Here is a 285,672-nt window from a genome sequence, read left to right on the forward strand (position 1 = left end):
GATAGGCTAAATATTATTATGATATAGTTCTTACTTCAAAGACTGAAGTTGCGATATGAAATGTGACAAAGCTGTTTTTATTTTATAATAGTGCTTACAATATTTTTAGTTTTTCATATATTATTTTTTCAACGGAGATAGTTTGTTTTATTGAATTGTTATATTGTCGTTTGGAAATTAAATTCCTGTTTGCCAGTATACAGCACTGCCTGGTGTTTATTGTACGTACTCTGAGTTACTTCTTTAGTTTAAAATAGCGTTATATAAAGCATTATTATATTATTCATGTAAACTCTGTCTAAAGTATTATTTATTTTAACTCTATTAATGCTACAAAATTCATTCATTATTAATTAATGTCAAAAAGTATTACTTTTGTTATACATTAGAAGTAAATACGTACACCATTGTATGTTTATAAAATTTATTACATGATCAAATATATATATGTATATATATATATATATGTATATAAATAAATAAAAATTTTGGAAACATAAATTTCATTGAATTTATGCAGTGACTGATGCAATCAATCACTGTTACTCATCTTAAGCACGTTCTTAATTTTCTGCGTCACGAAAAATGGGAAATCTCTCCCGCATAATTTGTCGCTGAATTCTCTTAGCCAAAGCGCGTGGCTCTCTTTCAAGTACTGCACCTTCATTGTCATTCATAAGACCAGCATTTCCATTTTGATGATGATCAGCAGCTATCGGTTCTTGGAATTCGTCAAAAGGTAAACGGTGTTCAATTCTCATATTATGAAGTGTTGCACATGCATTTACTATTTTGGCAGCAAATGATTGTTCATACATTAACACACGTTGATAGGAAAGGCATCTCCATACGGATATGAAGACACCAAAGAAACGTTCAACAACATTTCTTGCCTTGCAAAGCTGCTGTGTGTATTGGAATTGTTGGATGTTTTCGGAAAAATCGGCCAAGGGTGTCATGAGCCACGGTTCCAATGGATATCCAGCATCACCTAATAAAAATATAAAGATGCATATTTTTAAATATATTATAATATTTTAGTTTTTGTGACAAAGTATTTCAAAGTGCAAGTATATCCATTTAATGAGACTGACCGATCAGCCAGATTCTCCGTTCCCCTCTTCTGTAATGAAATTCCATGGCACGACGAATCGGTGATGTACTCCAGATGTATGCATCATTTCGCGCACCTGGATATCTCGCATTGATATTAAGCAACTCCATATCTGGGCAACAATAGCTTGCACGTTCAGGGAATGGTTACCATGATGATTAACGAAGGCTTCTTCGTGTTCATGAGGGGCTAAGATATGAACAAAAGTGCAATCTATAGCACCTATGGCACCTTCGATGGCTGTGCAGCAACTGAGAACTTTTCACGTGCTCGCTGCCGATCTATTTCGGTCATTGGAAATTTCACCCATCTACGCAACAAGCGCCGATTGATCGCATCTGTCACAGCATGGAGGCAACGACTTGTTGCTGTCTGGCTAACATTTAATTCAACTTGATTACCAACACTTCTTTGATAGCTGCCTTGCGCGTAGAATTGTATAGCAATCAATACTTTTATTTCTGGCGTTATGCCGGTAATTCGTTCGCTTTGTAAATCAGCCCGTATCTCATTTGTTATGTGGATCACAAGTTCTGAAGTAAGGCGAAAATAGTTGATAAATTCATTTCGTGGGAGATGAAACGGATTCTGAGCATCTCTCAGATGTCTTCTCTCTACACGTCGTTCTAATCGACATATCCTTTCTTGCAGCAGTATTAAGTTCCACGCTAAATACTCAAGAGCCATATTCACTGCAAATTACCACAGTCTTGATTTAAAAAAATATAACATCCCAAATTGTGTCAACAAGGGTTTATTCCATTTCACGCATAATGCATCATTTATCCTTGTTATTCACCGAATGTTAAAAAAGGATTAATGATATGCATATCATGCGCATCATGCGTGACACGGAATGACGGAATGCACCCTATGCTACATATAATGCAAAAGTTCTGTTCTGATACCGCGCTCTTTTATTGCTTTTTACTCTTGAATGAAATAATATTAAATAATGAACGCATGTAAAAATAACAATTATATCTCATATGATAATTGATATTGTTCCGTGCATGCCGCCCGGTATACCTTTCCGACACCGAGCTGAAGCGTGCAACGGAAAGTCGAATGTAGCCTGTCCTTAGTAACGAGCCAGTTATTGATTTTATTGATTTAATGTAACAGCTGACAGATTTGTTCTCGAGCTGCTGGACCGTGCGGACGTGGTCCACGCTCCTCTGTATCGCGAGCCTTTAATAAACCTTAAGTTTGTTCTCCTTAATCACCGCAGTGTTTACTTATTTCCGCGAGCGTCGGGAGTGTGAGCGTGTGTGAGTGAACAAACGACTCGGCGAGCGCAACATTTTGGGGGCTCGTCCGAGATAAAAAAAGACGAGCTGCGCTAATCAAGACGAAATGGCTTCAACTCCACCGCTCCCACGAGAAAACGGCTCCGATCAGCGACTCCACAATCGAACGCTCCGGAGACGGCGGGTGATTACGCTGCAGGCAGTGATGCAGGAGATTCGTGAGATGCGCGCGGAGCGCATGCAGAGGGAAACCGAGTTCGCGGCAATGATACAGCAGCGCGATGACGAGCTTCATCGAATGCAGGAGAGGATTTCAGAGCTAAGTCCCTCCAATAATTTTCTTTCGGGTGAAAACGCGAGCGGCGCGGTGCGAGTGACGGGCGCGGGTGTAGACGCGTCCGGAGATAAAATTCCTCACGGCATTAAAATAAAGCCCGATACGTACGACGGGACGGCGCCGTTACGCGAGTTTCTTTCACAATTCTCGCTAATTGCCGTTGCGAATGGATGGAGTGAGGCGGAAAAAGCGGTTGTCTTGGCGTCATGTTTACGGGGAAAGGCGCGTTCATTACTTGATGCATACGCCAACGGAATCGAATCTCTCTCTTACGCAGAGTTAAAGGCGAAATTGGAATTACGTTTCGGAGAAAGTGAACTCGCACAAAATTACTATCTTCGGTTCACAAATCGGAAACAGCGCCCGGGCGAGGATTTTGCAGCGTTGGGCGCGGATCTGGAGAGGCTTTCACAGAAAGCGTATCCAGAATGCTCTCACGAGGTTCGCGATAAAATTGCGAGCTTTCAATTTGTCGCCGCGTTGACCGACGGTTTTGTGAAGCGTACCCTTCAAGTCGAGGGAGTAACGTCGCTTCGAATAGCGATCGAGCGTTCGAAGACGCTCAGATTTATCAATCAAAATTGTTTTTCGGGAAAAAGAGACGCTACGCCGGGAGATTATCATTCCGTCCAAAAAGAAGTTCCAGAAACAAAGAAATTTTCGAAGGGACAAAAAGAAAATGAACGCCGAAAAACAAAGGAGTGTTGGGGATGTGGGGCAACCGGGCATTTCCGTTCAGAATGTCCCGCGCAGAAACAGGAAAACTAGCTTCTGTCGGGTTGATCGGGGCTGGCTCGACAGGCGAAGCCCGAGCTCCAGTTTACGCGCGAGGCAGAACTAATATTGTGCGCCGTCTCGGAAGCGTGGGCACGGACTCACGCAAACGTTGTTGTGTTAATGGATTTTTAGACAATAAATCTTGTATTTTTAGAATAGATACGGGCTCAGATGTGTCGGTTTTAAATTTAAGATTGGCGAATAATTTGAAGCAAGTTCCTCTTGATTTTTGTAATCTCAGATATCCTACCGGTGAGAGGGTGCCGGTAACTTCTCGCGTATTAGCCACGATTTCTTTGGGCAAATTTAATTTTGAGATGCCTTTTTATGTGGCAGACATTAATGACGAATGTATTCTCGGGACAGATTTTCTTGAGAAAGCGGAGGTTTTGGATAAATTTTTAGAGAACACTCTCGGTTTGACGAAGAGTGTGGAAGTTGAGCACGGACTAATTTGTTCTCGAATTAAGGACTGTCCTGCTCTTCTTCCGATATTTGAGCAAAAATTCTCACATTTAAATCTTTTACAGGAACTTGTCTTTGCCGATTTCTTGAAAGAATTTTATCATGTCTTTTCCGAAAATATTATTGCCGGGAATTGTGATGTATTATGTCATACCATAGAATTGTGTGATTCTCGCCCTATTAAGCAGGTACCTCGCCGAATTCCCCTTCATCTACGAACGGAAGTAAATAAAATTTTGGAAGAGATGAAAGACCAAAAAGTAATTAAGGAATCAAGCAGCCCTTGGGTTTCTCCGGTTGTTCTAGTAAAAAAAAAGGATGGCTCTATACGGTTTTGTGTGGATTATCGGAAGGTAAATGCCGTAACAAAGAAAGATTCCTTCCCTCTTCCAAGGATTGACAATATTTTGGATTGTTTAGCGGGGAATTCGTGGTTTTGTACTCTTGATTTAAAGAGTGGATATTGGCAGGTAAGATTAGATCCTAAGGATCGAGAAAAGACAGCTTTTTCTTGCGGAAACGGTTTGTGGCAATTCACGGTTATGCCTTTCGGTCTTTGCAACGCCCCTGCTACTTTTGAGCGACTTATGGAGAAAGTTTTGAAAGGATTAATTTCTAAGATTTGTTTTGTGTATCTAAATGATGTCATTGTTTTTGGAAAGAATTTTGAAGAAATAATGCGTAATTTAAAAAAAGTTTTTCTTCGCTTACAAAACGCTAATTTAAAAGTCAATCCTAAGAAGTGTGTATTTCTAAAAAGAGAAGTAAAGTACCTTGGACATGTAATATCTGCAAAGGGTGTTGCAACTGACCCAGATAAGATTTCTTCTGTTAAACATTGGCCGCTTCCGAAAACACGGAAGCATGTGCGAAGTTTTCTTGGTTTTTGCTCGTATTATAGGAGATTTGTCAAAGGTTTTTCTATTTTGGCTAAACCTTTGTACAAATTGACGGAAGAAAATAATAAATTTGTCTGGTCTTCCGAATGCCAAAAGGCATTTGAGAATTTAAAATGTGTTTTGACTTCTCCTCCTATTTTAGCTTTTCCTTCAGGTAAAGGACAGTTTATTTTAGACACCGATGCCTCAAATCATGGTATCGGGGCGGTGCTTTCTCAATTTCAGGGAAAAAAAGAAAAGGTGATCGCTTATTTTAGCCGAGTGTTAAACAAATCCAAACGAAATTATTGCGTCACCCGACGTGAGTTATTAGCAGTAATAGACTCGGTGAAATCGTTTCATCACTATTTATATGGAAGGAAATTTCTAGTGAGAACGGATCATGTTTCTTTACGATGGTTGATGTCTTTCCGGAATCTGGAAGGGCAATTGGCCAGATGGTTGGAGCGTCTACAGCAGTACGATTTTGACGTCTGTTATCGGAGCGGAAAGGCTCATGGTAATGCGGATGGTTTGTCTAGACGTCCGTGTTTGGAGACGTCTTGTCGTTACTGTACAAAGATAGAGCTCAACGAAGAATCGAAAGAAGAAACTTATGGACGTATAGTCTTCGCTGAGAAGAATCCCCAGGAATGGCGTTCCGCTCAACTTCAGGATCCGGTTGTTTCAAAAATAATTCAAGCCAAAGAGGCTGGTAAACGATTTGATTGGCAGGAAATTTCTCCTGGAGAGCCTTCTTTAAAAACTTATTGGACTCATTGGGAGATGTTGACAATAATTGATGGTGTTTTATATAAGAAATGGCTCTTCCTAAATTTACAGAAGAACATTCTTCAGATTATCGCGTCTAAACAAAGGATTCAAGAAATTCTGAACGAGGCCCATAATTCACCTTCTAGGGGACATTTTGGCATTAATAAAACGTTACAGAAGATTCGGAAACGTTTTTATTGGGCCACTTGTAAAAAAGATGTAGAAAGATGGTGTTCTACCTGCAAGATTTGCATTGCTAGGAAAAGTCCCATCGGTAAGGGAAAATCATCTTTGCAAATCTACAATGTAGGAGCTCCTTTTGAAAGGATACAAGTGGATATTTTAGATCCCTTGCCTACTTCTACAAACAAAAATAGATATCTACTGGTGGTAGTCGATAGCTTTACTAGATGGCCAGAAGCTATGCCTCTTAAAAATAAAAGAGCCAATACAGTGGCAAGATCTTTAGTAGATCAGGTATTTTCTGGACACGGAGTTCCTTTGGAGTTGCATACAGACCAAAGGAGAAACTTTGAATCCCGGTTTTTCCAAGAAATGACCTCTCTGATGGGGATTAGAAAAACTCGTACGAACCCTCTCCATCCACAATCAGATGGGCAGGTCGAGCGTCAGCATCGTACTATTTTAGATTATTTGGCAAAGTTCATTTGTGAAAATCAAAAAGATTGGGATCGATGGATTCCTTTGTTTCTACTAGCTTTTCGTTCTTCAAAACACGAAACCACTGGAGTAACTCCGGCGGAGATGTATCTAAGACAGGATTTACGTTTACCTTTAGATCTTCTTAGAGGAAGTCCTCCTTCGTTAATAAGGGAGAAAGACGGAGAGGTAAAATACATATCCAGTTTAAGGAACAGATTGGATCTCATCCATCAGTTTGCTAGACATCATCTACAAATTAGATCCAAAAACGTTAAGTCCTGGTATGATCGACGTTCTAGACGAGTACTTTTCGAACCGGGACAAAAAATCTGGTTCTATAATCCTCAACAAATTACGGGGAAGGCCCCGAAATTGCAGAGTCCGTGGGTAGGACCATGGGTAATAATTAAAAGACTTAGTGATGTTGTGTATTGTATCCAAGAGTCTCCTCGTCGTAAAAATAAAATTGTTCATGCAGATCGTTTGGCTCCTTTTCAAGAAAGGGAATAGTTTTCCGATTTCGTATTAGAGGAAGTGTTGATTCGATTCGACCTGAGTCTGAGCCCGTACTTAAATATTTTTAAGAAGTTACTAATTAGTTTTTGTTCGATTTTTCTGCGTTTCAAATGTTTTGTTACAGATATTAACAGCATATGGATAAGGCATGACGGCAAGGGAATTTCAGTCTTCTCCTGGGAAACCTTTCTGGACTGCCTCTCTCACGGTTTTTGACCGTGGTTTTCCCGTGAGACTGAGAGCGAATGCGGGGCAAGGGACAGAGAGCTCTTAGAGCGATGGGTCCACGGAAGTATTTCCCCCTCTGATCCCGAAGAAAGAAGATCCAAGCGCGCAAAGCTCAAGAGGGAAGAGAAGCACCGGCGGTAGGAGTCAGGGGTCAAGCAGGATCTTCGTCGTAGAGTCTGGCCAGCTCTATGAGAAGAAGAAGCTCCAGAGTGCGGTTGGGACCAAGAAGAGGACGGCGCCCGGTAACCTGTGGCAACAGCCCAGGGTAGGGCAGGAAGCCGTTCCGGTATCCTGGAATCGCACGATGGAGAGAACCTGTTGTGGAGACTGGAATGGACGGAGCTCAGTAACTTGGTGCAACAGCATGAGGAGAGCAGGAAACCGTCCAGTCAGCGGCTTCCCTAGTTAGCAAGCTGCCTCCCTGATTGTCGGGACGACAATCTGAAGAAGGGGGGCAGTGTTGCGTGCATGCCGCCCGGTATACCTTTCCGACACCGAGCTGAAGCGTGCAACGGAAAGTCGAATGTAGCCTGTCCTTAGTAACGAGCCAGTTATTGATTTTATTGATTTAATGTAACAGCTGACAGATTTGTTCTCGAGCTGCTGGACCGTGCGGACGTGGTCCACGCTCCTCTGTATCGCGAGCCTTTGATAAACCTTAAGTTTGTTCTCCTTAATCACCGCAAAGTTTACTTATTTCCGCGAGCGTCGGGAGTGTGAGCGTGTGTGAGTGAACGAACGACTCGGCGAGCGCAACAATATTATTACATGTGATAAAATATACACACAATAAAGGGAATAATTGAAATAAATACTTCTAATTATTACACGGTTTTAATAAAGATCGCAAGCAGCGGTTGAAACGCTGATGATTTTATAAAAATAAGAATTTGTGATTGGAATATGGAAAGAAGTGAAACAATTTTATTTCAGCAAGACATAATTAACGTTGAATAGGTTATAAAATATTGAGATATGGGTACACACACATAAACTATGTGGAACTAATTAATAGAAATTTTTACTCACCAATTTCCCTGAATGCACACCTATCATTCGCGTAGAAAGATTTTCTTTAATATACATTTTTTTACGCACACGTACAGAATTTTTATGTACACTGAACGCTTTTATAATGACTTGTAACTGTCGTTACACGATAGCGAGGGGTCCCGGACTCCTCGTTATAATACCGACACATAACGACAACTTACCGATGCTTTTTGGTACAAATAACGACGAAATTTGTTGACACTTGCTTACAGAATCGCATTTGTCGTTACAGGACATCTCGTTATATAACGAACCAAAAACTGTCGTTATGAGCACATAACGACTGCATAACGAGTTACAGAATCGCGCTACAGGAGCCTTAATTGATAACGACAAAAGACCGACGAAAATTTCGATATCAGCTTATACGCGGGATTCTCTTGTGACGAGAAAAACGTCGATCTTGCTGAGAATGTGTGTTGCGACGAAACGCCGAGGACTTGTGCAAAGTCATCGCGCAATAAACAGGTAGGTGCCGGCCGACCGTTGTATGCAAATCTGTCATATTTTGTCGATAGTATTATTAATATTTCTGCTAAAAATTTTAGAGATCCGAGTGTTTCTCCAAGAGATTCGTGCGCGAAGAAACGAAGCAGAGGAAACGAGCAGTGAACCGGGAGTAAATCGTCCACCTTTGTGAGTAAATTGATTTCATTCTTATGAATAATTGCTCTATAATGCAATGTTCTCTGTGTATGTGTGTCATTGCGTTGTCAAAATAATTCTTCATTTCATTAAAAATAATATTTAATTCTTAATTTTTTAAATATTGAACTCTTTATTATATCGAGTCTAATAAATATGCAAAATAATTAAATAATTAAATTTTGCATGTAACAAGCATTCATGCGTGTTAATAGGCAATTAGTTTGGCAAAATGTTTATGCAATTATATATAATAATTCATAATATCCTTGAAACACAATACTTTACAGTCTTCTTAATAATTTAAAGAAAACACTATTCCAAAGTTTACATTTATTTGATGTATTGATATTTCTGTTTGAAATTATATGTACACATCCTTATTACAGGGTATTAGTAGAAAAATTTCGAAATTGCACCGCGAATATAAAAAACGGCAATAGAATGCTTTCGTTGCATTAATTTGTGCGAAAACGATTTATATACGCACAAAGGGTCTACGTGATCTTCAAATTTCTCGCTCGAATATCATTGAACCTCCCTTTCTTAGTGCCTAGACCCAGACGTCGGCGTTTTACGCACACACCCGCGCGGAAAAAAGGTGAGTCCCATCTCGTCACGTCAACGACGTAATATGTATTTTGCAAACAGCCGAATCTCATGAAATAAATTCCAGATCCGCGCATGATCTCTCACCCCGCGCGCTCCGATCGCATTCTCGAATATTCGCGAACGAAATACACACGGTAAATTACTTTTCCGACAATAATTTGTACGTTAACATTATCGGGTATGTGACATGGATCTGGTTAAAATTTGTCGTTTTATTGCCTATTTTCTACTGCTGCAACCACCGCGATACAAATATCTGATGAATTAGAATTAAATCATTAAGATGTAGTCAGTCGATTAAATAAACTTTTGTCGAAAGGTAATACTTAACAAAATTATATCACAAAGTTACGTTACCTAATTCAATCTAAGTGATATGTATAAATCCAAAAATCTAACCTAAGTAGTAGTAGCTTCAATTTTTCTTTAACAAAATTATTATATCACTGTGTTACCTAACTTAACGCAAGTGACATGTATTTCAAAAAAAGATGTAATAGTATATTACACTACAAGGGCCGAAAGTTGAATTTTCGGCCCTGCGCGTCAAGATGCCCCGAGGCGAAGCCGAGGGCATCATGACGAGCAGGACCAAGATTTCAACTTTTGGCCCGCGTAGTGTATACGATTTTTCTTCATAGCCGGTCGAAAGTACGTTATTAATTTTACTTTTTTAACTTTAAATGTTAATAAGCATGTTTTTGATGCCTGCCCCCGACATTTGCGGCACGAGCGAAGCGAGTGCTGCTGGTCGTGGGGGCAGGCATCAAATACATTCGAAGAGTCAAGTCTTGTCATATTTTGTAAAAATAAATTAATTCCATTCTATCAAAAATAGATTGTATCAATCAACAGACTTCTTTGGCAACGTATCTGTATTTATTATCAATCGCGCTTCTGCATCGAAATTTCGTATAACTTCTTCCTCGTCTACGGATTCATCAGATGACATATTGTTCATTTTTGCTAGATTATTGAATTGACTTTAATAATATTTTAATATTAAATTAACTGACGAGACAGAACAATATTGATGACTATTTTTAAGGTTAAAGGGCGTTAAGGTTTAAAGTTATAGAGGGCGCGCGTGTACTTCTCACAGGGAGTAAATGTTAAACTTTCGTCCCTGCTATTAGGGACGAAAGTACGTACTTTCGACCGAGGTATGAAGAAAAATCTTAAAATTACGCCAAATATAAAGAGAATATACATGCATATGCCAAGAAACAACTGCAGGTGCGTTTCTGGCAGGTGCACTAGCTGCACTTGCAAGAAACTAAAAAGGCCGTGCACTTCCTCGTGCACGTGCGACAAAAATATATGTATAAATGAACATAAGCACGAAGAAGAGAGAGATCGAGTAGATGACAACAGTAAAAGACAAGATGAGGAAATTAAGCAATTAAAAATTGAATTAGATGAACAAAATAAAAAATTAAAGAAGCTTGAAGAAGAGAGTAGAAAACAAAATAAGAACGTTCACGTTCACATACATTAAAGGAGTGTTGCATCGAGTGCGTCGGAATAAAAGAGATTATTTAGTTATTTTGATGGGTGGTAAAAGCGAGCAGTGGAACGAAAGAGAACAGAAAGAAAGCGGTGTTGGTCGAAAGAATTGTCTGCGAAGGTTCTAAAGATTCCGAAAGAGGAAAGAAAAAGAAGATGGACGGAAAAGTCGAATGTAGAAGAACACTAACAATCGACAGGGAGGTGATAGAGACGATAGTGGAGGAGCGAGCAGCAAGAATGACGAAGGAGCTTAAAAAGGAAATAAAAGAACTGAAGGAGGATGCACAGAATAGAGCAAAGCTCAGATAAAAGGAAGAGGGACGAGAGTGAAGAGAGGGAATATCGCGTACAAGAAAAATGGTAGTATAAAGATGATGAAGAAAACAATGAAGAAAAAAAAGTGAGCAAGTAGAAACCTGCACATTGCTTCCTCATAGTTTTTAAGTGTGCAAGTAAAAACCTTTGCTCACAAAGCTTCCTCTATTTGTTTTGGCTTCCTCATAGAAGAAGCTTTGTGAGCAAAGGTTTCTACTTGCAAAAAACCCCTTTACCGATCATCGCCAAATTCAATACCGACCTTCCTTGAATGATACTCTATTGATTTAAAAAAAAAAAAAAAAACAGCCCGATATCTCAATATTTGCGAAAGTTAGAGCAACTAGTACTTGCATCTCGTTTTTAACTTGAATATAAGACTCGACTATGAATACCGACATTAAAGAACTATATAAAATAAAAATAGAGAAGACTGAAAAATATAACAAAATTAAAAATAAACCGATATCTTAAAATTTACAGAAGTTAAAGCTATTACAAACATTTTTCTAAAAATTAGAGACCTTTGATCACGTATAAAGCTGAGTCTAATCAACCAAATCTTAAAGAATTATATATGAAATATAGGGGTAGAAAAAAAAGACTGAAAAATATAATAAAATTAGAAATAAATCGATATCTCCAAATTTGCGGAAATTAAAGCATAAACAAACATTTCTGCAAAAATTCAAAATTTTATTAAAAAAGAACCCCTTGATTATTATCAATTTTTATTAATTCTATTATATTCTTTAGTCTTTTCTACCCTTATTTCATATACAATTCGTTAAGATTTGGTTGATCAGTTCTGGAGTTATAGAAATTTCGGTAAATTTGGCACAGACATACACACATACACACATACACACATACACACATACATACACACATACCGACATTTTTTAAAATAGCGATTTTTCGACGTTTTAGAACATTCTAAACACATTGGCAAAAACAACTAAAAAAAATTTTTTTACGAAAACAAAACTTCCTCTATGAGGAAGCAAAAAAAAAGAACATAATAATCAGGGTAGAAAGAAAGATGGGGAGGAGGTAACTAAAATTGGAAAAAGGTGAAGCAGTTATTTACAGAAGGATTGAAAATGGAGGTGGAAGTGAGGGAAGTAAACGTGATAGGACTGAGAGGAGAATGGTTAACTTTGCTGGTAAGGATGGGAAGCGAAGAGGATAAAAGGAAGGTACTTGAAACAAGAAGAAAAGAAGGAAGTAGAATGAAGGTAAAAATGGACAAGGACAAGTCGATTTAGAAAAGAATAAAAGAAGGAAAAGAGGAAAAAGAGATGGGAAAAAAGAGAGGAAGAAATTAGGAGGAAAGAGAGGTCGGCAGAGAAGGAAATTACGCAGAAGATGAAGGAGAATCTCCTGATTAATTCGGACGAGGACGAAGAGGACAAAAGGGAGGGACCAGAGGAAAGACACTGGAAGAGGTAGGGAAGGTGTATAAGCAAACTTGTAAAGGATTGGGAACGTCCCTACAAAACGCCACGTGTATATGTGTGTATATGTGTAAAAAAAAAAAGAAGAGTGGGAGGAATGTAAAGATGTAAAGATTTTTATAAAGGTTTGGGAACGTTCCTCAAAAACGCCTTTTAAGGCCCCTTTGGAGCAAATAAAGTATCATTCGTACAAAGAGAATATATATACTGCTTTAAAAAATAATTGTGCAACTATTTTTAAAAAATAAAACCCAAGTGGTACATATCTTTGTGTTCCCATTCAAGGGTCTCCCTATTCCAACAACCCAAGTGATAGTAGCTTTAATTCTATTTAATAAAATTATAATATTACACAAAGAATTATTCTAATTACAAAAAATTAAAGAGATAACACAGTACAAAATAAAAATATTTAATTAAAATAAAATAAATTTTTCTTGTAAAAAAAACTTGGCGCTGCTTTGTTTATTCTCGTCACATTCTTCCCTAAATTATGTGTTTTTTTTTATTCAATCAAAAATTTTAGTACTTTATTAAATTTCGAAGTCTAGCAGTGCCAAGTTTCTTTACAAAAAAAATTTATTTATTTTATTTTAATTAAGTATTTTTTTTTTGTACTATTACCTCTTTAATTCTTTATGATTAAAATGATTCTTTGTAATATTATAATTTTGTTAAATAGAATTAAAGCTACTATCACTTGGGTTAGAATAGGAAAATACTTAAATGGGAACACAAAGAGATGTACCACTTGGGTTTTATTTTTTTTAAATAGTTGCACAATTATTTTTCAAAGCAATATATATATATATATATATATATATACTCTTTGTATTTGGCGCAATTTAAAGATTTCTCATCTTTTTTTTTAAATACATGTCACTTGGTATAAGTTAGGTAACACAGATTTGATATAATAATTGGTTTAAAAAAATTGAAGCTACTACCACTTGGGTTAGATACGACAGTCAAACTAGCCGCACAGAAACCAGCCGCATTCAGGGGCGAATAGGGCCTCTGCGGGGCCCCGGCGCAAAAAATTTTGCATTTTGCATTTAAATTAATAAAAACTCTACAGATCAGTTATATAAAGAATAAACATTATCACAAAATTTATTTCAAGTGCATCTAAGCATGTTGAGTGAAGAACTTTGCAATTTTCCCGCAGTTTTCATTACGCGTTATAGAGAGATTCGTGACATATATTGAATATAATAATTTTTAGCGGTCCTGTGCCACTTTTAAATGAGCTGGGGATTGTTATACGAAAAATAAACAATACGAAAAAATTTATTTCAAGTGCATCTGAGCATGCTGAGTGAAGAAATTTGCGATTTTCCCGCATTTTTATTAATAAAATCGCAAATTTCTTCACTCTGCATGCTCAGATGAACTTGAAATAATTTTTTTCATATTGTTTATTCTTCGTATAACAATCTCCAGCTCATATGGAAGTGGCACAAGACCAGTAAAAATTATTATAGTCAATTTTTTCGCAGTTTTCGTTACGCGTTATAGAGATTTGTGACATATATTGAATTTAATGATTTTTGGTAGTCCTGTGCCACTTCCGTATGAGTTGGAGATTGTTATACGAAGAATAAACAATATGAAAAAAATTATTTCAAGTGCGTCTGAGCATGCTGAGTGAAGAAATTTGCGATTTTTCCGCATTTTTTATAATAAAATCGAAAATTCCTTCACTCTGCATGCTCAGATGCACTTTAAATAAATTTTTTCATATTGTTTATTCTTCGTATAACAATCCCCAGCTCATTTAAAAATGGCACAGGACCACTAAAAATTATTATAGTCAATTTTTTCGCAGTTTTCGTTACGCGTTATAGAGATTTGTGACATATATTGAATTTAATAATTTTTGGTGGTCCTGTGCCACTTCCGTATGAGTTAGAGATTGTTATACGAAGAATAAACAATATGAAAAAAATTATTTCAAGTGCGTCTGAGCATGCTGAGTGAAGAAATTTGCGATTTTCCCGCATTTTTATTAATAAAATCGAAAATTTCTTTACTCAGCATGCTCAGATGCACTTTAAATAAATTTTTTCATATTGTTTATTCTTCGTATAACAATCCCCAGCTCATTTAAAAGTGGCACAAGACCACTAAAAATTATTATAGTTAATTTTCTCACAGTTTTCGTTACGCGCTATAGAGATTTGTGACGTATATTGAATTTAATAATTTTTGGAGGTCCTGTGCCACTTCCGTATGAGTTGGAGATTGTTATACGAAGAATAAACAATATGAAAAAAATTATTTCAAGTGCGTCTGAGCATGCTGAGTGAAGAAATTTGCGATTTTCCCGCATTTTTATTAATAAAATCGAAAATTTCTTTACTCAGCATGCTCAGATGCACTTTAAATAAATTTTTTCATATTGTTTATTCTTCGTATAACAATCCCCAGCTCATTTAAAAGTGGCACAAGACCACTAAAAATTATTATAGTTAATTTTCTCACAGTTTTCGTTACGCGCTATAGAGATTTGTGACATATATTGAATTTAATAATTTTTGGTGGTTCTGTGCCACTTCCGTATGAGTTGGAGATTGTTGTACGAAGAATAAACAATATGAAAAAAATTATTTCAAGTGCGTCTGAGCATGCTGAGTGAAGAAATTTGCGATTTTATTATAAAAAATGCGGGAAAATCTCAAATTTCTTCACTCTGCATGCTCAGACGCACTTGAAATAATTTTTTTCATATTGTTTATTTTTCGTATAACAATCTCCAGCTCATATGGAAGTGGCACAAGACCACCAAAAATTATTAAATTCAATATATGTCACAAATCTCTATAACGCGTGACTTCGAGCAGGCCTGTTATCTATATAGCTAGACGACGCGTGGAGAGGTGGAAGCGCATTCGGTTCGCGAGCTGACTACGGACAGGCCCGTAATCTATCGTGACGGCGGAGAGGTAGAAGCGCATTCGGCTCGCGAGCTGACTTCGGGCAGGCCTGTTATCTATATAGCTAGACGACGCGTGGAGAGGTGGAAGCGCATTTGGTTCGCAAACTGACTTCGCACAGATCTGTTATCTATATAGCAAGACGGCGCGGGGAGAGGTGGAAGCGCATTCGGCTCGCGAGTTGACTTCGCACGGATCTGTTATCTATATAGCTAGACAACGCGCGGAGAAGTGGAAGCGCGTAGTATATAAATAGCTTTTAAGTACAATATTTTAAGAAAAAATTAAATATTATAATAGTAATATTAGTATTATATAAGTTACACATTTTTTTTTTAAATTGCACATGTTGATAAAAATAATATATCAATGTGTTATTCGATATAATTTTACTTTTTGTTTATAAAGTATTTGTAAGAGTTTTATTTTTGTTTATAAAGTATTAACATTTATTGATTATAATTTATTACATATATAATAATACAAGTTTTTTTGCAATTTGTTTTCATATAAAGAATAAAAAATTGAGGGTTAATTAAGTAAGTATTGATAAATAAAATATATTATTATACAGTCATTGATAATTATATTCTAAATAAAGTAAATATATATTTACTCTTATATTGTTTTCCATTTATGTTTTCATCATGCCTAATAAAAGTGACGAAAATATAGCTTTAGCTATTTCTATAACATGTCCTGTAACTAAAGATGTACAGGATTATTTTGATGAGCTTTTGCAACAAGGATATTCTACTAAAGAATGGAGACATGTAGTTAGTACCTTACATAATACCACCGACGACCGTACAATTAAGAAATATGTTAAAAGAGATTTTATGACATGTTCTCGACATAAAAATAATATAAAACAAATTTTAATAAAAATCATTCAAAGTAAGTATATTCAAGAGCATAACATTGAATCTTCTAAAAATGTAATTTCTCATATAAATACTGAGGAGAAAGATACCTTCAACAATAATCAACTAAATGTAAGAGTTTTTCCAAAAATAAATTCTGAAATAGCAACAACTGTTGAAGCAATAAAAAGTGACGCTTCAACTGCTGAAGCAGTAAATGATGATGCTTCAACTGCTGAAACAATAAGCAGTGATGCTTCAACTGTTGAAGAAATGAACGGTGATGCTTCAACTGCTGAACCAATAAGCAGTGATGCTTCAATTGTTGAACCAACAAACAATGGTGCTTTAACTGCTGAAATAATGAACAGTGATGCTTCTACAATCGAATCTAGACAGAAAATAATTAAAACGTCAATTAATAAGACATATATTTGTAATAACTTTGAGGATAACATACTTATTAATTCAGCTAATATTTCGTCTCATACTAATATATTATAGATAAAGACTAAAGATCGTCTGTTATCAAAATCGACTAATTTTTCAATAAAAGGAGCATCTTTTATACTTTCCAAAGCTTTTTGGGAAAAAAACTGGACGCAAACAAAGACAATGCGTAGAAATTGGACCGATGATTTTAATGACGCGTTTCAGAAACAATATCCTTATTGTGTATTGTCTTTTAAACGACATTGGTGCAGAGTTCAAGTAGAAAATGCAGAACTTAATAAAAATACTACTTGGTTTACAACTAACGCAAAATGTTTGCATACTACATGTAGTACATATAAATTCATAGTTAGTGCTAAAAATATTATGCCGTTTCAAGATTTGGAGGTTACAGTTTTCAAAGATGCTGAATTTTGTCATGAAGGAGAAAGACACAAAAGATTTTATAAGAGCGAAAAAAGAAACGCTGTTAAAGCTGATCTAAAACTATACCATCCGTGTATAAAACATTACAAAATGTTACACCAAGTACCGGACGAAGTTTTAGACCACGGAAATTTAAATGGAGTACCTGGTAAGCAAGTCTTAAGGCAAATGGCATATGAGAATAAGGCAGAAGAAGATCTTCACAAGGATCCAAGAGAGTTCTTGACACTTTTAAGGGATAAATATTTTCAAAAGTGGGTAGGGGTGCACTTTTCGGGATTTATTCAAATGCATTGTGAATTCCCATTTTATATTTTATTAATGGCAGAGAAAGTTGTGAAATATGTTGCTCAATTAAAAATAAGACCTCTCTTTCTCTATTTGGATGCAACTGGATCAATTGTGAAGGTTCCAACAGGTATTAAACCACCTGTTTACGTCTACGCGCTTGTTTTACCAGGAACTCAAAATTGCGGCCCTCTAAAAGTAGCAACGTAGATTGCTGCTACCCACGGCATTTCGGATTTTATTATATGCGCTGAAAAAATAGCATATGCATTTAAATTTTTTTCAAGTCGTCAACCGGTTGTGGATAAAATCGAGACCGATTTCAGTCTAGTTTTGTTGCAATGCATTTCGAAAGCATTTAATGGTGTTAAATTATCAGTTTATTTGCAACAAATTTATGACGAAATTATTGGAATTCGATCAAAAGGTACATTAACTGTACTTCATATCTGTTCCTCACATTTAATAAAAACTGCCTTAAAAAAAATTAAAACTTGTTTTGATGATGAAGACACTATTAGATTAGCTGGTCTAGCAATAACAAAACTGATTCATGTCCAAACTTTAAATGAAGCTGGGAACATTTTTAAACAACTAATTATCGTTTTCGGCTTAAGATTTCGTGCGAAAAGTTTCACGAAATCTGCTAAATATTTGTTTGGAAACAATAAAAATGATGACGAAATTCAAAAAGAATTTATTCAATATGATTTTGATAATATATATATATATATATATATATATACACAATTCACAACGATTGTAGAAAGGATTCACCTTTTTTCAAATATTTTGATAAAATTAAGGAAATAACTATAAAAAATACGGACGTAACTATGCAGAAAAACAGTCAATTTTCTGAAGATTTAATTAAATATTTATTAAATACTCTCTTCCTTATTTTTTCCATTGTGGTCCGCACTGCAAATAAAAGAATTTGGTATCACCAGAGATACAAATGCAACGGTAGAAAATTGGTGGAAAATAGAAAAATATTATAATTTAGATGGCGATAAAAAAGTACTGGCACCTAGATATATTCAAGCCAAAGAAGAAATGTTGGAAGATCGTCTACGAGAAAGGCAATTTGATTTGACTACTTCAAGGCAGGAGCGTAAAAAAAAGGTGTAATTACAAATGATGTTAAAGAAATAATGGCAAACGATATAGTAATACACAAGAAGAAATTTAAACGAGAAGATAAAAATGAAGCTATGGAAGTAAACAGCAGTGTGGATGAAGCAAAAGAGTTATTCGAGAAAAAATTTCCTCAAGAAACCTGGAAAAAAACTAAAAAAAATGTTTATTTTCAAACGTCTCGATATCTTACAACTAGGCAATTTCAATTAGGTGATATTTATAATTCTAATGTGAGAAAAACCGTTAACGTTAATAAGAAACAAAATAGCAGAAAACAAAGTAAAACATTAATTAAAGCTAATAAACTTGAAATATTAAAAATAAAAAAATCGAATAAAAAAGAAATAAAAAATATAGAATCCGTTGTTGAAGATATTGAAATGAATGACGTGTACGAAGTAGCTCAAAATAATAATTATTTTGATAGCGTTCAATCAATCGAAAAGTTTTGGAATAATTTTTTCTCTCATGATGTTGATTATCCGGAAAATTTTCCTAATATTAAACGTTCATTTGATGGACTAAATATAAATAAAAAGGTTTTTGAAACTTTAAATCATAATGCTTACCTTGAAGATAATGTAATAAATGCCTTTTTCAAAATTGCCACTCATAATTCTAAACAGATTTCTGCTCTAGCATTTGATCTTTATCTCACTCACGGAATAATATGCGACAGACAACTATCCGTTGGATTTCATAATTATGTATCCTCAATAGATTTTGCAGAATATAAAGTTATCTTGGTTCCTTGGTTATCTTGGAAAACATCAAAAAATCCTGAAAAATGGTCTGAATGGACTCTTTATGTTCCTGACGATATACCGAAGCAAGTGGATAAAGCTGGAAATATAAGTGGTAATTGTGGTGTACATGTATGTACTTGGGCATACATATTATGCAGTGGAAACTACACATTATTTTCAGACGATGACATGACTTATGTCCGAAAAATTATTGCAAACCTCATAGCTTACACAAACTCAAAGTTCAAGCGATTAAAAATTAATAAAGACAACTGCAACGTAGCTCACAAAAGTCTTAGTGGAAAAAATGAAAAGAAAATGATTTATCAAAGACACCCACCTATTATGACCTTTGAATCGACACTTGAATTTCTAGCATCCTTACATATAATACTAGACTTTCAGTAAAGAAAAGAAAGAAAATATATTGCTACATCAATATATTTATCGATATAACATTATTTCTCTTTAAAGATTAATATTTGCAGTTTATAAGAGCTAAAAAAATATTATAAGTTAAATTATTTAACCCTTTAACGGTCGAGTTTTTTCTGGGGGGTTGGCAAAGTCGGTAAATGGAAAATCTGAATTCATGAGTATCCAATATGAGAAAAAGAGTTGTTCCAGATTTTTATACTCCCATTTATTTTTATTTTTTATACCCCATTTTTATACTCACTTTCGAAAAGCACCCCGATTCGTGAGAGGCAAAGGGACTCACGTTCAAAAAGCACTCCAATGGGATGAGAACTCTATCACGTCCACGTCGTTCATCCTGGATAGCGCTAAGAAGAGACAACTCTTGCATTTGCCAAATTTTTTATTATTAGATGCATCCTTCGTCTTCAAAATGAGCCCTCAAAAACGTCGATATCTTCATTTTTATGGAAGTTATGACTTTTCAAGGTAGGTGGGACGCATGTGTCCCACCGGCCGTTAAAGGGTTAAAGTATAAAAATTACCACTTAAAATATATGTCGCGAATTACTATAAAGCGCAATGAAAAATACAGAGCGAATTTTTTTACTCAGCATACTCAGATGCACTTGAAATAAATTTTTTTCGTATTGTTTATTCTTCGTATAACAATCTCCAACTCATACGGAAGTGGCACAGGACCTCCAAAAATTATTAAATTCAATATACGTCACAAATCTCTCTCTCTCTCTCTCTATAACGCGTAATAAAAATGCGGGAAAATCGCAAATTTCTTCACTCAGCATGCTCAGACGCACTTAAAATAATTTTTTTCATATTGTTTATTCTTCGTATAACAATCTCCAACTCATACGGAAGTGGCACAGGACCACCAAAAATCATTAAATTCAATATATGTCACAAATCTCTATAACGCGTAACGAAAACTGCGAAAAAATTGACTATAATAATTTTTACTGGTCTTGTGCCACTTCCATATGAGCTGGAGATTGTTATACGAAGAATAAACAATATGAAAAAAATTATTTCCAAGTTCATCTGAGCATTTGCGATTTTTCCGCATTTTTTATAATAAAATCGCAAATTTCTTCACTCAGCATGCTCAGACGCACTTAAAATAATTTTTTTCATATTGTTTATTCTTCGTATAACAATCTCCAACTCATACGGAAGTGGCACAGGACCACCAAAAATCATTAAATTCAATATATGTCACAAATCTCTATAACGCGTAACGAAAACTGCGAAAAATTGACTATAATAATTTTTAGTGGTCCTGTGCCACTTTTAAATGAGCTGGGGATTGTTATACGAAAAATAAACAATATGAAAAAATTTATTTAAAGTGCATCTGAGCATGCAGAGTGAAGAAATTTGCGATTTTATTATAAAAAATGCAGGAAAATCGCAAATTTCTTCACTTTGCATGCTCAGACGCACATGAAATAATTTTTTTCATATTGTTTATTCTTCGTATAACAATCTCCAGCTCATACGGAAGTGGCATAGGACCACTAAAAATTGTTATATTCAATATATGTCACGAATCTCTATAACGCGTAATGGAAAATGCGGGAAAATCGCAAATTTCTTCACTCAGCATGCTCAGATGCACTTGAAATAAATTTCGCGACTATGTTTATTCTTTATATAACTGATCTGTAAAATTTTTATTAATTTAAATGCAAAATGCAAAATTTTTTGCGCCGGGGCCCGCAGAGGCTATTCGCCCCTGAATGCGGCTGGTTCTGTGCGGCTAGTTTGATTGTCATGGGTTAGATTTTTGGATTTATACATATCACTTAGGTTGAGTTAGGTAACGTAACTTCGTAATATAAATTTGTTAAGATTATATGAATTTCTTGAATGTAGAATAATATTGTTGCATTGACATTAAAATAAAAAAATCACTCACCGGCCGATGCGCAACAGCGGAGTTGTAATATACTACGTTGATCAGATAAATTAATTATCTGAAACATACAAATATTTTTACATTAAAGCATTGCAGTGCCCAAGATAATCAATATTTGTATTGTACAAGTAATGAATTTATTATTCGAGTATAATGTAAGGGCAAATCACGTCGCGCTTGAGAAAGTGGCGAAATCCGCCACGGGACAGCAAAATAATAAACAAATCTTACTCACCTTACGGTCGTTCCGCCGTTGCCCGATGCCTCCCAGGCCCCCTCTTCCTCTCCGTGGTCCTTCACCGATGTCGCATCTCCGTCGACGCACTCACTCACGATATTCACGAGCGAAAATCGACGATATCGTCGATCATGATCGCGCGACACTTTGCACGGCACTCCCGGTATTAATGTCGCGACGCGGCGCGTACTTTATTACACGAGGATGGAAGAATTACGTGGGAGATGCCTGTACGATCCGCTCGACGATCCCGTCAGCCCGTGATGCCGCGCAGGTAAACGCGACGAGAGAATCTTACATGGCGGAGAGAATTTCGTAAAATCGTATGGCCAACTTCGCCAGGAACATCCGTCGCGTGGACGCTACACTTGCTGCTTGTCAGGCGATCTTGATTAACTGTAATCATAAATAATCGATTTATGAACATTGTATCTATCCTCCATGATCGCCAAATATTAAGACACGATTAAATTACAAGATTGAACATACGACAGACTGCGATCGCTAATTAAACACGATATCGTCGCTTACGATCGCATGACACTTTGCATCGGCACTCCCGGTATTAATCTCGCGACGTGGCGCGTACTTCATTACACGACGATGGACGACGGAAGAATTAGGTCGGAGATGCTATGAACGAAGCTATACAATCCGCTCGACGCCTGTTACTCGATGTAGCATCCGCTCGTGTCCTTTATCCGTGTTCCGAAATCGACGATAATTTCATTCTGAAACCGCACGACACTAGACGCGAGGCGTCAAGTTGACGATTGCAAAAAACGAGACCGATTATCCGAAAGAATGTAAATATTATCGAACGCGATATACATACCTCGGCATCCGTATAAATTCCGCGAAGCACATGTTTTGAGTAAGCATTCGATATATCACAGTTTTCCGTAATCTAAACCGGCGATTCGTGTATTATTCCGCACCATTCCGCACTATATTCCGAAAGCAGTGACTTCCAACATGGATCCGTGATCCGCGGGCGCCGCAAACGCGCGCGAACGGCATTAACGGCAACTCGAATAGTGGGGGTAATAAACTAACTAGGTCGAGACTGTCGAGAGAACCAATCGGCATCGCGGAAAAGGATCAAGCTACATCTCGAGATTTTCGAAAGAACTTCGATATATTCGAGTATCGATTTAATTTCTATCTAACTCGACCATTTACTACGTTTACGCGAGCGTTACTTCTGTAGTAACTTACGATAATTCCTTCGCGTAAACGGGATTTTGTAGTAACTTACGATAATTCACTCCGCGTAAACGAGTGATATATCGTAAGTTACTACAGAAGTAACGCTCGCGTAAACGTAGTAATTGTTTAAATAAAAAACAAAGCCACTTATAAAGCCCCTTGCACAATGTCAGGCAACAGGCAATAAGAACGGGGAATATTAGAAATCAGAAATCATGTATAAATCATGTATAAATGCAGAATAAACAGTGACACAGGCAATAGACACAGAATTTCCGTCACGTTGGAAATTCTGTGCCTATTGTCTGTTGCCAACCAATCATAGCATTCAAATTTTTTAGGTTGTAATTAACAATTTTTTGGTTATTTCCTGTTCCTATTGCCTGTTGCCTGGCATTGTGCAAGGGACTTAATGATCGATACGAAACACATGGCGCTATCTTCGAGCGACTTCGCGATCAAAAAATTTGATATAATCTATTATTTCTAGATAATCTTTTAACATTATACAAGAAATATTAGTATACTTTAATAATATCAGTTTATAATTCTTAATGTTCTTTGTAGTTTAAAAAATATTCAAAATACTAAAAGTTTTAAAGAAACATTAAATTTCGTGCGTTTTCAATATGCTATATTTATAATAAATGTAATAGATTTATGATAGATGAGCTGTGGTCCAGTTATCTCTTACTTTTACGGTATGTGTAACTATAAAGCATTTATCATCTGAAAAGTTAGTCTCATGTAAATGCAATTTATACAAGGTGTTTCAATGGAAACAGCGATTACACCCTATATGTGACTATTATATATATATATATATATATATATATATATATATATATATATATATATACCGTGTATATCAAAAATTCAGGAACAGCCAATTATCTCAGACAGTATTGGTTTATGAAAAAAATATTTCATATAAAAATTGGAGGGTTCAAAGAGGGCCAATAAACGATCTTATTAGATTTGACCGTTCCGGAACTTTTGGTACGCACAGTATATATCATATATATATATATATATATATATATATATATATATATTATATACATAAACACCTATATTTTCTAACTTATTAAACTGCGCGTCAATTCTTTGTCGGACTTAAAACTTTATCTTAATATTTTTAATTTTAATAATATATTTCAAAAATCTGATCAATTAACTTTAATATTTTAATAGTTTTTTATTTATATGATACCAAAAATATTCAGAAATCAATTGATTAATTGATATGAATCCTTTACAGGTATATTAAATATGAAAGATAAGACAAAAAGGTATATTTTAAAGTTCTTGCCCTAGAAGTACATCTATAACATCTACCTATTCAGTAATGTTTAAAAAAATCATCGACGGATGACGAATGAGAGCACGATATAATAAACACAATATAAGTAAGTAAGAACAGTAGGTAATAGGTACTCCGTCAAGAAGTTGGAAATAAATATGACGATTCACACAACTAATAATATGGCGATTGTCATGGTAACTAATAATAACCAAAGCTGGAAAACACAGGCAACAGGAACAGAGATTATTATTATGTTCCTGTTGCCTGTTTTTCATTGTGCATGCAGCTTGAAGGGCGCTCGCACAATCAACAACATGGCGGATAGTTTACTACAAAAATCAAAGACACACGAAGTGTATACCTGCTGTTCTTACTTATACTGTGCAATAGAACTGTTTTCTTTAGCTGCAGTACGGCAAATTTTGCATTTAAAATAAGTGTTACAAGAAAGCATTAGAAAGTGAAAAAGAAGAAAAACTTACAGAAAAAATACAGAATATATGCAGCTGAAGAAAACGGACTTGGTGAAGCGATAAAGCGGAATAGAAGCTAACGAAAAACGAAAAAAGGAATCCGCCTGTACCCCTATTCTGTAACTCTTAACGACTCACCTCTTCGTGACTTTGTTCACGTTCGATATTAGCCAGACTGGACCGCGAGCTACGTCTGGTGGAGCTCTTTTCTTCACTCAGCAGTTGTGCTACTTGTGCCTTGTTATCCCAGCTCTACCAGCTCCACCAACAACTGCAAAAAAAATAAAAACAAATGGTCATATTATAAATCCATATTATTAAACAAATTCAATCAAATTTTAATTTCTATATAACTTTTTATTGTATATATATATATATATATATATATATATATAAGAAAATAAATACGAAATTTATTTTAATAATTCAAGAGATTTATAATTGAGTGGATCCAATAGATTTACCATCAGGTTCGGAAAATTAAAACTGTAACGTTGGACATTTATTTACTTTTTAATAAATACATGTGTTTTTATTAATGTTGTAGAACATGTACGGAAAAAAAAATTACTTGAAACAAGTAAATCCTGCTAAGGAGCTTCAAAGAAATAAATTATTGAAGTAATTTATTTCTTTACAGCAATGAAATTTTACTTAAAACAAGTAAATTTTACTTAAAATAAGTAACTTTGTTTCGTGCATACCACGTTTATACACCGGAAAAAAATTTACTTGTTTCAAGTAAAATTTCATTGCTTCAAAGAAATAAATTACTTCAATAGTCCCTATAGCAGAATTTACTTGTTTCAAGTAAATTTTTACCGTGCGTGAACATGCATTAAAAGCTATATACATTACAGTAACATATTTCTTATTAGGACAGATTTCGTGAAAGTTGAAAGAGAAGGATTTGATCTTCGTCAAACGTAGTTAAGAAACAACAGTGACAAGAATCGTCTTAAGTTTCCAAGACCTATTTTTCCAATTGCACCATTACTTTTCTATAATGACGAAAAAATGAAGAAAATCTTAAGAGTTGGGAATAGAAAATCTTATAGACGTCTTTGAAAGTAAGTATAGAGAGAGATTTTTTGAACTGTTACGTGTCTTATTTACAAAATTTTTTTTTATTTCAACACAAAAACCTATTTTCTTATAAATTTTTTAGAAATTGATGATTAAACAAGAATATATGTAATATATATTTGCTTAGTGTAAGATGAACTTTGTAGTTAAAATAAATTCTTTTTTTAAATAAACAATGCTTTAAATACTACCTTTTCCAGAAAATGAAATTAAAGAAAAGGATTTACAATATTTAACTGAAGAGCTTATTGCACAAATAATTCAACCTATAGCACCTAGAGCACGTCTTTTAAACTACTGGAAAAGAAAATATGTTCAAAACATTTCAATTGATTCTTTGGATAACTTAGAAAGTCCACCTAAAAAAAAAAGTGTAAGTTTGATCATTTTACATCATACATGATACTTATAAGTGACTGAGAAAAAATGTTTTAATCAAATAAGTCTTTCAAAAAATAAGTCTTAAATGTTTCAAATGTTTTTGAAATAAAAATATTAAAAGTATGTTATTAATTATTATTAGTAATGAAGTAGGTATTTACTTGATTAAGAAAGGTACATTTATTTATTTATTTAAAAACATAAAAAAACGTTTCTTAAGTTTGCAAGTCTGCAAGTACGTCTGGGACTTCAAATTTCAAATGTATTACAAAAAGATTCAGACAAAAAAATGAAGAATTACTACCACGTCAGCAAGCTTTCTTCGGTGAATCACAATTTATAATTCAGACTATGCCATCTATAAAAAAAACTGCTTAACAAAGAAAGTGTTGGACAACGTATTATAAAAATGTACGATAAAAGCGGTGATATTAGTGAAAAAAATCGCAGTAAAATGTGATATTGTTATTTCGTATCTTGAGACTAAACATGCAAGGTAAAATTTCAATACATTCTCTCAAATATACATTTGCTGTACTTTCTTATAAGAATTTATATAAACTTTATACATTATAACGATACATTTTTTTATGATAGAAGCAACGAACTTTGTGAAAAAATTAGCAATCTCATTGTTAAAGATTTTCCAACAGAATGTCAAAATACATATTTTGTACCTCCTGTAAGTAAAAAATATTATTTGACTAAAAAATCAGTTCCAGCACGAGGTAAACTAGTAAATATGTGGAGAAATCGTGAATATGAAAATTAAAAAAGTGAAAAACAGATTGATATATTCAAACAGATCCCGAAAATAACAATAATGAAGAAGGTAAAGTCATCGTACGAAAAAGAATGATGGAATTAATAAATTATTATAAATCAGTTTTTATCATTTAAATAAGTCAGTTATTTTATTTATAAATCTTGTTAATAATGTTAAAAGCTTTTGGCTATTTTTAATGTGTTTGTTTAAACTTACTTGTATACAATTTATTTTGCAGTCTTATACACACTTCTCGCACTCTCGCGCATCCGAGCGGGTTGAGCCTTCGCGGAAATGTCGGGCGGAAATCTTGAGTCGCTCGGTCTCTCTGCGTGGCTCGCGAAACGGAGATCTTGAAGACCGATGAATGACCGCCCCCGCGATCAGATCTTGCGATCTTGCACGCGACACGCTACCGACAGATATCTTGTTCGCGAGGCAGATGAGCGACCGCGAACACGGAGACGTGTGAGACTCAGGCTCACTTGGGTTACTCGGCGGCGCAATAGCGGGCACGATTTTTACCTCACAGGGGTACGAGGCGCGATAGAGCCGCGTTCACAATGTACGGCGCGGCACGACAAGATGGCCGCGAGCGGGGTCGATATCGGGATCGAACTCCCGGCGTTGATTTTATGAGAAATGATCGACAACTCTCACGCTCGGTGATCGCGACGCTCGAGATATAGAGGCACTCGCGAAAACCGGATTCGCGTCGTGGGACGATTTCGCCGTCGACACGGGTCTTTCGCCAAGGATCACGCTACCGCACACGATGATCACGTAATCCGTCTGTGTGTGCGTCGTCCCGTCGTATTACGAGCGACGAAAACTCGGGAAAAGAGATGTTTCGCGCGACGACCAATCAGCGGAGTGCAGATCGCGACGAAACTTGTGCTCACGATGCAACCCTTTGCACGGATGCACTGAGCGCACCCAACTTTCCGGAATTCGCGCGCGGACCAATCGACCGGGTACGCGCGCGACGAAAACCGGCTCACTCTCCGTCCACGTGAACGGAAAAGCTATCTGAGATGTTTCACGCGGCGACCACTCGAGCGGGTGCGGCTCGCGATGAACTATTACGGACTTCGCGCAATTACTTTCGGCACTCCCGATAATCTAATTGCCACGAACGGCCGGCTCGACTTTCTCCTTAGCACGGCAGAAACGGAAGAGAGCGCGGATCGATATCGATCATCCCTCGTCCTCGTCCCGATAGGACTCTCGGGCGGGGGTATCGTTGCCTCACGAAGGACGAATCACGTCGATCCACGAAGATAGGTGACGAATCACATCGATCCGCGATGTAACGCGTTGCGCGGTATATACGCGAATTAGGAAACGCGTGCGCGTTTTACCTTTGCATGTCGGAACAGTAAGCGCGACAACCGGGTGATCTCGGGCGCATTCGGGTCAAGCCCGAGGGTTGTTTGTGCTCGCGCCAGGGGCGTTAGCTGTCGCGACAGCGCCCCACCGTAACGACTTTACCTTTGTGTACATTTAATGCAAATAATGAATGAGTCGTTTGAAGAATCTATATTTGTTAGTTCCAAGAAAATTAATTTCTCATCGCAATAAATATATATTTATTGCAAAAAAAATAATGTAAGCGTACAAGACTCTATTTATTAGTTGCAAGAAAATTAATTTCTTACAGCATCAAATATATTTTTATTGCAAGAAAATATTGTAACCGTGCAAGAGTCTGTTTCTTAGTTGCAAGCAAATTAATTTCTTATCGAAGTAAAAATGTATTTATTTCAAGAAAATAATGTAACCGCGCAAGAATCTGTTTATTTGTTGCAAGCAAATTAATTTCTGATCGCATCAGTAAATATATCGTTACTGCAAAAAAATATTGTTACCGTACAAGAATCGATATTTTCAATGCAAAAAATTTTCCATTGCCTCAAAAATAAGATTACTACTCGTGATAAATATTTCTTTTGTTTCAAGAAATATAAATATTCCCGCAGATAACATTTTCTTATTTTGATGTAATTTTCATTTCTTTTTATAACATATAATTTTTATTTAAAGAGATAATTCTTTCGTTCCAGAAAATATTTACTAGCAACAAGAAAGTTGTTTCTATGAAAGAAGTAAATTCTTGCTAGGGACTCTATTTGAGAAATTTTTTTCTTTAAAGCAATGAATTTTCACTTGAAACAAGTAAATATTTTTTCCGTGTACATTTTTATTTAATATAATTTTATTATATTTTCAATAAAATATTTCCATCAGTTAGCATTATTTCAAAATGCTATATGATCATTTTATTGGCTGAATAAAGTATTAAGACCGCCTATGATCAGACTAACGACAAGACGATCTTAAATATAAGATCGAACTTATGATAACTCGCTTCGTCGTAAAGGGGAATTCAAAGTATGTGAGTAATTCGCAGAACGAGAGGCCGCTCGCTTACAGAGAGGATAATTTTTGGTGATTTCCCTTGTTAATCAATACACATAAGTCTGAAAATCAATGTTTTCGACTTCATGGAGAAAATTTTATATTAAATATTACTATGGTTTCGCACTAGCTGCGGACCATCGAGGAATTAGAAGTTAAAATACCATAATCATTGTTTTAAAACAATTAAATAACGTAATTTTGACCATAAACATAGTATTTTAACTTCTAATTCCTCGATCGTCCGCAGCTAGTGCGACACCATAGTAATATTTTATATAAAATTTTTTCCGTGTGGAATGCGATTATTAATTTCGTTCATTCTAAGGGCCAATTTCACCAACCACAGTTAGCTTAACCGATGGTTAAAGTTAGCAGAATTGACTAATAGAAATGAATCCACCCTGCTTTCTATTGGTCAATCCTGCTAACTTTAACCGTCGGTTAAGCTAACTGTGGTTGGTGAAATTGGCCCTAAGTTACTTATACTTATTGTTATTCAAATTCCACAATTAATTTCCCGATTAATGATTAATGCAATTGATGTATAGGTGTCTGATAATAGAAAGTAAGTAAAATTAATAAAAGCATTAATCAATGGCAATTTTTAAGTTGTATAATTTTCATTAATTTTTATTTTATGTTTGATGCATCAATATCGATATATGTCTATGTCACTTTGTAAAGAAATACATTTTGTCTTACACAAACATAAAAATTCATAAAAATATAATATGATTTTGTTTTCTCATTTGCCCAGATTTAAATAAATATTAACATTGTCTGCTGCTGGTCCCCTGCATTCAAAGCATAAACAAATATTAAGATAAATTTAACGGTCAAGTTATTCGAATTTAATATCCATGCATATTCCTTGTTTATTTTATATGTATATACAAAAATAGTAAAAATATTCTCTCGAAAGTTTGTTGCGTTGAAATATAATAAGAAACAAAACTGAACAAAGATAAATCGTGTTACATTCGACATTATTTCTTTATCGTTAAAAATGTAATTTTACTAATTTAATAAACCTATCTAATATAATATCTATATATAATACTTTATATAATAAATCTAATTTTTGATGAATTTTTTAATAAAAAAATTCGGCTAATAATAATAAGCGATATCGTGTAATAAAATATAAAAAAGAAAAGCGCCATAAGTATATATTCTTCTTCAGTATAGAAATAACAATTAATATAGATATAAATTAATACTATCAAAAAAATGGAATAAAATTATAAAAAAGAAACTTAAATATTAAACACAAATAATATAATTGTGGAACTTATTATAGTTACATTAAATAAAATATAAGCATTAATAGAAGATCTCTACTATTTTGCGATTTTCGCAACAAAATAAAAATGCATTAACAAAAATTTATATTATTTTAATTAATTCTTTTCCTTTAAAATCGATTTTTTATTTTCTCATGAGTAAATTCACATTATTCAGGAAAATTAAGCCGGATTTGGACCAAGCAAAGGAGAATTTTATTATATCAATTTCTTGATTGCTTACACAGAAAAAAAGAATATTCTTAATTTGATAATATCTTTAGTTTTAACGAGGAAATCTTGAAATAAGATTATATTGTGTTAAAAGAAGAAAACTTGCTTGGAATGAAGAAATTTCATATAGTTTAACGAAAAAAAATATATTCTTATTATTCAAAAATAATTTTCTTGAATGAAAATAGAGAAAATGTTGGATAGAGAATAACGTATTTGCTAAATAAAAAATTATAATTTTCTTAAAGTAAGATTAAGTAATTTCTATTTAAAAATTCGTTATTCTTAAAGAGGCAAAGAATTGTTGGATCAAGAATAACATTTTCAAATCAAAGATTGTGCGCATAGCGCACATGTTGATACATGTCGGTACACGTCTGTACCCATAACAGAAATAAGACGCGAAGCTTTTTCGTTCATTATAGTGTGTCGTGTTATACTACTATTCGATATACGCGGGAACGCGAGAATTTGTGGCGCGAGACAATACCCGCGCGTTCCGTGTCGCAACGTCGCGACCGTCACATGTCTGTACGGGTCGACGACGGAAAACACACATCAGTCAATTCGCGACTCGCGACCTTGGTTGTTTTGCCGAGCAAGCTTGTGATTGTGAGATTTTGTCAATCCGTCAGTGCAATGGAGAATCTATTGGTAAAATGGGGGCTAAAAAACTTAATTGCTATTTTCAAAGGTAAGTGTTTATACCATGTGATATACAGGCGTACAACGCGTTGTAACGGTTCGTTTCCTGAGACAAGAGGCGTCATGGATATACTTCTATATTCCCCCTTATCTCAAGAAACGATTTGTCCGCCAGTGCAGTGTACATATATTTTCGCGTGTATTATTTGACACTCGGCTGAAAATTTATACCAACTAACCTTAACTCGATATTTTAATGTTATTGGGTAGTTATAACGTATTAGAGAGAGGGAAGAGGAGGGAGGGAGAGAGAGAGAAAGAGAGAATATATAACAATGCGTAACAATGGGTGCGTTCAGCCGATACTCCGCTAGCCTAGCAATCGTGAGCAGTCGCTCGTTTCTTCTCCTTTTAATCCATTGGGTCAAAGGATAGGAATTGAGCGAAAACGAGCGAAACGAATAATGTTACGTGTCGCAATCTTTCAATATTCCTATGTCATCAATAAACGTCAGACTTTTTTATTACACTGAAATGTATTATAACTATAATTAATGTCATTTTTTTTTTTTAAATTTAATTGTCTATATATTATTATAGAAAATGACATAACTTTGGAAAATATAACTGACATTACGAATGATCATCTCAAAGAACTAAAAGTGTCCATAGGACACCGAATAATTTTTAAAAATAAAATACAACTTTATAAAGAAAACAAAGAGGCAGGAGAAAAGATAGCAGAAAAAAAGATAGCAGAAAAAAAGATAGCAGAAGAAAAGATAACAGAAGAAAAGATAGTAGAAGAAAAAGACTTACAGGTTATAAATAAGGACGTATTACAAAATATTCTAAACATGGATGTGGTAGGTTAATACATTTATTATATTACGTACATCTGTATGTTAATATATTTTTTTGGTACTAGATTTATCATATTATAATACGATTTTTACAGAATATAAAATATTTGATATTGTAACTAAATATGAAACAATTTTTTTATTAATACAAATTACTTAATAGAAAAAAATTTTTAATACTCTTGTAAAAATAATTTTAATGATTTGTGTTATTATGAAAAGAATATATATAAAAATATGTTAAATCATTACACGTTTAAAAAATATATTTTGTGAAAAATGTAAATATTTTCAATACTCTTAATTTTGTAAATAATAAAAATGTGCCTTTATCATTTATTTATTTTCATAAACTACATTAACTTTTTATATCTTCTTTATAATATATTTTACATCAATATTTTCTTTATAGATATTTCAAGATGTGCATCAATCAGACAATACAAAATCAAGCGACACTGAAAATCCGAAAGCTACTACTAGCAATGAGACTAACGAAGATAACGAAAACCTTATATTGATAGATACAATAAATGTTCTAAGCAACGTGGAATGTTCTCATTTCCTAAATTTTGACTTAAAAAATCTTTTGATTTCATCACCATATGGAAACAGTATTTTAAAATACTACCAAAAAAATAACTTATTAACTTTTTCACTAAGAGCAAAATTAGTAAATATTATAGTAAGACATCTGTATACTTATATTATAAAACAGTACGTATTTATTACAGTATGCTTGTATATAAAAGAATTACTTATATATATAATTATATATATTTTTTAAATCTATTATGTTTTTCAGCCGCTTGACACATTCACAATTTCAGTTAATTACTTCAAAAATTTTAAGTCTTTTTCCTAACGAGTGTGGTAGTACTTATTATATACCAGCTGTACCTAAAAACCTGTCGCCAACAGGAAGACCTGTGATGGCCAGAGAAAAGTTGGTTGACAAATGCAGAAACATGTTATATACAAGTGACGATATACAATATGTACGAAAAAGAAAATGTCAAAGCGAAAATTCAGATGAAGTAGAAGAAATAATATTGGATCAAGGTAAACTAAAAATTCAAGAAATAAAAAAAAATATTTATATAGATATAACATTTATTATAAACAATGATAAGGATATTTTTCAAATAAATAAAATATAAATATTTTCAGATATAAAATCAGATGTCTCATGGTTAAAATACAATATAGAACCTTGGGACGAAGTCATAGAAAAATGGAGAAGAACTTTTGAAGTAAGAAAAAATTCAAAAACAACTAATTTTAATGCGTTTCTTAAGGAGTGGGCTCCTTTAAAACATAAAGATAAAGCAGAATGTTTGGTAAAGAATTTTCAGCCAGTGTTTCACACAGTTTATATAAATAATTACATAGTTTATATTAATAATTATATTTTTTACAGATTAATATTGATTTTGATCTACTGTTTCCTGATAAAAATTTAAAACTATACGAAGGTTGGAATTCTTTTATAGACAAAATTTTAAATACAAACAAAAGGACAGATACAAATATACAAAATTTAATACATAACAGACAGAGTGGAACTATTTCTGAAGGTATGTATATAAAAAATAATACAAAACATATAGTTATCTTTTTAAGCTGTTTTTTAATCAATATTTTAATCTAGTATCTATTGTTAATAAATTAGATTAAAAAATATTTTATATATTTTTTACTTTTAGATGGTCGTTTTATCAATGATATTCATTTACTGGCTAATATAGTTCCACCTAAGGGAAGAATTTTAATTGAAACAGATTCTGGTCGTAAACAGTGGAAGTTTTCAACAATAGAAAGTATCGAGGCAATTATTGTACACTGTAAGGTAAAGTTTTGTTACATATATATATATATATATATATATATATATATTATTATTTTATATTTTTTTTAACAATTCTCATGCCATAACGTTTACGATTAAACAATTTATCTGTTTCAACAATTTAATCACTGAGTATTAAAAAGTTCGTGTACATTAGTTTTCATTCTTGTATAATACAAATTTTTTTATTATATAATTTTCTTTGTTACCCCGTTACACAAATAATACCTGTAACATTACGAACAAGTGTACACATTAACTTTAATTTGATTGAAATGATTACCACAATCCTATTTGGTCAACTTATTGTTGGTTAAAATATAATTGAATGGCTGTATAAAATTTACTGTAAAGAGTCGTATTCTGCTAATTTAAAATATTTAATACATACAAACTTTTAAGTAATTTAAAAAGTATTTTGCACTTATAGAATATTCTTATTTCGCACTCTCTTCTACTGTTACAGAGTTAAATTTCTATATATTTCGCGGTCTACAACAAACTTAATAATAATAATAGATCAATCAAATATATTTTTGTATTTATTTTAAAGAAAGTTAACATATTTGTGACTATATAGAAAAAAGTTAAATTCTTAAGGAAAAGATGTTGATGGCCTATTATTATAAATATATGTCATACTCAACTTAATTAAATTTATTAATCTATTTTTATTTTTTAGAGTCACCAAATGATATTGGACGTGTAGTGGAGATGCAAAAACAAAAATCTCTTAACAGAAAACAATCCTACTCAGTTCAACCGTACATACTCACCGAAGGGCCGTCTCTGTACGAGATAAGAACAATTTCTATCATTATAGATTGTACTATTAAGTATCAATTTGAAAGTGTAATGAAAGCGTTTGATACAATATTTGAACTATTCCACACCTCTTATATGTGTTACCCCGTACAAGCAGAACATTTGTATTTGCTTATACAAAAAGCAGTTTATAAAATTCAAACTGAATTTGATAAATCAATTCCTTACATACAAGATATTTTAAAAGTATGTGAAGAATAGTTTAAGTATTGTATTAAAAAATGGACTTTTAATTTTTTTATTTTCAATAATTTTATTCCACAAAATAACAATGTCAGTATTGTTTGTCATTATATTTTCCGCTTAACATAAAATATTGTTTGAAAATAACGAAGCGCTTCTTACATAATAACTTTTTAAATCAATTATTATTTAACAAAAAGTAGTAGAAAGAGCGATAATAAAAAAAAGGAACAGTTCGTCTCCTATCTCGTAGTAGTTTATTCTTCATTAATATACAAGCGTTCGGCGTAGTATTTAAGTATGTATACGTGCTTCAGAATGTTTTAAAGATCTTTTCTGCGCACTAGCGGAGAACGTTTAGATTTAAGGATAAAAGATACGTAAAATTACGTTCAAGATGTCCGTCTTGATACTTGTTAAATTTTTTTCTGTAAGCGAGAAACAATATTTTACTTTTATTAAGAAAATATATAGATACTTTCTTCTATATACTTGTTCCAAATACTTACGTTCGTTCTGTGCGTTACGTTTTCTATCTAAGATAAAAAGCAATGTTTTCGTTGATGTCGTACCACCAAAAACGTGTCATGTAGGTATACGACGTATTTGTTTCATTATAATACCATACGACCATTTATTTGTTCTACGCGCTTATATATTTCGGCTTATGTAACATGCACAGTATGTTTTTGCAAATTTATAATAAAGTTTTTAAATTTATCACAGTATGTTTGTGAATATGATAATACCCTTATACAGAAATATATAATATCGTCAAATTAAAAAACTTTATATAAAACTGATATTTATTATTCAAGATTAAGAACAAAGCAAAATTATAATTTGAGCTGTTAATTTTTTAGTAGAATAATAAATTATTATTCTGTAAAATAAAACATTTGTATCAAATTCAGACTTATTTACGATTACAAAACAAAGAAAAATTAAAATTTGAGATACTAATCTTTTATTTCAGTTGAAATGTACATTTCTGTATGTATTGTTCAGCCATTCTTCTTGATAGACAATTATTGCTTTTTATGTATTGAGTATCAAGAAAAATGGTTAAATAATATATGCAAAGACGTACGTTTCAACTAAAATAAAAGATTAGTAATTCAAATTTTAAATTTTCTTTGTTTTGTAATCGTAAATAGGTCTGAATTTGATAGAGAGCTTTTTAATTTAAGAAAATAAGAATGCGTTAAGCATATCTTATTCTTATATTGTTGACATAAGTAATATAGTGCGTTGATTTAAGATTTAATAGTGTTAAATGTAATATTAAATTATATCAAAATAACACTTTAATCTTCTAAATACAACTTTTTTTATTGTTGAAGGCAGATGTTTTTCTTATTAAGCTAATTATATTGTATTCTTCATGTGACAATTATATTATTGAAATAAGATTGTAATATTGTTGAAATTTAATATTATTAAATTCTTAGAAGAAGACTATTCTTGCGTATATACGAAACAATGATCGCGTTGATTTAAGTATATAAGTTTTGGTTTAAGACTTCTTTTTTTTCTGTGTACGCGCTTTTAAGAAAAATATCTATAAATATGAGTTTAAGTGTGTTAAATTATTTATATATTGATAATGGAGAGATTATGTCTATGATACATATGTATATATTAAGAAATAAGAATATTATAATTTCAGTTTTTATTTAACACTGTACTTTTGCTGTTATCATCCGAGTTTAGTAACTCACGCAGATGATAACCATGAAAAAAATATAGTTTTGCAGCAATATACAACAACATTATTGTACCGTAAAAAGGTGTGCTTATTTATAACACATTTGTATAATAATAAATTATGAATTCAATATACTATTATAAATTGTGTTCAGATATTTATATATACGCTCGAGAAATTTATTTCAACAGTCGATAATATCAACATTCTTTATGTATCGCCGGATTCAATAGATTTATTTTGGTCACGAAAATTTGCCCAGAGATGGCTGACCTTAATCTCGTCGGTGCTTGTTGCGAACTATTTGTTGGTAAAACATTTACGTTTCTGAAATAAATTTCTAAATAAAATCGAAATAAATCTATTGCTATTCACAATTGCAATAGATTGTTGAAATTAAGTTTATGTGTTAATTTTTTCATCTCTTGCTCCCAATTCGACTGAAAGTCGAAAGTTGTAACTTTAGACGGTTTTAAAGGCGATTTCTTATTTTTCACATAATTTTAAACTTGATTTCTTTATTTTTTAGTTGATTCTGTTATTTTAAAGTTGACTTCTTAATTTTTTTTATGTGTGTATTTCACATTAGAAATATTAAGCAGCATTCGAACCAAGCAAACGACCACAAACAAACACAAATGTATAATTGTTTCGATGAGTGTCAGGTCGGGGACACTCGCCGGAACGAGTTTTGCTCATTCATGTTTGTTTGTACTCGTTCGACTGATTTGGTTCCAGTTTTAATGTTTGAATAAATTTGAGAAATAATTTATGAATGTTAAGCTGTTAAGCGCTTTCCAAGTATGTCAAAGCAATTTGGTCTCTCGAATGTTTTACAACGTGGCATTGTTACGCAAATAATAACGCTCGACGCAAGTCGATATTTTGCGCTGTTGAATATACATATAATAGTATGCATACGTCTGCAATATTGCACGCATTTCCGCGACGCGTTTGTTTGTTCTTTCAGCGTTATATGTTAAAAAAAAAAAATAATAATAATAAAAAAAAAGAGAGAGAAAAAGGTGCTCAACCCAACGGCTATTTTTTTCGCTTCTCGAAGCTTATAAGTCCCAGTTCGATATGTCTGTGAAGTTGGCACCCCTTTTTCAAAATTCGGAAAATTTTATTAGAGTTCTGGATTCCCCAGAAAGAGTTCTAGAGTTCTCTGTAGTTTTTAAAAAGAGTTCCGTCATTTAAAGTGGTGAAAACACCATTTTAAAAATGGGGGAGCTAACTTCACGGCGCCCCCCATTTAAAAAAAAAATGAATTTTTTTTTGTAGTTCCGGATAGATTTCGATGAGTTCTAGAGTTCCCTATAGGTTTTAAAAAGAGTTCCGTTCAAATAAGCTCAAAAATCGATGTCAAAATTGAACAAAAAATTTTCACTTTTTTTAAAAATCATTTTTTTATGGTAGATTCAGAAAGATTTCGACGAGATCTAGAGTTCTCTATAGGTTTTAAAACGCTCCGACCAATATTTCAAAAGTTACAGCCCTCCAAAGTGCGCAACTCGAAAATTTTCTAAGTCCCAAAGGGTAATTTTTTTTTTTTTTTTTTGAAATCGGCAGTTCTCGCTGGAGTTCTGGTGGCCCCCCGAAGAATTCTATCGAAAACTATTAAGGTCCGAAACGATCCGACCGATATTTCAAAAGTTACAGCCCTTCAAAATGCGCACCCTATAATTAAAAATTTTTTTTCCGGAGTTCTCTCGAGAGTTATGTTGGCCCCCCAAAGAGTTCTATCGAAAACTATTAGGGTCGGAAACGATCCGACCAATATTTCAAAAGTTACAGCCCTTCAAAATGCGCACCCTATAATTAAAAAAAAATTTTCCGGAGTTCTCGCGAGAGTTCTGTTGGCCCCCCAAAGAGTTCTATCGAAAACTATTTGGGTCCGAAACGATCCGACCAATATTTCAAAAGTTACAGCCCTCCAAAGTGAGCAACTCGAAAATTTTCTAAGTCCCGAGGGGTAATTTTTTTTTTTTGAAATCGGCAGTTCTCATTGGAGTTCTGGTGGCCCCCCGAAGAGTTCTATCGAAAACTATTAAGGTCCGAAACAATCCAACCAATATTTCAAAAGTTACAGCCCTCCAAAGTGCGCTTTCGAGTTGCGCACTTTGGAGGGCTGTAACTTTTGAAATATGGGTCGGATCGTTTCGGACCCTAATAGTTTTCGATAGAACTCTTTGGGGGGCCAACAGAACTCTCGCGAGAACTCCGGAAAAAAAATATTTTAATTATAGGGTGCGCACTTTGGAGGGCTGTAACTTTTGAAATATTAGTCGGATCGTTTCGGACCTTAATAGTTTTCGATAGAACTCTTCGGGGGGCCACCAGAACTCCAGCGAGAACTGCCAATTTCCAAAAAAAAAATTACCCTTCGGGACTTAGAAAATTTTCGAGTTGCGCACTTTGGAGGGCTGTAACTTTTGAAATATTGGTCGGATCGTTTCGAACCCTAATAGTTTTCGATAGAACTCTTTGGGGGGCCAACAGAACTCTCGCGAGAACTCCGGAAAAAATTTTTTTAATTATAGGGTGCGCATTTTGAAGAGCTGTAACTTTTGAAATATTGGTCAAATCGTTTCGGACCTTAATAGTTTTCGATAGAACTTTTCGGGAGGCCACCAGAACTCCAGCGAGAACTGCCGATTTCGAAAAAAAAAAAATTACCCTTCGGGACTTAGAATATTTTCGAGTTGCGGTACTTTGAATAGCTGTAACTTTTGAAATATTGGTCGGAGCGTTTTAAAACCTATAGGGAACTCTAGATCTCGTCGAAATCTTTCTGAAGCTACCATAAAAAAATGATTTTTTAAAAAAAGTGGAAATTTTTTGTTCAACTTTGACATCGATTTTTGAGCTTATTTGAACGGAACTCTTTTTAAAACCTATAGGGAACTCTAGAACTCATCGAAATCTATCCGGAACTACAAAAAAAATTCATTTTTTTTTTAAATGGGGGGCGCCGTGAAGTTAGCCCCCCCATTTTTAAAATGGTGTTTTCACCATTTTAAATGACGGAACTCTTTTTAAAAACTACAGAGAACTCTAGAACTCTTTCTGGGGAATCCAGAACTCTAATAAAATTTTCCGAATTTTGAAAAAGGGGGGCCAACTTCACAGACATCAGTTCGATCGCGTTTCAGGCTCTTAAAAGGGTCGTCAAAATGCTAATTCCAAGCGGCGCAAAAATCTAAGTTTAACACATGCCCAGCAGCGGTGTTGCCAGTGCCGGTTCTTCAGTAGTTACGCTCCGGAATGAGACCGGATTCTTATTAGCTTTAGTTTTGCGCAGGTCATCCCGACAGTATTTCAAAGATTGGTCGAGTAAACGTAAAAATAATAAAATCATAATAACTATATATAGAACAGAATATACGCTAAGAGAGAATTCTTTAAACGCACCAAAAATAACAAGTCAATAGACGATCATCAAATTAATATTCAAATATTAACTGGATTAAAATTAACATAATAATCACGTAATTACTAATATATATCTAATTAATTTAAGAATTAATTATATTAAAAAATAATAATACTAATAATAACCGAAGCTGGAAAACACAGGCAACAGGAACAGAGAATATTATTCCGTTCCTGTTGCCTGTGTTTTTCATTGTGCATGCAGCTTGAAGGGCGCTCGCACAATCAACAACATGGTGGATAGTTTAGCACAAAAATCAAAGGCACACGAAGTGTACCTGCTGTTCTTACTTATACTGTACAATAGAGCTGTTTTCTTTAGCTGCAGTACGACAAATTTTGCATTTAAAATAAGTGTTACAAGAAAGCATTAGAGAGGATAGGTACAAACTGTTACAGAGAAAAAATACAGAATATGCAGCTGAAGAAAACGAACTTGATAATGCGATAAGGTGGAATAAAAGCTAACAAAAAACGAAAAACGAAATCCGCCTGTACCCCTATTCTGTAACTCTTAACGACTCACCTCTTCGTGACTTTGTTCACGTTCGATATTAGCCAGACTAGACCGCGAGCTACGTCTGATGGAGCTCTTTTCGTCACTCAGCAGCTGTGCTACTTGTGCCTTGTTATCCAGCTCTACCAGCTCTACCAACAACTGCAAAAAAAACATAAAAACAAATGGTCATATTATGAATCCATATTATTAAACAAATTCAATCAAATTTTAATTTCTATATTACTTTTTATTGCAAATTGAAATTAATAATATACTGTGTGTATATATATATATACATACATACATACATACATATATATATATATATATATATATATATATACAGTATATGTAGGTCCGGAGGTATGTTCCGGGACTTTTATTTTTGATATCGGTATATTCCGGGACATTTGGCAGTTTCCAGGACTGTCCTGGAAAAAATTGATGTCCTACGGCAATTTTCGGGACAGTTTTTTGAATCTGATTACATATATATGCGTTATATTCCAGGACTGTACATTTCAAAAAACGTAAACAGTCCCGAAACATACCTCTGGACCTACATATATATATATATATATATATATATATATATATATATATATATATATATATATATACATATATATGTAGGTCCAGAGGTATGTTCCGGGACTGTTTACGTTTTTTGAAATGTAATATATATATGTAATCAGATTCAAAAAACTGTCCCAAAAAATGCCGTAGGACATCAATTTTTTCCAGGACAGTCCTGGAAACTGCCAAATGTCCCGGAATATACCGATATCAAAAATAAAAGTCCCGGAACATACTTCCAGACCTACATATATACACACATATATATATGTGACTGTATATATTGTGACGTTGCGGCCCGCCGCTTCGTGGCAGCGCCCCGCCGCCGTCACAAGGCGCGGAAATTTGCGCCCAGGGACGAGCCAGAGAGGCGACGACGAGATCTCCAGAGGCCAAAAATTGATATCATTTCCGCGTTTTGACTATGCTTTTATTTTCATGTATAAATTGTAATGCGCGCGGCGCCTCACCCACACCACGGCAAATCTTCGAGGGATAAGCTCATTGCCTTCATAATTGCGTGCCATTATGGCTCGCGGTAATTACGTAATTTTCCTCGCGTTCATTCCCATATTTCGCGTTATCCCGAGTACCTCGGCGTCTCATTTTTTGCGTTCGAAAATCACTGAAGGCCGTATTGTATTTCCCCGAATGACTCGCGTTAGGCTTAAGATAATTGGCGACAAAATCCTCGTGCGGCTCTATACGTGGCGTTCACGCGCTCCAAGCGTGACGTACCGTCCCCTCGCGATCTTTTCTGCGAGACCATAGTTTCTGTTTCTATGATTATTTCGCGTTTCCTGATGTTCCCTGTCAATCATAAGTTTCGTTCTACTGTAATTCTTTAATCTAACCACCGTGCATTCCGCGCGTGTACTATACGATACCGTAATACTTCATTCGTTCTGGCGTCCGCGCTATCATTATTTTATTTGTTTCATTTCTGACGCTCGCGTGATCGATTATATGATTTGTCTGATTGACCGAAGCCAAATCGGCCTTTCACGCGCAAATTATTAAAGAATAAATGTTAGTTTGAATTGTTAATTGCTTGAGCTCGTGGCCTTATTTATGGCGTGTCACCCCGCCGAATATCGCGCCGCCCTTCATCACCCCCGCCCCAGCCCTTAGGTCGAGCTAGCCGATTCCTCGCACATCCGCACGTCTCGCTTTGCGTCTCGTTTTGGTTTTCGTTTGCGATTTCGCGGACGCGCATTGACGCGTCTGGCGCCCAACGGTAAATTCGTTTCGCGAAGTGTCGGAGGTGCGAGGAAATCGTCGGAGAGGCCTGTTATCCCGCTCTCCTTACTCCTTTTAATTCGGCACACGTCCCAGAGCGGTCCGGGAGTGAAAAAGTCGTGACAATATATATATATATATTTTAGAGATGCACTCTCGGTGGGTTGCCCTTAACCCATCCGAGAGGTGGCGATCAAATAAAAACCGACGATTTTTGGTCGGATTTGAACTCGGATCTTCGGCTCGTTGGAGCAGCGCACATCTTTCTGCGCTATGATCGTCACCTACATATATATATATATATATATGTGTGTGTGTGTGTGTGTATATATATATACACACACACATACGTACGCACGCGCACGCTGTATGTATATATACAGTATATTATTAATTTTAAATTTGCAAAGTTTATATGGTTATTGATTATATGGTTTTAAGTTTTAATACTTGATAGTCTAAACATTTAAAATTATTTAACCTCTGATAGCAAAGCGCGAGTGTGCAAAATCATGTAAACGTGTTGCTGAAACCAATTTATGTATTGCCACAAACTTTGCGTAAGCATAAGTCGTATATCATCTAGAGCTAAAGAGAATTCCGCTAGAATTCATACTTATGATGCTTTTACAGCAAAGATATGTAAATTATTGCTGCAAACTGTTTGCAGCAACAATATGCAAATTATTTCCATCAATAACATATAAACTGTACACCAATGGAATCTCTGAGCATAAACTGCCATTGCTGGAAAAATGTGATAAATATTGAATAAACCGTTGCTTGAAGCAAATTCAATATTTGTGCTGAGCATTTGCGGACGCAGCTTTACGTGTTATTTGCGTAAACGCTCGTCACGAGTTTACAAACATATTTCATACATATAACAGACGTTTTGCTGTCTGAAACACAATATAAGTAAGAACAGTAGACACACTTTGTGGCAACTATCCGGTCTATCCGCTATGTTGTTGATCGTGCGATCACGCTTTATTTTATATGATATTATTATCTTTTTATCTTATCCATAAACGTCTATGATCTTATCTTAATATCTCATACTCAATTACTACAAAGTTACCATGACAATCGCCATTTAATATGTTATTAGTTGTGTAAATCGCCATATTTATTTCCAACTTCTTAACAGAGTGTATCTGACGAGCGTGGCCTAGTGTAGACAACGCACTGGTCTATTGAGCCAAAAGTCCCGGGCTTGATTCCCCGTAGAGCTAGAAAAATTATATTCGCTCGTTCTCCTCTCGAAAGGCAATGGCAAACCACCGAGAGTATGTCTTGCCAAAAAAATTTCTCTAAAAAATCTAACCGTTCGGATTCGGAATCGGCGTAGGTCCCATATACAATGTGTATAATCTACGTGCGCAACACATGTATATGAAGAGAAGTCACCACGTCCCGACACGAGTAATAGGATAATGATAAACAGAGTGTACCTACTGTTCTTAGACATGTCTAAGTCTCCAACATGTCTCTGTGTCTAAGACATGTTGGAGTATCTTGGAGTATCTTCACGACTTCAAATTTACCTTGGTCTTTGATAAAAGGCGCCAAAGTTCTTTAAGGTAATAGTAATAGTATTAGAATTCATCTTTACGGCCTTGTGCCAACCACCATACTCGCCATATGGTATATGTTCTCCTTTTTCTGTGCTTATTCTCCTTCCTCTCTTCAGCTACCTAAAACAAAAATCAAGATTAATCAGAAAACAATTAATTTCTAAAAGCTTCAAGAATTCAAAAAAGTTATAATAATACAAATTTAATACCCTCAACAATAAAATGCCTTGATGTAGAACAAATCTTAATATAAGGTAGCAAAAAAACTTTGTTAACAGTGAACCACTGCCATATCTTAATTTTCACATTAGGTAATGTATTTAAAAATACGGGAGTTAAAATAATAAATTAATGCTGTCACGTTTCCATTATTAGTTGTGTAATGTTGTCAAAGAGAGAAGTTTTATTGTTAATCCAAAAGTTTTAAGCTTCTTTTCATCAAATATAGGACACTTTAAAAGAACTTGTTCAGTTCTATCGAAATTGATATATCAATATTTATTTAATAATATCCATATCATATTGCTGTTACTGAATTTTTTATTGTTTTTTATGATTTAAATATTGATTATATTAAATATTACATTAAATAGTATAAACAATAATTAAAAATATTCATAACTGTGATCAAAAAATTAATTTTGTCCGAATTGTAATTTGTAAACTACTTTACAAATAAAATAATTTCTGGTAATAGCCTACGCAAAGTAAAATTTATTTATAAAAATTGAAACATTACACAACTTGAACTTGATATGGGTATTGTTTATGATCCACATTTGAGACACTTGTTCGATGTGCGTGCGTGCGTGCGTGCGTGCGTGCGTGCGTGCGTGCGTGCGTGCGTGCGTGCGTGCGTGCGTGCGTGCGTGCGTGCGTGCGTGCGTGGTGACCCAATATTTAATGTCTACAATCAGGAAGCTGTAAACTTGTCAGTCGAAGCACCTGGTCCTGACTTATTAAAACATTGTGCAGAAATGCTGAATAGATCCACGCGACATAGACTGATAAAAATGAAGTATTTAAATATTGCATTTATCTTTGCGTTTGACAGACAAAATATACTTGAACAATTAATACATATTCTCAATAACTTTTTGTATCTTTCTAAATTATTATCTTTAAAAACAATTTATTATCATAATGATATTTAAAAATAAGTTATTATTAATCAAATAAAATTATTTTTATTTTTACTTTGTACTTTGTACATAGATATGTCCGTTGCATTTGTTAAATCGCGCAAGTAATAATGTAACTACAACTAATATTAATAATTATTATTATGACTTATAGAAAATAGAGTCATAAAAGTTAAAAAAAATTACTTCTATAAGTAAGAAATATCTATATATTATTGTTTCGTGCTCTGCCGAGGTATCCTCGAGACACGAATGATTGCCGGGACCACCCTGTCCAGGGCGCAGGGCAAGAGCCGAGGAGTTAGCGAGGAGTGAGTTTAGATAACGCACGCCCTTGATTTGATTGACAAGCACAATTTATTTCAACGCGATATTTGTACAGTTTTTTCGCACTCGCACGACCGAGCGGGCTGAGCATCTGCGGTAGATGTCGGGACGGAAATCTTGCGTCGCTCGTACTCTCTGCACTTGTTCGCGAAACGGAGATCTTGCAGAGCGATTGACTACCGCCCTCGCGATCGGAGATCTTGAACGCGACCGACGGATATCTTGCTCGCGAGGCAGATGAGCGACCGCAAACACGATGATCAGGCGCACGGCGCACTTAGGTTCCCTCGGGGACGCGATCGTAAGCACGAGGTGCACACAAATTACACTGAGAACGTAACTTAATATACGAGACGCGGTAATGCCGCGTTAACGATGAGAACGGCGCGGCACGACAAGATGGCCGCGAGCGGGGTCGATATCGGGATCAAACTCCCAGAATTGTACAGACTTGCTTGTCTGAACTTACGCGCGATTATTGTGACTTGTGACGCTCGAGAAAGAGGCGCTCGCAAAACCCGGGTTTGATTCGTGTGACGGTTTCGCCGTCGACACGATTCTCGCTTGAAGAATCACGCTACCGCACGCGGTGATCACGTGATCCGTCCCTTGGTTTCGCCACGTCGTTGCTGGCGAACGGATAACGAAGGCTCATGGAAATGAATGTTTCGCGCGACGATCCTTTAAGCGGGTGCAAAATCGCGACGAAGCGTGTGCGCTCGATGCAACCCTTGGCACGGATGCAGGGAGCGTACCCAACTAGCCGGAATTCGCGCGCGGACCAATCCACACCGGGTGCTAGCGCGACGAAGACGAAAACCGGATCACACTTCGCTTCACGTGAACGAAAGAGCGATTTGAGATGTTTCACGCGGCGACCAATCGAGCGGGTGCGGCTCGCGATAAAACTATACGGACTTCGCGCAATTACTTTCGGCACTCCCGATAAGATAATTGCCACGAACGGCCGGCTCGACTTTCTCCTTAGCGAGGCAGAAACGGAAGAGAGCGCGGATCGATCGATCATCCCTCGTCCCGATAGAAGACCCTTGGCGAGGGTCGTTGCTTCACGAAGGACGAATCATATCGATCCACGATGTGAGAAGACGAATCACATCGACCCGCGATGTGACGCGTTGCGCGGTGTACGCGAATTAGGAAACGCGTGCGCGGTTTGCAATTACAGGTCGGAACGGTAGGCGCGACAACCGGGTGATCTCGGGCGAATTCGCGTCAAGCCCGAGAGCTGTTCGTGCTCGCGCCAGAGGCCTTCGCTGACGCGACAGCGCCCCACCGTAACAACTTTACCTTAATCCTAAACAATTATAAATTTTTTTCAGAATGAGATAGCAGATTTAATTTTATTTATTCAAGTTAAGGTAGTTCGATGATGAACGACTTTTGCCAAAAGTGAAAGGTTTTATTTTTTATATCAAAATAAGGAACTCTCCTGAATCGATTAAGCCTAGAAAGAAGATAATTCACCGTCCCGTTCTCAAGATATTTAATTTCAAAATTAGGTGATTTTAACATTGGTCTAATAAGAAAAGAGATATTTTCCTATGAATAATACGAGTTTGCGAAAAATCTTTTGCCAAAAATGTCCGAACAATATATATCGATAGAAAGAGGACACTGTGAGGAAGCCTATAGTTGAAGGTGAACACAATCCACCGTAGTTTTTTTTTAATTAATAATAGTTTGGTTTCCGGTGCTCAAGCGCTGATTTTCACAACTCGAGCGTGGCGACATGGCAACGCCGCACGCTGGGATCGTCGGCGTAAGGTTAGGTGCACGTTAAGTGTGAGTAAGCGCAAAGACAAACAAGTGTACCAACCGCACGAACTGTATAGCCCGGGAGGTAGCGACACAAAAGTGTCAGCGATTTGATTAGTCTTGGAACAAAGTAATTTCTCTTGTTTTAATAGTGTTGTTGATGAAATGCAGAGTCTGGCTGCGCTGTCTCGCTGGAATGGGCGTTGCGGCGCCTTTGATCTTGTCGAAAAAACACTTATGTTGGAAGAATTTGATTAGTGCTGAGCTTTTATATATTTAATGTTTTTTGTATAAAAAAATGTTTTAGAAGAGTCTGGCATGCAACTGACACTGGAAAATGAGTCTGGCATCCTCTCAAAGTCGTTGTAAAAAGTCGATTTGTAGAATCATTTGATTAGAGCTGTAACTTGTCAAGATGGTAGTTTAAATATATAAAATTATAAAAAATAAGTCTGGCTACTTGTACTAGCTGGAAAATTGGTCTGGCACCTCCTTTAAAGTCGTCTGCACGAGCGCGCCGCGCGCCGGTAGCTCGTTGCCCGCATATCTTTGGATATTATTTAACACTTTATTCATGAAAAATAAATTTGTTAGAGCTAAAATATAATAAGATAGCAGTTTCAATGCACAAAATTATAAATGCATTAGTGTGACTGTTGATCGGAAAAGCAATTTGGCAGTCTCCTTAAATATTGTCTACCTGAGTACACCGGCTGTTTGTAGCCCGCCGAAAAACAGAGAAAGTTTTACTCTCTCTGTTTTTCTGCCTCTCTCTCTCTCTCTCTCTCTCTCTTTCTGTCTGTTTTTCTATTTCTTTCCTTGCTTACATTTTGTTTTTCGAAGTTTCCTGTGAGATGTATCGATCAGTAGAGACTGAGTACTGTATCGTGTAATACGCCGTGTTATTATTTGCGAATAATGGCTTCAGTTAACAAGTTTTGCGTGATTTGCAAGTCAGCAAAAGGTAAAATCAATGTGTTTACGGATGCAACGTTGACAAAATGCAAGGAAATTTTGGATATTCGGAAAGCAAACAAATTGAAGTTTGCAGATGTTGTATTACCAACGATCGTCACGGACATTCATTGCTATCATTTGCAATGCTACAGAAATTTTACTGCTTTAATGAGCAAGTACAGAGAAAAGACATCTACATCACAGCCAAGTCCATGTACATCTATGGACATAGTAAGTATAGACTGAGTATTAAGGAGTGGAGATATAAGTGCACGTAGAAAATAGAAAAGAGACACTCTTTTTCGAGACCGTTCGTTCTCTCTCCTTCCACGGGAACGTTTCTCTCTATTGCGTGCGAACGAGAGAGAAGGAACGGTCACGCGACTTCTACATGAACCTATACCCCCACTCCTCAAATAAAGGCATACGCTCGATCTAAATATATTATGTCTATGTGTACATTACAGACACCAGAAACAAGTGAATCTGTATCAGAACCACCATTAGAATCTACTATTGGTGAATCTATAGCACAGCCATCAGCACTTACAGTGGACCCATCGTTTACAGAACAGTAAGTGAACATTTTTATATATAACTTAAAAAAAAAATTTTGGTTTTCAAAATCTTTAATGAAAATTTAAATTATAATTATTAGATTTATTAGATGTAATTTATTAGTAATTTTTCATTAAAAAATGTAATTAAAACATTTTATTTTTGCATTTTTATGTAGTTAATTTATACTTTTGTATATCTTATTTTTTCCACTGATATTTTATTTCAAATATTTTTCTGAATAGTTTTGGTTAAAGCGTTCACAAATATTTCAAAATACATTTAAAATGTAGTTATAAAGCTCGAAATATATACTAACATTTTGTTATCTAAATAACATTTATTTTTTCAACTGTTATACATGAAATATATTTCTTTCAGTGAAAGTATTGTCGAACAAAGTACGGAAGATAAAGCTTCAATTGAAAGTATGGAGGTAGGGGAGACACCTCAGAATATTATATGTTTATTTTGCAATAAAAATCGAAAAGTATATAAATCTCGAGAGCAAGCATTGTATTCATTAGGAGAAAGCGCTATTGAAATTATTAAATCTAAAGCAACAGATGCAGAAGATATATCGATGCTCCAAACAATTCGTGAATTTCAATGTCAAAATGCAGAGATGTTTTATCATTCAATTTGTAAAGTTTTATATGAAAATAAATGTAGAAATTTACGTCCAAAAGAACAGACAGAGTGGCATTTAACAAGAGATGAGCATAAAAATGCTTTTACAGAATTATGTGTTTTTATTAAAGAAAATATTATTGACAAAAAACAATGTTATTTGCTAAATACGTTATATACATTATATACTGAAAATTTAAAAAATAAGTTTGCAGCAGGCTCTCAATCATCATCAAATCTATTTTCTACGAAACATTTGGAACAAAAAATATCTGACACTTTTCCAAGAAAGATTAGAATAGTAACGTGAACCGAAAAAAAATTGTTAAGCCATATGAAACACACATATTACAACAGGAGGATGTTATATCTCTACAAGATACTTCTTCAAGATACTTCAAGATACTTCTTTTGAGAAACAAAATCAAACAAATACAAAAAAGTAAAATTTCAAATACAGTTAGAGCAAATGACATTATACAAGGAGAATGTTCTATTCCAAAAGAGCTTAATGATTTTTATTCCATTCTACTCAGTGGCAATAACGTTCGACGTAAGCGAAATTCACATTGCCAGCGATTGGCAAATTCTTTTTCGCAAGATGTGATTTATGCTGTTTCGAATGGCCACATAAAAACATCAAAACACCTTTGCCTTGGCATGGCATTGAAAAGTATTACGAATAGCAAAAAGGTCGTTAATATTATTAATAAATACGGGCACTGCGCAGGATATACTACTATAGAAGAATTGGAAACTGAAGCGACATTTACATCGACTAATGAAGCACAAGTTTGTCCAGAAGATATAGTAAAAAGACCAGGCTTATGCACAGGAGTAGCTTACAATAATTTCGATAGATTTGTTGATACAAGCACCGGAAAAGATACTTTACATGACACCGTGGGAATTATATTTCAAGACATCCAGATGCATGAACATAATGTTGACGATGTACCCTCAGACACTTTTGAAATAGATAATGATAGTAGTACTGATATGCCAACATGCTCCACTAATGCACAAGTAGCACGGAAAAAAAGAAGAAGTTTTGATGCCATAACTGCAGAATTACCATCTTATTCAAAAAATTACACTTAAACCAAACATTATTACCTCTTAACGATGTCAGGCGTCTCTCAATTTCAGATAATTTGGATACCGTAAAAAATGTATATCTTTCATGGGTACTTTGTCATTATTTACAAATTCCCAACATACCTATGTGGGTTGGATTTTATAGTTTAATTTATAAAGATAAAACTGCAACTCAAAAAATATCCTATTTAACAACTATTAATTCATCGCCGACAAGTATACCTGTCGTTTTACATACAATGCAGCAAAGCCAAAAAATTGCAGATGAGTGCGGAGAGACATATATACAAATTACATACGACTTGGCTATTGCTAAGATCGCCCTTCAATTACAATGCACAGAAGCTCCACGACTAGATAATGTTTTTATACACCTAGGTTCTTTCCATATAATGATGGCTTATTTTAAAGCTATAGGGAAATTTATCGATAATTGTGGATTGACAAACATCATGGTCGATTGTGAAATGTTAGCAAGTGGCTCAGTTAGTGGTTTTTTAAATGGAAAACACTTTAATCGATGCAAAAGATTACACCCAGTAATTTCTCTAGCTTTACAAATGTTACACTTTGAAAGTTTTTTAAATAAATTCAATGTAATAATTAGCAATCATGTAAAAGATTATCTTATTCAATTCAAACAAAATCAAGTTGTGACTCCAGCTATAACTGACGAAGAACTTTTGCAATTACTCGAAAATTATAAACAGTATGAAAAAAACAATGAACGGTGAGCATGGTAAAACAGCACAGTATTATATGATTTATATAAGACTCGTAGACTATTATTTAATGCTAAATACAAGTATTAGAACTGCAGATTTAGAATTATTTAAGTACATTTTGCCTAAAATAGGAAACTTGTTTTTTATTTTCAATCAACCGAATTACGCTCGCTATATTGTTAAATATCATGACAATTTATTAAAAGTTGATGAATCTCATCCAGGACTGAAAGAAGTTTTACAAAAAGGTTCTTTTGGTGTTAAGAGAACAAAGAAAGGTTTCTCAAGACAGCCAGTAGATTTAACATTAGAGCAAACAATAAACGCGGACGCTGCCAGCAAATTAACCGGTATCATTTACAATACGAATTCTATTGCAGCTCGGCAACGCTGGTGTTTAAATCATAGTTTTAGATCGAAAATTATTACGCATGTTTTGAATGAAGTTGGCTTGAAAAAAAGTCAAGATATTACTGAAGATTTAAAAAGAAATAAAATTAAACAAAGCACTTTACAAATTCAAAACTTCATAAACAGAATTAATCAGAATATCAATTCTTTTCAAACAGATTTACAAAAAAATTTGTTATATAATATCTCAAGTGGGCAGGCTACAACCGATAGTATAGCACATTTTTTATTAAATGTTGAAATAAACGGACAAGAATTACGTGAAAAATTTATTGAAGAATGTGCATTAAATGAAAAACGATTTATGCAAACAATTAAACAAAATAAAATAATGACATTTACAGATACAATAAAAAAAAGAAAGTTGCAATAGGTGGAAAAGTACAAGAAATACGAATGCAAAGAGACTTGTTTGGCCATCTTCGGGGTATTGCACTTGAAAACAAAATAGATCTTGAAAAAAATTTTTCTTATCCATTGACGCCAATACCTTTTTCTCTGTGTCACATCGACGGAACGATTTGTAAAACTGATAAGTCAGCTCTGTTAAAATGTTTAGAAATAGAAATTAAATCAGAAGAACCAACATACACACATGTAGCTATTTTGGATGGTTTTTTTTTTGTTGCATCGCATGAAAGAAATTCCAGTTACGTTTAGTAAGATTTCACAGAAAATTTTAACAATGGTTACGTCATACAATGCACCAAAAATAATTATAGTTTTTGACCGTTATTTTACGCCTTCCATTAAAGATAATGAACGTGCTTTGAGAGGTAGCTCAGAAAACTGTATGTATGTTATTTCTGGTGGTAATCAACAGCGGCCTGCAGATTTTACCCGAGAGCTCAGAAATGCACACTTTAAAAATGCGTTAGTAAACTTTTTAATTGAAAATTGGACAAATGATGAATTGGCACCGTTCATTGGTTCTAAGGTGATTTATTTAAATTTTGATTATTGTTATGAATATAGAGCAGAAAACAATAAAATTATAAGAAATATTTGTGAAGATCTGTCATGTCCCGAACATGAAGAAGCTGACACTAAAATAATTTATCACGTTTGTAACATTAATTACGATTCAAATGTTTTGATAAGATGCTCCGATACGGATATTCTTGTTATTATGCTAGGAAATATGGATAATCTAAAAAATGATAATATTAAAATCTGGATTGAACTTGGTGTGTCAAATACGCAAAGATTTATAAATGTAACTGAATTATATAAGTCACTTGGTAAAAACATTTGTAAAGCTCTGCCTGGATTCCATGCATTCACTGGGTGTGACTACAATCCTGCTTTCTTTAGAAAAGGAAAAAAGCGTCCTTTAAGTTTTTTATGCAGCTCTGATATATATCAAAAAGCCTTTGCTAATTTAGGAGATCTTGAAAACAACGATTCAACAAGTGTATTTAAAATTTTAGAAGAATTCACTTGCAGAGTTTACGGAATGAACAAAATCAACACCGTTAATGAATCGAGATACACAATGTTTATCAAAGCTTATTCATGTAAAGATTCAAATGAAGTATTGAAAATCTGCACCAAAAACTTTGATGCGTCAACTATACCTCCATGTCAATCCGAATTAAAGCAACAACTTTTGAGAGCGTCATACATCGCAACCATTTGGAGAAATGCTTATTTGCAGCATATGACAAATTTGTCTCCTATTGAGAATGGCTGGAAAGAAGTTGACGAAAAGTACGAGTTTACTTGGTTCGAAGGAATGCAACTGCCCCCGTTCGTGAGCGATATATTACTTGAATCAAATGAGGAAGAAAATGAAGGTATATTTCATAAAATTATTTTATTTTAAATAAATGCAAAATTAATTTGAATAAATAAACTAATAATAAAGTTATAATAATGAGATGCAACAAATAATTTGAAATTAATAAAGATACTTATTATTATATTAACTAATTATTCATTTATAATATTATAATATTTTAATTTATAAAAATATAAACAATTTTGGTTTAAATACTGTTAATAAATCTTTAATCACGACTTTAGAAATATGATTTTAAGATAATAATTATTTTTTTGCAAATAAAACGAGTTAATTAGTTTGGTTCGTAAAAGTTTGTTTTTATCGCAACTTATTAAAATCGTGTAATTTTAATATTATAATAAATTCAACTGAATCATTTTCAGATCATGAATGTACTCAATCAAAGGAAATTGAAGAAGATCCGATGACGATACCGACAACACCGAGCTCACCAATGACAATGAAAGTTCATCAGAAATTGAAAGTTTAATTACAGATTATCCATGAATAAATTATTAATTTTAATAAATAAAATTAATTGTTTTTTTATACTTGCATAATGTTGACTACTTTAAAATATAGTTTTATTTTTAAATTACTTTATTTCTGATTATTACATTATTAATTACACATCATTCCACTACTAATAAGCATGAAATCGTTTACGTTTTTCCTTTTGAACAAGTAAAATTTTTTTCAATGAGTAATGCGTTAATAATATTTAGAGATATGGCGGGCAACGAGCTACCGGCGCACGGCGCGCTCGTGCAGACGACTTTAAAGGGGATGCCAGACCAATTTTCCAGCCAGTACAAGTAGCCAGACTTATTTTTTTATAATTTTATATATTTAAACTACCACCTTGACAAGTTACAGCTCTAATCAAATGATTCTACAAATCGACTTTTTACAACGACTTTGGGAGGATACCAGACTCATTTTCCAGTGTCAGTTGCAAGCCAGACTCTTCTAAAACATTTCTTTATAAAAAAAACAATAAATATATAAAAGCTCAGCACTAATCAAATTCTTCCAACATAAGTGTTTTTTTTCGACAAGATCAAAGGCGCCGCAATGCCCATTCCAGCGAGACAGCGCAGCCAGACTCTGCATTTCATCAACAACACTATTAAAACAAGAGAAATTACTTTGTTCCAAGACTAATCAAATCGCTGACACTTTTGTGTCGCTACCTCCCGGGCTAGTATGGCGTTGCCAAGTCGCTGCCCTCATCTCGTACATGAAGGCAGCGAGGAAAATTGCTTATGTAAAAAATTACATGCACCTTGTGGCGAAATTACTGTACTTCAGTAAATCGCCATAATAACGCAATAATTCAATCGAAATAATCTCCAAAGTAGAGCACTCAAGAGTTGGCACAAGTTGAAAATTAGTCAAGCGACGCATTAACACACACTTCATTTTAATCTATTTCAGGCAAAATATTATTCTACAACGTAAAAATTACTTACTAATGGTCTTTTTACGTCGTTACGAAGCTTTGCAATGCATTATCCTATTTCTTTATGATCATATAAATGATTTGATAAAAAAATCATAAACATTGTTGTGACTTCGGCCCTTCATCATCGAACTACCTTAAAGTGTAAAGTCCTTCACACATAAAATGCCGTAAGGACGTAAAACGTAAGCGTAAGAAAATCGATCAATCCCAATCAAGTATTTTCCCCTACTGGGGTTACGGGCAACACAATACTTTATTGGGATTGGTCGATTTTCTTACGCTTACGTTTTACGTCCTTACGCGATTTTATGTGTGAAGGCTTTAATTAAAGCTAATTGTAATTAGTAATTATCAAGTATTTTGATAAAAGCAAATCTCATGCAAATATTTAACAAAGACAGTTTTAAATATTTTTTTAAGTTAATTTTCAGACAAAAGTTGTACGGTTTCGAGAGGCACATAAGATGCTGTCATTAGTTTGACCTTGAATAGTTGCTTGAATGTCACGTGAAGGTCACCTTTAATTTCTTAAATAGAACCCCCCATATTGTAATATATCGTTTAAAAGGGCATAAAATAAGAAAAATTTTGGCGCAAGTTAGAGGTCGATACGTTGACCCATTCAAAAGTTGTTTAAGGTAAAAACTTGGTTTTTACGGCAACTCAAAAATTTCAAATGGAACCCACCTTATTGTAGTATATGATTTGAAAAAGCACCAAAAAAGAAAAATTTTGGCGCAAACCAGAGGTCGATACGTTAACCCGTTCGGGAATTATTTAGGGTCAAAGTTCGAAAAAGCCAATTTTTTACCCTAAATAACTTTTGAATGGGTCAACGTATCGACCTCTAACTTGCGCCAAAATTTTTCTTATTTTATGCCCTTTCAAAGGATATACTACTACTATATGGGGAGTTCTATTTGAAAAATTGAAGGTGACCTTCAAGCAACTATTCAAGGTCAAACTAACACCATCTTATGTGCCCCTCGAAACCGTACAACATCTGAAACATTTTTGCTGAAAATGCTTCGTTAAAGAATTATCGAGGTGTGTTTTTTAAAATAGGACACACTGTACAGTAATTACAATAAAATATAATGTATCAAATGTATGGCTGAGTTTCTAAATTCATTGCCAGCGCTGAAAATCTATACGTTACGTGTATATAGACTTCCAACACTGGAAATCTATACTACACGCTACACGTAACGTATATTATAGATTTTCAACGCTGGCAATGAATTTAGAAACTCAGCCTATATATGTATATAATCCTGTATATATAGAGATATAAAAATATAAATAACATAGTTTTTATAATGTTTTTATAATATTCGACATTTTATAAAAAATTCTATGTAAAAATGTTAACTAAAGTATCTATTATTGTTTTTATTTCATATAGTGCCAATGAAGGATGATGCAGTAGATCTAGATACACTTAAAAAAATAATAATTAAAGAGAAGACAAAAGGCAGATTTTCTTTTAAATCAGAAAATATTCTGGGTGATGTTTTATACAATACCAATTTTTCATAATCCAACTGGAATGATATTGTCACCTGGTAATTTAAATATTGCTGTAAATGTATATTTTAAATTGTCGTAACCTACAATCCACTGTATTTTGTGTCAGACTAACTTTCGATTCCATTATCTGTATTTTTTTTAACCAATATACTTATATAAGTATACTTAAGTATAAATGTACTTCAAATTTTTATACTAAAAAAAAAAAAAATTTTATAATGAAAAGTGTTCAAAATCTAAAGTTCAAAAATCTGAAGTACATATATCCGTACAAAATTACCTTTTTAAAAAAAAAGGTAAAAAAAGGCGCCAAGTACACGTATAGTAGTGTATATGTTGTTACCTAAAAAAAAAAGAAAGTGGTAGTATTATACCTCGAAAAAACCTAAGTAACAAGTGGTAGATCTTTATATCTCGAAAAATCTCGAAAAAATCTAAGCAGTAGTATCTTTATTTCCGAAAAATTATAACCCAAGTGATACACGTCACAAAATTATGTTACCTTATCAAAAAGAAGAGTCGCGCTTCAAGTGATCTATTACAATTACAAAAAAGAAATGATATCTCTTTAAGTTAGAGCGCCAATTACAGAGAGAACATGTATATTGCCTCAAAAAATAATTGTTGCACTACATTGAAAAATCTTTACATTGTGTCAATTAGAAAAGAATGTATAATAACAATTTTAAAAGATTAAAAAATTTTATTTAAATTTAACAAGGGAATACAAGATATTTAAATACAAAGTTATTTACATGTGTATTTTTTAATGGCCACAAAGAATTACAGAAGTAACAGTACAAAATAAAAATATTTTATTAAAATACATAAATTTTTCTTGTAAAAAAACTTGGCGCTGCTAGACCTTTTAAATAAATAAAAACAACAATAAATAAAAATAATTCAGAGAAGAATACAATGGGAGTAATATTAAATGATTATCAGCGTGGATGTGGGAGTGAGTGATATGGGTGTGCGTGACTACGCGGACGGCGGATAATGCGGCTTATAATTAAGTATAGAATAAGTTTATTTATTTATTTAAAATTTCGAGGTCTAGCAGCGCCAAGTTTTTTTACAAGAAAAATTTATGTATTTTAATAAAATATTTTTATTTTGTACTGTTACTTCTGTAATTCTTTGTGGCCATTAAAAAATACACATGTAAATAACTTTGTATTTAAATATCTTGTATTCCCTTGTTAAATTTAAATAAAATTTTTTAATCTTTTAAAATTGTTATTATACATTCTTTTCTAATTGACACAATGTAAAGATTTTTCAATGTAGTGCAACAATTATTTTTTGAGGCAATATACATGTTCTCTCTGTAATTGGCGCTCTAACTTAAAGAGATATCATTTCTTTTTTGTAATTGTAATAGATCACTTGAAGCGCGACTCTTCTTTTTGATAAGGTAACATAATTTTGTGACGTGTATCACTTGGGTTATAATTTTTCGGAAATAAAGATACTACTGCTTAGATTTTTTCGAGATTTTTCGAGATATAAAGATCTACCACTTGTTACTTAGGTTTTTTCGAGGTATAATACTACCACTTTCTTTTTTTTTAGGTAACAACATATACACTACTATACGTGTACTTGGCGCCTTTTTTTACCTTCTTTTAAAAAGGTAATTTTGTACGGATATCACGCCTTTTTGTAGTGTTACGCAACTTAATCTTATAAACAATATATCTTATAATTTCATAAACCGTATATAATACAAGGTATGAAGCTAAAAGTGTTACGGACTATTATTTCTAAAGAAAACAACAATTTAATATTTTGCTCAGTTTTTTAAAAATAATAATCTGTAACCCTTTTAATTGTACACCTTGTATATATTTTTCAATTTCAACATAAAACATAATCGCAATAAAGCATGATTAATGTTAATAAGTCGTTAACTGTAAAATTCTTTATTTATTTTTATTTGCGTGTCTTACTGAATGTTGTTCGCAACTGTATATGTACCGATATCTTCAGGTATCGATATTTTTGATAATTATTTTTACGTCAGACATAATTTTAATTCATCCAATTTTTATTATGTCTAAACATAATTTTTGTCCAATTTTTATTATGTCTAGACATAATTTTAATTCAGCGATTTTTATTATGTCATGACATAATTTTAATTCTGCCGCTAGGGAAATTTTAAGTCGATTTTTATGAATCAAGCTTGAATTCAATGTTTAGGTGTCCCAGGTTGCTGATGACGAGGTCCACATAGTGCGCTTTATAGTTTTCGGTGTCCAGGTGTATTAATACCTTGAACTTGATGGCCACGTGTTCCAAGTTGCCGATGACGAGGTCCACATAGTGCGCTTCGTAGTTTTCGGTGTCTACATGTATTAATACCTCGAATTCGATATCTACGTGTCCTACATTGGGTGCGTTCAGCCGATACTTTGCTAGCCTAGCAATCGTGAGCAGTCGCTCGTTTTCGCTCGTTTCCTCTTTTTTGACTTACTGGATTAAAAAGAGAAGAAACGAGCAAAAACGAGCAACTGCTCACGATTGCTAGGCTAGCGGAGTATCGGCTGAACGCACCCATTCAGATTTAAAGTTATTAATACACTTAGACACCAAAAACTATAAAGCGCACTATGTGGATCTCGTCATCAGCAACCGAAGACACCTAGACATCAATTTCAAGGTATTAATACACGTAGACACCGAAAACTACGGAACGCAATATGTGGACCTTGTCATCGGCAACCTGGGACACCTAAACATTGAATTCAACATATTATTACACCTGGACACCGAAAACTACGAAGCGCACTATGTGGACCTCGTCATCGGCAACCTGGGACACGTAGACATCAAATTCAACGTACGATTACACCTGGACACCGGAAACTATGAAGCGCACTATCTGGATCCCGTCATCGGCAACCTGGGATACGTGGACATCGAATTCAAAATATTAATACACGTAGACACCGAAAACTACGGAGCGCACTATGTGGATCTTGTCATCGGCAACCTGGGACACCTAGACATCGAATTCAACGTACAATTACACCTGGACACCGAAAACTATGAAGCGCATTATCTGGATCTCGTCATCGGCAACCTGGGACACGTGAACATCAAATTCGAGGTATTATTACACCTAGACACCGAAAACTACGGAGCGCGATATCTGGACCTCGTCATCGGCAACCTGGGACACGTGGACACCGAAAACTACGGAGCGCACTATGTGGACCTTGTCATCGGCAACCTGGGATACCTAAACATCGAATTCAACGTACGATTACACCTGGACACCGAAAACTATGAAGCGCATTATCTGGATCCCGTCATCGGCAACCTGGGACTCGTGGACATCGAATTCAAGATATTAATACACGTAGTCACCAAAAACTACGGAGCGCACTATGTGGACCTCGTCATCGGCAACCTGGGACACGTAGACATCGCATTCAACGTATTATTACACCTGGACACCGAAAACTACGAAGCGCACTGTGTGGACCTCGTCATCGGCAACCTGGGACACGTGGACATCGAATTCAACGTATTATTACACCTGGACACCGAAAACTACGAAGCGCACTGTGTGGACCTCGTCATCGGCAACCTGGGACACGTGGACATCGAATTCAAGGTATTAATACACGTAGACACCGAAAACTACGGAGCGCACTATGTGGACCTCGTCATCGGCAACCTGGGACACGTGGACATCGAATTCAAGATATTAATACACGTAGACACCAAAAACTACGGAGCGCACTATGTGGACCTCGTCATCGGCAACCTGGGACACGTAGACATCGAATTCAACGTATTATTACACCTGGACACCGAAATCTATGAAGCGCATTATCTGGATCCCGTCATCGGCAACCTGGGACACGTGGACATCGAATTCAAGATATTAATACACGTAGACACCAAAAACTACGGAGCGCACTATGTGGACCTCGTCATCGGCAACCTGGGACACGTAGACATCGAATTCAACGTATTATTACACCTGGACACCGAAAACTATAAAGCGCACTATCTGGACCTTGTCATCGGCAACCTGGGATACATAGACATCAAATTCAAGCTTGATTCATAAGAATCGACTTAAAAATTCCCTAGCGGCACTTTCTGCCAAGCATAGAGAACCTACTTTTCCGTTGACTCAATATTTATTATATATATACCTAATTTTTACTTAAATAGAAATCTTCCTCCTGACCGATAAGTTTATCGACCTAATTTTGAAATACGCGCGCGATATCGAAACTGGCGATACCTGCGCCGCCAGCGGCGAAAAAGTGAAAGTGACGTTTCTCTGATAGATCGCGGCGTTAGGAGGAGGAGTATCTTAAAAATAAATTTTCACATTTGGACTTTGCGTCGCAATATCTCCGCTCGTAAGGCACGTAGCGGAATATTATGAGAGAAACCCCCCCCTAATTGGACCCCAAGCTATCGATCAAGCCTACTTAGAACTTGATCCGTTCACTCGTTATCGAGATCTCAACATCTCGGGTACTCGCAACCCGTCGCGTCGCGTAAAAGAGTCACGGTCGGTCTCGCTCCGCGTGTACTTGGCGCGAGACACTACCGTGTCTCTTGATTTAAAAGAATAAAATATATAAGGTAAATATACCAATGCCTGGACACGTAACCATGTCTGGACATTTTTATCATTTTAATCCTTAAAATGCCTTAAATAAGTTATAACGTGAATTAAAATCAAAGAATCAGAGATAAAAATATTTTTCTTGTATTAAATTTTTATCTTTAATTTTAATTAGCGTTGTGTGTACTTATTTAAAAACTAAATTATTTTAGAAACTAAAATGATAAAGGTGTCCAGACATAGGTCTTAAGTGTCCCGTCATTGGTACCTTACTTTTTGAGATGCATTAACATAGATTATTTTGTCAATTTTATTTCTCGGTAGATCAATGCAACCGTTTAGTAGAGATTGCACAAAACAATTCCATAGTGGTAGTCTGCGATGATGTGTACAATTTGCTTTATTATGGGCAAGAACCTCCGCCACGACGTTTATTTTCTTACAATGATCCAAAAGAACCAAATTATAAAGAAGGAAACGTTGTATCAAACTGTTCGTTCTCTAAAATCTTTTCACCAGCGATTCGCTTTGGATGGATTGAATGCAGTCCGCGTGTTGTGAACATTGTGAAAACATCTCTCTCTCGTAAGGGATCTTATTTTCTTTTTCTTTAAAAAAAATTGTTAATTAAAAAATTGTAAATTATGCGAAACTATTTAATGTGTCAACAATTTACAAAAAAGTCTAAATAAAGTTAATTATTGAACATTAGTAATCTTTTATATATTATCGTGCGTTATATCGATTGACAAAAATCTTGTGACTTATTATTGTAACTGTCTTAATGCATGTCTTTCAACTTTTTTTTTTAGGACTTAATGTGCATAATAGGAATAATGTGGTAGTGGAGTTAATCATTATGTTTCGGGAGTAATTGCAAGTCTGCCTCTTGAAAATCTCGAAAATGAGTATCTGGATAAGATTATAAAGATCTACAAGATACGTTACATCATCTCTGTACTATAAATATTTTTATGCTTCAAAAAGTGTATCATTATATAATTTAACAGTGATTATCGTACAGCAAATCTTTAATAGGTATTTAATTATAAAAATAGATTATGTATGCTCTCATAATTTTGATAATTTATTTTAATACAAAAATTGTTCTTATATATTTTTAAACTATTATATAAAAAGTAGATAAAAATAAAATAAATAAAAGTCAACTTACAGGAACGATTAAATACCCTTTGTAAGACACTGGATCAATTTCTGCCAAACTGTTGTTGTTTATATCAACGATCAGGTGGTTATTTCGTCTGGATCCATCTTCCGTCAGGTATAACGAATCTTTTTCCCCGTACAATTCCTGTAATACAGTATAACAGAGTAAATTCAAATATAAAATTTTAAAGTAATTATAAATTACAATTTTAATATTATTCATAGATATTATTCATATATAATGTATTATTTTTTAATTATATTTTTATATACTTATAAAATTTACTTAATTTTTTGTAAATTATCTTTTTTTTAAGATATAGATGCTACCAAATTCATCAAATGGTGTCAACGGGAATATAAAGTATCAGCGATACCAGGTGCTTGATTTTCATATAAGGGTAAAGCAAAAAAATTTTTACGTATAAATATAGGCTTTCACACAAAAGAAGTTTTGGAGACTGCGATACAAACTTAATGCAAGGCGCTTTTAACGTATATGAGACATGATGTTAATTGTAAAAAGAATATTATAAATAAGAATGATTCAAAGACATAAGCAAAATTGTTTAACCAGATCAGGATTTAGAAAATAGAATAAAGTATGTACAAAAAATACGTATATGTACAGTAGTTCTAGACTATTATCTCTACTTCACATATTATAAATAAAATAAAGAAAAGAAAAAGTATTACGTATACGTATAACATATAAGTATTATAAATATAAATATTATGTACATGTGATAAAATATATATATATATATATATATATATATATATATATATTATCACATATACGACAATTGATATATATATATATATATATATATATATGAAGTGTACAGGAGAAAAAAAACGATCAATGTCCATCCGAAGTAATTTCGAGAAAAACACAATTTTAAGTTTCAAGATATTTAGGAAACTATTTCAAAAGGTACTGGCAGTGTGAATATCGGAATGCAGTTACTTAATATGTTTACATCGTATGTGTTTGACTGATGGTTCTTCCCCACTAGTGTGTGAACTATGATTGTTTTTCCCCTGTACTCTTCACATGTATATTTGTTTTCACGTCTTTTTTTCTTTCGCGCGCGAGGCGCAAGACGGATCAAAAGGGGAAGACGGGAGAGTAAGGACGATGTGTTTCTCGAGCTGTCTCGCGAAGCTGATCCCTCGCACGATTCGAAAACCACACGTTAAACAAATAATTGAGCGCCAGACGCGTACTCCTCGCGCCCACCAATTTCCAGAATTCGCGAGAATCTAGATGCAAAACCGCGAGAGCCAATTTAGTTGGTCGTGCCAGTCGTGCGACGTGCGAGGGGCCGGCCAGCTCGATCTAACAAGGGGAAACGTGAAATAGAAATAAACAGGAGATGGAATTAAACGTGAGAAGGCAGCAAACGTGCGACAGAGTCAAACATGAAATATACGATGCGTTACGCTCGGCGCGCACGGAGTCGATCTCAAAAACCGCGATTACGCTAAAGGGATTCTATCGCCAGTAACACGAACAGCGTACGTCACGACGACGTCTAACGAGGCGCACTAACGAATAGCGAATAATGCGCGATACTCGCGATAACACTTATCATTACGCGATCACATGAATCCGCGGCAACACTCAACATAAAAAAGGCGCAACAATATTTAACGCAATTATTTACTCACAAATCTTAACGCGAACGAGAGATATGGACGCCCACGCGAAACGCAAGACGCTACGCAATACGCGAGTATAGGTATGTAGTACATCCGAGGTGCCTCTACTTTCAACGCTCAACACGAAACGCAACTCGCGACGTATTAAAACGCGACACAATTGAAGATATCAATCTCACCGATCCCATCCGCTGATCCCGGCTTCTCGCCGCTGCTTCTCGTCCTTCTCGAAAGCCTCTCACCGCGCTTCTCAGTTCTCACTATATAAGTCTCACTACACGTCTGTCTACGGCTACGCCGAAGCCGAAAGGACGAACCGCCCGAACCGGAAGAGATGATCGAACAAACGCTGCTCGATACATTCGATACCGCGATACCGGATACCGGATCGATGGTGTGTTCACTCAGGGGTGCGCAAATCTTCTGCGCGTTGTTATCGCGACCGCCGACCAATTAGGGGGCGAGTAAGGCGAGTTCCGCGGATTCGCGAGCTCACCACGGTCGGCGGTCCCCGTCACGCAGTATCGTATACAGTCGGTCTTGCAGGGGTGCTTCGCGACCCCGCGCCTTCGCAATGACATTTCGAAATTTCTGCCGAGCGCTCCGGACAGCCGGGCCTCACTTCTACCGACAGGAGCTCTACCGGTGAACCTATGGGATGATGACCTCGCCATCCCGGGTCCGATCGGTGCCATGGAGATCGGTCGGGACCAGTCGGGACATCTCCATTTTCCTCGGCCGTAGAGGGCCCTGCGACAGTCTTCTCTGGTCTTCTCCGTCACCTGCCGATCACGCGCTATAAGGGCCGGTATCACAATCTCCGATTAACGTGATTCTCCGATTAAACTCACCCTGCATCTCTTTCTAACTATCCCCCTAGAAAGAGACGAAGAGTGAGTTTAATCGGAGAATCTAGGGAGAATCACGTTAATCGGAGACTTTACGCGAGCGTTACTTCTGTAGTAACTTACGATATATTACTCGTTTACGCGGAGTAAATTATCGTAAGTTACTACAAAATCCCGTTTACGCGAAGGAATTATCGTAAGTTACTACAGAAGTAACGCTCGCGTAAACGTAGTATGTGATACCGGCCCTATGGGCCCGGACACACACTTCTGCACAACGCATAATGCGTATAAGAAAATTAATTGGTCCATACACATGTACATAAGGAAATAGACCAATCAATTTTCTTATGCTTACGCATTATGCGTTGTGCAGAAGTGTGTGCTCTTCGCAAGTGCGTTCCTTCGCGCTCCCCTTCCACTTTTAAGCCTCCTGCGAGCTCCGCGATCAGGCCTCCCTCCTCCCTCTCGACTTCCTCAAACGATCAGCCCCTCGCCCTCAGTTTTATCTCCACAGTTTCCTCTAAATTTTTTAGATTCCAACGATGACGTCGTTTTAGAGATGCCTCGGCGAGATTCCAAAATTATATTAAGGAATAAAAAACGGAAATAAAATTATTAATTAAGCCCCCTCCCCCCTGGACATCTCGCGATTGCTCTCTCGACTCACATGCAGATCACTTTTATTCGTTTATACACTATATAGAAAAATCATACTACCATACTATACATATATATAAAACCCGACTGTTTGTCTGTCCGTCCGTCCGTCCGTCCGTCTGTCCGCGAACTACTCATTCGTTAGTGGACCAAATTTTTACCAAGGGTACATGAAATATAGGGGTAGAATTTCCCGGGGAGTGCTATAGGGTGTATAGTTTATTGCTACCAATTATCTGGAAACCGATTTTTTTTAATTTTTTTAATTTTTTGGGAAATAATCGACCGAATCTCAAAGAATTATATATGAAACAGGGGTAGAATTTTCCGACGAGTGCTATAAAGTGTATAATTTTTCGTTACCGATTTTTTTGGAAACCGGTATTAGAAATTTTTCCAATTTTTTAGGAATTAATTGACCGGATCGCAAAGAATTGTATATGAAGTAGGGGTAGAATTTCCCGGAGAGTGCTATAAAGTGTACTATTTTTTGTTACCGATTTTTTTGGAAACTGATTCCGAATGACCGAATCTCAAAAAATTGTACATAAAGTAGGGGTTGAATTTTCCGGGAAGTGCTACAAAGTATATAATTTTTCGTTACCAATTTTTTTGGAAATCAGTATCAAAAGTTTGACGAATTTTTCAGGAAATAATTAATCTAATTTTAAAAAATTGTATATAAAACAGGGGTAAAATTTCCCGGGGAGTGCTATAAAGTGTACTATTTTTTGTTACCGATTTTTTTGGAAACCGGTTCCGAATGACCGAATCTCAAAAAATTGTACATAAAGTAGAGGTTGAATTTTCCGGGAAGTGCTATAAAGTATATAATTTTTCGTTACCAATTTTTTTGGAAATTGGTATCAAAAGTTTGACGAATTTTTCGGGAAATAATTAATCGAATTTTAAAGAATTGTATATAAAACAGGGGTAAAATTTCCCGGGGAGTGCTATAAACTGTATATTTTTTCGTAACCGATTATTTTGGGAACCGGTATTTTTTTGGAAATCGGTTTAATTGAAAGTAGTATTTTTCAATTTACAGCATTTTAGAGAGAGAGAGAGAGAGAGAGAGAGAGAGAGAGAGAGAGAGAGAGAGAGAGAGAGAGAGAGACTATTTGCGTGTCTTATTACATATGTTCTCCGGGGCGAAGCCCGGGTAACCAGCTAGTAACATATAAATGATAGATATGCGAAATAGTAAATACTACCACAATAATTATAAATTTTTCATATTTGAATCTTTGTCGCCTTCTTTACAATGAGGTAACTAACGGCTGTTCTTCCGAAAACGTCCGTGCTCCGATTTAGATGAAACTTTGTGAATAGGTTCCTTTTAGATAAAAAAGACATATACCAAAAGGATTTTTTGCGATTCCAAAGTTTAACAACTTTTTTAACACTTTTAACTTGCTGCCTTTACGTATACATTTTCCATTCATAAAGTTTTATCTAAATCGGAGCACGGACGTTTTCGGAAGTTTCGCCCTTTTATGGGCTTATCGAAATTTTTAGAATTGTGACATTATTCATCGTATATGATATACATATAATTTTTATTTCCGCGAGACATAAAAATATCCTTATAAAATTTTCTCTCTGTCTTCCTTTCTTTCTCTTTTTTCTCTATCTCTTTTCTTAATTGGTTATTAATATTACACATCATTGTTATTATTGTATTACATATAATGACACATAATTGTGTTATATTTTATTTGACGCTTATTTATTACTCGTTTGTTAACATATAGCAGCTGCTAAATATATTTTTTTTATAAATTGTTTCAATATATCTAATTAAAAATATAAAATAATTTATTGCATAAATTACGCAAAATAAAAATAAATATGATAGTTTTAAAAAATTAAACATTTTTAAACTTATTAAAATAATAGAAGATATTTAAATGCAGTTGAAAACTTAACAAGAAGATATAGAACATGATTATGAAAATAAACTATTTAAATCTTTAATTTCTGTTTTATAACAAACTTAACATAAAGATACAGAACATGATTGTAAAAATAAACTATTTAAATTTTAAATTCTATATAATTTTCTTATTTTATAACATTTCAACAAATTTAGTTAAACACAATTATAATCATGATATACATATGTATGTACAATATGGATAAGAAGTATATCTCTCATCAATGAAAGAAAAAGACTTAATCGAAAAGAATGAAAAAAATAGATAACAAATATAAAATAAAAATATTTAATTGAAGTAAGAAAGAATACCTATTAATGCAAAAAAAACTTGGTGCTGCTAGATCTCAGAATATATATTAATATTATAATTAATAATATATTATTAATAATGAGAAGTAAGACCATTACACGAACATTAATAGATATGTTACGGAAAATTTATATCGAATTTTTATATGTATTATTGTAACACATATATGTATATTCCAACTATTCACTGTGCTCCGATCACAGCCGGACTTAAAACACAGTTATCATTAAAACGTTAAAAAACTCTTCCATCCCCCCGCAATTAAATCGACACGATTTAATTATTAAAAAACCGTAAAGAATTTATTGCGAAAAATATCACCTCAGCCAGGGTTCGAACCTGGAACCTTCCTCATTCCGTGTAGGGCGTCGTACCAATTCGACCACCGAGGCATGTGGTAATATTCTTCGCAATAACCGGTTAATAATAGTTGTAAACACAATTGTGTTACAATAATACATATAAAAATTCGATATAAAAATTTTCCGTAACATCTATTGATGCTCGTGTAATGGTCTTACTTCTCATTATAGCCTTTGCTTCAAACAAGCGAAAAATAAGTTTCTTATTGTTAATATACGCTGACCTTACAATGCGTCTTAGTGTTTACAACTATTATTAACCGGTTATTGCGAAGAATATTACCATATGCCTCGGTGGTCGAATTGGTACGACGCCCTACACGGAATGAGGGAGGTTCCAGGTTCGAACCCTGGCTGAGGTGATATTTTTCGCAATAAATTCTTTACAGTTTTTTTAATAATTAAATCGTGTCGATTTAATTGTGGGGGGATGGAAGGGTTTTTTAACGTTCTAATGATAACTGTGTTTTAAGTCCGGCTGTGATCGGAGCACAGTGAATAGTTGGGTAATGGTCTTCTTCTCATTATAGCCTTTGCTTCAAACGAGCGAAAAATAAGTTTCTTATTTTTAATATTATTAATAATCAAAACTAATAATATTTTTAATTTAAACCTGAACGAACATGACACGTACACGTATAGGTTTATCATATTTATCCGGATATTATTTTAAATGATGCGTCGGTATCCAAATGACGCGATTTGTTTGAGTAACTACGCTAATTGAATTACCACGTTTAAGACGATATACAAAGGCGATATACAAAGACAAAATCGTATGAGCAGAATATATTCTCGATATCGCTTTGAAAAATTTAACTTCTACAATTTTACTTTCACGCTTCATTCAATTACTGAAATAAAAAGATGCATCTATTAAAATTCACATCGAGCAATATTAGATCGAGAAAGAATATAGGAGCTTTCCAGCAAGCGACACAGGTCGACACAAGCATCGTTCTATCTTTCTTTTTTGGTAATGAGCAACAAAGATAAAACGATACTTGTGTCGAATTGTGTCGCTTGCTGGAAAGCTCCCTATGTATTACATCGATGTCTATTGCGTTCACGGTAATACGTGAATACATTGGAGATGTCTTCGGAAACCTTGAACGAGTTATTAGAGTGTGGCATTTCCATTAACAAGTTCGTTACATATACAGAATTACGTCGAAAAATTACAGGGCCGAGCAGAGCGCAAGTTGTTTCAATTTGCACAAGTTGTGCACCTTTCTCATTTCAATTACCGAAATTAGTCAGCTACTTATATTATATAGTATTTCTTCTTTTACAGAGGATCAGATTTTCCTCGAAACTTTCCTAGTACTTTCGAAATTCAAAGATAGCCGTCTTCTTATACGCGATTAAGTAAAACCTCATCTCGTTAAAATTCAACAGCGGGTTGCACCTCTATGCGCAACCAGGAAAATTTCCGTTACCACTTATGAACTGATCGAGAATACGTAATGCAAAAGTATCTACGTATAAGACACAATGGTGTTAACGAGGGACAGATGTCCGCCGCTATAAAAGTCGCGGTCGGGATCGTTCCAAGTCTTGTCGCTTTAAAATGTCGCGTGTCGTCTTACATCGGCCTTTCTGGCCATCTTACGTCGCATTTTTATTATTTACATTAATATTAACATTAACGACGTTGCAACGAGTGGGTGCCAGTCCTTTATGGGATTTTCCACAGAACTCAACGCCCAAGAGTTCGACGGGGAGTTCGTCGGAACATTCGATGGAGAATTCGATGAACGATTCGGCGAACAGCTCGATGGACAGCTCGATGGATAGCTCGACGGACAATTCGACGGAGATCTCATCCAACACCGACGTGTAATTTTCTTTAAAATATTCTTTAATGTATATGTAAAATAATTGACTACTTAATATACATAAATATATCTTGACGTCTTCAGAATCGTGATAAAGGCTGTGGTTTACGAGATTGGGATTCTCACGGACACGGATAATACAACGAGTGCCGAAAGTACCGAAAGGTAAACAAGTAAAAAGTTTCATTTTATCCTTTATTTTTGTGTAATGTTCCCGTTGAAAGAGAAAGCGACGTGAAAACATTTATACATTCTATGAAATAAATAATAATTCTATGAAATAGAAGGAATAATTCTATAAAATAAAACAATTAAATGATAATTTCAAAACGTTATCATTTTTTTTTTGTGCTTTGCAGACAAGAGAGAGTCGATATAACGTTGTATAATACACCGCAGGACGACGAATTCTCCTAATCCCAACGAATTTTTTTATCTCGGAGCGAGTGCGGATTCGCGCATCGAAATGAGTTTATCGATTGAAGGCGAAAAGAAAAATGTGAAATGTAAAGACTGCGCATATACACGACGATGTTATCGAAGAATAGATGTGTGTAGTAAATTATTAATTATACGCCGTATAAGATAGAACGTGAAGACGACACATAGAGCGGTGTACGCAATTTATAAATTTCAATATTAAACCTGTAATGATGCGACATGTGCGTTTCTTTAGGATTTAGAACAATGTTTTATTAGTTTTTTTTTTTCATTCAAATATGAACAATATCTCGTGTACAACGCTATAAACACATTGCTGCTGCAAAATCTGCGAGGCAGAAGAAAGTCGCAATTCGGAACAATCAGGTAACGTAATCCGTAGAATAATCTCTCGAAGAATGATGGGTACATACGTAAGACAGCTCGATCGAAGCATGCGCGACACTTTGACAATGATTTCTGCAATTTAACTATTTACTTCTGGAAGATCTTGATGTGTGTGAAAGACTTCAACGGTCGCTTAAAGGTACGTATAAATATTTCCTTCCTTTTTGTTATTTTGGAATGCAAATAAGCGCGCAAGTTCGTCAAGGGCTTGATTAATCCGATATCATGTACAAATTTTGACTGATTATTATGACAAAAGGTAATAAAAATACTCTCGATTCTCTCTCTCTTTTTTTCTGCTCTCGTCGAACTAACGTACACTCATTGTCAGTTGAAACTCTTAACAATAATCGTAAAATATAGGGGTAGAGGGAGGACTTGATTTTTGCAAGAATACTTATAGACGTTGGCCATTTAAGGGACGGGGCGGGGGGTAGAAAGGGAATGGGATGTACCTACATGTAATGAACATCAAATTATTCGCTAAGTGTAGTTGAGCGTCGATCATTTTTCGGCATTCTGGATTTATTCAAAGAGATACCCTGCAGCGGGACCACAATATGTCCAGCGTCAACGTTTTCTTAAAGCATAATTAACGTGGTGTCTAATGAAAAATAGAGAAGGCGCAATATGCTTCCGATCGTTCGCGTACGACTCGATACTGATATGATTCTCTCTTCCTATTGCCATAGATCATTTAACGTAGGCAAGGGGAAATTTCATTTCATTTAGCATCTTTAGGCACCGGTAGGGCATTAACGGTGCCAGCGGATGTACTTTCCGACGAAGCGACTGGGATTGGATGTTCAATTAACGGTTTTTCGTTCTCCATGTTCGCATCCTTTACGGTTTCGTTCTCCGCCGTGCTCTTAAGATCTCTAGAAAGAACAACACAAATTTTACATAAATTTGTCATATGTTCCAGATTCGATAGACTAGACGCTATATAAACACCTGTTAACCGGTAACTCGCTAGGATTGACGGTCTCATTCGCAGAGATCATTTTGTGCTCGTCATTTTTGCTGTCACTTTTGCCGTCATCGAGATTAGTTTCCGCAACTGGTAATTCCGTCTCGACTACTTGGCTATCTACATAATCTTTATTCTTTTCGTTGCCATCTCCAATATTTTCGCTAGAAGCCATATTCTTTTCCGTTAAGTTTGCGGCTGTTGCTTCTGATGTTTTATCTTTAAGCACATCGCACGGCTTTTTATCTTCGCTTACGGTGTTCTCTATACTCAAAGTATTCTCAAAATTTTCAAAATTGGCCCATCCAGTGGATTCTACTGGCTCTGACGGTACTACATCCCATGGATTAACCGGCGGGAGTATAGTGCCAGTGTTCAGTGGTTCGGTAGTGTCCCAAGCTGAAAGTTCGTAACTCAATTCGATAAAATAATCTCGAGCATTTTTGAATATCAAATAATAGAAGAATCCTTGGTAGAACATACGATCAGTCGTGTCGACCTCCATATGCATGTCACGTGGTTCCTCGTCATCCTCGTCCGACGAACTAGAATCCTGATGCTGCTGCTTCGAGTGCCAATCCCGTTTATCCACCACAGTCTGGAACGTCAGTTCGCCCTCGTCTCCCCATTCTAAGCCACTACCGCAATCCTCAAGCCCGGCTTTTTGTTTTTGTTGGCACAGCTTTAACATAACATCACCAAACAATTTTTTAAATCTCAGTTTCAAATATAACACGTATGTTATTCGATAACAATTAAACAGATATCTACCTTATTGAACATATCTTCTCGCTTGTCGAGATCTTCTTCACTGAGAGTAAAGGCCAACGTTGTTAATTGGTCAACTGGATTACTATAATATCATACTTCTTAAAACAGTGGGGGAGAAATGACTGACAATATTAACGTCGCGCTCTTTTCACGCGTGTGCTTTCTTGGCTTTTGTAAACTCTACGATTGCGCCCCTAGTAATGCTATTCTTTTTTCTAATGAAATCTCGCGCGTATACTTACTGAAGCGCATCATCACCATCGTTAAACTCATCGTCATGAAATCCAAAGTTCTCGATGAACGAAGGTGTTATTTGTTGACCCTGATAATTGGAGTACATCTAATACGAAGAATATCGCACGATAAATAAAGAACTAGACAATCTTAATTTATGTATCAATAATATACGAATGTAACCTGTTGAATGTATGTCTCTTGCGAATAAGAGTTGTACTCGTTTGGATTTTCCTCGGAGCTCATCAGGTACACTGGAGTCTGATCACCCTAAAAATTCCATTCTAATTAAGATTGCTGCTTTCTCGCTGCAGATACATTGAATTAAACATTGCACAACGCAAGAAAAAATTGAAACAGTCTTTCATCGTAAATTATTACGGTTGCATGAAAGAACGTTAAAATTACCCGTTATATCTAAATCCACATGCGCGATGCATTTGCAGGAAAAAAAAATAGTAAACAATATATACCATTACCACGTACCATCATTACAGTTCGATGAATTTTATTAATCTCCACCAACTGTACACTCACAAGATTTTCCCATTTAGTAAGACACTCGGGTGATAAATTGTTCTTTAAGAAGCTGGCCAGTATATTATTTTTTTCACATTGCGTGACAATATTGTTCGCGATATTTATTAAATGTCCCATGTAGCCTTGACGAACACCATTTTCCTTGTTTCTGCAATAAAATCCCGATGTTATAGTTCTGAATTTCCTCTTGCAAAACATATGCGAAATTTAATACTCTCGGCAATCTTACTGTTTACTCTCGTTTTTATCCCATGCTTCTAAGATTCTCTCTATTAATTTGCACTTGATAAATATCTGGAAATTAATGCGCTCGAATTATTTAATGTTCCTGTATTATGGTTTATTGACACACTACAAGAGGTATAACTCACATTATTATAAATAATATCATTATCCCGTTGTCCGCAATTAATAGCTAAGGCCAGGCACTGTTGTACTTGTGTATGTAAGAAATTATTCCATGTATATTTGAAAAACAGATCCTGTAACACATTTAGACGAAAAATAAGTAAATCAAAGTGATACAAAATAAATAGAAAGCACTTAATGATATTAAAAAGACGCATGCTCATATAATGCGATCTTACCAACAATGTTTGGAATGTTCCCAAATTTTCTAAACTTTCGTGGATCTTTAAATTCTCTGTCGCCAATAACGCGCTTAACAACTTTGCTACGTGCAAACGAGTGTTTCCCAATGGACATTCTAATAGTCCAACGGTTGTTTTAACGGCAGGTTTCTAAACAATAAAAAATTGTGGTTTTTTCAAATAATACAAAAAGTATAAATATAAAATAATACGTTAAGTACAACTTCTATTTTTAGAAAACTTTTTTGAGCAGTTCTTACATATGGTGGATCTAGAAGAAGTTTGTGAAGATGTTCTAAATATGGTATAGTGGCGTTTGAAATTTTAATACATTGTTCATTATCCGTGGTGTCTTCGCCATTACCATGTACATCTCCTTCATTTGAGGAACTGCAAAGCATTCAGGCTATTACGTACTGTACTTTATCTATAAAATGTAATTTTGACAGTGTAAAATATTCTCATCGTCATACTTGCTGGGTCTTTGACCTAAAAGTACCAAAAGCACTTGTATTCCACCGACAATACTACTTTCTACTTTTTCTGCTGTTAGGATAGTTTCTAACAATAGGCTCACAGTTTCTCCTCTGCGTGACAAAATTTTATTATATTATTCGTGTGAATATTCGTGTAAAACAAATAACTCATCTTAAGTTTGAGTATACTCACGATTCCAAAGTATTCAAAATAGGATCTGGATCAGCACGTTCTGTGGATGTACGTTGAGTTTCTCTAGCTACCATCACCATGTCGCAAAGTAATTGTGCCGCGTTAGCGTGTTTGGCTACTTCTGAAGTAGGTGCTAACAATTTTACCAGTCTTTGCACTAAATGTTGACTATCTAGCCACTATTAAAAACAACACAAATACACATATATGTATCGAAAAGAACTCAATTATATAATAGTAACTAGATGAACAATAATAAAAATAAATATGGAAAACCTCTTACATTTAATATGTTTTGACGCATATCACTGCCCTCAACCTGAGTAACAAGTTTGAGTACTAAGTCCATGATAGCCGAAGTCTCTAAATGTTGCAACAATAGATCTACGCATCTCTGGCGACTCTTAAGAAATTCTAAAACCTGTAAGCATGTGAACTGATAGGAATACCAATTCTGGAATAAATGGAAATATATAGGATGGATAGGCATGTGGATAATATAGGAGAAACAAAAAAAAGTTTATTATTTAACTAATATTACTTGTCAATAGAGAGAATTAAATGTCTCAAAGTAAAGTTATTACAAAAGTAAGTGCAACTGACTTATCTCAAATGTATCTCATATAACCATCTTCTACATAAAAACTAGAGGTATTTATGTAATTACCTGGTCACTTTTACGAGCGACTAGCACTCCGATAGTTTTACTGAAAAATGACGCAAGTAGTGGATTTAATGGCTGATCTGTATCTATGAAAGAATATAATTTGGCCAAAAGTGCCTCATCACCTGAAAAAAATTTCAAGAAATGTGTTTACAAAATCCATATAATTTTACAAACAGATACTCTCACCAATTAAGTAAGTACATAACAAAGCTCCAAGTACCTGCCAGTTTCTCATTTAATGTAGGCACATCACATGTGAGCAACTCACACGCGACATTGGGATACTTATAGCGCCAACGTTCTTCAATATCCGTGGATGGTTCTTTAGTAGTTAACGTAACTAATTCTTCCATAACAGCAGGCCTTGTAAGACTATAAATTATGCATTGCAGTAATATTTTGCAACAAAGACACTATATGCAATGAATACAAAATCGGATTTAAGGAAGCAGCAATAATGCCACTTACTATTCAACCAGCTTTTTGTTTTGGCTCTTGCACTCCTGCAGGATGTCCTCCTCATCCATCAACTCGTGCAGCGTGACATCCTGCATGGAGCAACCGATTAGATACCGTCTAACAACGAGACTCTCCCCCCCCCCCAGAGGGAGTGAGGAAAGGGAAACGCTCATCTGTGGAGTGTGGGGGAAAAAGACGCTCGTGTGCGACGAGGAGAGTGCACTTACCTCTTTGTTGAGCAATGCCTCGATATGCGGCGATGACACGTAATTATTCGTCCAGAACATGATGCGGCCCGTATGTGGGGGTGCGTATGTGCGTGCGTGCTTAAATACCTATAAATGTCGCGTAGCGATTTATCGTAGCCCGGGACGATCCGTCCGACTCACATCGGCGTGGCGTGGGGACGCACGCGCGGGTCAAGGAACACTGTGCAACACGTCGCGCGAATTCGTTCGGCCGACGAGCGGCTAACATCGCATGCACACGCGTGGTGTCGTTTCCTCGTCGATTCTCCTCCGTCGCGCCGCGCCGCGCGCGATCAAGTGTCGAAAAACCGCTGTCGTCACGCCACGCACCACCTCCTCGCGACCACTCGGGGGTTCGCGATTACTCCACTCCTAACCAGCGGCTCCTGCTGCCACCCTCGCTCCGGTCTCCGCCGTCTCCGGTTCCCGATAGTCGTGACGTATGCGACTTGAACGCGGACTGCTGACCGCGAGGCGATGCCAGGCGATGCACGACAATGACCCCCTCCCCCCTAGAACCCAGAACGACAAGGGAATGGAGCGCGATCAAAGTGATCGGACGTGGTCGCACCAGACGCTCTCGAGCGCGAACAGGCGCTATACAGAACATATACTATATTAAAGGTGCCTTTTCATGCTGACGCTCGACGCTCATTTTCAGCGGCAAGAAGGTCGCATTTTGACGCTGTTTTCCTTTTCATGAATTTCAAATGACGCCGACGTCACGTGTGGTCATGCGACCTTCTTGCCGCTGAAAATGAGCGTCGAGCGTCGAGCGTCAGCATGAAAAGGCACCTTTACAGGCGCTCGAACACGGACGGCGGAATACGGAATACGAGCGACCACAAACTCCGATTAGTCCGGGTCTACAATAGGGGAGCTTTCCAGCAAGCGACACAAGTCGACACAAGGTATCGTTTTATCTTTGCTGCTCATTACTAAAAAAGAAAGATAGAACGATGCATGTGTCGACTTGTGTCGCTTGTTGGAAAGATGTTTTAAGAATCCGTAATTCGTAATAACAAGATTTCTTATAAAATAAGTTACATAAGATTTGTGAATTTTTTTTTATATACTCTTTATATAATAATGCAGTCAACTACAGAGCCCGATTTTGCAGTTTTGCTCTTAAAAATTTTTATAATAAATAAAAATACGGAGTTAAAGTGCAGTTTAACGTGCACTTTAGTGCATAAAGTGCACCTGAGTGCACCTGAGTTCGGCCGTCGCTCCTGCCGACCCTTAAGTTCGTGACTGTGATTGGCTGATTTGTTTACTGTTAGTCCCAGTTTACACAATTAGGTGTTTTAAGTCCAAATACAATTTATTATTAATCAGAATTTTTATAAAAATTTTCAGATTTTTTCAGAATGCTCAGAATTTTTCAGATTCTTTTATACGAATTAAAACAAAACGTTTTTCAGAAAAATTTAGACAAAATAAATTTTTTTTTAGCTGAACTTTTGCACGGTTTATCTTTCTTCTTTTTTTCACGTTGTAGAGATAAAGGAAAAAAATTAACCGTGTATGTACAAGAAATTCAGAATCGACCTCCTGTGCTCAACGGAAATGCGATCTAATTCGATTGGTGCAAGATGATCTAACGGTAGAAGACAAATATTTTCACTCCGCTGGCGATCTCGGTAATTACGTATGCCATGCTTGACTAATGGCCGCCAGCGCCATTGCCGCCAATGCCAGCTGACGCCACGACGATGTCAGCCGATGCTTGATTTCGACTACTCGTCCGAGATCGGCTCTGTCGGCTCCGTTTGACTAGAGTTTCTTCCTTCGAGCTACGTGGAAACGCATCAATCTCGAAAAATGGCAAGTGAATTGTTACCTTTCATGTATAAAATCGACAACTCTTTCGTTAATTCTCGCAGAATTAGTACAGGTTAATTAAAATTGCGTCTAACCTTAATCGTATTCGCTGCAAGAGACGAATACGAAAAAAAAAATAAAGAAACAGAAAGAATGTAAAAAAAAAAAATTTAGGAAAAATATAAATTAAATATTTGTCTACCAATCATTTCTTTTGTTTCTGTTTTTTTTAATTCTGTTTAATAACTGCTTCAGGTGGAAATCGAGTCGATGACGAGATACGTCTCGCCGGTGAACCCAGCTGTCTTTCCGTTGCTGGCTGTGGTGCTGCTAGGAATTGGAGTATTTTTCACGGCTTGGTTTTTCGTGTACGAGGTTACCAGCACTAAATTCACGCGAGACATATTCAAGGAGGCGTTAATTTCTCTGGTCGCTGCGTTGTTCTCTAGCTTCGGAGTACTCTTCCTGCTGCTCTGGGTTGGAATTTATGTATAGATCACGTCGATAAGGGGTTGAAATTTTTACCGAGAAAATATTTGTAATTGTTAAAAAAATATATATCTATATATAATATGAAATATGTATCAAATATATTAATTTGTTCCAGTTGAACTTATTCTCATATAGATGATAATTGTATAATTAAGTAAGCTTAGAAAGGTTTCCACTTTTGTAACATTTTATCATTATTCAACTAAAACACACAACTTCTAATATATTATTTTATATTGTGCATAAGTTTATTCAATCTTTATCACAATGAAGGCATGAAGTTTGTAATACAGGTACACGAGTTCTGTGGCACCTCGAGAAAATAAAGGTTCGCACTCGTTTTCTGTGAACACAGACTACAGCGTGATTAATCTAATCATGCGAATATCATAGTGATAATATATAATTCCGTGTGAAAAGAATTATATCTATTTTCATATTTGAACGCGTGCTATAATTACTGTATCTGCATTGAACATATACATTCTGTTAAATGTTTTTTTCCTTTTTCATGTAAAACACAGTTTTCCTCTCGTTACACCATAAGGAGAAGAAGCGAGTTTATTGTCGATAAAATAATCTTCTGTGTTTTTCGACGCCGATATAAATTATGTATGTTCCATTTTCGCTGCCTAGCACAATGAGATATTTTACAACAAAATGGAATATTGCAGCTTTAGGACAAAACAACGCACGGAGGATACTTTTTAGCCGGCCAGACCGGCTTTCTGTCGACATCTCTGCATTAGCGCTCTCAACATAAATTGTCTGCGCGATAGTTGTCGAACTTGTTTCAGGAACGCGTCAAGATCTAAAGTGCCGGATCGCAGTCCCTCGGCGAGATAGTAAATAGCGTCCTCCGTAGCCGCCTCTTCGGCAAAAGCATTTAGCATCCTGGAAATTCAAGTTGCGTTACCATCAAGCCTATTTATTACAATTCTTCCTACAACTTCAATTCGTAATAATTTTTCAGCTGTAGCTGAAAAATATCAATTCCATGCTAAATAAAATTATTTTGTAGTTAAGTTTGCATTTATACACTTACTGTTTATATAACGGCGCTATGGTAGTAACAGCTTCGTCGACATCTATCGACTGATTATCAGACAGTTTGCCGATCTCTTTTTCCAACTCCGACTCTTTATCTTGCAAGATGTTCACGTTTTTCTCGAGCTCCTGTTTCTCTTTCTTGAGTTTGTCGAAAAGATCCGCTAGGTGCGACGAGCCGCTCGTTAACTCTTGCTGCGTTCGTCGCAGCGTCTCGAGCTCAGCCTGTAACTGTGAGAACTGTTCCTTAAGTCGGCGTCGGAGCTTATCTTCTACCGCGGACAGCAAAGATGCCCTTATGTGCTCCTCCGTGATCGTGCCAGATCCTCCAGAATTTGGTTGTACCGTCGGTGACTTGCAAATGATCATAAATACTTATTTAATCTGACATATCCTCAAATAAATCCTTGACTATTAATTAGCTTAATAATATAATATTTATAAACATCAATTATTCTAAAATATAAATATTAATTATAAATACCATTTAGATTGAAATAAGTGACAATAATTGTGTACCGGTTGCGTGGCTGGCGGATATGGTGGATATGGACCACTGTAGCCTTGCGCCGGGTAACTGGGCGTGGTTCCTGCATAAGAACCATAAGAGCTTGGATACGGGAATACCCCGGACGCCGTAGGCGGATATGGTGGATACACATTGCTGCCGCCGGAGTACTGAGAATTTGGTGGATATGGAGGGAATCCAGAACTCGATACATTTCCGCCACCAGGCACAGGCATGAATGCTGCGTGACAAATTTTCATCAAGCGTTAAAGAGATATCAATAGAAAATTCAAAAAAGTTCTTACTCCATATAAATATGCTTACATTGAACAGGGTATGGCGTTGAACTCTGTTGCGTTTCTGATCTTGTCTTGGCGTAAACCGGAGGCTGTTCCCCAAAGGTAACAATCATAACTTGAATTAGAGCAAGCAAATCTGAATTGTGCTGTAAGACAAAAGAAACGGGAAAATGGAATAAATATTGGAGAGTGGCACATCTTTAATGATTAACCCTCAGTTACCTTACGTTTTTACACCCCGATATTACCCTCACCAGCGTCTGAGAGACCCCTGCCGTTTTCTCTAGCTTGTATCTTTAAGACAAATGCATCAATTTGAAGTCTTTTTTTTTAATCGATGCGTCTTTTAAAGATCTACAAGACTGTGCAAGTTAGATTATTCCAAGTTAAAAAATGTAAATGTTATTTAAAAAAAAGGAAGACGTGTTTTTCTGAAAAAGCGAAAAAGATTGCTTTTTTTCAAGTTGACGTAATACTGACTAAAAAAAGATACAAAGGTTTTATGAACGTTTTAAAGACTCTGCACGTTTTAACAATGTGCAGGGTCTCAGACCCAGGTGAGGTAACTGAGGGTTAATTATTAGCAAGTCTACTCACAGGCACCCAGTCATGAAGATACGGCAAGTAGATTTTACCATTGTGATCGACAAACATACTGACTTTTATATGCATATCTGCTGTCGGTTTGACATAACACATAGGTGCATTATTGGGATGCGTATCCATCAGCCATATGCAGATTGGAATATTGTAGCAAGAGCCTATAAAACAAACAACAAGTGAAAAACAATATTTAGTAGTTTTATCATACAATTAACATTTATACTAGAGATTGCTCTAAAAAAAAAGTTACCTTTGTAGACGACTGGTATAGTTCCTTGTAAGTTGAGTAGTTCTTTACGTGAGCCATCATTAAAAACTGGTAAACAGCAAATAAGTTTAACAAACTTTGAGATATCATGAAGCAATTGAAGAGTACAGAGGAAGAACGATTAAAGTCCACTTTTTGTCAAAATTGATTTGATCATGTTATCTTGTGGCATTTTCAAAGAATTTTAATAATGCTTATCTATTTTGATCAAGAACAGTTACAATTCATGGAAAATAAGACCAAACACTATATGCTGAGGAAAAACATAGTCCACGTATTTGTAGGGAAAAAATCATCAGAGTTCAACATACAATGCAAACACTAAGCAAACACTATGCATTCGGATATTCACTGTCAGTACTTTTTTCAATAGCTTAAGATATCTAATATCTTGAAACTTAAAATTGTTTTTTTTTCCAAAATTACTCCGGATGGATATCGATCATTTTTCTCCTGTACTCTTCAACCATATTCAAGATCATTAGTCGTGAGTAATTTTACTTACCAAAAGGTTCAATTTTATATACCAAGCCTTTGTACAGATTCAAGACGCTTATTACATGCTTCTTTGTTATGTCCGGACTTTGATACTACAAAAAACAATATCTCTGTTTTATTACAAGATCATTTTGATGACTATTACAAGATCATTAGCACAACGATAAAATTAGTAATGACCTATACCTTAGACAGACCCTGCCTGATCCTCCCCTCATCTAGTGGTGTCATTTTCACCATTTAGCGTGGCAAAGTCGAGATAATGACGGGCCCCTGCTATCTCCCTATCAGACGTACCTAATCAGAATTAATTTTTACAGACGTAGTAATGTGACGGTATGTACGCGATGATCAACGGGCGCTCATGAAGTTTTGCGTTATCATCGACCAATTTGAGGGAATTTTTGTGGCGCGATGAGATCATCAAGGGCAGTCGCGAAAAGTTCACTAATCTGTCATCCACGAAACGTCATTTGTGAACCATTGTGAACTAGAACATCAGAACCGTCATGAATAATTTGCCATAATTTGGCATCACCGTCGTTCGATCATCGACTACGAAGGCCATCTAACCACAACTTCAATCCTTCCTCGAATCAAAGGTGATGCACGAATATCTAGTCGCGTGCGTTCGACCAATCACAGCCGAGAATTTTCAGATGGCAGTCCAGCGTTTTGAGCGTTCTCGATTGTGATCGGTCGATTCGCTTCCTACTGCTTTAGTGCTTGCGCCTTGTTTACCCTGTGCATATGAGGCACGCGTGCTGCATCTTGGCGACCGATTCGCGAGAAAAAAGGTATAAGTATAAATATCCGCAGAAAATATATCATCCTGTTGCACGTTGCACACGAGCTGCACACGATTTATTAATTCTGCCGAATTAATGCTTTTGAAATACGCAGCATTGTCTTTAGGATGCACAGAAGGATCATTATAAATTCGCAAAAATATCGTGCTTTGGGTACTTTTCCTTAAAAAAAAAAAAAAAAATGCGCGAGCGTTTTTGAATCAATGACGTAAATAAATTTAAAGATCAAATCAATTAAGATATAGTCTGTCAAAATTGACTTTACGCTCTCTTTCCTAAACGTAATTTTCATATTTTGATTTTCCTGCCTTCCCATTTCAGATCTTCGAGTCTTTCCAGCTTTCCTTCGAAAGAAAAATGCCGGGACAATCTCTCAATCGGAATTAATGCCCCTTTTATGCTAGGTCTACAATGCGAGTCGTAAAGTCGTGAGTCGTAAGAATTGACCAATCACAGTCGATTATTCTCCTCAAATTCTACTGTGATTGGTCAATTCTTACGACTCACGACTTTACGACTCGCATTGTAGACCTAGCCATTATCTATTTATCTTTTGTCAATAGTCAATACTGGTTCCTTAATTGATACTTCGAAAGCACCCAGTATATCTCTATACGGTAGGTTCGAGAGACGGGATAAATGTCCGAGCGGGAGGGTTATGTTGGAGACAGGTGCGCGACAGGCGTTTCTTCTCCGTAGGGAGGAATCCGGAGAACGAAGTAACCAGTAACGCGTACATCGCGTAACCGGCGTAACGTGTACTTCTAAGATCCTCGATCGAGACGAGGAAAACGATCACGAGCGATTCCAGCAACGACGACGACGACAAGGCAATGTCGTCGCGACGCACATTCGTCAACTGCGACCTCGAGGAAGGCTAAATGTCAGCAATTATGTACGTTAAAGTTGATACCTGCATTATGAGCGACGACTTTATCGAACAGTTTAAATTGGCTTTGAAAAACATTATTAACTGGTTAAGTTGCTAAAATTACGTTTGAAACAACACATTTGTGACAATTGATTGACGAATTGACTCTAAAAACTAAGTTGACACGTGTACACATACGAAGGTTATTTTTTTCTACCTCTGATGAACTGGGAAAGAAAAACAAAGTGATGAGTAAAGAAGGTTTTAATACACAAAAGTTAGGAGGTACATACTTATGCTACTTTTCCACGTAATTGCTATCTTGATTGAGGCATTTATCATAATGTGGCATCAGCTATTGTATCCTCTCCTCATAGAATAGGCTGCCTGATCTTTTTTTATCACAATGTCGTGAAGAGCTGAATAAGAATGTGTTAATGTGTATGGAGAGAACACATTGCACATTAATCAGCTCTTTATGACATTGTTGCAGAAAAGACCAGGTAGCAGTTTATATGAGGGGATATAACGTGGTGCCACGCTCTGACAAGTGTTTCAGTCGGAGTGGCGATTACATGGAGAAGGAGCATAAGTATGTACCTGACTTATGTGTGTATTAAAACTTTTTTTCACTCTTGTAATAATCCTTGCATATAGATAATAATCAAAAAATAACTACAAGAGATAATAAAAATCTTTTGCATCTTTGAAATAAACATGCATTGAATTTTTATTAACAAATGACAGCTGACGTTTTAACTGTTACTTCTAGATGATACTCATTTTGGCTTCCCGAAGCCAATGGATGCAATCATGTAGAGTCTAGAGGTAGAAAAGGGAAAGATGACGCCTCATTTTACAACGCTGACTCCAGTGCGAAAGCGATGTCTAATTGTGCTGTTGCTAGTCTTGGTTCCGTGCGCGATCTTGAATCTGCTGACGCCGTCGGACATGCGCGATGAAGCCGTACTGCAGAACAGCATCGCCGAGCTGCAGGCCAAACTGGAGCATTTGCATGCCAAATACATTGGCAGTCAGGAAGAAATAAACTTGCTGTCGCATCAGTTGCTACAGCTGATTGAGAGCAATCACATTCTGCCTGATCTGCAGCTGCTCATCAACAACGGCACCTCCAATGTCACCAACATCAAGCTGCCTTCGATCTACAATTTTCTACCGCATTTTCTTAACGATCCGAATAGCCTGCGTCCGGCGTTTGTGCAGAGCAAAGGTAGATCGGGAGTAAGCATGGTGCTGGGAGTACCGACGGTGAAACGTGAGGTTCAGTCTTATCTTATGGCGACTTTGAAAAATCTGCTGGATCGTATGAACACTGCAGAAATCGCTGACACCCTGATTATCGTTTTAGTGGCTGAAGTGAGTGGATTCGCTAATTATAATAGAGCATCGATACCATTTGCGTTTCAAGGCACATTGAATTGATGAATTCACAAAGTTATATAAATATAAATATACATATAAATTTTTTTTGCAGACAGACATCGATTATGTGACATATGTTGCGAAGCAAATTGAAGTTCAGTAGGTTCATGAAATCATATTTTTATCTTATTCACTATTATACTTGCATCAACTGACATTTTTGTCTCATTCTTTCTTATGCCTGTATTAATAAAGACTTTTATAATAACAAACCTCTTTTTACTTTAGATTTCCAAATGAATGCGAAGCTGGAGTGATTGACGTGATATCACCATCATCATCATACTACCCAGATTTATCAAAATTGCGCGACACTCTTGGTGACGATCATCAACGTGTCGTTTGGCGGTCCAAGCAGAATCTAGATTTTGCTTTTCTTATGTCTTACGCCCAGACTAAGGGCACGTTCTATATACAATTAGAAGATGATATTTTGGCCAAGAAGAATTTTATAACTACTATGAAATCGTTCGCATTACAGAAAATTGGCACAAAGGAGAATTGGTTTGTCCTCGATTTCTGTCAGCTCGGTTTTATTGGTATGGCATTGTGTACTGTACAGTGATAATGTATACATATATTGAAGGGATATTTTTTAAGTTCTGTTAATATTATAGGAAAACTATTCAAATGCGTGGAACTTCCCTGGCTGATTCAATTCTTTTTAATGTTCCACAATGACAAGCCCGTTGATTGGCTATTGGACCATTTGATATCGACAAAAGTCTGCAGTCTTGATAAGGACAGTGTAAGTGTAAATGACGATAGCCAGATAGGCTCTTAAAAAAAATACATTTGATCTTTTAAAGGAATCTATTTTTATCTCGACAGAAACATTGCAAAATGGCTAAAGCAGAGTTGTGGGTGCATTATAAACCTTCTCTCTTTCAACACATAGGGACGCATTCCTCCTTGAAGGGAAAAGTGCAGAAACTCAAGGTAATGTCAAGTATATCCTATCTACTAGTTTACTAAAAATAAAGATACAAACAATATGACTGAATATAAAATAATGTCTTAAATTACATTTGCAGGACAAACAATTTGGCAAGATAACGCTATTTTATGCTCACGAGAATCCTGAGGCAACTGTGGAGACTCAAATCAAGCCTTACAAACAGTACACACTACAAAAAGCATACAAAGGCGAGTCGTTCTTTTGGGGCTTGCTACCTCAACCGGGAGACCATCTAAAGTTTAAATTTTCATATCCTATTTTTATAAAGAAGTAAGTTGCTGTTTGTATGATTGCTGATCCTTTTACTTTGGAAAATCATTATTACTGTTTTGGTGTGCAGGTACTTATTCAGGAGTGGAAATCCTGAACACCCGTCTGATAGATTTTACAATACGACGGTAGAAGTATTGTCCGAGATGTCTCCGTTGTTGGATAGAAACAGCAACGATGTGACGGAGGATGGTTATATTATTATAGGTAATAAAAAATTGTACATATATCATATAATTTAATCATTCGAGAGATTGTTAGAAAAAAAATATATGTCTCAGGTAAGTTTGATGTACTTGGTGTCGCCGAAGGGACCGTGGATCGAAAACTGGGCAAGGTGTCGGTGCTTCGTTTAACTATACATAGTGAAAGCGAAAACTGGGCCATCCTGTCCGAGGTAAAAATTCCCGATAATAGATTAAGATTGTAATATTAATTCTCTCTCTCTCTCTTCTGCCCTAAAAATATAATTTCTTAATTAGATTCACATAATAGAGGATCAGCCCAGCTGACTAAAAAATGGAGATTCTCGAGTGCTCTTTCGGTACCGCCTGCACGGTTAGCATAAGCGACTGATTTTACAAATATTTATTAATTTATATATATTTTTTATTTTGCTGTCATGTTATTATGTTGAGTGAATCAGTTGTTAATTCAATGCCGTCCGTTACGAAGAGATAAATATATTTTAACGAATATGTTTATATAATTGAAGCCAGCCTTTCGGTCGAGCATTTTATATAGGATTTTTTTTTTTTCAAAATTTTTTGACGTTTGTTGAAGCGCAAGTATTAGGTGATAATGTAATAGATTTACCTCTGCTATTTTGTGAATTATATTCGGTTTACAAGTAATGGCATATTGTTGAGCCTGGAACTATATTTTTTTTCTTTTTTTCTTTTTTTTTCTTTCTGTAAGATCATGTTTTAGTTTGGGAAATTAACTAAACTGTACCTGTTGTCTGCGTGTATTCGCCATATTCGCTCTCGATGTTCGCTACTAATTCACTCGCGTGTAAATCCTTTCGCATGCAACTTTATGGTTCACATTGAGATAAAAAAGAGAAAAACCTTTCAATTCGTATTGCTATAATTGTCAAACATGCGACGCGATGATGTCGATTCATCATGTTTGTTCGACAAACAAACGGTGATATGAAGACTATATTCTTCTAATGTACGAACAATTATTTATTTCGCGTAGCTTTATATATGTATATATATATATATACTGTCTGTCTGTATACTCCTATACATATATCAATAATAATAAAAATATATTTTTGTGACAAACATTGTATATCAAAGTCGACGATACATTATATATTTTATCTTGCAGTCTGTATACAATGGAATTTATTAACTGGGAATATTAAAAAAAGAATAATCCTATTATGTTAATATATTATTTGACATGGCATTAAGTTTGTAAATACGAGATAAGTAGAGACTATTCATTATGGTAATAATGCTTCAGTCAAGTGTTTAGCTTATATTCTCAGAGAAACCAACGCCCTATATGGTTTAGGACCAGCCGTGACACCGTCCACAAAGTCTTGCGTGGTCGGTCGTGGCTCACCAGGTACCACCGAGAAGCTAAACGTCTGTAACAGCGTGGCGATTATGATGAAAATATTGCTCCTAGCTAATACCTCTCCCATACAACGGTGTCTGCCTGTAAAGATGTAAATCATTTCGCACTCACGTTCGAACTTATGAATTTCTGATTACAAGTTTTATAGTAATATATATACAAAGAAAGCAACGTACCGATGCCAAAAGGAAAATATTTTTCTGGCGTAATGATATTGCCGTCGTTGTCGAGGAATCTCTCCGGTCGGAAATCCTCCGGGTCGTCCCAGGATTCGTCCATGAGTATTCTATTGTAATTTACAACGAGCATCGTGTCCTGAAAAAAGACGATATACACATATTTTACATATGTCATATATATCACTCAAAATACAATCATACGTTTATTTTATTAATTTATAAAATATTAAATCTTTTACCTTTGGTATCTTGTGACCCACGATAGAAGTGTCTTTTAACGCTCTATGCGGAACATTCAAAGTACGGCCTACGAATACTCTTATGGACTCCAGAACGATGGCTTGAACATACGGCATTCTGAGAATGAGGATATAATTAATATTCGATACGAAAAAATTTCTTCCGCAATTATAGAAATTGAAAGTGATTTGAAAGTGATCAACGACGTTTACCTTGGTTTGTCGGCCAACGTGGGAAATCTGTCACGGCCAATAACTCTATCTATTTCTTTGTGTGCCTTCTTTTGAACTTGCGGGTACAGTATTAGATTTAAAAATCCAAATCCAAGTGCCTTTGAAGTTGTCTCGGAGCCTGCTATGAAAAGATCTACACAGATCGCCAATAACTGGGATTCTGAAATTATTTCAGAAATTATTGTGTAAAATCGTTATTCAGTAATAATAATGTTATTCGTAAGTCGTATGCTTTGAAATACCTGAAAATGTATCGCTGCAGTCTCTCGAATTTAGTACAGTTAGATAAACGTCCATCAAGTCTCGTGGGGCATCCGATAAAAATGTGTTTTTATGATTGTACAATTCCTCCTAAAATAGAAATGATTAATCCTCAATCATTATTTATCCAGGACATCCAGACGCTTGTTCGTAAAATGATATAGTAATACACTTATGTGACAATACAATGTCCACTCACTTTTAAAAATGCCCACAGTTCTTGATGCGTTTCTACAAACGCTTTATAACCGGACCATTCCGGCGCGATAAAACGTAGCAATGGAAAATGACTGAAAGGCGCGCCGATTATATCGATTTCTTTCAGAAGCTTCGTGAGGATTTGCTGTAAGTGCGTAAGTTCCTTGTCACCAGTATCGTACCTGTAAAAATCAGGAATTATCAGGATATTACATCCAGAATTGAATCTTTATATGTTTTTTAGATTCTAGACATTTTGCGGAAGAGTAGGAACAATCCGCGTGATTAATCCAAACCTTCTGCCAGCCATCATTCTCCAAAGGGTGTTCAATACAGTGACACCAAAAGCGTCGTGCATAGGTATGATCATTCCTGCAGACTGGGAGACTTTTCTGACTTCCGCGTAGTCTTCGGCTTTCATGTACAAATCCGCCACTGTACGAGGTTTACGATCAGAGATCCTATCCTTGATTACATTGAACTCGTCGTACAGCTTCAACCTGTTCAGTTTGTTCTTCGGATCTTTCTGCAGCTTGTATATCTGGCCGATATTATTGTTGTTATTTATCGTCGTCATCTTTCGCGCATCAGCCATTTCATAATTATAGCCGTTTTGTAACAGCTTCTTGAAATGTTCCACCAGCTTCATCGCCTCATCCTCGATGATTGTGACCATACTGGTGCGACCAAAGCCAAATTCTCGCAAGTGTCGCAAGACAAATCGCCGTTGCTCCACCCACAGTCTATCATCCACTACAATGAGACCTGGCCGCAAATTATTATCTAATTAGCTTTCAAAATTCAACAAGTATATTTTTTATTTTATTTGTTTTCCGCGCAGGTATAGTTACCCAGTCTGACGCCCCAAGTTCTGGCCTTGTAAAACGGTCCGGTCGGTCTGCCATCGCAATCCTCGTTGGTCAGCATCGCCCGTATGCTTTCCATATCGTTCAGAACAACGATGCGGTCTTGGCCGATCTTTAGGCCTACCACAGGACCATATTTCTTGCAGAGCGCCGAACAGGTCTTGAAGAGATATCCGGTCTGTTGACGGATACGCGCTATTTCCAACGCGCAGCCCAGAATGGGCCACCATCTTGGACCTAAAAAGATAATAAAAAATATTAACGATATAATAAAAAGAAGGAATTTTTTTACCTGGAAAAAAGGAATCAATTTCTACCTGGTGGGTATCCTTTCGGTTTTTGACAGCCCAAGTATAGCAACAGCAGTACGAGCACCAGCAATAACATCGCTGTGGTGAGCATTTTATAAATCTAATCTGTAACATATTAATAATGTAATAAATATTAAGAGAAGATAAAACTACTATGTAAACTATGTACTTTATATTTTTCTTTCTAAATTTTATATATGATATACATATAATATTTAGAGTTTACATAAAACTAACAACCAACACGTGCGTTATTTCCTATTTAGCGCTATTTAGCTTAGTTTCTACAAAATGAAGATAAAAATAATATAAAAAAGAAAACGAAGAAAGAGAAAAGAAACATCTAAAAATATATTCAGTTAATTATGAAACGAATTTATATTTGTGAAAAATATGGGTTTCAGGAAATACGTTTCTCCCAATTTTTTTCCAATCCGCTTTTGCTTTTACGAGAAATTAAATTTGTGCAATTAATGTTTGTATCTATATATATTTATATTCTGACCGGATATGCACGCACACATACATGCCTGTATTGAACGTCAAACGAGTTTCGGAGAAGAAAGTGAAACACTTGTCTGTCGTACTCTCGTATAAGAGAAAGTTGCATACGGAAGAATCGCTGCGTTACTTGCGCAAATGCGCCGTCACCCTTATTATCCCATAGTTGGTTGCGTAATCAATGTATATTTTCGCACTTTTATCGCAAGACTACTCATCGCGACCGCTTTCGAATTTTTATTTTTTAATTCCATTCACTTCGGAATTCAAGTTTACATCTCTCGACGCATTTGGAGTATCATTATTATAATAATAACACACCAATTCTTTGTGTAATTATTACAGATACTGCCCTGCAAACATCATAATTTTCTACTCAACGATGTAAATGCAATATAACACATATGTATCATATTGCATTTACATTATTGAGTAGGAAATTGTAACTTGCATGCAAGTTGCATGTTTACTTGGTGTTTGCTGGGTTGCATGTATATTCCAACTTACATATTTTACATTATTTATAAATTATATACAAAAGTTTGTCTTCAATCGTCTTCAAAAATTATTTGAAATATAAAACGCACATTATCCTGAAATATTATTAAAATACTATATCAAATAAGTTTAGAAAGAAAAACGTAAAATATTTTTTAATTATTGTTGAATATTTTTAAATCAATAACAAAAGTAACAGCGAATTTGACGATAATATCTCGTCCTTACAATATCTATTATTTTCTCGGGCAGTAGTGAATTTTGTAAATTATAAAAATTATCAAATCAATAAATAGTTTTGCGTCAGACAAATACAGAAAATTACGTTATGTGATCGTTATTTTGCTAAAGGTACCGCAAAAGAAAGACTTTAACACCACGGCAGAATTGGCAGAGGAGAATCGGCTCTTTCTCTTTCTCGAACTTTAAATTTACCTTACCTTGTACCTGGAGAAATTTTCTGGTCCGTTGTATAAGCGGGACTGGCCGTGGACCAGCGTCCGGACCGCTTTTAAATGCCCCTCTTCATCCCATACGCGCCTCGCAAGACCGATACGTTAGCATCAACATCATATATCGGTGGGCCTTTAATTGACGTCCGAAACAGGAAAGTGGCAAACATTGTGGTATGATTCTGCACCACATCTCAGCGATATATATATATATATATAAAAACAAACAAATGAGAATTCCGTATATTAGAATTATATATTTTTTCATTATAAATATATAGATTATTATTTATACAATCTCCCCAAAGTCAAAATTTTTATTGTTTATGCTTACAACCTTTCGGATCTTTACGTCTATTTAACAAGGTTTAAGGAACAACGTATATACGTACAGTAAAAGAAAAGAGTTAAAAACGTTTAATAAAATTTTATTTCCTTATTCTAAGTATTTTCATTTTTAATAGTTGCTTCACAAGTGGCTGTTTCACAAACTGTTTCATCTGTTTCTAGACTCTCTTGCTGTTGTTCGTAATGCAGAGGTAATCTGTCGCCCCATTCACTCTCTCTCGCACAACGGTACATGTGCCTGGCAATGATCAAAAAGATATTTACAATCACATTATCATATACTCGAACGCAATTTAATAGATACGTACTTCCCATGCTTGTATTTTGTAAATATCTCCTCCTTCAGCTCGCCGTTAGCCATACACATGCGACAGATCGCGTGATTAGAACGTTTTAGTGCGGCTCGCACGATTCTTGGCCACTGCTCGTCGTCCTCGGGACGTTTGCCTGTGAAAAGAAGTTGATTATAAAAATTTTGCATCTTTGTATTGAAAAAGATATTAAAGATATTAAACAAGGTAACACTTCAATAAAACTCATTGATTAATGTCAATGTATAACTTTCATTACGTTTTTCTAATAACGTGATTGAAATAACAATTTTGTCTCTCTCTCTCTCTCTCTCTCTCTCTCTCTCTCTCTCTGTCACTTTTATTTTCCACTCTTACTTACTTTTCTTTAACACGACGTAGGAATACAGTTCTTGTTTGTGTTGCCGACCACCCAGAAATTGCAACGGGTGATATAGAACGCTAAAGTTGCACGGAGTATTGTCGGTGGCAAATCTCGGACACTTCAGATCATGTGGACACTAAATTGCAACAATAATATAAGATATATAATTGATGCACCATGTTTGAAGTCCTTACCTAATCGGTACTTACAGGTGAGAAAACATGGGCAAATTGTGGCTCACGTCTACGTTTCGAGTTTGTGTATTTGAGAATAAAATCCCGCGCTTCATTTACTAGCTTTCACAAGAGAAAGAGCAAGAATGAGAGAATTTTACACTATTACATATATATAGGGTAAGGAAAATATACAGAGGGTAAGGAAAAAATATGAAAACCCCGAAAAATTTCGAAGTAAAATCCCATATTGTAGTATATAGTTTGAAAGAGCATAAAGTAAGAACAATTTTGGCGCAAACCAGAGGTCGATACGTTGATCCATTCGAAAGTTATTTAGGATCAAAGTTCGAAAAAGCCAATTTTTTACTCCAAATAACTCCCAAACGGGTCTTTCATATCAACCTCTGTTTTTTTCTTATTTTATGCCCTTTCAAATGCTATACTACAATATAGGAAGTTTCATTTAAAAACTTCAAGGCGACTTTGTCCTGACCTTGGCGACGCCATCTAAACTGATAAGATCAGCAAATAAATCTTTTTAAATCCCACAACTTTTATCCGAAATAATTTTCTGTAAAACTTATTTTTCGAAATTTTTCAGGGTTTCCATACTTTTTCCTCACCGTATATATATAGAAAGTAAAATTATCAACCACACTCTTACTTTGAAACCTCTATTGGTTCCTTGTTCCACAATAATCAGATAATTGTTAGTCTTTGTCCAAAGCTTTAATATCGTATCGAGGCGCGATTCCATACCCGGTAACTCGAACAAAGAGTACGCGCTCACTACGATATCGTAAGTTCGCTAAACATAATAAAGACACATCAAATTATATTTTGTCAACAAAAATTTTAATGCGTATAACATTTTACGTTATTCTTACGTTCGTGGAGATAGGAAAATATTGGCGATAGAAAACTTCCTTGATCTTAGGCTGGGCAGCTTTCGCTAATCTTTCCGACAGTTCCATCATGAATTCCGATGTGTCAACACAAAAATATTCTTTTAACGTACTCGACCAGATCTCAGATGCCGCCCTATGGAATTTTTTTTTTAATTTTTTCTTAATATTATATTAATCGATCTCGTTTTAGGTTTTTTAAATCAGTCGCAATAAGTAATTTTTTATATTTACCACGCGACTGTGCCGACACCAGAACCAAAGTCAAACAATGTCTTAGGCCTAAAATCCTTGTCGCGCGATTTGATTTCGTTGAGAATCTTACGCGAAACCGCATAATTCTGAACACCTTTAGCGACTAGATACGTTAGGCAAGTGAATTTATCAAAATTTATCGGTTGCCAATTATAAACATTTTGCTTCAAAATCAATCTGGCTTTTGCATCTTTATGGAAATCTATATCCTCTACCTCTATCTTCTCATGAGGATTCATAGCATTTAAACGTTCCTCTACTTTCAGGAATTTTGCCGGTAACTCGAATTGTTCTAATGGTGGACGACGATGATTCAAGTGACGGAGTAAATGCTTTGCACTCTCATTAATTTCCTTCAGGACTATTTTCTCCTCTACGAATAAGTATTAGAAATTCATAGTGTTGACTGTGAAATATTTTAAACATAAAAACCAAAAACATATCTGTACCTGAGAGGTAAAAGATCGTATATCTATTTTTGGACATAGGTTTAAAGTTTTAAATAGATAAATAATATATTCTTTTTAGATATAAAATAAAAGTAGCAACTTGATTTATTAAGTTTTTAATGAAGTATCTTCTTAACTGACATGTTTAATAGTGCAATTGCCAATAACATGCCTAATTTAAAAATTAAGCATTATAAAAATTTTCAATAGGCCTTTTTTTAAACATTGTATCTTAGGAACTAGTAACACTAAACATAAGACGCTTTATCGTTATACAATTTAAGGTTCTGTTATATTGAAAAGTGTATTAACTCCATTTTGACAAAAACTGGAGAAAGAATCTTTTACCTCTAAGGTATAGGATATATATAACATATACCTTTTAAAATACTGTGTATTTCCACTAATGCCCACTTTGGAAAGATTGGTGTTCTAGGAACAACGACACCTGGATGACGCCTATATTTTATTTCATCCTTAGAGAGTAAAGTAGACACTGCATCGTCAAGTACAGCTGTTGGTTTTGCTGAAAACTGAATGCAGGTCTAATGTTAAAATTAATCCTTTTAAATACGTATAAATTCAACTTACAGGCATCATATCATACTTACACATCGCAAGGATGCGAATCTTGTGCAGTGCGCTCTCGATACAATTAACTTCGCCATACTTGCAGTAAGAAATTACGATTACAATCCAACAGTCAGCAATCGACAGGGTCAACAGTTTCCCTAGTTTATTTCTCGAATAACTTTGAATACCTGTGCGGAAACAAGAACAATAGAGTGTATTTTAAATCTACGTGCGACATTTATTACGATATTTATAATACCACGTGGATCGCAAATTGTTTGCGAGATGTGTCATAACCTTCAAGGGAAATTTTCTTCATTTTCTGACATAGATAAGTGTGTATAAAAGTATAAAAACAATTTGTAATTTCTCGCAAGCGTACGAGAAATTCTTGGCTTGCGCCAAGTTTGTAGAGAAACCGCGCGTAGGTTATGACGCGACATAACCTGCAAGTGCCTGCGAAACATGCGTCATCCGGCAAATCTGAGGCTTTAAAAATAATTCGCTGCAACCTTACTCCCGCGTATGTCAATTCGAGTGTCGCGTTTACGCGAGACCGTCGTGTGACCGCAGACACGGCGCGGTCTTCCTTCTCTTCCACCTTTTCCTCCTCACCATGAAATTCGCGGAACATCTGAGCGCTCACATCACACCGGAATGGAGAAAGCAGTACATCAACTACGAGGTGCGCTGTCAACATTGAAAAAATATGATATTTATATTTTTCACTGCGTATGTACATATTTTGCATACATGCGTCTTTTAAATTTTGTATGTACAATATAATTATCTTTGTTATACGGAAGATTGCTCATCTTCCTTTATCTTACTATCCTCTCTTCTCATTTTTCAACATTGAAAAATACGATATTTATATTTTTCTCCATATATATATATATTTTACACACATGCATCTTTTGTATTTTATAATACAATTTGTATAATACAATTTTGTATAATGCAATTATCTTTGTTATCTAGAAGATTGCTCATCTTTCTTTATCTTACTTACCTCTCTCGCTCCTCATTTCTCAATATTTATTGTCTTAGATATTTGCAAGAAGTTCACGTTTTATGTCATGTGATTATATGCAGGAAATGAAGGCTCTGCTATATGCCGCAGTAGAGCAGGCACCGTCGGCAGATGTAAGCGAGCCATATATTTTAGATAGCTTCTACGGCAAGTTTGACGAGAAGTTTTTCCACTATTGTGATAAGGAACTGGCAAAAATAAATACCTTCTACTCTGGTAAGATCAATTAATACTTTAAATACTTTTATCTTTCTCTATAAAAAGATATTAGTATAATAGCTATCCAGTAAGTATATTGGTAACAGATTTGATCAGATATCTCAGCAGACTGACATGAACTACATCTACATTCAGCTTATGTTCTGCCAGCAGAGTCTGCTAATATAATTAGGCAGCAGAAACCGTGCAGAGCCTGAATGATTCCTGCAGGATCTGCTTGATTTCTGCCTCTAATCTGCTGTCTGATTATGTTAGCAGACTTTGTATTTTTTATACTTCTGTTAGCGTTCTATCGACATTATGTGATATATCAGAACAAGCATCAAATCTGTAGTCTTTCTACTGACAAAATATTATAGCAGATACTTTGCAAGATCTGCTTTCGACAGACTTGGCTATCTGGGTAATAATAATTATATATAACTAAATATGAGATGAATAAGAATTATGTTTTGTTTTCAGAAAAGCTGGCGGAAGCTACACGCAGATACGCCACACTTAATAACGAGTTGAGCGAAATTTTGTCGGTTTCCGATGATGTCCAGAGTCGTAAGGCACGCTATCGCAGTCACATTCTTCACAAGAAGCCAATATCGGCGCGCAAACTTCAAGAGCTGAAACTGGCCTTCTCTGAGTTCTACCTCTTCCTCATTCTGCTCCAAAATTATCAGGATTTGAATTTCACTGGATTCCGAAAAATTTTAAAGAAACATGACAAAGTACATAGATTCAGTTGACTTTACACTTTATGAATATAATTAATTTAAATGCACAGAGTAAAGAAATTAAAGAAACTGTGCGAACTCTATATGATCGGGAAATACAAACAATTAAATATTAGGAAATATATACAAGGTAATGATATTTTGTAGCTTTTGAACGTGGACTTTGGTGGCAAATGGCGTGCGGAACATGTTGATACGGCGATTTTCCATACGCGCAAGGATATAGATAGATTGATCGCGGAGACCGAGGCTGTAGTCACTCGAGATCTAGAGCACGGCGATCGTCAAAGAGCTATGAAGCGACTCAGAGTGCCACCGCTCGGAGAGCACCTCTCTCCATGGATCACATTTAAAGTCGGCCTTTTCTCCGGCGCTTTCGTCATACTTTTTGTAGCTGTGATATTATCTGGTAAGCAGAATGAATATTTCTTTTGTTTTATTTGCATTATATTGACTTTGCTTTTTCAGCTATGCGATATAACAAGAAGGATAACTGGAAGGTACTGTGTCGAATTTATCGAGGACCACTCCTTCTGACAGAGTTCCTCTTTTTAATGGGAATCAACGTTTATGGCTGGAGATCTTCTGGCGTGAATCATGTGCTGATATTCGAACTTGACCCACGCAATCATTTGTCAGAACAGGTTTTATGATGAATAAAATCAATATTTTATAGATCGCAATTGTAGTGAGATGTGATTAGCTTTAAAGCACTAACAGGATTTATTAATGCGTTCTACAAGTTTCTTTAAATAGCCGTCGAGCCATTAATTTATTTAACCGTTATAAATAAAATTTGCTAATAACTAATTATTAATAATTATGGTATGACATTACGCTATTCGGTGTTATACGATATATCAATATAAATATATTAATATAAATATATTAATTTTAATTGGTAATTATTTCGAATTATTATCTTATAATTAAGAATAAATTGTTGGTATTACGAATTTCATGCATTTACTTTCAGCACATCATCGAAATGGCAACCATACTCGGCCTGGTCTGGTCCATGTCTATCCTGGGTTTCCTATATAGCGACACGTTGGGTATACCACCGTTTGTTCAACCAGTAAGATTATGCATGTTTCCATAAGTTTCTATATTAGAATTTTTACGTGTTTTTTTTCCGAGAAATCTACTTTAAGGCGACAATTAATCGATTTTTCACGATGTAAGAAAGTTCTTTATCCCAAGGAATTGATTGCAGATTTTTGCAGATGTTGTTTTATACGCTGTTGGCACTGTTCCTGTTCAATCCCACCAAGACTCTGCGACACGAGGCGAGATTCTGGACGCTACGCGTTCTGGGTCGCGTCTTTTGCGCACCGTTTTTTTATGTGGGCTTCGCAGATTTCTGGCTCGCTGATCAGCTCAATTCTCTTCACACAGTCTTCCTAGACTTTCAGTATTTTGTCTGTTTCTATATCCAGAATAATTCTTGGACTGACGTTACAGGTCAGTAATTAGCTAGATGCAACGAATCATTTATGCTAACATGGTAACATTTTCGTCATAAGCGCTTTTACTTCTCATTACGTTATATTAGATTTGTATTTATATCTCTAATCAGTATTCGACATCTGATATTTTAGATACGGAAACCTGCATAATGCGTGAACTATCGATGAGACCGTTTGTGGTATGTTTACCGGCATGGTTTCGATTTGCACAATGCCTTAGGCGTTACCGAGACACGAAGGAAACCTTTCCACATCTGTTAAACGCAGTTAAATACGCAACAAGCTTCTTTGTGGTTATTTTCTCTTACCTGCACTTAACAAACAAGAGTAAGACCCTTGCTCAGTTAGCGTATAAAGTTAAATATTGTCTGTTTCTCAACCAAATTGACTGTTCCAAAATAGAGTACTACGCATTATCTACTGAGAATCCTTACTTTTACCTATGGCTGACAGTCAGTGTGGTGAGTTCCTGTTTTACGTACACGTGGGATGTAAAATTGGATTGGGGTCTCTTCGACAACAGTGCTGGAGAAAATAAATTCCTTAGAGAAGAGATAGTTTATTCGTCACCTGTACGTTTTTTCTATATTATATTTTGTTATATTACACATAAGAAAAATAGTAATATTAATGACAACTAATGTATTAATTGCTTATTTAACTCATAATTTATTGCAGTTTTTTTTATTTTGTAGTATTATTACTATTTTGCAATGGTCGAAGATTTTATCTTGCGATTTGGATGGGCGTTTTCTTTGTCTCTGACAGAGATGGGATACATTCACGCCGACCTTATGATTTCTATAGTTGCTCCTTTAGAAGTCTTCAGGTAAATATATGCCTTTATTCGTGTTTTAATCTTGAATGCACGTGGAATATGTTAAAATTGATGTGAAAAATATTTGTTGAAATAGTACTAGCTTGATAAATGCAAGTTGTCGATTTTTATCGTTGTTTTATTATGCTTGATAAAGCATTAATATTTAAGTTTATGGTTTGCACGCACTATATGCACATGAGCCTCAATTATATGTCAATACTTTAAAAAGTAAAACCCGTATTGTTTCTTTATTTTTCAACTTATAATAAATTGAAGAAAATAAAATTATTTTTAAATTTGGACTCTAGATTGACTAAATCTAAAATATTGACATATAACTAAGAATCAATTACTCGCATTACTCAAAATTCTCTCCAGTGATTTTACGTTAATGTTTGCACTCTGTATAGTAATGAAATAATTGATCGTCGAAAGTCAAAAGCAGCGACTTAATCGACGATAGACCGGCCAATCTAATCGCTTATCAATGTGCCTTACTAATAAGTCGCTAGAAGGTTCATGTGGAATTACTTTCGACTGGAGAACGAGCATCTGTACAACGTAGGCAAGTTTCGAGCGGTACGAGATATCTCCATAGGGCCCATCAGGCGCGATGAAGACAACCTCAGAAACGTGGTGCGTCTGATGGACAGTGTAAACGAGAATGATGACAACGGGGATGACGATGACAATGATGGATTAATGGAGACCCATGATCACGATGTCTGATATGTTTTATGTAATTTGTTGCTTTATTTTAATTTTTCACTCATGTTTATATATATATGTATGTACATTTATATAACTTCGATATACATATATTTAAAAACTCAACGGAATATATATATATATATATATATATATATATATATCACTAAATTTTTTATTGCACAATTTTGTTTTATTATTGGATGCATTATAACGTACCATTATGCGATTGTTTGTACATACGTGATATGCGAACTTCTTAGTAAATATATATTACAAATATCTATAATGTATATACAATCATTACAATAATTAGAAGAAATTGGGCCACCATTGGTAATCTGTATGTTTGCTCGACAGACGTTTCGTGTGGAACTTCTTCCGCTTGGAAAACGAGCATTTGAACAATTGCGGGAAGTTCAGGGCGGTGCGGGACATCTCGGTTGCACCAGTCGACTGCTCGGATCAGACGCAGATATTACGAATGATGGATGCATCCGACGGCGTAATAAATCGCAGGATAAAGCAAAATGTGGGCGAAAAGCGCAAGCCGATTCGGTTGCTTGTGAAGGCCGAGTCTCTGATGGACGATTAAGGCGATATGATCATCGATTTGGCATTAAACTTGTATATAGCTAAATCGATTTTTCGTACTGCCTTGTAACTTTAATTTTGTTTACAACTATGATGGTTAATTGAACTGACAAAAGCAGAGGATAGAAATATGAAAATTTTGGCATACTTTGGATGAAAGATGCCGAATCGTTATTTATGTGGCATGTAATTAGATATGTTAGTCTATCGATAAAAGATTACGACTATCTATAAATAAATAACAAATCGATATAATTTGCTATCGAAAGCGAAATCTAAAAGTTTCGAAAGAGTTAAAGGGACGAGATTATATCAAACGTTAGAACTGATAGTACTTTTACTTCGATTACTATCTGTACCTCGATTAAATAAATAATTGTTATCAAATAAAACGTTGTGTTTCAAAAGCGATATTCAGGCAGTAAGCATATCATCCTCTTACATCCAAACATTTGGATCCAAAATATAAATTAAAAACTGCCTCGATATTGCTACCGATATTTGACAATGTTCTCTTTTTCTCTCAATAGCTTTGAAACGTAACAAATCCATCAGCATCTACCGATGGAATATGCAGTTAATAAACTTTGCCATTTTACCGAGTAGGTATATTATAGATTCAGAGAAACGTACGTTTCTACCGACATTCAGCGGACGAATCAAAGGGTGAACGTCCTAACAGAGTGAATCGGAACCGCGACAATCTTGTAAAACGGAACAATCCTCACATGTGCGGATGCGGGTGTGCAGAATAGTGGGGATACATGGCAGCTGCTTAATGAGACCTAATGCGCCCAATGCTAATCGCCGGTGCGGTACGCTATGACGATAGGAAGAGGAGGAGGAGGAGGAAGAGACGGAGGAGGAAAAACGCGTCCTCGAGAAACGCGGAGTACTCGCGCAACGTCGGAACAAGACGAAGCCGGTGTGGAAGGGTGGAAGTCGGTGTGGTGGTCGTTATTGATTGAACGCGGAGCCGTGCTAATCGCGCAAGCCCGCCGTCCGCCCTGAATGAAGTGACGTGCTCTCTCGCATATGGAGACGCGAATAGAGGGACGATAAGACCTGTGTGCAAGGCCTTCAACAGCCGACCAGCAGCAGTGACAACGACGACGAGAGGATGCTCCTTCAACGGGGCTGGACTTGGCTGACGTTGATGCCGCTCCTGTTGAGCCTGTCCACCGGCGAGGTCAGCTTTTATCGGGGTGAGTAGAGGTAGAGTCTACGGCCTTAGGCGACAACGTCTCCAGGGGGAATGACACGGAGAAGACCCACTTGTAGCCTTTCGAAAATAATGTTTTATTTTTAATTAGTAAGGATTGTGTGATCGACTGAATGTTGAAATATTTAATCGTTGCGTGTTCCGCGCAAATGTATTCGCTCAATCGGTTTGCAAAGAAAAAAATATGTTAAGGGGAAAGGAATCTTTAACTGGGCTGATCTACATTTTTAAGGATTTTTTAAGGATATATACAGAAAAAAATTGTTTTTCTCTGAACAATATTAATTCAGAATTTTGATGCGGAAAGAACTAAAAAAGCTAAAATTAAAAACAATACGGTACTGATAAGTAATACCACAAACTATTATCGTTATGCTTATGATTCTTTTTATCGTTAAAAATAGATTATTTCATTTTATTTCAAATCTTATTTGAAATAGAATGAAATGATTTTAGAGAGAGTCCTGTTTTTTTTTCAATTCTTTTAAATAAAAATTTAGTACAATTTAAAGATTTTCAAATATAATATAAAAACGAACTGTATAATTTGACTAATTGTATAATATTATACAATGTCAAGAGATTCCTTCCCCCGACGATCCCTTTATGGTAGGATTGTGTGAATAACACAGGCACACAAAAAAAAAGTGGTCTGTACCAAAGACTAGACCCATCATTTCTTATGCATTTTGACGTGCTGAATCCAAATCCGGGGTCAAAATTGACCCCCACCACACCAATTTTTTTTAAATCGCGAAAAACCACCATTAAAAGAGCTGCGGTCCTCCACAAAACCAGGTCTGGGTACGTCCAACTCGGCCGTAACGTCGGTTGCCACATTTGTACCTGACGCTGATCCACCTTACAGCGGGATTTTCTGTTTTAAAGGGTGATTTTTCGTGATTAAAAAGAAAGTGGGGGTGGTACAGTAATGCTGGCCCGAGATTTGGATTCAGGACATCAAAGTACATATAATTTGGGTCTTACAGTTGGTTGCCACATTTGTACCTAACGCTGACCCGCACCTTATATTGAGATTTTCCGTTTTCAATGGTGGTTTTTCGCGATTTAAAAAAAAATGGTGTGGTGGGGGTCAATTTTGACCCCGGATTTGGATTCAGCACGTCAAAATACATAAGAAATGATGGGAACGTTTTTTTGTGTGCCTGTGTAATCAACGGAACACGAGAATAATGTACCGGATAATTCGAGATAATCGTCCATGGTATTTTTTATTTTCTCAAAACGTAATTAAGACCTGAAGGTCAACAGTATATAAATTGCAGAATTGTTTGTGATATACTGTTAATGTTTGCTCCAACTCCAACTCGATGTGACCGGTTAACACATAATGGTTTTTACAAGTGGAAAATTTTACATACATGCAAACATACACATATAGGGAAACTTAACAAGAGTGCAAGCGATTTTTACTGGACAGTGTTATCGTGGAGCGACAGTGTATCTTGGCCGCAGGAAATCCGATTGCGTGCATACGAAAGCGGCAGGAAACTCGGCGATAATAATCCAAGCTGGATACAATTTAGCGGTTACTAATTCACGATGTTGTAGTTCGTGATATTTATTGGATTAAAGCTAATGTGCTGACATATGTTGAAATTTCCATTGTTCGATACCGAAGGCGACGTTTATATTTGAATTAGTTTCGTATTACAGAATAAAGTTGATAATTAGAGAGTTGTATTAATAAGCACATTAAACGCGGAAACAAACATACGGTTTCTATTTCTTCAAACTGACGTTATGTAGATACGCTCCCGGAAACGCCGGAGAATGCCGCGCTGAAGCACCTGGCCCGCTATTTGGAGACGCATCGTCTTCAGCAGCGTCTTCATCAGTCGCACCTGCCTACGTTCCTGTCGCCGATGCACAAGAAGCACAACAGTCTGGATCGCCTTCCTGAGGAGGAGCGCTTCCTGAAGCTTCTAACCGAAAGAAAAATCACTCTGGACGACCTGAAGCAGTTTTTCATAAAGAACTTGCTGACGCCTCATTATCGCACGAATAACAATCCAATCGGCGATCAGATCACGGATCGAGAACCGGCGTATCTCCTGTCTTATTACAATCTAGATCTCAAGCGTTTGGCTTACCCCGATGAGAAACAGCTGAATGAAAATGACGACCGTTTCCCTAAAAATATCGGGTACGGGCAAGCTTTCGATATGGACAGAGATGCGATGGAGTCTATGCTAGATACTTTCCGAGAAAAGTACACAGATTTCAATCATGGGGCGAGAACGTTGCATCATGAGGGCGGAAGGGAGGCAGCACCCATGCGTCCGGCAGCAGCAGTGGCATCGGCAACGACCGAGCCAGAATTCACGTATAAGTTCGACGACTCGAATCTCAAGGAGAAGCACCCCTTTGCGGTAAAGCCGAACGATCCCAGATATTTCGGCGAGGCATCATTTTCGTCGGGTAAACATTCGTTTTATTCACGTTTGGTTCATTAATTTGCCTTTTATCGGAATCCTTTAGAGCGATTTTTTAATCCATTTTGGCGCACACAACTGTGAAAAAAATACAGCGAACTTATTGAGAAACCTCTATCTATATCTGCACATTCCGTATCTCTCCAAAAAAAGGCAAGAAGTTTTTGATATCTTAATTTCAAAAATGTATATACATATAATAATTGAATTACAAATAGAGAAAAAAAAATAAGTAAAAAATATCAAATAACTGAAATATATTATTACTTTTTGCCTTTTTCTTTTAGAGAAGCTCAAGGTTATTAGTATACTATTTCAGCATTATTCATCACATTTTGTTTTGAATCCAATTTGAAAAACATTACTCTAATAGAGTCTTGGAAGGGTCAAATTACGTCAGTCTGTATAAGCATCGATAATTTCTCTGCTTATATTTATAACCCTTTCTTTTTTTAAACTTTCCCTTTTTATAGTCACTTTGACCCGTTGATAAGTATAGTTCCTGTCAGCTGCCTTTGCTTTTTGCTTCTTCCTAAAGCTCATGAATGTCATTAAACTTTCTCCAATTTATGCAATTCGTAGATGATTTAGATTGGCAAGACGCGCCGAGAATACATTGGAAAGAGGAAAAGACTGCGGATAAAGAGCGAATATTGACAAAGCACGAAGACGATATGCGGAACGTCAATCAAGAGACACCGAAGGATTTGGCCGCGAGACTCGACATATCGGAACCGAAAAGATCTGTGGGACGTTATCCGGTGATCGTACCCGTAAATCACGACTTCAACAATGACATTTATTTTATCGGTAAGCAATGAAAGTGAAATAAAATTTGTAAGAAAATTATTCGATTTTGTCAATCAACGCAATTAAACGTGACGTTTCATACGCGTTTTTCAGCAATTGTGGCTGGTTGCAGTGCAGCTGCGATGTTCGCTTTAGTATTGATTAGCTTAACATGGTGCAGGTAATGCCGATTACACTAATTCGCCGTTTAGTAGCTCGTTTTACAGCGTCTCATTTCTTCGCGGGACCTCATTTTTCAGACTGCAACGCGGTGCGAAAGCTGCAGCGGACATAGAGTATCCTGCTTACGGTGTGACAGGACCGAACAAGGACGTGTCGCCTTCCGGTGACCAGAGGCTCGCCCAGTCCGCCCAGATGTATCACTTCCAACACCAGAAGCAACAAATTATCGCCATGGAAAAGTGAGTTCAAGATCCATGAAAGATATTTGATACAACTGTTAAAAAATAAATATATATTTATCAAAATCCATCATCCATAAAAAAAATATTTTATAGGAATAGAATATCTTAATAACAAATATTATTTGTTACAGTCGCACTTCTGCAACGAGGGATCCAGGTTCACTCTCGGAAGCGGAGAGCGATGAAGAGAATGAGGAGGGCGACTATACCGTTTACGAATGTCCAGGACTTGCATCGGTGAGTTTCGCAAAATAAGCAATTTCCATCCTCACGCTCAGAGTTTCAATTGTGGATATTGTTATGTGTTAAAGACGGGCGAGATGGAGGTGAAGAACCCGATGTTCCATGACGATCCTACACCGGCGACGCCGGCGGCGCAGAGCAACAAAGAAGAGGACCACATATAGTTCCAATAAAGTAGAGAGAGTAAAAAAACCATACGCGCGCGATCTAAAGAAATCTTTCCTGGTGCTTAGCTCACTGTTAATGTACCATATCGGAAACGTTTATCCATTATCCATTGAGTGTGTATACAACTTTAATATTTATATATGGCGCGATGGGGGGAAGGGGGCGACGCGTTTTACGAGGAAGGCGGAAAGAGATGGAAGGGATCGGTTCGGTATCAGAACGACCGACGTCATTTTTTGTTCCGGAAGTAAGAGAACAGAAGACGCTTACCTACATAATAAATGAAATCGGGAGCACGACGAACGGGTCAACATTCAACAAGCGTGCGATTTTATGCGGGTGGATTTAGTAACCTGCGATTTATTGTGGTCGCATCGTCGAGTTGGTGAATCGAGTCGATCTTGCGACGGTGCTTTCCTTATTCAATCCTAAAAAAAAACACCAGTCTTTTTTAGTTATATATTACAAGAGAGTTATATAGTCAGGTTTTCCTGTTCATCGAAACGTTACATTGTTTTATCGCGATTTTACGAGCGGAAGTAAACGGAATTCGAATAGGGGAGCGAATTAATCGCCGATCAAAGCCGCGTCTTTGCGCGAACACCCAGTTTTCTAATGTCGTGACGTATTATAGTTTGTACTTTCATAGTAGGAGCAGGTTGTCGCACGATCGCAATTATTTTTCTATGACTTGTCACCGACCGCGCATACTTACAGTTCCGATATCTGATGCACACTTGAACAGATATTCGATGTATTCATCGAATACGTCCATCGGATATGCATACTGTGCATGAGCAGCCGATATACCAAAGTCTATCGTCCGAGATTACACTCCATTGAAAGTAAGAAAAAAAAGAACTACCGACTTGATTTGGGACGGTCTACGGTCATACCGTTATTCGAATCTGTTTGGTCGGATACATGTGAAAAGTTATACAGTATTATTGTATAATTACACGATTATATGTCACGAAATCTTAACTCTTATACATCTGTCTTAGCGTATACAAACATAAGTACTGTATTAAACCGTGTGTTCCGCAGAATATGCATCTGTTTTACACACATGGGGAACAGAACGTACTAACGGGATTATTTATATCACAGAGCAAATATCTCCTTTTGGAATTGTAATGAGAGTGTGACGAGCAACATTACGATTTAAATTTGTGCTATATTATATTTCTAGATAGATTGATAGATATATTAAATGACAGATAACAAGTTTCTGGCAAACTCGTTTATAAGTGATTATATACGTTTTACCGAAATCTTTGCTATAATAAAAAATTTCTCAATCTTCTGAAAAAAAGAATTAATTAAAGATTTTAAGCTTTATATTATATTCTCTGATTGCTTACAATGTGTGCTAAGTGGTATCGAGTAGTTTTATGTGAATTGAAATTGTTTGAAAGTATATGTAAAATATATCGTTGCGTTTTGTTATTCCAATCTAAAAAGTAACAGTCCCAAAACTACAATCTTCTGCTTTATGTGATACAAAAAAGTCAATAGCATGATCCATGCAAACATACGAATGAAATTATTAAAGTTTTTCGTTCTTGGAAGCGTTTCTTTACGGATAACGATCGGAAATGCGAGGAAACTGTTCTCTCTCGACGCAGTTGCCGATAGGTAATACACATGTACACCGTACACATATATATATACACACACGTATAACATTTGTTGGCTTAAAAGGACAATATATTTTATTTTTCTATGATAATGGTCATTGTTAGCTGTGTAAAGAGAATCTATATCGCTATTAATCCTAAAATCCTAAGTCATCAAAACGCAGAGCTACTATATATATTTATTTTAGCGAATGTTAAATGTCTATTTAATGCGAAGATTTGATGCAAAAAGCTATAACGGAGGGATGTATGCCCTCCGTCTTGCGTTGTAGCTGTTACGAAATCCCTTCTCTATTCGCCGTTTATGCTCTAAAACAATACAGGCATGTGGCATATAAGATCTCAAAGTGGTATAAAGAGTTCTTCCTTTTCCCGAACGCTACCTTTAGTATACATTATTAAGCGATTAGCGTATTTTAGCTGAGATGAGATGTAACAAATATGTTGAAGCATGAATATACGTTTCTAGTCTTTACTTTGACACACACACTACGCATATATATTATATATATATTATTACACGAGTATACATTGAACGCGTATATAAGCAGAGAACATCGAACATCATATGAGAGGACAATCTGCGTACAAATAGACCATTGACGTACAGCGATTTGTAGCATGATTGTGATTGTGCACGCGGTTGTTTACTCCGGGGAATAGGAACCCTTTATTTGTCGATTGAATTGATCCTTGATGATTCCATTGAAATTATGCAATCTCGTCCTGCAACACACCGTCAACCTATAATTGTATGCGGATTACACGCGACATTATGATTTTCACTTCTATCAATCAAAAGCTAGCGTAAAAGACATATACAAGTTATAGATAAATGTATTATTATTTTATTAATAAATTGTTTATTTTATAAAGTGTCTATACTTTCATACGCCGCGTGTCGGGAGATGCGAAACAATGTAAAATAAAAAGGAACAAAAGGAAAACGCATAGAGGAAAACGACGCTCCTCTTCGAGCTCGCTATATCCGTGCTCCGGATATTTGAAAGCTCGCTGCGGGACGGGGGCGGGGACGGAGAAGGGGCCAACGCGCGCGGTTTACTTGTCACGTCCCTGTACTCCCTGTCTGCCTGTCTCTCTTGCGCATGACGCGAACAGTTCCAAAACAGTTGTCGGTCTCATTCCCACTTCGCGGCCTGTGTTTCGTCAACATTTGGACCTTGGACCTACGAAACGAACTGCTGTTATGCGTTATGCCCTCGTCGCTCAATCCCGCACTGGATTCATGTTGCACGGGCCGGACCGTTTCGGGCGACGAGTGTCGTTGGGACGTGTCGTCGTCGTCGTCGACGAGAGACGGCGCTCTCGATCTCGACAATTGCGTGTCCTCCGATTCGGAAGACGAGTGGCGGTTCTGGCAGTGGCGGCCGAAGGAGCCGCGGGTGCCGTGGTACCGAAACCTACCGAGCGTCACCATCTTGGGCAACGTCTCGTCCGTCCCGAGGCTCCCAAGTCCACGGGAGCGTGAGAGTGCGTTATCACCATCGACGTCGTCGACCATGTTTCCGATTCCGACAAGTATTGCCGCCGACTCCGAGGAGTATTACTGTTTCCGGGTGAGGAAGAGCATCTGCGAGCCCGGCGTCGAGAACATCGTCATCCCGTGCTCGAGCAACTTCGACCTGGAGAAGCTGCGGACGGAGCTGGTGAGTGTATCGAGAATCTTCTCGAGGGCACGGGGACGATCGCGGTTAGCTAAAAGATCAAAAGCATCGTGCGTCGAAATATATGTATTACATCATCCGAAGTGATTTCTCAAGGTTTCGTCACGCGTCAGAAGATATAAAGTATATTGCGATTATATTGACGAGTTCCCGTTATCGAATCACACATTTTTCCGACTTTCCGACTGCTCCATGTACGCGTAAATTAATAACTGTTGATTACGTGGGCTTTCGTGGTCTGTTGTAGTGGAAGCAGTTTGGCGTGCCAAGGGCTAGACGCATCTCCTACATCGACGACGACGGGGACGACGTTCCAATCGATTCGGAATGCGAGTTTCACGAAGCATTGAAGGTACGCGCTATATATATATACCACTTATATACTGTATACATATATGTATACAATTGTAGTTAGATCTCATTTATTCGTACAAAACACATTGAAGCAATTAAGCGTATTTGCCTCTTCTTTTGAGATTCCTCCCCCCTTTTTTCCCCCAATGTGTTTGGGATAAGCTTGGTCCTATCCCAAATACAACAGCGTGTCTCCAACTGATTGCTCCAGTTGTTTGAAACAAAACTTCTGATTCCCCCTTATTCTTTCGAGATAATCGATATGAGGTTAGGTACGAACTCAAAGTACCTTCTTCGCTATTTTCGAAAAATTGTCCGAATTATCAGGAGAAGATTTGAGAGCAGGTTGCGTGAATTAAATCCGATTCAAATTTCGCGCCCATCTGAAGTTGTTTCATCTCCAATCACGGATGATCACGGAGATCCAATCACGGAGATCCAATTTTGAAAACTTTTTTTTCCCTTAAAATTCGAATTTTTTTCAGCAGTTTATTTCAACCGATTTCTCTTTCAAATTCTTTTTGCCGCAAAATTTGAATTTGATTTAGTTCGTGTAACTTATGGGTTTCCGTCCGATAAATTCGTTTGATAACTCTTATGAGTTTCCGATAGATTAACAAATAGAGAGTTATTAATGTAATTCATCCGCAGCTTTGGATTTTATTAGCTTCTTAATATTTACTATTAGACGCGGATTTGTGATGAAATTTTATAGAAGAATTATTAAGAATTATTAAGAAAGAGAAATAATGTTTAAAGAAATATTAAAATGTCTCCATTTATTAATTATTAGATAAAAATGTATCAAATAAAATTTGAATTGAATTGTAAAAATATAAATCAAATGTGACACCACCTAATACAAATTATTTTATGAAGATTTCTATTTTTTAGAATTAGCTATCGCGAGACTACTTAGTCTTACAGCAATAACTTTGCATTGTGTGCTTCATGCGGAAAAATTGAGGTAAACCATTTCGAATTTTTTGTTTTAGCTCGCAAAAAAAGCTTTCGTGGCAAATACGGCGATTCCGTTGATCGTTGGTTCGTTTAACGTGCCTATGGGCAGCGACGACGAGCAAGGTGTCGGAACGAACGAGATCTGTTGCCCGAACAAAGAGTCGACAAGTATCAATGACAATCCGATCTTGTCCTTCACTGAAAAGAACGGCGGCTCTACGTCGAAACCGAATCCTGAATTCGACAAACCGAAATGTCCAAACCAGGAAATACTATCGAATCATGAGAAATTGGATGTAAGGCAATATGTTGAATCGGGCGATGAACAGACAGAATCAAAAGATGTAGAAATTCCACAATCAAACGCTTTGTTACGGTGTCATTCAGATACGGTGCCTCCTCCGTGGTTCACCAAGTACATGGATGCGGTAAGTAATATGGATAACTGAATACATATGGATACTGTGTATGCTGAAACGATTAATCTAATTGTTTCGTAGATGAAGAAAGAAATGGTGTCTACGATCACACACGAGGTCGTGAAAAACGTGACGGAAGTACTGAACAAACGTTTGGACTCCCTTGCGCATCCCTCATTGAAGGAACTGGGTCAATCTCGAAGCCAGTCGTATTCTTCTCTCTCGAAGCGACATTTCAGAGGCTCCTTCGACTCGAACGAGAAGAATCAGAAGAGAATGAGGTCTCAAGACGAGGAGCAGTCGAGCGATGCCTCGATCGAGCGCGTGGACGAGCCGCAAAACGTAAACACCGCGGAAGAGCCGCAAACAAAGAAAGATATGATATCCACAATTAGTCAAGAAGTAGTGAAGGAGATGACGGAGATGCTGAACAGAGTTACGTTGGATCTCACGTCTGTTCCTTCAAAGAAGTTCGGTCAATCGCGAAGCCAGTCGCATCTTCCTTCCTCGAAACGATTTTCTCGACACTTCGATTCGCAGTCGTGCGAGAAGAATCAGAGGAAGAAGAGATCTAAGGATGGGGAGCAGTCGAGCGACGACGCTTCGCGGCAAGAGAAGCTACTGCAGAAGAAGTTCGATAAGATCCAGGATCTTATCGAAGATAGGATCGCTATTTGTGCGAGCAAGTTGAAAGAGGAAAAGAAGAAGAAGCATCATCAACGGCTTGCTCAAGTAACCACCGATAGTCTGAACAACGATATCGGTAAGGAGCAATCTGTTCAGAATAATGCGCGGGAAGAATTTGTCCCTCGGAAGAACCTGCCTTCACAAGTGGATTCGATACCATACGATGAAACTCTGGGGATATTTGAGAACGAGCTTCGTATGAGCTGCTCCGTCACTGGACATCAGATATTAGATGAAGGTCGCCGTCCCAGGGACGTCTGGTACTGCAACAACTCGGATGTCGACAAAACCAGCTTCTGGTCGTGTGATCAAGACGAGGATAGCGACGATGCTTTCGAGATCGTCCAGATACCCGTTTCAGGAGGCAGAAATGAATCATCTACGCGTCTTGAGGAGCCAGCCGTCGAGCAACGACGACACGACAGCAATCGGGACTCGCCCAGCTTCGAGCTCCTGTCCGACCCGCCCTCGCCTGCGTCCTTCATGCACTTCAACGAGGAGCATTTTTCGGCGAACGAGGGGAATGCCGAACAGCAATCTTTCGCGAATCCACCGACGAGCTCCATTTATGTGGTAGATATTCACGGCAAGGTCTATAATAAGCATCAATTAGCAGATCTTGACGAGCACGTTAGCGCCGATTTGGAAAAACGACCCGGCGGAGTCTATTCGTTCGTAACGGAGACCTTGCCAGTTCAGGACGCTCCCTGCTCGAAGTCGTCCTGTTCGCGTGCGGAGCAACGATCGAGCGAACGCAAGAAGAACTCTCGAGATGACGTGTGCGACACCCGCGACAACGCAAGCAGCACGTATGACGACGTGAGAAACTCGCATACGAGCTACCTGACCGTGCGGACTCACTGCGATTTGAAGACGCAATGCAGTTGTCAGTCGCAGACTGACTCGAGTGACTTCACGCAGAGCTTCCACTCGCATACCACGTCGGTCACCGACACGACCGACATTTACACCGAGGCTGCCAGCGGCAGCGGTAGGTACGGTGAGCAGCAAGTGCCGACAACAACAGCCAAGAACGTGCGAGAAGCGGCGACGACGACAAATAGAAACGATCACGATGTCGTCGATGGCTGCACGGAGGGACTCTGGACAAACGAAATTTACAACGGTGCGGACAACTATTCGAAGTGCACTTGCGGTTCGCACAGCGGTACTCCGCGATTCTCGGCCGATTTTGCGTACCAATCCAGTCAAGCGAGTGGACCTTCCGATAGAACGAGCTCCAACGCAGGATCGAGGAAGACATCCGACGGTGGGGCCCGTCAGACCCCGAGCACCGCTGATCCTGTTCATATTCTACCGGAAACATTAGTCACTGCAGCTGCCCATGTCGGGTCATACGCTTACGGTACCGCATGCGAGATGTTGGACAAGATACGGGCGCACACGGTGAGCTTTTAAACGTGACATTCGAACGCAAGGACGATACGCTTTCGCGTGCGAATGAGATTGTCATTCGGGGAAAAAAAAACCGATCGTCTGTTTCAGAGAGAGGATTCTGCTAAACGCCGAGGCGGAGCGAAGTGCGATGATAAGAAGCGCTTTTTCGTTGGTCCTCTGTCTTTGTACTAATTAAACTACTAGACACGATCCTTCATTTATTGCTGACATATTATATCCGAGCAACCACCAAGCTTCAGTTACATTACGTTTAGGTATTATAATTGATGCTAAGTGTTTACCGGAATTATACACTACGCGGGGCTAAATAGATTTATTAGGCGATAGGTAAATACGCGGATCGAATTTGCTAGGCTCGAAATGGTATTGTACTTTGAACGTGTGGCGATCGACGTATGTGTGCGGCGCGTCTTTTACAACTGGGGTTTCTTAGATCACGCAGCGAATAAAGTGAAATTAAGTTTCCTACACCGACGATTGTTAATTGACTCATTGGGAGACACTAAGAATGAATATAGTATATCTCATTGTTAACGGGAAAAAGTTTCAATGATACTAAACCAGTAGAGTTTCGAAAAGAAAGAAACAATTAAAACGCTGATGCATTTTGTATATATACGAGTGATTCTTAACTGCACGCGATAAATAGAAGTAGAAAAATGTCACAAAAACGAACCAAATGCATTGTATCAAATATTACGCTATTTACCGCGTGAAATTTAAGAATCGCTGTGTATGTAGTTATTCACAGTGATGAATTATGCTATGTCATAGAATGTTAGGCTTGCTCGTAGCTGTATGAAATTAAGGAATTATATATAATAAAAACGAACAGACGAATGTGTAGAGGAGAGAGAGTGCGACATTGCGAAATAGTTTTAGATTTTGTGGACGAGAGGGTAGGCTGTTTGGAAGGAAAGTATGAACTTCTTTATTACAACATTTCCGCGTATAGATAATATTAGTAGTTAGAGACAGTGACTATATAGATAAATCAGTTGCCCTTGTTCTACTTGTATATTTACCGAAATGAAAGGGGATACCGCATTGTTTAGGACTGAATGATCGTTATTAGCTTAGATAGATGATTTTGCAAACGCGTCTGAAGAGTTACGATTCAATTCCGTTAAATGACATCACTCTGGATATCGGCGCAGAAGCTAGCACAGGAGTTACCTGCCGATGATCTTCTTGATAAAGAAAAATAAGACAAGTCACCCCTTCGGCACATGCGTTTCGCAAAATGATGTACCAGTGTTCGGCGGTAAGATTCGCACGAAATGTTTAATCAATTTACTGCACTTTCGAAATTCTTATCTTATATGACACGCATTATTACGTTGTGTTAGAGTTAGAGCTTATGGAAATTTAGCCGGATTTGCGGAAATAAATGTTATATGAATTATATATACATATATAGTTTACATATAAATATCCACATCCAATTTTGGTCATTTTGGAATTTGAATATACCTCTACATGTTTAGTAATTTTTTAATCTTATTTTGTACAATTTAAATAATTCTCGCGTAAAACTGTCGCTAATTCTATTATCTTTTTTTTGTGTAAAAACATTTGTAAAGTGAAATTTAAAATTAGTATAAAAATATTTATATACAGCTTTCACTTAAAATACTTATTTCAAATCTTCAATTATATTATTATTATCAACGCAAAATTTTTTTAATACTTCACTATTTAAACACTTTTGCTCGTTTGTTAAATTTTTCAATATTTACTTAAATTAATTAATAATTAATTTTTTAATCTCTAAAAATTTCTAGTTTTGTAATAAATTTTTATAATACTATATTGGTTTAAACAGTTTTATCAACAACAATTATACAATTCTAATAATAATTTGCTAGAATTGCTAAAATATTATAAGAATATAAAAACTATTAAGATTTCTATTTACAATTTCTAAAGTTTTAAATATTGCTCCGAAATATAAAATATGCCTCACACTCCATGGACTTCCATTCTTTTTACTAGTTGAAATGCATTATGGATTAGCTATTATAAAATGTGTATCTTCAGTCTGTTATACATTTTTTACGAAAGAAAGAGGAGAAGTGAGATTGTGTGTTAGGAAAAAAGATATTCCTATATCTTGTCATACTGTCGAGACTAATAGATGCTCGATAGAAACGATAGGAACCCTCGATGCACGAGCAATCATATCCTTCGTACTTTAATAGGCTGCGGTACGTGTTTTTACCTTTTGTATAAAGGAACACGTGAGAATTATTATTTCTCTGTCAGTCGACCCTCACTTTCATTTTTTATCCTCTTTGTAAGCCCAATTGACGTTCCCCTTTTCTTCTAGGGGTATGGCCCCATCAGTATCTTCTTCCTCTGGTATTTCCACATATTTGTAGAATATGGTCATTACGGCGAATATTGTTATGACTGCTGCCATCAACACGGCATATAGGAAAATCTCGTACACCTGCGAAATGAATAAATAAATAAATTCGGTCTGCATGCACTTTACTCGACGCTTAATCAAAAGACGGATCATATGAGATTGAAAGTGAGAAGAATGAATATTAAGTGCAGAGAATTACATGAATTTCATCGACCGTACAATCGGTCTTGGTCACTTACTTGCCGGTCGAAGGGACGCGCACCCTTTATGATGACCACAATGAGATTGCCGAAGGCCACGCTCAGCAACCAACCTGCCTGCAGTAGAGATTTCATGCTCACTGGCGCCTGAGTAAAGGCGAACTGCAAGCCTGTCACGGAGAACATCACCTCGCCCATCGTGATGATGATGTATTGCGGCAACATCCAGGCCATGTGCAGCGAATTGGGCGGTGTGACCTGCACTGTTTTGCCGGCGATCTTGTCACCATGCTTAATGTGGGACCCCACCACGGTGTACACCCCACCGAGTTTGAAAGGCACGTTCTTTTCCAGCAGTGTTTCGTCCAGATAAACGTCATATTCACCTGGATCCTCGATTTTTTCTAACTTTGATTGTGAAAATTCTAAACTACTGACCAGAATTGACACTACTTCCGTCTTGTCCTTACGGAGCAATTTCAATGTGGCGTTACTTAATCCAGGCGAAAGATAGATGAGACTGCGGACCATCGGCTTACCCTTTTCCGGTTTGTCCACCATGTCGTTATAGCTATGTTTTAATCCCAAGGGTGTTATAACCCACGACGTTGCATTGGCCTCCGTGCCAGTAATATTTCCTGATACAAGAAGTTATTTTTAAAATACGGAGATTGCATTTTTCGATATATAAAATCTATGAATTCTACCTGAATCATTTATCCGAGCGATATAGCCTTTATTATAGCATTCTGTGAAATCTGCTCTATAGTCGAGTATTTTAATAGGCCCAATTGTTTTCACTTCTAGAGTTTCTGATTTATTTACTGGGTATATTTTAATCTGGCCTTGATCTACCATATCTATACTCACGCTACAATCCATTGTATTGAAAATACGGATTTGAGCATATCCTTTTACCGGTAACGTCGGATACGTGTTCTGGAATCAAGTGCAGAAATTCAGATAAAGCATCACGTTTTTCATATTCCTTACGAAACCTATTGCGTTAATTAATTATTACATTATGAAATATGTGGTAATTTATAAATGATATATTAAAACTTCCATATCGATTTAAGAGATTTCGAACAATTAAGCACAGATAGATATCAAATATTTTTAATAACGCGTAGAAAAAAAAATTCTGTTACTACCTCGATTTGTATTTCGACAATACCAGCTACGATGAAAGCAACACTGGCCAAGAATCCGCCGGCAACGAGCTTTTTCAAGGGTGTATCGATGATATGTATTTTGGCGAAAACCGGATAGATACAAGTCTCGAAAATTGGTATGAAGATGATGATCAACAGTGGATTGACGGCTTGCAACTGATCGGGCAGCAGCATGAAACTGCCTATTTGGCCATCCATTCGCGTTGCTTGGAATGTCCATTGGGAGCCTTGCTGATCGTAGAGCGCCCAGAATATTGGCAGTGGTATGAACAATTTCAGAACTCGCAGTGAGACTTTGATATCTTCGATCAGCTTGTTGTCGTAAATATCATCAGCATGATCGAGCCAGTGATCGCGTTTTCCCTCTTTCTTTCTCATTTTATTGCCGATTGCATGCTGGTTTTTTGAAACATAAAAACGATATATTTACTTTAAGTGATTTTTTAGTTTCATTGAGTGAAATTAAAAATTCACGGAATCAAACATTTAAGAGAGATTGATTAAGGACTTATTTTTGTGGCTGAGAATTTAAAAATCCGTAGAGAGTTTAGAAATATATTTAAAGATTCATTGATTTCCACATTTAAGGATTGGAAAATTCATGAATTCCAAGAGTTATGCAAATTTAGAGTCACGTGCATTCTCTCTCTCTCTCTCTCTCTCTCTCTCTCTCTCTCTCTCTCTCTCTAAGACACGTAGAGATTACTAGACAAAATTATTTCACAGTCACGCAAAAAAATTATATTAAAAATATTCAAAATACATACATATATATATATATATATATATATATATATATATAAATTATCTGCAAACTATCATACAAATCATTGTTTACACTACTGTACACACTGAGACAATTATTATTTAATAATTAAAACAAACATTTACTCACAAAACTCACTCATAAACTCTAAAATATATATATATATATATGTAACACATGTGTAAACAATGATTTGTATGATAGTTTGCAGATAATTTTTATTAGTTTTGGAGTTTTCGAAGTGTTTAAAATGGTTTGAGAGATTTCGGTGATATACGACTTACGCAAACGCACTTGGTAACCTTGACGATGAGATTGCCCGAGGGATTCACTATTTTGTACAGTCTTTTCCCCGAGACGAATATCACTGAAAATAAATTCTGAATAAGACTGCATCTATACGGCTGGGAGATGTGTCTCATGCTTTCTTATCCTCACCAATTGATAGAATCATCAAACAGGCCGGCACCAAAAATGCCACGAAGTAACAATCGCCTCCAAAGCATTTTGTTTCGCGAATCACCGGAGTCAGCAACGTGGAGATTAGGGAACCTGTATTAATGGAGAAGTAGAAGAGGGAAAAGAACATCGCTAACTGTACTTCCTGCTGAGGCAGAATGAACTGATCGCCTCCGAAGGCCGACACACAGGGTTTTATTCCGCCTGTACCAACCGCTATCAGGAATAAACCCAACATGGAAAATTCTCTGAAAAATTGGAATAAGTTTATTCTTTTGTTGGCAGGAATTAAAAAGTCTTTAAGATTAGCAGCACTTGAATGGTATTTAAATTAAATTGTATTCAAATAATATTTAAATTTAGATAGAGAAGTTGAAAATTATTTTTAATCTGTGTTAATTTTTTATATTAATATTATGGTTATTTTAGACATATTTTATACTAACCTTGCGGGCAATCCGATGGTCGGTGCCGCACTCAAGGATAGAATCACTTGTCCAAGTGCGTAAATAATACTTAAATAAAAAATAGTATTGAATTTTCCGAGCCATGAATCGGATATGATTGCACCCAACAGCGGAAAGAAATAGACGAAACAGGTGAAGACATGATAGATTATTGTAGAAGTGTCCTCACTGTATCCCAGCATGTTAAACAAGTACAGCGAGAGGACGGCTGAAATATAATTTCGTGTTAATTCACAATCTCTCCATTAAATTATATACGATCAGATTCAAGATTAAGATCAAACTGTTCATCAAAGCCTCTCCAAAATTTCAGAATTATATGAAAACAGTTAAAGGAAATATCGTCTTACATTATAAATTTAAATTTGTTGATAACGTATCTTAAATTGATATAATTTTTAGGGATTATCAAAAGGATAAGTATAATGTAATAATATTATTCTGTTAAAAAAATTAAAATATAATCCGACAGCACACGAGATGAGAATCTAAAAAAATATCACATTTGTTTAAAATTATCAATTTGTTACTATGATAACTGCAATAATATAGAAATGTTACAAAAATTAATCTGCATTTAATGAAATTCGGTCTTCAACCGACTTTTACCTAACAGTATATTTTGATAGATCATGGCATACTTTCTTTGTAAACTTTTTGAATTTTTGCAATATCTTCAAAATTGAAGAAAATATAGTACACGAAAATGTGCGTGACGTCATAATGTTGTTGCGAAATCTTTTGAAGTTGCCGTCATCAAAGAAACTTTAGAAAGCTATAACTTTCTCAAATTTGGGTTTTTTTTTTTAAATTCAAAAAGTACTAAAAATCGGCTTAGATTCTCTACATTAATTATGGATACCGCTTAATAAAAAAATTTTACTTGAGAACCCAATTGGTAATTTTTATAGAATGTTAGAGCGAAAAGTTTATTCTATGTTTCCAATTAAATATTGTACTAGTTTCGGCTAGAGTTGTTGGAACTAGAATTAAAGGAACAATTGTTCTAATTGTCGTATTATTACTTTTAAATTACGTAGATTGTGGAGTGACGTTAATACTTAAATTGACGTTGATGATTTGTATACTTACTGCGCATTCCATAATAACAAAATCTCTCGCAGAATTCATTGCTGATAATGAAGAACACTGATTTGGGATACTTCACTTTCTGAAAATTTTTTCAGAAAAAAATTTAATTTTTTTTTTTAAATAAAATATCAAAATTTAATATAAACACACATTGTATATATAATAAGAATAATTTTTTCAAGTTTTAAAAGCGATTCGTCGACGTGTAAAATGAAAAATGCAGGAAATCAAGTTAAATACTTTGGTAATTACTTCGCGAATTAATTAGTTCAATGATTTTAGTTCTTAAATTAAGTTTGTTATTCTAAAGTAAAATCAATTTTTATGTATTTTTAATTATGTAGTTGAAATGTAAGGAACTAATTTTTTGTTAACGAGACACTCGACCTGGAGTTACGAAAGTAGCTTTTCAAAGGAAGAGATCTAGCGCAATCACATTGACCCGATTAACATCATATTGTTACACAACAGGCACATTTATTTTCCAGCGTTTCCCAACGAGGATTGAAATGCGAAGGTCGTGCCGACCGAATTATCATTTATGCCATGTATATTGAATTTAACGATTGGGAATAAAGAGTATAAAGACTTTAGAAACGAGATAACAAATGAGTCTGGCACAATACTTTGTGAGGAGGTAATTTATTTTTCACTTAATGTTCTCCATTAGGCGAGAACGTATATTTATCCTTTTCGCCGTGTCGACATATTGTCTGTCTTCGGTAACTAATTAAATTTATAACCGGAATATAAGTGTAGGAGAGAGAGCAACGTGAGAAAATTAAATATAATATATAAGACAGAAATATCTATGAAATGTATAATGAAGATTTGCTGGTGGTAAACTCACATAAATTTGTGAGTGAGCATTTGTAACAAGTTGTATGCAGCTGTTTTTGCAACTAAGTTTCTAAAAGCAAGCGGCTGTTTATTATTATACATAGAACCTTACAGCAATTTGTTTCAAGGAAATTTTTACACGTGAAGAGATTATTACAGATAAAATGTGTATTCTCACAACGATGTCCATTTCCAGTTATTGCTTTGACAATTAAGTCGTTGATAACATTGTCTTTTACGTCGTCAGGGACGACGATGAACTGCTGGGTATACGAGCATCGATAGTGTGTGTGAATGATGTAAAGTACAATATAAATTGCATTGCGATATATTATCAGTTGATAGAAGCATTGACATTTAAAAATTACGCGACGTAATTTTAGATTGTAAAATAATGTTGCGAGCTGTAATTAATTTCTGAGACGCCATGCAACAACAATACTTAACGTCACTGTTTAAAGGGAATCTCGGGAAATACCACATCCGTTTGAGATTATCAATTTATTATCTATATTCTGTTATTGAAGCCTTACTTAAACAGACATTTAAATGCCGTTGTAGAAAGAAAATGGAAACGCCGACGAAAATAGCAGTAATGGAATGTCTATTATATGTATATTAAAAAAAAAAAAAAAAAAACAGACGCGCTCTTTTCCAACGATTAATGCATTTGCGTAGTACGCACAAATGCGATAAAAGTGATAAAACTTGCGTTATAGAGATTATCTTTATCTACAATATCTGTACTTTCCTCCCCCCCCCCCCGACAACTGTTCCGAATCAAATCTGAATCTTGATAATGCTCGTCGAGTAATTACGTTGTGGATTAAACAATTTGATAATGATGTATGTAAATAAAGAGCTTGATAGAATGATCTAATTTCAGATACATACCCAGGTAACACATGTACATACGTTTCAGAAAGTTTTATAAGCGTTTTTCCGGAACGTTTTATAACCGATTTCTAGAAACGTTTCTCATGAGTAAAAATGTCCATTTGAAAAACCTATTATAGAAACGTTTTGTTTTAATGATAAAGACATTTTAGATAAAGACATTTAAAATTCCTACTTTTCACGTCTTTTGAACGTGTTTATGCATAACGTCTTTGAGACATGCGTGAGAATGTTCTACAAGCTTTATGCATATATAGGTACCTCTATGACGTCTATTCTTTTTCGAAGAAATTCCTGAACTGGTGCACATTCGTGCAATAAGTTAAAGTGAAACAAACATACTTGTCTCACTTTAACTTAATTGCATTACTGATGTGCACCAGTTCAGGAAGTTCTTCAAAACGGAACACACGTATAAATGTTCTTTCAATGGCCACGTTTAGCAGAACGTTTATTTTGCAACTGTTGGAAGTTTTCTAAGCTCAGATTTGTCCGATAACAAATAGATTAAGACCGGTAGGACAAAATTAATTTAAGTAAATAAGTGAATGATATATTTTTGCATGTTGATAAAATAATTTATTTTGTGCAATAATTAGTGCAATATAAATTTAAATGTATCAAAAAAAGGTCATTAAAGCTATTATATATATAGATAAAGCAAATTATAATTTTGAAAGGAAAAATTTAACAAATAGGTATTTTTGTTAACTGTAGAAACGTAAAAATACGTTTCTTAAATCATGGTTTCAAAAACATTTTTGTTCAAACGTTTCTTAATGGTTCTTTACGGTTATGAAACTATGTATATACGTTCAAAAGACGTATATGAAACTAATATATGTGCTACCTAGAATGGCAACAACACGGGTATTTACCAATTTTGGTAAATGGTATACAAGTACACGGAAATCGCGGTATCCGGATTGATTATCATGCGTGCTGACCGGAATGGATTAGAGAACTTTAACAAAAACTTGCATCTCGGAGAAAGTACAGTGGTCGGTCGTGACCAAGGGAATTAGTCGGGCATACTGAGGTGAATGGAAACGAGTCAATGAACCGGCGCTCAATTGAAAAACTAATTTATGCTCCAAACCTATTCACGTCGACTGTTATGGTAATTTAAGACTATGTAAATCGTAACACGCATTTGTCTTTCTGGCGCATCGGTAAAATCATGTAAAGGAAGGATGAAAAAAAGCGTTTACAAAATATTTAATAAATTACATCTGTGTTTCTGTATAAATATATAAAAACTATAATGTATTATTTACGTCTACGAAGATCAAGATGATTTGACCTACATAGCTCTTGTTAATGAATCGAGAACCAGCGAAGTTAGATTACACAAGTTTATTTTTAAGTAAATATTTAAACAAACAGAGGCATTTCTTTCTTGCAATGCGTTTTGGAGATCTGCATAGTAAAGATCTCGCTTCTATTTTCTTAAGGTTTATATTTTACAAAATTCTGAAATATTCTTTTAGTATTTCTTCGATATAATGAAATCGTTTTCTACCTTTTCCTTTAGAAAAATAAGCACGCGGTTAAATTATTCAGTATAATTACTATTCACGATAAGTATGATAAAATTAAAGTTTACCTGCCGCACATGCATTTTATTTACGTCCATTGTATACGTCACAATAGAAAGGGGAAAAAAAGAACTGATGATATATTAATATATCGATCACTAGCACGAGGATCGCTTCACTTCATCGGGTGGGTATTCTGTCTGATATGTTACAATTCGAACTACGTCCAGATTGAGGAGCGACGACGATCGGTCACTCGTCGTCGGTTTCGACGGCTCCGCTTGTACGCGCTCGTACATCGAGACTGACATCAGCGATCGTGAGCGAGCGTAATATCGCTGGCAGAGTAGGTAGGTAGGTAGGTATCACCATGTAAGAATAGCCTATATACCTCGAAGCGGGCATAACGTACACGCGTGTGTGACGGGCGGAGTATTACATTCGTGGTGCGAGCGTGTTCCGGCGTAGTATTTGGAACAACGTGAAAGTACCGTGGTCACATCGCAGAGCCGCACGTGTAACCGGCCGATCGGTTTTTAATTCGCATCAGGTGTTTCAGGCATTACGCGCGGATGTGACATCAGTTTCCGATTTACGCTCCAGTACAAGCTCGCAATTAAAAAGCGCACGAGTGTCATTGCGTGTAAAGTACAAAAATGCAGGATATGAAAGGAGATAAAAGATATGACATTACAATTTTTAAGAAATTGATTTTCTCTCTCAGATCTAGTAAGTAATATTTATATATCTTGACATTTAATCCTGTGCAGCAAAAAGCGCCTATATATTCCGAAGGAAATATCGCAATATTAATATTAGAAATCTATGACTTTGTGTTGCTGACCTCGTTGATGACGTAACGTAATTTATGCGCGTTTGCGGAATAAACGCCGGAGGAGTCGTACATTATTTTGCGTAGTGCGTGATCACGTAAAAATACGCGCTATATCGAGTGTAATTAAAAGAACCGAGACATATCCGCCGATTCAATTGTTAGATTTTATTCTCGGTAAAATGACGTATCTCACACACATACGCACATAAGACACAAGATCTTTTTTTATATCTGTATGTCTGCGAATTATCTATCGTAGTAGAATGATCACACGATTGTAGGCTGCAGTCCAATTATTATAGTCATATCTTTTATTTACGGAAAGAGATAAGCATTGTGATCGAGATAGATGATATAATTGTACAAAAATCAAAATCCAGACACTGTTGACAAAATAATTAACCGGTTGATTAAATTAATCTCTTTAAGAGTTTCTTAATCTAAGAAACAACCAATTCGCAAATATTGTTATAAAAGACCGCCATTGAAACTTTCATATACAAACTTTTATCTCAAACTGGAATGTCTCGTATATTGCGAATTACGGAATCTTTCGAGTGAAGCGGAGCGAAGTCTGATCGCGATGACAATAAGTAATACGGAGGGAACAGAGAAAGAAGTTGCTTATATATATAAAAACGCGGTCGACCGATGGTACGTGAATGTAAATTCGATGCGGGACGTTTATTATCTGACGATTTTGCAACGTTGAAAAACGCGGGAGGACGGCTTCCCTTCTCTCGTCGCGGCAAAAAGATCGCCGAATCTTACATCATGTTTTCTTTTCTTATCGTCGAGCGATATTAACGTTATATACATATATCAAAATACGAGTAGCGTATTTACCGCACCATCATCGTTGTGTGTGAATTATATAATGCGCTATATACGCACTTAAATGCGCGATAATATTAATGCGAGCTTCCAACCTCGTGGTAACATGTTATAATTGAGCGAAAGTAATCCAAATATGTTCATGCAAATTTTCGTAGAAGTTCACCGGAATCACAGGCGGCCATAATTATCATACAGGATTACGGAATGCAAATGATGATGGTATTTCTATAATATCTTATCTATTTATCTATCTGAGATATATAAATCTAAATATCTTAAACACTTAAATATGTCATTAAACTATAAACTGTATAAACGTATATAGTATGTTTCACGAATATTTATTTTGATCTCACCTCTTCTTGGGCTTCGGCATTGCTTTGATTATCCGGGTGATCTGAAACACGTAATATTTGACAAAGTGATTTATGTTGTTTGGGCTGTCATAAGAAAATTAAGACTGACAATGTTGTAGAGGAGAAATCTTTTACCATTATAAGCTGTCTTTATTTATAATTCAACTTCACATTCAACATAAATTGAATAACTTATAACATTAATAGCTATTATTTAAAAATTAGTCTAATCATTGTCAGCTATTTTAATCTATCTCAGTGAAAGCAACTGGCGATCGTTTACGCCAATCATCAATATTCATGAGCAGTAATTTGACTGTTTAAAGTTTAAACTGGGTCACGGTCCAATTGTATATCGTATAAAAGAATCATTAGGCAAGTAGTTACGACAATTAACTGAATATTCATTCACGTTATGAATATTTATTTCGCGGTTTGATCTCTGAAAACATTCGACAAAATCAGATATACGCGCGACAAATGCAATAATATATTATTTGCGTCATTTTTTGACTTTGTTCCGTTACTCGATAATTTTTTTATCGCGTTTCCTGTATTAATTATGGCGATTAACCCTAGATAAATGACGTTGTCAAAAAAGATAAAAGATATTGTTATCAGAGCTTTAGCAATTACCGCTGCCACCGCTGGCCATATCGGCGGATGCAATACTCGACGTTCTTTAAAGCGATAAGAAAATCGTTTACAATACTAGTCTAAAAAAATTTTGCTGATTTTAAAAGAATTATTATTTTGACTGTTGTCCATAATCATCAGCATTGCCTTCCGTTCTTAAACAGCTTAATGGTTTGTTTAATTAAAATAATTATATGTCAGTAATCAAGATTTCTGTATAACACTTTTCTATTTTATTACCTATCCTATTTATATTAAATTATTTGCTTTTCTCTATCTTATTTAACCCTCCATTGTTGTCGTATGAGGTGAACGTTCATATTAGAGCAAAGTTTATTGAACTTGAGATTAGTTTTCTTTATTATGATTGATTAAATTTCAATCCAATCTCAATCCCAAACCGTAACGTGATATGGGCTTAAGACTGTGTTGATCTGAAGAGACAATGCCGCATTAATACAGTGATATACGCGTATACATATATATGTATACAGGCGCGGCACGGCGCTCATACGAGAGCGCTAACATTTATTTGAACGAGGGCAATGGAGGGTTAATTGTATAAGTATAAATAGAATATTTTTATATAACTGAAAAAAATTGTATAATATTTCGATTTCAAGTTACGTTGTTATTGCATGCTTGCACATCATTTGCGTAAACCATTTATTTTTATAAAATGACAACAGTTTCCGGCTTACGAAAATAAGTTATCTCATAAGAGATAAAAAAATTCCCAATAATCTGAACGTTTGTTAATTCGTTAAATTGCCACTTAACGTTTATTTTTATCGACATAGATAGAATGACGTTTTTATTACGCCTACATTTCATCAGTCCCTTGTCTGATCGTTTTCCAACTCGTGTTCGTATTTATTGAGACTCTAGTTATTTAATTGACGACTTGGTTTACTCACGATAAGCCAATTATATCTCAATCATCCTAAGATTTGTTAACCAATGTATATTTGCGTCAAACCGACGCGTAAAACGCTTCGTTAACGTCTGATAGTTGTTAAAGAAAAATTGCTGTTTATATTTATTATCAGAAAGAAATCCTGATAATAAATATAGTGTAGTAATGCGATTAATAGAGGTTTATCAGAGAAAGGCGCTCTCATTTTAGTAATATCTCGGATCGCATAAACGATCGATCGGATTACAAGTGTGTGTGAAAGAAAGGCAAATTCCAAGGGATCGCGAAAGAAATGTAAGAATATTGCAATAACAGCAATTCAGACAATACGCATGTCTCAAATCGGAACATATGACGTCTTTAAGACACCTTTAATACGTCTTATGTTCCAATTTGGGACTACATTGTGTTCACTAGGAGCGTTTGATCTCAATTTGATGCGAAACAAACGGCAATTTTTTTATATATGCATGAATAATGAAAAATGAAGATATATATATATATATATATATATATATGCCGCCGTTATAATTAATTGTCAAAAGACGAAATACCTTGGATCTCGTTATCGAAAGTTTTTCTCTTCGATACACCCGTAGTGTCCATTTTCGCCAATTCTTTTCGCCGTCCAACTTATTCCCACGACGTTGACTTGGACACTGATGATCGTCTTACCGATCGTAATACCGCAAGTATGAACTATCACTCCTCATCTTATCTATCAATACCTGTAGACAAAACAATCTGATTACAAAGTTATTTTATCGCGCGCGATATTACCTACTCTCGAAATTCTTAAAATCCTGCACGCGGGTGTGAAGTGAACGTTGACGTCAGGATTAATCAAATGACGTGAAAGGCGACTTCCTTTTTTTCGATCGCAGCATATTGGCGAAAACTTGTTATCGATAAGTGTGGCGACTGTGGCGCAGAATAATGAGCTCTATATACTGCTTTAGTGAGCCGAAGATCATCTGATGGGTTCAAATCCGATGAAATATCAGTTTTTATTTCACGGCCACGATCACTTCCACACAACAAGCATATCAAAAAGACGTTTAGAAGATATCTCGAACGTATCCTATATCACCTAAAATATATCTTCGGGATATCTTCTGGACGTCTTTTTGATATGCATGCTGCGTGGGCTATCTCTCGGATATGGTGATGACAAAACCCACCAAGAGTATTTTTCCACGAGAATATCTCATCTGTATTTGAAGAGGAAAGCAAATCCTCAAGATTGGAAGTTGGGCAATAAGCTGACTTGCTCCTAGGAAACAAGATTTTATATCGAAATCTCAAAAATTCTGAGGAGACCCAGGTCCTACTTGGACTCTGTTTGACTTGAAATGTGCCATTGATTGATTTTATTGATTGTTATCATTAAGTGTTACATTATAAAGATATTTTTAAATCAAGAATATTCTTTTTTCTGCAATGTGTATATAAAAAATATAAGGATACAAGGAGAATTGTGTTTATCGTACAGATTGCTGATGCAAGTCTCTCGCAGATTCTCGTTCATCTCGATGAATACTCATTTCGTCCGTTATCTCGGCCATGAGAGTTCGAAATCAAATCCAAGCAAAAATTGCGCTTTTCCGTGGGATATCGTGAGCGCGTCGCGATGCACGAACATTCGCACGCACGTGACATGGCTGCGCGGCGCGGTAAATGCAATACGCGTGAAGTTGCTTTCAAATAGGTGTCAAGGCATCCGCGACGCGCGCAACGGTACGTTTCGGTGTACTCGATTTTTAAAGATGCGCAGCCGCGCACAAGCGCATCGAAACTAGCGAACTTCGCGTGCATTCGATACTCCGACGGCCGATTACGAAAAGCGTATTCGTCACCTTTTTTCTTTAATTTCTTTCGTAATCAAAAGGACAATTCTCCATGCATGATTTTCTTTTATTAATCTTTTGTTGCATAGTGTCCCTATATGGGAACACTTATTTCCTCGCAGTTTTTCTATGTTTTTACGTATTTTATAATTGGTTTGTGTAACATATTTCTAAGATTTAATTGTATGTATGGAAATAACATAAATATGTAATTATATTTTTCTGTTTTTTGACCCTACCACTGATAATTTTCAAATTCATCTATTACTTAATTCTAAAATACAATTTTATTACAATTGGAATTTGATACATTGCCAGATTCCCTTGTAAGGATTTTGAAAAATTACTTATATTGCAATATATTTATATTTTTATTCATATTAGAGAGACTATTTCGTTAAAAAGTAGCAACAATTTTATTACATTAGATCTGCCATTTTATATTTTCAAATTTTGCAGATTAAAAATTAAAAGCCTAAAAAACTCTTACGTATAAAATTTTATACGTAAATAAGCATAGTTAATTTTTTTCAATTTGGCTGTCATATTGAATCTGTCGTTTTGATTTATTAAATTACGATTTCAGATTTGCAATTATAGCAACTCCAAAAATTCCTACGTACTAAAATTCAGCAAAATATGTGCAACAGAAAAATTTGTGCAACACAAAGGGTTAAATTAGCGTATCATTGGATTTCCACGTGTGTGATGCCTCGATCGTCATAGAATAGATCTTCCGGACGATCTTAATTACTGTTAGACACGATCTTTATTTAGTTTTGGTCTTCAGCTTACATATACTGTTTATATGTATATCTATCCACGATTAGGGTTGGACGTTTACGCATAAAATACAAATAATCTACATATAAAGTAAACTTAATGTTCAACGTCCCATATAGCACCAAGTCGTCTAAAAGAATGACTAAAACTCGACATATTTTCGTCAAAGATATCTTACAGTGAAAGCGATTAGTTGGCAAAAAGATATGGCTTAAAAAAAAGTTTGGCTCGGTCATCTATGAAGGTAAATAATATGATTTGAATAAACTATGAAGAGGATCATCAACGATTCAGATATATTTCGTCAGAAATAGGAATTTAAATATTTTGTTTGCAATTTTATTTTCAGTGCTATTATTTAGCTTTGGCACAATTTTTACGATGTCAGAAAAAATTAACAATTGTTTTAAAGATTTTGATTTTGTGTTGCAATTGCGAGCTGAACAATATACTGCTTTTTCTCGTTTAAAAACTTATAGAGATAGCGTAAATATAATAATATTCCTATATTAATATATCATGCATTACTGTACAGTTAATAAATAAATTAAAATTAAAATGCATCTAATCTAATCTATAAGTTTAAAACTACTTTTTATTTTTGTAAAATTGTTTGCTAAAATACAGCTAAAGTAGTTCGTCCGTGATAATACTGTCAAAAAGTTAATGATAGACAAATGACATGTAGTACTTGGCTGGGATTGTCCACGTCATGCAATATGTGTGTAAGAATCTCATATATACAGAATATATAGACACTAATGTGTGCTAATCTTCAAAAGTTTAGCTATCAGCCTGTCATATATGCGTCCACCGCTATCAGAAATTGTACTTTAATTATGTATCAATTGTTTCGAAACTAGACGGTCAAAGGTCTTGCATTTTTGTAAGAATATTCTTGCAAGTTTTTTTTTATCATCTTATCATCTTTTCATTAAATTAAACCGTAAAAATAATTTGATCTCTTATATTTTAATTCGAAATGTGAAATATATCGGAAGTCGTTTTCGTCCTATGATACATATCCCAGCAAACACAGAATACACCGAGTGCGTAATTTGCTATCAAATTGCGCACTCGGTGTATTCTGTGTTTGCTGGGATGTAAAAGTGTTAACTTTGACTTCATTATTTCAACTTCGGTACGGCCAATCTTTTTCTAACTGCACATGTACGTGTGTGTAGAGCGTGTTTACATTAACATGCTATCTAAATTTTGTAAGATTTCTAAGAAAATCAGTTTACGAATATGTATACATATACCTTAAAGAAATCAATATCATTCAATTCATAATACCTAATTTATATTAGTTACATTGTCTACGTGAAAAAAGTTCGTGTAAACGTAAACAATCAGTAAACAACCCACGTAGATAATCTTGAAATTTCGGCACAACCCCCTTTGCCCACGATCGAGAACTCCGTTGGGTCCCCTCTCCCCCTCGCCCCACTCTCTTTATTCCGCGAAAATTAAATAAAATGACGGAGAGAACATTTCTTAATCGTTCGCCTAGCGAAACGGAGCGGGTTAATTTTGACCTGTGTGCATTTTGAGAGCAGCAGGTCGTTTAGCGCGTGAACGAGACGGATAGAACGGATCCGCGAGTATATAACGGTAAAACCGTCTGTCCTCTGCACTGTCCGAGACAGTGGCGCGAATCTGGGTCTCCAGACTCTCCAGCGGCAGAGAGACGATGAGGGGGTCATCTCCTTCTCTCATTGTCAGTGCTGTTCTTCTCGCGCTTTATCGACGTCTATGGATTTTTCGCGGAATCGTGGAATTCCCGATTAGTAATCTCACGCGGAGCAAATCCGACCGAGCATGTGCGAGCTCGCGTGGAAAAGCGTGCTTTTTCGCGGTAAGCGCGCACGCGGGCGGGGAACCGACCGTGGCCGATATTAAAATTCGATCTTCATCAAGCCTCGCCTCGTTACAAGAGTAAAATTGACCACCGATCGAGTAATTCTAAATATATCCTAATCTAAATAATAAAATATATTAGCAAGCTGTGTAAATGTAATAAATAATAAATTTATGAAATACACCATAATACCTTATACTTAATCATAAATACACTTTAATAAAATATATTTGCAAAGTGTATTAATAGATCGTAAAACATATATTAAAATGTATATTCGCAGAGATATTACGCTTTAGATTTGCGAGATCTGAAGAGGTTTGAAGATGCTTCGCGAGAGAAGCTCGCGGAGGGAGTTTGAATTTTATTGGGTATAATCGCATTTGTCGTATGACAAATTTTTTAAATGTATTAATTGGCTACAAGATAAAGGATTTCTAGAAACTCGAGAACTTTTCTGTTTTGTATTCAATTAACGTGCTTAAAAAATTTGTCGTACGACATATGAAATATCAGCATTAATCAGCAGGGCCGTAGCGAGAAATCATCTCCGTGCTCCCGCAAGTAAGCACGAGCAGATCCGTTCCTGACGATCGCGAGACACACGCAGTGACGCCAGTGACGGAGGAGGCGACACGCATTCGCGAGCGATGGGGTTCGATGTGAGCCGCTTCAACGGCGACGTGGACGAGGAGCTTGTGTGTCCTATATGCTCTGGCGTGCTCGAGGACCCCGTTCAGGTACAGCATACGCGTGTTTCAATTTTCATTCGAGGACACCTCGCCGCGCGACCCACCGACCCACCCCCTCTCGCCTATAACCTCCACCTCCACTGCGCTCATGTTTATTGTGCGAAGAGCTTTACCGGATTTGGTCAGGGAGTGGGACGAATTTACGCGTGGTTTATTTCGGGGTAAATCTTTTCGGAAAGGTGGAGGATCAAGATCGAGAATTTTCGCGAGTTTCCATCTGAGAACCGCGCTGAACTCGGCTCTCGGAAGTAAGAGGTCGGTCGGTGGATCTGAAAGATTTTAGTTGACTTCGCACATCGAGAGAAAGAGACAGAGACAGAGAGAGCTCTCGAATACGTAATACCTGCTGGAGCTTCCATTTTCCGTGGTTTCCTGTTGTTCTCGTTCTCCTCACGCGATTTCGTTCGTCTCGAAAAGGCGAGCGAAATCGCGCATCTGCGAATATAGGTTAGCCTGACTTGTCGCTTTTATAACGTTGCTGCTATTGCTGATTAAGCATCGTCGGTGTTTACCGATCGAGAAGCTTGTATCTTCTGCAAAAATGCGTATTCTAAATTAAACACGTGTTTACGTGTCTACGTATGAAACGTAATAAGCTGCCGTCTTCTCTTTTACACTGCAATTTCGGCATCTCTTGCGTCACTCTATATCCACATATACATTTTAACAGATTTATACATTCTCTAACACAAAGGGTCTATTTTCTGTTGCTGAACTGGCTGCACTAGTTCAGAGTTGATCTCTTTTACTCCACATTGAAGGAGAAAAGACACTGAACTAGTTCAGCAATAGAAGACAGACCCAAAGTATTGCTCATGCCTAAAAGCTTCCATAATTTCATCACTCGGGGAGATTCGTGCATATCTTGCCAAAGGTAGCATGTATACCTATACTAAAACTTTATCGCTTTATAAAGTTGTGGCAGCTTATGAGGACTGGCAGGTGAGTAATGTGTTGCAGGCACCAGTGTGCGAGCACGCCTTTTGTCGCACCTGCATCAACGAATGGATAAATCGCCAGCCTACGTGCCCTCTGGATCGTACGGCCATCACGTCCACGCAGCTTAGAGCAGTCCCCCGAATTCTTAGGAACCTCCTGGCCCGTTTGTCCATCAAGTGCGACAACATCATATACGGCTGCAACCATATCGTCAAGCTGGACGGCCTGGCTGCGCATCTCGAGCAGTGCGAGTACAATCCGAAGAGACCAATGTTGTGCGAGCAGGGTTGCAGCTTGATCATTCCCAAGAACGAGCTCAAGGATCACAATTGCGTGCGCGAGCTTCGCAATCTGATACAGTCGCAGCAGCAGAAGCTAACCGACATGAAACGCGAGCTCGGCGAGCAGCAGCTGCAGATCAACGAGCACAAACGCGAGATCCATCTGCTCAAGGATTTTATGCGCGCCCTCAGAGTGTCGAACCCGGCGATGCGCGCGATCGCCGATCAGATGGAACGGGACGACGTCGTCAGATGGTCCGCGTCTCTGCCACGCGCCAGGGTTACCAGGTGGGGCGGTATGATCTCCACGCCCGACGAGTTGCTGCAGGTACGAATTGTAGCCATAGATATATCCCAGCCAAGTCTGTCAAAAGCAGATCTTGCAAAGTATCTGGTACAAATGTTATCAGAAAGATTACAGATTTGATGCCGATCCTGATTTATCACATAATATCTGCAGAACGCCAACAGAAATAATAGTCTGCTAACATAGTCAGACAGCAGATTGGTGGCAGAAATCGAGCAGATCCTACTGGAATCGTTCAGGCTCTGCTGCCAATCTGCTCACATTGCCTGTCAATAGGCTCTGTGCGGTTTCTGCTATCAATCTACTGTCTGATTATGTTAGCAGACTTTGCTGGCAGAACATAAGCTGAATGCAGACGCAGATGTCAGTCTACTACATATTTGGATCAAATCTGTTACCAATCTGTTACCGACAGACTGCTATTATTTTGCTTATTACGATAGATATAGAATTAATTTATGTGCCAATTGTTAGATTGATTTTGCGACCGCACTCATTCTAAGATTGCATCTTTGACGTTTGCAGACGATGATCAAGAGAACTCTGTCGGAGTACAATTGCCCACCTCATGTGATCGACGAGTTGATGGAGAACTGCCACGAGAGGAAATGGCCGCCAGGTTTAAATTCCCTCGAGACTAGACAAAACTCGCGACGACAATACGACAACTACGTGTGCAAAAGAGTGCCTGGCAAACAAGCGGTACTGGTCCTCCACTGTGATAATATGCACATGCCGGAGGATATGATGGTCGAGCCTGGGTTAGTGATGATCTTTGCGCATGGTATCGAGTAGGTTGGACATCGTATATGAATACGATTATTAATTCAACACCATCACGACTCCAGATATACTGATATCGCGTCGCAAACGCAGTAGGAGTGAATGTGCTCGGCCACAGTTTGCGAATTGACATGAGTTTATTCTGGATAAGATTAATTCGCGAGAACAATCGTCTGATCATTGTCAAGTTTTACTCGGAAAATTCCTTCACGGGATACTCGCACGCTTACGGTTAAAACCTTAAGATTTGCAAGATTGTTCTTGATGTGAATTCATTCCGAAGATAAATCGAAGCCGTCGAGCATACGCAAACGATGATGCGCGCTGTCGCCCTTTGTGATACGCGATTCTGTGAGGCGCGATTGTCGCGTACAGGCTCGATTGGGATTGTAATTGTAATACGATACGGCAAACAACATCGGTAAACATGTTTCTTGACTCGCGTCAGATTTGATTCGCCGTTATCGGTTATCTCGATCGAACTCCCAGAAGAAAAAACTCAATCGAGTATCTCTGAATCGTTGCACTGTGATATACCACTTCGGTGAGAAACCTCCTGAAATCGCGTGATAAATGACCGACCACCGCCTCTCCTTCTTGGCCGGTCGATCGATCGAGTTGTACATTTTTTATCGGCGGTTCGTTTATCGTTCATTTCAGGATCATTTACGGATACTTAGAAGTCTGTGAATATTTTACTATACTTTAGAGAAAGAGAGCAGCGTAAGCGAAGATTGGCGAAAACTCCCACTAATGATCTAAGCACAAACGAGAAATCTAAGAATGAAATACAGATTTGCCAGCGTTGCGATCTGTTTTTTAACATTTGACGCGTATTGGTCCTGTCAGGAATCGCGTTTTTTTTTCCCCAATGATATTTTTCTCCTGCAATTCTTACCCTGCAATAGTTCCTTGCAATACTTTTCCTTTTCTCCTCGAAAATTCATTCTAAGCTATGCGTCGTAAACAAGCTGATCATTATTATCGTCTGCATACGAATTTAAGCATTTCCTAAAAATTAATTATTTGTTGAATATGTAATAAATAGCTTGATTACTCTGAGTTAACGACACGTTTTGCTTCCTCGTCGTATCACTGTGTTAGGGTGTTCTATTGTTCTATTGTTAAAAGAAAGTTTGAATTGCAAACTTTTCATAAGGCATACTATCAAAATATTATTTATTATAATATTAGTATTATGTAATTATAATTATAATTATATAATGTTAATAGCGATGGAACACCCTATGTAAATTAATTACTGTAACGATTAATTAGTTTTGTATCGCAGTACTGATCTATGATTTGCGAATTGTGTAACATTAAAATGCTTCTTCACGTAGCTTTTTGCCTTGTCACGATGTACTTATAGGACCAGCAGATTATTTAAAAAAGTTTTTATCACAATCTCGATCTTGTAATCTATTTTTATAATACAAGATAATGCCACGTAATGAAGGAGAATAGAGATATTAGAATTCGTTCTCTCGGAGTCTATTAGAGTCTTTCTCTCGGAAAAACTCTCTAGTTCCGTCAGTTTTGCGTTACTTCGCAATTACTTTCAATAAGTCTTCGAAAAAGTCAAATACGCGCGAAAATTGTACTACTGTCTTTTGGTACCTTTTTTGTCCGATAAATTGTGTTATCTGATAAACATCGTGAGTTTTAAGTGTAATATTATACATCTAGAGATTGTATTAAGACAATTCGATGAACAGGCTGATTTCATACATATATATATATATATATATATATATATATGGTATATATAATATAATTGTAATAAAAAAAGCACGGATTTTACATATCAAGTGATTTAATATACCTTATATTTTTATTTTTTTTCTCACTTTGATCAGGCTATACAATCCATAAATCCCTCGGATCTCAAATTACGCTCGACATATAGATTCAATCATATACAAATGCTGAAACTAGACTGCAAGAAACGTTTCTATGTGGCTGTGAGCTCTGATTTAATAAATAATGCTGTACGATTTTCCATACTCTTTTGGGATATTAGGCCTGTTCGTTTTCGCTGAACTAATAAGTTAGAATGAAACAAATATATTTTTTTTCATTCTAACTTATTGCACTAGTTTAGAAGTGCAGCGAAAACAAACGGGCTTATTAAATCTCTAAGTACTGAATGAAAAGTCGCAACACCAATAACGGCCATAATCTATTTTACCATAGAAAGCAAATATTCTTCCCAAAATTGTATTTAAAAAAAAGATTCGTGCACGCATTATTTTTTAAATTACGTTAAAATTAAACACTTTTGTGGCATTTTTATTCATTTTATTCATTGTGGCATTGTTTCTTGGGAAATATAATTTATCTCGTTGTTAAGTTTACGTAAAATCGTCATTTGCGCATAGTTTTCGCGATTGCACTTCTAAGATAGTTTTTACGTAAAGTTCTAGCGTAATAATCACAGATGATTTGCAATGATATAGAGCAATGTTGAAATTAGCAGAGATTTGTGCATTTATAAATATATTTTATTCTTCATATTCTCTTTCATTAAAAATTTCAAAATATTGTATTTACAATCGCAAATCGTTTCATTATGATTGTTATAGTGATACGACGTCGTGACTTGACGAAGAGGCAAGCATTATGTTAGAATGGCGATTTCCGTAACATTAATTGAACCAAGACTGAACCAAAAAAAAAGATAAAAATCCATGAGAACGAACTTTTGAGAACTTATTATATAAGAATTTGGATTTATTTACAAGATGTGCCGAATGCGATAACGCACAAATATTACAAATATATATCTATATATTCACAAAATAAAAAACGCTTATGACTTTTACAGAAATCTTATTTCCTTTTTTAATGATTTGCATCATTGTATTAAAACCAACTTCCTGCGTTCCTACACATTATTTTATAACTTACATCCTTTATTAAATCATATCTTTGGTTACACTTGAGCTTCCTTATCCTGTACGAATAATTTTTCATAGTTTTTGGTCGAGAAAATATCTCTTACAAGGAAAGATTAATGGAACTACAAAGTTCAAGTTTTGGACTTATTATTTCAGTTATTGATTTTTTGTTTTTGATTAAGCGCGTTCAGAGATTAATAAAATATTTCGAAGAGGAGAAGATGGCCAGATCAGGATTTTGGATAAAGCTATAAATTTGCATGGCCTATGAAAAATTTTTTCATTATTTTATATTGTCGGGCACACACCGGTGATAACTTGTCCGTAGGCTCGTTCAGGCCTGATGCTGACGGTCTTCATGTTGATCATAATATTGTTGATACAGCCGACGTATTGAGCCTGCGACGTACTACCTCGTAATTTTCTTCCAAGCATCGGATGGCCACCGATGAATATCGGATGTTTTGACAAGACTCTAGCCACGTTTTTGCCGCCGATTCCGGGCGGTGCCGGTTTATGATCGACCGACAGCAGTACCGCATTTTTCTGTTTGACAGCTGTTGGAAAAAAAGAGGAAAGTGTAATAGCAGAACGCGATTTAAGTAACATCGACTGCTAACCATTAGTGCCATTTGGTCATAGATGAATTAAATCCAAATTAATTTTAACATATCGAAATATTATATCATATTGAAATTAAAATTACGGTTCCAAGAGTACTCTGTAACATTAAGTCGGCTATTTACCTCGAATATTGTGCCAGTTGCCGTCGCACAGGGAGTTTGGTTTCGTCGGCTCGAACGCAGTCTCAATCGAGCCTCTCTGCGTCTTTATGAGGAACTTGACGGTACCGTTAATCATCTCTAGCACAAGATAATCCCTTTTACCGTGCACCGACAGCAAATGTCCAGACGTCGATCGCGGTTTTATGTCCATTTGAATGTCGACCGTGCGGTCTACATTAAATCGATCGACTGAAAATTAATAAGATACTTCCTTTAGTTAACAATCTTCAATTTAGCTAATTGCTATTGCCGACTCGGAAACAATATCGAAACATTTTTTTTATTTAACGTACATTTGTATTAATTGTCTCACCTGCTTTGAATAAATTACTGCCGTTTCCTGGGAAGAAGAAGAGACCGGGCTCGACTCTCTTCGAGCAGGGTATTACGCCTATCTTTTCCGACGGCTCTCCGACGAGTTGTCCATTCATCATGAAGTTTCCTAGACAGCCGCTGAACGTTTTATTGAGACCCTAAAACAAAACAAAAAATTTGTCATATCTTCGTAATTCTAACCATGAGATTAAAAATTAGGCAATCTCACAATATTCGTGTATGCGATGTTGGATATTTCTGGCAAGACACCACCCACGAAGAACGGCGGATTGACATTGATAGTGGTAGTGTGTCCTAATGAGTACCCACCCACCGGTTCCTCCTCGTCCACAATCAGCTGGCCGTAGTTACCTTGTCTCTTGAAGAGCACGATATGCCATTGGTTGTTGTTGATCATTTTTTCACTCATTAGCAATGCCGGTCCGCTGCCGCAGTCGAATTTGTAGTGAATCTTGAAGGATAATTTTCCCAAGATCAGGATGGTTTGTAAGGCAACTTTTCCTCATGTGACTGAAAGTCCGTTCTTTACCTTTCCACCAAGCATGTATACGGCGATTAAATCTTGCTTATTGAGGTCGGAAGTATAGAATATAATTCCATCGTCCGCCATTGTTTTTATATCAATCTGGAAATCGTAGTCGTCTTTGTATCTTCCCTTTAGTGTCCTATATTCTAATCTACTGTTCCTCGCAGTACCTTAAAAAAAAATTATTGAGAACATTGTTTGAAAAATTTTATCGACATAAATTAGTGTCGGATCAAATGTGATATTTTCATCTGAGTATTTTTTCCACTTATTTAAAAATGTGCAAAATACCAAATCGCCAAGCATTCTCAAGATCAGGATCGGTTGCCGGGTAGTATGGCAAATGACACTGGTCGACAGTTTGAGGCTCCTCGGTTGGCGTAGTAGGCATAGTCGGCGTGAAATATTTGTCTAAATTAATTCGTCCTTCTAGCTCTGGTTCTTCCTCTTTGTCATCCTCCTTGTCTATGTCGACGTCTATTATATCTAAAAGAAAATTATTTGTTTCTGTCCTATTTACCCCTCATTGCTTATGGTAATACGATTTATATATATAAATTTCACTCTATTATTGTTACGATTTTGCTTCGCTTACTGATTTGAGTCGACGACTCTGTATCCTCCGGTCCTTCCGACGGTAGTAACGGTGGCAAAAATTCAGGTTCGACAATCGGTGGTAAAACTAGAAAAAAAAGATATAAGCGATTAAACACAACTGAAATAGTTCGACGAGAATTCTATTAGTTAATATCACAACATACGCGTCTGATCACCGCCCTTGCACTTTCCTAGGAACGCATGTGGTCTCTCCGTCGTGTTGGCGAAATTGATAATGATCTCGCTGTTGAGGGTTGCGTCGCCAATACAGCCGACGAAGGGCATGTCAACCGAATCGAAGCCTGACGGCAGTCCACCGATGTACAAGTTGCCGTAGAGGAAGTGTAACGGTGGCGGTGCCGAATCAGTTCTGTAGCTCTTCGTGTCATCAATGTCGAGGTTAAGAGCCGACTGGTCATGAGTTGCGGTCACTACGTGCCATTCGTTATCGTTCAGCTTAACATCCGACGGGTTGGTCCTAAGCTGTTCACCCTGGCTATTGAAGACTAACTGGCCGTCCACCAAAGATAGATAACTAGTAGCCGCACTCTGCTGATCGTTGTTGGTCGCGTAGAAAATCAGACCGTCGCTGGCCAATGTTTTGAACTTGAGATTCACTTGTAGACCGTCGGACGCCAAATTGCGCCATTTCACATAGCCTGGTGTGTTTTTCTCGAACGAGACAAGACTGGCAAACTGAAAGAAATAATTCCAAGAATTAGCGATAAGACGGGAAGTTGCATAATCTGAAAAGTTGTTTTCGAGCAGGAAATTTTTTTTCATTTATGATCTGCGAACAATTAAATTTCCGCTAATTACCCTGACTGGACAACCAGGCATGACTCCAAACGCCTGTACGTTACGCGTGAGATCCACCGAAGTGTCAAGAATGACGACATCGTCGATGCAGCCTTCAAAGCCATTGCTAGTAACCGATTCGTAAGGATGCTTCGCGTTAGGCGGATATCCACCGAAATAAATATGATCTGATGAGGCCAGAGGCTTAGTGGTTCCTCTTTCTTGACTTGACGCGACTGTGTGGTCATCAACCTTGAGCGCGCCCATCGTATCCTGTCTGATAGCCTCCAGAGTGTGCCAGTTGCCGTCATTGTACTTATCCGAAGACCTCAAATCAATCGTACCCTCGCCAAGATCGTACTGATACAACAACTGGCCGTTTCTCATTTCCAGAGACAAGAACTGTCTGCCCTTGCCCATTAAATAAATCAACCCATCCTCCGCGAAAGTTTTGAAAGATAGTTTGATGATGAACTTTCTGGTGTCTGGCGTAATCTGCGAGCTCTTCTTGCTGAGAATTGCGTAGCCGTGTCGATCGAAACGGTATCCTCTACTCGGCGCGAAATTAATGAGCTTGTCGCGTTCGAGCGCGCTCTTCTGGTTGTTCTCGCCGTCGACGAAGTTCCAGAAAGACACCGGAATATCGCCTATCATCAATTCCTCCATCTCACCCTCGAAAGAGGACGCGGTCACAGCGTCCTGAATGCGGAAGGATGATGGATAACCACCGACGAAGAGTTTCGAATGCTCCTGATCCACGTTGAAAATATAATAAGAGCCTGGCAAGACCTTTTCCTTCTCGTACAATGCATCCTTGCCTTCGCCAATATCCTCGCGAACGATTAATTTGACATTCTTGCCAGTCCTACAAAAAAAAGTTCGAGGAATATCGATACAAAATTACTTTTGTCTAAATAATGTCACACGTGTCAATGTCAACCTGTCGATAATTATCTGTCGCCACACATTATCCGATACGAATTTGTTGTGAATTATCCTCTCCGGTCCGGATCCCAGATCGACTATAAGCACGGGATATCCGCTCTCAATCAATAACGCCATAAAGTCGTGCTATGAAATATAAAATTATCGTTAGGAAAATTTTCTTCATATTTCTTTGGTCCACATTATAACTTTCTTTCAAAATTACTACATTAGATTTTATTGCTTATTACCGTCTTAGAGCGTGGTAGCTTTGTCTTCTCCTCATTGCCGAGGTAGAGCAGAAAGCCGTTGGTCTTGTTGGTCCTGAAATACAGGGATATTTTTGTGGATGTAGCTAGAAGCGGCAGGCTCTCTGGATTCTTCAGCTCCAAAGTAGTGTTCCTGTAGAAGGTCAAACCGGTCTTGAATCGATTGGCCAATTCCCGGGCATTCGCGATTTTGTTCCTCAGGGCATCGATTTTGCTCTGTAGATCGTTCCCAGTTGCGTCGATCGATTTCTGATTGTTATTCAGACTGTTTAGCAGATTGGTGATGTTTGGCATCACTTTGTCTACAACATCCAGCTGTTTGTTTGCCTGCGAGATATCGCGGATTGACTCTGACGTATTCTTCGAGAGTTGCTTTGTCTCCCGCAGGTCTTCCGGTATCTGATTGACAATACCGTTCAAATCGTCGATGGCGACTTTGATGTTACGCTCGACATTCACCGCTTGATTCATGGCGTCATGTGCGACTGAAGATGATTGCGAAGGAATGTTGCCAAGCGTCCTGCAATTTTTACTTATTAAGAACGGATATGTGCTTTAGTATTAAAGGTAACGTACCTTAACATGCCTGTTGCCTTTAAAAAGTAAATTTGATCGTATAATTATTTTTATATTTAATTGTAGGAAATAAAATGACTTGATGATTAAAATATAGAAAGCAAGCAGTACTTGTCAATGGTGTCGAGAAGTTCCTTGTTACGTTTATTTTGGTTGTCAATCAGAGTTGCGTTGTTCCTTGCGTCTCGCAAATCGTTCTCGGGCTGACCTGTCGTTTTCATTAAAGCGATCGCGGAAGCTAACAATTTGGAGCACTCGTTTCGAGAGTCCAACACCCTTTGCTCGATTCCATCAGTCTGACATTAATAAAAAAAAATAAAAATAAAAAACAATTCAAGTAAATAGATATGAATCAAGATTATAATATCCAGTTCTTCACCAGCGCTGTTGCGTTCTCAGCAGCGATTACAGCATGATCTGCAGCATCTTTTGCAGTTTGAAGTGCGGTTTCAATATCTCTGTAAGCTGAAACGGCTCTCACCGCATTAGTATTGCGAGTGTCGGTTAATAGACTATCCAATTCCAGCGAACGATTGTATAGGTATGCCGCGTGAGTATGGGCTTTCTGGATTGGTTCAGCCAGGTCGATCAGCATTTCGTCATTCACAGCAATAGTATTGTTCAGTCGATCAGCCGCATCGCTAACAGTGTTAGTTTCTAAGGAAAAGAAAATCTATTATTTTTGCGATTATTTTTATCATTATTTTTACAATTTCCAATCAAAGTGTCAAAACATCGAAAGATCACAGCTCAGGACACCTGCGTTATTCTTTGACAGATGTACCGCCCCAGTCAAACTCCCCGCCTGGCAGTGTCCTCGAATCGGATCACGCGGGAGTATTAACGGCGATCGGCCGCGAGGCCTCACGCCACTCTGACACGCTTGGCTCTAGAACACCGTGACCGCCGGGGCACGAAGCCCTCGGGGCACGCGCTCCGCCTAACCGAGTAAGTAAGGAAACGATGAAAGTAGTGGTATTTCACCGGCGATGTTGCCATCTCCCACTTATGCTACTCACGTAGAAGATCGATATTGGTTCTCGCATGATTAAGGAAATCGCTAGCGTTATTCTTAAGCTGCTCTCCGGCTTCCAAGTCCTCTTTCGCTTCGGCGGTAGAGTTTTTCACAACGTCCAGATTGCCAGTCTGCGCAGCGATTCTATTTTCTCGATTCAGCTTATCCACCGTGCTGGCAATTTCTTGAGCTATCTGCACGATGTCCAGCAGATCATCCATCTTGGCGCTGGCGTTTTTGATCTTGTTACTGAAATCGGCCGCGGCGGAACTTAGGTTGCTAGCCGGAAAGTTGTAATCTTGCATCTCGGAAATCAGGATATTAGCTTGGTTCGCTTGGTCTAGAGCGTTATCCCGAAATTTAACGAAGGAGACGTCCTTGATTCTCTTCAGAATCCCCTTTGCCTCGTTTAGGGCGTTATCGACCTTGGCGCCCGTTCCCAGTTCAATATTCAGCGCCAGCGATTGCACTTCCGATACAATCTGATTCACTAGGTCAATCTTGCGCACCACGTCTTCCTCCAGAGTATTCATGTCCTGCAACGTGTTCTCCGCGGCGTCCTTCCACTTGACGCTGTCCTCGGCAGTAAAATCAATGTTTCGTTTCTGATTGTACACCTCGTGTTCCAACCGCTCCAGCTTCTTCTGCAATGGCAGCAGATTCACCCGACTTGGATCTAGTAATCTAACTTCGGGATAGAGCTCGTTGACCGTGTCGTTGATAAACTTAAGTCGTTGATGCGTAAAATAGCCTTCCGCGACCGTCTGAAAGTGTGTATTAAGAATACATTAAGTTATATTGGTTTTTTTAATTACATGTATATACATATATGTATAGCCACAAAATTGTCTTTTATTTACACTATACTTGCGTGATACAGGCTCTAACAGATCCTCTAGTTCATCTGTAACATCCAAAAGATTTCCCGTGCAAGAACCGCAGGAGAAGCAGCCTTGCGCCGGGATGAGCACGTGCCGGTACGGACAGTGGTCGCATTTTTCGCCAATCACACCAGGTAAACAGGTGCACTGACCAGTGGTCGTGTTGCAAGACACGCCGACGGAGTAACCAGTGTGACATTCGCACGCTAAAAGAGATGGGTAATTATATGTTTAACTTTTATCATACAATTATTCTAACATAGCTAATCTTTAATCTGAGTAGGTTATTACTACTCGGATTACATAATGACTGTCCAACGTAAGAATTATTGATTGATTTAAAAGAGGTACTGATCGGTCTTGTTCATAATAAAATCAATTTTTGTTCTATGAGTCTTCTGCGATTCGTAGACTGACTTTACTCATTTATAAAAGCGAATAATGATTCAAATAATGATTCTAAGAAAGATAGTCTTACATGTGCATCCGCCCGGTCCGTAATCCCAATATCCCTGAATGCACTGGTCGCATCTGCGACCGGTAACACCTGGCATACATTTGCATTGACCCGTCTCTCCGTCGCACTGGCTGCTCTCCGAGGCCAGGTCGCAGTCGCATGGCCTGCAACCGTTGCAAGTGCCGAAACCATAATGATCGGGCGCGCAGCGATCGCATTGCTCGCCGATCACGTTTTCTTGGCAGAAACATTGACCATTGTAGCTGTCGCAGTGTTCCATCCCGCAGTCGTCGCATACGCAGCTACGACAGTCTTTCCGGTCGATGGCGTCGCCAAAGTAACCGGGGGCGCACAGATTGCACGCTTCACCGTAGGTATTGTTCAAACATTGCAAACACTGGCCGGTGATGCTGTCGCACGAGCCAATCTGATTGGTGTCGATATTGCCGGAGCACTCGCACGGCTTGCAGTAATCGCCGTACACCTCGGGACTGCCGTAGTAACCGGCGGCGCAGACTTCGCAACGAGCGCCGTAATATCCGGGCAGGCAATCGCAGCTGATCTTATTGCCCTCCTCGTTCACCTCGCAGCCGGTGGCAAAGTTGTTGGAGGCGACCGGCAACGGGCATGCACAAATTAAACAATCCGTTGGTGTGCCCACAGTGGCATTACCGTAGTAGCCTTGCTCGCAGTACTCGCAGTGGTCGCCAATAGTGCCGTTCTTGCAGTTCTGTGAAGAGAATCGGAATAGTTACAGATAAAAAAAAAACTGTTTGATGAAAAATTTTATACTGGAAAAAATCTGTCCAATTCACCTGACAAATCCCGGTGTTTACATCGCATGTACTCGCATGACCGTTGCATTGACAAGGTGCGCAGTATCCTCCGTATGGTCCCGATTTAATCCTGTAATATCCCGGTGCGCATTCCTCACATGAGAGTCCTTGATAATTGGGTGGACACTGACACTGTTCCACACTGCTAGCCCGGGCACTGTATTGAGCTGAGTATTGTTCCGTTGTGACGTCCAAAGTCACATATGATAATCTGAAAAGATATTTATTGTAAGGTAATGATAACAAATCCTCGGAATAGAACCGCCAAAGATACGTACATAGCCTGGATGCTAGGATTCCAATACGTAGCACGCACGTATATTGCACGTAGATCTTCGAGAATAACCATAATTTGTTCTCTGGTCGCGCTGAGCCTGTTGCTAGTTACAAAGTTAGCCTCAACGAGACGGACGGACGCCCTAAAGTTCACAGAGGATGGTGGTTGCTCGTCGGAATAATAAAACAACGTAGTGTTGGCGCCTTGAAGGACAACGTCGGCGGCGCTAACAGCCTTGCCGAACGGTCCCGTGGTGTAGAAGACGGTATAATTGAAGTAGCCACCGTAAGAAGTCAACTTCTTATTAAGATAGGCATCGGGCGCCAAAAAGTAGACGACGTTCTCGATAGTGTCGTCAGTGTCGAGCGAGATAGTGAACGTAGTTTCATTGTCTGAAGAGTAGGTTGACACATTGGTAAAGTTGCCGGTCTTATCAACAGGCGTGACATATCCCCAACCGGCCATATGCATAACATGGGTCCAGTAGAGATTCGCGGAGGCACACCTGGTCAATGAGTGTTACATTATTTTTTTTAAATTTGTACGTTGATAGCAATTAATCCCTGTTAATGATAGTAGATCAACGATAGTAGATCTATAACACGATGTAAAGCGATGATAGTAAATAATGACAGAGCGTACCTGGTGGTCTTGCCAAAGCAGAAGCACTTGGTACAACCATCCGCATTCTCAGCCTGGATGTCGAAGGTGCCCTCGCGGCATACGTCGCATGCCAGACCTTGCACATTCACCTTGCAGAAGCACTCGGCCGTATATTGGTCGCAGATATCGTTGGTGGTGCCGCGTGAATCGCAATCACAACGCTCGCAATGCGGAAACTGCGAGTAACCAGCTTGACAGGTGTCACAGTGACGGCCCTTCACGTTCTCCTTGCAACGGCAGCCAATGTCGTCGCACTGCAGATCGCCGTCCAGGACGCCCAAAAGTGAACAGTTGCACTCCTCGCAGCCGACGATCGGGTGGAATCCGTAGGTGCCAGGTTCGCACTGATCGCATCGTTGACCGGTCACTCGGGGCGGACAGATACATCTGCCGGTATCCCGTTCGCAGAGAGCGGGACAATTGCACGGTTTGCATCTGGGAAAGCCGTAGAAGCCAGATTTGCAGCTCTCGCATCGTCTGCCGATGATGTTCGGTCGACAGGGACATTGGCCGCCGAATTTGTCGCATTCGAAGCTGGTGGAGCCCTCGCTGTCGCAATTGCAAGGCAGCGCACCGTTGTTATAATTAGCCGTTAGAGAAAAGCTGGAGTCACGACAAAAGCCGTCCTCGGTGACGTTGATCTGGAAATGATTGCTGCCGCAACGCTTAATGAACTCTTTCGTCTGGTCGAACTGTAATTTATCGAGGATCTTCTCGTTGTACTGATCCGCCGGGATCACCAGCACGTAATCTAACCAGATACCACGGCCGGGCTCTTTCAGTGTCAGCACGAAATTTTCAATCAGCTGAAACCTGGTATCGTTGTCGTCGATTTGACGTACAACGCTACGACAGCCGCTGTTACTAGGACAGTGGGAAACGGGTACCTTCCCCTCGTAAAACTTGCCGTTTTGCACCAGCACGTCCAGCTCGAATTGAGGATGATCCGGTTGATAATACTGTATCACGAAGACGTAATCTCCCGGTTGGGATACCTTTGCGTGAATATCCACCATGTCGCCATCACCTAGGTAGATCAATTTGGTGGCGTTATCGTAAATGCCGGGAGGATTTTCAGCTTCGGGAATGCCATTAGAAGCCTCGAACTCGATCTTCTTGGCGTCGGCGGCACCGGGAAACAATCCTTGTACGCATTTGCCGTTTTTCCTCACGCAGATAGATTTAGGCTTCACGTAGTCCAGCGACCACTGATGATAGGGAATTGCCACTATAGAGTCGATCGCGACGTTTGAGGTCGGTTCACCAGTCAGCACCAAACTAACGTAGTTTGATGGGAAATTCATGACGGCCACCTTGCCGTAGGTATCGGTGACAACCTGTCGACATGTGCTGGTATATCTACAGGGATTCAGAGTGACTTTGCCCTTGCCGACGGTATTCGCCTCGATTAGCAGCACCGACGTGTCTCGCTCATCCCGCGGAGTGACATAAGTCACCACGAGAACGTGAGGACCAGGTTTGCTGATTCTCAATTCAAAATGGATTTGTTCTTGCTGCTTGTTGATGAGCGGCACCTCATCCTCGCCGATCTCTTGTAAAGTCTCGCGATAAGTGAAATACTCAGTCAACGGGATCCGTACATTGTTCTCGCTGAGAAAGCCGCCGGCGCCGTGGACTAAGTCAAATCGTGTTAAGTTCGGATATCCGTAGTGCCTGCAGAGTCTCTTGTAACCGACTTCGCAGGGTACGTTTACGTCCTGCGTCAATATGCCGCCCTCGTAGTATTCCGATGGTAATAGAACGAAGTAATCAAGGAACATACTCTTCTTCGTGGCAATCTTGATGGACCAATGTCCGGGGTTCATCACCATGGGTGATGGATGGTTACCGTGTGCTCCGGCAACCGTTACAAAGGACGGTCGACTGGTTGGCTTAAAGTTGACTTTAAACTGTTGCTCTACCTCAGATGGACTGTCAGGTGTGATAGTGATAGTGCCGAGGATCGGCTCACTACTGGGATTCACGTAACGCAAAACCATCCGATAGAGCGAAGACTTGCCGATGTTTACGCCCAGTACAATTTCGTCTTGCTGAGTAGTAAACTCAGCGTACCCTTTCCAACTGAAGCCCGGAAAGATATCTTCCGCGAAGCCGTAACGGACTCCGCTACCACTGGGAGTTTTGCCAACCTCGGCCTCGTATTGATATTGATGAAGAGTTGGGAAGTAATGCGCTTTCAAAGGCTCCTTACACGTAAGACCGGTCACCCGTGGTTGGCAAGGACACTGGCCAGTTTGCTTGTCGCATACCGGATTCACGGAACCGCCAATGTCGCAAGCGCAATCTTAATGAAAAAATGCGTTACGTTAAAGATTAAATATTATGAAACGGAGAAATCGATTGACTTACCAGAACAACCGAAAAGATTGTTTTCCTGAAGATTGTACGTTCCGTCAATGCATCGGCTGCATCCTCTGTCAGTTACGCTGGGTTTGCAGATACACTGTCCAGTTTTAGTGTCACACTCGCCAATGCTGCCGATGACTCCAGGAATGTTACACTGACATTCTTAAATGCAAATATGTTTCGTAAAAAATCACGTGTCATATATAATCATATATTTTAAACTTATATCACATCCGAACCTTCGCAACCATCTGAATTGTAAGGCTGCAGATTCCAATAAAGTGGCTTGCATTGGTTGCATATCCTTCCCTCGACTCGGTCCTTGCACTGACAGAGTTCGCCAGGCGGCAAGGAGCCACAACCTTGGAATGTCGCAACTATGCCAGCCGGATCACAGTTGCAACCCTCGCAGGTAGGAAAGTTGTAGTAGCCCTCTTTGCATTGCTCGCATCGAACACCGTCGAAGTTCTCGCGGCATTGGCATTTACCTTCGCCGTCGCAGGATACGCCGATGGAGCCATGGCTATCGCAATTGCATGCTAATGTCGAAATATTAAAAAATATTTAACTGACAAAATATATAACTGCTTAATTTAATTTTAATAAGATAAACTAAAATGTGTCCAGATTATATTAGAATATTTAAAGATAATAAAATATATTGTACGAAGATTTGTCTGAGACATCGTATAACGAGAATTTCGCGAGTAGTATTACATACCAATGCATTCCGGGTATTTGTAGTATCCTGGACTGCATTGACTGCAAGTTCTTCCGGCGAAATTGGCGAGGCACGAGCACTTGCCCGCGGAATCGCAACTGATGCTGGATGAGCCGACGGAGCTACAGTTGCACGGTACACAGTTGGGATAGCCGTAATATCCCGGGATACACTGGTCGCATCTAACGCCGCCGTATCCTTCCTTGCACAAACAAACGCCATCCGACTTGTCGCAAATACCGGATTCTGTTCCGCGAGCATCACAATTGCAATCTGCAAATTGCATAAAGAAACCATGTCTAAGATTGATGTCATAAATGTAGAAACGGAATTTACAGATCCTATCCTGTCGTATATTGCAGTCAAACAATTTTAAATTTTATAATCATTTTATTTATGCAAAAAATTATTATAAATCTAAAAATATTTTCTTATCAAAAGAAAAATTAAATTGCTATAAAATAAAGAACGATAAAAGAGAAGATAATCACAAAAAAAAATGATCGTCAGCAATTTACCGAGTGCCAAATCTTTATATTATTGTCAACATATAAATTCAATATTCTGCTATATTAGCGGTTTTTAAATATATGTTGAAAATAAATGTGACGTACATGTGCAAAGAGGATAGTTGAAGTACCCGTCCTCGCAAATGTTACACGTTCTGCCTCCGTAATTGTTTTTGCACGTGCAGTTACCGGACACCACGTCGCAGACATCGTTTAGGGCGCCCAGAGGATTGCAACTGCAAGCTGAAATCGTAATAATAACCGACGTTACTTTCCAAATAACTTTGTCCTAAAGACCTTGAAATAACTTTCAAGAGATTCACTCACGTAAGCAGTCGGGGAAATTGTAATATCCCTCCGCGCAGAGATTGCAATAGTGGCCGGCGTAGTTTATCTTACAGGGGCAATAACCCTCGGTTGCTTCGCAATGATAACCGTCCGTGCCGCGCAAATCACATTCGCAGGGCAAACAATTAGGATAGCCAAAGAATCCGTAATTGCAAGTATCACAATTCGGCGGTGTAAACTCCTTTCGGCACTCGCATTTTCCAGTGGAATCGGCGCAGTTTCCGGTCGAGTAAAAGTAATCGCAGTTGCAGGCTAATTAAATATATAAAAAGTCCAACTTGTGTGAAATTTATAAGTTATAATAACGACTTAAAAAATACCGAGTTTATATCTTAAATGAACTTACGTTGACATACGTCGGTTGCGTTGAGTGGCTTATCCCGAGGCCTGTAGAACTTGGGCTTGCAACGGTTACAATTGATGCCTTCAGTGTTGTGTCTACAATTCTGACAAATACCACCGCCCTCGTAATTACCGTGGATGTCCAGTGATAAGTGCTTCTCATCAGTGTCCGCACTGTAAAGGCACTCGTCCGAATGTCCGAAGCAGTTGCAGGCTGTAAATATTAATTCGCTGCTAAAGAAAGACAGTGTATCTCTGGCAAACCCACCGTGTACCCATAAAATCATCATTGTTTTAATTAAAGTATAAAAATTCATTTATGTTATTCTAAGTAATTTGCCGATTCAAGAAAATAATTTTCAGCATATAAAATTAGTATTCTTAGCAGATCTGTTTGTTATTCGTGTAATAACTGATAGAATTTATTGCTGGTAAATTTTTCTCTTCAAATACTGAGAAAGTAAATTGTTTTTACGTTCGCATATGAATTTCTTCGACGCCGTGGATTGTCTCCATTTTTTCTGTTCGAAACCCTTGCAACATGTTGCGCACTGAGGTCCGCAGGTGTTGTGCTGGCACCGGCAGACCAATTTCTTCGGCATATTGGGGTCCTGAATGTCGCAGATGTCCGCGTGACCGTTGCACATGCAACGACCGCCGATGCTAATATCTTTGATCGAATAAAAGTACTGCAATACAAACAAAAACTTCTTTAACAGCCAAATTATTAAAAAAACAATTATAAAAATATCGGATAACGGGAGAATATCGTTTACAAAACGGATTCTAAGATGCTTACCGAAGTTTCTTTTGCATCGCTAAGTAAAAATTTGTTTCAACGACAAGCATGGATATAAATTACTTATTACAGAGAGTCAGATATCGTTGAGAAATCGAGAGCAACGTTTCAACGTCACTTACTCTCCTGGTGACGGTAGGATCTTGACGAACGACGGACATCAGGTGCCCCAGCAAATTCTTCGTCCGGAGAAAACGGAAACGAACGTTCGTCGCCCGCGTCCATTCTTGCAACAAAGTCGAATTGAAATAGTGCTTCGCCGAGGGTCGGTTATTCAGGATTGAGATCGGGATCTCGCCGCCCTCGAGTGGGACGACCTTTGAATATTCGGTCGTGCAGATCACGCTGTCGTCTCGAATAATCGGCTTGTGGCTGTCCACCCCGAAGTAAGTTAGACAATCGCTGGCAGAATCCGAGAAATATTGCCAAGGTGACCAGGTTTTGCCGTAATCCTTCGACTTCTCCAGGATCCAGAGTCCTGGCCGAGGTGAATTTCCCATTCGCACATAAACGTAAGCCACATGAAATTCCTAAAAAAAAAACCCGTGTGTTTTTATCAAAAATCTTCGTTCTATTTTTTTTATCTTTATTCTCTTCTTATAAGCATTGGGATAAGCATTATTTATGTCTATTTTTCTCTTTGCTTTTCCCAAAACCTTCTTGCCATAATAATTATTATATTATTTTACGAAAAAATTTATCATTCAACAGGCTTTGCCTGTTAAAATTTATAGCTTTCAGTCATTTAATTTCGTACGAGTGCGTTCCTGTTATTTCAAACAAAATAATGTGAACCAAGGGTAAAAACCGAGGACTGAATGCCAGATGTGTGCCATACATGGTTTCGGATGCTCTAAGACCATCAAAATCTCAAGTATATGGGCTAGCTGAGAGGAAAAGGGAGATAGCGAGATAGAGAGATAAAAAGAGAGGTTTATTCTTTTCTGGGACAATAGATTTAAGAAATTGGAGAGTATAATAAATCTAAAGAATAAAGGATGTGTCTAAGCAAATGAGAGAAAAAAAAGAGATAAAAAGCATTTAAAAAATTATTAAAGAAAGAAAAGATGGAAGAGGGAGGGGAGGGGAGGAGAATAAAAGAGGAGAGGGGAGGGAGGGAGGGAGGGAGGGAAGGAGGGAGGTAGGGAGGTAGAGAGAGAGAAAGAGAGAGAGAGAGAGAGAGAGAGAGAGAGAGAGAGAGAGAGAGAGAGAGAGAGAGAGAGAGAGAGAGAGAGAGAGAGAGAGAGACGGAGACGGAGATAGAAACGGTCAAACAACGGTGTAAATGAGCTTCTCTAAAAAGATTAGCGAATGAGTAACAGCTTTTGCGTACGCTACAGTCGCGAGGATAGACTGCAGTTCTGATAACAGCTAATCGTATTAAGAAATAAGATACGTTTGGATATACAGCCATCAGCTACGTCTTTCCCTCTCTCTACTTGTGCACTAATAATTGGATAAATAAATAAATATTGAGAATTTATATTAATTATACCATGAAACGTATCATCAGATTAATTACATATTAATTTAATAGAAACTAAAGGTATTCGCAGAAAATTTGCAGAAAAATATGTGACACTTTTCAACAGTGGAAACAATAAATATTGCTGATGATCCTCGTCTTTCATTATTCTCCGGAAGCAAACCGCAGATAAATCTTCCCACTTGCAGGAAAACGCCTACTACTTGCGCGATAGAACGTTTACATCGCCGATAAAAGAATCGCGCATCATTATTTCCTGCCGCTTCTGAATCAGATCCTTTTAAACATGCTTCGAAAACATGATCATCTCATTATACTAATCTCTGTGTTTTATGTTATATATAATAACTTACTTGTTCCAGGTTGATCGTCAGATTGACCTCATTATATTTCATCCCTCTGGATAAAGGTGGTGATTGCCACCAAGTTTCCATACCGTCGACCGCATATTCGGGTGGATGCTTTTTTTCCGGATTATCAGGATCGCAATAATCGCATACCTGTGGAAAAAAAACAAAATCTATCATTATGTCGAGAAGAGAAAAGAATTAATTATAAATAATAGAATCTAATGTACAATATTTATTTTAGATATGAGCTTAAAGTAAACGAGAATTTTTGTAAGAGCAAATTTATAATTTTTATTTATTTTTTATCGTCACACGCATCTCTCTCTCTCTCTCTCTCCTCTGCTTGCTGTATTATATTAAAATTTTCAGAGAAATCTTCTAATAACAAATCTTAATATAAAGGAACGAATTTAAATAATCGGGAGATAGATATGTAGATGAAGATTTCTTTTTCTGGAAATCTGTGTATGACATAGAAAGCTTCTTAATTTCGGACGGGTGAACGATCGAGTGTTATCGAGAGGTCACCCTTATCTTCCGTTTTATCAGGCTTCACGCTTCTGGTTCTTTTCGGTTTCGTCTCCTTTTACCCACATAGATAGGTACATACAATGTCGTAAGCTGATGCCTCGTGTTCTCAATGATCTAGATGGATGCTGGATCAGCATTACGACACAATTAAAATACAAAATGCATATAGAAACTCAGACTTTGATAATTATAATGCAAATTGAAATTTTCAAACTTTACGCCCATACTAAATAATATCGCAGGGAAAGTAAATTTGGAAATTAACTATGGATTATATATTTTTGTACTTATAGTAAATACATTATACATCTCCATATTACATATATGTGCGCGCGGTTTCTATTTTCAATAACGAAGAATCATGCGTTCGCAGGGAAACGCGATCCTACGATCTTCTATCGCATTCTTCGAACACAATCATAGACCCTGCGAACTGGTTTTTAGCTGGATCTTTCGAACGAAAGAGCTTTGTAGGCATCTTTTGTCCTGATTCGCCGACAAAACGCTTACGCGTTAATATATCACAAAGAAATTTAATTTTCGAAGCAGCTAAGAATGGCAATCACGGAGAATTAAAATTGTATTACTTATCCAAATACATAATAATATACATAAAAATTCCAGTTTTATTGTTTATAAATTTATAAATTATTATTTTAGTGAAAATAAAATCTTAATTAAAAAATTTAGCAAAAGTTTTTAAATTTTACAAGTACAGAAAATTACAAATACAATTGCGTAAAGGCATATCATACATTTATTATCAACAAGTTTTATATAATAATAAAAAAAAAAGGATAAAAATATTAATTTAATAATATTAAATAAACGTTATATATAAATTTATTCAATAAATTTCTTTGTATGTGTTCGCCGTTCGATTAATGAAAGCTAATCTTCCATCAGTGGTTTCATTCATTTCTTCCGATTATTTATCGTAATTCTCAGATAAAGAGAGAGACAGAAAAAGTGCGAAGTGTATATGTATTTATAAATGTTTATAAAATATTACATTTCGATGATGCGAATAGCTATTGATATAAATAGAAAAACCATGTAAAAGAGGATAAGAAAAGGAAGTAGTTGAGTGTGTAAGAGTTGATGCCTTAAAGCTGATAAACTCTTGGACTCATAGGACCTAATCATAGTAGATAAAATTCGGTGCAAATACTGAAGACGAATATATCACAATTCCCTCGGCATGCAAGAGTATTCATTAAATCGATTTTCATTCTGTTCATATAATATTCAATCAACAGATTATTGTCTAAATATAAATTTGAATAAGTTTAAATCATCAAAAAATGTAATTTTTTTGCATCTATGTATAAAAAATTCATTTATAAGTTTTCAATATTTTGTAGTTACAGCCGAGGGTTAAAAAAAAGTTTTCCTAACTATTAATTTAATTTTGATTAAATGAGTTTTGAAAGAAAGTTTGGTAAATTCGAATTACATACGCGTCTAATAGATATTACACACTGTGTTACAAACATATCAAGCACCTTTTTACAGTATATTTATCGCTGGTATTTACCTGGCCTTGAATCAAGTTGATATCTTCATCCTGATCGGCGTTCGCGCCGACGAGTTTGCAATAAAGCTCGGGGCCGGTAGTGTCGACGCCGCACGTAGCCGAGGCCACGATCTCCTTGCCTTCGGCCAAATTGAAGTACGGCGGCGTCAGGATCTCGCACCTGGACAGCCGGACGATCAGCAGAAGACCGGCGAAGGTTGCCGGCAACCGCATCCTGCCAGTAGCAGAAAATCCGACACCTTCTCAAGTTCTTTCGCGGAACTGCTTCACTATTTTTTTTTCTTCACTTTCGTCTTCTCTCTTCTTCGTCTCGCTCCCTTCCTCCCTCTCTCTCTCTCTCTCCCTCTTTCTTCCGTGAGAGAGATGATGATGCCTGGACGCTTTCTCGGTGCCGACTGTCCAGACCAGACTAGAGTTCATCCAGTACCGTCGACTTGCCAGATGAGAAGAACTCGGTGGGGGTGAAACAGATCAGTGATCTTCAAGTCGGAGTTTGAATCCCGCGTGGACCCGAGTACAGGCATCCTGAGTCGCTTACGTTCCGTCTTCATCTGGAGATTTTTACGCGAGTCTATCAAATTATGCTCGTAACAAAGATTTAAAAAAATATAATTAGATAAAAATTCTAAATCTAAATTTTATCACCCTTTCCCTGATATTTTTACGATATGCATCTCATGATATCGCAAAGTATGGATATATTTGTATATTGTTTATGCATATTCTAATTAAAAATTTTCTAAGAACATATCAATTATTTCTTTATAACGAGATCTTATTGTCATTATTTTTTCTTACGAAAGTAATAATTATATGACAAAACATAACTTTGAAGATCACTGATTTAGAAGGACCGAAACTACATGGCATCTTTCATATACACGAGAATGAGATTTTGTTTATAGTTTCTTCGACGCTGCATTATCTTACAGCTCAAGACAGCTCTGACAAATATGGAACTCCAGCGTCTTATTCGAATAAAATATACATATAAATTTTCATTGATATTTAATTGTGAAATATACTCGATCTCAAATACAATTATATATTTTTAATTTTTTTGTTTTTAAGGTATGTAAACGTGAGGGAAAAATAAATTGATATAGGACAAGTAATTTTATTAGCAGAATATTTAAATTAAAATATTTTATTAGCAGAAATAAAATATAGTATACCTTTCATGATTACGTTCTCAACAAAAATATGTCACAAATATGGCACAAAGTTATCTATTTCATAGCATACGCTTGCGACTAGATGTATAATTTTCCTGTTTTTTTTTATTTAATCCTGCTTTAACGGGTGGCTTCTGTAATAAAGAGCGGAGAACATGATGCTGGAACTCAGCAGGACCGAGATGATGAAGTTCCCCAGCAGCAATATATCGGCAGAGTCGATCCATATGGTGAATACCCTCGCTGAAACACAATTGAAATGTTTGACTCGTTACCAGAAATCATTTTATGTATGCGAAACAGGAAACTTACTCAGATTAGTGAAGGCGGATATAAACCAGGTGAGAGGCGATACGGACTCTGCGTTTTTAGCTCGAAGTATAGCCAGCAACTGAACGACTTTACTGGAAGCTGAGATCGGTGTACACATTGGCTGAAAACCCAAGTGTAAAAAAGATGTATCAAAACACAACAAGAAGAATTATTTGTAATACACTAAAATAGTTATTGTACCTACCGCTAAGAGTGTAAGTACAATTTTGGGAACAATTCCCAACAATAAGCAACTGCTCAGCGTAAAGTATACTATGGCACCTAAGAAGGACCACATATTGATCCTGTTCAAATATTTTAGCACAAAAAATATCAGTATGTACTCCTGCGCTAATATTATCGGATACTCCAAGTAGGACAGCAACGAGTATCCATTCGTATAATTGTAACTAGTCATCACAGTGTAACTGAAAAACAGACATCAATAAGTTATTGTTATTATTTATGAAAGAAATAATTGTAAAGGCTTGTATAAGATATAGTCTCGTAAAGTCACCTCGTCAATTCTAAAAATAATCCTAGCGTCGACATCTCATCAGCTGATTTTACAGAGATCAATTTCAATATCTGCGGAATTTTCAATACGAAGCACATGCCTATTGTTATCAGGCTCAACAAATCCGCAAATTGTTGCAGTAGCGTCATTTTTTGTTGTTTTATTTTTCTTGCCTTTTAATCGATGCTACACATATGTATATAAGTTTCAATATTGTGGTACGCTGTAATAAGTTTTAACTTACATCCCGCTTATCGGCAAATCATTATTTTATCTCATCTTTAATCTCTTTAACGGATAAAAGTCAATAAGTCATAATGCAATTAGCATACATTTCGACATTCTCTACTCCGTTTCGTGAAACATATGTGTGCCGTAAGATTCCGAGAAGAACTGCCACTATCTCACCATTCGCTGGAGGTCTGCTTTTTTCGCTGAACACTCTCTATAAAGTGAAACAGATATATATATTTGAAATTTGGCGAAAGCAAGAAGGGAAGTTCTAGCGCAGTGCGGCCAAGTTTTAGTGGCAATAAAAAAAACAAAAACCTTAAAGAGTCGTTCGCGCGTGCTAAGTTTAAGGTCCTCATCTTACATTTTGGCGCAAGTACACTTATGCTTTGACATCTCGTTGTATTGTAATAATTATTTGAAAGACAAAAATCGCCGCTCGTCACTCTGAAACTAATAATTAAATGCTAAAGTATTTTAGGGTTAGGAAATCTGTCATATCGATGAAACGAAACGATACGGAGCATGCGTTAAGCCTACAATAGTGCGCGAAATATAAAATCCCATATATAATTTATGTCGGCTAAATGCGCGAAATGTAGAAATAATTAATTGAAACTTAATTTTTTAATTATACTTCAAAAGTTTCGTAAAGCTAAGTTCTCCAAAATTCACTAAAAATAAGTATACGAAGTCGCAGAGTTTACCGGCCCGAGTTGATTCGAATCGATGCGGGTTGGTCGCTGGCGACCAACAGTGACAGAAATCAACCAATCAACGCACGGGCGCCAAGATCGGCGATTGGCCGCGCGACTCGCCGGTTTGAACTTTGAACCGTTTGAACGTAGCGACGAACGAAAGAGTGGAGCGGGGAGCGGAAACGGCCGGCAATCGAAGGGAGGAGGTACGATTTCACGCGTTCACCGTAATTTTAAATTACTTTTGACGAACTCGGCGGCATAATATCGGAGTCGGTGACTGGACAATCGAGTTCAACGGAAGGTGAGCGTTGTCCGCGAGAGATCGACGATGTCCGTGACGAATAAGGTGAGTATAATAATACTTGTGCGCGCGATTTAATCTTCTCTTGACGCCGATCATAAGTAGACAAACAAATTAGACAAGCGTTTGAGAGAAAGAGAGAGAGAATGAGAAAAAGAGACAGTGGAAGAATAGTTTTGTTCTATGTGTCGGTAGTCGCGCGTTATTACGTCGCAGTTAACATTGCGAAGTATAGTGTTTTCCATTTTTGACGTGCCGGCGAATCGGTGGCGCGTGAAAATGAATATATATACATTACTCCGTTTATTTGCGATAACTGTTGCGATGACGGACGCGAGTTATATACATAATATAATGATTGAAATGCGAATTCGATCGCGGTTTCGATTTTCCCTCCTCGACGAAACTTTTTCTGATCAACGAATATATTTGATAATGAGAATATTTTCACGCTGATAGCGTGTAATAACGCGTTAATTGTTGTGTTGAACATACGCGCGCGGGCACGTATGGCTATTCCGGTTTATCGTGAAATTGTACAAAATAAATTTCCTAGATTTCCTCTCTTTGAAATTTCCCAACATTTATAAAAAATGTGTAAATAATTTTGTGAAAATTGTATTGATTTTATGAAAAACTCCGAGTGTTTTCCAAATTTTTTTGGACACATATATTTATTATAGTTTTAAAATTTTTAATTAAGATTATTTATTTTTTCAAAAAATTATTTTTGATAATTGTTTACTAATTCAAGTTTTGTGTAAATGGCCAAAATAATTTGTCTATTATAGATGCTTACTTAAGGGGATCCTAAAGCCGTCTGTAATATCGGCTTTTTTTCTTAGCACTAATCTTTTAATTGGCTTTATAGAAATGCAAAATTCTTGTCTAGAATTAAAGTACGCATCAAAATCTAGGTCATGGTGGTCGAATTTATATCGAAAACGAAAAAAAATTAATATTTTTGTTAATTTTTGGTATACGTGACGACAATATTTGCTTTGTACAAAAATTCCACAATAAATATCCACAAAATTAGACCGGCATGACCTAGGGACAACATTTAAGAACAATATCGTGCAGTTAGATTTAAGATTGAAAGCCTAGAAAAAGGGCCTTAAAAAAATCTTTTTAAATAAACTTTTATATGTGCAAAAACACATTCAGGTTGACATTGCGTGTAGCGAGAGATGGCGCAGCAATCGAGACAAGGACAGATGCCTCTCGTTAGACAAGGACAGATATAGATATATGACATAGAAAACATACATACGACGATTGCTTAGAGATTTACAATGAAAAAGTCAATGATATGTTTTGAATAGAGATTCGGATAAATCGAGTATCTGGTTTAAAACGTATCATTGATGAGTTTTTCATTATAAATCTTTTTCTTTGTAGTCCATTAATGTAACATTTATTTTCCTACTTTATTTAAGCGCAAATTAAAAAAGATTGAAATACTAATTCATTTTTTTAGCATTATATATATATTATAATCAGATAATAATATCTTTTATTAGACTATAATAAATTATTGAAAAGAAAGGTTTTATTATGACTTAAATTTTAGAGATAAAAATAAATGACGCGGAATTTGTATTTATATAAAAAATTTATTTAATATACGAACACACACGCACTCCCTCTCCTCCCCCCCCCCCCACACACACACACATATACCTGCGTCCCAAAAGTTCCGGAACGACAAATTATTTCAAAAAGTATATATCTATTGGTTTATTTGAAAAATGTTTCAGATAAAAGTTGGAGCTAGAATTCAAAGGGGGCCAATATAGATGATCTTATTAAATTTTGGGTCCAGAGTCCGTGTTAAGCGAGCCCAGTAGAGCCCAAGTTTAAATGAAAACCCCCATTTTTTAATGTATCATCTTTTTCTACTATTCTTTCTACTAAAGTCTTTTAAGGCCCGGTTTCACCGACGTGATTTAATCTAATCGGTCGATTAAACTCACTCTTCATCTCTTTCCAACTGTTCCCCTTAAGAAAGAGACGAAGAGTGAGTTTAATTGACCGATTAGATTAAATCACGTTGGTGAAACCGGGCCTAAATGTTTTGAAAATGTCTTTTATAGGGCCGATATCACAGTCTCCGATTAACGTGATCCTCCGATTTAAACTCACTCTTCGTCTCTTTCTAGGGGAACAGTTAAGTAGAAAGAGATGCAGAGTGAGTTTAATCGGAGAATCACGTTAATCGAAGACTGTGATACCGGCCCTTAGAAGACAATTGCTAGCTGAGTCTGCGTCTATAATTTTCTTAAGTCTATGACTGTCACTAGAAGTAACTAGAGTACTGCTAGAGTATACCGACTGGCGACTTGAGCCGACGCGAGCACAGATTCTCTCCAATTCTCTCTGACGCGAGTGTCGTGGAGTGTCGCTAGCAATCAGCGACGGGAAGCAGCCAAATATACACGTGCGCCAAGACCAGCCAAGACCGCCGATTGGCCGCGCGACTCGCCGGCTTGAACGACACTCGACAGACGGAACAACGGAGCGGGGTGGCCGGGGAGAGAAGAGGAAACGGCTGGCGGCTGGCTGGCAATCGAATAAAAAGGGGGAGGAGGTGCGATTTCGCGCGTTCACCGCGATTCTGAATCCGAATTACTTCTGACGGATCAGATCAGGCGGTGTAATATTGGTGTCGCCGGCCGGATAATCGAGAGTTCGGCGAAAGGTGAGCGCTGTTCCGCGAGAAGTCGACGATGTCCGTGATGGGTAAGGTGAGTGATTTAACCTTCTCTCTCGACGCGAGGTAGACAGACAGGTAGACCGGAGTGCCGGGAGAGAGAGAAAGACAAAAGATAGCTCCGGAGTAGCCCGCACTGCGTGCCGGTGCTCGCGCGTTATTTCGCCGTAATATCTGGAAATGACGTTGACGCGTGCCGGCGAATCTCGAGGACTGGCGTACTACAATCGCTATTGAGTTCCTGGGAGCTGGGAGTCGCGATCGCGCCGAAAATGAGCCCTACTACGCTCACTCGCGCGACGGCCGTCGCGACGGACTGACGCGCGTACCAAGATTGTCGACGGAATGCGGGAAGTCGAACGTCGCGTATCTCTCGCGGCCGGATTTAATTCCCCGCTCGAGGAAACGGAGCCGACGAAAGGCGAATCTTCCTCGCCGACGAATATATCTGATAACGAGAATGTATATAACAATAGCGCATAACGCGTCCGTGTGTGCCGGACGCTTACGGGCGCGCGCGCGCGCGCGCGCGCCGAACTATTCCGCTCGAAATTCTTGCCTGCGAGTGAAAGCGAGCGAATAAAAATTATTATTAAAATATTAGGCTTGTTTTTTATGCAAAGTAATATGAGAAAATAATGGGTGAACGGTATAAGCTGAATATAAGATGTCAAGACGATTATTTTCATACAAGATACAAGGATAAATTATTTTCAAGCTGAAAATGCAATAGTTAAAACTTGCCATGTGCTATTTGCACAGTTACGAACTAATGCTTCTACATTTTTCTTTGATCATGAAACTGTAAAACATTTAAAGATCTATATTTTCTCTAAGATTTTTACCATTTATAAGAATTACATAAATTTGTATTAAATTTAGGATTTTACAAAACGCTCTGAAAGAGCGTTTTGCTAGCTTTTTTTAGTCACTAGCATTTTTTAACATAGGGTATATTTATTAAGACTTACTTTTTCAAGAAATGCCTATTTTTTTAGAATTTTTGTGCAATAATTAATTCTACAAATTGCCTAGCGATTTGTCCTTTGGACGCTTGTTTAAAATAGTAGGCAGAAAATCTGCCAAATGGATTGACTGTCATTAACATCGTAATTATTGTAGAATGTTTTAATGAATGCGCGTTTCGACACTCGCAGCTCATTCATATTTACATCTGCCGATTGTTTTGATTTTTTTTGGCGGTGCGTAAATCGGGTTTTATGCAACCTCGACTATGTCGAATTTTTCAGGTCAGCTCTCACAATTGAGCCTTGTATTCATACTCCTTATTTCTTTTGACAGCCGGTGCTTTACTCTTACTGGCGGAGTTCCTGCTCCTGGAGGGTAAGAATTGGTGAGTGAGAGTTTGCTTGATTCTATATTGCACATATAAACTATTTTATACATATAAAATATGCATCAATATAAAATATCTGTGGTTTATAAGAAAGATATAAATTTTAAATGTTGCATTTTAAACGAATTTTTATCGTTGCCGCAGGCGGAATTTCCCTGATATAATTTAATCTTTATGTAAGACATTTTATGTCATTTCATAGACAGAATGAGTTTTATTATTGCTATAAACAGCTTATTTTTTAATTATGTTTCTAATGTTGAAATGTTTCTAATGTTTATGAACTAGCGTTGAACTTGAAAGAGATACCATACGATATAAAGCCTGTTAGTTTGGTGAAGAGTGGTGGAGAACAACATTCCAATGAATTCCGCGAGATTAATCCAATGGAGCAAGTCCCTGCGCTCCATATCGACAATCATACTCTGATAGAATCTGTGAGTTATAAGTATTTTTATATTTATCTAATTGTTTTCTCAGAATTTACATATAATGATGAACTAAATGGCATAAAATTGGTTTAATACAGCTGAATATTCTACAATACTTGGAGGAGACGAGGCCGAATCGTCCATTGATGCCGGCGGATCCTGTTAAGAGAGCTAGAGTAAGAGAGATTTGTGAAGTAATTGCCAGCGGTATACAACCGTTGCAAAATCTTGTTGTTTTAATCTACGTTGGCGAGGAACGTAAGAAAGAATGGGCGCAGCATTGGATTACTAGAGGATTTACAGGTATTCTAATGATAATAAAGATTGTAGTAAAGACTTGCAATAAATGACAAGCTTGACATTTTTTAAATGAAAACTTTTTAGATATCTCTTTAGATAAATAATCAATTTTTAATGAACAGTTACGAATGACTTTGTATATTTAAATAATGTTGCCTTTTAAAAGATGTTGCCTTTAAATGCTGGAAATATGAAGATTATGAATATTTGTAATTTATAACCATTTATTGAGTGCTAAGATTGTCGAGAAAAATATTAGATAACAGAGCGATCTTCGCGCATCTATTAAAAAGAAAACGACACACCTAGTCGTTAATATACGAAATAACGACATTTCAATAACAGGTTTATGTGTATAATTAAACACTGATAATGCTGTTTTCCAGCCGTGGAGAAGTTGTTATCGTCGAGCGCGGGCAAGTATTGCGTCGGCGACGAGATTACGTTAGCGGACTGTTGCCTGGTGCCACAGATATTCAACGCGCGAAGATTTCACGTCGATCTGAGACCCTTCCCCACGATTCTAAGGGTGGACCGTCATTTGGAACATCATCCGGCCTTCACTGCAGCTCACCCCAATAATCAGCCCGACTGTCCGCCCGAGGCGACCAAGTAGCAAGCGAGGCAGACCACGCTTTTTCTCTTCTAATCTTTTAGGAGGGTGAAAAGAGGTGGTCTGATGTTATGTGGTTTCATAGTGATAAAAGGTGAATAAGTTTCGTTGCATTTGTCGGCATTTCTTACGCGTTCGCGACAATTAAAAGTTTTATTTCTACATCGCAAATAAAAATTAAAAAATTTAGAAAAAGATATTTATTAAATTAAATAACGTAGTCGTGATTTTTACCATAAGAATTGATTAAATGTATCTTATACGAATGGGTCCAATTGTTCCAAGAAATTAACTTTTATTTGTACCCTATCAGCTGGTAAATTGCGTTATTTTGGTAATATAATGGTATTTATATACTTCAAGAAAATTATTAGATTAATACATTTTCACCTTTTATCATTAATGAACTGCATATTAGCAATGAAATGGCTAGCGGCGCTATGAAAGCGAATATATCGGGCAGGGGTTTTGCTTTGAACATCTTGTTGTAATACAATGCCGCTTGTTTTAAAACAAAGATACGCCATTTCTGTATTCATGCAAGAGCAAAGAGAAAGAGGTATATTGGCCTATTTTTTTATTTTGTTACGTTTTCTACGATTTTACATGATCGAAATTTATCTTCACGCGGTATTTTTACACGATATTTTATAAAGATATATTGACCTATCTTGAATAGGTCCTGTTGAAATCAAAAGTTTAATTTTTATATACGTATTATAATTTTTTTATTTTATATTTGCTTATAGTATGTATAGCATAAACAGAAAAAAAGATGTTGCTATTAAATTTTAGTGAATACCCCGAAATCTTCGCTGGTATATAGGATAGTGATTCGTATTTATGTGATGCGAAGTACACGCAGACAAATTCAAAACGTGAAGCGATCAAATTCGAAGGGGAACGTGTAATAAGGGAATGCGCTCTGCTCAATATCTCCCAGAATACCAACCAAAAGTACAAATCGCATATTTCCTTTGATATCCCAATTTTAGAATATATTAGATTTGTTCGTTTTGTTTACACTTATATATTTATTGTTTAGAATTATATTTTTGCACTGACGTATTTAATAACTTCAACATTTGATCGACACTTATCTATATTTTGAACTAATTTATACAATGGCATAGTAAAATGTATATTAACGCTGCGATCTGAATTATTTTTTGCAAATGAGCGAAGATCTAATTTATGGATCTCAAAAACATTTGCTAATTATAATCGCATGCAGTTTCAAATAATTGAAGAATTATACGACTACCGAATGCATTATGTTGAATTTAACTTGAGATAGGATCGCAAAAAATTAAAGCAATAATTCTTTCGATATGCGCGTGTATTTTGTGACATTTATCTTTTTTGAAATTTTTTAATTTTATGCTTTTAACATTCTTGTAAACTTCACAGAATACAAGTGTAGAAAGTGCGAGTGAAACGAACAAACCTATTATATAATTTTTCCATATAATGCTGTTAGCGTGTCTTTTTTACTGCAGGAGAGTTAATTTTTAGGTTTGAGCAATATTTCTCTTCAGAGATAAGCAGATGTGTACCGAAAGATGTATAACATTTTTTTAAGTGAAAAAAAAAACAGACTTGTATAACTATAGTTACATAATCTGTGATTTGTGTTGTGCGGAACTGAAGTTATTTCAGCCGCTGCTACAGAGATTAGAATGTGCCATTGAAATACCATTTTATAGTACAATCGCGAACGATTTCAAACGCAAACGAGAAACGCGTGTCCGCGCAAACAGAATCAAAGTATATATTTATGCTCCTACGAAATAGTTTTCCAGTTCGAGCATAAACAGAGATACCGATATTTTTCACGAATCTTTTTATAGGATCGCTCATTGTAAAGCCATTGTTATACAGTTCCCGTATGTGCTTCGGAAAATTTTTATACGCAAGCGTATATTCGAACAAAAAGTCAAGTCAAATCATGTAGATATCGAACACGACTGATTCTGAAACCGGTAATCAAGTTTCACTTGGCATTCCTCCTTATTGCCGCGTTATCCCTCTCGTCCTCGTTTTATAAAACAACACGTCACGATTGCATTTTCGTATTCGGAATATCCATTTCTACCGCAACATCTCGATGATCTCTCGTATATCGCGCACGTTGTGAAATGCCTTTTCGAGACTTCGACGAGTACTTCTTCCATGTAGCCTCCAGCCTTCGCAATTATTTTTCTATAGGAGATATAGTATCGTATAACGAAGGTGTAAACAACTTCGTGCGCTTTCTGACGAAGAGAGTTTAAGGAATAAATATATAAGAATCGTCGCAACTTGAAATCGTCGTCCTACGTATAGTATACTCTTGGGACGGATTAAAAAAAAAAAACATGCATTCCGTGTCTAGACATTCACACATAGAAGTATGTATTATAAACGACTGAGTGATTAGATAATATGTATATAATCTTTGTACGAAGCAATTTCCTCTCATTTCCGCTCCACAAATATCCGCGGTCAACAAGAGCATTTATGAAAATCGATGAAAATCTTCGGTAAAAAAACTGCGTATCTGCTTCATTTTGATAACGGCGTCTTAATGTAGACTAAGTATGTGATTCGATTTGTGGAAAGAAATGCGAGCGAGTCAAGTCTGTCTGCGCTGACCTTGGGCGTATTTAACGAATAGAATCTCGCATTTCTGAATGTGATCTTGTATCCCCCTTCATCCCCGTATTTCCGTTCTGCGTCTTTCCGCTCGACTTACAAAAATTTGTACAAACGACAAGTATAGTCATGTAAAAGCGGAAAGTTGATTTTATCGAAAACGAGCTGTGTTATTGTAGTTATCGGTAGCTCTTATATGATATTAGATATCTAACTCCGGAATATTACAGTTCCATAAAGTACGATTGACTTATGAGTAAACCATCAAGAATGAAATTTTACTGTCTAGTTGCAGCCCTGACGTTTCATTTACGAGAAAGTTGTAGTTTATTAGCCTATTATTTGACTCGTAAGAATGTCTTCGATTCAGATGAGGGAACTGATACTAGTGGCGAATCGTCCTGTATTTTATTCTCGCTTCGTAGCTTTTTAAAGTAGGACTATAGAGACATTTCATTTGTATACTTGTCTTTTGTATCGAGATCTCTCGAGTTGGATGTGATTATTTGATTTTTGCCTTTAGTTATAGATAAGACCCTACTCGCTTCCGTTGATCCTCCGCAACTCCACAGAGAGACTTCTCGCTAATAGGTATAGATCTTCCTGCCGTCTCGTTTCCGACGAGCTGGCGTGTCATCAACGCGCGTGGTACACGCGCTGTATAAGTAGGGAGTAAAGAAAAAAGATATGAATAGTGAGTAGATTTGAGCGAAACCGATTTTGCGCTAGTACCGAGTCCGACGAGATAATAACCGTACTACACAAAATTAAGATCTCCCCCATCAGGTCCTAAATAGTTTCTTAGACGGCGTGTGACATTTTCGCGAGAGGACGAGCGTGAAGTCGTTTAAGCGAGGAAGGGAGAGTTGTACAATATAGCGACTGGGACTTGTGAAACAGTACGGGACGCGTAGATATTTTGTAAGCGAGAGAGAAAACGAGAAAAAAAAGGGAAACGATCGCTATGTATGTTCACGCCGCTTATAGCGAAGTAAAAGATTCTGTGTCGATAGTGTATGTATAAGTATTTCGTAGTAGAGTCGCGAGCGAGAAAAAAAAAGATCAAAACAGTAAGTGCATTCGTAATTGTACACTTATTACTCGAATAAAGAGCTGCGTTTTGTCCGTATTGGTAGATCTTTTTATTGCGAGCGAGCTGCAACGGAATTCCGCAAATATATAAAATAATGACTACCCTTGTCGATTTCTTCTGTCCAATGAAATCTGCGTGATTTCCGCGCTTTCACAATATCTTTTTGCCAATAAATTCAATTTTTTTTATTTTTAAATTTCTAAGGATTATTTTTAAATGTTTGTCTGCCTCTCTTTCTAAAAGAATATAACGAACCGGAAAATACAGAATTTTTCAAAATAATTTTTTTGTTGCTGAAAAAACATTTTTAATAATAAAATTAAGATCCAAAATTATAACAAAATTACTGAAATAATAAACAATAATAGCATCCTAAATAATCATTACATAGTAATCAAGATTTTAGCTTCGGTAAATTATCTGAAATAAAAAAATAGGCATTTTTGTACTTTATATTTGTCATTTTCGACTTACGGAGGAAATTTTAAAAAATTTTATTTTTTGCAAAATACACATCTTAACGTGGAAATTGCGTTTTCTTGAAAAAATTGATTCTTTTTTTGTTTTAACTTGAGATATTAAAAGTGAAAAAAGTGTTTTGTGAACCGATTTGGAATATTATTAAAAGCGTTACTTCAAAGGTTCAAATTGATCGGATAAATCATACTTGAGAGTTTACTGTTTTCAGAAATAATATTTAAGAAAAGCGCATTTTGCAATTTTTAATCATTTACTTTCAACTATAATTAATTTATACTGGCTCTACTCTTATGGCGTTAAACTAGTGAAAAATAAGAAAAAAAACATTTTTTAATTTTTTGACATTTCTAAAGTCTTGCAACTCTTCAATCCTCGAAAGTGCTCCTCAGAAACTCTTCAGAGAATCGTGGCTGGGTCATTCTTGATCCGTTCTTTATTATTAGGTCATCAAAAAATCGCTTCAGGTATCTATATGTACATAAAGCAGCAGTTTCGAGCTTGATTTTTTACACCTTTGTGATATAAAAAGAGGACAATCCAGAGAATAATCTTCACAAGCTAACGAATATTCACCGAGTCTCGGGTGACTCGGTCCCCGCTGGCCAAGCGTTAAAGATATAATCTTGCTGATCTTTGATCCGTTGCGTCATATGAGTATAACACTCTGTAATGTCCCAGCTAGCAGGAAGTTCTAAAAGACGTCTCAAAGACACGAAGACGTTTAAAAAACGACATAATTTTTCAAACATTCTTTAGATATCTTTATTAGACGCTTCTGCTAGCCGGGGTGCATCGTGAAATAAAAAGGATTAACGAAAGCGATTGAAAATAAATGTAGGGGACTTACCAAGTGAAAGCTGCATCGAACGCTTCATCTCCTCGCCGTTCTCCGAAGTTCTCTTTTTAAAAGAATCCGATAAAGCTCGGATCGTGAAGGTCAGAGATGTAACTTCCACGACTCGCGATCTCGACGCGAATCGTTAGGCAGCACACACGTGCAAAGAGCTCGAAATAAACTGTCTAGGGCTGAGTTAATTATCCGTACAAAAATAGCTTTTTATTTGTTACTTCTTCAGTTTTTACATTACATGTCGTTTCTCTCTTTATCAAAAGCTCGATAATAAGATCGTTCGAAACGGACCGATAATAGCTCGATCGCCGGCTCCTCTCTGCCTTATTTACAGATAATTCGTCGTGTAAAAAGAAATACAATCCTTCGTTTCTTTTTTTTTTTCTTTCTTTACTGACTAGTTAGAATAGCATCTCTCATACGCTCGAGATTGATACGCCTACCGGAATGTAAAGAGGAAGGGAAAAAAAAGGAAAAAATAAAGATATACGCGTGTATCAGCTAATTGTCGGCGCGCTCTCCTTCACGAGGTACGCACATTGTGTGTGTATGTGTTATATACAAGAATACAAATGTTCACTCGAATATTAAATATAAAAAATCACGTGTATGCGCGTGTATACGTGTAATATGATGTCTGATATGTGTGTGCGCCTGCCTTAACGCCCGTCTCGTCGCATTCGGGTGACGGAATGAGGCCTTTCGCAAGGGCCGATCGTCACCCACCAACGGGGGGGGGGGGATTTTTATTTAGAAAAATTTCTAGATAAAATCTGATAATATCAATAATAATTGGATTAGACATAACAACGACGCGCTCCCTTAGAAATATTAATTATCGATAATTCCTGATGTGTTTCTCTCTAGAAAAGTGGAACGTCCATATAGAGATCGAAATAACGAAATTCTCTCACTCTCTCTCTTCTATTTTTTTTCTTTTTGTCGAAATTCGGAGGAGTCATGTCTCGTTCGTTTCGCGAATTTGACGGCGATTTCAAACACGGGACCTCGAACTACGGGATCCTCCGAATTTCCACAAAATTACAAATTGCGCTTCGTTTTCGTTTTCTAGGGCCGATTATGTATGTGGAAAGGGAGACCAGAGAGATCTTGGTGAATGAGAAACGATGAACGCGTATGACGTGATCATACTGCGACACTGAATGGACCAATGGATGGATGTATGGATGGTGGCCAGGTCATGAAATGAAGAACAACAGAATGCATTTAATGAGCGATTGTTTATTATGCTCTTATTATGGTCACTTGTCATACAGGTAACGATGCTTTCTCAATGAGTGAAAATAGTTAATATATCATGTTTGTCTGTTTGCTTTTTTTCTCTCTCTCCCTCTCTCTCCTTTACTCTCTCTCTCTCTCTCTCTCTCTCTCTCTCTCTCTCTCTTTATATATATATATATATATATATATATATATATATATATATATATATATATAATTATTCAACATTGAATGGAATAAATTGATGATGAAAGAGAATAACAATTTATGGATGCAAATAAATGTAGTTAGAGTGTAAAGTAATAATATTAAGATTAGCCCTTCGGAAAAAAGAAAATGCCTGTGAACTAAATTATACTTCATCGATAACAATAAAGTGGTGCCCAAAGCGGTCACGTCAAGGACAGCAGATAATTGATAAAAAAAACATTCATCGACGAGCGAAAGTGCAAAAGTAAAACGCGTATCGTCGCTCCTTATTTTTGTCTTTCTTTCTTTTTGATCAACAAATAGAGGATTCTCTTTATCGAAGCCTTTACGAGCCGTACGAATATGGGTACCCTGACTCTTGTCCGCTCACTGACAAGATCGTGCCCTCTCGTTTTTTCTTTTTTGCTTTCTTTTGCCTATTGTACAAAATCCCTCACACACGATTCTTTGCCATATATATATATATATATATATATATATATATATATATATATATATATATATAACGCTTCTCCGCATAGTCGTCCGTGGTATCGTCGATCATTCAACGTTATCCGCGACTGGGGAAGGTGGTGGTTCCCCTTCCTCAATTTTGTGGGGGTCCGAATGACAGTTCTCACGTGGAGCGTAATCCGGCAAAGAGGGGTCGCGCGACGATAAAATCGTGCCAAGAGTCACGTGGGGCTGTCGATCCTGCTAATAAATAACAATTGACACAGCACCGACAAGCTCTGACGGTGGCTTATTCCGTCATAAATAGAGAGGAGAATGCGCCAGCTCTCGTGACTTTCGGTGTTACATTTCTCTCTCGCTCGACGAGAGAGCGTGTGTGTATCCCTCTTCTCTCAAGATGCTCTTATAGGGTATCAAAACGTGTGTGATTCACGTCTGAGAACTGTCGGGGTATCTTTTATTAGATCGTATAACAATGGACCGAGAAAGATCGCGCAAAGATGAAACGACTGTGTGATTTCACTTGACTTGCGAGATCACTGTAGTCGCGAATAAAACGAAGATCAACCATACCACGGATGCTCTCTCGCCTCACCTCATCGTATATCGACCAGCCGAATTACAATCTTTCGCCTCGCCTTTCCGAGTCCCTGGCTTACTCGTCTAAAGTATATCCGTACCTTCCGTAGAGTTACGATTATTTTTTACTACTTAAAACTTATCGTAAATATCGATAATCTTAGCTCTTTCTTATCTGAATCGCAATACCCTTTTTCTCCCTTCCCTTCTGTGTTTTTTTCTCCACCCTCTCTCTTTCGCGCAGAGGGGCGAGAAACGTATCTCGGAATATTAAAAAATACGCAATTTTGCCCATTGCTCGTAATGCACCGTCGTTCTCGTGTCGTGTCGACAAGAAAAAAAGGGAGGAAATACAAGCCGAACCGTCTGTCGTGTGTACAATACACAACTGCGGGTTAAAATGTGTGTAATGAGTGACAATGGATTTTTTCCGTCTATAATCGCGTGCGGTGTAAATGAAACTCGATAAAACGCATGATGAGAAAAACGCGCTGCCATGTGTGTATGCATGTGTGTGTGTGTGTGTGTGTGTGTGTGTGTGTGTGTATGTACGTTTGCTGTGTATGTCCTTAAATTACTTTATAGCCGAAGGAATGTAAGGTACAATACTTGATCGTGATTTCACCATCGGTGCGAGACGAAATAAATCTCTCTATGGTACCTTCGCAGCCAGCTGCTCTCTTTCTTCCCCTATATCGCCCTCATATATCTCGATTATATATATATTTATGTATATATAATATATATGTATATTATATCATGGAAGATAACGCTATTTTTCTCTCTTTCTCTAGTAATTCACCGAGTACGCGACGCATGAAAAGACTTATATCATCGCGAAAGTAAAACGCAAACGCGCGTTCTATCCCTCTCTTTCTATCGGTCTGCAAAATCTTCTATTCGCGTGTAAGCATGCACTTTTGACATTATACAATGTGTATGCGTATGTCTGTGTGTGTGTGTATATTGTGTGAACGAATCACGAACATGTGGGATGAGAGCACACGCGCACCCACGTGCACTTGCGATTTATAGCAATATACGACTACTTATACTCGACAAGGTACTCAATAGTCTCCTCTTCCTCTCTTCCTCTCTCTCTCTCTCGCTCTCTCTTTCTCCCTCGCTACTTAACGTTATTTAACTGTTTTTCTTTAATTCTCCATTTTTAATCCCCGAGCTGCTATTTGCTATCTCTACCTCAACAACAACGGTCTCACGTCCGAGAGTGTCACTTAATCCTTTCTTTTCTTGGTTTTCTTTCTCATTTTTTTATATTACGCTTACCCAAAAATAATATACCATATTAACAGCCTAACTCTATTAATATTCTCACTTCCGACAAAATAACATTACATACAATTTTTGTACAACCCTCTTAACTATTTCGTAACGAACGCGTTTACGTTTTCGATACATAATTTTCTTATATATATATATATATATATATATATATATATATATATATATGTATATATTATTTTACTTTATTCTCTTTTTTTATTTATCAATCAAAGATGGGCTTAGAGCGTTACCCCAGCACGCATGTCCAAAATCGAAACATAAGACGTCTTTAAGACGTCATTAAGACGCTTTTTAGACATCATATCACGAGATGTCTTAAAAATGTCTTTAAGACATCTTGCGTCCCGATTTTGGATGTGTACTATCGGTACTATCTGAGGTAGCGCGCTTAGCTCAATGTCTTAAATACGTCATTAAGACGTCTTAAAGGTGTCTTAAAGATGCCTTTAAGACGTCTTATGTCCCGATTTTGGACATGGTGCTGTCTGGGACTTCATGAGAATGTCGCTGACAATTAGGAAAACGAAGATATCGTGATATGAGAATTATCTCGAGTCGCATTTAATCGAATGATTTCCGAGTACCTGTGTGATCTTCGATAATATTATCTTTATACTTTCGTACTATATAAATAACTTCGCCTCTGCTATTGTCAATCAATGCGATAGGATGCAATAAATAAACTCTTTTCTTTCTTTTTTTTGACGTTCTCTATAGCGATATCTTAGCGTACATGTCTTAGCGTCATATATATATGTATATACATATAACGTTTTACATTGATTTTCTTGGCTATCGGCAAATATTCGCCCTATTATTTAAACATTTGATTATAGCGAAAGATTGCAAAAAAGTGGCAGTAAACAATTAGAGGAAACTCTTTACAAAGACAAATGCAACATTCTTTCTGAAGCAATAATTAACCGTGATATATCTCGAACAGCTTACTTGTCTTACGTGCCTGTTTCCTTTTTCTTTAATCCGTTATTGGTCAATCAATATATAGGCCCTCGATCCATCGATACGGACGTCTTTAATATAACTTTTTTTTTTGCGCCCATGACTTTTAAAACCATCGCGCCTTTATTCGGCGATATTGTTGAATCTGCCTTGGGGTAAAACTTCCACGATCGATCTTTCTCTCTTCTTTTTCAGTGGTACTCGGGATGATTAATTTCAATCTAATTTGCCAAATTGCTGTGCACGTATATCAATCAATTTAGACACTGTTGCATCTCTAACTTCAATTATTACCGCCAATCAAACGTAGGACAATGCTGAAACAGGGCACTGTGTAAAATAAAATCAGGAAAACGTGTGACATATAACAACATTGGAATCAAAGTATCCATTAAATAACAACTCCCTTTAAATTTTCAGTGATCAGTGTATATTTTAATGGAGCATGGGTCGTTACCTTTTCTATATTATTCTTTCTCTTATCTCTTTTTTTTCTTTCCTACAATATTCTTGGCTGCTATGTAAGAATCACTATTTTCCATGTACTGCAAACTAAGAGTAAGTGTATAATAAAGTGTCTCGTAATATGCTCCATAACGTTATTTAGTATATTAGTGTGAAACAAATGATATATAGTCGGATCTTTTTTCAGTACGGCCTGCGCGCGTCGCGCAGGATATACACATCTTTAACAACACGTTCTACTGTTAAACGTTAACAAGTGTGGTGATCGATGGGTGGCAAGGAAAGGAGTTGGACGGGGAGGGGATCGGGAAGAATTCGATATGGCACTAAAAAGGGTGAAGTGCGGGTGACACGCAAAAGATCCTATCTTTCTTTTTCTATCATTGGCATAAAACGCGATTCCGAATGCCGTCGTCCTGCGTCTTTTCACATTCTCCTTTCGTTTCTTTCCTCTCGCGTTTTTCTAGCTCTCTCTCTCTCTCTCTCTCGTCTCGCATCCGGTTTAATGGAGCTTAATGCGAAGTGGAGCGATGAAAAGTACGATGGAACATGATTTTTACGATGTAGCCTAACACACACAGCCAAGTAACGTGACACGCGAGTCACTCTCCGCGCGTCGACGAGTGTCAAATTCAGTTAATAGTTACTGTAACAATAGTCATAATTAGAATTGAGGCGAGTCAATGCAATTCCTACAGTTCCCTGATTACTACGCTACATCTCCACGTTTTCTTTATATACTTATACATATATATATTTTTTTATGAGTTAAAATTTAACTTGTCCTTCCTTAATTCGTTCCGTGTATTCTCATATGCACGTGTGCGAGCGTACACGTCTGTATACAGATACGTAATTATCTTCCTTTCCTCTCTTTCTTTTTTTTTGTCTCGGATAGAGTCGATCATTTATCGTTTTAACCTGCTCAAACCTGTAATTTCATAAGAGATTTAAGAAACTAGCTACAGAAACAATCTATGCTTGAACTGTGTTCTGCGGTTACAACTATCGACTGGCGACGCGACGTGTACGTTACCCGTCGCGCTGCGGTCCTTGCGCTTAAAAGGTTTGCGAACGGAGAAATATATATCTTTTAAATCTGTAGAAAAACAAAGCGCTGTATGAAAAAATAAAAGATTCTCCTAAAGGGCGGACGACGACTGCCGGTCTACTGTAACATCGTTCTCTCGCTTAAACAACTCGTAGGTAACATTGACTGGCCGACCAATACTGCTTTTGCCATCTTGTGCAGATGCAGCCGCTGCGACGCCGCGTCGATCGTTTCGGAAAATTCCTCACTGACGCGCAGGCAAAAATTTCGTCCTTTCCGTTCCCATGATCCCGATTGGAATCGAATTCGTCGTGACCGAGTGAACGTCGATTTTCCTCTGAAATGTAGCAAAAATAAGCGAAAAATATTTTTCACGTCTTCTTTCGATGATTACCATGATCGCGTGATCGTTGAATGAGAAATTTAAAGGGAAGTGCTCCGTCGAAAGCAATTTCTCTTGGAATCGTTGGTTCGGAAAGGACTAAACCACTAAACGATCTCTGTCGCGAATCAATATCGTTGCACGTGATGCCATAATTTTGTCACCAATACATATACATAACGCCCTACTATTATTATACGTACAATATATTGCGGGATGTCGATTGTCGACCTAATATTCGTGACAAAATTATCTTTGCTCCGATATTGGCCGCGCGCGGGGACCGATTTTAACGCAGCTTGAGTTTACACGCGGAACCGTGCGCTTATTGACGTTTATCGTTAAACATTTCGGTACTGCGTAACATGTCGTAAATACACATATATATACATGCTAATGCACTAACACATATAGACTTACGCCGTTAAGCAATATTGGAAAATTCCGTCAAAAGTGTCACTTCGATAACGGTACTGTAACTTGTGTTTCGTTCGTCTGCGGGATATCACGGAGCGTGACAATCCTCAAAAGTGGGTATAAAAACAGGTCCGTGCCTCGAAATGCATATTGAAATTTTTCCCTCGCTGTTAATCTCTTGGATCTTCGAAAATATATCTGTACCAAGCGCTTTGTTTATCTGCGTTTTGAGAATACCAAATCCAATCAGTTGGACTCCTGAGATGTTTCTCGCCAGATTTCTATACCAGATTTTTAATCTTGTAAGATTGCACATCGCGAGGAAACACTTGAGTCGTTATCGAAACAACGACCTCGACGTAACTCTGCAAACTTTTACGCACAATAGTATCGATGTGGTTACTAAAATGTAACAGGCGGTACACTTTAAACCAACGTTACACTAAGAAGAATACTTATGTTAGACTGGCTGATCGCGCGCTTATGGCCTCTATACTGATCTGTGCTCCTTCCACCTGTGTATTTGATTCTTACCCGGAATATATTCGCAAGAAGATTCGTGTTATCCACGAATTGTACGCGTTTTACGTAAAAAGGGAATCGGCTCCGTCCTGATATACTGTCATCATCCCCCATCGTGAAAAACAATGCGGACGCATCACATTGCGCGCGCAAGATTTCTCTGTAACATGCTTAACCGGGCATGTTAAATTTAATCGTGCGCACTGCTGTTTCCTTCCTCGATCTCTCCTCGCCTCGGCCGAACTTTTTTCGTGTCGTCGCAAGCACTTATCTTTACCTGCGCAAATAAATCCTACAATTTTACATTTTATCAAACGTAGCTCGTTTCATCTTTCATGTACTGGCAGCTGGTATAATATACACTCTCTTTTCAGCTTTCCATCACAGCTAGTCTTATAACACGTAATCTGTTCTACTACGGAATGTTTCAATATCAGAGAAAACCCGTAACCCTATCCTATAGCTTAACGTGGGTGCTACCTACAAGTTGTTCGCCAGAGAGAGACCTCTTCCTCGTTCTCCGCCTAACTTTTTCTCGCTCTCGGGGTATTGCGTTTCTACAAACATGTACGTCATAACTTGTGTCATTTGTACCAACAGGCGATGCATATCACAAAATTAGTGTGCTTCACACTCCGCGCTAACAAAGATACAAGAGGATATCGCCTAACGGCGATTGTTTCTTGCAAGTTTATGTAAGTTGTATCGTTCGAGTGGCGCTAGGATTACTGCATGACTATTGCGAATATACGGCAACGGACGGTAAACGAGATTGGAGACGGTCGAAGACTCGAGATCATCTGAAAGAAGTGATCGCTCGTGCGAGCAACCATTTCCTCAGTGACCAGGAGAATACAGTCAACGAGCGAATCTCGGATAAAAGTCAAAAGGTTCGTCGTCCAATCTCATTTACAACTGGCGTTACAATCGGATGAGACTACACAGCTATTTCTCACAACTTTAACAACGAGAGAATATATAAAACAAAGGTACCGATTCTCAGACGATAGCTTCACAAATTCGACGCATCTGTCTGCGAATAAATATTAGGACGATAAATAACGTACGATCGTGAATATGAAGGACGAATAAATAATATTAAATCTAATAGATAACGTACATATTTGTAGCAGTGGCAATGTAAAAACTGTGTCCTACATAAACATCCGCGAGAGATGAACGACCAATGGCAAATTCGAATGACAAACGTCTCACTTTTCTTTTTCACGCGTTCGACTCTAGTATCGCGCGACAAATTTATGTATATGTACATATAGCAGCATCGTTCGCCCTACCAGCAGTCAGCTAGATAATATTCGTAGCCAACTATAATAGAAGATTTTTTTAACGCGATGAGAATCAGTGGTAGCCAATCTAATATGATGACCAGAGAATGCATGACGATGGTTGTATTATTATATGATTAATCAATATGTAATGAAATATATTATGCTGCCGTTAGCGTTAATAGCACGAAGGCCATTAGAACACACTAATTCATAAATTAAATTAACGCTATAATTTACATTTATACTCTCTTAAAATTTTAGAATCGATCTATCTACAGCAACCTAGTTAATTATTTCATATTTAGGTGACTTTTTTCAATGTATTTGGGCAACACAGTGAAGTTTAATTGATAATAGTTCACATAGAATTTATGGATAAACATAAATCTGTTTCTCCTCTTTGCGGACGCAAATATTTAGTCAACAATTTTTTATAATATCATTCCACGTTTATATATATACACATACACTCATATATATATGTATATATATATACCTATATTTATATATAAATTTTTGTATATATATTATATTTATGTTAATATTTATATATACATACATATACACGTAATTTAACGTTTCTTCTGTTTGTAATAATCTATAATATATTTTCCTTCTATATAATATACATATATATGAGTTGTATATATGTATATATATATATATATATATATATATATATATATATATAATATACAATATCTCTCTGCATCACATATATTATCATAATTATCCCCGTTATATGCAATATTTATAAATATACAAGTCATTGTTTAAAGAACGGTGGGCCAACGCCTCCAGTTATGAATTAAATGTGTATATATATGCATATATATATATATGTACTTGTATGTATATATATATATATACTCATGAACAGTTATATATTTCATTTAACGCTCTATATAGCTAACATTTCAATAATCATTTTTAACTAAACCCATTATTGATTACTACCTAGCTCGTATCACCCCTTCCTATATTTTTGTAACCTACTCCCACAGAAAGAATGATTATAAAAACCTCTCGTAGCGGATATCTCTTCCTTCGATCAAACGACGAAGACGCAATAGATTTATCTGAAAATTTTTTAACCGATCCTAACACATTCAATGACCTATCGGCTCGTTTCTATATAAGAAAACTTCACGATTCATTAAAATTTCCCGTTTGGCTCGCATTTCGCATAAACAGAGATTTTCCAGCGTTCCATACAAACGCTTCCTTTACCATACAGAACCCAAAAATACGTGATGTGACTAATAAGAGATTTTTCAAGATAATTAAAACGGTCAACAGAAGATTCTCGCCAACGTGTCTACGATCAAATAATCGATATTTCGGGTAAATCATTTAAAATATACGAAATTGCATCGGTAAAAAGTCTCGCGCGTAACGAGGGGAAATAATCGAAGAAACGCTCATGTACAAATTAAAAGGCTTTCGAAAGAGATTTTAAACAAACGAACGTTCACGTCATTTCAAGAAAGCAAACGCCCATACACACTACTTTCTCCTAAAAGGCACGTAATAATAAATTCCAATGTCAAGTCCGATTAAATGAAACTAAAGTAAAATATATATGTGTATATATACATATATATAGATTTTAATCGCAGTCAACTGACGATCGCCTTAAATAGAAGAGGAAATAATTAGACTAAAAGTTCTACATAAATAATGGAACAATTATACAGAATTATTATCTGAGAATGTCATCTAATGTGATGCGCAAAAATTATTGCTTATCCTAGTGAACAAATGCTAGCGCTAATAGATTTCCATTCCTTAGAAATATACGTTAAAAAGTAACAACATTTGACGTTAAAATCTATATATAGCTCTGTATATATATTAATCTCTTCTAAGCGCTACGAAACTTAAATGAGGTTTGTTCTGAGATGAAGACTTAAACGCTTTGGAATTAAGAATATAACTTGGCAATAAGGAGTTATCCGTTATTTTCTTTTATTTAGCTGGGCCAGCCAGCGGCACATTGTAAATATATAAATATATGTTTATATATATAGAATAGCTCTCACTTTGGATGTATATATTAAACTTCCAGCCAAGGTATTTCTGCGTTATACGGGATGTTTCGAGAAAGATTTAAAAAATTTCTAAGACTCAGAAATTTCAAGTCTTAAAAGCTTGTAACCTTTCCTTTGTGAAACATCCTGTATATATAAACTCTTTGGTTTTGCCAAGGTATTACTCTATACTTGGTGTGAACGAAGTAAATAATGTATTTTGCAAAAGCGAGAAAAATTCCATTAGTCTAAGTATTTCCTATCTCGAAAGACAATGCAGAATGTTGATCATGGAACCCTTGTCTCAACATTTCAGTTGACCAATCGACTCAGATTGACGCATATTTTTTAAGTGCCATTTTAACGTTGAGTTCTATATGAGGTGATCTCTCGATTACGGTGAACGTGTCCCGTAATAAAAACTTGAGGATGCAATTATCCAGACAAAAGTCTGCCCGTTGAAAAGAAGCCGTATTCCCGGATGTAGTGTAGTGGTCGGTGTGGCGTGAACATTTGTGTGGCTAAGAGAGATGCCGTAATCGTATATTTCGAATCCGATAACAATTATATAGTGGATTACCTCATTACGGTAATACCCTATAAGACAATAACAACTAGTTATTCGTGGCAACTCTGATGCGGTACGCGCGTGTCGTGTGTGATAAAGCCCCGTAATGTGGTGTATCACAGAACAATCGTAGTAGTTCGTAGTAGTTATATATCGTACAACATACATAATATTCATATATGTATATATATCATAATAATCTTAAAAGATAGATAAATGATGACGAGCCATGATGGATGTATGAACGTAAATGATGTGACAATGCAAGCGCTATAGTGACAACGCAGCGCGATAGATGACAACGGGCGGTAAATTGGCGATGGACGAAATATATATATATTATATATATACATATACATACACACACACACACATATATATATGTGTATGTATGTATGTATATGTATATATATGTATGTATGTCAAAAGTATAAGAGGAGAGAAGAGAACCGCCGTGTTCGGGCGTGCTCTCCCTTCTCAGGGTGTGAAGAGGTGAACAACGGAGCTCAATAATGGGGATGAACAAGAGGAGTGCTGTACTTGAAATCAATGGATCATACTGGCGATGGCATTCTGACGCGCTCGCTTCGCCTCCTCTTCACTGATCCTCTGCTCGATCAAGTACTGAGCAGTGTTGATCGCATTGGGATAACCCGTGATAGTCACTATGCGGTTCCTGGTACCAGGGGCGAACATGCCCTTCTTAGAGATTTGTATGTTGGCGCCACTTAGGTGCTGAATCTCAATGAGGGCACGACCACCGGGTCCCAGAATAGCTCCCACTATAACCTCTGCAATTTCTATGTCTACTTTCTTGGTCTCCTTGTTGTTGGCGTCTACCTGTGTAGGACTCTTACTTACAAGTGATAACTGGTTAGTGCCCAGGCCGAACGAATTGTTGTTCAGGTGTATCGCGCTGGCGGCGGTGTTGTTCTGTCGGAACGGATCGAACGGCTCGTACCGATCGAGGGTGTTACGCGGCGTCGGCGAGGTAGACCCGAGTGTAGGCACGGTCCCGATCGGTCCGAACACACCGCCGTTGTTGTTCGAGCCGTTCGCGGTTGTCGTACTGTCCATCGGATTGCCCAAGTAGCTCATACTCGACGGCATCCCGATCCCCATTCCGAGGATATTGTATTTAGCGAGGGTCGCGATCGCGGCGAGTATCTCCGTGGCGGCGGGCTCGGAAAAACCTGTCGTACGTAGATTCAGTTTTATGTGTTCCAGCAGCTGTGTCGTTACCGGTGCCGTGCCGGTAGTGATAGCCGCGCCCAGATTCAGATTAAGACTCAAACCAGCACCGTTCAAGAGACTCACTATAAAAGAAATAGGCAACCACCGTATTTATTAATCACGAACGGCGTAGACAAATATGTTTGTTGTACGTTCAAGCTTGATGGATAATTAAAGCTTGGAAAGACCAGCTTTCTTTTCCATGATCACACATATCAATACACGAGTTCTTATATCGCTTTGTAAGTATGAAAAATAGTGTGATTCATTTATTTAATTAGAAAACATTTGCAAGTTTCGCAATTTTATCTCATTTTGGCGATTATTTAATCTCTTTAGGAACGAAATTTGAAGTTAGAAAAAAAGTAATTTAATTTTTTGTTCCGTTACATTTCATTCAATTTAATTGAAAAAAATTAAGGAGAAGCGCGCACTTACAAGCTTACATCTATGAATATTATAATATTAGACGATAATCTTATAATCGATAATGCTACGCTAACAACACGAATGTATTCGTCGCATGGGGAATGCCTTATCTGCATTATTAAAAGACTCGTTAACTAACCTGTATTTAGACCAGCTGTAGATGTATACGTGGGAGTGCTTGTGGGAGCTTGAGCGTACGGGCTGCCTGTAGGATTGTAGTTGGCAACGGGACCACTTACATCCGCGTAACTGACATTAAGACAGGTTCCGCTTTGCGGATCATCCGCCACTTTCGCTAAGATCATGTGTAACGCCCTATGATTATTTTCTTTCTCACCAATCACCGTTATACATCGCTCCTGAAGGGACAAGTCCTTAGCCTTCTGACTGATCTGAACGTATGAGCCAGATTCTTCTTTAATTTGTTTAATGTAATTCCCAGCTTTTCCTATTATCATCCCCGCAGTGCTATTAGGCACTAAAATTTTGACCTGAAATAGCAGACTCGTGTCATTCGCGCGTGTAAAATTTGTATTTCATACTTTTCTGAGTAATTATTAGTCTATTACTGTCTTTTCACAAAGAAATAATATACTGATAACGTAATAGCAAATTCGCATTATTAGAATTTAAAAAATTCTAAATATATAATCCCTGGATAAAATTAATCTATTCCAAAGTCTGTAATTATTATACTATTTTTATATCAGGAGCAATTTTTAGTATTGTCACTCACTAATAAAAAATTCGTATTCTTTTAAAAAGAATATCCCGTTAAATGTCTTAATAGAATATATGAAAAGAATTTTACGATAAAAATATTTCAATCTTATACCTGCTTGTCCCTCTCCGCAGTGGCTTTACCAGAGTCGAAGTCAACCGTAGTCTTCGAAGTAAGATCAGGTTTCTCGCGTATTTTGTCCATGATAAACTCCATGACCTCCATAATAGCGTCTACGGTGCCTGTGATGAGGCATACCCTCTCGGTAGTTCCTGTAACAGACAAACGAAACGGTAATCAACGGATGAGCGCAGCCGCGAAAACGCGCAAAACGTTGCGAAATGCGACGCATACCAGGATAAAAATCATGCGATTTAGACATCTTCACTCTTGCCCCTGTATCCTTTTGAAGTTGAGCAATTGTATCTCCACCTTTCCCGATAATGGCCCCGGCCGCCACGCCGGGGACCAACACTTTGAGGTGATACGTTCCATCTCCCCCTGTAAAATCAGAGCAAACCGTTTTCTTAATCGCGTTTTATAACAGATATATGCAACGAATATCGTTATATGCAGAGTATACCGGAATTCGCGCGCGTGGAGTTCGATTCTTTGTGCCACAAAGAACAACTTGTTTCCATGGTAAAATTACGTTTGTGTGTGTGTGTGTGTGAACAATGGTTCTTAAATTACTACAATTAGAAGTTAACGGACGAGCAGTCTAGGCTCTGAAAGAGGCGCGCGTGTATCTTACAATTTCTCGAAACTATGCACAACTATGCACACGATATCTAATCGTTATTTCGAATAGAATTTAATAAGAGAACATTTTCTAACTGGTATTATCAAGCAATGGGTAAGAGTAAAATAAATGGTTTAGGTAACGCGAAAATAATTTTAAAATGTTGTTTATATTCCGAGTATACACTTTAAAACATTTAATTGGCTTTCTTCAGGGTCGCACAATATCTTTGAAATAGATCAAAATTATTCATATATATTATCTGTCCTATTTTATTTTATTTTCAGAACACTGACACTATTGCATCATGCGTAACTTGAAGCACTCGTTCATTAGTTTCAAATAGCTCTCATTTAAAAACTAATATTCAAAGGTAATTTCAGAAAAATAAATTTGCTTTTAGCACAGAGAATCGTACTGTATATTTTGTGTGCGAATTCTGGGACACCCTGCATATTATGCGGCGAAATATGAATAAAGGCACGTATCTCGCAATCGATATAAGAATCGAGAACACAAGAGAGAGGAAATGATTATTTAAATATGTAATACATGAGTCGAACAAAAAAATTTCTACTTTATTGTTTTGTAATCAACTGATTTGTGCGAAGTATACCGAAACTTGTCAATCTTGTTCTTAAGGGGTAAAATTCTGATAAATTCAACTCCTTGATGAAAGGGTAGTTACCTCTTCAAAAATCTTAAGTGCGGCAATAAAAATCAAGTGACACGTTTTAAAGGTCCTTTAATTGGATCCTATTGCCATTTAAGATTTTTATAAGAGCAGCCATTCTAATTAAGGAAATGAGCAGCACGGTTTAATTTTATACATAATTATACATTTCCCTGAATTTTGCACAAATCAATCAATTAAAAAAAAAATAAAGTAAAAGTTTTTCGTTGGCTTATCCCGTATATGTGTATATTTGAAATATACATAATATATAATATAAATAATAATAATAAAAAAATGTATATATATACATATATACACAGGATAATTCATAAAATGATATATTTTTCAAAATCGTCTATTTCTTCCTTGAAAACTTATTAAAAACTAAATTCGAAAGAATCATTGACGCAGGGCAAAGTAAGGCCGTCTGTCAAAAGTCAAAAGCATTGTCGACGTATATACGACATTTTATGAAAATAGATGTATAATAATTTTCTCGAAATCATATTCATTCCCGCATGCAATTGATCTCTCTCTTTTCGCTCCATCCCTGAAAGCCGCGCGCTATTGCAACACGAAAAGTGGTGGGTCGTCATGTTGCCTAGCGAGTCGGGCAAACACCTGACTCTCGTTGGCCCGAAGACGTGAGATCGTATACCCGAGATCGAGATCTCTCCGCTCCATTCCGAAAATCGGAATTTCCCGACCGCGATATATCCGGCGTAAGTCCCGCGATCTTTTGACTCGCGTTCGCGAACGCGAACCGATCGAAGACGATTGAGGAAACTTCGGAAAATCGAAGCTGGATGACGTCGACGACTTTGGCCAATCCGGTGACGATGCGCAAACAAGAAACAAAAAGAATGTCCAGCTCCGCAGAAACAAACTTGTTTAATTAACGATTATCGTTCTGCATTGAGCATCGCGAAGATCGAGACGTTCTCAGACAAATCGGTTTATGTAACACTACGAAAAAATGCATCGACGAAAATTACAAAAAAAAAGTTTACGCGCATATCGGGGACCGATTAAGGAGATCGAACACGGATAAGGCTTATCGTACGATCGCACCGGTGATTTTGATTAAGTAACCTCGCTCGGAAAAACTCGCTCTTTATAAAATTTTTTTATCGCATATATCTCTCCGGATGGTAAGCCTGGTTATGTCATAGAGAGAAAAACGAGTTGGATCACGATGGCGATGATCTCAGTTAATTCGAAATCTAGTTTCGCTGAAGGAGCACCATTTAAACCTGCAATCCCGTCACACGACCAGAGAAAAAAAAAGAAAGAAGAAAGAGAGACAGAGAAAAAGAGCGAATGAGTGAATTTCGCTTTAGAATGAAAAGAAAGAGACAATCACATGGTCAAAAAAACGACGGTCGGCTCCGACGTCGGACGGATTTCAAGCGTCACGTCACGACAAAAGGCCCTATCGACGTGGCCTAACCAAACTTCAGGGGAGAGCGTCTCGGTTAACCAACTTCACTTCGTTCGGAAGCTCTCTTTTTTTCTGTTTCGACCAACGAACGCGGTGGTCGAACGGTAACCGAGATCGATGGCGATCGGAGCGAAAGGGACGACGCGCAGCAGGAAGTCGAACGGTGCGGAAGGCAAACAGCTGTTTGACAGATGGAGGGCCCTGCGCGCTAAAGCTCGGCTCGGCTCGGCTCGGCCTCGCTCGCTCGCTCGCTCGCTCGTTCGCTAGCTGGCTGGCTGGCCCGGCGACCTTGACCCGTCAACCTCCTCGAAGAGGAGGCGGTGGCGGCGCGCGGCGGGACGCGAGGTGGACGATGCGTGCGTGCGTGACAAACTCACTCACCGATGCGCCACATCCTAGTGGGCGCCGTCGTTCTGCGCGCGGATGGCAGCGGCGGTGGCGGCTTCTCGACGACGACGACGACGACGACGACGACGATGTTGGTCGCGATCGTGGCACCGCGTTACGGAGCGCGGAGCGCTGTGACAGGCGCGCGCGTACAATGCACGGCACGACGGATGACGACGACGACGATGACGACGACGATGATGACGAGGACGTAGCGGCGCGGCGGGAACGCGCGCCGCTATTTCCACGATGCTTGCCCGACAAAGTTGCAGAGTCACCGTAGGAGCAGCCACCGTCGTGGAAGCGGTTCTCCATTAACGATGTCCCACAGGCACGACCGCCCACACGTAGCCAAGGGAGAGCGAGAGAGAGAAAGAGAGAGAGAGAGGGACGGAGGAAGTGTGGAGGACGTCGCGCGGATGGAACGTCAAAATTCAAAACACCGTGTTTCCCGCTGATCCGGCGGCTCGCCGTCGAACTTGGACGTGTCCCACGCGCGCGACTCCGTAGATCGGATCGGAGAAGATGGAATACACCGATAGAGTGAGGATAAAGAGGAAGAGAGAGAGAGAGAGAGGAAAAAGAAAAACGGGGCGACGAGGCAGGCGGAAGGAGACGTGGCACGAGCGAGGATGCGCGAGGCGGGGCGAGGCGAGGCGCTGTGCACCGTGTTCGTGATACATGTACGAGAAACCGATCTGCCGACGGGAGCCCCTGCGAAGTGGGAAACGCGCGAAAGGGAACGGATCCGCCGTGTCAACAGAGCGGTAAAGACGGGATTGTCAAAGGCGCGTGCGAAAGGCAAGAAAGAGAAAGAGAAAGAGATAAAGAGAGAGGGGGAGGGAGGGACAGAGAGACCGAGGGAAGAAAAGGGACGGACGTTCAGACGTTACGTGTATAGTCGGTTACGCGAACGGTGCGCGAGTATGTGTGAGAGGAGACACCAGGCTCCGATGACGACGACGACGACGACACGTCGAGCGCGAGCGAGCGAGCGAGCGAGCGAAATCGCCGGCGGCGATGTTGACGCGCGGCGTCGATGACGCCCGATCGGAAATACCTGATCCGTAGTGCGACCTCTTGGTCGCGCCGTTCTCCGCGTCGCAGTCGAGCGGCCGCTTTCTGGAGTCCGCAATCTCCGGGGAGGGACACGTCTCCATTCCTGAATCGGCGGCCATCTTGGTTCGCTCGTTTGCGCGCACGTAACCCACACACACTCGACCTACCGCGCGCGCGCACACACGCACACACGCACGCACGCACGCACGCACACTAGGCGTGTGCGCGCGCGGGCACGACGCACACGGCCGCGGAGATTACGGGGAGAGAACAGACGGCGCACAGCGCACACCAGCGGCACGCGGCACACACGTCAAGGCGGATGGATGTCGCTCTCCTCGCGGGCCCGCGGGGGACGCGCACCCTCTCTCTCTCGCTCTTCTTGCCGCCTGATTGGAGGAGGGGAGAGCCCGCGCGGCGAGGGGAAGGGAAGAGAGAGAGAGAGAGAGAGAGAGAGAAAGAGGCAAAACGGTGCGGACGGACGCGCGCGAGCGGGACGAGCGATAAGTAGTGGAGCGATGCGCTGGAGGAGGCGGAGAGCAGACGATGCTCGCTTCGCGGGGGCAAGTGTCGTGTCCGAGAATGAGGTGCCAGGCGCGACGTTCTCAAACGCACGCACGCACGCACGCACGCACGAACGAACGAACGAACGAACGAACCAGGAAAAGAGGGAGGAAAAAGGAGAAGGAGGTGACAGTGGCGGCGGGCACACGCGTCGGAAGAAGGCTCCCGCGCCACGGAGATGTACACGAGCGCGCACGTACGGACGAACGGATGAGCGAGCGAACGAACGAACGTGCGAGCGAGCGAACGAATGACACACGCGCTCGCGGGGTGCCGCGTCTCACTGGCGACTGCTCGCGGCTCCCTTGCCAACCAGCTGGTTGATCCTCGCGCAACTCGGTGTGCCCTCGCACACGTACACCTCCTCTCTAGGTCTCTTCGCCGCGTCTCCGTCTAGCCCGCGGTTGACCTACCGCCTACCGCTACTCCGCCTCCGTCTCTCTCTCTCTCTCTCTCTCTCTCTCTCTCTCTCTCTCTCTCTCTCTCTCTCTCTCTCTCTCTCTTTCTCTTTCTCTCTTTCTCCCTTCCTCTCGTGCACGCGCAGTTTCTCTATTCATCTCTCTCTCTCTCTCTCTCTCTCTCTCTCTCTCTCTCTCTCTCTCTCTCTCTCTCTCTCTCTCTCTCTCTCTCTCTCTCTCTCTCTCCCACCTTCGTCCTCAGCGCGGGCTCCGTTCGGCAGCAGTGGCGGAGCGAGCCGAATGCAGCCGCGGGCACCGCCGTCCACCCCCTCTCGCCGCCCCGCGGAAAAGTTCGACCGACCGACCGACTGATCGGACGGATGCTTCCGGGACGCCGCGCCGGGACCTTTCGGAGTCCCACGGAACCGCGGCGGATGGTGCGCGCCGCTACACAGTTACGTAAGCCCTGTCGCGGGGGATATAACGAACGTAATAACCCGCTCTCTGGCGCGTTGCGTCGTCCTGCGCAGGCTGCGCGCCGTTTGCGACGCGCGCGCTTTTCAGATCGAATTTATTACGGCGCAGCCGCCGCCACCGCGTGGAGTGACGTTTGCCGCGTTCGGCCGCTTTTTAATTTATTATTATCGGACAACCGGCGGAATTGCCCTCGCGATTTTCGCTCACCTTCGCGCGCGCGCGCGCGCGCGCACGTTACATACGTGCACTCGCTCGCACTCCGGATCAGTACGTCAATTTTGAAGCGAAAAGAAAACTTTGAATGTATATTTTCGTATAGACCGCGATTGAAGCGATATCTCGCGCGTACTCTCCGATCGCACATCCGCGACGCACTTCTCTCCGTTGGATATTATTGGGAGCGCGGCACGGTGCGTCGCGAATTTTGCGCTGTGCTTCCCGCGCGCGCGAGACGAGCGATCTTCGGCGACCTTTGCGCCTTTTTTAAAGCGCGATAGCGCGTGGCCGCGGCGCGCGGCGGCTCGTTGCGTTTCATGCGCGACGCGACCAGCGGCGACGGATCGCGCGATAGCGCTCTCACGAATTCCTTATCCTTGGGGGTCTATAAATGTATCGCGGCAGATATACCTCGGCGAGATGATGATTATGCACGTTCGCGGTATCGGGAGCAAAGTTCTTTCACACAAAGAGCATCTCGCGTATATTGCCCGCTCGTTGTCTTCGTTCGAAAGTCGATCGGTGGATATTAAACGCCATAAATGTTCGTCGCGCGTTCACGCCAGATGCGTCTTCTCAAGATCTGCGTCGCGCAACCATATGTAATGTCGTTTGACATCGTTTTTGTTATTTTATCTATTGAACATGAAATTAAACGTCTGATGAGATACATTTTGCGTGAGCGGACGTTAAATTTATTGGATAAAACTTAAAAATTCTCGAGTGCCAATCACTAACGCGACGTACTAACGCGCCATCAATATGATCGGCGGGTAACAATTGGAACGTTCGGAATTATTAGAACAAAGGTACTTGGCGATAAATAGCTGTCAAAGTTGCAAGATAAAACACAAACGATGACTTTGCTTTGCCGGTATAATAATAAATATAAAAATAAGTATAAAATTAAATGGCTCACGTGTTTTGTGCATTATACTTTGATTCCTACACTCTGACTCATCTTTTTACCATTTAGCTTTTAAACTTATGGCGTAGTTTGGCCACAATGTCAGATTGATTATGATTTTTGTGAGTCCACTATATTACTGTGATTACATGACTCTTATACACACACTTGAAAAGGACTGAAATTCATGGTCAAAACGACATAATTTTAATTTAATAAATTTGAGTTGATTATAAGCTAGCTGCGCTTTTGGTAAAATGACAAACATTCCCACTAAAGTCGGTTTAACGATAAAAGCACTTATTAAAGCATAAATTTTCTCATTGCACGACGACTTTCGATCGCGCTTTGTTATAAACAATCTTTACAATCTTGTGCGCTCGAGAGAATCGAGTTATAAAAGTAACTGTCTCGAGCCTTTCGCGCCAACCTCGTTAGCAAAATAGTGACAGTCACTTTCGCAGTTCACGCTTCATCTGAGTCGTTAAGATCTCAAGATCAAAATCGTTGATCTATCGAGATTACGATCGCTATTGAATTTAGAAGCTGCAGTTTATTGAATTTGAGAAAAGTGTACAAAATTTACTTAATATTACTGTTAGGCTTATACTAACAATCCGGTCCGGACCGTAAATGGCGGTTTGTCGCTCTAATTGATTGTATATCATAACGGTCGTGTTTCACTTATTGTTAAACATTTTTAGATTATAATATTCCATTTCTGTATCAAGAATATCGTTGCACCTAATACAAAATCTTCATGGGAGCTTGGGTTTGACAATAAGATCTGTGATGTCGAAATTACAAATCGAGTATTATAAATCGGACAATATTGTAAAGTACATAACTTATTTTTGGTAAATATTGTGTTGCTTGCGCGTTCAAGATTTTTATGAGTCATTATATATCTAATTCATTCGCTCCGCACCGTGTTTTTTTTTTTAATAAAAGGCCCGGTGCATTTTAATCTATTCATGCATCGCTCGTTGCCAGGAAAATTTATGTAAAATCGTGTTTTAAGTGCTCCTTCAATTTTGCACACTGCGACGCACGTCGCGGTGCTAGGTATCGGTTACTGGTCATTATTAGTTATTTTTCCTCACGACGATTAGTCACGATACGTGTATAGCACCTGGGCGTTAGGTGTTGACGCAAAAAGCGCTCATACGCATTGATGCCGAAGAATGTTGTGACATTTTACGCTCATTGTCGACGTACATACAACGAGTCGGCGCGAACGCTTGCGCACGATGCTGGCTGCATCCCGGATACCTAGTCGCCAGGATTATCCAGGACGGTTCAGAAAAACGTAATCTGCGTATTAAACCAAAGTAGGGCAGAGATGGAATAGGTGTACCGTTTTCAAGGTTTCCCCGCGACATGGGAAAAAAGTGGAACGGCGAGATCGGGCCTTCAGTTCATGTATACATAATGTCGCGGCCGTGTGCTACGCGTGCCTGAAAAAGAGAAAGAGAGAGAGAGAGAGAGAGAGAGAGAGAGAGAGAGAGAGAGAGAGAAAGGGAGAGAAAGAGAAAAAGGAATTCTTCGGCAAACGGATGGATTGGACAAGCGATAACTCAATGTTCGCATTTTGGTTCGCTTGTAATATGCGAGGCGTTCGGTAATAAACACGATACTCCTCTCGTCGACTGGGTCGAGAAGAGATCATTCCTTAATAACGAAATGTCAAGGCATGAATAACTTTTGGGCCGCAAACTCAAGAGAGATTAAACTTCGATGAATCCGGACATTAATGCTAATGAAAAGACTAGTAAAATATGATGTCAAGATAATCTAAGGTATTAATCGCAAAGAGATGCGGAGGGACGGACGTTCAAGCGAGTTTAGGCAAAATACTTCGACAAGGAAAACCACTTTGTTTGTAATAAACTTCGTTTCATCGAATATTTCATACACTTTGATAATAATATATCTTTGATAATAATATTAGAATAATATTATCAAACTTATGCGAAGTATTCGATGATGGTTTGTAATTTTTTTTTAATACACTCTTATATCATCCATACCACCTACAATTTTTATGCTTATTACTACCTATTCTTTCTTTGTTCTAATAGTGTCTTTCTCTCACCACAATTTCCTCAACATATTTTCTTTTACATTATCCAATTCATCGTTCCATACTCTTTTCAATATTTCTCTTTTATTTCTACCTAACTCCTTAAACCAATCCTTAGTCCTATAACACTTCTCCACGTAATGGCTAATACAATCTTTTCCTTGTCCGCAGACACATAACGTTTTTTCCTTCTCTCTAAACAATATTTATTCCCCTACTCTTCCATATTTCCACATCTCATTCTTATCAATGCTCTTACATCATTTCCTTCATAACCATCTTGTTTGTAATAAATCTCGCGCTTGGGATATCAGATATATATACAATATATGAGATGTATACAATATCGATGACTGATAGAGAAAATCGCTGGAATCTAAAGAGGTCAGAGCGACAATTCGCTTTGGGTGATCGATTCTTCATCCGGTCGTAACTTTGTAAAGCGGAAGTAAACGACTCATTTTATATATATATATATATATACTTTTTCTTGGCATTCGGCATGTTCTGCTTGGGTGATGCCGACTCGGAGCGCGACCTCCGAGTGCGTTATCCATTAATTTTCTGTATCATCATTGGGCCATTAATTCTCCGTTCAATAAAGTATCGCTCGCGATACTTAACAGGCCTGATAACGCCGGTCGTTAATGCATTTCGAACGAGGAGAGAGAGGGAGAGGATGTTTCCTATTCGAGGGGAAAGAAATGCTTTTCGTAAACGAAATGTCGCAATCGACTGAGCATTATTAAGGCCCCCGTACAATGAAAAACACAAGGAACAAGGAACAGATATTAGCGATTAGAACTAAGGAATCAGAAATAAAACTGGATGCACAATGAAAAACAGAGTGCTACACTAGCTTATATTCCTGATTCCTTAGTTCTAATCGCTAATATTTGTTCTCCTTGTTCCTTATATTTTTTATTGTGCGCGGGCTCTTAGTTCCCGGATCGGCGGTTAATAACGAAAAGTTATTCGGATCTTCCGCGCGATTGCGTTAATGATCGTGGAATTTTTCCCCGATTGCGTCACCTATCCAGCATCCGCTAAACACGAGAGGGGAAACGAACGAGTCTCTCTTGCTCTTTCTCTCCGCTTTATCATTCACGTAATGTAATAACTATGGTCAACCGGTTTAAACACTCTTGGATTTTCGATTCCATCGAAGCGCCGACGCAATCGATTGTACCGAAGAAGCTAGCGAAAGGATTATTCTTATTAAAAAATGAAGAAACGTTTGCTTGCGCGCGTTTTAAAGATTCGCGAAAGTTTAGGTCCAAATCGTGGATGTGTACTTTCAATTTGTATAATATTAAACAACCGGATAAGTTCAATTGAGCTCTGAGAAATTTGTACATAAACTCGCGCTGAGGATTTTAAAATGAGGAAAGGAAAATTCAAAGATCCAGAAAAACTCTGGTGTACGAGCTTGACACGTTTATACCGTGCTGTAAATTCTAAATAAACGTGCAACGAATCCTCGCCCCTTATCTAATCTTAGACAAACTTCGGGTGAAATTACAACGTTTAATATTATATCAAGACATATAGGCCGATGTTCATAGTCAGATCTTGTATATAAGATCGTCATAAGTTAATCTGCATGCAGATACTCCGTAGCCAATGAAGCGAATCGTACAGTGTCTGAAGATGCTGAATTTAAAAGATGATCTTAAATATAGCATCTGACTATGAATACCGTCTTTAATGTTTTCGCGTTGAAGAAAACATCAACGAAATTCGATGATGAAAGATCGATTTTAAATCGATCGTGGGACATCCTCGTAAATAATATATAAATTTCTCCTCGCGCGGGGGCGCGGGAGGGGGGGAGAGGACAACCCCTGGAGTTAACGTGGCGCGCATCAGGGACGGGGGCGAGAGGGAAACGGAGCAGGGCGGTCAGGGGGTTAGATTGCACGTGACGCGCGTGCGTGTCCTTGCACCGCGAATCGCACGAGTTAGATTGCCTCGCGTGCTTTTTTAGGACGGCTCCGGGTTAGTCGGCCGTATACCCATATACCTATATACCGTGTGTACACATATTGTCACACATGCCTGCGATACTCCTCGGCTCGTGCCACGCAAGCGCGATGCGCGCTGTACGCGAAGCGCATCCGAATGCGCTCAGCTCTCAAGGCCGCTGTTCGCCAACGCCGATCGAAACGACCGCGTCGAGGCGTCTTTCGCTCGCGGTCCGAGCCTGTCCTTCGCGAGTATAGAGTATTATATAGGCGTCCGCAGTTGTTACGAGCGTTAGTCTTGCATTTTCTAATGCCGGATCAAATTAAATCACACTCGAGGCCTGTACTAATCAGGATCGCGCATGCGCACACGGCGCGCCGTGCCGACAGGACTGTACTTGTATACTGGCGCTTCGTGAGAGACGCAAGGTCCGAGGAAAAGTTACTAAAACTTGGATCGTGGACACACTGAACTTGGATGCAAAACTGATGTGTGTCCACGATCCAAGTTTCAGTAATTTTAATTTATCTCGGTCCGAGAACTTGGACCAAGTTCTAATATCATCGTGGACACATCAGGCCTTTAGAAAGATTGATACTAAATCTGTATAATCTGATGAGACAAGAGTATAATTTGTTCCTTGTAACTGCGTCATGTTATGTTTTCTACTCTTGAAATGAAATAAGCATATAATTGAGCAATATAAAAAAAAGAAGATGAAGAAAGTTTTTTACAAGGAACAAATCTAACTATAAATAATGATAATTTAATCGTTCGAATAAATTGCGTTACAAAACATTAACATTTAAATCTGTAAATCTGTTTTTTCTTCTATTCATATACTCAAAAGCTCTTAGCAAATCTGTTCGATTTTCATTGCTGTTCCTGTATCAAAAACAAAATTTGCAAAGTGTGCTACAAATTTTATAGAATATTTTACTTAGCAGAAATATAACAGAATCTGCTAGCAGAATACGACCGCCTGCAGAAATCGAGCAGACTCTACTATTTTGTAAATGATATAATATTTCATTTGAATGATCATGAAATCAGTCGCGCTGTTGTATCTTTTTTCGAGAGAATCATCTTATACTGAATATAAATATAATTCCAATTGAGATATGACTGATATGAGTCCTCAAATGTCGAGAAGAATTTTGGAGACCAATTTGACTACAGCTGTTGATTTGTACGTGTTTTTCACTCAACGATATTCTTTATCATCGACGTACGTTTATCTCTGCGTTCTTATCTTTTTATTTTCTGCACTACGTGTTCTTTGTTTTAACTATATTTAATTTATTACATTTATTATTTAATGGTTGAAGAAGACTGTGTAAATCGAAACGTCCCTATATACTATATGTATATATTAAACATATACATAATGAGTTATTAAACTATTTTTATTTTTGAATTTGACACCTCTCGTTTATTTTGGCTTAAACTGCTTTCTAATATTCCGATTAGATAGCGATGTTAGTGATGTTACACAAGCAAAATAAAAAAAGCATTGGGTCTGACTAACAAGGATTGGCAGGTTTAGAGAATGAAGCGAATCCTTTTTTATTTAGGGCACAGGGTAGGCCGCAGGCCTCTGGCACCCTAGAAGACTCGATACGATCCTGACCTCTTCCTACGATACGTGTCGCAGGTATGTATACATGTTCTATATGTATTGTTTCTCCTATGACGAAGATTAGAAACACCATGCTTGTGGCAAGGTAAAATCGGAGTAGGGCGGAGATAAGATTAATTACATCTCTAATGACAATTGTTTGCAGTGTATAATAATGCACAGCGAATGGAAACTTCTCTAGGCCCGAGCACACGTGAGCTAGGCGAGGGAACGTTCGTGACGAAGGTTATGGGATAATTGGGTATCATCGCCGGAGTTTCTCACTTGCGAGGAGTATGGGAAACTTTGTGGGTGACATCGTGATATGGTACGTCTTAATCTTGACTTTGTTGAAAGCGCAAATGCAACGGCGGTGTCAGTTCCGTTTTCACAGCTGACGCGGACAGAGCGATTAGACACGCTAGTGTTCAATGTGTATCGTCACACTACCTCTCCTATCTTTGATACTTTATTTTTATAATTATATACGTAATTTTCATGTTTAATTACCATGTAGTTAAAGAGAGTACGTTTGGCAGCCTGCTGCTACTGCTTTCAGTCAGCGTCATATTTGGAACCAGCGAGGTCATAAAATTGTTCACAAATAATGGAGAAGAAATCTTCAAAACATCTACATACAATTGGGTTATTCGATTGTGTTTGAATTTATTGGGATATGCCACTGTGCTGTTGCCAGGTTGCCTTATATATAAATATGTACGATATACAAAGTACATACAGAGAAGCGGTAAGTATATCAATTTAGAAAGATTTAATATAATATCTTATAATATATACTGTGGTAATTAAATAGAATATTTATGCAGGGAAAGGTTGTATTCCCAGACTGGTGCATTCGTGCTTCGTCGGACACTGCGAGACTGGCCTTTTGGACTCACCGGTTTATGCTTCTAATACTTCCACTCATGTCCATCGTACTTTTACTCAAGACGCCCTGCTCTTGCTGTATTGTTTCTTTGGGCTGCAATTTAGTTATCTAACATGGGGCTACTTGCAGGAAAAGATAATGACACAGGTATTAGTCAAATTTCATCGATAGGAGAGAAATATCTATAAAAAAGAACATAATTTTTTTTTTTTTTTTTATTATTATTATTATTAGAAGTGGATATTATTTTGGATTATTTTAGTGTGACTACTTTGTGATATTTTATTGTTATTCATGTAACGTAATTTCCTAATTAAACCAAAATTTATTTATATAGGAGTACGAAGATGCGTCTGGCAATAAAGCGCGGTTTCAAGATTCGCAATTCCTGGTGTTTGTAAATCGCATTCTTGCTTTCCTGATATCGGGATTATATTTACTTATTCAACGTCAGCCACAACATAAGACGCCATTGTACAAGTATGCGTTTTGCTCCTTGTCAAATATTATGAGCAGTTGGTGTCAATACGAAGCTTTGAAGTATGTCAGTTTTCCATCACAGGTAAAAAAATTATGATTGTATATACCTTCTGACGATTCATTGATTTTTCTAGTCATATCTTATGTGCCAAGATATGAGTATTTGTATGAATAATGTTTTGTTATATGCGTTTAATCATTTTTTTAGGTTCTAGCTAAAGCTTCTAAAATTATCCCAGTTATGTTAATGGGAAAAATAATTTCGCACACGACGTATGAATATTACGAGTATGTTACTGCGATTCTCATTTCTATCGGAATGACGCTCTTTATGTTGGACAGTTCTGATCATAAAAACGGTATATAATTTGTTAAATCTATAATACATTTTAGTTGCAATCAACTTACGATAGATCTATCAAATACTTTCAGATGGGGCTACAACACTCTCCGGTGTTATTTTACTGGGAAGTTACTTATTATTAGATAGTTTCACAAGTACCTGGCAGAATGCACTTTTTACAGACTATGGTGTGACTAGCGTACAAATGATGTGTGCGGTCAATATGTTCTCCTGTTTGTTAACCGCGATGTCTCTGTTTCAACAATCGAGCTTTCCACTGATATTTTCTTTCATGACGACGGTAATTAATTTGCGATATGCACAATTAGTTTCTTATAATATTGCTTGCACGAAAGTGACTAATGACTTTTATTGTACAGTACCCCAGGTTTATAGTCGATTGCTTGTTGATTTCAATTTGTTCGGCAAGCGGCCAGTTGTATATTTTTTACACCATTTCGAAATTTGGATCCATCACATTTGTCATTATAATGACCATTCGTCAGGTATATGACCATTTGATATCAATTTGTAAGGAAAGGTGTTAAATCCAAAGAATATAATCCCGCATTTTTAAATAATGTCTGTTACAGGGTTTGGCGATACTATTATCATGCTTGACCTATCATCACGAGTTCACCATTGTTGGAGTATTCGGTATATTATTGGTATTCGGCTCGGTATTTTTACAAATTTACTGCAACAATCGATTACGCGCGATCAGAAGACGTAGAGCCGCGGCAAACAGTATAAAACATTAAGAGTTGTATCGTTTAGGCAGAAATGCAATTTTAATTGTCATGAAGTAGAATTCTATCGACTGTTTAATGTAATTGCCATAGATTAGGGTAGAATTCTGTCGTAGTAATTAGACATTGACTGTAATTGCGGATGTTAAATTTTAATCCTTTATTTGTAACTAATAATCTCATATAATCTTTCCATATATTATACATCGCGAATGCATCTTCGATAGTTTTAATAGCTTTCGAGATCGTATGGACTTTGAGAAATCATATTTGTTATAAGTTTTATAGTCAATGTATATCGCGTGTATTTATTTGGGAAGTACTTGAAGATATATGTGATCTGAAAAACGTCGGCATTATACCATTACAAGAAAATGTATGTGTGCGTGAGTGTGTGTTATGCCACATCATATATTACGGCGTAAATATTGTATTATTTATTTGAAAAATATTTATTTTGATATAAATGCGTATACACAACAAACATACGTGCAAGTTTCTTACCACTGACGATTTATATCCCATATAGAAATATATAATATATAGTATTACATATAGTTCCTTTTTCGGTACGACTTACAAATTACCGCTTAAAGATGAGAATATTTATAAATGGCAGTATTTATGATCTTGTGATTACAGAGAGAAATCATGTAGCGTAAAAATCTTTTTGATGGCCAGTCTTTATTCTTTTACTAAAGAATATTTGCGACGAAATTATTACGCAGAATTGAATTTATATCAAGCCTCAGGGAAAATAACGTGATACACTCACATAGGGTTATTTCTTACACATAGATATAATAATAAAAATCGTACACAGGGAAAGTTTTATTGCGTGACAAAATAATACGGTAAGCACTTTGATATCGGCCTTGACGAATCGACGACACTCGGAATGGATTATTAAGCGTGACAAGTGCAGAACGTGGAGTCATTGTGCGACTAGAATATTAGGAGAGCTGCAACAGAGCTGGATTCATTTCCCTGGGGCTGGCGCTCGGTAGATGGTTATAAGGCACATGATCGCAATGACCATCTCGGACACCAGCAGGATCAGCTGTATGCTGCAGAGGATTACCTCCAACCTGAGTACGTAGTGCTGCCAGAGTAGGAAGTAGAGGGTCGCCAGCGAGCTGGGAACGGTCAAGACGATCCCGATGAGGATCGGCAGTCCACGCTCGGTCAGATTTCCCTTTCTCCCCAGGTAAATCCTGCCGCTCTCCGTGATTATCAAGAAGAACAGCAGCGCGAAATCCATCAGGGTCTTGCTCATGCCCGGCGACGGCAGGTTCACGGCCTTGAACAGCCCCATGCACAGCTCGCACACGGCGAACATGCCGAAGTAAAAGGAGTTCAGGTACATGAGGATCTCGTAGGTGAGCGACGAGTTCGCTACGGTAGGCATCGTCACTTTTGGATCCCGCCGATCGCCGCGGGAGAGGGGAAGTACGGTAGAGAGGCCCTCGGGGGGGGGGGAGGACCGGCTCTACGAGCAAATGCACCGCCGCCCAACGTACGGCATTGTTTGTACTGGCACTTGGCCCTCAATCGCGATCCATTCCCAGTAAAAACGGAGCAACGGACGGGTTTCTTTCAGCGTCGCTTCATCCCCCTCGTCGCGCGCGCGACGCACCACTCTACGCGTCTTAATATATCTCCTCCGCTATGCCAGCTCGTTTACGTCGCAAGGGAGCAACGCGATTTCGCCGCGGAACTAGCGGACCGCGGACGGCGCGGACTTCGTAAATTTCCAATTTCCACGCTCACCTGTGCGTTTATTTTTACCACCGCGAGCGACACCACTGACCGCAGTGACCGCAACGCGCAAGACGAGAGCGCGAGCTCGAAGTCTCGAACGGCGCGACATTACCGTCATCGAGAAAAGTCGTAGTCGCTGTGTCGCTTCTTTGCGAGATAATGTTCGATTATTTCTTTCGACTTATCAATCGCAGTCATTTTGTTCGGGAATTTTTCAAATCGTAAGTCTTCAGGAAGTAAACAAAACAATTTCCGTCGCCAGCGAATAATTCAAAATAAATCGTTTTATTTTCGACCCAACTGGCCAATTGAAAACAAATTGCACAACGTTTCGACCGAATTCCGGTCCTTATCAAGTGCTTTAAGTTACACCAATCCGCATAACTTTACATGCATCGTTGACGTGGTGTCCTCTGACAACGTCAAGACAAACGCAAAACTAAACAAAAGACAAAATAATACATTTAACAATAAAAAACTATACAAAATCGTCATAATATCGCGCTGGTCAAAAACAATAAATTAATTAACACTGTAAAAATCAGTTAAAAACTTACAATTCTTATGCGTTCCAAAACAAGGAAGTCTTCGCTTCGCTGCTTCGTTAAATTTTTTTTTTAAGATTTACATCCTTTTATGTTTTGTGCAAAATATCGACGAGCACTATTTTTACCTGACATTAATATTAAAATTATAATTTTAGAATAATTATCCTTTACTATATTCTTTAGGAATATACTACATACATATTTACCTAAAGTTTTATTGAATTAGCAAATTAGTAATTAGTCACAAAAAATTACTAATTACGTAAAAATTAATAATAGTGAGGTAAAAGTGAATTACGCATTATACAAAGAAAAAATGGTAATTTGTCAGAGAAAAATTTCTAATTATACGTAAAAATTTGTATAGTAAAAATAAATTCTTTATTATTAAAATAACTAATAGTTTGTAAAAAATAAATTATTACTTATTTGAAAATTAATAATTAGTGGATAAAGAATAATTAGTCTTATTGTCAGGTAAATTACTTATTTAAAAAATTATTAATTGGTTTAATGTAAATAATTTAATTATTGCAGTTAAGGGGATCCTAAAGCCGTCTATAATATCGGCTTTTTTTCTTAGCACTAATCTTTTAATTGGCTTTATAGAAATGCAAAATTCTTGTCTAGAATTAAAGTACGCATCAAAATCTAGGTCATGGTGGTCGAATTTATATCGAAAAGGAGAAAAAATTAATATTTTTGTTAATGTTTGGTATACGTGACGACAATATTTGCTTTGTACAAAAATTCCACAATAAATATCCACAAAATTAGACCGGCCCATGACCTTGGGACAACATTTAAGAACAATATCGTACAATTAGATCTAAGATTGAAAGCCTAGAAAAAAAGATTAGTTTAAATAAACTTTTATATGTGCAAAAGCACATTCGGGTTGATATTGCGTGTAGCGAGAGATGGCGCAGCAATCGAAACAAGGACAGATGCCTCTCGTTAGACAAGAACGTACATAGAAAACAGGATTAGAAATATTGACATTACCGACGTCGAGGAAGTTCAGCCTTCACTTTAGGATCCCCTTAAACATGATTTAAAAAATATTATGTTAATGTTATATATATATATATATATATATATATATATATATATTGTATATTAAAAAAGATGAGCACAGTAACAAACTGTGTGTGTGTGTGTGTGTGTGTGTGTGCCGCAAACAACAACGTAGAACACGTCAACTGTCACTATTTCATGTTATCCCTGGTAACCATCTCCGATAGAAAACGATAAAAAAAATTCTTATCGTTTTTAATACGGTTAGTGAATCGTTTATTTACGGTATTCTATCAGAAACTCACGTTACAAAATACTTGGAATCTTATCGTAAATGTCTTCTCAGCTGCACATCAGTTAAATTTCTATCGTTTTTAATATGGTTAGTGAATCGTTTATTTACGGTACTCTATCAGAAACTCGCACATTACAAAATACTTGGAATCCTAATTGTAAATATCTTATCAGCTATATATCAGTTTCTATCGTTTTTAATATAATTAGTGAATCATTTATTTACGGTATTTTATCAGAAACTCACGTTGCAAAATACTTGGGATTCTATCGGAAATTTCTTATTACCTTTATATTGGTCTCAATCAGTTTTTAACATAATTGAAGTTTCGTTTATTCACAATACTCTATAAGAAATTCTCGATACAATGTTTCCCCAAAATTTTTTAATTTTTTTTTTTGGTTTTCCTTAAATTTTTCCCCAAAAGGGCCCTTTTTTAAAAAAAATTTTGGGGGTTGGCCCTTATAAAAAGGGGGCTTAAAATGTAAATGCGGACCAGTCCCCGTGGACACAGGTTTTTTTTCCCAGCAAAAAAACTGCAAAAAGTTCTTTACTTTTAAATTTTTTTCAAAATTAATAAAAAATTAATTAAAAAAAATATGCGGGGAAAAGGGTGCGTCCCTTTTTTCATGAAAATTTTTTAACCCCCCCCCCAAAATTTTCCCTTTTTGGGGGGCGTGGCCCCAATTTTTTTAGGGGTTTTAAGAAATAACGGGGGAAAATGAACATGACCCAAAAATTTGGGAAATTTGTTTTTATTTATAAAAAAAGTGCTTCTCCTAATTTTTTCCCTTTTGCGTGTCCCCAAATTTTCCCCCCTGTCTATGTACAAAAAATGTACAAAATATTTTTTCATTTTTTTATTTTGTTTTATATTTTTTTCCCCCCCCCCGGGTTTTAAAAAAAATTTTTCCCAAAATTTAAAAAAATAAAAAATTTTTGGGGTTAGTTTTTTTTAAAACCCCGGGCGGTTTTTAAAAAAATTTTCCCAAAAAAAAACCCAAATTTAAATTTTTTTTTCCAAAAAAAAATATTAAAATTTTATGGAAAAAAGGGTTTTTAAATTTTTAAACCCCGGGTTTTTTTTTGGGGGAAAAATATATTGAAAATACCTTAAAAAGAAAAAAATCCCCAAAAAAAAAAGGAAAGGGGTGGGAAAAAAAAAAATCCACAGGGAACTTAAAAATTTTTCAAAAAAATGACGAAAAAAGGGGAAAAGGTTTTTCCCCCCCATTTTTAGAAAAAAATTTTTAAAAAAAAAAAATTTTTTGTTTTTTTTGCCCCGCTAGACTGCCAGGGCCCAAAAAGAGTGAAAAAGGGAGCAAGAAATTTTCCCCGCGGGGCCCAAAACAAGCACCCCTTTTTTATTTCCCCCTACTTAAAACCCCCAGGGCCCGTTTCCAGAACCCCCCGTCCCCCCCAAAACCCCCCCCTTTTAAGCCCCCCAAAAAATATTTTTGGGGGGTTTTAAATTTTTTTTTTAAAATTTTAAAATTTTTTTTTTTTTAAATTCCCAAATTTGTTGGGGGAAAAAAAAACCTTTAAAAATTTTTGAAAACCCCAAAGTATGGGGAAAAAAAAATAAGGGTTTTTTAAAGTACTTTTCCCCACCCCCTTTTGGTTAAAAATTTGGGTCGCATTAATTTTTCCCCCGTTTTTTCTAGTCTTTTTTTTAAGATAGGGGTGGGAGAAATTTAAAAATTGGGTTTTGGGGAAAATGCAAAAAAAAATATATAAAAAAACGTTTTAAGGCCAAAATAAGTTGTTCTTTTTTTTTGGGAAAAAAGCTCGCCGTTTTTTTTTTATGGGTTTTTGGGGGGAAAATTTTTGGTTTAAATACCCCCCAAAAAAAGGGGGGAATTTTGCCCCCCAAAATTCAGAAAAAGCGGGGGGGGGGAAAAAAATTTGGAAAAAAGCCAAAATTTCCCCCAAAAAAGATACGAAAAAGAAAAAAAAAAATAAAAAAAAAAATTTCATAAATTGGGGACAAAAAAAAAAATTTTTAAAAAAAAAAAAAAGGAAAATTTTGGGGGAAAGAAGTTATAAAAATTTAAAAACCCAAAATCCCCAAAAAAAAAAAAAAAAAAAAAAAAAATTTTTCCCAATTAAAATCCACTTTATCATTTTTTTTTTTTTTTTTCCCGCGCTGAAGGGGAAAAACCCCTGCCCCCACCAGCCACTTCGGGAGATGATTTTTAGCCATGATTTGGTTTTTCCCCCCCCCCTTTCAAACGGGGGAAATTTGGGGGGGGGGTCCCCCCCCGATTCCCATTTTTTGAAAAAAACTGGCAGTCCTATCGAACCGGGGGGGGAAAACAGGAAGTTAAATTTAAAAAAGGGGCCCTCTCCCCTTTTGGGGGAAAAAATTTTGGGGAAAAGGGCCCTTTGGTTCCTCAAAAAAGGCTTTTTTTAGGCCCCCGGTTCGGGGCCCCCCGTTTTTTGCGTCGTTGGGTTTTAGAGGGCCCCCCCTGTAAGAAGATTTTTTTGGAGGGCCGGAAACCCCCCCTCATAGCCCCCCTCAAAATCGTGTAAAAGTTTTAAAATAAGCCCCCGGGCCCCCCCCGTGTCGCGCTCGAGGGGAAGGGTAATATTTTGGGCTTTTGCCACATAAAATTTTTGAGATTCCCCCAACCCCGACTGGTTGGGCTTTTTTATCAAAAAAAAGAGAAAAATGATACTAAAAAAATATAAAACAAACTTTTTGTGATATGTGTGTATAAAAAAAATTTTTTCCCGAATTTTTTTTTAAAAAAGAACAAGATTGATAAAATTTTTTAAGGTTTGCGCTCTTCGAGAGTCAAGATCTTTTCGGGGCCAAAAGTTGGGTTTTTGGGTTTTTTTCCTTTTTTTCCACCCTTTTTTTTTTATTTCCCCTTTTTTCCAAAACAAAACTTTTTTAAAAGGAAAAAAAAAAAACCCTTTTTTTTTTTAAACCCCCGTGGATACGTTTGGGGAGCTCCCTTGGGGGGCACTAGTTTTTTTAAATTTTTCCCCAATTCCCCTTGGCCCCAGCAAATGGTATGAAGGAATCAAAAGTTGAGTTTTGCGTGTGGTTTTGGGGGGGTTTGTGTTTGGTTTAAAAGTGCCCTTTTTGGGGGGCTGGGGGTTCCCCCTGAAAATTTTTTTTGTTTACCGGGGGGGGGGGGTGCCCCCGCCCCTTTTTCCCGGGTTTTTTTTCACCTTTGAGGGCGTTTTGCGGGCCCTTTTTAGTAGTAAAATTTGGGCCCCGAGTCCCCAAAATGCCCCCCCAGGAAAAGGGGGGAAAAATAAAATTTTTTAGTGCGTAACCGGGGATGATTGTGTCAATTAACCCCGGGGCCTCCCTTCCCCAAAAATACTTTCCCAAACCCCCCCGGTTTTGAAAATTTCCAAAAAAATTAAGAAGCTCCCCGATTTTCCTAAAAGGGGTTTTTCTGGGGGTTTTCTGAAAAAAGGGGCCCCCTTTAAAAGGGGGGAAGAGAGTGATAAATTTTTTTTTTTATAATGGGTTTTTCCCCCCCACGCCCGGCTCCCCGGGGTTTAGTTTTTCCCACCCTTTTGGGGGGAAAAAATTATGGATCCCCCCAGTTTTTTGAGCCTGATTTTTTTAAATCCCCCTTCCCCACCCCGGGGTCCCGGATCGCGTAATGCCAGGTGGGTTGGTCACGGTTCCTTTTTTCATGGGCGCTTTGCGTATTCAAAGGTTTTTTTGAAAAACCCGGTACCATCCGTCTTTTGGGGCCGAAATTGTAGGAAGTATCCTGCTGCCGAGATTTGCTTTCCCTGTTCTAAAGAGTATGTGCGTTTGGGGCTTTCAAGAAATATTTTTTCGTTTCCCCTTCGAACGGGCCCAATTGTTGGTAACATTCCCCTGGTTGGCGTTTTTTTTTATTTCCCACGGGGGTTCATTTCGTTATGTGAACTACTTCCCAGAAATAAAGGGGCCATGTTATCCTGGGTTTTTCATGTTTTGGTACGCAAAGTCGTCAAAGGCATGCCACGAAAGGGCTAACCCATTTTTTATCACCTGCCTTTAAAATTGCAGCTTTGGGGGGGTTTTAATATGTCTGTGTATAAGCAAATTCATTTGGGGCGAATTGTGGTCTTACATAAACAAATTTTAAATTTAGTAGGCAAAAATATCTTGTTTTCAATACCTAACGGTTTTTTTCCGTGCAAAAAAAAACTCCTTTATTTGTTTCTAAAATTACAAGTTTTGGGTGTTTTTTTTAAATTTGGGGGTTTTTGGTTCCCCCCGCAAAGAACCCTCTTGGCCCGATTCCCCGAAGTGCGAATGTGACATCTTGTGTCGAAAAGGGAAATATAGTATTTTATTTTATCATTTTTTTCCAAACCTTTTTCCCCTTTGCCTTTCTTTCTTTAAAAACCTTCCGAAATGACGAATTCCCAAATAACTTTAAAGGTTATTTTTCCCCAAAAAGTAAATTTCCTTCAATATCAAATTACAAAAAACCTTTCTACATATTGAAAAACATTTCCCCCGTTCTTAAAGGGATTTTTTTTTTTCAATACAAATTTAAACTCCCCTTGAAATTAGTATTTAAGCAAACTTTTTCCCTATTCCTTGTAAAACCCACTTTTTCCCAAACGACCCATAAGGATTTTAATATTCTTTTCCTAAAACTTTTTCCCATTGTCGATGCAGCCCCCCCCCAAAAGTGATGGCCCGCCGAGTCGTCTTTTTTAATTTTTAAACCCGTGGATTACCTTTTTTACCTTACCCCTTAGTATCCCCTTTTTTGTGCATATTTTTCATTGATCTAACGTTTTTTTAATATATTTCTCCCATGCGCATTACTTACATTTTGGCTACATGAGAACCCATTTCCGCAATAGGGGAAAATGTTCTTTGGAAAATAGAAATTTTAAATTTAAATTTCTTTGGGTTTGAATCGTATTTGCCCCCCCCAAATTGAAAACTAACGAAAAATTTCCCCCTTTCCCTACATCCCGGGTTCCATTTTGGAAATTTTTGATTCCCCAAATATCAAATATTGATGGGCGTTATATTGAGTTCGTTGTTCCAAAAAATCATACCCGGGTATTCCGAAGGTTTCTCGCCCGGAGAAAATTTCCGATCATTGGGCAATTGTCCCCCCAAAATCTGTTTTTAAATCCCAATAAAAGTTTCCATTGAAAATTTTGAGTTTGAAATTTTTTCCCCCGGTAAAATTTCAATCTTTAAATTTTTTCGTTTTACGAATTTTTTTTAGCAAAAACAAATTCTTGTTTTCCTTTGAAAAAAAATTTTTGACATTACCGTTAGGTAAAATGTGGGGTTTAAAAAAAAAAAATTTTTTTTTGTTTGGCCCTATTTTTTTGACCCCGCCCCCTTTAAATTTTTCCCCTTCCCTTTGGGTTTTTTTCCCGTAAAAGGGGAAAAACCCCCCCGGTTTTTTTTTTCATTTACTTGAAATGCTTGGGGATTTAAATTTTTTATCATAAATTTAAAATTTTTTATTTTGTTTGCGTTTTTAGCCCTTCCCCGAGCTAATTCTTGTAATTCGTGAAATTTTGTCATTAATTGAAAAAAAATAATAAAGGTATGTTTTTTTCCTTTGGGGTTTTCGTCTTTTTATTTTCCTGGAGGGTTTTGTCTGGTTTTTTCCAAATCCAACTCGAATGGATTTAATCCCGTTGAATTCGTGAGTACTTGTATTATATAAAAAAGCCCCAAATTCTAAAAATTGGCCCAAATTCGTAAATTTATTTCCATATTGTTTCAAATATTCGCCCTAATACTAGATGCATCGTTCTAAACCCCCTTGGCTTGGGATAAAAAGCTTTTTTAGTTCTATTTTGGGTTTTAATTTTAAATTTTTTACCCAAATTTTTTTTTATTAAATTACCATAAAATTTCTTTCCTTTGATCGGTTAATATTATTTTTAGGTGCCCCAAAATGTCCCAAAATAAAATATTTTGTTAAGCTTTTCCCAACTTGAAAGCGGTTTTGATTAAAAGGGGATGGAAGGGAAAAAATTTTTGTAAGGTGGTCTTAAAATGTCAAAAAAAGGGGGAGTTTTTTTTGGGGTTTTTCAGGTAATGGCCCTTTAAAATTTCCATTGATTTTTTTTTAAAAGGAAAAGAAAAGGGTTTTCCGGTGGTTTAGCTAGGGGGTGTTTTTTTTTACTCAAACCCAAATTTCCCTTGTCTGACATTGTGGGCTTTGATTAATATAATTTCGGAATCGTTTTAATATTACCCAAATAAAAAAATTTTGTCGGACCGTTGAATTTTTTATTTTAACCCTTTATGTTCACCGTTTTTTTTAAATGAATGACCCTTCTTCTATAATATCTTTATTTTTTTTAATTTTCCCGGAAATTTTACAATCCATAAAATTATTAATTTAGTTGAAGTTCAATATTGTTTCCCCGAATTTGACTTAATACTTCTTCCCTTTAAATCCAAAAAAATTTCCCTTATTTTTTTTGCAAAATTTTTAAATTTTAAATCAATTTTTTTTTTATTACTTTCCGTAACTTAATTGAAAATCCTGTAGTGTTTTCTCTAGTCATTTTTTCTTTAAATTCTCTTTAACTTATTAAGATTAAATAAATTCATTTTCCTTTTAACAATTTGATTTTTTCCTACTTTACTTTCTTTAATTTTTGGGACCCAAATTTTTTTTTTTAAAGTTTTTTTTAATCCTTCGTCAAAAATTTTAACCGGGGGGTTTTAAGAATATAAAAAATTTTTTTTTGGCAAAAAAATTTGATCGGGGGCCCCCCAAATTTAAATTATTACTATGTTTCTGCCCAAAGGTTATTTATTTGCCCTTTTTCAATTTGGGGTTTTGTCGGGCTCGGTCTAATTCAGTGAAATTTTGCGTAAGCCCTTTTTGTCGTTTTGTCTCCTTGTCTTCTTTTTTTCGGCCTTTTAACTACATGTTTTTGAAAAAATTAAATTCCCCCTTTTTTTTCTTGAAAAAGGGGCTTTTTCCCCCTTCCCGAATTTCCCAAAAAAAAAAAAGGCCCCTTTTGCCTCCCCGCAGCCTTTGGCCCCCTGGCTCTTCTCCATTTTTTCCCCTTTTTGGGGGGAAGGGGGGTATAGGGTTTTGGGGTTTTTTTTGTTTTTTCTGGTTTTCCCCCTTAAACGTCCCCCCGGACATTCTTCGATTTCTTTGGGGACGGGGGGGGTTTTTTGGGGGTATCTTTTTCCCTTGGGGTTTTTTGAAAAACCCCTCACATTTCATTAAATTTTTTCCGGGTTTTTTAAATTTTTTTGTAATCTTTTTTGGGTAATTTTTTTTTTCCCCATCCCCGTTTTCCCCGGTTTTTGGTTTTTTAAAATTTTTAAAACCCCCAAATTTTTGGGTTTTTGATCGGTTTTTTTTTTTAAAAATTTTTTTCCGTAAAGGGAGGTCAAAAAATTTTTTTCACACACTATCGCTAAAAATTCCTTTTTCTATCGTTTAAAAATTTTTCTTGGGGATTTTTTAATTTCTCGAGGGCACAACTTATCGGGGTTTTCTTTTTCCCCCCCTTCCCTTAAAAAAAAAAATCGCGCCCTTTCCCTCCCAAAACCCCTCGTCCCTTTAAAAAAAAAAAGGCCCCTTAAAAAAAATTGGGGGTTTTTTTAAAATGGGGGTTTCCCGCCCAAACGCGTTTCCCCCAAAACATTTAAAATTTTCCCTTTTTTTTTTTTCCCCCCTTTTAAAATAAATTTTTTTTTTAAAAAATTATTTAAAATGGTTTTTCCCTTTTTAAAAAACCTTGTAAAAATCCCCCAAAAAAATATCCACCCCAATCCGAAAATTGTTTTAATTTTTCGCGGTTTTTTGGGGACCCCGGAAAAATTTTTTCCCCCCTAAACTTTTTGGGGGTTTTTGGGCAACCCTTTTTTTTCCCAAATTTTTTGGGGCCCCAAAAAATTAATTTTTTTTCTTAAAAATTCGAAAATTTTTTTTTTTTTAATTTTTTTTTTGCTGAAAAGCAACCCCCCATTTTTTTTTTAAAAAATTTAAAATTCCCCGGGTTTTGGGAAGAGAGCTTGCATATAATACTTATTTTAGATATAAAAAATTTTTTTTTTTTCCCCCTTTTTTCCCATTAATATTCTATTTTAGTCTTTGGAAAGTTGAAAGGTTGGGTTTTTTTAAAAAAAGGGGGTCCCCACCCCCTCGAAAAGCCCCCTTTGGGGTTTTAAAAGGCCCGGGGTTTTTGGGCTATCGGGGGTTCATTTTTTTGGGTGGGGGGGAAAACCCCAACCCCGGGGGAAAACGAAAATTTTTTTGCACCGCCAAAATGGTCTAATTTTTTTCCCTTATATTGGGAAAGGGGGTACGATCCCCCCTTTTTTTTCTTTTTAAATTTTTAAAAAAAACTAATAAACCCCCCCCCTTTTTATTTTTTTTGGGGTCGGGTTTTTTGGAAAATACCCCCAAAAAGGCCCTATTGTAGGGGGGTTTTTGAGGGTTTAAAATTTTAAAAATTTTTAAAAAGGAAAATTCCCAAAAATTTTAAATTCCCCCTTTTTTCTCCTCCTTATGGATTACCGGGAAAAAAATTTTGGGCTTTTTGTGAATTTTGGATTTTCCTTTTTTACCGTCGGAATTCGGTGTTTTAAAACATTCGTATGATCGAGTTTTTCTCCCGGTAAATGAAAAATATCCGCATTTCTTTCTATTAGTTTCACGACATGCAATCGTTCTTCAGCATTTAAATGCGTTAATCTTAGCAATTGCATTATTTTATTTTTCCTATCATTTTGTTTCATATACAAACATGATCTCGAACTTGATTTTCTAGACTTTTTGGATTTAAGAATTGAATTAGAATTAGAATTAGAATTAGAATTGGAATTTGAATTAGAATTGGAATTAGAATTTGAATTTGAATTTGATTTAGAATTTAAATTAGAGTTAGAATTGGAGTTAGAATTCGAATTCGAGTTCGAGTTAGAATTTGAATTTGAATTGGAATTCGAGTTAGAATTAGGATTTGGATTAGGATTCAAATCTGAATTACGATTTTCATCCGTCTCAAACTCATATATTTTAATTGTAGGAATAAACACCCTTTCTTCTTCATCGTTAGTATTTATTACTTGCAGATATGCTTTCGCATCTTGTACTTTAACTAAGGCGTTTCCTAAGTAAACACCTTTCGTTACGCTTAACAGCGGTACATATCCTTCTTTTAACTTTGGATTTGCGATATTAACACGCATGTACGAAATTGCTCTCGCAGGAATAGTGAAGATTTCTTCTTTTTCTTCAAAAGGTATACTAACGTTATTCCATTCTAATTGATTTTGCTCATAATTAACTTCTGCTCGAAATTGCTTAAAGAAATCCGAACCCAAAATCCCATTTTGCGGAATTGGAAAATCGTTTTCGACTATATGAAAATTGACTGGACATCCTAAGATATCTACCTGTGCCAGCCCTAAGGTGGTCACATGGTGCGTCGTAATTCCACTAAGTCTTAAGATTTCATTTTTATCCACTATGGTATCGGGAGTAACGGAATTCCTTTTAATAATATTCGGCCCTGATCCACTGTCTATTAAAAATTTTAAATTTTCTGTAAAATTTGGGCCTGTTAATTTTACTGACGGAACGTCTTCTATTTGAGTTATGTTTACTGCTCGGTAACCGACTCTGGTTCCCCTGCTATTATTTGAGTGGGGCGAGTCTGCGTGTTTCCCGGGGTTGCCCCTGTTCTCGCGGGAATTCGCTCGTTTCCCTGAGGTTGTGAGTTCTGGCGGAGACCGTTATTATATGCGCGTCTACGACACTCTTCTAATGTATGACCGGGTTTCTTGCAATATCTACACGTTACCGTTGCATTTTGATTGTTAAAACCTTTTGATTATTAAAATTTTGACTGTTTAAGTTTTGGTTGTTAAAATTTCGGTTGTTAGAATTTTGATTAAAATTTTGGTTGTTGAAATTTTGATTGTTGAAATTTTGATTATTCGGATTCTGGTTGTTAAAATTTTTATTATTCGGATTCTGGTTATTAAAATTTTGGTTATTCGGATTCTGAGCACCCAAGAACGATAGCTGTTTACGGTTATTATTATTATAGTTATTGTTGCTGTTAACATTATTTCGCGAATAACCGGATCCATTTCGATTTTTGTTATTTCCTCGGGGTTTATTGACCTGCCAGCATTTATCTGCTGTGTGCCCTTTTTTATGACAGTACTGACAAACGACGGTCTCATCTTCTACACGGCACGTCGGGACCTTCTTTTCGGCGGGCGCGCTTTCCACGAGCATAATACGTCTTATCATGTTTATTGTTTCTAACCCTTTTTCGGCTTCTATCGCGCGGCTCTCGATTTCCTCGAACGTACCTTCTTTTGATATTACAATTTTTTTATTTAATCCGCGTAAGAAACTTATTTTTAAATGTTTCTTGATTGAATTTTGGAATTCGGGGCTTAGTAATCCTGTTTCTTTTTTCTGAGCATCGAGTATACGCTTTCCTAATTCTCGGACGCGATTTGCATATGTAACTACTTTTTCGTCTTTCTTTTGGCATAAGTAAGCTAACCGTTCTTGGGCTTCATAAACTGTTTCTCTAGGACCGTATTTTGTCCTTAAGAATTCTACCAATTCTTGCATGCTGTTAAATGTTTTCCCGAGAATAGATCTATGCGCATCACCTTTTAATTTATTACGTACTGCGCGAACCAGGTTTATTTCTTGTGACGGTATAACCATGCTGAGTGCTTCCTCGCAACCCTCGACAAAATATACGAACGGAATATTTCCTCCATCGTAACTCGGCACGGCCTCTAAGGCATCTTTAATTGAAAAATGTAAATAGTTACCTATTGTTCCTTCGTTAATTACCATTCCTGGATTTTGTGGTCGACTAGGTGTGGTCGATTGATTTGTTATTGTCTGCTGTAATTGTTGAATCAATTGTTTGTTATGGCCCATGGACTTCCGCAGCTCGTTGATTTCCTCATTTGTGCCTGCATTTCCTCCCTTTGCTTGATCTTTATGTGGCGTGCGCGTCGTCATGATTTTTCTTTTTATTACTTTTCCACACAACTTTTAGTATCCCACCGCTGTCACCAAATTTATGTCACGTTCTGACTGTTATAATTCGTCCGTTTTTTGGTCAATGCATTTAAGCAATTTACCAGGGATTTGGACAAGTCGTGTGAAGGATATTATTATTATATTTATTATTTGGAACCGAAAAGATATCTGAGTTTATACGTATGGTAACGAGGATCAGCTTTATTTATTTGGTTATAATTAAGATAATCAACGTCAAAATCGACAGGAATAGGTTTAAAGGGGGGTGCGTTTTCTAATTGTTGCAATTGTTGGAGGAAGGAGAGAGGATCTTGATTAGAAATGACTGCTTGGTTGATCTGGAATCTGATTCGTTTAATACGAACGCGCCTACCTCCTTTCTTCGTCATTCAGCCGCGTTCACGAAAATGAATTTTAAGCTCGCCACACTCTTCGGCAGCGCTCAAAACCAATCCGCCACACCCTCTGCTCGCCACACTCTTCGTCAGCGCTCAGATCGTTAGCGTAGAGGTCAAATCTACTTTCGGGAATTTGTCGAGATTATTGTCTTTTTCTGGAAACCAACTTCGTAATCGCCACGCTTTCGGCAGCGAAAGTACTGGATCGCCACACTCTTCGTCAGCGCCCCAGCACAGATCGCCACGCTTTGTCGGCGGAAACTGCGAGTCGGAATCCCAGAAGTGACAGTGATTATTACGACCCCCAAGAATCAACCCCGTAATCGCCACGCTTTCGGCAGCGAAAGTACTGGATCGCCAAACTCTTCGTCAGCGCCCCAGCACAGATCGCCACGCTTTGTCAGCGACAACTGCGAGTCGAATCTTAAAAGTGATCAATTTGTTGATTAAAAATACGAAATAAGATTCCAGATTTTTACACTTGTTCCTTTTTAAATTTATCTTACCTTTATTCTATAAATCTCAATACAACTTGTGCGTGAAGCGCGGTCTTATGAGGTATGAGAGTGTAGGGACTAAGTCCCAGAATTGAGCGCGAATGCTCGAACTTAGCGTATAGCGGAACGTAGGAAATCGAATAAGGTTAGGAGAGAGTCTGAGAATTACGTCTAGTCAAGACCGAAATTAAAACTTATCTGCTTTCCGCGGCGTTTTTCCGTCCTATTTATACCCGAAAAAGACCGGAATCTCCCGCGCGAGATTCCCGCCTTTTTCCTACGCGTCTTAAAGGGGGAGGTATTCTAGAAGCTTCTAGAACATTCTAGAAGCGTAGTTTTGGGCCCATCTGGCCCCCAGCCCTTCAACGGACTCCGATAAGATAATCTAAACATTTACACTAACCCTGGCCGTTTCCTCGGAATTCCGAGCCTAGCGTGCGTCGTCTAAGCGTTCAAGACTTTCAACGTGCGTCGTCGGAAATGTAAAATTTCCGTACGTAACAATATTGAGTGACTGTGTATATTAGGAGCTTTCCAGTAAGCGACACAAGTCGACACAAGTATCGTTTTGTCTTTATTAAGCCTTGTGTTCACGATATTAGAAATCGCTCCGAGATTTCAGACAGAGAAAAAAATTGATTAATCACATTTAAACAATTCGGCAATTGACCAATGTGATTGGTTAATCCTCTCTCCGTCCAAGATCTCGGAGCGATTTCTAGCATCGTGAACACAATAAGGCTTTACTCCTTAATTGCTAAAATAGAAAGATAGATATGTTTGTGTCGACTTGTGTCACTTGCTGGAAAGCTCCAATGCGTTATATATATATATATATATATATATATATATATATAAGTGTTATATTAATATATATGAGTTCAGTTTGGAATTCAAATATTTGAAGCAAAAAGATGAATTATAATTATATTATTTTCATTATTCAAAATATGTTAGTATATCATAAAACATTTTTTTAACATTGTATGCACTAAATTGTTAAGATAAAAAAGAATAAAGAATGAAAAATAGAAGAGTTATATTAATTTGTTTTTTACAATCTGTTCTTCCAGCGCCCTAGAGTCTATATTAGATACATTTAAAAGAAGCGTAGGCCTTGAGAAATAACAAAAATTTCCTGTTTATTTTTTACGAGAAGATAACACACGTAAGTATTATATATTTTTGTTCTCAAATGTACCAAATATACACACATTTTCAACACATATTCAATATAATATTTTATGAAATAATCTCTTTATTTTAATTTTTTTAAAAGTGATACGTTGTATGAAATAAACTCTTCTATTTTTCATTCTTTATTCTTTTTTATCTTAACAATTTAGTGCATACAATGTTAAAAAAATGTTTTATGATATACTAACATATTTTGAATAATGAAAATAATATGATTATAATTCATCTTTTTGCTTCAAATATTTGAATTCCAAACACACACACACTGAACTCATATATATTAATTAAATAATAACTTTTTTGTTAAATAATTAACGTCCCGTTGCTTGCTCTTTTGATTTTTATGTGAGGATGTGAAGAAGTTAGCAAGGTTGTGGATTATCTGGACGCGCGCGCGCGCGCGCGCGCGCGCGCACACACACACACACACACACACACACACACACACACACACACACACACACACACACACACACACACACACACACACACACACACACACACACACACACACACACACACACACACACACACACACACACACACACACACACACACACACACACACACACACACACACACACACACACACACACACACACACACACACACACACACACACACACACACACACACACATTCAGAATTTTCGAAACAATACGATGGTCAACTACTCTGAATTGAGAGCTTGTGGGATCATCGCCGAAGAAAGTTTCGTGAGAAAGGGAGGCACCCTAATTGGAGAGATATATTTACTGCGGAAATAAATGCGAAAGCACACACACAGACAAATGGATCGAAGAAAATCTCACAGACACTGATTTGCGTTTCCCATTTTTCAAAAATAATAACAACATAAATAACAATTGAAATGTCGTCAAAAAATCAAAAAGATTTTAATCTCTAAATAAAGTTTCTAAGTAAAGAAGAATTACCTAAAATTTAATTATTTAATAAATGTACATATTTTACGGATTTAATAAGGAGAATTTAATCGAAATAATTACACACAGAGGGCTTATTATAAGAGTTAATAGTTATTGATAGTGTCAACTATGTACAGAATACCGATATTATAATAAAATACCGTTAATATAATAAACGTTACTGTCATTAATTAAAAACCTTTTTAGCAAAATATAATCGTCAGATATATCATTTAGATAAAGCTATAATTTTCTAATAGGCTACGAGCTACGAAAACACATCACAATAGAGTAATAAATATTTCATTTTGATTTATTAAATATCTACAACGTAAAAAAAATGTTTGAAAAACTTACTTCGTCCTTTTTTTGTTTATTACTTACGCCAGGTTTTTATGCTTTATTATGGTTTGAAGTTTGTCTTATGCGACTTTAGAATTTGCGTGAAATCACAATAGAATTGTATATAATTGTGTGTGTATATAATTTTGTTAGCAGGTAAGCGCGGGAGGGCAATCGAACGTACACGTCGAGTAGCTGCTATGCACACGTTTTATTATAACTCGTATCAAAGGTGTGCTTATGCGCACGTTTCTTGCAATATCCAATCACGGAACGTGACAGAAGTCCGCCATGTTTCTTTAATTTTGGTAGGAGATTCAAATTGTGTAATTATTTAGAATATGTTTAAATGTCGTTATGAAAATAAAAAATGTAATTGTCACTTGAATCGCCATTAAATCTAATTATTTTTTAAAATTACAATAGAAAATTAAGAAATATAGAAAGAAGAAATGAATTACATGGCATGGTAATGGTGAAATAATTTCGATTCATACTGTTTGTTACATTTTGCACTAAAAGTTTGAAAAATGGTGTCGCAAAATTGTTGCATATTAAGAAATGGATTATTTATCGCTTTTCGCTAATTTTGTCACTTCTTATTCTCTGAAAAGTAGATTGTAAAATTAATTAGTATAAAATGACATACCATTACAATTTGTGAAAATAATTATTTATTAAATATTATTATTTTAATTTTTTAAGTGTAATGTAAATTACATCGTATTACAATGAAACAAATAAAATTTAGAACATAAAATGAAAGTAACGAAACGAATGACAAGGACATATTACAAGAACATGAATTAAATTGTAATATAAATGCTATTATATTGCAATGAAACAAATAATATTTCGAGCTTAAAACGAAAGTAACGAAACGATTAAAAAAGTAAAAATTTAACGCATATATAAAACGTTTACCGCACGCAAGTATCGAGAAACGGCAATCTGTAACATCACATATCACAGTTATAACGACTATTTTGCAACGCAAATAAATTTAAAATTTATAAACTTTTTTGTTTGTGAATATCGACAGTTTCTTATTTGTTTTTAATTTAAAGCTTTCTGCTGAAGTATTTTTGTTCAGTATCCTCATTCTTATGTATGTTCGCGTCCGTACTAAACAAGACACAACTTCACTAGGAATATCTTTTTCCATCATTCGTTTTAATACTTTCTCAGTAACAGTTTTAAAAATCCAAGGGCCTTTCTGCAATGTTTCTGCTCCGTGAAATTTTTCAAATTCCACATTCATTACGTTGGCAACGTTCAGTAAAGAAGCTGAAGAAGTAATAAGTCGTCCTCTAGATATATAGCTAATCCAATCATCCTCGGTGTTCGTGGACATTGCAGTATACGTCCCCAAAGATGAGTATTTATTTCTAAATTTGAATGCTACGTATCCAGCAACGTATTTCAGTCCTTCATCTTCACAAATTGTACCATCGTTGAATTCCTCGAATTGTTGAAGTAAATCTAATTCTTCTGAGTGTAATTGATTGTAATTGATATCTATAACAGATTAAGGACAATGCCAAAAAGAAAGGACAAAATAAAGATTTTAGCAACATGTAATACGTGTGAACCTGTTAACCACTCTTTTATTATGACACTTTTATATCTTTTATAATATAAAATTTTCATTTACTATATATATTGCAGTGAAAAACCTACATTAAGATACCTTGAGTCATTGGTTAAGAGATTTCAGAAGTGGTAACGTACGTAATTTCTCACCTCCATAGGGAAAAATTATTACAATTTCCCACAAGCTATTGACACGTAATCTCACCCAATGTACAATGTTACTGTTTAAAAGCAATGATCACTAATTACGATTAGATATAAACTGTTGTAAAATGTTATAATTTTTCAATTGGAATGTTTGACATTACGTTATCTATTTTCATAAGACATAGGCACGTAATAGATAGAAAGGTAGACGGAGAAAACTGAGCGAGGCTCGCGGTTTTTTTGCCATAAATATAAAAAGAATGAAAAGTAATGGAAGAGATTCAAGTGCTGAGAACTGGCATAGAAAAAAATATGTAAGTATCCTTTCAAAAATGTCTGTTATCATGAATGGTAAGAATGACTTATTTAGTTATAAGCTCTCTGAATAATAAAAATAACTACATATGAAGTTAATTCAATCAGCATAGAGCCATACTTTTGGCGAAAAATTTTCTGTCTCAGAGCGCTATTTACTTTGACACAAACTGTATGTAACATAAAATATGAAGTTTTTCCTTAATTAAAAATATTAGATGTTATAAATAAAATCATACGGAAATTACTGAGCAATCGATTCCTGCTATTCCGTGTTATTGACTATACTATTTAATTTGTCATGAATACGTTTTATTTGAAAAATAAAATTGTCTACTCTATACTATATACATTACCAGATATAAATATTAAAATATTTTTATTTTCCAAAAATGTTCTCAGCGTTTAAGGGGCAGTCGAAATAAGCTCCAATTAATTGTATTTTTTGTTTCACAACTGCACTTCTGAACAAAAATCGATGTCATATCTTATACAGATAATGTGATAGCTATTTCAAATATTACTCTCGTAATTTTTTATATATTTATATAATTTTTTAATCATATATAAAAATAAAAAAACTTCAACTGATCTTTAAGTCTTGTAATTTATTTGGAATGAGGATTGTTACCACATCGAGAATCACTTTTATATTCATCACTTTCTTCGTTACAGTCTTCACGCGCAACATTGCTGAAACTACTCTCATTATCACTTGGTTGCTTCGTATGAGTATCTGTTGTTGTGAAATCTTCGTCAATCCCACTAGTTAGGCACACTTCAGAGATGGAGTCGTCGACAGCACTTGTGTTACTCCCCGCTGTAAAAAAATCTGCGGAATGCTTTCCTAGTGTATATACCTTCTCAATCGATAACGAATATCCAAGGCTGTTGGCTTATCGTTTGTAGCTCCCATTGCTCGCAAGTAGGAAAACAGATTTTCAAGCACGTCTTGATTCAAACGATTTGTCATAATATAAGACACATCAGCAGTGTTGAACCTTTCTTTTAAGTCATTGAAAAGATTTACCAGCGAAGAATTACTAATGATAATTCCCTTTTGAAATGGAACCAATGTCTTCCATTTGCCGACTCTCATTTCTTCAATTGTTGACGTCATTTTTCGAAGAACTTCATTTTGTTGAGAAAGATCTACGCCATAACCGTGTATTCCAGGATGAGCTCCGTATTTTTCAACGCTGTTGAAGACATCGAACCAGTCATTCACCATTCTTACGAACGCAGCAGTTTTTTCCCATTCAAGACAAGCATCCATGATTCCACGCGAACCACACCATTCGATCGCAGCCGCATTTGTGGCCGAAAATAGCTGAGTAGCAAGCTTGACGTTTTGGCGTTGTGGTCCGGTTACGTTTAGATGAGTTTCAGATAATTTAAACGCAATTTTTAACTCGCCACTGTTGATTTGCAAGAGCCTCGACAGAGCGGCAGAAGTTAAGTGATGTCCGTCTATGTGAAACCCGGAGTCTAGGAAATGATTACATACCAACTTTACGAGGTGTGGAACATCAGCGAATACATAGATCTTGACAGAAGCTTCACAAGGATGCATGAAATATGTCTTGTGATGTTCATCGTGTCCAACATTCAACGATTTCCATAACTTTTGATTGGCATTACCCAGGTCGCTCGTCATAGCAAAAACAGTGTAACCACTTGCATGTAATTGGGTTATGACGTCTATTAATAAATCTTTCGTTACATCCTGGTCAAACCCGTAATAAACGGGCTGTTTCCACTTTTTAAATATTCCGCGTGCAATAAGCACTTGACACCTTTTGTGAGGACCAACGACACGTTCAGTTTTTCTTTCGATTTGCATTTGATTTGTTAAATAAATCTCATCAAAACAAATTACTGTTGCTCTCTCCATTGGCGTCATGCTGCTACTTTTCGCTTTCATTATGGACAAAACGTCAGTCAGAATGCCTTCGTTGATGTTAAAATCAGTAATCCACTTGCGAAGAGTGGACGGTGCAGGCAAGGGAATCTGCTTCAACTTCCTAATATATCTGTATGCTTTTGGACTGACGCTCTTGAATGATATTGCTGCGGCGATATCTTCTTGAGACCAGCGGGTCTTCTGCTGTTTCGGGTTCATGTACATTCTTATTTGAGCCGGCGTAAAGAAGGGGCTAAGCATGTTTTTAACTTTTTTTGCAACGTTTTGCTGCAGTTGTTTTTTTTGTCGTTTATTAATTGTTGCCAATCGACGTTTTAGTAACTTCGTCTCAGAAACTGAAGCAACAAGTGCTTTTTTAAGTTTTCTGTTTTCTTCTTTCAACAGAAGCATCGCATCGCTTTCCTGTGCCACGCCTATAAAAGCAGAAAAACAAAAAAGATACATAACGTAATTTTTGTAACAATCGGTTAATAAGTAACTTATATCAACATAAATATGAAAAGTGTATATAAAATTTCATAAAAAAGTAACACAAATTAAAAAGTAAAAGTTATGCAAAAATTACAAATTTAGTAACTTGAAAAGTATAATATATGAAAAAAACAAACTTACATTGACCTTCCTTTTTACTCTTCCTTGTTGACCTAGACGTGCTTGGAGTTACTGTGTTGGACAAAACAGAGTTACATGCTGCACTCTTTGCCTGCATAGAAGTGCAATCAATTCGTCCATTCTTTGTACAAGTCGATGTTCTTACTGTCATAGAATATGACAAATTTTCATCGTTGCTTGCGACAGCAACTAGCTGTACGAAATTCGACTCGCAAGGCTGATCCCGATTTGTGCCATGATCAGTGCCTGTCACATTTCTCTGTGTATCATCTGTTCCTAAAAATCGTATCATTTATATTACAATTCAATACTTATGTTATAAATGATTTTTAATTCACAAATGTATACTTAGAATTTAGGTTACATTTAGTAACATGTAAAGTTACGAATATTTCAGAAATTGTATTAGACTCACAAATGAATTGGAAAATATTGATTTGGAATACAAACACGTTTGTAGCAAGAATTATGGATAATATGTAAGGACCTGAAATATTGTCAATACTTACTCGATTCTGTGTTGACACTATATGATCTACTATCGATGCCATTGGAACTGCATCAGGAAGTAGTTTTTTTGAGACTCTTCCCGAGTCTCCTACTAAATTTTTAAGCCATGTCTTATCTTGGATTTGACCAGGTAGAAAATGTTCTGAACAAACTCGAGCTGCAAAAAACGTTACATAATTTTTATATATTTTAATATGCAAATTAATAAATATTTTATACATCTTTACAAAGCATGTAGCACGTTTTTATTCATATTAATTACATAAGTATTTTTTAAATTCATAAACAAAATTCATACAATAATATTGTACACTTACCAGAAGTAGGGTTAATGTTCTCTTTGCAGAAAACTTTCCACTTTTCTATCATTTCCGTCTTCCTCGGAAATCCCAAGAAAGTAATGTTTCGGTTTTTTGCGTTTCGCGTGTTGTTTTTACAATTTTTTATTGAACACGACGGCATTATTTACAAATTTTGCACTTCTGACTGTGTACTAACTCACGGAAACACACCGACACAAGAATATGTTAGTATGAGTTCAAAATGGACGATTTTTGTCACGATGCGCAGAACAGACGAAAATGTGTCCGCAATACGAGCACACCTTATTACTTCCACCATGAACAAGGAATAGATAGTAGTGGCGCCTCTAGGGTGAAAAGCCCTTTGGTGAAATGTGAGTGGCGCGGATGAAGGCCTTAGGAGTGGCGCCTCTGTAGGACCACGGATAGAGACTCTTTAAGAAGAGTCTGGCCATCATCACGTATTTCGATATTTCGATTTCAAGCATTATGATTGGTCCGCCATTTTTTCTCTAATGACGTGGTAATATGACGTAATATCATGCGCAGTCCATACTATATGTTGCTATATGTCGATGATCTAACCTCATCAGGGTGCCATTACATGGAGCGCGGAAACGCGGAAACGCGGAAACGCGGAAGCGCGGAAGACAAAATTTACTAGATTTCCGTCGATCCGTTCCGTCTGTTTTGAATGCCTTAATATTACATGGAGCATATTTTGAGCGGAAAAGCGGAACGGAGAATTATAAAATATTAATTTTTAACGGTATTTATTGATTAAAATGCTTGTATTCAATAGATAAGCTGAAAAGATAAGCATATTAATAAAAATTGCAATGAATTAAGTGAACACAATTTTAAGAAATGAATACAAATGTCTATTTGTCACTATACTGTTCCGCTTTTCCGCGCAAATTGTGCTCCATGTAATATAAGGAGAAACAAACTCGCGGAACGAACGCGTCAAAATCCGTTGTCAACGCGGATACAGTATACTCAATCAAATTTCGGAGCTGTTTAATCACATTGAAAAAAAAAGCTTTTACACATACTCTTCGATTACTTTATTATTTAATAAAAGTGGCAGTATAATATTATAGATCCAAACATCATGTTGATGGTTATTATGAAGTATATCTTATATGCAAGCCAGGGTACATACATAGGCTGCGTTAAGGAGGCTCTTACCTCGATCATAATATGACAGATCTTTATGAAATTAATATATGTTGTAAAGTGAACCACAACGGACCGATGCCCAAAACTTGAGCATAGGTTGACGATAAAAACTGTAAAAATATCAGTATTGAAATTCGCATTTTTAACACAGGGCATATGGTAAACACTAAAATTTTTACCGGAAGTGATGTATTTTCTTGGCAAGTTTGCGAGCCAGGTAAACAAAAAACTAAGGAATTGTAGTTAAAATAATAATCTTTCTAATGATAAGAAGGAAACTTGGCGTTGACGATGAGTTATAAAAGATATTGTAGTTTTAATATGACGTACGACAGGTTAGGCGAATGATCTTCCGAGTGTCAAAATCGCGCCAAGTTTCTAACCTCACTTGCACATGTCTTTTCTCTGCGCTGTATGGTAGCGGCATAATTATTCTCTCGCGCATCGACAACCTTTATTTTCGAGAATTTTCCTTTCATTTTTCCTCTCAGCATTCTCACGTTATATCTTTCTTTTGGCTCCATCTCTTCATCGCATCAATCGCTACAACGCTACACGGCTACACCTCACTTAGCTACACACTGCTGCAGACGACGTTGTAACACGCGCATGTTATTATTCTGCTCTTTAGCACTGACGTAGTCAACTGACTTATTGTATAAATTTTAATATTTACACTAATAGAACATATAACTTACTCTTACACTATGTAAAAATCATTATTTATTTTTTTATTTAATTTTCCGATAATTTTATAACCAATTATTAATGATAATTTTTCGGTTGCTACATTGATTAGAGCAGCGGGTTAGAGCCTCCTTAAGTACTGGCAGTGAATATCGAAACGCAGCCATACATACATACACGATAATAGCGGATTCCGCTTTTCCGTTCAAACGTGCGGGACTCAACTCGCGGAAACGCGGAATCTAGTTACTATTCTGTTCCGCGCTTCCGCGTTTCCGCGTTTCCGCGCTCCATATGTAATGGCACCCTCAGTCTGCATCGTGGTCGTGGAATTTATTGCGACCGTGCAGTATCAGCAGTATACTCAGATTTTAATCAGAATCAGTGTCGTAATTGAAAAGAAAGTTATACATATTATCTATTAGAGGATTGTTATATTCAGATTATTAGGTAAGTATTTTTAATTTTACATTATTGTAAAATATCTGAAACAATATAACCTTACGTTTAAGATATAAATTAAACTTACTGTCATCAGTAATAAAAACTTCAAAATTAATTACAAATTCATCCAGTATGTATTACATGTAATAGTTTAATAATAAATGTTATTTTTTCTGATTTATCTATAAATCATTTATGTAGTTATTGAATATTTCGGCAACATGACTGGTTGTGTAGCTCCTGACTGCACAAATTCTGACGAAAAGGGATTTATAATGAAAATTTTTTCCCGAGATCCAGTTCGGCGTGCTCAATGGGCAGCAAATGTTAATAGAAAAGAGTGGATACCTACTGAAAGATCATTTCTTTGTGAAGTATGTTCAGGATTATTTATACAATTGATTTATTTATACAATTATTTATACCTCATGAAGCATGTTTAATGTTTTTATCGTGACTCTAAAATGAAATATTTAAGATTTTACTATTTATTATTTAAGGTACATTTCGCACACGATATGTGGGAAAATAACCGAGTTGACGGAAAAAGAAAGCTTAAGATAAATGCTGTGCCAACGATATTCGGAAGTAAAGCCAAGAAGATCGTAAGTTCTAAAAATCAAAAGCATATAAGAGGCAGATGCAAATTTATGGAAAAGCATTATATATTTATTTAGAAATTGTAAATTAGTAATGGTAAATCTTAAATATTTGATTTCAGAAAAGTCACCGTGAAAACATGAGACATACTTCACTGAATGATGAGGTAGGCTGTGTTAACGAACATAATGTACCAGTACAAAGTATTGTACCAGTACAAAGTATTTTACCAGTACAAACTATTGTATCAGTACAAAATGAAGAAGAAAATAACGATTGCGAGAATGAACTGCAATTAGAAAGTGCCAAAAGTAAAAAAGAAAATAGTGAAGTTAAAAACATGTCGCGTATAATAAAAATACAGAATCAAATTATATGTGAACAATCACGTATAATTAAAAAGCAGAATGTTAGACTAAGAAAATGTGAAAAATGCTTGCTTTTGGTACTACATTTCTTAAAAAGACTGCGTAGAGATTATTATTGAAGAAAGAAAAATTGTTGAAAGACTGCGTAGAGTATTATGTAAGTTGTATTGTATATTTTATTTCAGTGTCTTTATTTTGCGTCAATGATAGATGATACATAACCTATTTAAATTCATTGTCGGGATATATATAAGAAATGATTCTGGTGCAAAAGAAACTATGCAACATTCGTCTTTATTTCTTCTCTCTCTCTCTCTCTCTCTCTCTCTCTCTCTCTCTTTACATTATAATATAGAATATAGAAAGAATCCGCTCAATATAATGAAAAATGTAGAGAAACACATATTGTATGTTACGTGTAACAATAATTAAGATATAAATGTAAATTAATGATATAAAGATAAAGTCACAAAGCAAAAAAAGGGAATTAATATTTTAATTCAGTACTCGGAATTATAGATGCTCTTTTTGTTACTATATTCTTCGCATTGCTACTCGAGCCTTCACAGCCGAGGCGCCGATCGTACGTGTGTGACGTTGTACGTTATATTATTATATTATATGTGTGTTATAAATATTATGATAATATATTTGTGATGTATAACAATTACAATTTTGACAACAGCTTTTCGTACCTATTAGCTGTGAGGTATTATTCCGTTCTGTAAAGCGGTTTTGGAGAAAACTATAAGTTCTTTAATTTAATTTAATAATTTAATTTAAGTTAATTTGCATTAACTATTTTTTGCATCAGCGAAGACAGTGATGTATCTTTTAGTGGGATAAGCCTAGGGAAATCACTTTAAAACAATAACGCATCAACAATAATACTTCGCAGGTTAACTATTGTCTCAAAACTGATTATTATATATTACAAATATATTATTATAATATATATACAATACATATCATGTATAATAGATTACAAAAATAGAAAAATTGATTAATTTAATAGAAAATTTATTAATTTTAGCGTTAATAATAAATTTTACAAAAATGAAAATTATTTAGTGTTTGACGATTTGGCTGATAGTACGATCTCTATTTCTCATACTCGTATAGGTACGCTTCAAAGGCGTGGCGTCACATGCGCTCGGCCATCGATTCTCGAGCGGCAGAAATAGTATAATGAAAAATCGGCTTAAAATAAATATCTAATTCCGAGCACTTCTTCAATTGAACTTACTGATTATTTAGTAGTCGATGTAGTTGCATCGATACTTTAATGTACTTGTTTTTTTGCGATTTTACCTACTCTTACATATATACCACGATATAGATTATACTATAGAACAAGCAATGTCTAATTCTCAAAACTTAATTACTTACATGTACTGTGCAATAAATACAAAGCGAATATTAATTACTCGTTAAAAACTTATTGTTCCTGGTGTCATTTCTGCACTTGTTTCTTTACTTGTTCCTAGTGTCATTTCGTACACATTCTTAGATAAAGCTTCTAAGTCTGATGAGTCGTCTTGACAATTCACTTGTTTCGTAGGCGTACCCGTGTCTGTATCACTCACTTATACATATATGGGCCGGTTATGCTACATTAATATATATGTACAATTATAATACAAATATACATTTATATTATGGATAAACAAGTAAGAAATACGATAAAGGCCAATTAGTTAGTGCGCGTTACTTCGTTAAAAACTAAGGCTTCTATTCTCAACTCTATTTTATCGATAAAAGTGCATTTTTATTTCTGAGATGCTACAGTATATGTAACATAAACAATAGCATTTCAGAAATAAATGTGCGCTTTTTTTGATAAAAGAAAATTGAGATAATAGGTCTATGTGTACCGTCTTAAGAATCTTATTATTCGGTTATTTAGAAGCGATGAATAAGTGTCTATAGACACAAATATTACGTACAGAATCACACAGACGGAATTGCGATTAAAAACGCAATTTCGGTCGTAATATAAATAGTGATTATATAAGTGCTTTGATTTGTATTTGTATCCGTTACATTTTCTTTAATTATTGAGTATTTCATTATTATCAATTCTATATTCACCAGTATTTTAGTCATTTTTTAAATGGATAATACTTAAGGGGGGATTCTAGTGTAACAGGCCAAAAAATAAGCAATTTTTAAGAATTTTTTCTAGAAAACTGTTAATGATAGCCAAGTAAAACTTTTTGGGATAATAAAAGGCATTCTTAAGGTATCAAAAAATTTTAGTTATTTTCAATTTGCTTTATTTAATTTTAATATATAATAAATAATCTGGACCCCTTTCTGCGATTTCCCGTCTATTGGCGGGCGTTGTAACATTCCTCCCGGTTACCTGAAAGCAAAAAACGAAATATTTTCTTAAAGTTAGATATTTTCTGCTGGTACTATACCTCCCTAACAAAGAAAAAATAATAAATTAAAAAAGTTATAGCGTTTAAAAAAAAATTATATTTTTTGACATAAATTTGATCATATACTGATCAAAAAATGTTATAAATAAATGCAATAAAAATAAAATGATAGGTATAGTACCTAGAGAAAATAACAAATTGAACAAAACTTGACCGAAGTTGATCGGTTTATTAGTTTTCCAGTTATCACGCCCGCCAACTTGAAAAACATGGTTTCGAGAAAAACGCGTTAAAGTTTTAGATAAAGTTTCACGATATACTTACCGTTGAAAAATCGACTTGAACGTTTATTCTGCTATTCCGGCCCCATACATTAAACCTTCTTCTTTTTCGAAAAAGTCTTGCAGTACTGTTTTCTAATACTTTCAAAAGATTTCAAACATAACAATAGCCGACCCGTTAGGCTCTTGTACCTACCGGCCGACTACCTGCTGGTTTGGGACTCTGAGGCGTCTCACTAAACAGAGCTATAACTTCTTTATTTATGCGAATTCGATTTTATAACTGTAGGAGCATATTTTTAAGATGTTATATATATTTTTAATTTATGCAAAAAATTTCGATTTTTTTTGATTCGTTACACTAGAATCCCCCCTTAACCCACACTTTTTCAAGTGCTTGATCGAATATATAGCATTAATTACGAAGAATTTATTATTACATTTGTTGCACATTGCATACATTTTGTCAAGTAATCCCTTTATTGTGATGTAATCCCAACATCAAAGTAATATCTTTTTTCCTTCTCCTCTTCTTCCGTTAATTTGTCTGCATGACTATTTTTCAAGTGCTTATATAATCTATTATATCTGTGTTCGTAAACAATAACTTCAAAGCAATGGTTGCATTCTGCCGCATATCTGATTCTTTTAATTTTGAATAATGTTCTCGTATAAAGCGATGTACTGGTATCATTTCTTTATTTACATCATGTTGTATATTATGTATGGGAATCATTATTTACCCCGTGTTTTATGAAGTAATTGCTCTTCTAATTTTGTTAATGTTTCTTCATACGATAAAGGTTAAAGGACTATTTGTATTACTCCAGTAAATGCATTACATTCTTGACACATTAATATGGGATAATAATATTGTAGCATCCACTCAATTTAAAACGCTGATAAATTCTCTCAAAATTTAGTCTTTCTTTCTCAATTGACAATTTAACTAAACTTATAAAAATTAATGAGAGACTCAAAAAGATGATGATAAATTAGGAGAAGATATGGTGAGCAAAATATACAAAAATTAATATTTACAAATTTTCAAACATAATATATATTTATTTGTAATTATTTATGGAAACGTTATACATGTACTTTAATAAGTACAACTAATTATATTTTTAAATATTGTTTTTAGAATAACAATATTCGAAAATGCTCAGAATATGTAGATATAGATAAAAATAAAGTTGTTATACTAACAATAAGTCTTTAATGCATACGTTAGAAAAGTTCATTACAGCAGAGATTGCAATAAAATTTACTGGCTCTTATTATATTTGAAGAAAATCATTTGTTCAAATGTTTTTAATATAAATGTAGGTATTATATATAAATGTATTTAATTTATATCTTTTATGTCCGGGGGATAAGTAAATTTCAATATAATTAAAAAATTTATTTAATTAATAATTTTTACGTTTGGGGGAGAATTGTAACATAATCAAGAGACACGATAATGTCTCGCGCCTAGTGCGGAAAGGGACACGCGAAGACGCGAGACGCGAGTAATAGTAGGAGAGCCGGCTGTACAAAACCCTCCCTCATCGAACATTTGGCTGAACTTTATTCGAATAGATAGCTTTTTTAGTGGTTAACCCTGTGTCGGGTTTTATATGCCCTGAAACTTGACCGAAGTTTTAAAAAAAGGGCCACTTCCGGTATGATTTTTTGAGATAAAACCTTCTTAAAGAACATCCGGCTGAAACTTGTGCCAATCGATTCAGGATGTCAAGCACTTTGATAAAAAAATATGCTGCCACCCCCCACCTTGACAGGAACCATGGCAGCAACCCTTAAACGTGACATATTTTCGTACCGTACCTCCCTCACAGAACATCCGATTTTTTTTTTTTTGAAATGTAGCTCGAACATTCCTCAACATAAAAAAAAAACAATGCTGCCATCGCTGGCCTTGACCAAAAATTTTTGTGCCACCCGTAAGTCGCGCGACTTTTAGCTGCCAATTTGTAACGGATCAATACTTCCTTCACAGAATATACAATTTTTTTTTTGAAATGTAGCTCGAACATTACTGAACATAAAAAAACAATGCTGCCATCGCTGGCTTTGACCAAAAATTTTTGTGCCACCCGTAAGTCGCGCGACTTTTGGCTGCCAATTTGTAACGAGTCAATACTTCCCTCACAGAACATACGGGTAATCTCTTGCCATGTATTTAAATAGAAAATAAGACAATCTTTGACGAGAACGATCTTAAGAACCGACTATGAATACCGTCCAAACTAGCGCGAAAATTCCCATCGAATATTTTGTGGAAAAAATAGTTTGTGATAAACAAGCTGCGCGTACATTGGTAGAGGTATGGAATGAAACAAGGTAAGTTCATATAACATTCACGTATTTTTATTTCTTTATTCTTTATTCTTATTTTTTTGTGTATTTAAAATCTTAAAAGTAAAATATAAAATATAAATATAAATCACGAAAATTTTTTTAATCGCTATTGCTGTTGGAACTATCGACAGTATAGTCCTCGTCGTCACTATCATTATGCTCTATGGTCTATGACTAATTATGCTCTTATGCTCTATGCTCTATGAAGATTCAACTCTTAAGCCCCTTGCACAATGCCAGGCAACAGGCAATAGGAACAGGAAATAACCAAAAAATCGTTAATTACAACCTAAAAAATTCGAATGCTATGACTGGTTGGCAACAGGCAATAGGCACATAATTTCCAACGTGACGGAAACTCTGTGTCTATTGTCTGTGTCACTGTTTATTCTGCATTTATACATGATTTCTGATTTCTATTCCCTGTTCCTATTGCCTGTTGCCTGGCATTGTGCAAGGGGCTTTAAGGAGGTTCGATGGCTTCATCGGAGGGAGTAGTGGGACGCGGGGGTTCTGGAAACAGCGCACTAGCGTTTGAAGTAGTAGGAATGAAGGGGATTGCTTTGATTGGTCGCCGCGTGCGTATAATGCGTGCTGCTGTTCACGTCGTTCACGACCGTGGCAGTCTAGCAGACGAAAAATCAAGCAATTTATGCTTTAATAATTAATTTTTCTACGAAATGTGCGGTAACCTTTCCTTTTCTTTCGCTCATTTATTTGTAAATTATTAAGTTACATGTGCATATTTTTCTTTCCTTATTATTTGCATTTTTTCTTGCACTTATTTCATTCTGAAGGTATATGCAATATATCATTTCCCATAAAAACCTATGTTAAAAATGCAGCCAGTTTCATGAAATTTTAATATGTTGTTCTGGAATGCAAAATAGAATTATGTGACTTTTTTGGGAATTTTTCACCGTCCCGTTTTGAAAAAAATTTAATCCAAAAATTGTAGGGTGGGGGAATTGGGAACACTTAACTTCTAACGCTCAAAAATAATAGAGAAGAGTTATAAACTAAATCAACTTTTATTGCTACATAAACTTTGGTTATCTGTGTACTTAGTAGTCATAACAAAATTCTTAAAAATTTACGTTTTAATAAAAATATAAACAAAAACAGAAAACATTGCCGTTCCTATTTACCCGATACCCTATGGGGTAATTGAGATCATCCCGAGGAGGAAATGGGAACGGTATGGGGTAATTAGGAACGACGGTTAATCACGACATGTATCATACACATAACCTCTACTGGTCTCGCCGGAAGTACATTGTTCATGTGCCCAGAGTTGGCAAACGGCGCACTGGATCCAATCTTCTTTCGGTGGAGATTGATACTTTTCGTAGCACATTATGCAGTAAAACTCTTCTTCGTTTTCTTTTTTTTGTAAAGCTTTCTTCAAATTTTTTACTCCTTTACCCTTGACTTGTGGCTTCTTTGGTATGATTTCTGGGTGATCTTTTAGTGTTCTTTTCTGATTTTTTAGAGCTTCTCTCACTTCGTCTTTTCTGTTTTTCCTCTAATTGAATTTTTATTGGTGAGCTGGATAAAATCTGAGAGTGCTTCTTATTTTGTCGCTTAGAAGTGGTTCCTGTTTTAGGAATGACAGGCACATTGATGATTTCGGCAAGAGGCACAGGAGTGGATGGAGGAGGAGTATTAATGGTAACGCTCAAATCATTTTCATTTTCATTGGGAACGTTCCCAATTACCCACCTGACGCCGTTCCCAATTGCCCGAAGTAATCAATATACATCAAAATAGCCGCCACTCTCAACAGCACTTTTAATTAACTTTAATTTACGTGGGATTTGAAAACAGATAGTGCGTGCATGATAGTAACAAAATATGGTGTCTTTGAACTCAAAAATATGATACTTACATCTATTATAACAGACGACAAAAATTATATCAAAAATACAAAAGAAATTGTTTGACTTACCGTGACCGCACGCGTGTGTCCTTTCACTCTCACTGTCGCGTACGCAATGAGTGGCATTGCATGCAGCTGTTGAATAGGTTCGGGACGGTGTAGTGCGGGGGGATGTATTTATTTAGCTGTTCCCAATTACCCGCCGTTCTCAATTCTCCCACTCTCCCCTACTTTTTAAATTATTGGAGTAGATTTTTTTCAAAACGGGACGGTGAAAAATTCCTAAAAAATTCACATAATTCTATTTTGCATTCCAGAACAACATTATAAAATTTCATGAAACTCTCTGCGTTTTGTTGTAGCCATCGAACCTCCTTAAGGACGGCTCACGTAAATCTTCTACAGTACTGAGTGCTGTAATGCTTATCGGTACATCAGATTTGATCCTTCCTAGAAATCCTAACAAAAGTTTAAGTAATCTGTTAAAAAGAATTAACAGCATGTACTCTCCACACCACGACGATGTTCACAATTTAACAGCAGATTCAAAAAGTGCACACTTGGATATAGTTCATCTGCAACGAAATTTTTCTGAATATTGTGTTATTTATAAAAGGTATTACTATTGTACATTAGGTAATATTTAAATTCTTTTTTTCTGTTAATAATGAAAATCAATCTGTTCCAATGATATTTGCAGCGAAATAAGAAGGATTAATTATAAAAGTAATTTGAAGCACAAAAAGTGCAAAAAGGCATCTCAAGAGGTAATCCCTGGATATGTGCAACCTCTTGGACAGACATACTTGCGTCGTATTCTATCGAAAAGTTATAAGGAGCCATCACGTTGCAGTTTATCTGCGCTTCCAGTAAAGTATTCTAAGAAGTTTATTTCTCATCTACTATTTTGAAATATAAAAATTAAAAATTTTTTTTATTTATCCGGTGCACAAGATTGTAAAAGAAATTAATGTTTAATAAAAATAAAATAATTGTATTTATTTATAATTTTGTTATTTTCGAACACTTCTTTCTGTTTCTTTCTTTTTCATAATTTGATTTTTTTGGGCAATAATGTCATTTTTTAAAGAAATATTGCAGAAGCTACATTAATAACATTTTCAGTTAATTCTTGGTTTCTTTTCCGTAACCGCATGTCTCTTTCAAGAATTCGTTTAAAATTTGATCTCCTGTGATACTTTTTTTATAGCCACAGTTTTTAAATAACTTTCTGTGAAGTTCGTGTTGTAAATTTTTATATTTTGCTGCAACTAAACAACTCATCAAAGCTATCCCAGTAAGAAACATTTCAACTACATTGCAGCAACGCCTTTAATGTTAATTGATGTTACTTGCTTACTGGGATACATAATACTGATGGTCGACATATCAGATGCGGATTGGGTTTCTCGAATCGTTTCCTGATTTTTAGCGGCTGAAATTCAAATCTGTCAGTAAGATTTTTCTGTTACATTTGGTTTTGACCTTAAAGAATAGTGGTCAAATGTGCAAAAAAAGAACGGGCACGTACAAAAAATACGTATTCTTTATATTTTTGTCTAGAAAATAACATTTTAAAAGCTTATCAAAATCAAGGAGAATACTTCCGTACCTTTCCTTGTTAGCCGGCTGTATCAAATACATTCTAGACATATTATTTCAATAGGGGTATTCAAATAAGTTAAACGGTTTGACAGGTTATGTCGGGTTAAAATCGAGTAAAAAGTTAATTAATTAACTTTGGGCGCGCTACTCTTTAAGGTTATGCAAAATACATAATCTATCACATTAATCTTTGGGTTAAAAGTTTAAAAATTAACTTTTTACCCGATTTTAACCCGACATAACCTGTCAAACCGTTAAACTCTAACTTATTTGAATACCCCTAATGTCTTTAGTACAATCTGTTATCGCCGTCACCGCGAGAAGGTCTGGACGCAGAGAAATCAGTCGAGACCAATGGTACATGGTCATAATATGGTCATAATAGCGAGCTTTGGACAACTCTAGCATTCAGGGGATTCTTTACAAAGTATTGTCCATGGAACTTTTTAATCATCCTTTGATGCCCTACAATTCTAGTCATGTCTGATTGCTGTTTATCCAAGGGCCTAATTTTTCATATAAAACTGGGCATAGTCCTTTATTTAAAATTGTCGAGAAATTGTAAAAACAAATACTAAAATATTTTTTATAGAGATGGAAAATTCTGTATAGAAAATAATTTGATTAATGCATTAAAATACATAAAACGATGAGATACAAATATATTTTTTCTAATATTGTCTGCAAGGAAGTGGCCCTCATTGATTTTGATGACCTTTAGATATATTGTAAAGCATCAAAAAATATTAGACCCATATTTTTATTAGCTGCATATCTCAACGTTTAGGGATTGAAACAACTCTTCGAAAATAACGGATTTTTTCATTATTAACGAATAATTTCAAAAATATATGAATAAAGCGTTTTATGCAACAGTTAAAAGTTTTATATTTTATACTCTTTGCAATAATATATTTTAATTTTTCAAAAATGTAAAATTTTTTAATTTGCCCCTATCTTCATTTATTACTTTTGTAAAATTTAAAAATTTTGTAAGGACAAAAATTGAAAAGTATTGAATGCCAAATCTATCCATGTATATTAATATTATGGTTTTACTATTTGATTTTTGGGAAAACGACATGATAACATCGTGCTATAGGCGCCTCGCTGTTAAGATAAGTATTGCATTATTTTTTTTCAGTTGCGTTGTATTTAATAACTGGCTCTTGTGCATATTTTCTCATACTATAATATAAAAACAGATTAATTTTAATATGCGATTAAAGTACATAAAAAAAAAATGTATCGTACGAGGTACCGTAAGCACAAAGCAAAGTCAGTGTTAAATATAATGCGTTAAATCATGAATCAACAATGAACGTGTTTACGCATTCAAATAGATTTTCTAAGCTGTTTTGCGAATAGGATATAAAATTATTCATTCGTATTGCGCCAAATGTAGCTAATATATATGTATAATCATATATGGTTATCTATCGCCATATATGATCAGATCGTACATTATACATGACACAAGATCTGATCATATAAGTTCATATATGGTCAGACATATTATTATGTGTAGCAGATATGACACTATACATAATCGTATCTGGCCTCACATGGTCGTATATGAAGAATGTTCGGCCATGTATTATCAGATATAATTATATGTGGCCATACATAACTGTATCGACATTGTATATGATTATATATGACAAGACACGATGCTGTATATGATTGTATATGTTCATATACGGCCGGAAATGATATGAAACATGATCAGATCTGTCTATATATAACGAGATTGGGATATAATGATATAAAATGTTCGGGAAAAATATTCTTATCTGACGGTATATGAACATATATAAATGAAATATGAACAGATATAAATTTTACATGCCCATGTATAGAGCATATATAATCATATATGGTTATCTATCGCCATATATGATCACATCGTACATTATACATGACACAAGATCTGATCATATATGGCGATAGATAATTATATATGCTCTATACATGGGCATGTAAAACTTATATCTGTTCATATCTCATTTATATATGTTGATATACTATGTCAGATATGAATATTTTTCCCGGACTTTTATATCCGCGAATAAAATGTCCGGGAAAAATATTCATATCTGACAGTATATCAACATATATAAATGAGATATGAACAGATATAAGTTTTACATACCCATATATAGAGCATATATAATCATATATGGAACTATATAGTCATATAAGATTATATATGATCAGATCAGATGTTGCATCTCAAAAGTATTCGATAGATGGCATTCGATGGGACCTGTTTCTCGTATTTAAAATTTGACAAACAGCGTTATAAGAACGGTATCAAAAGACACGACACTAGCTGTTTCGCACTATGGAGCGGCACAATTTTTGTATTAGTTGTATCGTGGAGTCTACCTTTATAATAAAGTGGCACACTTTTAAAAAATAACTTTTGAAAATATATAACAATTTTTTGAAACTTACTCAAAAATATATGTCCATACCTGATAAATATATAGTTCGTACCTGATCATACCTGATCAGATATTAACATATACAATAATACCAGATCATATATCCTCAGATCTGGCCAATTTCCATATCTGACCATATATGGCCATTCATATATGATCATATATGATCAGATATGAATATTTTTTCCCGGGGATAGAGATAAAAAGTTACGATTTTAATAGTTTTTTGTTAAATAAACAAACTTGTTGAATTTTACCAAAATTCTTTATTAACTTTTAGTATACGTACGAGCTGATGCTCCATCATATCGTCTATTCACTATTGTATAGACCAAGACTGAAGTAAGAATTAATGTAACTGTTCAATTCGTTACTCAAAAAATGTAATTGTACCTTACCGTTACAGTTACTACCGAAAAATATAACTCAATTACTAAATCATTACTAAAGAAAAGTAATTTGTAACGGTAACGTGTTACTTTTTACAACCCTGCTAATTAAAGAAATAAAGAATAGAAAAAGTGTAAATGGTAAAAATCCACTCTTGGCCAACGTAAATGCTTTTTTTTAATTTATTAAAAAATAATAATTAGCTAATGTAAATAGGCTCACAAACAATCAAATTCAAAGAATAAAAACTTGTGTTAACGAGCCATGAAGATATAGGTACCTGAGAGTAGGCTTTTTGAGTATAGAGGTGTCTTCCACAGAGTGTATCGGATTGGTCCTTTATGTATTTCGTTTTTTAAGTATTAATCTTACTTATGAATAATAAACAAGAAGTAATTTTTTCCAAAAACAATAACATAATAATTGCTTTTGTTTCCAAAACTAATTTTTTCCATATACCGAAATTACCAATTTTCAGGTGCTTTAATAATTCAACTTTCTTGAAACGGGGTTCTCTTCGTGTATTTTCCTTTCAATTACCATTAACTACAAAACCCTTTACAACTTTTTCTTGTAGCCACACATTTAAGAGATATGATATTATTTGTAAAAACTTGGATTTTACTTGCAGTTTTCTCCTGATGTTTCAACACTTAACAAAAAAAAATTGCAACAGTTCCGACCTATATAAGTATATAAATCACTTTTGAAACCTTAAAAATTATACATGAATTTTCATAAATTTTTTGTAACATAGAAACGCTTTTTAAAACCCTCTGGACTTAAGGAGGCTCTTACCCGGCTGCTCTAATCAATGTAGCAACCGAAAAATTATCATTAATAATTGGTTATAAAATTATCGGAAAATTAAATAAAAAAATAAATAATGATTTTTACATAGTGTAAGAGTAAGTTATATGTTCTATTAGTGTAAATATTAAAATTTATACAATAAGTCAGTTGACTACGTCAGTGCTAAAGAGCAGAACATGCGCGTGTCACAACGTCGTCTGTAGCAGTCTGCAGCTAAGTGAGGTGTAGCCGTGTCCCCACGTCACCCCACTCCCGGGGTTGGGCCATGCACCCATTGCACGCCGGTGCTCCGGCAGGGTGTATGGCCTGGGGTCTTTCCCTCTTTTCGGGGTGGGGTAGAGTCGACCGTGCTCCCTTGGTCGGGGGGTCAAAAGGCCTGCGCCCCGCCTTGGCGGGAGCGTGGCGGTCCGGGGCAACCCGGACTGTCGTGCTGCGGGCCTAGATCGCCCTTCCAATGGGAGCACGAAGATCTCCTCTCCTAGGAGAGGAGATAACCGCCTCTCATCCGCCCAGTACGTGGTGCTGGGTTGGGGTGGGGGGTAGGCCCGCATCAGGGGATTGCACACCAGGGATGTGATCCCACGGTTCCCCTGGTGCGGAGGGCAGTCCCGAGCCGCTCCGACGTATTCGGAGGTCGGGGTCGGGCTGCCTGGGTGGGGGACCCGTCGGGCCGCTGGGACATATTCCCAGGTCGGGGCCGGCGGGTCCAGTCACCGGACGCAAGGGCCGGTGACGCTAACGGAGTCCGTTTGGTCGGCGGTGGCGTGGGTGCTCCGGTGTTCCCGCCCGTGCGTGGCGGGGACCGGGATCGAGCGTGTCATCGGCCGGGGCTGGGATCGAGGTTTCTCGGCCGGCCACCCCCCGTTGCGCGCGGGCGGGGGCGGCGGGGTGCTCGCGTTGGCGTCGATCGGCGGACGGTGCCTCAGGGGTCGGGGGCGGTCTCTGGGGGTCCTTCGGGGCCCTTGGGGGGCGCTCTCGATACGGGTTTGGCGAACCCGGGGATACCCGAGGGCTCGGGCAGGCTGGGCTCGTGAGGCGGGCGAAGCCAACCAGCCTAGGGGAAGGACACCCCGAAAATAAACCACCTTTTAAACTTATGGGAAAATGTCCTCTAAGAATATACCGTTTACTGGCTCAGGGGAGTCGGACCCCCAGGACCCGGCGGATGGGAAATACCGTCCCGGTTTCCCACCGTCGTCATCAAACTACGGGCTAATCAAAAATAATGAAGAGCAGATGGAGGTGGACGATGCAGGTGCGAGGAGGGATGAGACTAGGTCGTCCTCGAGGGCATCGTCGTGCGAGTCCGTGAGAAGAACTCGGTCGCAGTCGCGACTCGAGGAGAAGAAGGCACGGTCCTTCCTATCGGCGCCTAAAAGCGTCAAGGAGAGGAGACAGCGTGCATTAGACACACGAAGAGGGTTTGATAAGGAGGATCAAACACCTTTGGAGGATCCCGATAATAGAAAGGGTCGAAATGCTGACGAAACGCGCATGGTGACCGAGACAACTGGGAACTCGGAGTGGGAAGAAGTACCTGCCATGGATGAAGAGGAGGATGTGGAGACAATCAGGGACAGCGACAGCAGTGGGGGATCCTCTTCCTCTACGAAGAATGCGATCAAACCGGGAACGGGGCCCGCGATATTTCACAAACGCGGTCGTCCTGTTACCACGGGCGATTACGAGAGGAAGAAGAAGAGGGACGCCGCCCGCGATAAGGCTATGCGGAAGCGTCTGAATCGGGAGGTCTCGGATCGAACCATAGGGGCGGTTCTCTCGAAAGGGAGAAAAGAGTGGGAAATGAAGGCTCTGAAGGAGCTTAACAAAGCCCCCACGAGGGACCTTCCTGCTAGAATTCTGGAGGAGGTACGTGCGATAGATAAAGTCGCTACAAATACGACGAATATGTCGGGCGCGTATCGAGGAGCGTTGAACAAGGCCGCGGCGACAATAACGGCTGCGACCAAATTCATGGCTTTGCGGGCGGAGAGAACCCAAAGTGAAGACGCGCAAGAGGCAGAGTTGGAGTTGCTTAGAGGTGAGATAGCGATTCTACACGCAGACAACGCGCGCCTGGCGGAGGGTCTTCGTAAATGCGAGGAAGCGCTACAAAATCGTGGCGCGGCTTACCTGGGGGAAGGAAATGAGACGGGAAAACCGGACAATAAACCTCCGGCACGAGAAACGGTCCCCAGAAAACGGCCGAGATACGTCAGCGGCGACTCCGATACGAGCGAGGATGGATGCGATGCAGTGCCTACAAGAACGACGGTGTTGGAAGACATCGCTGAAAATGGCATGCCCGCCGCAATCCGTCCACCCATTAAAGGGGTGGAAAAAATAATCGAGCAGGCGGCACCTGGCAATAGCGAGGATAAAGGAAAACGGGAAGATCCGCCGAGTGGGACAGATGTCTTTTGGTTCGGGCAAGGGGAGCCTGGGCAGACGAGGATGTCCACTAAAAAGCCCCCTCGAGATATGGAAGAGAGACTCCTGGAAAGGATAACCGAAAAAGTGATCGGCCTTTTTGAGAATCTCCAGAGTAGATTGCTACAAGAACGCGCTCCTGTGGTAACGGCGACAGCCACGAAGGCCATAGGTAAAGGCAAAGGCAAAGGCAAGGCCACGGAGGGAGACGTGGTTTCGGCTACGCCCGCAGCCGGTAAGAAGAAAGGAAAGGGAGGGAAATCGAGGACGACGTTACCGACGACGACGACACCCGTTATCAATGCCAGCGGCAAAGACGCTGGGAGTATGACGGGCGCGACAAGCCAACAACGTCAACAAACGGAAACTCCTCTCCCTCCATCGACGACGAACAGTGCCCAGACGAGCTGGGCTGTAGTCGCTCGTAAAGGTGGAGGCAAAGGGAAAGCGCAGGTTCAGCAAAAGGCCAAACAACAACAAGGCCAAAATCCCCAAAAAGCGGGAGGAAAAACCGCTACAAATACGAAGGTGGTCAAAAATACACCCCTGAGTAAGAGGAAGGTGCCTAAAACTTTACGGTTACGGTGACCTGCCCAGAAGGCAAATATTCGGAGATTATGGCGGAGGCGAGAAGCAAAATAAATATAGCCGAGCTGGGAATCGTCGGCGGACTCAAAGCCAGGAGAGTGGCAACGGGAGCTCTCTCTCTTGAGATTTCCGGTAAGGACGGGAATGAGAAGGCGGATGCCCTTGCCCGTAGAATGGGTAAAATATTCACGGGAAGAGAGGACATACGAATCGGCAGGCCAACAAAAACGGCGGAGATCAGGATAAGCGAATTGGATGACTCGATTTCTGTCGAAGAACTCGCGAAAGCGATCGAAGAGGCTGGGAAATGTCCCATTACCCAAGTACAAGTGGGACAATTAAGAAGGGCACCTAACGGTCTGCGAACAGCGTGGGTCAGGTGTCCCGTCGCTGCAGCCAACGCGATCGCGGCAAAGGACCGATTGTTGGTAGGGTGGCTCCGCGCGAAGGTGCAGCTCCTGGAGCAACGTCCCCTCCAGTGCTTTAAGTGCTTGGAGGGAGGCCATGTTAGAGCCACCTGTAAAAGCGAGGTGGACAGGAGCGACAGATGTTACCGCTGTGGTGAGCCGGGGCATAGGGCGCAGAATTGCAGTGCGGTGCCTAGGTGCCCAGTGTGCGCCGACAAGGGGCTTCCCGCTGGTCATAGGGCTGGTAGTAAGGCCTGCAAGCCGGCAAACCGTAAAAGGGCTCCCGGCAAAGCCGCGAAAGCGGATAACGGCCTGACCACCGATAAAGGGACTAAAACAACAGTCCTTGCGGAGGCTGAGAAGAGGCCAAAAGTTCCGAAAACGGCCGTCAAAGGACAGTCTCTCTTAGTGAGGTCGGTCGAAAAGGTCCAATTGAATTTGGCAGTCGTGAAGGATCCAAAGCCGCAAAGAATAAGAAAGGAAAGAAATCTCCAGGGATGGGGAGAAAGTTTGGGCTCAACGGGAGCAAATGCGGAGAGCAAACCGCTCGATCATCGAGAGAAGATGGAGGTGGACGAGGTTCCACAAGAACCAAATGTCTAGAGGAACCAAATATATGCAGGGGAATGCCAATCACGCTCGGTCGGCACAAGATTTGTTTGTGCACACAATGGCCGAGCGTGGTTGTGGCATAGGTGTGTTGGCCGAGCCGTATCGCGTCCCACCCAACCATCCCAATTGGGTCGTGGACGCCCGGGGCTCGGTTGCCATCTACAGTATCCCATCGCGGCATGTCCCCCCTATCGCAACTAGCGAAACGGGAAATGGCTTTGTCGCCGCGCGCTGGGGGCCTGTTTCGATGATTGGCGTGTACGTCTCACCGAACACCAACTTGGCCCAATACGAGGAGTTTCTGGAGACTCTGGGAAACTGTGTCAGAAGACATTTTCCGGGGCCCACGATCGTGGCGGGGGACTTTAACGCCAAATCGGCTCTATGGGGATCCCCTGTCACGAACAAAAAGGGCCGGGTCCTCGAGGCATGGGCGGCGGAGCTGGGCCTGTGCGTACTAAACGAGGGCTCGGTGCAAACGTGTGTGCGCTCGCGCGGGGGCTCGGTGATCGACATCACCTGGGCTAATCCCCTCGCCGCGAGACTTACGCGCGGCTGGAGGGTAATTGGAGAACTCGAAACCCTGAGCGACCACCGCTATATAGAAATGGAGGTTTCGGTGGTCCCTCCCGCAGTTCTGGCCCGTCGCCGTGACGCGGAGGCCAAATCGCCGAGATGGGCCGTCAAAAAGATGGACGCCGATCTTTTTACAGCGGCAATGATAGTCTCGGGTTGGCACGTGGAACCGCCTGAGGTGGGACGTAGCGTGGAGGCGCAAGCAGGCGGTATCAGGGGCAGAATGACGCAGGCGTGCGATGTGTCTATGCCCCGGGTGAAGACCGTCGACAGACGCGCCGCGTATTGGTGGACGGGGGAAATAGCGGACTTGAGGCACTCCTCCGTCCGGGCGCGAAGAGTTTGGATGCGTGCGCGTGCGGGGCGCGGGGACGTTTCGATCGAGACGGCTAGAGAGGATTACCGAGACGCCCGATCAGCCCTCTCTAAGGCCATACAAGTGGCCAAAGAAAAGGCATGGGAGGAGCTCCTCCAAACGCTCGAAGAAGATCCGTGGGGGCGCCCATACAAAATGGTCATGAACAGACTCAAACCAAGGACCCCCCCGAAGACGGAAGCGATGGATCCTCGATTCCTGGAGGAGGTAATCGATACCCTCTTCCCTGCTGGAGAAGAAGGATGGGAGAGGGAATTCCTCGCAGTCGCAAATTGCGAAGAGGACTGGAGCGAGGAGCTGAGAGTCACCCAGGAGGAGCTCTTGAGGGCTGTCAAGAGAATGAAGAGGGGAAAAGCCCCCGGTCTTGACGGCATACCCGGCCGTGCCTGGGCCTTGGCCACGGGAGAACTGTCCGGTGAGCTAACGAACTTGTTCACGGATTGCTTAAGAACCGGGCAGTTCCCTAGTGATTGGAAGACGGCCAAATTGGTCCTCCTCCCAAAGGAGGGCAAGCCGGCGGACTCGCCTTCCGCATACAGGCCGATTTGTTTGCTCGGGGAGGATAGTAAGATGTTCGAGCGGATTATCGCCGAGCGCCTCCTCGAGCACCTGTCCCGGAACGGTCCGAACCTGTTCGCGGACCAATACGGCTTCCGCGCGGGCATGTCAACCATTGACGCGATTAATACCATCAAATCCCGCGTGGAGGCCGTCTGGAGGGAGGGTGGGGTGTTGTTGGGAACGTCGTTCGGCATTACCAACGCGTTCAACACCCTGCCCTGGCCCGTGATAGCGAGGGCGTTGGAGTACCACGACGTCCCCCGCTACATAATACGGGTCATATTCGATTATTTCCGGGACAGGAAACTGGCCTATATGGACCAGAATGGGGCCTGGAGGGTGAGACTGATAACCCGAGGAGTACCACAGGGCTCAGTACTAGGCCCGCTATTGTGGCTCCTCGGATACGATTCGGTGCTGAGGCTTGCCCTTCCCCCCGGCTCCTGGGTCACCGGCTATGCCGATGACACGTTTCTGGGGGTCGAGGGTAAAACATGGGAGGAGGCCAGAAGACTGGCCAACGTAGGGGTGGCCTGCGTGGTCAGAGCCATAAAGGGTCTTGGACTTGCGGTGGCTCCCCAGAAGACGCAGGCGGCGTACTTCTACGACCGCCGTCGGTCGGGGAGACCACCTGCGGATGGGTCCTTGGTGGTGGACGGGGTCCGCGTCCCAATTAGGACTGGGCTCAAGCTGCTCGGCATGTGGTTGGACGGCACGTGGGGGTTCGGCGAGCATATAGCTGGAGCGGCTTCGAGGGCGACGGTTGCGGCCAACAGTCTTAGTCGACTGATGCCTAATCTGAGGGGAGTCGGCAGCGGTGCTCGCCGACTCTACGCCGGGGTGGTGCATTCGATAGCCTTGTACGGTGCCCCGATCTGGGCATCGAGAATGATGGCCACTGAGAAACTAAAGGCGCCTATGCGCCGGGTCCAGAGAATGGTGGCCATACGGGTGGCCAGGGCTTACCGCACCACTTCGCACGCGGCGGCATCGACCCTGGCCGGTCTGCCTCCAATGGAGCTCTTAGCGGATAAACATGCGTACGTGTTCCGGCGGACGCGAGAGCTTCAGAGGCGGAATGTGGAGATCAGCGCCAGGGTAAAAACGGCGATACGCAAGGAGGCCGCGACGGCTCTCCTCGCCAAATGGGAAGAGTACCTGGACAATCCGGCTCTGCCGGGCGGGAGGGTCGTCAGTGCCGTTCGACCGGTCCTCGAGGACTGGGCCAACAGGAGGGGGCGCGGGCTGACGTTCCATATGACACAGGTGCTCACCGGGCACGGCTGCTTCGGTGAGTACCTGTGTCGAATAGGCAAGGAGCGGACCGCGCAGTGTCACCACTGCGCACAGGCGGTGGATTCGGCGCAGCACACGCTGGAGCAATGCCCAGCGTGGGCGGAGGAGCGACGGGTCCTGTGCGCCAGTATCGGGGAGGATTTGTCCCTTCCGACCGTTGTGGCAGCAATGGTCGAGAGGGAGCAAAATTGGCGTGCCGTGGCATCGTTCTGCGGCAAAATCATGGCCGCCAAAGAGGAGGCAGAAAGAATTCGACGCGGAGAACAACCCGCGCCGGATCAAATAGACGTGGACGACAACGGAGGGGTTTTCCGGCGGCCGCAAGGACTGCCACCTCGTAACCGAAGATGGAGACCCCCACCCCGTAATCGTCGTCCCCCACCTCCGGTGGATCCTACCGGGGTAGGATAAGAGAAAAACTAGGGGGTGGGAGAGGTTGTGCGTTTTACATGCACACCTTCCCCCTCTTCTCCTCCAAAGTTCGGACGGGAGGATAACGTGCCAAGCTAGGCTCGGAAGAAATTTGATAGGCGCCCCCCCCCTCCCATCATCTTGGGGGGAATGGGGAGGCTTGAATACAGACTGGGGGGATTGGGGTCCTGGGCGGGGATTCCCGGGTCCTCAACCCAATCCTCTCTAGCTGCAAGAGAGGGAACGACAGGGAGAGGTTGTGTCACTCCCTGTCGAATGTCGGCGGTATTCCCCAAGTGGGAAATTAGGAATTAGGGAAGGAGCGCCTCTGATGAGGCGCCTGGGCGGCGGGTGTCTCGGAAGTCATGACTACGTCGTTCCCGAGGCGCCCGCGGAACGCCAAGGATGGACACACGCTGGGGTTTTAGTGGGTAGGCTGCGCGCGCACTTGAAGCGCGCGTGGAATCCCACACTCCCCCCGTCCCCTCCCCGGAGGACGGGGGGGTCTTCCCCCTCCAACAACCGAAGGGGCTGCTGGGCCACATACCGGGCTTGCTCGGGAACCCAGCAGTGGAAGATTTCCCCAGCGTTAACAAAAAAAAAAAAAAAGGTGTAGCCGTGTAGCGTTGTAGCGAATGATGCGATGAAGAGATGGAGCCAAAAGAAAGATATAACGTGAGAATGCTGAGAGGGAAAATGAAAGGAAAATTCGCGAAAATAAAGGTTGTCAATGCGCGAGAGAATAATTATGCCGCTACCATACAGCGCAGAGAAAAGACATGTGCAAGTGAGGTTAGAAACTTCGCGCTATTTTGACACTCGGAAGATCATTCGCCTAACCTGTCGTACGTCATATTAAAACTACAATATCTTTTATAACTCATCGTCAACACCAAGTTTTCTTCTTATCATTAGAAATATTATTATTTTAACTACAATTCCTTAGTTTTTTGTTTACCTGGCTCGCAAACTTGCCAAGAAAATACATCACTTCCGGTAAAAATTTTAGTGTTTACCATATGCCCTGTGTTAAAAATGCGAATTTCAATACTGATATTTTTACAGTTTTTATCGTCAACCTATGCTCAAGTTTTGGGCATCGGTCCGTTGTGGTTCACTTTACAACATATATTAATTTCATAAAGATCTGTCATATTATGATCGAGGTAAGAGCCTCCTTAAAGAGGTTCGATGGTTTCATCGGAGGGAGTAGTGGGACGCGGGGGTTCTGGAAACAGCGCACTAGCGTTTGAAGTAGTGGGAATGAAGGGGATTGCTTTGATTGGTCGCCGCGTGCGTATAATATGCGTGCTGCTGTTCACGTCGTTCACGTAGATGTAGATTGCCCAAGCATTTCGTACAGGAATAGATGTAATATATTCTTTGATATATTAATTCCCTTTCACCCTTATTTCCTTCTTCTCCTACTAAATTTGCTTGACATGGGTTTTTTTGCAAGTTTTTCCCAAACGCTTCACTCTGGAATAAAACGCACTTCCAACTTTACATATTTATTTATGCTATATGCGGGTTGTGTGTAGGCTAGTTCCTGGGTACCGCAACTTAGACATTGGATCTACAAAAAAAAAAAAACGTTGTTCACGACCGTGGCAGTCTAGCAGACAAAAAATCAAGCAATTTATGCTTTAATAATTAATTTTTCTACGAAATGTGCGGTAACCTTCCCCTTTCTTTCGCTCATTTATTTGTAAATTATTAAGTTACATGTGCATATTTTTCTTTCCTTATCATTTGCATTTTTTCTTGCACTTATTTCATTCTGAAGGTATATATGCAATATATCATTTCCCATAAAAACCTATATTAAAAATGCAGCCAGTTTCATGAGATTTTAATATGTTGTTCTGGAATGCAAAATAGAATTATGTGAATTTTTTGGGAATTTTTCACCGTCCCGTTTTGAAAAAAATCTAATCCAAAAATTGTACTTTTTAAATTTTTTGAGCAGATTTTTTTCAAAACGGGACGATGAAAAATTCCTAAAAAATTCACATAATTCTATTTTGCATTCCAGAACAACATATTAAAATTTCATGAAACTCTCTGCATTTTGTTGTAGTCATCAAACCTCCTTAAAAGTCCCAGGGTGTTCGGGTGAGTGCTCTAAAAATACGGTGTCCGCGCGGTGTTAATAATAATAAATAACTATTTTTGATTGACCGGAAAGATATTTTTAACATATTTTTTGCTTTTATTAAAAGACATCATAAAAGAGATGACGAAAAAGTATCTTTTTTTATGATGATAAATAAATTAATCTAAGCATAATTCGCAAAAATAATATTTTGCGATAGTAACAAAAAAAGTGATAATAGTTATATTTGTGCGCAAATAATTTTTGCGGATTAGTAAAAAAAAATAATAAACATTTTTCAGTTACATCTACCGCTAATGAACCGCTCGTCGAATGAAACAACAACTTCTTAGGGGAAATAGAGGTAACGATGTCTTATATATCGAGTGGTTTTCAAAGATTCGTGCTATGCAATATTCTTACATTTCTACAAATTTTGTCCCCGCTGACCTCACCGGAAACGCTTTAATTGCAATTGCGTGGGATGTCTTTATTCAATTCAGGTGATTATTATAGATACAATCGCCATGACGCAAAATCTTTTTTTTACGAGCAAAGCTATTACCAATAAATGATTCAGATATACTATATTTATATCTTCTATTATATCACTATATTATATCACTCTTATCCGCTCCAAGCATATAATAACGTGTCTAATAACGATAAAAATAATTATTTTTAAATTATAGTTGCAATTATTTGCTGTATTAGATATACAGTGAAACTATTTTAATATAGCACATTATATAGGGCTGATTTTAAAATACATGGTATCAGAGTTAATATTAAAATAAACATATTGACGTAATTACACATTGTGTACATCGGCGCATGATTATTTTAATTATTTATCATTTCGAATAATGAAGAAACATTACATACGACTCAAATATCTTTAAATAGTTTTATTTTGTATCAGGAGAGGCAAAGACATGTTAATTTATAATTTTGTACTGCCGGCTGACGCGCCTACTATAGGTGAATGGTTCTATAAAATCGCCGACATAACGAAGACATATCCTTTACTCAAAGCTCAATGATTGCCCTTTGTAATAATATTACAACGAAAAATATTATTTAGAATTTGCATTTGGCTCGGTCACTTGCTTCCGGCTTTACTTGTTTTAATGTTTCTTCATAAATCAAAATGATAAATAATCATGCGCCGATGTACACAATAAGAATTTGCACGAATAATCGTTCGAGGTATTACAGAAATATAAATGGGTGCTTAAAAACAAAAATGTGTAAAACAAAAGATTATAAAAATTTATGTCTTTTAGAATGTTTAAATTATATAGAAAGATTCATAATAGATTCTACGAAATGGCACTCTTTAATTATTACAAGGCGATGGAGTTATTCCTGTGCCAACGTTGAAGCAATATGGAATCGTCTGAATGAGCAGGATCAGCATTTATTCAAATTTCACATTAAAAAATTTGACTGGGTAAATTATTTTTTTAACCATTACGAAGGCATACGCTTTTTTATACTCAACAAAGATAACAGTAGTTTAGAAATCAGTCGTATTAGACATAAACAGTAAAGACTCATTTACAATAGTAAGAGTATGCATAGTAAGACGTAAACAGTAAGTTATTGACTAATGGAATTTTTACAGTTCGAGACTAATCGACCGTGGTTGGTCAATTTTTACTGCTTATGTCTTGCAGCATACTTCTACAATATTATAGAATAGACTTAAAAAATGTCTTCTAATATTCGGTTAATTTCATCTTAATTTTTTTTATTTCAATTGTTATTAAACAATAAAATTATAAATTTCAGACTTTACTAGATACACGAAACCTTCAAAACTCTATTTAGCTTTGCTGTCGTTTGGATCATCTGGATTATATTTACAAAAATACTTACATAATTACACATTTCTTTACACATATTATTCTTTTGGTTTCTCATAGAGAAAGTTTTGTGATGGTAAAAAATTTTTTTTCGAGATTTTGATGGAAATAGGTTTAGAATGTTCCAAAATGTCGAGAAATCACATTAATAGAAAATGTCCGAAAGTATGTGCGTGCGTGCGTGCGTGTGTGTGTACGGATTTTTGTTCATGCATTTACTTCTACAATTTTTTAGATACTTAGGCTGAAATTTTGCACACAAATAGAGTATTATAGAAAGTATGTTCTCTTCTAATTTTCTTAAAATTCATCAAACGGTATGGATTTTAGAGGGGTTTTCATTTTTCAGAAAAATGTGTTTTACGCTGTAACTTTCTCAACATTTGAGATATCGGTCTATTTTTAATTCTATTATATTCTTCAGTATTTTCTACCCCTATTTTATATTTTTTTTTTTAAGATTTGGTTAATCAGTTTTTGAGTTACTGACGTTTGAAATTTTTGAGAATCCGTACATATAGATAGAGAAGCCTTATAAAGTTTGGTCTAATCAACCAAATTTTAAATAATTATATATGAAATAAGGGTAGAAAAGACTGAAGAATATAACAGAATTAGAAAAAATTGCCAATAATTAATAAAAATTGTCTACAAACATCAATTTTTAAAGTCTCAAGCGGTTGAGACTTGAGGTATAGTCTTTAAGGGTTAAAGTTGACTTGAGTGCCAAAATGCAACGTGATACAGAATTAGAAAAATATTAGTAATAATATAACAGATATTATAGTCGTAATAAAGCTTATCAGAATAAAAAAAATGTGCAAGTATAAACTTGCTATCGTTGGAACATTAATACTCTTCTCTCCCCAGGATTAAATCGACGCGATTTAAGGGGATGCTGAAGCCGCAGGCGAACTCGATCAGCATCGATAAATAAGTCCTCTGCACCGATTCTTACACATACATACAGAGCGCCTGCTCTAGGGCTACCCGTTATACTGATCCGTATGTTTTTGACTGAATTCGGGGAGACGCGTAACATGTGCATATAAAATTTTTAAATGCACTTTTCTCTTATACTAAAGCTCGCAGCTCATTTCTGCAAGCACAGGATTCTTCTTTATTATTTCCGTGACTGCTGCAAGATTTTTGTATATGTACACAGTCTAAAACTTTTATGTGCAGCAAATGTTGTCATGAGTCGACCGCAGAATCGAAAATAAAACTGTAATTTTCTAATGTCTTTTCGTTTTTCATACGGTGTCTGCAGTCTTCGTTATCGTTCATACCTTAATTCTGGACAAAAAATTTTTAATTCGGTGAAATCAATCAAAAGATTTGTGTGTCTGAAAATATCGCGGTAAAACAGACCTGTCTCCAACATCCCCTTAATTATTTAAAAAACTGTAAGCTGTGTTTCAAGTCCGACAAATAGTCGGCGCGCAGTTTATCAAGTTGGAATAGATATATGTATATATGTATATTATATACATTGTAATTCGTTACTTCTTTACTTAAATATAGAATTGTATGAACACCAACACCTTGTTACGGCTCCATCTTGTGAGCCTTATTTATTATTATCTTTTTTTGAAATACATATCACTTGAGTTGAGTTAAGTAACGCAATTTTGTGAATTATTTTGTTAGGGTATTGTCTACATGAAAATAGTTCGTGTAAATATTTTTCGTTCATAAAAAAGCTGTGTGTTTCCGCGATGCTGATTAGTCTTCTCATTGCGCTGACTTTGTGAGCATTTATCACCGCAACCTTATTTTGACAGTTTTATGTGTGTATCAAGAGGTTAATAAATGTAATAGTAAGTAATAGTAATAAAGCTATAAAATAGCGCGCACAAAGCGCGCGTGTGTGATGTCGTCTCGCATCAACATCGCGGAAAAATGTGAACAATAAAATCTCTTACACGGCTTTTTTATGAGTAAAGACACACTTGTATTAAGGTGGTCCTTTCGCGGACCCAGCTAGTCAAGTAACAGTCCGTCATGAGGTAATTGAAAACAAACATATTGACAAACATTACACAACATCCCAATAATTATAATAAATAACATGATTTAAACACACAGTTTAATCGTATTTAATTATTTACTAATTAAAAAAATATCACAATAGTAGTGCGGTTGGACTCGATTTAGGTTAGGTCAGGCATGACAGTACGAGTATAAAGCAATATGCGATTGGATCCACTACTTATTTAAGCTCATATATCAGAGCAAAACATTCGGTAAGCCCTTATTTTCAAGGTATGTACGAAATCCGGAAACTTCAGGGAATATTTTAAGACATGAATAATGCATTCATTTGATCGCTAAGTACATGTATTATTCGTTGAAAACATCGGACGTGGCGATTTGCATCATTCTATCTTTCTCGTTCATTAGATGTAAACAAGGATAGAATGACAATGGCACGTTCCGCGAACGCATATTTAGAATGACTTATTTCTTGTAAAGTGTCGGTAACCTCACTTGATTTTTCGTACACATGCCCCTTATTACTGTATATTTAACGTATATCAAATTTAGGTACCTATCTAATACTTGTTCTCACAAAAGGACCACCTTAATATTATATTTTAAACAAAATAATAAATTAACAGACTAACAAAACCGATAGTTTGTTAGATGTGAACGAAAAAAAGTTAATATTTCCTTCTGTGAAAACAAAGTTCGAAAATAAAAATTTTTTAAATGTCTTTTTTAATATACATTGATATTTGCTTGAGGTAATTATGAAAGAGAGAGGCTTCCTCACCGATTTGGCTGAAACTTGATAATTTTGTGTATTTTGGTGCGTAAAACACCAAAATGTATAAGTTAAAATTGTCGCTCTCAATTAGGAAAAAAGTTATTAAGTAGGGGAGACCGGGGCTAAAACGTCTACGGGATAAATACGTCTAATCAAATATCTCGGAACCTGTATATTGTACGAACTCGCTATTAACATTGTAAACGCTGCTTATGGTACCCATGTGACCAACGGAGTTTCGGCAGGTTACTTGCCGTATTATGATTTTTACGAGGGCAAACGTGTTTTCGGAAGGTGAAAGTTACATTTTCTGCGCGTGGAAATTTTGTAATATCTGCAATGCAATAATATTTGCTCTCCAAATCTCGAGGTACATGATTATAAAGAGTAATGCATGCTGAACACGAATCCAGTGTAGTTATTTCATTATCGTTGATGTCTAATATTTCGTGGGCGATCAAACCTGAAAGTGTTTGGGGCTAATCCGTCCAGGTGCATTTCCAAGGCATTTCCGGGCATTTCCAGGCTCACTGCATATGGAATATGGATGAGACGGGAATTACAACCGTTCAGACACCAAATAGAGTCATCGGACGTCGAGAAGTGAAACAAGTCGGGCGAGTGACTTCTGCGAAAAGAGGAACCCTCGTAACTATTTTTTAATAATGTTTTTAATAATGTTTTGCATACAAATTTTAAATAAATTTTTATATTTTTTTCTTAAAAAACAATTATTAAAATGTATCCTATCATTTTTCAGGATTAGATGTACGTATATGTATTGAAAATGCAGTGCAGACGGTTATACGCCGGCATTTTTGAGATTTCAATTTTTCCACCGTTTTCGTTTTTGCTATTACCGGTTAAACAAAGCGACGTAGACAAAAATTTCCTATATAAATTTTGTAGCTAAAGGTTCATTCTTTACAGTGGTATACCACATTTAACTAAAATTATTTATTTTGTTGTTAAAAAACGGCACCGAAAAAAAACTGACAGTTTAGCCCCGGTTTCCCCTACTAAAATTGACTGTTGCGTAGTTAGAATGTCTGTCATACCGAAATGATGCAGATGCACATGATCATGATTCATGCGTAGTGACGTAAAAGTGCATGAAATTACAGTAATAGTGCAGTATAAGTAACCTCTGTCCTATGATAGTGTGATACCTTACTTTAATTATGTGTACTATTTGAATGATTAAAAAAGATAATAAAAATATAGAGTTTATGCTTTTTTTAAAGCAGAAAATAATTGGTATATTGAAAAGTCTATATAAATACAAAGTATAATAAACACAAAGTCAAATAATAGCACATATAGGTTGCCCCATCATATCGGCAGACATATCCTAGCTGCGCAACTGTCAATTTTAGTACTTAATAACTTCTTTCCTAATTGAGAGCGACAATTTTAACTTATAGATTCATGTTTTACGCCCCAAAATACACAAAATTGTGAAGTTTCAGCCGAATCGGTGAAGAGAAGCCCCTCTCCTTTATAATATATTACCTTGCTTGATTTTTAATTAGTAGCCTTAAATTCTGAGAAATATGAATTAAATTCTTGAATCAATTTGATATTAAACTAAGGGATAAAACCACGCAGACACAATGCTCTTATTTCCAACAAAATAATAAACAATTTATTCTTTTATTAATTATACACTTATAATTTTATTCTAAATATCGTAGTACTTTTCGATTTATACACTTTCTATGTAGAATTATCTATTCACTATATTAATTTAATGGAAGTGTAATTTGTACTCGAATGTACACTTGAATGTACATACTTTTATTAATGTGTCTTAATAAATCTTTTTTACTAAAATAGAATATTAAATATAAAAATAGAATATATTGTAACAGAAGTCGCTTTTGTTCGACTGGCCAAATAATTAATTTATTTACGTACAATGCGCGATGCAAAATTCAGGGTTCTCTTTACCATTCCGAAGAAATTAGATTGCATTATTCGAATGGGAAAGGACAGGCTACCGTATCTTAAACAGACTGAGTTAATATATAAGATTGATTGTGCGAATTGTAATGCTGCATATGTTGGCCAAACAAAGAGACACTTAGAGACACGTATAAAAGAACATTTCTTATTCTGTGATATTAGGATTAGGAAGAATAGTGACAATCATTCCGTGGTTAGTAAACACCGCCTTACGCACAACCACGACTTTAATTGGCTACAACCGAAAATTTTGTATAAAGAGAGACAATTCAAGAAACGAGAAATTTCAGAAATGTTTTTTATTAAAAAATGTGATGCGTTAATCAACCTGCAAAAAGACACAGAAAACTTGCCCGCGAATTACAACCGCGTGATTGGTGTCCTAGTTTTTACACTTTTTCTTCTGCTCGTTTCCTTCTGTGAACACATCTAGTTATTATTGTATCGGTCATTTTAGTATGACTTCGATTGTCACGCTGTACGGATGTGTTCGCAGATATGGCTTACGATGTGTTTTCTCGTCCCACACCGTTCTGTTCTTATATTTTTTGACGCACAGAATATGTAAGCTGCTTATTTTACTTTATATACTTTAATTTATTTCAATTTTTATTCTAATTTTTTATTTTATGACTTCTTAGCGAATATTTTATCTTATTGATTATCATTAGTTTTTTCATCTTTTAGCTTTACGCATGCATGACGTAGTTAGGGCACCATGTCAGCAACGTAATGGATATTTTGTACGCGGTTTTTGAGGGTTGGCTTGATTAAATACTTGAGAAGGACTGAAATCGCAGCCAAAAAACGTTGTGAATTTAAATAAATTAATTATTTGGCCAGTCAGGCCGAACAAAAACGACTTCTGTTTTGAATTCATTTACTGGCGAAGGAAGCTATTTGTTTGTTAGAATATATCGTATTGTATACATCTTGGAATAAACACTTGTCTTTTTCTGTAAAGGTTACAATCTTAATTAATTTATTCATAATATTCCTCAAAATATATATTTTGTATAAATGTAAAAAAAATTAAAGATTTATAAATCACAGGGGAAAAAACTGTTTACTCGATGCTTTCCATTTTAGTGACGTACAAGTCGACACAAACGACGTTCTAGCTTTCTAAGCATTCAATGAGTAACAAAGACAGAACGACACTTGTGTCGACTTGTGTCATAAATGGAAAGTAGTTGAAATCAACAACAATAACAAACTTGAAAATAAATTATGTAAGAGGGCAGATATAAGCTTGATATATATATATATATATATATATATAAGCTCAATCGATTCACAGACACCAGTCTTGATACACATCTATCGTACAATTGCTAGAGCTGTTCTCTGACAGTGAAGTGTTGGAAAGTTCGTAAGAAAAACTCGTTTAATTTGGATAATGTTTAATGCAATCTTTGCTTTTACAATTGTAACAATAACATGTGTTGCTATAACTGCAGCGGACGTACGTAAGTAAATATTAAATGTAAAAATCTGATTTGTTTAACAACCAAACCTCTGTCTTTTTTATACAACAAAATTGATAAACTATTAAAAAAAAATTATTTAGGATCTTATCAATTTAGAATCTTGTTTTTCTCTGAAAATATACAAGTAATAAAATTATGTTTTAGATCCTCGCTATCTCGTTCTCTTTTTTTTTATCATTATGTTAAATACTTTTATAACATTTTTGAAATAGTTAATTACATTAAACTTTTCTATCTTTAGATTGTTTAATTTTATAGTTACAAATTAATGAAAATAATTTAACAGCTTCCTTCATTCGCGTATGCGACCGCAACAATTCCAACTATAATCAGTGCATTGTGGACAACATTATCCACTTAAAGGAAAAATTTTGCTACGAGACTCCGGGTTTTCCATTGCTTGATCTATTAATGTTTGACAAAGTTGTCATTTTCGACGAACTTAATGTCAAAGTGTATGTTCAAAACGCAGAAGCACATGGAAGTTGCGACTTTGTTATAACCTCCATTGATGTGGACCCCGACAGGCTCCAGTTTAATTTTAATTTTCTAATAAAGCAAATTGTTATAAACACCATGTACGATTTTAATATACGTCTGCAGTACCAATCGCCCACAAATTAAGGAGTATTATTCGTTACTACGCGGGTATGTAAAATAATTGATCTTATAATATATTAAAATAAAACAAAAGTTTCAATGTAAATTTAGTAATAAAAGATTGAAAATATTGGATTTTATTTAAAATAATCAAAATGTGCTTTTCTGCAGATAATGTGGAACTAAAAACAAAGTTGGACCTAAAAACAGTAACCAAAAATAGTAAAAAACATATATACGCATTGAGAGCAAGCGTGAATTCCAAGATTACAGATTTTGATTTTCAATTCGGAAACGAGAAGGAATTAGGCCAATTGAATAAAATTTTTTCGAGCTGTTTTCGACGAGAATAAAGATATTATTATTAACACTATTAAACCAGTAGTGGAAAGGAAAGTTTCCAAACTATACATTGACTTGTTCAACAACATAACTCAATCTAATTACGAAGAATTCTTTCCCAAAAATGTATGAATTGTTAGGAACTTTACAGTAGGAAAAAATTAATTATATTCAATCTAAGAGAACCAGATGTTTATTTCAGCTTTTTTTTTATATTTGTATCGAAAAAATACGTCACATACTATACTTTTTCCTTGCGCACTGATCTCTTTAAAGACACGTAATTTCACTGGTATTTTTAAATTTAAATTTTTAGGAACATATTTTTCAAGCCTTAAAATACACGAAATACAAATGGTTTCTCTTACCTTTTAAGATAGACACTCTTAACATATGTTAATTTTTAACATTGAATTTAATTTATACTATATAGAATTTAGAAGATTGCATAATATTTTTATAGCGTATTCTGAGAACTAGTGAGAGTATATATAATTTTTGTAAAATGTCAAGGATACCGAGTTATTTTAGCGTTATAAGACTAAACATTGATATGGGATTTATATGTACTCAAATTTATAATTACATCGATTACTTATCTATTATCTATTTTCTTTATATTTTTTTTACAATTTTTTATTCTTTGACATATTATAGAAACAGCAATTAGTTGATATCAACAAGCTAATTAATGAAATGTTAGGTACAGTCCAATGTTTAATATTAATTGCGTGCATGTGTGCGTGTGTGTGTGCGTGTGCGTGTGTGTGTGTGTTTATTGTAAAAATACTAAAAAGAAATTGTAAATAAGACAAATAGAAATTTAATGATTTAAAAAGATTGCAGATTATATTACCGTGAATATATTACTATTACTATACGTTATGCGAGCGTTACTTCTGTAATTTTGCGAAACAAAATAAATCTCACTTATGGCACCTCAAATTAAAGCGATTTATGGTTGCAACCTGGGAAGATTAATTGGAAGGTTCGATGTCTAATATGACTAGCCCACATGCGGCAAATTCAAAATTCAAACCACAGGGCGCGCAGGCGCGCGATACTGCGCGGACTTCAGGAGTTCAACACGACTTCAGCGGTACAGCGTCGCTTTCGCTGCTTTTGCACACACATCGACACATCGAGGATTTATATCAGAATCTCGGAAAGGCAACGAGTTTCGCGTGACTTCGTGACATGGACGCGCGTGGGAACGGCGTCGCGGATTGCGAAACGTAAATTTACCTGTCCTGGAACGACGATCAAAAATTACGAATCAAAAAATGAATTATTGAAAATTGGCAAATGTGGCGATGTCGCTGCGCCCGAATCTTGCGCGACTTTTCGCGAGCCTTCGTCGCCGCAGTGACGACGTCGCACGATGGCGATCGCGTTATCGTCCTCGAGGATGTCGCTTTCACCCACCGCCCGTGACACGCTGCGCCAGCGAGAATCCTAACCAGTGGACCAACCGCAATTTCGCCTCGACCGCGTTGTCCCGTAACCCTCGCGCGAAGATCCGCGAGCCACAAACGGTGGGGCCCATCGACGATGAGGAGAAGGAAGAAGAGGAGCAAAAGGGTGGTTTTCTCGCGGACGCGCGAGAGACGGTACTCGTGTTAGCGAGGATCGCGATTGTGACCTCGGTTATCACCACCCTGCTCGCCGCGTATCTGATAACGCGTTTCACCTACACGAATTCCTTTCCCACCATCCTGCGAAAAGGTATAATCTAGTAAGCAAAATGTTAACAATATGCTAGCAGATTGTCAATAGATTCGAGTAGAACATAGCGGCAGTTTGGCATCAACCGCATGCGTCTGCGGTTGAGCTGGTATTCTGCCAGCAGAATTCGTCGACATAATCTGATAGCACATTGCTAGCCGAAATTGAATAGAATTTACCATTTCGTCGCCGTTCTAATGGAATATATCATTTAAACGGTTACAATAAAACAATATGTCCCACAGTCAATCTTCGTCCAATTTGCCGTCAATCACAATAGATTCTTTTAACAGAGTAATTTTCCCTGACGTTCTGTTGACAAAATTTGTGCGGATACTTTGCAAAATCTGTGTTCAATATATTTGATATATGTTATGTTACATCTTGTGTCCACAGCGTATCAGGATAACGCACTTAAAAATACCAGTCATAGTATAATATTTTCTTTTTATTATGTAGTACTTTTATCTTATCCAAATTTTATCTTACAAGGGAAGGCTGCGGGGTTACCAAATTGAAAAAGGATTTTATATAGTACAGTACTCTATGTACCGGAAGATTACTTGAGCAAAGGGATAGGGCAGTAAGGTTATAATTTGAATAAAAATTATTTCCAGTTTCGTGCGTATAAGTTAAAAAAAATTGCCTTTTAAAAGTGCAAATTTAAGAGAGAAAACAATATTGTTGGTTACATAAACTTTACTTTACACGAATTAACATTTATTGCATAAAAAAATTAAAAAAAAATTGCGAGAGACAGGAATTGAATCGGGTCGACAGCGTAGAAGTCGTGCGCTTACATTTTTTTCTTCGGAAATGGTTGAGCGTTGCGCTCTATACCTTTGCTCAAGTACTCTTCTGGTAGAGCACTATATTATATAAAAACGTTTTTCAATTCGGTGACCCAAATTCGCGGCCTCCCCTTGTTAGTTTCATCTTCAAGCATCTGAATTACAAAAAAATATAATTTTTCGCTATAATTAAAAAAAATTATACTACACGTACGCGCCCCTATCGAATGATAGGTGGCAACCCGGCAGCCATCACTTATTGTTAGTCAGTCACGCCACCGGGGAGCGTAACTTTGGCTGATGGCAGAGAACGAAACGTAATAGGTTCTTACGTCTATCGTAATCGTAGACGTAAAGCAAGGTAGAGAAAACCGTATACGTATATGTAAATCGTGAAAAGCAATCGTGGAGATGCGTGTATTTACATATTCTTATACATTGCAAAAAATTCAAAAGTTGCAACGTAACAATTATTAATGATATAATAAGACATAAAACTTCCAATTTGAATTTTTTGCAATATATGAATATTATTCCTTCTTTTTCTTGTACTTTTAATATTACATATCCTTCCATTTGTCCCTTTTTTATTTCGAATTCCCTTCACAAAGATTACATCGAAGTTACCAACCTGGTGGAAAAATGTCTCAGGAATTTTTTATATTATTAATCCGAATTTTTTTTTGAAAATTTTTACGACTTTCTTAAAATGTTCAGAATTTTTTTGATTTTTTAATACAAATTGGAACGGTTTTCTCAGACAAAATAATACTAAAATATTTCAGATTTTTCCCGCCAACACATGTAAAAATCTGAATCAATATATAAAAAAAAATCTGCGCACTTTATCAAAACTTTTCATACATACCTACAGACAGATACTGAAATATTCCGAAATTTCTCATGCAATTCTTTCTGAAAGTATTTGAGAAATTTGACATATTTTTCAGAATTTTTCATAAATCTAAAATATGAGAACATCTTAGAAACTTTCTGAGAAAATATAAGTAATTTTTCATCAAGCCACTTTGTGAGGACGTTGGATGCGCTAGTAGGTCCCTTCGTATGACGACTTCGTGTAGAACTTAGATCTAAAAGTAAGAAAAAGAGATTTTTTATTTTTGTGAGGTGTACATACAATCGGCATTAATAATACCTTTCACCTGAAGTTAGTCGCGTTCGGATCAAATAATAACTGAACACAATTGATCAAACAATAGATCTACTACATTTTTGGTTGAACCAACAGTCATAATGCACAAATAGCTAGACGCGATGTGTTCAGTTATTATCTGACCCAAACGCGACTAACTTCAGGTGAAAAGCATTATTGACGTGGAGTGTACACACGTACCCCACAAAAAGAGCAAAACTTCTTTTACACGGAGTCATCGTCATTGACGAAGAGACCTACACTGCGCATCCTGGTTACCACAATAAATCATTTATAATTATTCGTAATAATGTTATATATAACATATAATCGTCAATCGTCGACGCGTTAAGACCTTTATTTTAAATTTAAAAAAATCTCTGCGCCGTTCGGAACGAGGTGATCAGCAGAGTTTCACTCATGAATGAAAATCTCGCAAAAGGCAATTCGAGCAAGGTAGCTACATTCTTCCACAGGTATCGAGTTTCTCGGGCCGATTTTTGTCAAGTTCGGCCAGTGGGTATCTACGCGGAGGGATATTTTCCCGCGAGACATCTGCGACACGCTCTCGCAGCTGCAACGGAACGCGACGCCACATTCTTGGCTGGACACGGAGCGTCTGCTCGAGGAGACGTACGGTCCTTCCTGGCGGGACTTATTCGTGAGATTCGACGACGAGGGACCGATCGGCTCGGGATGTTGCGCGCAGGTATGCAGCCGATAGGATTGTATAGAGACCCCGACTGGAGGATAAGATTCGCGTGCGACAAGCGTACGCGAATCGGACACGCAGTGTCCGATGCGACGAGATGAATGTTATTCGCGCGGCTTTACATCGCCCAAAAATGTGTCGATGCGCAGGTGTACAAAGCGTGGATCGATCTGAGTGCGACGCGGGATTCTCGGACGTCGCGCTTCGTGGAAAGTAAGCTAGAAAGCGTTTTCACTTCTCCTCTCTGCGTAACATCGCTGCGATAGAAATCGCGTGATGGGTACGATTTAGCGAAAGGTCCCCTTCGTTATCATTTCCACTTGGAACGATGAAACGTTTACGCGGCAGGACATTTGGGCCTGTCCGGGTGGATTTGCATACTTATAACCGCGTCAAGTATACACGCAGAGAAATCAAACCGATCGCAGGCCTAAAATGAACAACTCGATATATTGTCGAGATGTCGTTTCTAAATATTTGCGAATTTTCTATCTCATGCGAGAAAAGATACATTCGCACGTATAGAAATGATCGAAATAAAAATCTTATTACCTCGCGCGCGACCGTGAAAATCTCTTCAGAAATAAATAAATTATTATCCAATCATTCGGTTTTCAAAAATTATAATTTTGTTAAAAGTTACGAGTAATAAAATTTCCTAAAAAAAAGAAAAAAAAAATTTTTTTTTTAAATGTAATTAAAATCCAGGAAAAGCTCATTTAGAAGAAAAACATCGATTAAAAAGATAATCAATCACAAAAAAGGAATAAAAGAAATATTACATTAATTTAGTAATGAAAAGAAGGAACGTGAAGATAGGTTTTGCTCTGTGATATTTCGCAATTACACCCACTCTCTTAAATTTATTCGAACTAAGTGGCAGGGTCAACTTGTTAACACGTTGACTGCCAAGCAATATTTGGAAAAGAGTCTCCGACGCCAATTTGAGTTAGGTATATTGAATTATTCAAAAAAAAAACCCAAAAATATAATATATAAAAATAATAAATATTTATGTCAATAGACGTGTTAATAAATGTGTAATAAGACAATGAATAGGTCTGATACTAAAGCAATAGATCAAATCGTCAAATACGAGTTAACTCGCATTTGACAGTCAACGTGTTAATAACTGTAGATGACGAATGAGATAAGACTAATTGTATCAATTATTTCAGACAGAGCTCTCGACGAAAGTGATGAATTCGCGCCTGCCAGTCCGCGTGCCAGGAAATTGCAAACCGTAGCGGTAAAAGTGTTGCATCCCGGAATCAAAGGCCAACTCAAGTACCCTCTTTGAGATATCGCGCAGATAATTCTTATTAGTCTTTCCCGGCAACGTGTTGAATCGCGTTGCCGATAAAAGCCGCGTGGCACGACGAACCGCGGATGCGTATACCCGCGTTGCAAGTACCGGGTGTCTCACCGCTACCGTGATGCCATAATGTTTCAATTTTTCTTCGACAAAAACGTCGAATTTCGATTTTATGTTCTTCCTAACTAAGTCATTAGAAAATCTGCTTGTGTAACGTTATTAATTCACGAGAGAGACACATCTTATTTTCAATTATCAGATGTTCAGGAACTCTCGATTGGCCTGGTCGTTTTCGTCAAACGTAAATTCAATTAATTCGAAAAATCTGGTACGAAACGTTGACTCGGCAAATAACGTGTCAGGCACTCTATATATATTTTCTTCAGAAAGGACATCGCGATAATGCGCGGCCTTTCCAAGTGCGCCACGCACTTCATTCCGAAATTGCGTTGGCTCAGTCTCACGGATTGCATCGACGAATTCGCGCGCATAATGGAAGATCAAGTAATTTCCCACGAAGTACCTTCACATTCACTCTGCGTAATCCGAGAGAAATCTCGTTATAACGAGCCAAGTCGGGCTTCTTTGATTGGGATTGAGATTTGTTGAAACCGGCATAACTCTGGCGAGTTTCTGTGAGATAAAGTCAATAAGAAACAGAGAGTTGCTTCACTCGTTATCATGAAAACGAGAGATAATCCAGACAGTAAAAGCTATGGCACATAGAAAAACTTAAGAAAAAACAGTTTCTTTACTCGTTTTCATCGAAACGAGAGATAATCCAGACAGTATAAGGGCTATGGCACATAGAAAAACTTAAGCAGTAAGACTTTCAGCAAGTTTTTCTATGTGCCAGGGCCTTAACTCATTCCAATTGTGCCGGATTCAACCTCTGAGTAATCTGTTGTTCAAAAGCAGTGAGCGAGAACGCGATAGCTCACATTCAACTAATATCCGTTTCTACCAATGCAGATTAACTTTGATTTTTAACTTACCTTTTACTTTTTTCTAATTTTAAGAACTAGAAAAAGATGAAAAGTAAGTTAAACCGCAATTAAAGTTAATCTACATTGGTGGAAATGGACATAAATCGTGCAATTGATTTTTGCGAAGATTGACATGCGACTGGAAGCCTCCAATCTCGCGAGATTTTCGGCAAACTTCTCGAAGAGAGACGACATCGTGTTCCCGCATCCTTACACGCACCTGACCCATTGCGGGATACTCGTCGAGAGTTTCCACGAGGGTTCACCGATATCCGATTACCTCGAACACGACGATGCTGGTTTACAACGGAGACTCGCCAGGATCGGAATCGCGACGGTTCTTAAAATGGTCAATATAACTCGAGCGATTCCCAATTATTATTATCATTGCTATTAACGTCTGTCGGTGCGCGTTAAAATTATCCGCTTTTGAAAGGATCAATGTTGAAATTTGAACGAGATCTGATCGCAAAGCTTTATAGAAGACTGATTCGATTTCTCGTAGAGTCCTATTAAATAGTCCTACAAAACTTATATACTCGTACATACGCAACAATGTATAATCTTCTTATAAGAATTACTTTTTATTTCAACTTTCTTTTCTTGATTTTGTCGCTATATAAGTTTGTATTTCATTCAAGCAAGTTTTCTTCGTTCGACGCAATATAATCTCATTTTCAAGATTGTAGATTGTTGCGTATATATACATATGCATATATAAGTCGTGATTTGACACTTATTTTTTTCTGTATGTATAGATCTTTCGATCGAAAACGATAACGTGTGAACGCCGTTTGACCGTAGATATTTAAGGATAACTTCATCCATTGTGACCTGCACCCGGGCAACATTCTAGTCGAAAAAGCGGTCGTCCCGAAGGCGAGCCTGTTCAATACCTTTCGGCGGGTCATTACCCCCGATTACGTGGCGCACGACCCACGCCTGATCATCCTGGACTGCGGCCTAGTGGTATCTTTGAATGATCGCTGCCGACAAAATCTCCGAGACGTTTTTTACTCGGTGCTAATGGGAAACGTAAGTCCGGCGAGATAACGTTCACTTTTTATTGACATGTGCTCTTTGCTCGAGCTTTCTTAACGGGGAACTTAAGTCGGAGGAACACGTATAATCTTTCTCCTCTTTTTTTTTCTTCGTTACCGAAGCATGCTTTTCTTCGGTATTTTAATACGGGGTCCAGAAGCGAGATGTCTATTTTTAATCGAAGCACATCTTTTCCGGTATCCAGTCTTCTCCGGAGCAAGGGGATCATATCGTTGTAAAATACATGATAAAATATTTATGATATGCGAGAGTAATCGGCTATACTTACGCGTCGATCTGTAGAGAAAGACAATTCAATTCAAACTTGAGCGCAATTGCATTCTTCGCAACGCTCTTTTTAAACTTCCTTTCTTTCGCGCATTCGTCGCTTTTTATTTTCCTTACTTTTTTACACGCATACCGTTTCGTTCACCTCGGTGATTATTTTTTACCGCACGTTTCTACATTTCACGACCGAGCGCGGTTGAAGTTTTACGTGCAAAATCTGACGTAGGGCGAAATGGCGGCGCAATATATCCTGGAGCATAGCTCGCACATGACCCCCGATCCGGACGGATTCAAGTGTTCGATGAAGAACATCGTCAAGTCTCACCTTTGTAATCCGTTTAACGTTAGTAACAAGAGGTATTCCCTTCGAAGTCCGAGAGATCGCTGAAGCGACGTATCGTTTTTCGCCGATCCTTATTTACCGCGTCGTCGCTCGATCGAAATTGTACTTGGGAACTGTTATTAATTTTTTAGACTTGCCCGCGTTGATTTGCATTGCTTCTCGGAATCGATCTCCCGTTTTTATTTATTTATTTTTTATTTAAACGACCGTGCGCGTAAAACATTACACGAGGTACAGTCTGTGTTTCAGTTATGTCGAATCATCGTAGCGCGGAATAATAATAATAATAGCCACAACATGAATGCAAGTGATTATATAGCGGGTGCTGTCGGATACGCTATTTAAGATCGCGCGGATTGAATCAAGATCAATCGGCCTCCGAGAAACGCACTCGCGTGAAAAACGATATACCTGTGGCGCGCAATAACGAAGCGCGTATCGCGAACATTAACACGCGCGAGGGGTGGACGAACCAGTTTTTAATACCGGTATCGTAACGCCGATAATAGATAATCGCGAATTATTGCGATTCTAAAGATAGGCGTCACCACAGGCGGGAAAAATCTGAGTCCATCGCGAAGGAATTGCGCGGCCGTCGAAAGAGCGTCGTCGACAGCGATCTGCCGGGACACGCCTTTCCGCGTGTAATATTTTTCCTGTTTAAAGAAGTAATTACTAGACGCACACGCGGCCGTCCCGGGTCCGGGTATCCGTGCAGGTAAACGTAAGTACCGTTGTGTCGGAATTATTTGCCGCGATGGTCCGTCACCGAGTCAAGCAGGACGGATCCTTCAGCAGCGTGATTCTCAGCATGCTGGTGATCGAGGGCCTCGGCCGCTGCCTGGATCCCGACGTCGATATCTTCGCGGAGCTCCTGCCCTACGTCTTCAGCAGCGCTATGTACCACGAGTAAAGACCTAGACAGCACGCGTGTCCAAGACATCTTTAAGACGTCTTATGTCCCGATTTTGGATATGGCGCTGTCCGGGGAGATTCTCAACAGAAGTGAACTCTCCGTAATGTAATTTCTCTGGAATATTCTTTTATTGTAGCTCACATAATAAAACAATTGTTCATACGTAATTGTGAAAGGTCCGTTACGCGTTCTCTTTGTTTCGTAACGTTAGGCACTGAATAAATATCTACTCGTGTGTTGCGTAGTTAAATCGGGGAGAATAAGGTACGGTTCCGGAACGGGTGGAATGGAACCTCGGGCGAATTCCAGGCTTTAATAACGCCGGCGGTCAGACGATTCGCGAAGAGAGGAAGAAGAGAAAGACGATGGGTGGGAGAGGGAGGGGAAACGGAGAGAGGATTCCCATTTTTTAAACGAACCATCGCGCCGTGTAATCGCATCCGACAGAATTCCGGCGAGTGACCAGTTGTGCGTGATCGCTTCCTGGTTAGTCGGCCAGGTCTCTTTGGCGCGGCGCGGCGCGGCGCAGCATACACGTGCACGCGTGCACGCGCGTACACCTGTGTCCGTTCCCTCCTTACGCGCGTAAGGTACGTGAATTGTGTGCGTGGATTTACCGCTCGGTGGATGGGAGCCGGACTATTAAACGAAAAGTTGAACCTCTTCCTTTCTTTCTTTTTTTCCTCTCCTTTCACAAAAACCGCAAGTGATTTATAAAGTTCCGCGTACGTCGCACGCGGCTGCTTCGTGTCGATATACCTGGGGACTCCTTAAAGAACTGTTGACCCCGTGTATATCGGCAAAATATCGATATCGTCCCACGCTCGACTCGTACGCGTCAGTAGTTATTTAGCAGATAACAGAGTTAAATCCCTCTTTATATACAGAAATCAAAAATAGATTTTATCTTTTCTATTTTTTATTCTTTTTTATTTTATACTTTATTTTTATTCATGTTATTTTTATTCTCCAGCGTTCTTGATTTTATACTTCAGTTTTTATTCATTTATTCTCCGCTGTTTCTCTTCATCTTGTATATAATTATTTTTTATTCGAAGGCTGAGGGCAAAAACTTCATTAAACCGCGATTACGAGATATGGGTGTAATCACTTGTTATTTTTAGAATCTTGGATCTCTGATAAATTATATTTTTAGATATATCCCATATTTATGCTTGATAAAGAGATATAGATAATCTATATCTGTACCTTAGAGAAAGAATAGTATCTCCATTATTATGGATTTAGAAAAAACAAGGGAAATTGTATATTTTTTTGGATATAAAATAAAGGTAACAACTTGATTTATTGAGTTTTTAATAATGTAATTTAACCGGCATGGGGTTAACAGAATACAACTGTCAATAACACACAGTATCTGACTAAAATTAAGGTACTATAGAAATGTTTAATATGAATTTTTCTAAACATTGTATTTTAATAGGAACTAGTAATAAAAAACATAAGACCCTTTACAATTTGAACTTCTAGTAAGTATAATGAAAAATGTACACTAAAAAAAAATTTGTTAATCCGAAAAAATATTTAGTCTGATACGTTCAACTAAACATTTTAGTTAGTTAACTAAACATTATTTGTTTCAACAGTTTATTTAGTTTTTTAAATCAGGAATTAATTAATTCAACTAATGTTTAGTTAAACAAACTAAAATGTTTAGTTGAACGTATCGGACTAAATATTTTTTTGGATTAACAATTTTTTTCAGTGTATTAACTCCGTTTTGCCAAATAGACGCGACTCTTTATATCTCTAAGGTATACATATAATAAAGAAAATTCTTAAAATTCTGAAGATTTATTTGTCGGATGTGTTCAAGATTATTCTTTTTTAATGTTTAATGTCAAATACGAAATGTCGGATATTCTTGTTTATTCTTTCTTTTTCGAAAATGTGACAATAGAAAAATGCGTCGCCACTCACACGCTTGCAGACGGGTAATTAAAATTCCAAGCAACATGGTACGAAAAATTAAGTGTGATTCGTCGCGACAGAGCAGAAGGCCAAGCCAGAAGGTCAAATTCAGATTTTGGTCCGATTAGTTGCGCGATCGTCTTTAAGAAATAAACCTATCGCTTTTAGCGTGTGGTCCAGCTTTCTGTCTCTCTTTCACACGCTGCTCGTCCTCAAATCCCGAACCTATACGTCGTTTTTCATAAACGAAATAGGTTTCCTTTCGCCCTATGGGACTCGAAACGCGACGTGATAATTAGACGCGGTTAAGCAACACACACGGGACCAACTTCGAGAACCAGTTTTTTTTTTGTTTTTTTAGCAACAGCCCGCCTTTTCAGACAGACATCACAGACGTCCCATGTTCAGCATGTCCTACGTAGCGGAATATAATTTCGAGAAAAATAATATTCGCTAAATGTATCTTCAACAATTTTGGAATGTCTTCTCTCGATCATTATTACTCGGAATATTCGCGTGAAATCGCGTCAGGAATTCAGGATATCGCGAATGATATTTTTATGACAGTTTTTGATATCCCCATGGAACCGTCTGCAAAATATCGCGTGTCACACGGGAGATTTTCGCGGGGAGAGTCTTCGGGCTTCGCCGCGAAGACTTTTTCGGGACGCCGAATTGTGAACGGCCAAGTCACGTTTCCGCTGCTTCACGTGAGACACGCACGCCTGGCCCTGTCGTGGTTTATTTATGCGTGCGCGATTATTTCGCGCCGTAGGAACAGATGTTTGCGCGTATACAGGGTGTGCTGGACCTACCGAGTTTCTTCTTGAAGCTGCCGCATGCAGTAACGGAAAAATTGTGATTATTTCAATTTTGTCAATAATTACAGAATAATTAATTAATATTTAAATTTAACACATAATTATTGTAAATACATCGCGTATTAAAATAATCATTAATTAAAGCCTCCAAAATTTAAATAAAACCAGCTCGTAATTTGTAGCAGTCAATTTGTATGAGAAGGAGCATTATTTTACATATTTATTACATTCACAAGAATCACAAGATGATAGCTATTTGACACATCAATATGTATTTAACGTTGGTCCTAAACGCCGGCGCTATTAATTCGAGTTTATTTTTCTTTCAAGAATAACAGAAAATTCAGAGTTATTGTATATTTATTAGAGGAATAATACACACAAAATACGCATTGTCCCATTAGTCTCGCAAACTGTAATTTATTACAGAAATAATATTCTCAGCTACAGTTGTCACGTTAGAACCGGTCGATCCATAGAACATCCGATACTTCTTCATCTACTCCGTAAGGGATTCCCCTATTCTTAGGCATGCTTAGAGTTAAAAATATCAGAGTGCTCGTTAAAGCTACAGGTCTGTAAAAATTCATCCAACTCATTGTGCAGGTACTTTTTGCAACGCATGACGCATTCTTTTTCCAGTAGGTAGCCTTATTAATTGCGCGAGTTAACGGTACGGCGCTCATAAATTAGCATTCGCGTTGAGAAATAATTTTTGCGCATCGCTCGCTCGTCTTTTGAACGTGCATTCTTAATTTCCGACACTAATTGTAAGCCTTAGAATCAGATTCACTTGTGAGTGTCAAAGAGAAATTCACCAGTTAATATTTAACAGATTGAAAAAAGGGGGCATTAACGAGAAGGCAGGGGGTGTTAATTAAATCCGCAATTGCAAAACTTTCCCGCGGTCGGTTGGGTCGAATTGACGTTTAAAAAGGAGGTCGCGTTAGATCGTAGAAAACGATTGTGTCGCTTATTAATATCGCTGGTCATTTTGCGTTCTGCGGTACATTTTTGTACCTACTTATGGAAACTTAGCTCCGGCCAGACATACGCAATCAGAGAAACACGACTGACGCGCGTTTCACGCTTCGAGATTAAAGCCAATGCGCGCCTGTCGTTAATATTCAGACTCGAACGCTCGGATTCGGTGTCAAATATGCTGTATATGCTGTAAAAATATAAACTTTGATCTCGTCGATTCGCTTGTAGAAAATAAGGATACCTATTGTCCATTTCTACCAATGTAGATTAACTTTAATCTCAGTTACTCTTTAGCTTTTAATTCTTAGAATTAGAAAAAGATAAAAAGTAAGTTAAAACGAGATTAAAGTTAAGTAATCTACATTGATAGATATGACGATCGAAAATAAACGCTTGACAATTACGCGTCCAAAGCGCATTCGATATTAAGTTATTGACTACATGTTACAGTTGAAGCTATATTAATAAAGCTTAATATTAATAATGAGAAAGGAGTTGTTTCAAAGAAGAAATAATCTATGAAAAGAAAGTATTAAAATTCGATGTCTCCGAATAGATTTTTAAGGAAACAAAGACGCGATCGGAAGAGCAGGATAGGCTCTGGATTTTACGTCATATCGGTACGCGATGGATCTTTGGCTCCAGCGGCTCTATAGTATTTTTTCGTGCGTATTATATACACTTCCTTGTATATCACACCGTATCTTCCGCGGGTCAGGTCTATGCCGTCTCGACGCTCGCTTTTACTTCGTTTTACTCCGTTCGAATAGAAACGAGTTCCGATCGACGTCTCATTCCACGTGTTCACGCCTTCTTATGTATGCGATAGAGCTACATCATTTCCCCCTGACCCGGTCTAGCCCGTTCTATGCGGCCGTCCGTTCCACTCCGGACAGCGCGGTCTCCATACCATTACCATTACGAGAGACGACGGACAAATATTTAACCCTTAAATGGAAAGAGATCGTCCTTTCGGCCGCCGAATAGCCGTAGATTCTCGAGAAATCTCGGTAGAAATAATTACATTTCCCAATAAAAGCACTTCGGGGGTCCCGGGAGAGCGCAAGGGGCCAAAATTACCGGTTTTCGACGTATTTGTGGGGACAAGCTTCCCTTATCGTTCCGTATATTTTTATATTCCGTTCGACGTTAATTACGCTATGAATATTAATCCGCTGATTACAAAATTCATTTTGCGACTGCCCGAAGGATGCGGAGGCCCCTCGCCGTCTTAGGTTTTTACACCCGTCACCCGATCACCCGTCTCCTCTTATTCTTCCCGAATTATTGGGTTTATTCGCCGCCACCAGTATTTACCGGTCACTTCCAGTTTTTAGAACATTTAGATAAGCCGCGCCTGTGCAGGTCTATTTTCCACTCGGCGACTAGAAGACAGTTTGTTCTAATCTCTCGCTCCGGTTTCCAGGTCTTACTCCGATCTTTTCCGATCTCGCTCTCAGTCTCCCTATAGTCGGAGTTGTTTACGCCTTTCGAGGGGACGACGCCGGTTGTTCGATCCGGTTGACAGCCGTTACGCATAACCGCGCAAATTCACCGCGAGACGGCGGGATCGATTTGCGCAAATTAGATGCCGTCTCGCGCGTCCGTGACTTCTCACTCAAGCACGCGTGTGCGGTGTTCTCCGATTTGATTTGAGAGAGACGATTCTCGCGCGCGTCTCGCGGAACGATTGACTCGCCCCGTGGCCGACAAATTCATTCGCGGATTATCTGCAGATCTGTAAACGCCTCCGTCTCCAGGATATTATGTCTGTTCTACTTCTCGCACAGTTCATTTTTTTTCTCTTCTTCTCTCCAACGTGAAAAGAAAAAGAAGAAAAAAGAACTGTGCAAGAAGTTCAGCTAAAAAGAACAGGCCTATAATCTATCCTAGGCTCCGTATGAAACACATATTTGTGTGACGTCTTGTATTAAAGGAGCTGACCTGGACCTGGACCATCTGATCCCGTGCAGATTTCGATTAAGTGAAACGTCAAGAGAGAGGAATATCCTGGACGAGAATCTGGTGAATTAAGACTACTATAAAAATCGAGAATTTATGCCTTCGGTAGATCTAGAGAAACTTCTTTGTCCCGCTTCGCTTCCTATTGCGTTATCTCTCTATTCATGAATCTCACGAGCGATTTATCTAATCGGCATACTCTCAGATAATTGATTACATGCAGGGGTCAACAATACGTTGTACCAGCGATAGCTTCTCGACCTTACCCAGGATTTTTACGCTCGTTATTTCTTCGTAATTAACCCTTTAATCTCGGAGCGAAAAAGATACGTTAGGGGGTCAGCTTCTAAAATTTTTTCCTCAGTAATGAGAATACGGTACAAAAAGATATAGATAGAAGACTTCAAGAATGAAGGACAACAGAAGAAATGACGGAAGTTGAACGGTGGAAGATTTAAATGACAAACCCGAAAGCGGATGTACATGCATGCGGTGACCCAATGGCTATTTTTGTCCGAAAAAAAAGATGAGAGGACAAGAAACGGCAAAGGTGAAGATAGTTGCGGCATATTCTGTAGCGACAGCCGGGATATCGAGGATCAGTGTCTGCCCGGATCAGGAGCGACTCTCGTATCCTCCTCGACGGGGAACGTTCCAACGCCATCTGCGCTCCGTTCCGGGCCGTCCGTCATCCGGGACCCCCACTGCGCGCACACGGGTTCCCACTGGATCCCATGGGGCCCCACCATTGGCGACAGCCAACCATGTCGTGGCGCGCGGTCGCGGGACCGACGGGCAGGGCACGGAACGGGGCATGTAAACAGAGAGGACAAGAAGATAAGAGAGTCTGTCTCCGGAGACGTCGCGAGACGGAGATGGACCGGCGAGCCCCGACCCCGGCGTCCCACGACTCCTCCGCGAGAGAGAAGGACGAGAAAAGAGCGGGCAAAGCGGGGGGGGGGCGGAGGCTTTCGTCGCCCCGTCTTACCCCTTTTCTCGGGAATCTCGCGGATCGTCGCTGGTCCGCCTTTTCGGCGTGCCACCAACCATTCATAAATCCGATCGATCCGCTGAACAATGCGGTAATTAACTGCGATTGAAGTTCCATTCGCCGGACACCCCGCATCGCCCTCTTTTCTCCTCTCTCGTCTCTCTTCTCTCGCGGCATCTCTTCCTCCCCCGGGCCTCCGTGTGCCCTTCCTCCTTCGTCCCGTGCTCGCGCTACTCATCTCACTTGTACGTCCGGGTCGCGGGCTTGTTCCCCTCTCCCTCCCACGTGCGTCCCACCGAGGAACCCTCTCCGTCCGTGTGGCGGCCCTCTCTCTCTCCCCGCTACCTTCTTCTTCGGCCTCCCTCTGTCCTCCTTCTCCTCTTCATCCTTCACTCGCTCTTCTTCCACCTCCGTTTCTACCTCCTCCACCTCCATCACCGCCAGACCTCTTCCTCCTCCAACCCCTGTCACGCTTTCGGAGTTTTTGGAAAACACGAGGGTTCCCGAGGAACTTTTTGGGATCAGTGCCGCCGTGGCTGTCCAACGAGTTGGTACACAATACGGTTCACTGTCGTCATCGTAGTCGCAGCAGTCTGAGTGGACGGACCAGCGATCACTCCTCCGTCCTCGCTTTCTCGCACTCAAATTTCCCTAATTCGTCAATTTCTACGAAAATTTGCGCGCTAGTACATTTATTATCGGTGCCGACAGAATCGACCTTGACAACGGTGGCTATGATAATGCGCTTGAGATCCGTAAGTTATTTCTAATATACCTTTTTACTATCTTTTAACACCTTATTCTCCTATCAAGACAGATCTTGGAAACAGATGTAATTTTTTGAAGAACTATTTTATAAACTTCAATTCTAAATGTTGTAATGAAAATCACATACTATGTTAAGATTACTCATGCGAGAATTTGTTTTACATTCTCTTTCTTTCTCTCTCTCTCTCTCTCTCTCTCTCTCTCTCTCTCTCTCTCTCTCTCTCTCTCTCTCTCTCTTTCGACACGCAGTATTATATTTTTATTCACTTCTTTAAATCTATATGTTTGAGGAAGTTTGATTTAAAAAGGCTCGATAACTCGCATTGCGAGGTGGTTATTACAGAATTAGATGTATATCAATAACATTGTATCAGCTATTTAATGCCGATTTAACACTTGCCGAGCAAGGCGTTTAATTCTAGAAACTTTACATGTATGTGACTAATGCACATGTTTATGTTTATCGGTTCAATGATTTTCTAGTGCAAATGCGGGAACAGCATTAGAATAATATGTCGTATTTATATAGTCCTACATTTAAATGCTAAGTGTGTGGACATTTAATATATCTCTTGCTCTATGTGAAGTTCTCATTTTAAAATCGTTAAAGCTAAATTTATCATTATAGAAAGTGCGAAACACTATTTCTGACGATAATTTTTAAATGGCCACAATTATTATTTCGATAGCTCTTTTAACTATAGCGTTTTTCACTGGCAGAACTGGTGCGCACTCAGTGCACATTAAAGCCGTTGTACACTGATTTAGTCTCTAATATTTAAAGTAAATTGCAAATATTTCGACTGATAAAATACTCAGTATACATATTTTACCAAATAGTGCAATAAAGAATATTGAGGATTTCATGATTTAACCCGATTATATATTAAACATACACTTTACGTTGGTTTGTGTACGACGGCTTTAATGTGCACTGAGTGTGCACCGGCTCTGCCAGTGAGAGAAAAACGCTATAATATTAAATACTTTATTTCATTTTAATAAATTTGTTGTTATGTAGTTTATTTGAAAATACAATCTCTATATAAAATTATAATTCAAATTTCTTTATACATAATATAGAGTACTCAACTGCACTTGGATCGAATAATAGTGTAGACAAATCAATTATATCAAAATGGAATAATAATTTTAGTCAATTTATACATAAAATATGCATAAGATATGCATAAAAGAAGCCTGCAGGTTTCCTCGACCAGAATAGAAAAATTAAATCAAAACATAAGAGCGGTTGAAAATATTAAAAGAAACGCGACAGTCGACAATTAGCTCTCCGATAGAGAACTTCGGAAGAAGGAGAAGACCGCAAGTGGATCGATCGATCGATCGATCGGCGAGGAAGAACGCATTCCTGGCCGCGGCGCGATCCCGCTTTTTACGAGACACCCTATAAGACGACCGGGTATGCGCCCGCGCGCTCGCAGCTATCCGTTTTTATGCGTATATCCAAGTATTCATCGGGGAACGAGCATCGGCCGCTACTACCACCTGTGGCACGAGCACGCGAGGCGTACCACGGATTTCCGGGTCCGCCGCGCGGCGCGTTAACCGTGAGCGTGAGAGAGGTAACGCGCGCGCGCGCGCGCACACATGTCGCGCGCGCGTAGGATCGGCGCGGGCGCAAGTAGACCAGACCAGACCAGACCGGACTTCACCGGACCAGACACAGAGAGTGAGAAGAATTCGGCGCGAATAAGTCTTGCCGCGTCCGGGGGAGAGACTGGTGCGCGGCGCCGCGACATACACACGCGCACACACGCACGTGCACGTACGCACGCACGCACATGCGTGAGGGGAGCGACAACGGCGCGTGGACATGCGTGCGATTTGCTGATCGCGTTACTGCGGACGGCGCGGCGGCGCGCGGTACCCGAGGGCCCAGGCAAGCGCGCGAGGGCGAGTTTTTCGTCGCGCCGGAGCTCCCACGCGCCATGGTAATTCACCGCAATCACGGTGACAATCGACGAGATTGTGCGAATTTCGATTTCCGTGGTTCCGGAGATCCCGAAAGATCGCGGCGGAAGTGCGCGCGGAATCTCTCGCGTGTCTCGGTCAAGTCGAGGCTCCTGTGCAGGAATCGGAGAAAGAGAAAGATACGGGTACTCTCCAGAAGCCGCCGTAATTTCGACGAGTTTGCGTTTCGAGAACGGTGCGGACGGCGCGGTAAACAACGCCCTACGTTTATCTAAACAACGGGAACGCGACAGTGACGGTGACAGTTGACAGCTGACGTGAGGTAAGATACATTCTTTTCGTATTATACATGCGACGTCGAAATTCGGAATCGAGCTTGTCGAAATTACGGCGATTTTCGGTCCTCGATCTTTAATCGAAAAAGAAATTCGCGAAAGATATCACGAAAATGTTGCTTACGAAATAATCTGTTATTGAAATCGACGATAATTATTATCTTGACCGAGAGTTATTCAATTCGCGATAAAGCACTGATTTTGGGGAACGCATCGCTCTCTTCTCACGATCAAATGTATTAATATAAAAACAAAGATAAAGCTCTCCGGATATGCAATCAATTTGATAAAGTACATTATAAGACAATATTGCCGAATATATTGAAATATAATTCTCCCGAAGCCTGTCGCGATGATCGAGACGCAGGAGGTGTCGTAAAAAGTAAGGTCGCCAATCGGCGAGAAAGTGACAGAGGACGCGGGGTAAAAGATGTGTATAAGCTTTTTCTGCGCGCCCCGGCTACGGTTTGGCAAGCATATAATATACGTACATGTCTGAATAACAAAAAACTTTGTTATTGTAAAGCGAGGTGTTAGATATGGCTCCCTGTTTATAAACCGGGGATAACAATCACACGCTGTCCGCCTGACAATCTTTTCCTGTTATCGCGGTAATACGTATCCTCTCTCACGCGAGCGTATCTCGGCGCGCGATATCTAACAACGCACGTTGCACGCTCTCGCCCAACCTGCGCGCCGTCGTATACCTATCTATCGTGGACTTTTCCTGCCTTCAATCTTCGTGCCTGTGCGCGCGCGGCGCGGAGTCTACCTTCGCGCGGCCTCCGAGAAATATGTCGATTGAAATCTTGGAAGAAATCTTCGTAGACTTCTATACTTGGGAAAAAGAGAAGTGTCAAATCAACACTTATATGCTCGTATATACGGGACAATCTATAATCTTGAAATGGGATTATGTCGTGTTAAACGAAGAAAACTTGCTTGAAGTAATTTATATAGTTAACAAAGTTTTATATAGTCCCACCAAGAAAAAAAGGTTGAAATAAAAAGTTGAAATTCTTAGATTATACAGGGTGGTAGTTAAGTACTCTAAAAGATCTTAAGGGGTGATTCCTCACACAAATTCAAGACGAAAACTTCATAGGTCCGAAACGACTTTTCAAAAATACAGTGTCAAAGTTGAAGGAAAAATTTCATTATTTCCAAAAATTTCGGAAACCACTCAGTGGCGTACCAGTTTTTTTTTTTTTTAAGAGTACCCGCTTATTCTTAAGTTCGCTCCTGATTGAATAAAAAATAATGCATGGCCTCAAAAAATTAGTCTTTATGTCCTTCAAACATACACAAAGTTTCATCAAAATAAATTCATGGAAATAATGAAATTTTTCCTTCAACTTTTTGACACCCTGTATTTTTTTAACTAAGCCGTTTCGGACTTATCATCATATGAAGTTTTCGTCTTGAATTTATGTCAGGAATCACCCCTTAAAATCTTTTAGAATACTTAACTACCACCCTGTATATTATTGCGTATATACGAGTATATCAGTGTTGATTTGACACTTTTTTCTTTTTGTGTACATCTCGTATTTTCCATGTTGTATATTTCTGATATTCTAAAGATTAGTAATTAAATTGATTAGCATGATTAAATTGATTATAAATTTAATTACGATTGTACTGGCTAGTTTTAGTTGAGACTGCGTTTCATGATCGTAAGAAACGGCGTGTGGTGTATTAAGGCGAAGAGTTGTACATATTATTAGGCTATCAAGATCCAGTCTGATCGAAAATGGGGTTTTCGTTTGTAGACCTCACTCGCTTTACTTGCCGCCCGGGAGGCCGATTACCTCTCTCGGCACACTCTGTATACATATCGGCGCGCTTGAGAGACGCTTCTTTTCCGGAGAGGCCCTTTGTTTAATTGCGACAGACAGTCGGCAGCAAGATCGAGACGGCGGTCAATCATTTTATTTGCGAAATGTTAAGTGCCGCTGATACGCGGCGATAATATGCTTGATGTCCGCACGCGGCGATTATGGCGATTACAGCCACCCGAGGGGGGTGAACCGTGAACCGTACCGTGAATGCGCGTCGTAATCGCGAGGAACGGGAACCGCAATTTTCCAAGCACTGCGTATGCCGCATAATCGGGAACGTTATACGGAAACGGCGAGATGCGCATAATCGCGAGATCGACAGCGCTCCTGCGTTGTACGTATTTTTTCAATGCTCTGATCATTTCTCGCAGAAGAGGAAGGACAGTAGAGCTCTCACTCTCTCTCTCTCTCTCTCTCTCTCTCTCTCTCTCTCTCTCTCTCTCTCTCTCTCTCTTTCTTTCTCTTGTTAGAAAAAAACGAGAATCATAGGTCTGAGAGCGAGCAGAATATGCTTGATTAACGCTAGAAACGATTAGCGAGAATTATTAGTAGCGAGAATTACAAAGATCCTAAAATAATAGTAACATTTGCATCGATAAAAAAATCTGAACGAATGACGCGACTTCGACTTGACGCTAATTTCGAGACCCCGAGTGGATTAATTTCGCGCTCGGGTCCGTTATTAGTGTTATTACTCTATACCGGAATCGCGGTGCGAACGGAATAAAGTATATAGAAGGCACTTATCAGTGGGTTATCGAACGAAAGCAAATAATCGTATGTCCGACAAATAGGTCAACTAATGAGATAATATTTCTCGTTACTATTACTTACGCCGCGAGCGTCTGGAATTTACATTTCTTCTGGCATTTCTTCCGGCATTTCTTCCGCGAACGGGGGGGGGAGGGCAGGAAGATTCTTATCATTTCCACTTTCGGTAAACATTTCCTCGAATCGTTCGTTACGCCGCCGCGCCGATATCCGCGTCCGATAGGCGACAATAAAACGTAGGAAGAATGTAAGTCATAAAATTTTCCACACGCAACCTTTTCCATGGCAAGACGGTATTTTCGAAGATAATCGATCGTACCTCTTAAACCTCTTATATGTCCATTTCCACCAATGTAGATTAACCTTATCTTTAAAGGCTACATATGGTCCATATATGGATGTTTGATCACATGTAAAGCTGGGTCTAATCAACCAAAGAATTATATATAAAATATGGATAGAAAAAAGACTGAAGAATATAACAGAATTAGAAAAATTGCCAATAATTCGTATTAAATTGTCCAAAAACATCAATTTCTGGAGAGTCTGAAATGGTGGAGATTTGAACTGTAGCCTTTGAGGGTCAATCTCGGCTTAACTTACTTTTCGTCTTTTTCTAGTTCTAAGAATTAGAAAAGGATAGGAAGAGTAAGTTGAGACGAGATTAAAGTTAATCTGCAATTAGCAAAAATGGACGTTAACCGTTAGAAGCGGAAAATCGGGATTAAAATATAGATAAAATCGGAATGTTACGTGCTACGTATAAGTGCAGCGCGTTACAGCGAGACGAGAATATATAATTAACCCGTCTTGGCGCGCGCGCGCGCGCGCCGGTGGCCTGCTCGAGATATACAATTCCGTCCACACGTGGGGAAAAAGTGCCGAGTAACTTACAGCAATAAAATTTATGATTGAGTGGCGTTCTCGTAAAAGTGGATAATAGCCTGTAACTGTATCATTAACGAGGCGCGCGGCGCGCACACGGCATTATTCATCTCTCGTTCATTTAATTGACAGGCGTAGCGTTAGAACAGAAGCGGAGCTACAGCTAGAAGATAAAACAACGAGATCGCCGTACGGTTATTTAGCTCTCTTAGCTCTTAGCTCTCCCCGCGAAGGAAGCTGATTAATGGATTGATTCTCCGCGCGCGCGCGCGCGGTTCGATCACTTCGATCACGAATTGGTCCATCGCGATCGTTGACGATCCGACTCGTTCGTTCTGGGGAATCAAGGGGGAAATTATTACGTTACAGTTATCTTTCGCGAAATAACTGATGGCACTGAGATTCTCCTCTAAGGCCACAGAGCGTTCATGGTGAAATTACAAACTGCACGCTGTATATCTCGGGTTTGCGAGTGCGGAGAAAGGCAGAAAAGGGAGGAAAAAGGAAGGAGGAGTGGAGGAGAAAGGAAAGAAAGATAACGATCCAGCTACGCGACCGCGCGTCTCGTCACGGGTAATCGGGCGCAGTCGGGCCGATTATTTTTCTCGTTCTCCCCCGTACTTCTTCTTTCACTCACTCGCGCTTTCTCAATTGCTCCCCGGCAATAATCCTTTATTTACTGGTCGGTGGCGACACGCTGCCATTCCAAAGTCTTCGCACACAATTACCCGCGTTCGTTATCATTTACGATTGCCGCGGTGTGGCTGCGCGACGACGCGCAGTGCGTGCATTGCGTGCGTGCGTGTGGCGGAGAGAGCGAAATTTGCCCAATCAGTAGCAGGACGAAAACACTTTATCCATGGCAGTCCCATGTAAATACGAGGGCGTTTAATGCGCTTGATGCATAGGGTACACTACATGACGTTGCACACGAGTGACTCTTAATTAAATAACATTACATTGCATATATATGTATATCGCAGAAATTTCGTGCAATTATTTTTTTTACAAAATTCCTGGGAAATCTACAAAAAACCAGGATATTGTGGAATGAATAAAAATTATAAATATAAATATTATTTATAATATATTTATAAATTAATAAAAATTTAAGCTCACAATTTTACTGACAGAACCTAAGATTTTGCGAAATCACCAGTAAAAATGTGTAATTTTTATTTATTGTACAATACTCCGGTTTTTTGTGGAATGTTTAAAAATTTTGCAAACAAAAAACGAATTACACAAAATTCCTGCGACATACACGTAAAAGAGCTTATAATCAAATAACTCTTGCTCAATTTGTTTAAAAGTCATTATTTACATCTCATGCGCACGATGACGATCGAAGCCTTCCTCGTTGTGTCAACGTTTGGGTTTCCTATCTCATTTTTTTCTAGATAAAATCCATGCATGTTGTCACGAAGGAAAAATAGAGCTCGCGTAAGAGAGATTTAGAAAGAGAAACAGAACGAAATAAGCTTTTGATAGCGAGCACTTCTTTCTTTCTTTTAGCGTGGGACTAGTTCCGCGAGATACGCAAGATATATTTCGCTCCACTCTTTATTAGACCTTTATTAGAGCTTTGATCCAAAGCTCGATCATTGACGCTAGTCAAGCGAGCTAAGAATTATAGTTCATTCGTAAAACGTATAGGTTCGAATACTGTACGAATAAAATAGGTAAATTAGAAAGAAAAATAGATAAATTAAAAGAAGAATTCCACGTAAAATTAAATTTGTACTAATTATAATAATTGTTTTTAGCTGCTTACTATCTCTTATTACAATAAGTTTGAGAGGACAAAGAAATAATTCTTATCGCTAAATAAGAATTCATTTCGCAACACCTTCAACGTGCTCAGTATGCTTTTTATTAAGACATCCGATTGTTATTTATCTGGGTTGCGTTCCAAAATTCACTTTGGGTAACTAAAATCTATAGTTTACGTCACGTACACTATAGCATTTTAGTTAACTAGAGTGAATTTTGGAACACAGCCCTGCAAGTCTAATAGTGTGTAAACTAACGAATCGAGCGCAAAGCGCGTCGAATTGACATTTAACACAGCTAGCCGTGCTCTTTCTCATCGATTTTCCGAGACGTTCGTCTATATAAAATGAGATAGAGTAGAGTAAATGTGAGGTAAAAGGTAAACAAAGATCGGAATCACGTTATTGGGGAAGAATGCGGCTTCGTCGGAACGCGACGATCGCGTGTGCACCACGTTCTGCGTTCCTCGGTGGATACCATCCTTGAAAGACTCCCATCGCCGGCGAGGAGGGGGAGGGGGCCGACGATGAGACGGTACCAGACGGTACTCACGTAGCGGTGCGTTTAATTAAAGTCATTAATGAGGAAGGAACAATGTAGCCGGTCAGGAGGCACGGGACGCGTCCCGTATACACAGAAACCGCTACAAGAAAACGCCGTGGAATGCGGCGCCGTTTGCCGCGTTCCCCACTCATTTCCCCGGATATTTTCTTCCCCGATAAAAATCGCGTGTTTTTTTATCCCCGAGATCATCCTCGCTGAGACGAGCGACGAAGCGATTTATTGTAATTTTTCCGAAAACAGCACACAATTATCTTAATCGCGCTCTTTATTTAGCCGCGAGCGTATAAAGGGGAACGCGAAAGATACGGTGAGAGGTATGTACACACGCGATAAAAGAGAGGGGAATACAAGTGAATTTATTTCAATAGATTCCGCCGTAGTTGTACACTTGGCGTGAAGAGTCGCGGACCTGGGGGAGGAATTCAAGTTCAAAGTTTGGCCTCGAATTGGTCGCGATAAATTCGCGGGGTGATCTTCTCTCTTTCCGCTCACCGTTACAGAATAATGCTGATATTGTTCTCGCGTTACAATGCTATTGACTTCGTCGATGCGTTAATATTGAATCAGTGTGTCGAGCGTATGTACTTAACAATGACTTACGTAGACCGTTCACAATAGATCCTTCACCCTCGGTTCAGTACGGCACTGCAGTACTCGCACAGTTACACGGTTATCGTTTACACTATTTTCTTCCCGATCCGTGTAACAGCTCCGATACGTCAATGACTCAGAACGAGCGAACGAGAAGGAGGGAAAAAAGAGAAAAGGAGAGAGAGAGAGAGAGAGAGAGAGAGAGAGAGAGAGAGAGAGAGAGAGAGAGAGAGAGAGAGAGAGAGAGAAAGGGAGGGAGGCCGTGGATCATCGGGGCAACGCTGGAAGCGGCGTTATCGGCGAATTGCAAATAGAGGAATCGCGCGGTCCGCAAATAACACTGGGGCACTCAGTCAGTCGCAAAAAGATACGTAAACGGTCGCTGCTATCCGCACGTTTTTCACTTTTTACCCCGTTTTGGTTTGGTTCTGTTCCTTTTTTTCTTTCTCTCTCTTTCTTTTTCTTCTTCCTCTCTCCCTTCCTCCCTTTCTCGGTGAGAACCGCCGAGAAAAATGCGCGATGCTTATTGTTCTCTTCGCACCGGCGCGGCATCGCGCGCGTTTCTTCAGTGTTAAATCAAAGCGCGAACGGTGCAGCCTTATCGGAGCCGCGCGTGCAACCGGCGCAGCACGACACGGCACGGCACGGCACAGCACGGCGATCGCGAAAAATGCGTTCACGCCAATTACAGCTGAGTTGAGCGTCGGATGTGCACGAGGCCCTCACGCCTTTGTAATGTGTCCGTGATTGTAAAGGCAAGAGGCGCTGTTTTATCCCATCATCAGATACCACATTCTCTTTGCAGTTATAAGTAGGGCTACGAACCCCGCGAGAAGGTATACGCAGGGAATTGCAAGACGTGTTTGAGAAGCCGCTACGATAAAAAGTAGCTTAAAGTAGCTTTGTTTTTTAGTATTTTAAGAGTTAAAATTAATCCCACGTCTCTCTTTCTCTCTCTCCCTGTGCGCAACTGAAGAAACCTTGACGCATCTGAAGCTTCTCGCCGCATCAGTCGGCGCGCGAGACGAGGCGTCCAAATAATGACTCAAAACTGATCGTTCCGAGAGATACGGGGCGCCAGTCGTAGTACTACATATTTCGACCGACGTGCCCGCGAAGGAGAGACAAGCGTTTCACGCGTCGTAACGAGATAATCGCTCCCGCGCTACCCGCTACCGCGAAGACGAAACGATCTCACGATTGCGTCTCGGGAGAGAGAAAGAGAGAGACAGAGAAGTCCTTCCCGCCTCTCTTTAATCCGCCTCGGTGCAGGGATTCGACTGGAGGATGCTGCTGTCCGGAGCGTGGTTCGAGACCATCGCCGCGGCGCTGCTCGCGATCTTGGTGCTGGCTACCGGCTACCGACCACCCTGGTGGTTCTGGACCAGGAACTACAACACGAACGCTGGTAAGTGCGAGGAGTGATCCCCGAGATCTCTCAATCTTAGATATCCGCCGATATCAGTCAATGGCCCTGCCCGTGACTTTCTTTCTCCTCCTCTATCATTTTTATCGTTATCAAGTGTTGTATTTGTCGAGGCTCTGGGTTCAAGTTAAGAGTTAAGTTTCTTAATCGATAACATGTAATGTATGGCGGTAGCAATATCACGACCGTATCACGTTACCGCGTAGAAATCCGAGCGATCGAAAAAGTTTCTTACATTAATAAATAAGGTGATTTAAATTATCTGAAAGATAAAACTCCGAGCGATATGAAGCTTCTCTCGGTTACTCGTCAGGCATTCCTAATTTCTCTCTTGCGCGAATTTCTGTTCCGCTAAAAGTCGACGATCTCTTTGCAGATGCAGATGCAGGCGACAATGGCAGAAAGTTCAAAACAGCACGCGACGTGCCGGGTCCGTTCGCCCTGCCGATTTTGGGTACCAGATGGATATACTCCCGCTTCGGCTACTACCGCTTGAATAAGATCCACGAGGCGTATAAAGGTAAGGAGTTTGACTTTTGCCCTTGTCGATAGTAGCCGCGTTAAACACGCCGCGTTAGATCCTTTTCTTTGCTCCTAATGATATCTCAAGGTTGCGCGACCGAAAGGCAGGAAGAGAGAAGGGGAAGGAAGAGAAGCAGAAGAAAGGGAGTAACGCGGGTGTATATTACGGTTCGTTATATTACTAATACGTCTATTCGACTCGCATAATAGATTAACCATTTCGATTAACCGGGGGCTTCCGATTACACGCGGGCCCGTAAAAAGCCCGCGCGATTAAATCGAGGACGAGGGGGGAAGGCGGACGTGTCTTTTTAGAGGGTCAGGGTCAAAGATACTCCAATCTTATCGCGGTGAGTTGCTGTAATTGCGAGAGACGGAGGAAAACGGAGAGCCTCTGACAGAAAGTTGCTTATATCATCACGTTAAAAGTTGCTTATGTCATGCCAGTGAAAGATCTGTGAGAGGAGAAATTATTCGTAGAACTTTATAGATATCTCAAATTCATTGAATGAATTATTTATGAATGTACGTTGCGGGCAACGGTAAACAGTTGCAATGACGATCATAACTTTCGGATCGACGAGATGTATTTCGCCCTGAAATACATTCGAGCGTCTTCTCGTTCAAAATCCAGGGCTGATAATTTGCTTCGAAGGCTTCGATATTGGAACTTCGTAGCTTCAAAGATTCGAAACTTCGACAATTTAAAACCTTCGAAGATCGAAGTTTCGCAACTTCGACAATTTATTTTATCGCGTCTTCAAATTAAAGCTGTCACTTTTGTCAACTTCGAAGATTCAAAGCTTCGAAGAATCAAAATTATATAATTATTAATTTAATATAATAGTAATAGTACTGCAATAGGTACACATACTGCACATTTATAAAATTATATGACAAAATCTGAATAAAATTTCTCATGTCGCAATATATTTTTCAAAGTTTCAAAGCTTCGAAGTTTGAAGTTATAACTTCAAAGATGAAGACACCTTAAACTCAAAGGTTAACTTCGAAAGTTAACTTTGAAAGCATTTGAATTTTTTAAGTCAAAAGTAACAGTCTTATTCAAATGCGCGTCTCGTTTATCGAAGCGGTTTTTTTCTCGCGTTGGTGATCTTCATGGAAAATAAAGAGTGCATTGAACCGAGGGTGTTCTGATGCCTTTATCGGCACCGTTCAAGCGCGATCGAAGGAGAGACGCGCGCGACACGTTCCGAGATCCGGAGCACCCGCCCCGTTACGGCACACGCCCGGATATCGGTATGTGGTATTTTAACATGGCTCGTTATCCGTGATTCAAGAGTAGATCTGAATCGGCGATACGGGCCGCTGTGCAAGGAGGAGGCATTGTGGAACTTCCTCGTGATCTCCGTGTTCTCCCGTCGCGACATAGAGGCTGTTCTCAAGCGTGGCTCGAGGTACCCGCTTCGTCCTCCGCAGGAGGTCATATCCCACTACCGGCGCTCCCGGCGTGATCGTTACACCAACCTTGGTCTGGTCAATGAGTGAGTAGTTTGCCCGCGTAGTCGGCTGCGCTCGCCGATTACGTGCCGCCGCGCCGCGGCGGTATCGAGGTCAAGTTTAAGGCCGCGTCATATAATTTCGGCTCGTACCTCGTACCCTGAACCGCGTTTACCGGAGAATCCGGTGGACGTGGACACTCGTGTGATACTATCATTAATCGACACGCGTTGCATGGGTTTTAACTTTACTCGCTATGCTCTTACACTATAAGAGAAAAGTGTTTAGTATTTACGACTATAATTGCATAGATCTTTCAATTATGGTCATTTTTATAGTTATTTATAATAGTAATAATAAATACATTGCAGTAATAAAGTAGTAAATATAGTAATAAATATAGTAGTGAGACAACTGCAATAATATAGTATTGAGTCAACTATATTTTGGATTGCTAAAATAACTATAAAAATATGTAGTTGCACCGAAAATAACGAAAAATTATAGTGAAATTGTGATAATAACTGCGATAATTTTTTTTCTCTCAGTGATCAACCGTCATCTTTTCTTAACACTTTCGAATCCGAATAAAGAAAACAATTAGAAAAATTAAAAAGCTGCTACATCTTACTTGGACCGTTTTTTAATCGATTATTTTGCTATTGTATAAACATATTATTGTATAAACATATAATATAATAGTAGAAAGTACACTTTTGACGGAGAACGAAATGGACGAATTAAATCGTATTCTACTTAAAAAATAAAAAAAATATAATAGTCGATTGATTGTCGGGATCACGTAGGATTTTTAGGGAAGAGAACGACCGAGTAATCAGTGACTAACTCCGACAGACAAGGCGTGACATGGCAGAAGCTACGGGCCGCCTTAACGCCGGAGCTGACCGGTGCCGGTACTGTATTTGGCTTCTTCCCGGCGCTCAATATCGTCACCGACGGATTTATCGACCTAATCCGTGAACGTAGAGCGAGCCGTTTCACCGTGAGAGGCTTCGAGGAACTCGCTTACAGAATGGGACTCGAGAGTAAGTCGCCGACGCGGTTTCACGCGTTTGTAGAAATTGCCAGCGATTTTCTAGCTCGTGTATCCGTCTCTCTCAAATAATCCCGAAATAAAAAAAAAAACTACGGCAACGCCCGGCCGCGGATACCTATCTACGAAAAATATCTTGTTTTTAGTTTCTATTCTCTTGTTCGACGGAGACAGAGAGAAGTGTGGCTCTCGTTCGGGTTTCAGAGCTGCAACTTTCGATCCGTCATATGAATAATTCGCTGTTCTCGTTCCCTTCGTTCCTTAGGTACGTGCACGCTGATCCTGGGACGTCACCTAGGCTTCCTAAAGCCGGATTCCAGCAGCACGCTCACAACGAGATTAGCGGAAGCGGTCAGGATTCACTTCACGGCCTCGCGCGACGCCTTTTACGGCCTGCCGCTTTGGAAGCTGCTACCGACATCCGCGTACAAGCAGCTAATAGAGAGCGAGGACGCTATATACAAGTACGTCACGCGTACTTGCAGTCAGTGTCCTCGCTTTCTATTAACTTTTGATTGAAGTTACGCTGTACGGTCGCTTGGTCTCGTCGCGCAGTCGAATTAGCACCGAATTTGTATTGCCAAGCCGCTAAATTTATTTCTATAAAATTGCTTCAAATTTTGGATAAGTCAGAAAGAAGATTGATTCAAGGTTTACAATATCGAATTACGTTTTATCTTCCGTGAGTCGAGATAAATTAATGAAGATTATTCCTTCTATTTGCAAACTGTATCACGTTTGATAATTTGATACGCGCGGAGTCTAGAAGATTGGTAAAATCAACAATCGGTAGCCGTTATCTTATTGTTCTTTCCTCCTTGCTTAGCATTATCTCGGATCTCGTAGAGGCGACCATGTTGGAGAAGCAGGACGACGCAAGAGACGAGTCCGTCGAGGCGGTGTTCCTCTCCATTTTGCGACAGAAAGATCTCGATATGAGAGATAAGAAAGCTGCTATAGTGGACTTTATAGCAGCGGGAATACACACAGTGAGAGAATCACGTTGTACTTATCATAGTTGGCGATTATTCAGATTGCGATTATTTAGAGACTATTAGATTACGTTTCAGCGATATAACAAAAATTCGTAAACTTTAAAGTCACTCTTTAATGTTAAAATGACCCTTTTCATTTTCAATCAATTTTACACACATTTTACATTATAATATTTATTAGTTCAGAAACTTGACTGTAAAACGTATAACTTATTATATATAGGTACTGGATAAATAATTTATTTCTA

General features: G+C 37.8%; 22 protein-coding genes, 5 long non-coding RNA genes and 2 pseudogenes across 61 annotated transcripts in view; 18 read left to right on the plus strand and 11 right to left on the minus strand.

Moving 5' to 3' along the window:
• LOC143907573 (uncharacterized) overlaps positions 1-18 on the plus strand; it is a 1,197-nt gene extending 1,179 nt beyond the window's left edge. Inside the window, exon 5 of the mRNA XM_077424417.1 lies at positions 1-18. This exon is cut by the window's left edge and continues 151 nt beyond it. Within this exon, the coding sequence (XP_077280543.1) occupies positions 1-5 (5 nt within the window). The 3' untranslated portion in view covers positions 6-18.
• A 21,686-nt stretch (positions 19-21,704) lies between these two features.
• On the minus strand, positions 21,705-65,303 carry LOC143907611 (uncharacterized). 2 transcript variants are annotated; one of them, XR_013259899.1, is made up of 7 exons: positions 64,608-65,303; positions 62,771-62,908; positions 44,565-44,714; positions 41,230-41,361; positions 25,163-25,295; positions 22,034-22,432; positions 21,705-21,856 (listed from the first exon to the last, which is right to left on the minus strand). It is a non-coding gene; the product is annotated as an uncharacterized LOC143907611 (long non-coding RNA). The 2 variants fall into 2 exon arrangements; XR_013259898.1 differs by having other exon boundaries at positions 21,705-22,432.
• Positions 27,092-36,285, plus strand: LOC143907596 (uncharacterized). 3 transcript variants are annotated; one of them, XM_077424459.1, is made up of 9 exons: positions 27,092-27,323; positions 27,496-32,350; positions 32,441-32,706; positions 33,116-33,420; positions 33,509-33,765; positions 33,874-34,043; positions 34,124-34,280; positions 34,410-34,552; positions 35,237-36,285. In XM_077424459.1, the coding sequence occupies exons 2-9, from the start codon at positions 32,305-32,307 to the stop codon at positions 35,576-35,578; spliced, it is 1,686 nt and encodes a 561-aa protein (XP_077280585.1). In that variant the 5' UTR covers positions 27,092-27,323; positions 27,496-32,304; the 3' UTR covers positions 35,579-36,285. The 3 variants fall into 3 exon arrangements, with proteins under 3 accessions (XP_077280585.1, XP_077280586.1, XP_077280584.1); XM_077424460.1 differs by having other exon boundaries at positions 27,496-31,889; positions 35,235-35,399; XM_077424458.1 differs by lacking the exon at positions 34,410-34,552 and having other exon boundaries at positions 27,496-31,889; positions 35,235-36,285.
• LOC143907617 (uncharacterized) lies at positions 48,758-54,491 on the plus strand (annotated as a pseudogene).
• On the plus strand, positions 62,771-71,044 carry LOC143907610 (uncharacterized). Of its 2 annotated transcripts, XM_077424491.1 has the most exons (5): positions 62,771-62,878; positions 63,081-63,164; positions 70,244-70,386; positions 70,470-70,550; positions 70,745-71,044. In XM_077424491.1, the coding sequence occupies exons 2-5, from the start codon at positions 63,087-63,089 to the stop codon at positions 70,800-70,802; spliced, it is 360 nt and encodes a 119-aa protein (XP_077280617.1). In that variant the 5' UTR covers positions 62,771-62,878; positions 63,081-63,086; the 3' UTR covers positions 70,803-71,044. The 2 variants fall into 2 exon arrangements, with proteins under 2 accessions (XP_077280617.1, XP_077280616.1); XM_077424490.1 differs by lacking the exons at positions 62,771-62,878; positions 63,081-63,164 and having other exon boundaries at positions 69,774-70,386.
• Positions 71,045-71,717: 673 nt separating this feature from the next.
• Fmt (phosphatase 6 regulatory subunit 1-like protein fmt) lies at positions 71,718-76,947 on the minus strand. Of its 2 annotated transcripts, none has more exons than XM_077424448.1 (18): positions 76,341-76,947; positions 76,123-76,202; positions 75,875-76,026; positions 75,655-75,776; positions 75,271-75,441; positions 74,988-75,166; positions 74,792-74,905; positions 74,579-74,708; positions 74,316-74,468; positions 74,100-74,210; positions 73,958-74,022; positions 73,675-73,876; positions 73,372-73,458; positions 73,197-73,294; positions 72,955-73,036; positions 72,667-72,865; positions 72,168-72,582; positions 71,718-72,091 (listed from the first exon to the last, which is right to left on the minus strand). In XM_077424448.1, the coding sequence occupies exons 1-18, from the start codon at positions 76,398-76,400 to the stop codon at positions 71,938-71,940; spliced, it is 2,574 nt and encodes an 857-aa protein (XP_077280574.1). In that variant the 5' UTR covers positions 76,401-76,947; the 3' UTR covers positions 71,718-71,937. The 2 variants fall into 2 exon arrangements, with proteins under 2 accessions (XP_077280574.1, XP_077280575.1); XM_077424449.1 differs by having other exon boundaries at positions 72,955-72,994; positions 76,341-76,945.
• Positions 76,948-78,008: 1,061 nt separating this feature from the next.
• Positions 78,009-78,797, plus strand: Kud (oligosaccharyltransferase subunit 5 kud). The gene is made up of 2 exons (XM_077424493.1): positions 78,009-78,188; positions 78,441-78,797. Exons 1-2 carry the CDS (start codon positions 78,186-78,188, stop codon positions 78,678-78,680), a joined length of 243 nt encoding a protein of 80 aa, XP_077280619.1. The 5' UTR covers positions 78,009-78,185; the 3' UTR covers positions 78,681-78,797.
• A 104-nt stretch (positions 78,798-78,901) lies between these two features.
• On the minus strand, positions 78,902-82,399 carry Tsg101 (tumor susceptibility gene 101). The gene is made up of 8 exons (XM_077424474.1): positions 82,087-82,399; positions 81,908-81,992; positions 81,385-81,450; positions 81,129-81,292; positions 80,557-80,677; positions 80,244-80,473; positions 79,723-80,078; positions 78,902-79,571 (listed from the first exon to the last, which is right to left on the minus strand). The coding sequence occupies exons 1-8, from the start codon at positions 82,138-82,140 to the stop codon at positions 79,385-79,387; spliced, it is 1,263 nt and encodes a 420-aa protein (XP_077280600.1). The 5' UTR covers positions 82,141-82,399; the 3' UTR covers positions 78,902-79,384.
• A 947-nt stretch (positions 82,400-83,346) lies between these two features.
• On the plus strand, positions 83,347-87,014 carry Mgat4a (alpha-1,3-mannosyl-glycoprotein 4-beta-N-acetylglucosaminyltransferase a). The gene is made up of 10 exons (XM_077424464.1): positions 83,347-83,604; positions 84,353-84,957; positions 85,076-85,122; positions 85,252-85,562; positions 85,641-85,771; positions 85,855-85,962; positions 86,058-86,251; positions 86,322-86,458; positions 86,533-86,648; positions 86,734-87,014. The coding sequence occupies exons 2-10, from the start codon at positions 84,424-84,426 to the stop codon at positions 86,761-86,763; spliced, it is 1,608 nt and encodes a 535-aa protein (XP_077280590.1). The 5' UTR covers positions 83,347-83,604; positions 84,353-84,423; the 3' UTR covers positions 86,764-87,014.
• A 506-nt stretch (positions 87,015-87,520) lies between these two features.
• Cyp303a1 (Probable cytochrome P450 303a1) lies at positions 87,521-91,704 on the minus strand. 2 transcript variants are annotated; one of them, XM_077424461.1, is made up of 10 exons: positions 91,572-91,704; positions 90,139-90,237; positions 89,807-90,058; positions 89,252-89,720; positions 88,957-89,137; positions 88,739-88,847; positions 88,476-88,656; positions 88,263-88,380; positions 88,021-88,159; positions 87,521-87,925 (listed from the first exon to the last, which is right to left on the minus strand). In XM_077424461.1, the coding sequence occupies exons 2-10, from the start codon at positions 90,221-90,223 to the stop codon at positions 87,741-87,743; spliced, it is 1,719 nt and encodes a 572-aa protein (XP_077280587.1). In that variant the 5' UTR covers positions 90,224-90,237; positions 91,572-91,704; the 3' UTR covers positions 87,521-87,740. The 2 variants fall into 2 exon arrangements, with proteins under 2 accessions (XP_077280587.1, XP_077280588.1); XM_077424462.1 differs by lacking the exon at positions 91,572-91,704 and adding an exon at positions 90,659-90,681.
• LOC143907615 (uncharacterized) lies at positions 88,974-94,308 on the plus strand. 5 transcript variants are annotated; one of them, XR_013259903.1, is made up of 7 exons: positions 88,974-89,110; positions 89,200-89,315; positions 89,797-90,215; positions 91,483-91,757; positions 92,094-92,817; positions 92,903-92,959; positions 94,209-94,308. It is a non-coding gene; the product is annotated as an uncharacterized LOC143907615 (long non-coding RNA). The 5 variants fall into 5 exon arrangements; XR_013259905.1 differs by lacking the exon at positions 94,209-94,308 and adding an exon at positions 93,881-93,991; XR_013259901.1 differs by lacking the exon at positions 92,903-92,959.
• LOC143907601 (ribosome assembly protein METTL17, mitochondrial) lies at positions 91,996-95,697 on the minus strand. Of its 3 annotated transcripts, none has more exons than XM_077424471.1 (10): positions 95,580-95,697; positions 95,003-95,152; positions 94,771-94,924; positions 93,922-94,315; positions 93,670-93,823; positions 93,447-93,590; positions 92,816-92,902; positions 92,604-92,742; positions 92,240-92,378; positions 91,996-92,169 (listed from the first exon to the last, which is right to left on the minus strand). In XM_077424471.1, exons 2-10 carry the CDS (start codon positions 95,057-95,059, stop codon positions 92,025-92,027), a joined length of 1,413 nt encoding a protein of 470 aa, XP_077280597.1. In that variant the 5' UTR covers positions 95,060-95,152; positions 95,580-95,697; the 3' UTR covers positions 91,996-92,024. The 3 variants fall into 3 exon arrangements, with proteins under 3 accessions (XP_077280597.1, XP_077280596.1, XP_077280595.1); XM_077424470.1 differs by lacking the exon at positions 95,580-95,697 and adding an exon at positions 95,262-95,400; XM_077424469.1 differs by lacking the exon at positions 95,580-95,697 and adding an exon at positions 95,224-95,359.
• Positions 95,515-100,924, plus strand: LOC143907595 (solute carrier family 53 member 1). Of its 5 annotated transcripts, XM_077424455.1 has the most exons (12): positions 95,573-95,696; positions 96,060-96,213; positions 96,679-96,935; positions 97,089-97,350; positions 97,410-97,585; positions 97,918-98,019; positions 98,168-98,405; positions 98,543-98,737; positions 98,813-98,982; positions 99,106-99,239; positions 99,743-99,969; positions 100,299-100,438. In XM_077424455.1, exons 1-11 carry the CDS (start codon positions 95,622-95,624, stop codon positions 99,957-99,959), a joined length of 1,980 nt encoding a protein of 659 aa, XP_077280581.1. In that variant the 5' UTR covers positions 95,573-95,621; the 3' UTR covers positions 99,960-99,969; positions 100,299-100,438. The 5 variants fall into 5 exon arrangements, with proteins under 5 accessions (XP_077280580.1, XP_077280581.1, XP_077280578.1 ...); XM_077424454.1 differs by lacking the exon at positions 99,743-99,969 and having other exon boundaries at positions 95,515-95,649; positions 100,299-100,924; XM_077424452.1 differs by lacking the exon at positions 99,743-99,969 and having other exon boundaries at positions 100,299-100,924.
• Positions 100,299-106,242, minus strand: LOC143907614 (uncharacterized). Its single transcript, XR_013259900.1, has 4 exons — positions 106,106-106,242; positions 104,576-105,456; positions 103,493-104,288; positions 100,299-101,814 (listed from the first exon to the last, which is right to left on the minus strand). It is a non-coding gene; the product is annotated as an uncharacterized LOC143907614 (long non-coding RNA).
• LOC143907600 (uncharacterized) lies at positions 101,603-108,350 on the plus strand. Its single transcript, XM_077424468.1, has 7 exons — positions 101,603-101,737; positions 103,525-104,196; positions 104,793-105,020; positions 105,114-105,180; positions 105,260-105,421; positions 105,556-105,661; positions 105,736-108,350. The coding sequence occupies exons 1-7, from the start codon at positions 101,653-101,655 to the stop codon at positions 105,829-105,831; spliced, it is 1,416 nt and encodes a 471-aa protein (XP_077280594.1). The 5' UTR covers positions 101,603-101,652; the 3' UTR covers positions 105,832-108,350.
• Positions 108,351-108,595: 245 nt separating this feature from the next.
• Positions 108,596-114,410, plus strand: LOC143907591 (uncharacterized). The gene is made up of 5 exons (XM_077424447.1): positions 108,596-109,142; positions 109,408-109,512; positions 110,510-110,902; positions 110,975-112,987; positions 113,087-114,410. The coding sequence occupies exons 1-5, from the start codon at positions 108,690-108,692 to the stop codon at positions 113,168-113,170; spliced, it is 3,048 nt and encodes a 1,015-aa protein (XP_077280573.1). The 5' UTR covers positions 108,596-108,689; the 3' UTR covers positions 113,171-114,410.
• On the minus strand, positions 114,100-127,079 carry LOC143907594 (solute carrier family 15 member 2). Of its 2 annotated transcripts, XM_077424450.1 has the most exons (10): positions 126,939-127,079; positions 124,833-124,873; positions 119,530-119,608; positions 118,417-118,645; positions 117,950-118,218; positions 117,796-117,878; positions 116,725-117,141; positions 116,278-116,509; positions 115,610-116,208; positions 114,100-115,451 (listed from the first exon to the last, which is right to left on the minus strand). In XM_077424450.1, exons 1-10 carry the CDS (start codon positions 126,988-126,990, stop codon positions 115,278-115,280), a joined length of 2,175 nt encoding a protein of 724 aa, XP_077280576.1. In that variant the 5' UTR covers positions 126,991-127,079; the 3' UTR covers positions 114,100-115,277. The 2 variants fall into 2 exon arrangements, with proteins under 2 accessions (XP_077280576.1, XP_077280577.1); XM_077424451.1 differs by lacking the exons at positions 124,833-124,873; positions 126,939-127,079 and adding an exon at positions 122,873-123,366.
• On the plus strand, positions 123,394-136,141 carry Elgi (E3 ubiquitin-protein ligase NRDP1 elgi). Of its 8 annotated transcripts, none has more exons than XM_077424477.1 (4): positions 123,394-123,533; positions 131,402-131,615; positions 132,570-133,175; positions 133,680-136,141. In XM_077424477.1, the coding sequence occupies exons 2-4, from the start codon at positions 131,526-131,528 to the stop codon at positions 133,947-133,949; spliced, it is 966 nt and encodes a 321-aa protein (XP_077280603.1). In that variant the 5' UTR covers positions 123,394-123,533; positions 131,402-131,525; the 3' UTR covers positions 133,950-136,141. The 8 variants fall into 8 exon arrangements, with proteins under 8 accessions (XP_077280603.1, XP_077280606.1, XP_077280604.1 ...); XM_077424480.1 differs by having other exon boundaries at positions 131,405-131,615; XM_077424478.1 differs by lacking the exon at positions 123,394-123,533 and adding an exon at positions 126,293-126,678.
• An 85-nt stretch (positions 136,142-136,226) lies between these two features.
• Positions 136,227-155,149, minus strand: Lana (laminin subunit alpha). Its single transcript, XM_077424446.1, has 29 exons — positions 154,768-155,149; positions 152,703-152,849; positions 150,986-151,393; positions 150,540-150,753; positions 150,069-150,278; positions 149,702-149,974; positions 149,480-149,617; positions 148,866-149,138; positions 148,384-148,683; positions 148,148-148,306; positions 145,757-148,082; positions 145,116-145,619; positions 144,817-145,048; positions 144,023-144,731; positions 143,524-143,750; positions 142,668-143,427; positions 142,028-142,305; positions 141,760-141,944; positions 141,055-141,592; positions 140,820-140,950; positions 139,901-140,744; positions 139,246-139,777; positions 139,080-139,166; positions 138,776-138,970; positions 138,488-138,654; positions 138,167-138,409; positions 137,936-138,095; positions 137,584-137,811; positions 136,227-137,394 (listed from the first exon to the last, which is right to left on the minus strand). The coding sequence occupies exons 1-29, from the start codon at positions 154,978-154,980 to the stop codon at positions 137,126-137,128; spliced, it is 10,950 nt and encodes a 3,649-aa protein (XP_077280572.1). The 5' UTR covers positions 154,981-155,149; the 3' UTR covers positions 136,227-137,125.
• LOC143907613 (uncharacterized) lies at positions 155,131-155,823 on the plus strand (annotated as a pseudogene).
• Positions 155,824-155,898: 75 nt separating this feature from the next.
• LOC143907608 (solute carrier family 66 member 3) lies at positions 155,899-157,568 on the minus strand. Of its 2 annotated transcripts, none has more exons than XM_077424488.1 (5): positions 157,104-157,568; positions 156,772-156,957; positions 156,460-156,682; positions 156,255-156,375; positions 155,899-156,185 (listed from the first exon to the last, which is right to left on the minus strand). In XM_077424488.1, the coding sequence occupies exons 2-5, from the start codon at positions 156,918-156,920 to the stop codon at positions 156,052-156,054; spliced, it is 627 nt and encodes a 208-aa protein (XP_077280614.1). In that variant the 5' UTR covers positions 156,921-156,957; positions 157,104-157,568; the 3' UTR covers positions 155,899-156,051. The 2 variants fall into 2 exon arrangements, with proteins under 2 accessions (XP_077280614.1, XP_077280613.1); XM_077424487.1 differs by having other exon boundaries at positions 156,772-156,994.
• Positions 157,569-157,692: 124 nt separating this feature from the next.
• Positions 157,693-167,181, plus strand: LOC143907607 (putative maleylacetoacetate isomerase 2). 3 transcript variants are annotated; one of them, XM_077424484.1, is made up of 6 exons: positions 159,703-159,889; positions 160,308-160,751; positions 162,020-162,071; positions 162,363-162,511; positions 162,604-162,808; positions 163,192-167,181. In XM_077424484.1, the coding sequence occupies exons 2-6, from the start codon at positions 160,734-160,736 to the stop codon at positions 163,419-163,421; spliced, it is 654 nt and encodes a 217-aa protein (XP_077280610.1). In that variant the 5' UTR covers positions 159,703-159,889; positions 160,308-160,733; the 3' UTR covers positions 163,422-167,181. The 3 variants fall into 3 exon arrangements, with proteins under 3 accessions (XP_077280612.1, XP_077280610.1, XP_077280609.1); XM_077424486.1 differs by lacking the exons at positions 159,703-159,889; positions 160,308-160,751 and adding an exon at positions 157,693-158,049; XM_077424483.1 differs by lacking the exon at positions 159,703-159,889 and having other exon boundaries at positions 160,102-160,751.
• A 1,479-nt stretch (positions 167,182-168,660) lies between these two features.
• On the minus strand, positions 168,661-188,811 carry Pasilla (RNA-binding protein Nova-1-like protein passilla). Of its 3 annotated transcripts, XM_077424467.1 has the most exons (6): positions 186,638-188,810; positions 182,686-182,832; positions 182,446-182,603; positions 181,750-182,101; positions 180,810-181,264; positions 180,597-180,739 (listed from the first exon to the last, which is right to left on the minus strand). In XM_077424467.1, the coding sequence occupies exons 1-6, from the start codon at positions 186,753-186,755 to the stop codon at positions 180,731-180,733; spliced, it is 1,239 nt and encodes a 412-aa protein (XP_077280593.1). In that variant the 5' UTR covers positions 186,756-188,810; the 3' UTR covers positions 180,597-180,730. The 3 variants fall into 3 exon arrangements, with proteins under 3 accessions (XP_077280591.1, XP_077280592.1, XP_077280593.1); XM_077424465.1 differs by having other exon boundaries at positions 168,661-181,264; positions 186,638-188,811; XM_077424466.1 differs by lacking the exon at positions 186,638-188,810 and adding an exon at positions 185,572-185,757 and having other exon boundaries at positions 168,661-181,264.
• A 4,353-nt stretch (positions 188,812-193,164) lies between these two features.
• On the plus strand, positions 193,165-197,659 carry LOC143907602 (adenosine 3'-phospho 5'-phosphosulfate transporter 1). Its single transcript, XM_077424473.1, has 9 exons — positions 193,165-194,970; positions 195,031-195,192; positions 195,404-195,612; positions 195,692-195,900; positions 196,091-196,315; positions 196,442-196,592; positions 196,666-196,877; positions 196,957-197,082; positions 197,170-197,659. Exons 2-9 carry the CDS (start codon positions 195,161-195,163, stop codon positions 197,335-197,337), a joined length of 1,332 nt encoding a protein of 443 aa, XP_077280599.1. The 5' UTR covers positions 193,165-194,970; positions 195,031-195,160; the 3' UTR covers positions 197,338-197,659.
• A 242-nt stretch (positions 197,660-197,901) lies between these two features.
• On the minus strand, positions 197,902-199,150 carry LOC143907609 (transmembrane protein 216). The gene has a single exon (XM_077424489.1). The coding sequence runs from the start codon at positions 198,731-198,733 to the stop codon at positions 198,305-198,307; it is 429 nt and encodes a 142-aa protein (XP_077280615.1). The 5' UTR covers positions 198,734-199,150; the 3' UTR covers positions 197,902-198,304.
• Positions 199,151-222,873: 23,723 nt separating this feature from the next.
• Positions 222,874-225,506, plus strand: LOC143907570 (uncharacterized). Of its 2 annotated transcripts, none has more exons than XR_013259891.1 (4): positions 222,874-223,031; positions 223,227-223,399; positions 223,526-223,630; positions 223,747-225,505. It is a non-coding gene; the product is annotated as an uncharacterized LOC143907570 (long non-coding RNA). The 2 variants fall into 2 exon arrangements; XR_013259892.1 differs by having other exon boundaries at positions 222,888-223,031; positions 223,320-223,399; positions 223,747-225,506.
• A 5,117-nt stretch (positions 225,507-230,623) lies between these two features.
• Positions 230,624-231,798, plus strand: LOC143907577 (uncharacterized). The gene is made up of 3 exons (XR_013259894.1): positions 230,624-230,693; positions 231,264-231,517; positions 231,602-231,798. It is a non-coding gene; the product is annotated as an uncharacterized LOC143907577 (long non-coding RNA).
• Positions 231,799-247,505: 15,707 nt separating this feature from the next.
• LOC143907574 (putative aarF domain-containing protein kinase 2) lies at positions 247,506-263,699 on the plus strand. The gene is made up of 8 exons (XM_077424418.1): positions 247,506-247,541; positions 258,673-258,921; positions 259,074-259,137; positions 260,103-260,211; positions 260,626-260,743; positions 261,353-261,574; positions 262,030-262,260; positions 262,781-263,699. The coding sequence occupies exons 1-8, from the start codon at positions 247,506-247,508 to the stop codon at positions 262,940-262,942; spliced, it is 1,191 nt and encodes a 396-aa protein (XP_077280544.1). The 3' UTR covers positions 262,943-263,699.
• Positions 263,700-271,057: 7,358 nt separating this feature from the next.
• The window catches only part of Shd (cytochrome P450 family 24 subfamily A member shade), a 17,185-nt gene continuing 2,570 nt past the window's right edge, over positions 271,058-285,672 (plus strand). The window contains exons 1-7 of one of the 5 annotated variants that reach the window (XM_077424407.1): positions 271,058-271,258; positions 281,239-281,374; positions 281,769-281,912; positions 283,221-283,419; positions 284,231-284,421; positions 284,695-284,893; positions 285,256-285,418. In XM_077424407.1, coding sequence (XP_077280533.1) covers positions 271,238-271,258; positions 281,239-281,374; positions 281,769-281,912; positions 283,221-283,419; positions 284,231-284,421; positions 284,695-284,893; positions 285,256-285,418 — 1,053 coding nt within the window. In that variant the 5' untranslated portion in view covers positions 271,058-271,237. The other 4 variants (XM_077424410.1, XM_077424404.1, XM_077424408.1 and 1 more) reach the window with 4 other exon arrangements.

The sequence above is a fragment of the Temnothorax americanus genome, unplaced genomic scaffold (assembly GCF_048541705.1).
Source record: "Temnothorax americanus isolate GAGA-0224 unplaced genomic scaffold, ASM4854170v1 Scaffold84, whole genome shotgun sequence".
NCBI lineage: Eukaryota > Metazoa > Arthropoda > Insecta > Hymenoptera > Formicidae > Temnothorax > Temnothorax americanus.

Bases quoted from the DNA above. Each gene is read 5' to 3' on its own strand.
- LOC143907596 (XM_077424458.1), top strand. From the start codon at position 31,559: ATGTCGGTACACGTCTGTACCCATAACAGAAATAAGACGCGAAGCTTT. The intron at 31,890-32,440 runs GTAAGTGTTTAT...ATATTATTATAG, and splicing joins CTTAATTGCTATTTTCAAAG to AAAATGACATAACTTTGGAA. The intron at 33,766-33,873 runs GTAAACTAAAAA...AAATATTTTCAG, and splicing joins AGAAATAATATTGGATCAAG to ATATAAAATCAGATGTCTCA.
- LOC143907610 (XM_077424490.1), top strand. From the start codon at position 70,118: ATGTCGCGTGTCGTCTTACATCGGCCTTTCTGGCCATCTTACGTCGCA. The intron at 70,387-70,469 runs GTAATTTTCTTT...TGACGTCTTCAG, and splicing joins ATCTCATCCAACACCGACGT to AATCGTGATAAAGGCTGTGG. The intron at 70,551-70,744 runs GTAAACAAGTAA...TGTGCTTTGCAG, and splicing joins AGTGCCGAAAGTACCGAAAG to ACAAGAGAGAGTCGATATAA.
- Fmt (XM_077424448.1), bottom strand. From the start codon at position 76,400: ATGTTCTGGACGAATAATTACGTGTCATCGCCGCATATCGAGGCATTG. The intron at 73,459-73,674 runs GTACGTGGTAAT...TGGAATTTTTAG, and splicing joins TTCATCGAACTGTAATGATG to GGTGATCAGACTCCAGTGTA. The intron at 73,037-73,196 runs GTAAGTATACGC...ATGATATTATAG, and splicing joins GATGGTGATGATGCGCTTCA to TAATCCAGTTGACCAATTAA.
- Tsg101 (XM_077424474.1), bottom strand. From the start codon at position 82,140: ATGGTGAAAATGACACCACTAGATGAGGGGAGGATCAGGCAGGGTCTG. The intron at 81,993-82,086 runs GTATAGGTCATT...TGTTTTTTGTAG, and splicing joins TCAGGCAGGGTCTGTCTAAG to TATCAAAGTCCGGACATAAC. The intron at 80,678-81,128 runs GTGAGTAGACTT...TTTGTCTTACAG, and splicing joins ATCTTCATGACTGGGTGCCT to CACAATTCAGATTTGCTTGC.
- Mgat4a (XM_077424464.1), top strand. From the start codon at position 84,424: ATGACGCCTCATTTTACAACGCTGACTCCAGTGCGAAAGCGATGTCTA. The intron at 84,958-85,075 runs GTGAGTGGATTC...TTTTTTTTGCAG, and splicing joins TTATCGTTTTAGTGGCTGAA to ACAGACATCGATTATGTGAC. The intron at 85,963-86,057 runs GTAATGTCAAGT...TTACATTTGCAG, and splicing joins GAAAAGTGCAGAAACTCAAG to GACAAACAATTTGGCAAGAT.
- Cyp303a1 (XM_077424461.1), bottom strand. From the start codon at position 90,223: ATGCTCACCACAGCGATGTTATTGCTGGTGCTCGTACTGCTGTTGCTA. The intron at 88,657-88,738 runs GTATTTCAAAGC...AAATAATTTCAG, and splicing joins CTGCAGCGATACATTTTCAG to AATCCCAGTTATTGGCGATC. The intron at 88,160-88,262 runs GTAAAAGATTTA...GTCTTTTTTCAG, and splicing joins TGGGTCACAAGATACCAAAG to GACACGATGCTCGTTGTAAA.
- LOC143907601 (XM_077424471.1), bottom strand. From the start codon at position 95,059: ATGGCGAAGTTAATTGTATCGAGAGCGCACTGCACAAGATTCGCATCC. The intron at 93,591-93,669 runs GTAAGAATAACG...TATTATGTTTAG, and splicing joins ATTTTCCTATCTCCACGAAC to CGAACTTACGATATCGTAGT. The intron at 92,379-92,603 runs GTAAGTAAGAGT...TTCTTTTCACAG, and splicing joins CTACGTCGTGTTAAAGAAAA to GCAAACGTCCCGAGGACGAC.
- LOC143907595 (XM_077424452.1), top strand. From the start codon at position 95,622: ATGGAGAAAGCAGTACATCAACTACGAGGTGCGCTGTCAACATTGAAA. The intron at 96,214-96,678 runs GTAAGATCAATT...TTTTGTTTTCAG, and splicing joins AATAAATACCTTCTACTCTG to AAAAGCTGGCGGAAGCTACA. The intron at 97,351-97,409 runs GTAAGCAGAATG...TTGCTTTTTCAG, and splicing joins TGTAGCTGTGATATTATCTG to CTATGCGATATAACAAGAAG.
- LOC143907600 (XM_077424468.1), top strand. From the start codon at position 101,653: ATGCTCCTTCAACGGGGCTGGACTTGGCTGACGTTGATGCCGCTCCTG. The intron at 105,181-105,259 runs GTAATGCCGATT...CTCATTTTTCAG, and splicing joins ATTAGCTTAACATGGTGCAG to ACTGCAACGCGGTGCGAAAG. The intron at 105,662-105,735 runs GTGAGTTTCGCA...TATGTGTTAAAG, and splicing joins AATGTCCAGGACTTGCATCG to ACGGGCGAGATGGAGGTGAA.
- LOC143907591 (XM_077424447.1), top strand. From the start codon at position 108,690: ATGCCCTCGTCGCTCAATCCCGCACTGGATTCATGTTGCACGGGCCGG. The intron at 109,513-110,509 runs GTACGCGCTATA...TTTTTGTTTTAG, and splicing joins AGTTTCACGAAGCATTGAAG to CTCGCAAAAAAAGCTTTCGT. The intron at 112,988-113,086 runs GTGAGCTTTTAA...CGTCTGTTTCAG, and splicing joins ACAAGATACGGGCGCACACG to AGAGAGGATTCTGCTAAACG.
- LOC143907594 (XM_077424450.1), bottom strand. From the start codon at position 126,990: ATGGACACTACGGGTGTATCGAAGAGAAAAACTTTCGATAACGAGATC. The intron at 118,219-118,416 runs GTTAGTATAAAA...CCAATTTTTCAG, and splicing joins ACCATCGGATTGCCCGCAAG to AGAATTTTCCATGTTGGGTT. The intron at 117,142-117,795 runs GTAAGTCGTATA...TCAAAAAACCAG, and splicing joins AGGTTACCAAGTGCGTTTGC to CATGCAATCGGCAATAAAAT.
- Elgi (XM_077424477.1), top strand. From the start codon at position 131,526: ATGGGGTTCGATGTGAGCCGCTTCAACGGCGACGTGGACGAGGAGCTT. The intron at 131,616-132,569 runs GTACAGCATACG...GAGGACTGGCAG, and splicing joins TGCTCGAGGACCCCGTTCAG to GTGAGTAATGTGTTGCAGGC. The intron at 133,176-133,679 runs GTACGAATTGTA...TGACGTTTGCAG, and splicing joins CGCCCGACGAGTTGCTGCAG to ACGATGATCAAGAGAACTCT.
- Lana (XM_077424446.1), bottom strand. From the start codon at position 154,980: ATGCGGTTGCCGGCAACCTTCGCCGGTCTTCTGCTGATCGTCCGGCTG. The intron at 152,850-154,767 runs GTAAATACCAGC...TTTTTTCCACAG, and splicing joins TCAACTTGATTCAAGGCCAG to GTATGCGATTATTGCGATCC. The intron at 137,395-137,583 runs GTAAATAGCCGA...TTTTTCCAACAG, and splicing joins CAACTGGCACAATATTCGAG to CTGTCAAACAGAAAAATGCG.
- LOC143907608 (XM_077424488.1), bottom strand. From the start codon at position 156,920: ATGACGCTACTGCAACAATTTGCGGATTTGTTGAGCCTGATAACAATA. The intron at 156,683-156,771 runs GTGACTTTACGA...TCTGTTTTTCAG, and splicing joins TTATTTTTAGAATTGACGAG to TTACACTGTGATGACTAGTT. The intron at 156,186-156,254 runs GTAAGTTTCCTG...ATTGTGTTTCAG, and splicing joins ATCCGCCTTCACTAATCTGA to CGAGGGTATTCACCATATGG.
- LOC143907607 (XM_077424486.1), top strand. The intron at 162,072-162,362 runs GTGAGTGAGAGT...TTTATGAACTAG, and splicing joins CTCCTGGAGGGTAAGAATTG to CGTTGAACTTGAAAGAGATA. The intron at 162,809-163,191 runs GTATTCTAATGA...GCTGTTTTCCAG, and splicing joins GATTACTAGAGGATTTACAG to CCGTGGAGAAGTTGTTATCG.
- Pasilla (XM_077424465.1), bottom strand. From the start codon at position 186,755: ATGGCCGCCGATTCAGGAATGGAGACGTGTCCCTCCCCGGAGATTGCG. The intron at 182,102-182,445 runs GTATAAGATTGA...CTGCTATTTCAG, and splicing joins CTGCGGAGAGGGACAAGCAG to GTCAAAATTTTAGTGCCTAA. The intron at 181,265-181,749 runs GTTAGTTAACGA...TTTCTTTTATAG, and splicing joins TACAGCTGGTCTAAATACAG to TGAGTCTCTTGAACGGTGCT.
- LOC143907602 (XM_077424473.1), top strand. From the start codon at position 195,161: ATGGGAAACTTTGTGGGTGACATCGTGATATG. The intron at 195,613-195,691 runs GTAAGTATATCA...ATATTTATGCAG, and splicing joins AAAGTACATACAGAGAAGCG to GGAAAGGTTGTATTCCCAGA. The intron at 196,878-196,956 runs GTAATTAATTTG...TTTATTGTACAG, and splicing joins TATTTTCTTTCATGACGACG to TACCCCAGGTTTATAGTCGA.
- LOC143907609 (XM_077424489.1), bottom strand. From the start codon at position 198,733: ATGCCTACCGTAGCGAACTCGTCGCTCACCTACGAGATCCTCATGTAC.
- LOC143907574 (XM_077424418.1), top strand. From the start codon at position 247,506: ATGTCGAGAAATCACATTAATAGAAAATGTCCGAAA. The intron at 259,138-260,102 runs GTAAGCTAGAAA...CAATTATTTCAG, and splicing joins GACGTCGCGCTTCGTGGAAA to ACAGAGCTCTCGACGAAAGT. The intron at 261,575-262,029 runs GTCAATATAACT...GTTTGACCGTAG, and splicing joins TCGCGACGGTTCTTAAAATG to ATATTTAAGGATAACTTCAT.